Below are 288,358 nucleotides of genomic sequence, written 5' to 3' on the forward strand. Positions count from 1 at the left end.
TCAGCTGATCGGCCTCGCCCACCTCATACCCCCATCGCTCGACTCAGGCCGGGGAGCTCTCCGTCCTGTGCCTTACTCCCCCCCCCCCCCTTTTCTGGAGAGGAACTGCTGCCCTTTCGGCCTACCCAGCACCGGATGGTTTTCCCCGCCTCCGGGAAACAGGATCAGTTCTAGGGGAAGGAGAGGGGGAGGGAAGAGCAAGAGGAGAGAGAGAGAGAGAGAGAGAGAGAGAGAGAGAGAGAAGAGAAAGGAGAAGAAAACAACAACAAAAAACTCATTGGCACCCAATCACGCTGCCCACCCAGTCCTCAGCCAGCTGGAACACCTCAGCCAGCTGGAACACCTCTGTCAGAAATGCTGGGTGATGGCACTGTACTCGCTCACCCTTCCCTTTTGGTAGTCTGCTGACGAACCACTCCAGTACCACCAGATTGTGTATCATCGGCGTCACGTACTTGAGCCAGGATCGAGGTCTCCTGGACAGCGTAGTCTTCCTCCAAAGTCCTGGGTTTCGGCACCAATGTGAAAGACCTCTGCTCGGAGGTCCTGCCTCAGGGGAATGTGCCAGGGAGGGGCTACTCCCAGGAGCATCAGGTCTGAAAACCAAGTCCGGTTGGGCCTGTATGGCGCAACCATCAGGACTTGTTGCCCGTCCTCCCTGACTTTGCACAACATTGGTGCAATGAGGCTCACTGGGGGAAACACATACTTGCGCAGCCCCCTGAGGCCAGCTGTGTGCCAAGGCATCCGTGCCGAGGGGAGCCTCGGACAGGGAGTACCAAAGGGGGCAGTGAGAGGACTCTCGGGAGGCGAACAGGTCCACCTGCGCCTTTCCGAATCTCTCCCAAATCAGCTGGACTGCGCGGAGGTGGAGACTTGACTCTCCGTGGAGCATTACCTGCCATGAGATCGTGTCCGCTGCATGGTTGAGGACACCCGGGAGGTGAGTGGCTCACAGAGACTTCAACGTCTGCTGACTCCAAAGGAGGAGGCGGCGGGCAAGTTGCGATATGCGACGTGAGCATACCCCACCCTGGCGGATTATGTATGCCACAGCTGCTGTATTGTCCATCAGGATCAACACGTGCTTGCCCTGAATCAATGGCTGATGCCTCCGCAGGGCCAGGGATACTGCCAGCAACTCTAGGCAGTTGATGTACCATTGCAGGCGGGGCCCTGTCCAGAGCCCCGATACTGCCTGTCCATTGCACACAGCACCCCAGCCTGAATTCAAGGCATCTGTCGTGACCACGACGCACCTTGAGACCTGCTCTAAGGGAACCCCTGTCCATAGAAATGCCAGGTCTGGCCAAGGACTGAAAGTTTGATGGCACAGAGGCATTATAGCCGTGGCGCCATACCCACCTCGGGATTCGAGTCTGTAGCCAGTGCTGGAGCGGTCTCATATGCATCAACCCGAGGGGGAGTACTGCCGCCGAGGATGCCATATGCCCCAGGAGCCTCTGAAATTGTTTCACCATGACCGCTACCTTCTGCGTGAATGTTTTCAGGCAGGCCAGCACTGACTGTGCATGCCTGGTTCGTAAGACATGCCATCAGGGTGACCAAGTCCAACTCCATACTGAGAAAAGAGATGGTCTGCACCGGAGAGAGCTTGCTCTTTTCCCAGTTGACCTGAAGCCCCATTCCATCAAGATGCCGAAGCACAAGGTGCACACAGTAGATCTCGTGAGTGAGCTAGGATCAGCCAGTCATTGAGATAATAGAGAATGCGAATTCCCTTCTCCCTCAGCTGGGCCAGGGCAACCTCTGTGACTTTGGTAAAGAAGCGAGGAGACAGGGACAGACCAAAAGGGAGGACCTTGTACTGGTATGCTCGTCCCTCGAAGGCAAACCAAAGAAAGGGTCTGTGTCAAGGAAGGATCAATACGTGAAAGTACGAGTCCTTCAGGTCCATGGCCGCGAACCAATCCTGATGTCGTACTGACATCTTGAACGGAAGCCTCTGTAAGGCTCTGTTCAAGGCATGCAGATCCAAGATTCGGTGCTGTAAAAGCCCTTGTGTGACTCGGCTAAGAGGACGGGTTCTATCGCTCCCTTCGCCAGAAGGGTGGCGACCTCCACCCAAAGGACCGAAGCATCCTCGCCACGCACAATGGCCGAGTGTACGGGCTCTGATGGTGGGGGATGTGTTTGATGGCCTCCATCTGCTTCTTCACCGTCGAGAACTGGTGGGTGAAATCCTCGACAGTGTCGCCAAAGAGCCCCCCTTGGGAGATGGGCGCATCGAGAAAGCGGACTTTCTCGGCGTCATGCATCTCCGCAAGGTTGAGCCACAGGTGCCACTCTTGGACCACCAAGGTGGACATTGTCCGGCCCAGGGTGTGCAGCATGACTTTCGTCGCCCATAGTGCAAGGTCGGTCATGGTACGCAGTTCCTGCATAAGCCCTGGGTCTGTCCTACCTTCGTGCAGATCTTTGAGCGCCTTGGCCTGGTAGACCTGCAGGATGGCCATGGCGTGCAGGGTGGAAGCGGCCTGACCTGCAGCGTTGCAAGCCTTCGCCACGAGTGATGAAGAAAACTTACACACCTTGGAAGGGAGCCTTGGTCGGTTCCTCCAGGTGGCTGCGCCCTGCAGGCATAAATGCACTGCAACGGTGTGCTCTACCTGGGGAAGCTCGACATATCCCTTAGCCGCTCCGCCATCGACGGTAGTGAGGGTGGAGGAGCTGGCGAAGTGTGTATGGGCAGAGAAAGGTGCCTTCCACGACTTCGCGAGCTCCTCGTGCACTTCCGGAAAGCCCAGAAACCAATTATCTAGCCACAAACGCTCAGGGCAGGGCAGAGGGTTCCACTCCAGCCCGATGTTCACGGCCGCCCGGGCAAGCACGGCTGCCAACTCAGCGTCCGCCTCATCCTGAGCTCTACCGCCCAAGAGCAAGAGCTCAGAAGATTCATTCACTTCCGAAAGCAGAAGCCCACCCTCCGATGCTGCAACCGATAATTCATCCTCATCATGAGCCACGAACGAGATATTAAATCCACACTGAGGCGGACCGCCTACCTCACTCGTGTACTTTACCGGGCAGAACGAGTGTGCTGGGGGCTGGGAGGTCCACAGGGACCAGCAGTGGTAGACACGATCACTCAGGCCAGAGTCTGCTGGTGACTCAAGCACTCGGGACAGATCTCATGGCCATCTGGTGGGGAGAAATAATGGCCGCACACAGCAGCACAAAAGCGAAAGGACATCTTTAAAAAGATGCCAATCATTTGTGCGAGCTCTTTTAGAGAAAAAATCCTCTTTTGGAATATATTCTTTTAACACCTGTGGACTCAGCTGCCGAAGTGCCTAGGGGAAGCACAACACTTGACCATGCGAGGGCGACCGCTAGTATGCGGCGTAAATTCCAGCAGCAAGGAATAAGGTGACAGGATGAGCACATGCACACATGCACTCGGCTCCGAAGAACAAGTCTGAATGAGTGGTGCACGCAATCTCCTTTTATACTCGTATGTCCGGGGCGGAGAGTGGCATGCAAATTCCACTCTGCAATTTTCATTGGCCTTTTCTGAATAAAGCTGGGGCTTTCAAGAGCAAACCCCTAGTGTCACTACATCGACACAATGTCGAGTGAGTGACAGACAGGGAACAGTAATATAACCAAGGAAAACATGATTTTGTTTGGAATTCTGATGACTTCGCTGTAATTTTTCTGTTGCAGCGTATTTTAAATGTGTTTATATATTTTTGATTCATGCTTGTTATTTTTTGATCTGCGATAATTATTTTGATCTGCACTTATTATTTTGATCTGCGCTTTTTATTTATTTTTGCGCTTATTATTTTTTTATCTGCGCTTATTATTTTTTTATTCATGCTCATTATTTTGATTCATGCTTATTATTTTTGGATCCGTGACCGCAATACTTTTGACGTGATTTTGACAGATATTTTGGGGGGCAGGTGCTCAAGCAGGGAAAAAAAGGCATCCTTCTCATAATTATTTATAAAAAATAATGTTACATACAGTAGCACATCTTTTACTTAATTTTTTATTTCAATACCCATACACTCATGCAAATGTTTGATACTCAACAGATTTTGAAAGTTAAATGCATCAATCTGGTGCACTTTGAGAGCAAAATTAAGAGGCTAGAACTATGGAGAACTTTGTGCTCTTGTAAACAATGTTGTGCTCTAGTAGTAATGTAATCATAAACACATTGGTTGTATAGATATGAATGGTGATGACACGGCAAAAAAGTCACACCCACAAAGCACGGTAAATGAGACGGAGTTTAACCCAGTTCACAAATGGACAAAACACAAAATCGACATAAGCATATATTTGAGCCATCAAAGAAATGAAGCAAAAGTGGTTACCTGTGTTGAACTTGCTCCTCAGATGCTCACTGGGAGTGAGAGATGCTTTGTCGATGCTTCGGGCAGCCACAGTCTAGGTAATTAATGGGAAACACTGCTATATCTACACTTATCACAAGAACAGACAACAACAAAGAAAACAATGCCACATTGTGCATGCTATAGTAGTCTATAAAATAAATAACCATTCAAAATCAGCAAATCTTTACATAAAATGTAAAAAGGCTGTTCTCTGAATAAATAAAATAATAAACCAACCAATCTACCCTCCAAACTACAAAGTAGGCCTATGTTCAGCAACAATTAAGCTAAGTGCGGTCTGTATACTGAGGTGAAGGGAGCAGGATCATTCTCCTGCTTTTAAAATTAAAATTAGATAAACAGTTAAACTTTCAAATCTAAGATGGTTAAGACAGTGACTTACTAAGACAGTAAGATGGTTTGCCTACAATAACCAGTAAATTTTGTGTCACAGGAGTAAGAATCCATAATTTGCTAGGCTATATCTTAAAGCTTTTGCTAATCAGTATGGTCATGTAAACAGTTGGACGAATCATATATTTGCACATTTTCTTGTGACAGGTGGCAGGTCGGATAACGTTTCTGATATCCAGATATGACTGACTATTAACCACGTAATGCACATTCATTTGTTTCAGTTGCCTGACGAAGGAACTAACCTACTGGAGTTCACTCGTTTTACATTGACGACGGCATCACAACGCTATTTTATGCCAATGCCAGAGTAGCTTGCATGTTGTTAAGCTTAATGGAGGGATATTGCCTAAGTTAGTCTGGCTGTATTGAAATGTTTTAATAGTGCTTTAATTTCACAACAGTGACAAACAATGCCGAAGCTTAGGGCAAACACTATTGTTACCTGGCTGTCACCAATGAAGGCATGTCAGGGAGACGTGGATGCTGCTCCGCAGAGCACTCGATTTGTGTGTGTTAACTGTGGTGGCTGTGACAAGGGAAGTTGAAGAGGGAGATGCAGGGGCTCGTGCGGTTTCACAGAATTAGAACTCAAATGCAGCTGTTGGGCATTACAACATGCTTTTAACTGAGAATTGATGCCATTGGCCAAATTTTAAAACTAAAATATAAAATGAAAAAAAAAAAGAAAAAAAAAAGGGAACTTATCTAATCAGAGGACAAAAGGGCAGATGCTTGAGCACCACCTGGGGTCTATCTGTGCACGTGTGTGCATCACAAGAATGCGTACAAGCTCTTCTCCGGTGATCCTGATATTTCTCTTAATTTTTCTTAAAGAAATGATTGGGAACTATGGGATCCGGAATTTGTTTTCCCCCATGCACCCCAATTGTGGTGCCGAATGTATATGTGGTGGGTTACACTCAGTTTTGATAAGACAATACAGTCACCAGGATCTGAGTAAATAAAAAGATAAAGCAGACAGGCAATAAAATTGCTATTTGGAAAGGGAGCTGATCTTTCCCAGTTGAAATGATTGTCTGAACACATGTTCATATTTGCACAACAGCAACAGACAGGCTGGAGAGTTCCCTTCTCATCACACGTTTGACAGTGCAGTCAACAACAACTTTATCAGCTCCTGCCATGGCTGTTTTATGCATATGTGGGACTTGTTTAAACTTTTAATATCTGAAACTGTATTAAATGTCTCTTCAGGGTTGACAATGGCTTCATCTTTTATTATTCAAGCATCTTTGAATCCTTATAAAGCAGATAAATTCTCAACGCAATCAGAACTTGCATGACATTGCTTTTGAATAATCATAGCAGGAGCGTTCATTCCAAAAAATCAGATAAAAGAAAATAATCAATAGTACAACAAATAAAATAAGAAATATTAGACTACTAAATATGACATCTAGTAGTGTGTAAAGCATTTGTTTTTCTAACGTAGCATTGTCCAACAGTGACACCATTGGATCTCTTTTGCCTCCCTTGAACTAATGCAAGGCGTGAATATGAGAGGTTAACAGCGAAATTCAGACGAAAAGTCACGTGAGAGAAAGCAGTGCCTCCACAATGCTGATTGGCTGACTACCTTGTCAATTATAGATATATCTATGCTTTCAGGTTTTTATCCTTCTAAGATTACATTTTTACTCCACTGACGTTTAGGTTTAGGTTTGGGGTTTGGGTTAAGATGTATGATTAATAAAATATGCATTTCTCTTCACTGTATTACATAATTTACAACTAAAAACACCTCGCTTTTGGCACTTCTCTGTGGACATTTCACCCAGAAACTGGAGATCATACATACCCATATGTTCAAAAACGTTTCCCACTTTGGCCAAATGGGGCCAGGATTTTCAATTTCGGTAACCACAGACCGGTTTTAGCTGAAGTACTTTCAACCTACTGTCACTGAATTCACAGTGAGATCAGTCTAGAGAGAGGACTTTGCCTCCCTCTTTCAGAAGTACACCACACGCCACCGATGTAGGTGGCCTTTAATCACTGATATCGTGGCTCCCTGTGGCCAGTCTGTTTTTAACCCTGTGACTGGGGAGGACTCAGAGGAACTGGCATGTCAGATGTGTCAGGTGCTTTCTCTTCACCCTTGTGCAGTCAGGTCTGCATGTCTCTGACCCTTAACTCAGTCCCGCACGCTCTGTGAAACAAGGTCCACCTGTGAGAGTGTGAAAGCCATAAATCCATCTGTCAAGACTCGCTCAGACACCTGGGGCTCCTGGGAATGGTCATTCACATAGACTAATACTATTTCTTAACAAAAATACTGTAGATGATTCCTGGCATGTGTTTAACAGCAATGTTATGACTATGTCTATTGAGATTGCAAGTGTTGATCACTTGCAAACAGGGCTATAGCTAGGAGCTCTGGGCCCTTACTGTATGCACCTTTAAACAACGTGGTTAGAACAATCGATGTGAGACATAGTTACTACGGATTCATGAAACAGTCGTGATTAGCTAGTTAAATTGTCCAATGATGCATTGAACTATCACGGTTAAGCAGTGAAGTATTATATTAATCCATCTTTCTGTTTATAGATAGCCTAATTTTATATTTTATTTAGATTTATATAGACAGTATATTTTATATTCATAGAGTAGGTAAAGGAAAAACAATTATAGTTTATTTAAATAAAATACAAGACTCCATTTGTTGAGAGTCTATATTTAAATAATTTAACATGAATTAATTTAACATGTGTCGGTTTTGTGGATTTCTAAGATTTTTTTCTGTAAAGTGCACTTTAAGAGTGACAGGGGAGTGACTTCATTGATTGCTGATTAGTTCAATATCTGTTAGCAATCTGTTACCCAGAACAAAACCTGCTACGGAGCAGTCATGAAGTGTAAGTTACTATAGTGGTAAACACCGGTAAATGCCGACCCACTTTCATTGTAGGCCATCTAAACCCCAGGGTTGACGCAAATTAAACTAAAACTTCATGGTACAGGCCCCAGTTTAGTCACTGATGTTCATGCCCTGTTTAATGTACAACTTCTTCCATTGTCCTTTGTTTCTGTTACAGCTGTTGTATGTGTTTACAGTCTTTGTAAATGGCTACACAGCATTTAACAGATACCTTTGTTCAGTATGCATCCAACACACATAAAAAGGCCTTTGTTCCAAAGGCTCATTATTTTACTCTGAATCTCTGTTGCACACTGTTTTTGTTTATTATTTTTTATGGCAAATTACTCCATTTGAATAATTCATGTTGTTTGAAACTTGCTGTGTTCAGTCTTTAGTCTTCTTTTGTGTGCCACATCTTAAAAAAACAAAAAAACATGCAGTGCCTCTAAATTGCTCTACAACTTATATACTGTACCGTCAAATTAAATCTAAAAGTGTAAAGAAATTTTTATTTAATTAGAATTTCTCAGAAGCCAAGTTCTTTTTGTCACACAGCAAACATCAATGGCATTAACAATGACTATGTGTCTGAAAACCCACACAAAGAAAATTCAATCTGGTTTCCTTACAATTCCAAGATAAATTGCACTGAGGAACTCTGAAAGCTTCCCAATTTCCTGATTTCCTGATTTCTTTGAAAATAACAATTGCTTTAATAAAAATACAAGGAAAAGAAGATGGACACAGAAAATACGTGTATCCAAAAGGCTGATATTCAACATCAAACCATCCTTTTCAAGGTGTTTAAGATAAAATAATGCCTTTGTAAACACATTGGCATCTCTTAATCTGGTTAAAAAAAGCAGTAACACTTTACAATAAGGTTCTATTTGTTAACATTAGTATACAACATTAGTTAACATTAAGCATTAAGCATTTATTAATCTTAGTTCATTTTAATTTCTACATATACTAATACATTTTTAAAATAAAAAGTTGTATTAGTTAACATTAGTTAATACACTATGAACTAACATTAACTAACAATGAACAGTTGTATTTTTATTAACTAACATTAACTAATATTAATAAATGCTGTCAAAAATATATTGTTAATAGTTTATTAATGATAACTAATGCATTTACTAATGTTAACAAATGGAACCTTATTGTAAAGTGCTACCAAAAAGGATACTTGATATTTTATGTCTCCTCTTCCAGCCAGCTGTCCATGTTGATGGAAACAGGAGATGCAAGTATAATTTCTCTGGCGGCAATCTACCACAGTGGAGACGTGCAGAACTTCAGTGTGCGCGCAACATCAAAACAAGATGCGGAGTGGAGCACATGTGCTCCCGCACTTATGAGACACCACAAACATAACGTAACTGTGTAATATCTATTTCTTTTATAACTGTCAACAACCTTAGGAAAAATCAAGCATTTTCAAGGAACATATTCAAAACTCAAGCATATTTCAAATCTTGAAAACCTAACTGGGGAAAATCAAGCATTTTCACAACTTTCAAGACTCTGTACAAACCCTGAAAATATATAGGCCTTCCAAACTTGATTTACCCATGCACTCTTACTCACAGATCCACGCGAACGTGTTAATTAGGGGTCGTTCTCACCGAACATGTTTTTGCGTGCGTCTGCTCTGTTTTTTTAATGTAAATGTGCTGGATGAATTTCCTTGACTGCTGCACCGCGTCTCGCTGCTTCTTCAGTGTCTCACGCAGGACTGGCACATTTTTAGACACTGTGTCAAGTTAAAAAGAACTTAAAGTTTCTAAAATCTGTTTCAGATTGTTCTGCACCAAGCAAAGTTTCAGCGCTTGATAAACGGCTATGTTTTTTTCTTTATTGAAATATATTCCATATTGAAGATCACATCCAAATGCATTCAGAGGGAGAAGCAGATATAGACACGGAGTAAGCATGCAATCGCGAAAGCTGTCCGGGTAGCGCACGTTGATGGGATAACTGTCTGCCCCCCCCCACCCCCTCACCAAACCTCTGCCTCCCCCGTCAGACCATGGACTTGAGGGGGGCCCGCTAAACACATTTTGTAATGGGCCCAAGAATTCCTAACTGCAGCCCTGCATGTATAAATACATCAACACATGAACACCCACATTTACACATCAATTTAGGGTTCTCAAACTTGGCCTGCCCAGTCATGGTGAAGTACGTAATAAAAAAGGAAGTACGATAGACACTGTTAATCACCAGAAGAAGACCATGCTAAATTCCAGCTGGTATATAACCATAAGGCCAGAAAAATACTTGCAAGTACGTGTATGAAAATGCGAGTGCTTGGCCATTGCATTGCCAACGCAAGGTTCAGTTGAACATGCTTGAGTTACTGTAGCAAAGCTTCAGTACTCAAGGGGGCGATAAAGTTACCTTCAAAAGTCTGTGCCATTAAACTGGATGTGTTATTATGCAGGTAAGTTGCTATAAATATATTGACTTGAACTTACTTGCTCAGCAATATTCTCCTCACACTGTTGCTTCACTATGACAGAAGTTGACTTAAAAGAAGGGGGAAAAAACATTAGAAGCGGATAATTCAAACTACTGTCCGCTTGCGTTGTGTTATGAATTGCAGTCTGGCACATTTTTTAATGCACCAACACATGAAAACAAGCTTGTGTAGCTACAAATGTCTGCATTCACAAACTTAAGAAGAGTATGCTTCGGCCTTATGAGTAAGATTTGGGAAATATCTGCCAAAAGTTGTGCTGTTCCTGACTCCAATTTTAGAAACACCTTTATTTTAACAAGATCCCAGATCAATCCAACCTCAACAGTTTGTTTGGCACATTTCAGTGACTATTAAAGAGAATTACAATCTGTGATTAAAGACGTGACTATGACTAGCTGGATTAATTGAACAAATAATTTGTTTATATGAAATATAGCTTTATAAAATGGGGGAGGAGCAGTCCGTTTAATGGGATCCCCCAAGAGCTCTGACACAATTCAAACACTGCCCCAACCTATAAATAAGTGTTGTTATTCATTTCACGTGCAAAGAGGGTGGGTTTTAGTCATGTCTGTTAGCTTTGAAGTCATCTATGTGCTAATGTACCTTTAAAAGTTGACAAATGTATCTTTTAACCAATAAATGTGTTTAAAATGAACAGATTTTCTTTTCCAGGAAAAAGGACCAAACATATTTATGACACATCTTGCACTCAGAGGCGGGGTTACCATTTCCAATGAAAAAATAAGTTTGATACAGCCCCTTAAATTACCATATCAAAAACATGATGTCAGAGAATTCTCAATGCAAACCAGCCATTTGCGTTCAGCATTACAGACATGAAGCATCATAGTGCATTTCTGTGAAAAGCTCTTTCAGTACCAGAGGGGAGAACAGATCCCAATTCGCAACAAACATGCCCAGAGACAGACTAGCTCCGATCAGCCACACAGGGAGAAGACACATTGAGCCAGGGGAAGGGGGAATGAGGCGAAATAAAGAAACTGAGCAAACCATTGAAGGAATATAAAAAAGGTAACTGAGAAAATGTCTCTTGAGGACATAGAACAAAAAATCAGGAAGGAAAGAGAGAGAGAGAGAGAGAGAGAGAGAGAGAGAGAGAGAGAGAGAGAGAGAGAGAGAGAGAGAAAATTAATCTAGGACAAATTTGAACATCTTTTATGGCTCCCACAGTGCCCATAAATACCTTGACCATGATGGTGCAAAATCTGTCATTCTGGAAAGAGAACTCTTAATGTCCCATTTGTCACAGTATGTACTGTATGCACATCATGCAATATTATCCTCCCAAATGCAATCAGACAATCAGCCAACCCCTCAAAATACTCTCTCAGTAACACATGCGCTGTGACGTGTTGAATCCTGCTGTGAGTCACCGTTGCTCTGTTCTATCTTAGTGACTGCAGCTGAATCACTGCCAATTGACCCCAATGCCACTGAGTGTGCAGAGTCATAAATGCACACACAAACACACACAAACACATTTGTTGTCTATAAAGCACATGTATATGCATATATGTATTTAAGCATATGGTAGACATAAAAACAAGTATTAAAAATGGACTATTTATTACGTCTCTGGTCGTATTGTGTGCAATTAAGTGTTGTTCTAAGAAGAATGTTTGCTTTCATAACATTCATTAAAATGTAATTACTTTCTCAGCCTCTTAAATGCCTTTTCTCTTCTCTTCTGATGTAACCAAGTCTATGTGGGCCAGGAAAAATAATTTGAACCAATAATATCATAGCCTAACATGTTTCACTTCCCTTTTATTTTATAATAATGTATATAATAAATTACTATTTAAATATTGTATTTTAAAAAGTAAAATACATTATATAAAATATGTCCTACCAGGGGCAGAAATTAACTTTTCTATTAAGGTGTAATATTTACCCCCTCGATTTGATTTTCAGGGGCATTCTGTACCTTTTATATGGCATTTCTAATACCAAATGAAAAATATAAGGTGTTATTCTTTATGTCAAATACTTAATTTTGATCAATCAATCAGTCAACATAAATTCTTAATATAAATATTTATATTGAGAATTTAATACCTCTTATTTTTTCTTTTTGTTTCACTTGAAAATTTGTCACATTATGGAAGTAAATTGGGTTGTGAATGCTATTTCTTAATAATGTTAAATCTGAAAATTATTAGCCCATCCTCTCCTAAACCACTGCACTTCTGTCAGACTTTACCCTGAAGACAACATCACAAAACTGTTTGTGTCTCACTTCACACTGTCTGTTAGAATACATACCCACAGACCACCCCATCAGTACCAACAAATATTTGACTTATTGACCCTACAGTATGAACAATTTAAAGATGATCCTTCTTCTTGTAAGATTTACCTAATATCTAATCTTCTGCACTTAATCTACAATTAAACTTTGGCAAAGAATTTACAGTGACGAACCTCTTCTGAACATCTGTGGTGTCCACCTCTCTAAGCAGAAGTGCATTACAAACACAGCCCACCTGCTTCCAGTTCGTACTTATTCACCTGCGTTCCACTGAAGGCCTGTGGCACAGTTAACTCCACTCTGGGGAGACAAGAGCCTCATTTTGCTGCTCTATTCTGAACACTTTTCAAGAGCAGCTAGTGTAAGACAGCAACGGCCTCTTGATGGGAATCACTGCTGCTATAATAAGGCTTGAGATGGCTGAAAATAGTGTCTGGACCACTGTGCCACAATTAGCCCTCCATGTAGGCTCTACATCCTCCAATATATCGCAGTGGGAAGGGGTCCAGTGGTGTGATGTGTCCTGTGTTACGTTGCTCTCTTGAGATTTTATGCAAAATGTAAGTCAGTTATAAACAAGTGACATTTTGACGATTCATTTCCTCAGAAGAGTTTGCACCATCACGTTTGATGATCGTTTGTTGGATTCATTTGTTTATTTTATGGGAATGAGTAACAAAGACTGTTGAATCAGATAACAGAGTGGGATGGAACGGAAATAAAAAGTTAAATAAAATTAATAGATAACAATATTAGCATTTGCATTACAGGAATAATAGAAATTCTGACATTATTTACACAACTTCATGTCGTTCCGAAACTGTGTGATGTTCATTATTTCATAGAACACAAAATTAGATGTTTTGCTAAATGTCCAAGCTGTTCTTTTCCATAAAACAATAATGAATGGGACAGAGACTGTCAAGCTCTAAAAAGGACAAAAAACACAGTAAAATAGGCAAAATGACTTGTGTGCTAGATTTCGAATCTTCTGAAGCCATACAATAGTGTGAAGAACAGACCAAAATGTAAAGTTGTTATTAGCTGAAAATATTCGCCATCAAGGGTCATGTGACCGATTGTCATTGACATCAAATCTGGCATGCTCCATTTTGACAGGGCATGTTTTATTGAACACAGATATTTTAGATTTGATCGCTACAGCGGAGGAAATATATTCTCAGCATATAACTATATATATTCTTAGCATATAATTTTGATCTGTCGTTTTAGGAGATCAAAAACCCCAGTCACTAAAATATTACCATTTGTGTACCACGGAAGATAAACAATCATACGGTTTGGAACAACATGAGGGTAAAATGTGTAATCTGTTTTTACTTATGTTTGCTTTACAAAGTAAACCACTTCTGCTATTGGAGCAAAAGTCAAACTGAAGGAATACTGAGAACTCTTTACAACAGAGAGAGATTAAGTGAATTAGACTCAGGGAGTTTTATAGAACTGTTGTAATTTGATCAGACTGTCTGAGGTGTATGTTCCAGACAGCTCAAATATAAGACATTGTGGCCATGTGGGAGATTATCAGATATTTCAGACTACTTGTTCTGAGTTACAGAGAAAACACACCAGTTCTTATTCAATACCATCTGAGCTGACAAATGGAGACAATGTTTAACAGAGAGAGAGAGAGAGAGAGAGAGAGAGAGAGAGAGTAAACATGGGCATGCACAAAGTTCTCTCTCTCTTCTTCACAAACACACACACTTAAAAAAACAACAACTATGGTTTTACCAGGGTTACGTCTAAATTAATCCAGATATATTTGAAAACTTCTTTTCGAAACACTCTCCTTCCACAATGGCGTTTTCAAGCGATTTCCAAAAGTTTCTCGTCCACACTAAAACATATGGAAATTCTTAAATTCACTCACTGCATAAGAAAAAAATCGCCATTCCACATACGGTCTGAAATGCAATTGTCCTCGTGTTTGTCACCAGACAGCAATTCCGTGTAAACTTCCCGTCACCTTTAAAGGAATGCAATGTGAAGGTTGTAGTAACTACAGATGTCCGAATACAATTTTTTTGAGAACGAGTACAAGTGCCGATACCGAGTCTGATACCTGTTTTTTTTTTTATATATATTTTCTGAACTCCATATCAACTTTTTCCATTTCAGTTTTATTATTAAAATGGTGTTTAAATAAACTAATTAATTAATACTTTAATCAAATGAAAATATAACAATTAATTTTCAAAATAATATTGTATTATTTCTATGAAATTACATGTTTTTATACAGAATCTCACAGCCCAATCCAAAATGCAACATTGGAGTTATTTTTGTCAAATAAAGTGCTGCACCACAGATGTGATATATTGCTTAAATATAATACAATTACTATTGATTTATTATTATTATTATTATTATTATTATTATTATTATTATTATTGGTAGTAGTAGTAGTAATACAGTGAATATTACATAACTTTACAGTAGTGATATATTTTTGTCATATTTTTTCATTTAAATTTAGCTTTTATGTTGACGGAGCTTTTATTTTGAAGTGTTTCTGTTTGATGACGGTAGCTTTTTAGTCAGGAAAAGCCGGTCGCTACGTGACTCGAAGTGATTATTAAACCACAAAGGCTGCTATTTAATTAAGTAAGTATGTCCTCTGTGTGTGCCTTGTGCTACAAAGTGAATTTGCGCTCTGTTCACTGTCATCTGCTACAAACAGAGCACTCGATGCTCATGATGGTGTTTCCGTGTATGAGCCAAGGAGGAGATTTAAAAGGTACGTGCAGCCGGCATCGACACAACACTGTCACCAAACATTCACAAGTGCTCTGCACATTTGAAGCAGTCTGCACATGCAAACTATACATTTATCTCATTAAATCACAGCTTTTGTGGTTAAATAATCTCAATAGGACATAATGTGATTTTAATTTGTGCGCTGAATGTTTATGTAATGACATTTGTATGTCAGATGGTATCGGTTTTTGGTAAATGAGCATTTTTTATGAGCACGAGTACAAGTACATGAGCATGGTATCTGATCTGATGCCAATACGGGACATCTCTAAAAGTAACATTTACCTTTAACAATGCTATCAAAGTGGATAGCAGGCACAATAAAGCCACTACAACATGGGACGCCATCTTGATTGTTTTGGGTTGAATGGATCTCATGACTGCATCACATGACAACAAATACATCATAGTTTTCTGATATCTCCATTTTTCCTGTCCACACCATAGATATCTATATGTAGATACCTCATTTGACTGCTATGAACTCATCAGCGCTTTCGCCATCTTGGAACGGTCAAAATTTTGGTGGCTTAGAACTCACGCCAGCCACAATAATGCTTTTCACTGAAAATGCCACAATATTGTGCTGCCTACGGTTGTAAGAACCACAGAGATATAAATTCCAGATGAAATGGGATAATCTTTCACAGGTGAGAATGTGAAACTTAAGCAATCGAGCTGTTGGGTTCTCTGATAATTAATAATATTTATAAGAGCTTTAAGTGTTTAATTTCTGTTTAGAGTCACTTTTATAATCTACAATATTTAGAATTATTTACTTTGACTTTTCCAATATGGTGGATGGCTTACGTATAGCGGCCCATAAGAACAGCCGCTAATGAGGCATCTATTTATGTACATCTATGGTCCATACAAAAACAAGAAGATGCCGTTTTCAAATGTATCCACGTGAGAGAGCGTTTTTGAAAAGCTAAGTTTTCACTGTCAAAAATGCTGTCTCAATGTGGACGGAAGGCCAAAACGTAGAGAAAAAGATGCGTTTTCAAACAAAAACATATTAGTGTGGTCGTGGCCTAGCAACTAATGATTATTTTTATAATAGATTAATCTTCAATTATTTCTTTACTGAATTGATTGTTCAGATAAATAAAAAAAAAAAAAACATTTTCCCTGTATTTTATTACAATTTATTTATATATAAAAAAAAATAAATAAATACTGTATGCTGTACACTGTACAGAAGGTTTTAAATAAAAAGGTTACAATATTAATGGAATTTATTTTTATTTATTTTTTATTTATTTTTGTACTTTTTGTCGTCATTTTGGAAGCAGCAGGACAATTTAAACCACAACATTATAAATTATATTAAAGAAAAACAAAACCACAATCTTAACTGGTAAGAGGTAGAATGTTGATATGTCTTTATTCTATAAATATAAGGGACTCTGTAAATTTACAATTCTTTTAAAATATAATTTCTTGCTTTATATGCAGGGTTTAAATTTTGATTTCATTTAAACCTAAATTTGATGTCCAACAAAAAAATTTATCAAACTGCATAGTTTTCTGTTGTGATCAGTTTGATTGACATCATGTCACGTGAATGCGTGCACACTCGCTTGCTCAGTGAAGTTTAAAGGAGATTTGCTTACAAGTGGTAAACACAAACGTTTTACAAAATTGAAATACATGCATGACTGTGATTTCTTAACATTTATGTTTATGAAATATAGAAAATATAAGTAAAATGTAAGTTGTGCGCTGGAGAGAAACAACTCCCAAGCGCATTAAACAGCACAAGCACTGTTAATGAACCTGACGTGACAACGACCCACATTAAACTGTGTGCTTATGATTTTCTTTGAAGTGTTTAACATAATGAGTGAATGTGCACTGCACAACTTGGGATGTTTTTTCTGCTTAACCATTTTTCAAATGATTTTTATCATGCAAATGCATTTTTCACTACTTCAAAGTGACTTTAAAGTGATGTCACTGACAGAGATCATTAAAATCATTGTCGATTGTTTTCATTTTTGATTATTATAGATTTTGCTGATTAGCTGTTGCAAAATTAGTTGTCACAATACACTTAATAGCATCTTATGGTACGATACCAGCTAAAGTATCACAATACCTATAGTATACACAATGTATATATTACCACTCATGTTGTAAAATCCATCCATCCATCTTCTTTAGCCGCTTGTCCTATGTAGGGTCGCGGGTAGTGCTGGAGCCAATCCCAGCTGTATCGGGCCGAAGGCAGGGGAATGCCCTGGACAGGTGGCCAGTCCATCACAAGGATGAGACACACAGACATACACATTCACACCTATGGGCAATTTAGAATTTTCAGTTCACTTAACCTGCATGTTTTGGACTGTGGGGTAAACGGAGCACCCGGAGGAAACTCACACGAACACAGGGAGAACATGCAAACTCCACACAGAAAGGCCCTGTGTGAGCAGAGTCTCGAATCGGGGACCTTCTTGCTGTGAGGCGACAGTGCTAAACAGCAAGAAGCTTAAATATATATATTTTTAATTGTGTAACATTTTTGCTGCATTGCAAAGCGATCCAATTAAACCTGAGCCAATTTCGTAGAAAACAATGAAGATCTGTGAGCAATTTTTTTTCTTTTCTTTTGTTTTTGCCCATCATTTATAATCTCAAAAATGCCTGGTCAGGATATGTTGTTGCCATCTTCTTTTCATCCTCCTCTCCACTCTGTTTCCTCTCTCTCATTTGAGCAGGTGTAACTCAAACCTAATTTGTCCCCTTAGCTGTAATTGCATCCTGGGAGCAGCAACAAACACAATATCTGTTTACATCCTTTTTAGGGTCACGCTATCCCACATGACCCGACATTCTGTGCCGTCTTCTAAGAAAACTGATTTCTCTCTAGAGCTATAGGAACAGCGCACACACACACAAAAACTTTTAAAAATGGTTTATTTGCAGCACACTTTGTGTGTATTACTGTATTACTACTACTACTAATTTGTGGCAATGTTTAACAGAGTTTTGCCACAGGAGTTTGCTGGAGCACTTTATTTTTTTAAGGGAAACCAAGGATACAAGGGAGTGCCAGCAAGGTAGAACTTTTCACTATGCACCCACACACACACACACACAAATCAACAAACCTCTTCTCCAGTGAGACAGCCACAGAAGGAAATGGACATCATTAGAGTACAGTACTGTCACAGTCTGTCTCCCTCATTTACTTCAAGGACTCTTAATTTGAAGTTTTCCCCTTCACTACGTTTCCCAGAATTCACTGCCCTAATCACTTCTATCTGCTCATCATCATCCGCACCTGCCTACTATTCCCTCATTAGTTTCCTTGTGTATAAATACCCTTTAGTTTTCTTCATCATTTGTCAGTCCTTGAAGTGTTACGTTGCGTTATTGTTGTGTTACATTAGCATGTTGAACTGGATCGTTTGTTTCCACTCCAGCGATTATTATTAAAAGAATCTACTCCTGTGTCTCCTCTCTTCCACTCCTATACACCCAGCGTTACAAGTACATACTCATACTGCACACAGTAAACTAAAAGAGCAAAAAATGGAGCTTTAATTTAGGTAGAAAGGCATGAGATGATTGCATTGGCAGAGAGCTCTGAGGCTCACAGCATGCTCCACCCAAAAAAACAAAAACAAACGATTTGGAGTCCTTTCAATTTGGAATAAGTTCTTAGGAATCTACACGGCTACTAAATCACAGATAAAGAAACCTGAAAAATTCCGAAAAGTACTTTTAAGGGATAGTTAACCCAAAAATGAAAATTGGGTTTAAAATCTCTCCAGTAATTTTTTTTTTCCTCTGTTCTGCGTTTGTGTATTGTTCTTTTATTCTCATGGTGCTAAATAAACAAAATAACAAACTATCCATTTAAGTAAAAAAAAAAAAAAAAAAAAATTGAATACTGCAAGACTCTTGTATTTTGATCCAAGCAGTATAATGCCAAGAAGACTCTCTAAGCCTGTTTGGATTAGACTGTCTGGCACCCTTCAGCCCACAACTGCACTGGGGTGAACCTGACAGTTCCTCTAAAGGTACAAGTGGTTTCTAAGCCAATCAGGGGAGTGACCTAGTACTTACAGCCACATTAGGATAAACAGCAAGAAAACGTGCAAAAAAAAAAAAAGGCCACAATGCTAGGCTGTAGTGGGTGGTAGCCATGACATTGCTATGTGGTTGCTAGGGTGTCTAGGTGGTTGCTATGGTGTCCTGACTTGTTTTAGTGCATAGTTATACATATGCTAGGGTGTTCTGGGTGGTTGCTTACTGGCCCAAAAAGCCCACCCCCAAGACTTTATGATATTCAGGTCCCTAGATAAATCAATCTATAAGTCAGAGGGAGTACGCAAAAAGAATTGTATTTTTCTTTGTTTAACCTACTGTATAAAACAAAACGTATGACATAGAGTAAAAATAACAGAGTTTCTATTTACACTATGTGCAAATAGCCCATCTTGTTGGCAGAGGCTATTTACACTAACTCCTCCCACCACTGCTAAAACCAAACTCAAGACAGCCATGACAGATTTATTTGGGGTCAACTGCTGATCAAATGGAGGCAGGCATATTTGACATTAAACTGATTAACGTGTTAGACATTTAGTGGATTAAGAGGCTGGATAACTAAGTGACTATTTGCACTCCAATAGTCTGGTGGAAACAACAATTTTACAACAAACTGCACCCCCCTGTGTAGCTGTAATAGCTGTGGGTGTAATGATGGTATGTGTATGTATTGTCATGCTTGAGAGCTGGGTTCAAATCCCACCCCTTGATGTACTTTTTCCCATGTCTCTACTCTTAATATTTCCTATAATACTTATAGTAATAAATAAAAGAGATTCCTCACAGTGATTTGGTCACAGTTAAGGTCGGGGAGTTGAGAGAAGTATTTGATCCAGCTAAAATTAACCATGGTTTTACTGTAGTAATATTGTAGTAACCATGTGTTTTGATGGAAACTATATAGTTCTGATGTACTAACCATGATGTTACTACAGCAACATGTTGTTAATAGTAGTTAATAGTATGTTAGTATTTAAAGAGGGTTGTAAGAGTATCTGCCACTATTTGCACTAAAGTGCAAATAGCATCTAAATCTATTTGCACTTAGTGCAAAGAAGATGATTTTTGTTGCTTTTAACACGTAGTGTAAATAGCATCTATCGCTATTTACACTAAGCCTAAAAATAATGGGGATAAAAGCTGGGTAAAATATAGATTTTCCGATTAATCACTATTTTAATTTGAACGATCCCAAAATCAACGGCTAAAATCACACAATTCATATTTGACTTTATGTAAAGTTTAGCACCGAGATCCTTTCACCGCGTGTTGAGAGTGAAATGTTTGTTTTGATGCATTATATGTAATGTGTGTCCAAAGACGACATCAATGCAATCCTTTACCATTGAGAATGTCTCTTTTAATACCTGTTTTGCTCTTTACAATCAGTTAATCAAAAACAACAAAAAAGAAACATTTAACTCAAATAAATAAGCCGTGCAGCCCCACTCTCGTAAATATGTGCTCAACCAGAACAAAACACTGAACTCCCTGTACTCTTAAAGAGACAGAACTGTTTTAGCACTTCACTGTAAATACTTGTATATACTAGAAATTATGGAGATAAACAATAAACATGTAGGCCTAACTATATACAGTATGTATACAGTATAGATACTGTGTATATTCCTTGTGCAGGAACAAGTTACACGCCAAATTCTAAGACTGTACTTACGGTTTAGGGTTTGTTCAAATGCCTAACACTAGTAAGCATGAGCAATATTTGTATTGATAATAGAGCGCAAACATGCCCACCCACTTTTTCAGCCGTCTGGGTATTTTCCCCATTAATTTCTTCCATAGACTTTTTATAAAATCCTTCATAAAAGAGTTGTAAGCCATGAACCAAACCATCCAGCTCCGAGGAGAATCACAACATCACAAACATTGTTTTGAATCAGAAAAATAATTTTTCAGACATAAAGACAAATGTACAAGGCTGTGTACTTACCGTCTTTCATGAGGGTACAAACTACAATCCCATGAAGCATGCAAATTATGTCATTGAATAAAAAACTATGGGAATATATAAAACTATTTATTCTAGGCGGTTAATTATAAGTTTATAAGAATAGAAACAATATATGTTTTTTGCAAAATATTCAGATGTGAACAAATACAGGTGCATCTCAATAAATTAGAATGTCGTGGAAAAGTTCATTTATTTCAGTAATTCAACTCAAATTGTGAAACTCGTGTATTAAATAAATTCAATGCACACAGACTGAAGTAGTTTAAGTCTTTGGTTCTTTTAATTGTGATGATTTTGGCTCACATTTAACAAAAACCCACCAATTCACTATCTCAAAAAATTAGAATACATCATAAGACCAATTAAAAAAAACATTTTTTGTGAATTGTTGGCCTTCTGGAAAGTATATTCATTTACTGTATATGTACTCAACACTTGGTAGGGGCTCCTTTTGCTTTAATTACTGCCTCAATTCGGCGTGGCATGGAGGTGATCAGTTTGTGGCACTGCTGAGGTGGTATGGAAGCCCAGGTATCTTTGACAGTGGCCTTCAGCTTATCTGCATTTTTTGGTCTCTTGTTTCTCATTTTCCTCTTGACAATACCCCATAGATTCTCTATGGGGTTCAGGTCTGGTGAGTTTGCTGGCCAGTCAAGCACACCAACACCATGGTCATTTAACCAACTTTTGGTGCTTTTGGCAGTGTGGGCAGGTGCCAAATCCTGCTGGAAAATGAAATCAGCATCTTTAAAAAGCTGGTCAGCAGAAGGAAGCATGAAGTGCTCCAAAATTCCTTGGTAAATGGGTGCAGTGACTTTGGTTTTCAAAAAACACAATGGACCAAGACCAGCAGATGACATTGCACCTCAAATCATCACAGACTGTGGAAACTTAACACTGAACTTCAAGCAACTTGGGCTATGAGCTTCTCCACCCTTCCTCCAGACTCTAGGACCTTGGTTTCCAAATGAAATACAAAACTTGCTCTCATCTGAAAAAAGGACTCTCCTTAGCCCAGGTAAGACGCCTCTGACGTTGTCTGTGGTTCAGGAGTGGCTTAACAAGAGGAATACGACAACTGTAGCCAAATTCCTTGACATGTCTGTGTGTGGTGGCTCTTGATGCCTTGACCCCAGACTCAGTCCATTCCTTGTGAAGTTCACCCAAATTCTTGAATCGATTTTGCTTGACAATCATAAGGCTGCAGTTCTCTTGCTTGGTTGCATCTTTTTCTTCCACACTTTTTCCTTCCACTCAACTTTCTGTTAACATGCTTGGATACAGCACTCTGTGAACAGCCAGCTTCTTTGGCAATGAATGTTTGTGGCTTACCCTCCTTGTGAAGGGTGTCAATGATTGTCTTCTGGACAACTGTCAGATCAGCAGTCTTCCCCATGATTGTGTAGCCTAGTGAACCAAACTGAGAGACCATTCTGAAGGCTCAGGAAACCTTTGCAGGTGTTTTGAGTTGATTAGCTGATTGGCATGTCACCATATTCAAATTTTTTGAGAGAGTGAATTGGTGGGTTTTTGTTAAATGTGAGCCAAAATCATCACAATTAAAAGAACCAAAGACTTAAACTACTTCAGTCTGTGTGCATTGAATTTATTTAATACACGAGTTTCACAATTTGAGTTGAATTACCAAAATAAATGAACTTTTCCACGACATTCTAATTTATTGAGATGCACCTGTATATAAGTAGTTTAAGGGTCAAGAGAGACCAACTCGATTATGTCATTCACAGTGCATCATGAGAGTGGGCAGTCGCTCCGAGCCACGTTTCGTGGGTTTCATTAGACGCGGTTCTCTAATTGGTGGATCTTTCTCTGCTGTACCATGGGTAATATAGTTTTTTTGCCACGAATTCAAACACGATTTTTAAACAATTAAGTTGAAATAATGCAGACAGATGGCTTCAACGGAAGCATATACCATCGATGAACATATAGCTCATGGTAGGTCTGTTTTTAAAGGTTTATAAGTTATTGTTGATAATCAATTCGTCTATGGGATAAATGAATGGGATTTTCACTTCTGGAACCAGACTGTTGGGCTCTTTTGCCATAACAAGCATGACTGATAAGTTTTGGCAAAATGATGGACACTCAATCCAGCCAATTATATCACAGACATAGAGTAAGTTTAGTTTATTTATGATGAGTCTTAAGTCCTTACAGGAACAGGAGGGAATTAACGGTCTGTTCCAGCATCCTTCAGATCAGTTTTCAGTGTGTGTCTTTTGCTGAACTCAGACGCTGACATCAGTGGCTATTCTTTTGCGAGAACAAAACTAGGTGGTGGGGAGTGAGTAAAGGCTCAGAAGAATATTTCGAGATCATTAAGTCTTTTAGTGTTAAAGGTAGTGCTACTGTTAATGCATTGAGGAAGGGAGAGCAGTATGAAGATTAGATTACATAGCAATTGCAGTGTCGGGTCTGCTTTATGTTCTTCTAAGTAGGGAGAGGTGACTTATCCAAATACCCAACAATGCAGTTTCAGCTGAGGGTCAGGGCATTTCTGGGATACCATGTATCTTTGTTAAATGAATAATGGCAGCATACTCTGCTTATTTCAATGAGCGTAAATTGCATGTTAAGTGTTTTGGCAGGCATAATGAAGCTGTCTTGGTCTAGACATGGTCATTTTAGGTCAGTGAGCTAAGCTAAGTGTATGTACATGCATACACACATACACACACACAGACACACACACACACACACACACATACACACTTGCACATAGACTTGGCACATACTCACACAAAGGCACACAAGTGTTTTTGACTGATGTGCTTGGACAAATGTCTGTTCTGGACCTGCACAAAAGCAGATAGAAAGCACAGAGAATAAGACACAGCAAAAGAGGCTGTCGGAAATGATTTCTAAATCTTTGATCTACCTAAACATCCAGGTAGATCTTTGAAAGACAAACAGTAAATTAACTGTTAAACAGGGAATTATCACCTGCCATAAGCCAGATGTGGATGTTTTTTCCAATCCAAGACCTGTCTCAGATTGGCCTTTGACAAGAAATGCTGTTGTTTAGTACTTGGTAAAGTATACACATCTCGATAAACAGATGAAAGAAAAACCTGCGAGGCACAAGTCTGATTGGCTGTTTGTCCCAATCTTCAGTGCCACTCATGCGTGCAGCACAATCGCTCTTTGCACACATGTCTGAGTGGAATTTATGAGTCTAACACCGTGCCCTAACCAGACACAATGCAATACATGTCTACCCATAATATGGACAAACTAACATTGTCAGTTTGCAAGAGTATGTGTGCCTACTTGTTTGTTTTTGAATTGTCCTAACTTGCACGATTGCTTTTCTAGTATTTCTGTGGCATCATTTGGTCAAATACATGCGTGTTCTTTGTGTAAAAAATGTACAATATGCATCAAATGGTTACTGATATACTTAAATATACAGTATATGACCAAAACGGCAAGCAATAGCAAGGCAGCTGCATTGAAAAAAAAAGAATAAAACCTATCATTCACTACAGAAACCGTACTTTCCTCCGTCATGTTGAACGTTTATGGCTGCTCCCGACTCAGAAACTCGGGTATAAAAATTATCTTAGTTTCCCAGTCATAAATACGACATTCTTTGTGTTTTGTTCTCATTAATTATATCAATTTTCTGTTCTCATTATTTCTTTCTAGTGTTTTCATAAAGAAGTAGGACAGGAAACCTAATCCAATAACTTTAGAGGTAGCCTAAACTGGATTCCAAAAACAGAGGACTTAGACCCACAATCAAAAAGAAATCTGAATCCACTTACAAGGCAAGGGTTGTAAGTGTACTCACAATTTTCCTTTATTCTCATTAACCTGACCAAAAATAGCTGAAAGACAAAAACACAAATAGACACACATACTTTTACAGACTGGCAGTGCCAGTTTGTTTATATTATAGGTAGACTTTGACAATCTTGACAAGCATGCTAAGACTTGTTTGTTGCTCTTTAAGTGAACTCTCTAAATCTCTTGCCGTCACCCTCGTACCCTGACCTCGCTAGTCCCCATCATAGACACTGATACTCCTTCCTATCTCACACTAATGAGCATTGTGTCACTGCATGTGTCTGGGACTCTGATATTCACTGCGGAATTAATATTGTGCTGAATGTATGACATAGAAATCTGTAGTTTTATCTTACTGTACACTGCCTAATGTGTAACAAGGTGTGTAAGCTCCTATTGCATCTCTTAGTTTTCATATTTTGCCGTTTCGTGTTCTGGCTGAGAGTCTACGGTAAACACAGGGACCATATTTCTATCAGAAAGACTCGGAATTATCAGGGGCCTGGATAGCTCAGCGAGTAAAGACGCTGACTACCACTCCTGGAGTCATGACTTTGAATCCAGGGCATGCTGAGTGACTCCAGACAGGTCTCCTAAGCAACCAAATTGGCCCGGTTGCTAGGGAGGGTAGAGTCACATGGGGTAACCTCCTCGTGGTCACTATAATGTGGTTCGTTCTTGGTAGGGAGCGTGGTGAGTTGTGCATGGATGCCGCGGAGAATAGCGTGAAGCCTCCACACACGCTATGTCTCTGTGGTAATGTGTTCAACAAGCCACATGATAAGATGCACGGATTGACGGTCTCAGACACGGAGGCAACAGAGATTTGTCCTCCGCCACCCGGATTGAGGCGAGTCACTACGCCACCACGAGGGCTTAGAGCACATTGGGAATTGGGCATTCCAAATTGGGGAGAAAAAAAATAAAAAGAAAGAGATACTTCATCATTTCATTTCATCGTATCATTTGGCATAAGCCCCGTCCTACGGTTTAACATTTGGATACTTGCTCGTACCATCAAATCCTGCCAGAAGCGGTAACGGCAGGGGAGCGGAGCTTACCCCCGCCCAGGACAGGACTTTAACTGATGGGGTGTAGAGGTTGAAAACAGCGGAAGTATGCCAACAATGAAAGACAACTGAGAGGGCACATAAAGCTAAGGCTGTATTGTGATTGGAAGGGATGCCTGATTGAATGAATCCTGAGATCTTTCCACTAGAACTACGCTTACATGGTTAAAAGTAGTGAAATTTGGCACACTGAATGGAAAGACTCTCAAGTTGTCCCATGCCAGTTTAGGGGTCTCTATCTCCAGCCCTGTGGGGCCACCAACAGTTTGAATTTCCATGTAATTTTAGAATGGCCTTCAAACAAACTTCATATTGAAATTTCTTTAGATTCCTTGGGTCATATTTAAAACAATTATGATCATATTTTCAAGGTCAGTCATATCGCCTGTCCACCATTTTGAAATTTGTCTGAAGCCATTCCAGAGCATTTATTGTATGATCCCCAAATCATGCTCAGATATTCTAGAAGCCATTGGTCAAAAGTTGTTAATTCATGCCTAATGTAATGCTGAAATCATGCTTAATGTTGTGAACATGATCTCTGCCATGATTGGCCCCATTATTGCTGCTTGCAGATATATTTTTTAACAGATCTTGTTTTATAGATGAGGATAGCTAAGACCATCCCTTCTGGAAAGACCTGCATAGGTCACCAGCATAGATTGTGTTATGGATGCTTGTCCCCAGCATGGGATGCTGGTGTGTTGATTTTCCCCACCAGGCTTTAAACTATCTTAACCAGCAAGACTTGTGAACAGCATGGCAAAGCTGTTCCACCAGCTAGACCAGCACCAAACCAGTACTAACTAGCATAAACCAGCTTGGATCAGCATGCTAATTCATGCTGGTCTTAGCTTGTCTTTTCAGCAGGGACACATGAAGTCTTTGAGTTGTTACTGTGGACTACATACAGTATTATGTACAATATATTTTGAGATAACTATGGGCCTGGTTTAGTTTTTAGATGTGTATTTATTCCCCTGAAACAACACTTCCTCTACTGTTGCTTATTGCTCCAACTGTTCCCCTCCATAATATTTACAGATTTAAAAATGAGAAATCTACTCAAGCGAGCCGAAGCCTCCACCACTCTCTCATCCAACAGCTGCTGAGCTCGTCTCCCACCTTTTCTGCCAGCTTCTGTTTTTCTGTTATAAAAATGTCTCCCCGGAAATGCCGGCCTGGACACGATTCATTTAGTTAACAAATCGGAGTGATTACAAGCCCAGATTGGTGCTGAGGCAGGTTCTCTGTCATCAGTGCCTGCTCAGCGTGTGCAGAATGAAGGTCTCACCTGAGCCTTATCAAGCTTTACCCTCTCTCTCTCTCTCTCTCCACCCATTTACTCCCCTAAAGCTCAGCCACCGCTTTCCTTCTTTCAGCTGACAACACATAACGCTTTAATTAGTGAACCCATTGAGAAATATAACCTTCACATTTTGTTCTCCAGCGTGGAATTTGAGTCATTTCCCATTTTTGGAAAAATAAAACTTCTAAACTGAATCGAAGGACCTAAGTTTTCAAGTTTCTCTAGTAAACCCACATACCAACGTCTCCAGGCAGTTTCAGGGTGAAACAACACATTACACAGTGCATAATAACAGTTCAAATTAATGCACAGATAAATTATATATGTAGTGAGACAGACTACTGTCTTGTAGTATTTCCCCTAGTTTTGTCATTTGTGTATAATTGTGATTTTCCCTTTAATGCATAATATATTAACTTTAATGCGACTTGCATTATGCAGTGTGTATAAGAACAGTGCATCTGTCTGCTTTATTGTATCACGCCCCTCAGTATTAGGTGGGTTTTTATAGCCTATCAGCATGTGTTCGTTTGGTATATTAGGGCAGCTACGTGCCACCTAGATGCGCTTCATGGTCTGTTGTTGTTATTTGTTGTTTTATGTTAGATGTTAGGCTAACCGCTTGGCTCTGGTACCCTGTACTAATGTTAGTTCCTTTTGTATGTGTTAGCGTTTGTTTGTGCGAGGCTCGAATCGAGCTCCGCTGGCCGACTGCTGCCTTCTTCCGGTTAGCCTGTTCCATACTGTATACCACCTGGGTATTTGCGGCCATAATTATGGCTGTAGCTCCAACACTGTTGGTATGTGAACTCATTAAATACTATGGTGAATCACACCTGTGTGGGTTTTATGTTTTTAGCTTTTTGTAATTGTTTGTTCTTTTATAGATGGAATAATCTGCTCACCAGAAAGTGTCTGTCTGCATAGAAGCTGCAGGGCTGAACTCCAATGCTGCTGTTTTGTTTTACTGTTTTGTCTCTGGCTCTGGAAGTGCTGTTTTGGTACTCACAGAGAGAAGTGTGATCATTATCTCTGTGTATATCCTGAGCCAACGAGATCAATATTAGAGTTTGGAAATAGCGTTATTTTGTTCTGATTGAAACTATTTTATTTGGTTATTGTTTGTGTGAAGTTGATCTTAGCATTTGGCATGAGCTCTCCCCTGCCCTTCACACTAACATTTTGTGTGTTAAAACCCTTTTCAGTTCTTGTTTGTTTCTTTGTTTTATTATGATGATTTTGTTAATTTTCTCTTCTGTGTTCTCAGGAGCTGAGGGCCCAGTGTAGGAGGCTGGCCATTCCCCACTAAATGGTGGTAGTGCCCCTGTCACATGCGGAGTGCTGTGTATTCACAACTGATTCACCTGTGTGCTTGTGTAAGGTGAGAGTGTACACTTGTGGGTGAAGTGTCTTTCTATCAGGGGATCGCTGTGCCTAGCCTACCTGCTCCTGGTAAGCCTCAGCCTTCTGTGGTCAGCAAGTGTATATGCTGTTTTATGGGTGTGTGTGAAGCCTATTACAAACCACGTAGCTACACTTAAATTTAGCATGCAGTGCCACTCTGACTCATCTAATGTTAAAATAAATAAAATATTATTGTACTTTGGTATTCACGTCTCTTGCCCTTTTGTTTTGAAACAACGAACCTGTGTGCCCTTTTCTATTTGTGATTTGGTTAGTATTTCCCTGTTAATTACAGGGTGGCGTGGTCAGATTATTTATTGGTTTTCCATAACATATTGGCATCAGCAGCATTCTCCCCACTCCACTACATTTAGATTAATATCAATTAAATAGAAAATTATATTCATTGCATACTCTTAAATATTTACACATTGATCAATTGATCATATCATACATTCAGAAAAAGCATTAGGGTTAATGTCTCAAAAAAACATTAACCATTTCAGAAAATTACTATTCTAAACTGTTCATCTGAAATGTCTGCATTCTTCACCTTGAAAAAAACAACTGATCATTTCTATGGATGCCTTTAACATCTTCACTGACTCCACATATGACTCGTGTGATATTTCATGTTTTCTAAATTCATCTGAAAGTTTTGTGTTGGTAACAGACCTACAGAATGATTGCACATGTTGTCAGCCGCTGACTATGTCTTGTTAGACAAGTTTTATTCCTGCAGGGGGCGCTGGACACTCTGAAAACCGAATCCTCTATGCTTCCGTATTTAAAGCTGCACTACATAAGATTTTTTTGGTTACAATTAATAAAAGTTCATTATTGAGTGAGTAGATACATTTAAAAAAATCAATGTTCAAAACCATGTCCTTGTCTCACCCCAATTCACTACAGTAAGCCTACAACAATGATTTTTATTTTGAGGAATGAGCTGTCAGGTTGGATTTGGCGAGACATTGCAGGCATACGTCATTCGTCCTTGCGTGTTTACGTCATATCCGTAAGCTGAGAAAGAAGATCCGGCTGTGTCACGGGAAGTGAGTGCGACAGCTGTTCAGTCAGTCCAGTTGCGGTTTCAGGAGTCAGGACAGCAGCGGAGTAATATCACTCTCCTAATGGATTTAACTGCTTGGATATGTTTTTCTGGTAGAGCTGTTGAAGCTTATATTGTTTGTCATGTTTTATTGAATTGAACATTACTCATGTATATTGATCGTATATTGAAGTTACTGTTACTAATATTCATGACTTCTAAGTATTTTATAACATTGCTGAAGTTTCAAGAATCCCAAATTGTGTGTTCTAAATGTGTGTGCTGCTGTTTTCTTAGGCTATTTTTCTTTTTTTTTTTTTTTGCCTGTGGAAGACCTAATTGTCTAAACATTGCAAGCAAGTGTAAGCCAATAAAGTATTTTTGGAGCAATAAATCAGTGTACGGACACTTGCAATTTTATCCCTTTAGCAGAGGTTTAAACAGATCTAAAATGCCACTATTGGTACAAGGTGAATTTATGCTCATCTCATGAAATCGGTACATGATAATGTACCGATTTCATAGCACAGTAATGTTTATTAATTTGTTTAGCATGTGACCATCTCTGTAACTTCTAAATAAACGATTAAACATGTATTACTGTAATTGTTATATTGCATATTTCTACATATTATTTTCATGTTCAGTAAAGTATTTCATAATTATTAAATCCTCGTTTTGTTTTTATATTACAGTCTTTTTTTGTTTGCAGTGCATAGACCTACTGTTGTAGTATGATGGTTCACTTGCATTGGCCACTGAGGCTGTAGATTGTAATATAAAAAGAGAGTGTCTTCAATTAGACTCATATCAGCCATTATCACGAGTTTCACCTCTTGATATTTGATATGTGTAGTACAATACAAACATTGTGTACTGTTTAGTGTATCATATTAAATTATAATAAAGAGTGTTTATCTTCCTCAAAGTAATAAGTTATACATTAAGCGAATAACATTTTATCAACATGAAAATAGTTCGTCATGAATCCGCTCTGCAGATAATCTCCCCGAGTCCTCCCTCAAACCATGAGATTCATCCGGCAGAAGACCGGTGCCTAATCACAACTGATGTAAAGCGTTCCTCCGCAAGTAACTTGCAGTATTATGCTTCAACCACTAGAGGGCCAAAAGTTACATAGTATAGCTTTAAATCTCAGAGCATTTTATATCCCTTTGGAGACTTTACACTGGATAGTTATTTTTATTAAAAACTGATAATTGCAAGGATTCATACCTGTGAATGGAAATCCTCCTCTGCGATATCTATGAAAGAATTTTTAAAAATCCTCATCCAGTAATAATAAACAGCTGTGATTGGCCAATCCTAGACTGCGCTCAGAAAAGTAACAGGTACCACGTGTCAATACCGTCAATGCGTTGTTTTGCATTTAAATCTCAGAATGTTTTATATCTCATTGGAGACATTTTTACACTGGATAGTATTTTTCAATAAAAATTGATAATGCCTCAGCATTATCTATAAAAGCATTTTAAAAAATCCTCATCCAGTAACAGTAAATGACTGTGATTGGAGTAACATGTACCATGTGTCACCGCCATCTATGCTAGAGGGGGATTGCGCAATACTAGCTGGGCGATACCAGTTTGTACAATGGAGAGGGGACTTACATTTTTTTTTATTATGACAAACTCACAGTCATACAATTGCAAGGTATCTCATACTAAATTATTTTTCAGCATTGATAAAAAATATATAAACAAGGACAGATGCATGATTGGGGGTGGGGGTCCTCATTTTGCAAAAATGTAGGTTTAGAAATGTGATTCAGTGAGGCATGCCACATAGTCAGACTTTGCCGAAGAGTGGGATATAAAGATCCCTAAAACCCTGAATTACAGCCCCATAATCCATATGTTTGGTTGGGAAAAGGGTGTTTGTGTGTGAGAGAAAAATACAGAGAGCAGTTGGTGTCTTTAATAGGTCCCTACCCTCTCCAGACAGAAACAACACTAGAGAAGAAAGCCTTACATAATATGTTTTTGTAGAGGAAAACTGGTACTTATCAGAAGTGCCTATTAACCATTAATAAACATTAAGTATTAGTTTGCGTGTCAGCAACTTTGGAGCCAATATAGACAGCATAGACATTAACCCAGACCTGACGAGAGGAAAAAGCATGAAACTGATCTATCCCCAGGATCACGGGTGAGCCCCCAAATCAATCTTTTCGTACTGACTGAAAATGTTAACAAGTTTGGACAACAATCACAGAAGAGGCATCATACTTATAGGGATGGACTGACAGATGGTGAAAGTGTACACTTGGATCCAAGGTGTACAAGCTTGAGTCATACACTATACAAAATTTCTGAAATTTTAACGGTTAAAGACTGTAAAAATGCTACAGAAAAAAAAAACGTTAATTAATGAATATTAACTGTAAAATATACAGTAACATTTTTTATATATATATATTTTAAAAGACAATACAGTAGTTTTTACAATAAATGTAAAAAGTATGATTTTCCTGTATAATTAATTGTAAAAATGTACATTGTTTAACATGAGAGTACATGTACTTTTTACAGTAGATTATTGTTAAAATTACAGTAAAAAAACAATAATCGGGAGTTCCCACAATTCCCTGCATGATCCATCATATTTCATTACATTTTATGGGAATAGTTATGTTTCTTCTTATTTTTAATATCAGTTACGTACATAGGAGTGTTCTGTTTTTATATTTAAACTTTAGTTAATGTTTACTGCATTATTTAAATTTCACATGTGTTACCCTGATGTTTATTGTTTGTGTGAGTGCAACTGAGCACTGTCTCTACATGTTTATTTGTCATTGCTCCTGGAAGAGCCACTATTGGTGAACTTCATGTCATCATGTGCTCTACTGATATTTTTACAGTGATTAACAATACATTATAAAGTGAAAAGCTGATTTTTAAAGTTTCAGAAGGTTAATATCAAGTTTATGATGTTGTTTTTTTACTGTAAAATTAACAGTAATTTGTTTTTTTTACAGTGCCAGCGTGGTCATGTAAATTACAACAGTTTTAAATGTCAAATTTACAGGTTGTTCTGTAAAGTTGTTAAAAAAATTATTATTATTATTATTATTATTTTTTATTTTTTTTAAACAACAGGATTTTTTTTACAGTGTAGTCTACTAGCTGGATAATACCAATACACTGACTGACAGATAGGGTCAAGTGGGGAGACAGGCATGGTAAAGCAGATTTTACACCAGAGACTCGCTGTCTAAGCGTGTGTGTGATTCACTGAGTTAAAGTGTGAATGTGTATAAGTTCTTGCTGGATTTCTCCCAAGCAAGCTGTCATTTCTCCATTGTGTCACATATGATAAGAAAACATAATGTTTGTGTTCTCAGCTCATTTATAGATATTTTCTTTTAATAGACACTTACTCATCCTGCTAACCTTTGGAGTACTATAGTTCTTCCTCTACATCATACAAGTCAAGTCAAGTCATTTTTATTTGTATAGTGCTTTTCACAACACACATTGTTTCAAAGCAGCTTTACAGGAAATCAAGCATTAACAAAAACAAAAAATTAAACTGTAATATCTATAATGTCTTACAGTGATCATTGGGTAGTTTGATTAAATATGATTGTAAAATGTGTATAGAAATTAAATAATTAAATAATAATTGTATTTTTAACCCCAGTGAGCAAGCCGAAGGTGACTGTGGCAAGGAACATAAAACTCCATAAGATGTTGGTTAATGGAGAAAAATAACCTTGGGAGAAACCAGGCTTACTGTGGGGGCCAGTTACCCTCTGACTAAACAACATGAATATAATGCCAATATTAGTTATTTGTGTGCAGTGCAAGTCTTGGTTTTAAATTTGAAAATTAAGTGTTAAGGTCCAGTGTTTTAAAAAGAAAAAGAAAATATTTTTTTATGAACTGTAAGATTAATGACTAATGTCTTTGAAGTCCATCCTGGATTAACTGCAGAAGTTCACATAGATGCATTGTCCTTTGTTAGTTGGCTGATGAAGGCTTTTGTTGGCAATTAAATGATAGTCTGTGTATTCCATTTCAAGAGTGTAGTCCATCAATAGACAAAGGTGATGCAGGGAGATATTAATGAGTTGCATCGCAGTTCAACCTGCAGGTCATTTCGGTGAGGTTCGGTGGGGTCCATCATAAGTCCAAGTTTCAGGCAGTGGCATATGAAGTATCCGATGTCTTACAGTTGTAGTTGGCATCAGTTCATCCTCTGAAGTCAAAAGACTGAAGTGATGTCTGGCTAGCACCGGTTGTAGCATTCAAACAGCATTCTAGAAAACATCCTGTCAGAGATATGCCTTGGTGGGTAATGCACATGTTCTGACACATTGGCTATGTTCTGAAAAGCGTATTGACACACTGTATTACATACTACTATTTCTGCACTGTATACACTACATAAACAAAAGTATGCAGACACCCCCTTCTAATTACTGTGTTTGGTTACTCTTTGGTAATTCAAGTAAAGACAATTCATTCCTCCATACAATGGCTTTCTAGGACACTGTGTGCTTCCAACTTTTTGGCAACAGTATGGTGAGAGCCCTTTTTTATTCCAGCATGATAATGCCCCTGTGTCCAAAGCAGGTCCATAAAGAAATGGATTACTGCATCTGCCGTGGAAGAACTTGACTGGCCTGCACAAAGCCCTAACCTGAACCCCACTGAGCATCTTTGAGGTGAATTGGAATGCCAACTGTGAGCTAGGGTCCATCACCCAACACCAGTGTCTGACTTCACTGATGCTCTTGTGTCTGAATGGGATTAAATCCATGCGTGTTTCTACACATAGTATAGTGGAAAGCCAGAAGAGTAGAAGCTGTTAATGCGGCAAAGGGGGAATTGATGCCTATGGTTTTTAAATTAAATGTTCATCAAGCACATATGATGAATATCTGAACATATTTTAACATCTTATTTTATTTGATAGTTCAAATGTTAAGACATTTTTACACAGTCTTAAATTAAAATGGCTAAATAATCATATTTATATCCAAGATGATAACTGGACAACATTCACATGCATTGTGATGATGGTCATTTGACAACAAGGTAGCATACTTGTGTTTAGCAACGTATATCAGTGTTGTAGTCAAGACCAGTTCATCCGAGTCCAAGTCCAGTCTTAGACCAGAGTAGGTTGAATTCAAGTCGAGACCGAGACCAGTAAAGGCTGAGTCTAAGGCAAGAGTTTTTTATGAATGTATTAAATGTATAGTTCAAAGAACTATTGACTTTAGGCACAAAAATCATATAAACCTTATTTATTATTTGCTTAAGCTTGTTGGTTAAACAATATTACCAGTTGAGAATAAAAATTTAAAAAAATTAAGGCTGGGGTGCAACTACCTATTTTCGAGGATGTATGTGATACCTACATTGGTGCCCCCCTTTTGGTTCGGTTGAATGTTTTCGCCTTCCAATACAGTACATATATGGTTTTTGTGCCTCTGATCCAAGGTAATATTAGGAATAGGAATTGGAATAGGAATTGAATCATAAATTAGGGTTGGGGTTAGGGTTATCCCATTGGTGTCCCCAAATCGCCCCCAGTGCTAGCCGCGCTGGCCTCATACCCATAATAATAATAATTAATTAATTTTATAATTTTCTTTATTTATCACACATTATACATTTGCACATATACAGTGAAATTCTTCTTTTTCACATATCCCAGCTAGGCTGGGGTCAGAGTGCAGGGTCAGCCATGATACGGCACCCCTGGAGCAGATAGGTTCAAGGGCCTTGCTCAAGGGCCCAACAGTGGCATCTTGGCGGTGATGGGGCTTGAACCCCCAACCTTCTGATCAGTGACCCAGAGCCTTAACCACTGAGCTACCACTGCCCGTAGGTAGAAGGTCCGAGGCGGGGAGCCGCTGGGGTGGCTTGCTTTCTTACGAAAGCAAGCCATGACAGCAATGTTGCCATGGTCATGTTCTCGCAGTGAGAACATGAACCATTCACAAACGCTGCTTCCGTGTGGGTCACGCCCAGACACGAAAGACAGCGATCATGAGCATCCGAAGTTGAGAGATAACGACCGCAAACAGGAATAACACACAATCGGAAAGGCATCTTTGAAAAGACACGTCTTTAAAAAGACGTTCCGTGTGTGCGCTCTTTTTGAGAAATATACTCTTTTAGAGGGGAAAAATGCTCTTTCAGAAAATATACTCTCTAGTTTTTCTGCCGAAGCGCCCAGGGGCGTTCTCTGCAGTGCACCAGTGCAGAGGAGGGAGAAGCCGCTGAAATGCGCCGTCAGATCCAGCAGAGGTGAATGAACAGAAATATTCAGCTCAATGAGCATGACCATTCAGCTCCGAAGAGAAAATCTGAATGAGTGGTTGAATACCAGCTCCTTTTATACCCGTATGTTCGGGGGAGTGGCATGCAAATACCACTCACCAATTTTCATTGGCCTTTTATCAAAGACCAGAGGTGTCTCGGGCTCCCAAGAGTGACCCCTAGTGTCACTACATCGACACAACGTCGAGTGAGTGACAGATAGGGAACTGTTTGTTTCTGCAAGTGTGAGCTGAGAGTCGTGCCTCGGGTAAGGCCGCATTAAGAAGCATCGGATGCTCTCAAAGCAAATGCAGAAACTGACTATTAAACACATCAGAAATTCATACTGTATCTGAGGATGTTGTAAGGACCTCTAACTAACCACAGCCAACAAGATACAACATTGGCATGTTGAGATGACGCTAAAAGGGAGGAAGGAAAAAGATAGAGAGAAAGAGAGAGAGAGCTTAATGCAGTCAGTGGCAATGAAGGAGGCAGGCAGTCTTTTTTTCAGTAATGGCCTTTAATTGGAAGTGGAGTCATGCATTAGACAGACAGCCAAAGAGGAAAATAAAAATATACGTCATGCACCACTCATCACATGGCTCAGTCTGACAAGCAGTTAGAAACAAAATGAGACATATTAATGAAAACATTTGGGACTATCAACTCGATAAAATAAATGAAGTAAAAATAAGACTCTGGAAGCCTTGACAGCTCTTCAATATTGAATGCTCGACAGCTCTTCAAGGAATAGTCATGATTTACTCACTGTCCTGACGTTTCAAAACTATATAACTTTCTTTCTTCCATGGAACACAAAGGCGCATTTTTGAAGAATATGCTGGTCATTCTTTTCCAAGGACTGGGGCTGTCATGCTCTGAAAAAAAAAAAAAAAGAAAGAAATACCATAAAAATCTTCTGCCATACGATGAGGAACAGGCCAAAAATTATGTCGTAATTCACTAAAAATCTTGACATCCGACCTAGCTCTCCTTAGTGCGTTCATGAGAGTAGAGACCTGCTACCTGACCCAAGCTTGACGAGACCTGAACAATCGTAGGGTTTCAGGCCAGGTCGGGTCAGTTTTTTAAGTATAACTCGTAATTTGTGAAAAACAATACGCGTATTAACCGAACGTGTTTTTGTGTGCATCTGCGATTTTTGTTGTTGTTGTTTGCTATATAAACATGTGTTGGACAGATTTCTTTGATTACTGTGCCGCATCTAATTTTTTTCTGCGTCTCTCGCAGGACCACCATATTTTAGTTAAAAAGAATTTGAAAGAGTCTCGAGACACATTTTTTAGCACAGGTGTCACAAAGGTTCGACATTCTGAAGAAGTTAAGTTTGCAAACAGGACTTCATGTGACTGTTACAACGTTACACATTACTGTTGATAAATGGTAAGCCAATGTTTTTTCCCCTTTTGCTCAGGCATCCTGAGGAGCCAGTGTGCCTTGTTTAAACTGTTTATGTTTAGTGTTATGTTTAGTGTTATACAGTTATGAATGTTGCCTATGATGCTTAAATAAAATACAGCCTAATGCAACAAATGTATTTGTTTGGAGAAGAAATTATAAAGAGAGTGAGCGGTTTTATTTTAAGCCAGCATCACAATAGCTTATTTTTCCAGTGATTTTAATATATAAGCTTCATTTACATAATAGCAGGCCAGGCAGAGAAAGACGGAGCATACATTAGGGTCTGCCAGCAGGAGATCGTTAATCCCTTGACCGTCGGGACTCCCTGCTGAGTTATTGGTTCCAGCAACAGGAAAAAAGGATCCAACATGACAGAAAAAATCACTTTGTCACCAGGGCTGGCTTTTGTGTTCATGTCAAGTGACCAGTGAGTTTCTTCTCTTACTGAAGAACTGACAAGACGTCAAGCTGATCTGAATGTTTTCATCTGCAATCGCATTCAGCTGCATATCATCACAAACGCTGATTGAAGTGGCGGTTTTAGCTTGTATGGCGCCATAATTGTTTGGCAGAAATTTGAAGCTCTTCACTGGTAGTGGTGAACCTGCAGCAAACCTTTGGAACGCGAACCGCAGGAAGGGTTTGTGTCGAGGAAGGATCGAGACGTGAAAGTACGCATCCTTCGGGTCTACCGCCGCGAACTAATCTTGATGCCGGACGCTCGCTAGAATGCGTCTTTGCGTCAGCATCTTGAACGGGAGTCTGTGTAAAGCCCGGTTCAGTACTCGCAGGTCCAAGATTGGCCACAACCCACCACCTTTTTTCAGTACAATGAAGTAGGGGCTGTAAAACCCTTTCTTCATCTCGGCTGGAGTGACAGGTTCTATCGCGTCCTTCCGTAGGAGGGTAGCGATCTCCGCGCAAGGTAGCAGTGTTTTCATCTTTCACCAAGGTGAAGTGGACACCGCTGAACCTGGGCGGATGCCCGGCGAAGTGAATCGTGCAGCCGAGTCGGACGGTCCGGACCAGCCCTCGTGACGGATTGGAAGGCACAAGCCATGCGTCCAAGTTCCGTGCAAGGGGGACCAAAGGGACAACATCATCGGATGTACCGGCAGGTGGGGCCTCGCGGCAGGGCGGAGCTCAAGGTGCCACACCACGTCGTGGCCGTGCTGAGTCCGAGGACATCGAAGCACTTACCTGGCTCCTTGTGACCATCCCCGGAACAGCCTGGGATGGGGGAGGAAGAGGCCTGTCCTCATGACCCGTGGAGACTGTCACATCGGGGGCGGATTTGTGCCACAGCTGGGCGCTCAGGGGCGGGAGACCGCCGCTGGAGCGCCAACCTGCCAAATGGAGTGGTGGACGGTGGTCGTGATGCCAGCCGTACACACCGGATATGTGACCCAGAGAACAAGGAAACCACTCTTGCTGAGCTCTTGAGTACTGCAGCCACTTGGACATGCAGCACAATTAAATGCAAAAGGTAACAAAAAGATGAAGATCTGCTTACCAGCTCCAAGAGCAGCGGGTTTCGTTGTCCCTGGGTCGCCCGTCTCAAGGGCGCTTTGAAGCCTTTCAAGGGTTCTGGGTGGCCGTGAGACGGGTGGCGTCTGCTTCCTGCGGTGGGCTCCATGCCGGGCCAGGCCGAAGGGGCGGGCTGCGGCAGAGCCGGTGCAGTCACTGCAGGGGGATGCCCTTGGCGATGAGTAGATGGGGTGCGGGATCTTGAGCCGCGCCGGGGCAAGATATGCCGGCTAGCATCCATCTACTGCTCTACCATTGAGAACTGCTGGGCAAAGTCCTCGACGGTGTTGCCGAATAGGCCTGCCTGGGAAATGGGGGCAGCAAGGAATCATGTCTTGTCGGCCTCACCCATCTCGACCAGGTTGAGCCAAAGGTGGCGCTCCTGGACCACTAGTGTGGCCATCGTCCGCCCGAGAGACCGCGCTGTGACCTCCGTCGCTCGGAGAGCAAGGTTGGTCACCGAGCGCAGTTCCTGCATCAATCCCAGGGCGGAACTACCCTAAGGACCGAGGTGGGAGCCTCTGGGGTGGCTCGCTTTCTTACGAAGGCGTAAGATGTGGGTGGCTCGCTTTCTTACGAAGGCGAGCCGCGACCGCAACGTTGCCATGGACATATTCTCGCAATGAGAACATGACCATCCACGAACGCTGTCTCCGCATGAGCAGTGCCCAGACACGAAAGACAGTGATCGTGACCATTAGAAGGCGAGAGATAACGAGCACAACCAGGAATAACACACAATCAGAAAAGCATCTTTAAAAAGACGCGTCTTTAAAAAGACGTTCCGTGTGTGCGCTCTTTTAGAGAAATATATACTCTTTTATAGGGGAAAAATGCTCTTTCAGAAAATATACTCTCTAGTTTTTCTGCCGAAGCGCCCAGGGGCATTCTCTGCAGTGCACCAGTGCAGAGGAGGGAGAAGCCGCTGAAATGCGCCGTCAGATCCAGCAGAGGTGAATGAACAGTAGTATTCAGCTTAGTGAGCATGACCGTTCGGCTCAGAAGAGAAAATCTGAATGAGTGGTTGCATACCAGCTCCTATTATACCCGTATGTTCGGGGGAGTGGCATGCAAATACCACTCGCCGATTTTCATTGGCCTTTTATCAAAGACCAGAGGTGTCTCGGACTCCCAAGAGTGACCCCTAGTGTCACTCCATCGACACCAACGTCGAGTGAGTGACAGATAGGGAACATCTCATTCCCTCCATCGGGGAACGGAGGTTACACAAGTAACCATGACGTTCCCTATCTGTCACTCACTCGACGTTGTGTCGATGTAGTGACACTAGGGGTCCCTATACAAAACGCCACAATTGGCTGAACTGTGTTACGTGAACTGGCGGTGTGTGGTGGGCAGACTACTGTGTGCCTCATAGCCAGCACACCAGGTTGACACGTAACCTCCCCCAACATAGTTATGAGTGTCGAACTGCCCTTTGGGGACAAGTCGACTACCCAAAAGATAGAGACAGGCTAGCCCAGTCGTGGCCTCTTTTCCCCTTCTTTTTGCACTCCCTAAAAAAGAATTATCCGACTGGGCCAGCAGGTCTAGTCGGGGGGTGTCCCTCCCAAGGGGAAGACACCACGGAGACCACACCTCGCCCAAAGAGAAGGGGGGATATTTAAGTGGAAAAATACATCACATGGGTCTTCAAGGTAGATCCTATCAAACAGGGGAGGAGTTACTACAAACATGGAGACTGGGGCAGAGGGGCTCTGCCCTAGGAAGATGCAGTTTGCCAACAGGGAAACGAACTAGCGGAAGATATATATCGCATGGGGTTAGCCTTACAGGGAACCGCCACATGCAGAGCACCTACCCCAGAACAGGACTCTTAGTTAGCACGTGTACTGGGCTGGCAGCGAGTCTCTCCAAAAACCCGACTGCCACAGGGCTCGGAGGAAGTCAACCAGGGAACACAGTTTGTGAACACTACTGGGAATTAATGGCGCACATTTTCAGCTCAAAAGGAGGTGGAATGCACTATGTGCAAGCTATACACCCAGCCAGCTATCCCGGGCTTATCCGCTTGTATTGCGTGCCACTACCTGGGATGAAACCGGTTCCACCCGGAGGTTGTAGAACCTTGCAAAGGTGTTGGGTGTTGCCCAGCCTGCTGCTCTGCAAATGTCTGTTGGAGAGGCACCCCTGGCCAGGGCCCAGGAGGCCGCTACACCCCTGGTAGAATGGGCTTGTAGCCCTACCGGGGATGGCATGTCCTAGGCGTGATATGACATAGTTATGGCGTCAATGAGCCAGTGGGCGATCCTCTGCTTGGAGACAGCGCTTCCTTTCCACCAGAGCAGACAAAGAGCTGCTCAGAGATCCTAAAGCTCTGCGTGCGATCCCAATAGATGCGTAAAGCGCACACCGGACACAGCAATGACAGGGCTGGGTCTGCCTTCTCCTGGGTCAGTGCTTGCAGGTTCACCACCTGGTCCCTAAAAGGGGTCGTGGGAACCTTGGGCACATAGCCCGGTCGGGGTCTCAGGATCACGTGAGAGTAGCCCGGACCGAACTCCAGGCACGTTTCGCTGACAGAGAACGCTTGCAGGTCTCCTACCCTCTTGATGGAAGTGAGCACAGTCAGGAGGGCAGTCTTCAAGGAGAGTGCCTTAATCTCCGCTGACTGCAAAGGCTCAAAGGGGGCTCTCTGTAGACCCTGAAGAACTACAGAGGTCAGATGAGGGAACGAGGCGTGGTCTGGAGGGATTCAGCCTCCTGGCGCCTCTTAGGAACCTGATGATCAGGTCATGCTTCCCTAAGGACTTATGTACACCTTCAAGGTGGAAGGGGACAGTCTCCATTCCAACCTCTCCTGCAGGAAGGAAAGCACTGATCCAACTGCGCATCTCTGGGGGTCTTCACGTCGGGAAGAACACCACTTAGCGAACAGACGCCACTTAAAGGCATACAGGCGCCTCGTAGAATGGGCCCTAGCCTGAGTGATCGTGTCTACCACCGCTTAGGTCTTCCACGTCCCATCCAGGGGCCAGACATGGACATTCCAGGAGGTCTGGTCGTGGGTGCCAGATGGTGCCCCGTCCCTGAGAAAGAAGATCCTTCCTCAGGGGAATTCACCAGGGGGGGGCTGTCACGAGGAGTGTGAGGTCCGAGAACCATGCCTGGGCGGGCCAGTAGGGTGCTACCAGGACGAACTGCTCCTCATCCTCTCTGACCTTGCACAGGGTCTGCGCAAGCAGGCTCACTGGGGGAAAACACATATTTGCGCATGCCAGGGGGCCAGCTGTGTGCCAGCACGTTTATGCTGAGGGGGGCCTCGTTCAGGGCATACCAGAGCGGGCAGTGGGGAGGATTCTTGGGAGGCGAACAGGTGCACCTGGAGACCAGTTCTAGGGGAACACCTGCCTGTAGAAACGAGAGGTCGGTCCAAGGGCTGAAAAGACGGTGACAGACCAGCGTGATGACCACGCGATGTGTCCCGCGGTGTCATGCCCATCTCGGGACTCGAGTCTGAAGCCAGTGCTGAAGCGGTCTCATATGCATCAACCTGAGCGGGGTGGCCACCGCTGAGGATGCCATATGCCCCAGGAGCCTCTGAAAAAGTTTCAGTGGAACCGCTGTTTTCTGTTTGAACGCCTTCGCCTTCAAACAGACCAACACCGACTGGGCGTGCTTGTTCGTGAGGCGCGCTGTCAAAAGACCGAGTCCAACTCCAAACCAAGAAAAGAGATGCTCTGAACCGGGAGGAGCTTGCTATTTTCCCAGGTGACCCGAAGCCCTAGTCGGCTGAGGTGTGAGAGCACCTGTGTGCACACAAAATGTCCCGAGAGTGAGCTAAGATTAGCCAGTCATCGAGATAGTTGAGAATGTGAATGCCCACCTCCCTTAGCAGGGCAAGGGCTGCCTCTGTGACCTTTGTGAAGATGTGAGGAGACAGGGACAGGCTGAAAGGGAGGACCTTGTACTGATATGCCTGACCCTCGAATGCAAACTGCAGGAAGGGTCTGTGTCGAGGAAGGATCGAGACGTGGAAGTACACATCCTTCAGGTCTACCGCCGCGAACCAATCTTGATGCCGGACGCTCGCCAGAATGTGTTTTTGCATCCGCATCTTGAACGGGAGTCTGTGTAAAGCCCAGTTCAGTACTCACAGGTCCAAGATTGGCCGCAACACACCGCATCCCAACGGTGAAGTGGACACCGTTGAACCTGGGCGGATGCCCGGTGAACTGAATCGCGTAGCCGAGTCGGACGGTCCGGACCAGCCATTGCGACGGATTGGAAAGCGCAAGCCACGCGTCCAAGTTCCGCGCAAGGGGGACCAAAGGGTCAACGTCGTCGGACGTACCAGCAGGTGGGGCCTCGTGGTGGGGCGGAGCTCGAGGTGCCACACCATGTCGTGGCCATACTGAGTCTAAGGACATCGAAGCACTTATCTGGCTCCTTGTGACCACACCCGGAACAGCCTGGGATGGGGGAGGAAGAGGCCTGTCCTAATGACCCATGGAGACCGTCACATCTGGGGCGGATTTGTGCCACAGCTGGGCGCGCAGGGGTGGGAGACCGCCGCTGGAGCACCAAACCTGCCAAATAGAGTGGTGGACGGTGGTCGTGATGACGGCCGTGCACACCGGATATGTGACCCAGGGAACAAGGAAACCGGTCTTGCTGAGCTCTTGAGTACTGCAGCCATTTGGGCATGCAGCGCAATTAAATGCAAAAGGTAACAAAAAGATGGAGAGATCTGCTTACCAGCTCCAGAGCAGTGGGTTTCGTCGTCCCTGGGTCGCCTGTCTCAAGGGCGCTTTGAAGCCTTTCACGGGTTCTGGGCGGCCGTGAGACGGGTGGCGTCTGCTTCCTGCGGTGGGCTCCACGGCGGGGCCGGGCCCAAGGGGCGGGCTGTGAGGAGCCGGTGCAGTCACCGCAGGGGGATGCCCTTGGTGACGAGTAGACGGGGTGCGGGATCTTGAGCCGCGCCGGGGCAGGATATGCCGGATAGCCTCCGTCTACTGCTCCACCGTCGAGAACTGCTGGGCAAAGTCCTTGACGGGGTCACCGAATAGGCCAGCCTGGGAGATGGGGGCAGCAAGGAATCATGTCCTGTCGCTTCACCCATCTCGACCAAGTTGAGCCAAAGGTGGCACTCCTGGACCACTAATGTGGACATCGTCCGCCCAAGAGACTGCACCGTGACCTCCATCATTCGGAGAGCGAGGTCGGTCACTGAGCGCAGTTTCTGCATCAATCCCGGGGCATAACTACCCATGTGCAGTTCCTTTAGCGCCTTGGCAGATTGCAGGAGAGCCATGGCATACAGGGCAGAGGCAGCTTGTCCAGCAGCACCGTAGGCCTTGGCCGTCAGAGATGATGTAAACCTACAGGCCTTGGACGGGGTCTTTGGGCACCCGTGCCAGGTGGCGGCACTCTGCGGGCATAGGTGCATCGCGAGCGCCTTTATCCACCGGGGGATTGCCGAATAGCCCTTGGCCACCCCACCATCGAGGGTAGTGAGGGCAGGGAAGCTGAAAAGATCGGGACCGGGCAGTAAAAAGTGCCTCCCATGACCTTGTCAGCTCTTCAGGCACTTCCGGGAAGAAAGGAACGGGGCGGGGTGTGGCTTTGAGCGGTGCCACGAGCCCAGGAACCAATCATCGAGCTGCGAGGGTTCAGGGAAGAGCAGAGGGTTCCACTCTAGCCGGCGCTCGCGGCTGCCCGGGAAAGCATGTCATCATTTCCGCGTCAGCCTGTGACTGGGCAATCATCCCCGAAGGGAGGAGCCCAGCTGAAGCTTCCACGTCCGACTGGACGAGCCCGCTCTCTGATGCTGCGCTTGAGAGCTCATCACTTTCGTGGGCTCCGAATAAGAGGTCGAACTCGCCGTGAGACGAGCCGGCGGACTCATCCGGAAGCCCGATCGGGGCAGACGAGCGTGCTGGGGAATGGGAGGTCCGCAGGGGGATACCCGGCGGAGGCGGTCCCATTGGGGTCCCCAAATCGCCCCCAGTACTAGCCGCGTTGGCCTCATACCCGTGGGTAAAAGGACCGAGGCGGGGAGCCTCTGGGGTGGCTTGCTTTCTTACGAAGGCGAGCCGCGACCGCATCGTTGCCATGGACATATCCTCGCAATGAGAACATGACCATCCACGAACGCTGTCTCTGCGTGAGCAGTGCCCAGACACGAAAGACATCGATCGTGACCGTCAGAAGGAGAGAGAAAACGAGCGCAACCAGGAATAACACACAATCGGAAAGGCATCTTTAAAAAGACGCGTCTTTAAATAGACGTTCCGTGTGTGCCACTCTTTTAGAGAAATATACTCTTTTAGAGAAATATACTCTTATTTCTGCCAAAGTGCCCAGGGGCATTCTCTGCATTGCACCAGTGCAGAGGGGGGAGAAGCCGCTGAAATGCGCCGTCAGATCCAGCAGAGGTGAATGAACAGTCGTGGGAATTCAGCTCAGTGAGCATGACCGTTCGGCTCAGAAGAGAAAATCTGAATGAGTGGTGGCATACCAGCTGCTTTTATACCCGTATGTCCGGGGGAGTGGCATGCAAATACCACTCGCCAATTTTCATTGGCCTTTTAAAAGACCAGAGGTGTCTCGGGCTCCCAAGAGTGACCCCTAGTGTCACTACATCGACATAACTTCGAGTGAGTGACAGATAGGGAACATATTTTTACAGTATGCTGCATTGTGGAACTGTAATTATGGGCAGCATTTTTTCTTCTCAGGGCATTGGTTGTGGGATGGACAGTTGTTATGAGTTAGTCCATTTGCAGCAGCTCATTAGGCTTGTGTCTCTTGATGGAGGCAGAGTTTCATTTTCTCTGTTTTAGCTCACAGATCAGCTCAGTGCTTATCAAAGCTTGACAGATGACAAAATGGAAGTCTTTGTCATAGCTTTCACCAACAGGCTTAATTGAATGTGTCTCTAAGATGCTCAAATGTCTGGTAAACTAAATTAAATTCGAACAACCATATGAATACAAGCAAAGAGGCCTACGCTAACTGGTGGCGCATACATTCTCGGTGAGTTAAGAAACAACATAGCAAGCTGATAATATACTGAGGATTCAGTTTGGACAATACTGCCTTTGTTACCGCTGCAACTGTTTGACGCTCATCTTATAATGTTGCATAATTTGCCTAGCAACGTTACCAAAAAACCAAACTGCAACAAAATGTAGCCCTATCAAAGCATAAGCATTGAAATCTGCATGTACTTGGATATTACAGTTACTGTGATAATGCCTGATCTAATCAAGAATTTTATCGACAGTTTATATATTTTTATATTTTCTCACTCTGTCAAACACAACCAGATAAGATAGAAGCTATATCATCACTTTTAGATGAATCTCATGAAGCTTGTTAAAATCTCTGGGTCATATTTCACCACAAAATCAAGAGGGAAAAAAATAATAATAATATTTTGCATAAAGAAAAGGGTGCTGTTTTTGTACCATTAAAATTTATGACATAATTTTCATTAATTTCACAGCACGTTTCCCCCAATTCTCATTACTGGGGGATCTCATTTTCATTAGCGTAATGTGTAAAAAGGGATATATTATTTTAATTTGTGAAGCATTTAAACAGTATAGTAGTATTTGTCGTAAAGCATTTAAACATAAATGTAGCATTTGTAGTACTGCCTTTAATGTATTTTGATTTTAATAAAAAATTATTGTGTCTGAACAGTATTACAGTAATGAGAATCTAATGAGTCATCAATGAGAATAATGAGAGTAATGATTACAAATAAACACAAAAGTAAAACATCCAGAATATTATGGTAATGAGAATTTGTGGCTGAGTTTGTGTTGTCTTAACTTATATAAATATGACAAATTATAACATTTAGATTACACCCAACACTGCACATATCATATTATTACACCGAAGCTTTAAATGGTGAAATCAAACATTTCTCATAACATTTCTCTTGGTTTTCTCCAGTTTGCTCAAAACACAACCTAACTGGTTAGCCTACTAGCTTAGCGTACTTTTAGCGATTAGCCTTATAGGTAAACGTTAGCTGACAACAGCTCTCTCTCTCTTCCCTCCTACTCTCTGCTGTCTCTCTGTTGTTAGTGCTTGAGAAACATACACTTCTTTTAAAGTTTTCTTTCTTTATATTTTCCATGGTCACTGACTGCGCTAACATGACTGTCCCTTGAGACCTCACTGTATGGAGCAAGGATGTTTCTAGGACAGCCTGATCTGATGAATTCACTCTCTCTCTCTCTCTCTCTCTCTCTCTCTCTCTCTCTCTCTCTCTCCCTCTCTCTCTGTAAGTGCACTTTTCTGAGAATGGAAGGACTGTGAGAAATGGTGCTATCGAGAGAACACATAACACAGATTTGGTGTTTGAGGACACGGTTCTCTCTGTAAATGCATTAAAGTAGTGCAAAGACACGCACTGACTGAGGGGAAGTGGAGACTATCTGCTACTCTTACAACCTTTTTTGGTGGACATTGCATGGCGTCATTTACACAAGCAGGGTAGGATCAACATCCTTTGTTGGTCCTGGAACAACATTATTATAAAATAATCATCGCCCAGCCCCCAACTTTAATCTCAACCCTGACCCTGGAACCAAATTATTTTCATGATGTTCGGTTCTGTTGATGGTTCTTAAATGTCTGCATTCTTCATGTGAAATGAAGAGAACAGTATGGCTGGGTATTGCCAACCATCTCGCAATATGATAGGTATCGCGATACACGTCACAATTCAATATATTGCGATGCATCATGATGTCATAATTGGAAGTGGTACTCACTTTTTTGACTGGGGTGGCCAGTGTTGGGGGGGGGGGGGGCTTATTTAAGGGTGGCATTAAGGGTAACTCAACGTCCCTGATAATAATAAAATTAATAATAATAAGAAGAAGAAGATATGTACATTTTCAGGAATTTCAATAGTCAAATTATATTTAGTAAACTAATTGATTAATTATTATTAAATGCTAACTGCTTATAAAGTTATATGTAACCTTTGTCTCTTTGTATGTAAATTTTTTTTATGTCAAAATACATTCACCTATCCCAGTTTATTGTTCATTATAAGTTAGTTAGCCAGTTGTGGGTTTACCTCCCCCAAAAGTATTAACACTGAGCCTCAAAGGCTCTATCAAAACATTGATGTTTATATTTAGAGCGGCCCACTCAGCTCCACCCATCCCTTTCTTGTTCAACCTATAGTGTGTGTTTGAGGCGTGGCTACTTGAACTAGCTGTTTAGCCAAGGGAATAAAAACAACCATGGCAGACATGTTACAGAAGAAAAGTTAGCTTTGTCTACAAATGTTAAAGCCAAAACTCAAAGACTTGCTAAAAGACACAGAGACAAAAAATGGAGTAAAATCAGAGTGAACATTGGCGTCAGTTTACAAGGTGGAAGACACACACATGCACACACACCACCACCACCAATAATGATATCGCTCTGGCACAAAAATGAGATTATACACAGCAAGTGGCTAATTCACTGGCGTCTCCCCCAGCAATGATTGGCTGCATGAATGTAATTGTATTCATCTCGCATTCAGCGTTTATAAGTACTAAGTAATTTTACCTTTCATATCTTACACGCGCATCTACGTGAGGCGAATTAAGCTTAATTTCATATGAATCACCACAGCAGACACACCAGCATGCTTCACAGACAGGATAGCCAGAGCTCTGGGATAGCGTGAGTTAAACAGGCTTCACTCGATATCACAATGGAGACCACAAAACTTATTTGACCCATTTAAATTCTACAGAGAATGTTGTACAGTACTTAAAGTGTTAGAGAGCCCTGACATTAAAGGCATCACTGACAGCCCTTACAAAATTCGAGAGTTCATGGCAAATTTGCTACAAATTCACCACTGATAATTTTCACATGCAAATGGGATTTTTGGCAAACTTGTAGCAAATTGTCAATTGTTGTCAAAGGTTTGCTGCAAGTTCACCACTACCGGTGAAGAGCTGCAAACTTCTGGCAAACATATGCGGCAAGCTCAGTTGCATATGAAAATAATGAATTTGTGGCAAGTTTGTGGCAAGTTTAACTCTGGACTTTTTTTAAGGGCAGGTAAATGTTTTTTTGTTTTTGTTTTTTACTGCTGCAACACTGGTATAGATTTACATTAAATCTATTAGGGTGAATATATTAGTCTTCATTATTATTACATCTGTAAAAGTTGTATTTAAAGATTCTACATGTTTTCAGACCATCAGTTTTTTCATACCAAAAACTATAGTTTATTTTTTAGACAGATGTGGCAGAGCAGAGGGCGGGGCCGGGTCGTGATTCCGCACACCCAGCCCCTAATTAGGCTGATTAAGCCTGAGAGGGATAAGGCCGACCGGAGACAGCAGTGCGAGAGAGAGAGAGTTACGGACAGCTGACCAACGGAGCAGCCGCCGGGGGACAGAGGAGCCCGGCCGCCTGAGAGCGGAGGAACGGCTACCGACCACGAGGGGAGGAGGGGCTCCTTACCAACCGCCTGGAGCAGTCAGGGCCGCTGCCAGGGGTGGAGGAGATTCCTTCCGTCCACCGAAAACGCGGCGGGGTGTTCCGCCCGTCAGGGGCCGGAGGACTGTCTCTGATCCGCCCAGGGAGGCGCGGCTGCTCTGTTGGGGTGGATGGTAGTGGTGAGGACTCTACTACGGCGCATCCCTCCTCCTTCCCGGATTTCGGCACCAGTGTAACACATTCAATGGAAAGGAGGAGGCGAGAACCGGCTTAACAATATAAATGATAATTTAATGAGAAACTTAACCAAAAAGACAAACACACACACAGGTGTCGGTCAGCTATCCGTAACTCTCTCTCTCTCGCACTGCCGTCTCCAGTCGGCCTTATCCCTCTCAGGCTTAATCAGCCTAATTAGGGGCCGGGTGTGCGGAATCCGCCCTCCGCCCTGCCACAACAGACTACCTGCATTGACCTAACCATAGTACTGAGGAGCCATCAATGGTCTTACATGCGGCCTTTATATTACAAATGTCACTGTTAAACAATGAAAGAAACATGGTGAACTTTCATAAGGACACTACAAATTTGAATGAAGCTGATGAAGCAAATGAAGCAAATTTGAATGACACTGAAACAGCAATGTGATAGATTGTGAACAGACTTATAAAGCATTGGTTTACATGTGATTGGCTAGGAATTACCTAGCTAATGGTGCGATGATGTACAGCTGCTAGTCTTCCCACTAGAACTACGCTGCGCTTACATATTTGAATGATTTGACTTTCATGAAAGAACATTTATTTTCCACCCAATTAGATGCTTACTTCACTGGTACTTAACTTGATTGTCCTGGCTCGATGCTTAGATAAATTGAAGATGTTCAGAACCATTCTAAAAAACACTGTGGTACTCTGGTGGTATCTTCATTTAATTTAGTAAGATATCTTATCATTATTTTGTCTGTATTCTGCAAACACTCTTTTTATACATATATCTTTGCAGTAGTATCAGAGTGTAACAGAGTGTAATCAGCACATACTATGGCCGTGTGTTAGCACATTCCGTCATTAATTCAGAATGTAAACAAAATAGATGGCGCATTTTCTACTGCATATATATATATATTACTTTTAATCATCGTCGAGTGGTTAAAACAGCTTCTTTTACTAACCACATGTGAATTCAACTAGAATGAGGCATAAATCGTATATAACACATTTTAATATCACATTAGTTTAGGTTTTACTGAGCATCCTCATATTTAAATGTATCTCTAAACACCTCCCACAGGGGTGTGGTGGGTGTCTGAATGTTCGCAAACAGTATACCATTGCTCGGCTGTTTCAAACTTATTTTTATACCTGAACGATGAACGCAGAAGAACATCTCCAGATGTATATTGAGGCATAAACATATACCCCGCCTCCAACATACCTTTCTAGGCCACTATGGAGAGATGCAGGAACACTTTATCAGAGAGCAATCATGCAAACTCTCCTGACTCCACAGAAGTAGGACTGCTCTAGAGTGCAGCAGTGGGAGAGACAGAGCTAGAGAGAGTCAGAGAGAGAACATGGGTTCATCAGTTCTGCTATTCCTTGAAAAAAGCACTTTTACCTCATGTCTCTTGCCCTCACATAAAGGGGTCTTTCTCTGTCTATTTTTGTTCTCTCTTTTCAATCCTCTCTCTAAAAACATGGTCAATTTTTCATGAAGATGTGTCTGAAAGTAATTCTATTTACAGGCACACGAGCACACAGTATGCTCTCTCCGGGAGTACATGCTGCTTTAGAGGTGCTACTTTAGATATAATGCCCTTGTATGACTTTTGCTTAGAAAAGTCCAAATTCTTTCTCTAAAACTTAAACCACACTTTAAAACAACAGAGGATATTGATAGTAATTTCTACGTGATCAATTAAATAATTACAGCACATTTTTTCTTTTGGTTTTTATAAATGTTATACTTTTTAAGAAATGTAAGATCTCTCTTTTAAAATCTCACATTGACTTACACTTACAGTAACTGTTCAGTGTTCAAAATGTAACCAAAACAACAATAATAGTTCACATTAATATTTGCATATTGAATTGTGATTGGTCTTCTTTCTTACATTTATTTGCATTCTGAATTTTGATTGCTGTTTCTTTCTTAAGGCCTTTGCACATGCACATCAAAGGCTATGCGAGTATGAGAGGTGAATCACCAACAAATGGCCCTTTCCCATAGAAAGCGAAGCAAATGTTCGCCGTTAGCTCATTCACGCCTTTACAATAGGTGCCGCTAATCGACAAGCAATTTAGATATTAAAAAATTATATTAACGTTTAAAATGTTATCATTTGGAGCAATATTAATTATATGCCACTGTCACGCATAATGTATATACTTGTGTTAAGTGCATTTGTTGAAAATCACTGCGCAACGAAGACTCATAATGTTAAAACAAATGTTTGACTGTATCGTATTGCCATGTAAATCTGCTTGTTATATTTGCTAAAAACCCTTCATGTTACTTATTAAATGTGATGAAATTTAAACGCTCCAAGAGCGCAAGCAATAAAACACAGATACTTTAATACTGCAAACAACAGACGAGGCTGTTAACGACTATTAAAACAAGCACTGCCATTACGATTTACGATCACAGACTGCACTGCAAGTCACAGCAATAATATTATGATTAATATCTGGCAAAGAAAAACACTTAAGATCCGTACAGTTGTTTATTAAAAACTGATACAAAGGCAAAGATGCCGTGATACACAGTACATAGTATATTAGAGATCCTCTAATCTAACTCACGTAAGATTAAATGCAAAGGCCAAACAATGCGGCAATATGGAATAAACTATGAAGACAATTCACATTAGATCAGATCATTTTTAAAGGGGATGCAAGGCAGTGATGCAACTATATCATTTACATGTTAAGAGAACCCATATGAAATGTTATTCTTTTTTCAGTTTAAGGCATTTGATGCAAATAAACTACACTTTCTCACTGCTGGTTCAGGATTTCTTCCTCAAATTCCTTCAGCGTTTAATGTTGGTAAAAACAGCTTTCTGTGCTGTAGTGCCACATGTTGCTCTGGTTCTGGTAACTCCAACGGTTTATGGCACGTGATCTAAAGCTAATTTGTCAGGGCATTTCTTTGCTGGATGAAGAAAAAAAATCAACACACTTATGTAAAAAAAAAAGCTTCACTTTGATGTCGCACGGTTTAGCATAAATGTTCGCTCCAGGTGAGAATGGCTCGTTAGGAATAAATTTTTTCGATTCAAAATGCTGATCACAGTGAGAAATCGCACCAAAACTTTGTTTTCCTTTACTGGTAAATGTACCACATGTGCTATCAAATGGACATGTATAGGTACTTATGATAAAACTTTACTAGTATTTTCAAAAAGGTCGTGTTCACACATGACATCAAACATGAATATTGCTGTAAATTTTCTGGAAAACACTGTATGTGTGAGCTCCAGTTTCCAGGTAAAATGTCCACATAGGGGCACCAAAAACGATTTGTAAAGCAAGTTGTTTTTAGTTGTAAATGATTCAATACAGTGAAGAGGAATACATATTTCATTAACTCTACCCCCAAACTCAAACCCCAATCCGTAAACCTAACCGTCAGAGGAGTAAAAGTGCCATTTTGGAGGGAAAAATGGAACCTTTGAATCATGCTCGTCACTGTTTGTGCGAACGCGATTACTTCCTGCTAGTCAGAAGCTCAGCAGAATGGGGTCGATGTCAGAGTACTAGAACATTTGGAAGCAATATGCCGACTTTCTGTGTGATCATGTTGCATATACACTGCAAAGAAAGTGTTGTGAAATGTGTCGATTCTCACAGAAAAAGCCAACAGAAAAGAAAACATATAGAGAGTGTTGTGAAAACGGCAAAACGGCAGCATTTTATTTATAAAGAACCTAAGCTTACCTAAAACTTTAACAACATTCTTTTGCTGCCTTGCAAGCACTGCTATTCAATAAATGCAAATTGAGTTTAGGTAGCCATTACTACCTCTATTTAAAAAGGGATTGAATGGCCACATACTTAGGTGGATACACAGCATCTATTTCACATCCTGCGAATGTGATATCTGCCGCTTTCTCCCTCACGCACACACATAAACACCTTGCTTTTATGGCATTGTTGGTCAAGGGCATCTTCTGGTGATTAGTAGTCCAGCTGCATTGCTGTTCAAGGACTAACACAGGAAGAGCCCCAGTTATTTTAGGGTGGCATGCTTGCTAAATTAAACCAGAAAGATGGGGGCACTTTCATTTCAGTCATGCCGTAAATAACACTGAACCCCAGAAATGTCTCAATAAAACTCAGTATCAATATCAACCTTGGGAGGTAAGTTAAATTGTTCAATTCAAAAATCAATTGTAAAACTATTTTAATTCTGAGCCAAATCATGTATTAGTGTTTCATAAGTGAGATAAATGAAGATGAAAACAGAGGACAGAAGGGAGAAAATAAGGGCTAAAAGGTGCCTAATCCAATAACTGAAACATCCATCTCCATTTCTTCATTTACTTGCATGTTCTAGCGTTTGAGTTTTGCTGCAGCTGTCCTCCGCAATGCACATACTCTGCAGTGTTATACTAATGATATATACTACACCAGCACACAGATCTAGACGAGAAAGAGAGGGGAGTGTCTGCCTATTTAGTTAGCCTTATACCAGCAGTCTCAATGTGCGCAATATTGATCTGTCAGACAACACTGCTGAAGTCAGTTGCTGTTCTGCTTACTGGAATTTTAAACTTGTTACCATTACTCAAAGGTACCGTGGTGATACAACGGTACAGTGGCTGTAACAGATGGTAATATGATACTTTGATACATGCCATGGTACTTTATGCTTACCATAACCATGAAATTTAAATGGTAATCCAAGGTACTTCAAAGAATACCATGGTATAACTGAGGTGCCTCAAACAATACGCTGAAAATCTTTCAAAGATTTTATGCAGAAAACTAGGCAAACAGATCCAGTGATTAGTTTTTCCTTAAAAGGTCTCATTGTAGCAACCTGGCCAATCAGATTGGAGCTTGCTAGAGAAAGTTTGTTTGTAATATGTGTAATGGTGGCCAGCTGATAGATAGCTGTGCAATGTGTATAAACCTCACTCTCCTGACTTCAAGAGGTGCACTAGTGACTGACACTAGGGGCTGTAGCCTATAAACTCCTTGTTAGCGCACCTGCCTCCCATGCTGGAGACGCCGGTTTGAGTCCCGTACGGAGCTGGTAAAACAGGAGCGTTACATATGCATTAGATGTTCAGTGAATGGACTATGGGTCTGTTGGTGTGCTGTCTGAGGCTGAGACTACCTTGGTCTAAAAACAATCCTAGAATTACCATGGTGCATTTTTCTTTTTTGTAAGTGAACATCAAAAAATCCCTAAATAAATGGATAAAGAATATCGTAAAAATTACTTGTAAGGGATATGAAGGCGTATAAGATACATAATGCTAATTGTTGGCATCTGTTTCCATTGGCAAATGATGCTGTCAGACACATATTTTCCAAAACAGACATCTTTCATACCTCAGTGTGTCTGCTTAATTTAATTAAAGGTAGACGGTGCCCTTCCCCTGGAGGAGGGCACAGAAAGGGCATCAGAATTTGTATTCACACACATGCATGCCATTGAAAAGATGTGTAAACATACACACACACACACACACACACACACACATTGTGGAAAGCCAAGGAGCAAGTCAGGGACATGTTTTGAGAAGTCGTATTTCTATGCTCTTGTGTTAAATATTTTTCTTATAATTTCAGTTGAAAAAAGGACTCAAATATAAATATAGTTATAATCAGGTAAAATTAGGTGTATACAGAAATAAAAGGTGTATTTAATACTTTATCTTATGTCTTATTTTTCTTAACTAGAGGACAACTAGGAATTTTCAAACTTGGTGCACCCGGATTGGTCACGAATTTTGAGGTGCCCAGTTTAAACATGTGGAAATACAAATTCAATTTGAGTGCTACGACGGAGGGGAAGGTTATCAGTGAATAACAACTCAAAGGAATAGTTCACCCAAAAAATCATTTCTTATAATTTACTTACCTTTATGCCATCTCAAACTCATAAGACTTTCTTCTGCAGAACACAAACAAAGATATTTTGACAGAGTTATGATGTGGATATATCCATACAATTTAAGTCAACTGGGTCTAACAAGCTCCAAAAAGGACATAAAGGCAGCATAAAGGTAATCCATATGATTCAAATGGTTTAATCCATGAAGTGATACTATCGGTTCTGGATAAAAACAGACCAAAATGTAACTCCTTTTTCACTATAAATCTTGACTTGATTACACTTCCTCGCACTTGATGCACGCGCAGAGCGTGTCTACAGCATGAGGACATGTAATCAAGCTTCAAATCATGATTGCACCAGGAAGACTGCAGATGGCATGATTTATAGTGAAAAAGGAGTTACATTTTGGTCGGTTCTCACCCAAAACTGATCGGATCGCTTCAGAAGACATGGATTAAACCACTCAACAAATATGGAATAACATTGCCTTTATGTCCTTTTTGGAGTTTAAAAGTTTGGACCCGGTTGACTTGCATTGGATGGATATATTCACATCATACAGTATATCCATTAAAAAATATCTTTGTGTTCTGCAGAAGAAATAAAGTCATATGAGTTTGAGACTACATAAAGGTGAGTAAATGATGAGAGAATTATAACTTTTGGGTGAAATATTCATTTAAATTTCGCATTTCAAGACTTGGAATATAGCACACGAGTCATATGGACTACTTTTATGGTACTTCATGGTGCTTTTTGGCTATTTTGGGTTTGGAATGGCATGAAAAAACCTTAGGAAAAAATGTTCATTTTGGGTAAACTATTCCTTTAAAACACACATAGAGATTTTTTTTTAAAAGAGGCAATGGATTGGCACATTTACATTTTCAGTTGGACAAACTTCAGAGAATGCCTGACCAACACTTTTTTGACCTGCTTTACAAATTTTAAAGACCTCTTTGAAGCATAGTTTCATAGCTGTGTTCTAGAGAACAAGGAAATCAATCAATATCACAACATTTAACACAAAGCACAAACAAATTATGCACATAAATGATGCAAAGGATAATTGCATATGAAACTATGTGGCTTAGTATCTTACAACAGTGATAATGGGCTGAACACATGAGGTAGTGTGTTGGTAAAAATCAGTTGATTAAATGTGTAATGTCTGCACATTTGTTGAGACATGCATTTGGCACTCTTCTGCCTTTGCATGTTTGTGTTTGTGTGTTTTCAGTATGTAATCAATTAATTTATTTGATTGGGTGGGGGGAGAGAGAGGGAAAGAGACAGAGACAGAATGAACAAACAGACAGCTGTGTCTTTGTCATGTTAATTACCTATTAATGGCACGTAATTATTTGTAGACTACTGGTATACAATCATTCATACGCAACACACACAACTACACATACATAGAGGTAGGTGGTGAAACAAAACATTGTGCGTTGAACAAACATTTGAAAAAAAAGCCTCATTTCCATTATCAGTGATGTATCTCATTATCTCATATCCCTTGGTAAACAGCATCTACATACTCCCACATGTTCTGTACCTCGACTAATGTTACATACTTATATGACATCATAATTATCTGCACTGCATAAACAAATTAACACCAAACATTTATGCTTTATTTTGTGAAATGGATGCATTTTAATTAAAAATAAACTTTATATCAATTATCAGTTGTTCACTACTGAATTATGGTAATGGGGTTAAAATGTTAAGCTTGCCCCCTATACTGACCATTATTGAGTGTATCCGATTACAAAGTAATTATTTACAGTAATCTAATTACTTCTAATAAAAAGTAATTTAATGCATTACATTTAAAAATGTAATTGTTAATAAAAATCTGACTAGTGATCAGATTACAGTTACTGACTTTCAAATAAAGTAATTACTTTTAAGTACATTACTTGCTCTAAAGTAATATGTATAATACATTTAAAATATGAATTCATATGTACGTCTGTTAGCGTTTCTGTGACAGCACAGGGATGGGCAACTGGCGGCCCACGGGCCGTATACGGCCCTCTTTATCGTTGAATACGGCCCGTCGGACAAGACTGAGGATTGATTTTATTTATTTGAAAAAGGGATTATGTAAAGATTGCATTCAGTTTATGATTTTATTACAACTATTGACCAGAAGAGGTCGCTTGTTCTTAGCAGACCTGCTGATCACTCTAGGATTCTAGTATGCAATATCTTACGCTTGCTCATCATTTATAAGATAAATTGAGCTAAATTTTACCTCAGCTTGTCAGCGACATAGTGTGTGCTATTGTTAATGTACGCAGGTGGAACCAATGTCTTTTGTTTGCCTGGATACTAAATCTGTCATTAAAGATTTCAATTTGATTCGCAAATACACCATTGATCAAGTGATCAAAGAGGCGTACAGTATGAGAGATACATACACCAGAGCTGCTCTCCTCACAGATGTAAAGGGTAAATAAAATACAAGGGTAAAATGCATCAAACGTTTTTACGAAATCCGTGACAGTGCAGGAATCGCCAAAGACATCTAATGCTGTTTCGCTTGTGCTTGTAAAAATGAAAAAGTTGTTATAAGAGGGAGGAATTTTGAAGAAATGCACGACTGAGATGCCTGACTGATTGTTGAAAAATCTTGCGAATAGTGAGAATGTTCTCTGACGCACGGGACTGTTCGGTCCATGCATGTATGTTGTGGTGCTGAAATGTTTTGTATTAATGCACTGAAATGTTATGTTCTTGTATCCATATTTAGATTTTAGCTAGTACCTATTAGCTGTTTTATGAGGTGGGGTTGAAAATGTTGTCTGTTCATTTGTGTGTTTGTCTGTTGCAAATGTAAACAATGCAAATGAGATACATTTTCTTGAAAATGTAAGGCTGAAGTATATTGCTTGTCAATTCAACATTAATTTGTACGTGTGAACGGTATGTTTTAGTAAAAATGCAAGTTACAAAATAATTATATGAGTTTTTATAAATATTGTTAAATAAAAATGTTAATATAGGTAACAAAATCTTTAAAAAAAACATTGCATTAATTGTGCATAGATTACCCACAATAATGAGGAAATTGAGTAAAGGGGTGAAAATTGTTAGAGTGCAGATTTGTAATCTGGTCCCTTGGTAGAAAGGAGAAAAAATGTTGGCCCTCACCCCCTTCAAAGTTGCCCATCCCTGGTGTACAACAGTGGATGAGGAGGTAATATAGACATTTTGAATTTGAAAAGTGATTTAGAAAGTAATTTAAAAGTAAAATAATTAGTGATGATATTACTTTTCTTGGTAAAGTAATCTGATTACATTTTAGAGAAGTAATTAGTAATTTGTAGTAGATTACTTATTTTGAGTAATTTACCCAACACTGATACTTGTGATAAAACAAAGAAGAGACTTGTCTTTAAAGAGTTCACTTGTTGAGAGTATGATGATGTCATTTATTTTATTTATGTTGTAGTTTATTACTTGAAAAGGAAGGCAAATATGTTGGTAACTCGGTTAATGCACAACCTTGGGACACAACTTCAAGTGTTTTTAATTCATTACATTAACTAAAATCTTACAATAGCCTATATAAAAAATAGTAAATACAAAATGATACCTTTTATTTTCATATAGTTTTTCATCAAAATGTGAAGTTGGAAACAGGAGGCAGGCCAAAAAAAGCCAAAGGCATCCTCGTGAAGAAGAACATAAATTAAAGTAGAGTTACTAGGGTTTTGTTGATGTGCTAAGAAACATATCTAACACATTTGGCATCAAAAGTTGGCATAAGCTATCCATTTTTAAAGTTACTTTTAAACATATGCATATGAGGGGCACTAATGGCATCCGTTTTGTCTTTTGCCTCTTTTCAATTAGTGAAGCTAGCAATCTAGAAATGAACAGATTCATTCAGTCTAACTGTGATATTTATTTGTTTTCATGGTCTTGCACTATTGAACTGCTATAATTTAATGTGGTGTTTAAAACAGAACAAAATCCAATCATCCCATCTACAGATGCTGTTTCTGTTGGCTGCTCAGTAATAATGATTTGATTTCAAGCGTCCTCTTGCCTCACATGCGCTGCACCATGAAGTGCTAAACCCGGATGAAGCTTAGTGCAGGCCACCCAGATGGACAATCCCTAAATGAATACGCGTGTGTGTGTGTTTTGTGTCTCTCTGCATGTGTATTTATGTGTGGGTGAACATTTCTGTATGTTTCCATTGGGTTGAAGATTTTTATTTTGATTACATAGGGGCAAAAGCATGGTGCATAGCAAGGTCAGGGATGAGTGATTAAGGTATCCCATCATGCCTTGCACATACAGCCCCTGGCATTTACTTGTTTCCTGTGGCAGATAATCAAAGTCACCAAATGTTGGTTATTTGGGTGTTCCAATCCCTGCACATTACAATAATCCTATGATGGCAGATGTGCAAATACAGCTTGCTATATTAGAATGCCTTAAGCAAACAACTTTCAGACAAATGCACAGTTGGCATGTTTTACTCTGTAGGGAAATCATGCCATGCAACTCTAAGCTTTCTGCACAGTTTCTGGGATCAACTTGCATGCATTCATATAATGAGAAAATATGTTTCCAGGTTCACAGCATTTAGGGTTTGTAAGGAATCTTTCTGGAGTTAAACTAGATTTAAATGGGCTTTCATGTGCAAAACTTGCCGCCACAATGCTAGATGTTCTGAGTGGTTGCCAGAGAATTGCTATATGGTTTCTCTGACTGGTTTTTAGAAAATTAATAGAACAAGTTGCACGATTTGAAGTATTGATCATGTCCATAGCACAAATGGTATGGGACAGGTTATTGACTGAAGTTTGATATGTAGGGTTAGGTGGTTTGTTCGAGGTACGAGCAATAGTTAGTGAAAGCAGTGAGTTAATTTTCAGAACTGCAATAAACAAAATGGTTTGGTAAAATGATCTTCCTAAGGTTCATGCCTCTACTGAATGCTGATAGTTGCTAGGCATTTTAATATACCCATTATCTACCTCTGACCATAATAATGGTCATTTCTAATTCTACAGTAGGGTCAGGCGAGTGCTGGCACAGAGAGATAAGTTTGTTGCCTATAAACTGCTGAGCTCTTTGCCCCCAATACCTCTTAAAAATGTTTCCAACCAGCCCACTATGAACCTGAGCCAAGCACTAATGGATCTGAGACTTCTCCTTAATAAACATCTAATGACCAATGACCTGACAAAGCTACAAATTAGGTGATTCAGCTTAGATGTAAAACAACTGCCTTCCTTTCTGAACCCTGTTATTCTGGGTTCATTTAATTGTATGCCAAAACAAAGACAAGAGGTCTTGTAGAAGTTCTGCAGGTTAGCCTGCCAGCCGACCACTACAACAATAACAACTTAAACTTCTAAAAGAAACTTAATTTGGTTCTCTGAACTTTCCCCACCATTCATCAATACAGCGACAGGAGATTAGATTGAGTTTGTCCGGGGCAGAGAGACACAGGTCTTTTACTACAGTGTTAAGCACAAACTCTGGGGTTGCTCTCTTTGACTATCAGTTGAAGGTCTCAACCCAAACTGCAGCCAGGACACTGATGAAGACTGGCATGGTAATAGCTTTTTTTCTTTTTTTTGGGGGGGGGGGGGTAATGTTTGTCTTGATCTCAGGAGGTCTGGTGTGCCTCGTCAAGAACATTTGTTGAGATAAAACGTATAGGCTCTGTTTACACCTGGTATTAACATCTGTCCCGGGTGATCAGATCACAAGTGGGTAGCACTAAATACAGGTGTAAATGGGGTCCAAAATGTTTTGGGATCTTATCACTCAAACCACATTCTGAGGTGGAAAGAAGCACATGAACACACTGAATTAGTAGTGCAATGGGTCCTAACACAGTGTGCTTTGTTGTATACTGCATATTTTAGCCCAACACAAAGTCGACACGTTGCTACCAAATGTTCTGGTACCCTTACATCGACCCCATTCTGGCGAGTTACTGACAAGCGCCATCCCCCATCAGAAATGTTTGCATCAATTCAGAGGTGATTACCACTCCCTCTGACACTAGTAACAGTGTGTTGCACGAGCAGCCTCAGAGACACGGTTTCTGGTCCCATGGAAACCAGGAAGTAATTGCATTCATATAATCAAAGATGACCGTGAATATAGAGGTTGTATTTTCCCTCTAAGATTTCATTTTTACACTGATGATTAGGTTTAGCGTTGGGGTTTGATTAAGGCATATGGTTAAAGGCGTGGTCACACATACCTTCACGGGCTGAAATTCCGCAGGCGACAAACATTCATCTCAATGGGAATACGTGCGATCGTGGATTTCACGCAATGAAGAATTTCCCCTTGTGGATTTTGTGTGGAGTTCACATTTAGTGAACTTTGACACGCAAATTCGCCGCATTTAACAGTGGGAAGTTGCTTAGTTTGGCAGTGATCTCTGTGTGGGAGGTGCTTCATACACCCCTACATTGAATATTCACAATGGACAAGAATATAATTTTAACGGCAAGTTTCTATTTAACTTAAGTCTCACAGGGTATAAAGTGCAGCATTAAAAAGAGGCTGCTTAAAATAATATTTTGCTGGTTTCACACATGCTCAACATCCACCATCTTTGCCTGCGGAATTTCACCGTGCAAAGGTATGTGTGACCGCACCTTAATACGACTGTATTACATAATTTACAACATAAAACAACTAGTTTCTGGCCCATCCTGTGGACACTTCCTGCTTTGGTCACTGGGGGCAGTGTTTGGAATTTTGGTAAGCATATACTGATTTCAGCAATAGAACTTGCAACCTACTGTCGCCAAATTCACAGTGACTATGTTTACATGGACACAAGAAAGCGCCTTATTGCAAGAAAGCGGCGTTTTGCGAGAAAACAGTGTTCCAGTTTACATGCACTGTATAAGAGGTGTACTCTTTACTCCCGTATACATGTAGCTCGGTCAGTAAGCAGCTTTCTCCACTGCAATGAAATTTACCCACAACGCATAAATTTGTAAATAATGTGTAAAAAACAAATATGGTATCCGAGGAAGACGCATATACGCGAACATGAGGGACCATCGATATTTTACATTGGTGTGTATAAATGAGTTTATTTTATAGTGTATGTGCTCTTCACACTGTATTCCCAAAAATGCTGAATTATTTTCCGCTTTGTTTACTTGTTGTTGGGCTCCAAGACGTTTGTTCTCTGGTCTGTTCGCACACATGCGCACTCTTCAAAAACCAGTTAGAATGCCCGCTTATGTTTTTACGTGACCACATTAGCTGCGTTCTCCGGGAGAAACCTAGGTATGCTAAACCATTTTCTCTAAATCCCTTAAACGGCGTAAGGAAATCGAGATTCCTGTATACAGGAAGTTTCAGAATGCTGCTTTATGCAAAAACCCTGGAATAATCTGTTTTCTTAAATGCGTGTAAACGTGGTCAGTGAGATCAGTCTAACATCCCATGCATACAGAAAATATGCATACTGTGCAAAGTATACAGGACATTTTGCAAAACTATGTTGCTGCTATGGGAAGGGTATTCATTTAAAAAAAATTATAATAATTTAGTAAGCAGTACATTTTACCTGGTACAAAAGCATGTCTCCTGAGCCAAGCTTGTTTTACATCAACAGTCACTCGGATGGCTCCAGAACTCCTGGTATTACTATGAGTGAGTAGGGGGGAAATACAGCCTGCAGCTATCAAAAAAACAGTAAAGGTGAAGAGGTCCCTTGGTAGAATTCAAGCAAGATCAGCTTGACCCAGCACAAGTCTGTTTATAGAGCTCTGAGGTGCAGGCATGCAAAGCACCTCACACATGGTGGTCAACACAAAACATGTTTATCCTTGTTGCAAGTGAACCCGTATTTAATCTAGTTTGGGTCACATTTTTTAACCTTTCGTAGTTTTGTTCTAGGTTTTTGACACATTTTTGGGTCACAACCAGTTGAAAACCATTAAACTAGAGTTCATCCTGAAAGGGAAAATAAAGGAGAAAGAGAGAAAGGGCAAGGTCAAGCTTCTGGGTATTTTGGTGAACTTGTTAAGAACATGGCCACTGAATTGAAGCAATCAGAGAGACTCGAAAATCCAGAAATTTTTGACGAAGCTTTTGAGAAGGCTACCAAATTTCACAACAGAACCAATTCAGTGCCTTGAAAGTAGGCAGCAATCAAAATCAGCCTAAACCTAGTCTGTACTGAATGGGCTCCAATCCAATCCAAGAGCCCTAGAGATGGAATAATGACAAATCGAACTCTACAAAGATTAATATCAGACACACAATTACCCTAAATGGCACTGTGAGAGAGAGGCATCAGATGGAACAGTTTAACCAGGGTCAAGCTCAGAACAAGATGCAGGCAGACCAAAAACATCAGGACTGTCAAACATCAAAACAATCAATACAAGAGCCCATTTCAAGCAATTTTGTAAAATGAGAGCACATCAGCCTGAAAGAGAGGGAAGGATTTACCCTGACAGATGTGGATGTGTTGAACTGAGGTGATGGTAATTAGGACAAGAGGAAGATGGATTGCAGACAGGAAGAGAAAATCAGAACTCAGGCAATCTCCACTTTCCAAGTTTCCCTACAGTGCAAATTGCTCACTTTACAATATCAGTTTTTAATATCAAACAAACTTGATAAAAAAAAAAAAAAAAGAAAGAAAAAAGTAAGAAAGAAAGAAAGAAAAGAAGAACTTTCCCTACATGCAGGTTTTGTTTTTTTTAAGTTTGGTCAAACTAGGGAGGAATTAAAAAAATTATATATTATATTAGGGCTGCCAATTGATTAAAAGTTTTATTAATTCATAATCATTAATTAATTACATAATGTGCCAATTAATTGAATTAATAGCAATAATTTAGTGTGCAACCATTTAAACCCTATCATTGGCTTAATTCCATCTGTGCTATTTTTAATTGTTGGTCTATGTACTCATGTCAGACCTACGCTTTTGGAGCGTGTTACTTTGGTTTTGTCGGGTCTCAATGGTGTTCAGTGTCTCTAGTCATAAGCGCTGTGTTTTAGGATGCTGTGTCAAGTTAAACGTACATTGAAATGTTGAAAAACACGTCTTGAGATCTCTGAATTCTGTTGTGCTACATCTTTCTAGCAAGTCATTCCACTGTCAGCCATCTTTGGAACACTTCTGGGAGGCTATTTCCAGTCATGAAACTGCAGCTCCTATATAATTGAATGGGGGAAGACAGAAATCTCAAAGACGGTTGGTCAAGAATACGATCAAAGAACATGTTTCAAATCAGCAGGAAAATCTAACAACAATCATAAATTGTGCTTCTTTATCTCAGGTTACGCAAAAAAATAAATAATAATAATTCCCGGCTTGTATAGCTAATACGTAAGTGCTTTTAAGTTAATTGACAGGCAATGTCTGTATCTAAAAGGTGATTGGCTCTTTTAACCTGTAAGGTGGGACTTCCTTTCTACATCAGTTGACTGTTGTGCTTTCCAAATTCTCCCATTCATTTTAATAGAAGTGGCCCGTCTCTGCTAAATAATCTCTGGCTCTGAGTGCAAGAATGCATCAACTGTGAAAGGCTGAGCTGCCTGTTGCTCTAGTTGGTTTGACAAGGTGTGTTGCCTGTACAGGAGTTGTGCTAACTTACATATGGTTCGGGGGCATGAATAATTGCATTAATTTGTTTACGCATTATATTTCATGTAATTAATCGCACCAAATTAACATTTTATATCAACAGCCCTGATATATATGTATAAAGTATGTATACAGTATATATACTGTATAATACACAGATCAGCCAAGACATTATGACCACTCACAGGTGAAGTGAATAATGTTGATCATCTCCTAACAAGGTCACATGTCAAGGTCTGTGTAGATTAGATTGTAAGTGAACAATCAGTTCTCGTAGACAACGTGTTGAATGCAGGAGAAATGGGCAGGAGCAAAGACCTGAGCAACTTTGACAAGGGCCAAATTGTTATGGCCAGAGGACTGGGTCAGAGCATCTCTGATGTGGCAAGGCTTGTGGGGTGCACCCGGTCAGCAGTGGTGAGTACCTACTGACAGTGGTCCGAGGAGGGACAACCCACAAACCGACGACAGGGTGCAGGGCACCCAAGGCTCATCTATGTGCTGGGGCAATGAAGGCTATCCCATCTGGTCAGAACCTACAGAAGGTCTACTCTGGCACTAGCCACAGAACATTTTAATGATGGTTACGGGAGGAATGTGTCACAACACGCAGTGCATCGCACCCTGCTGCGTATGGGGCTGCATAGCCACAGACTGGTCAGAGTACCCATGATGAACCCTGTCCACCATTGTAAGCACCTACAATGTGCACGCGAGCATCGGAACTGGACCTTGGAGTCCCCTTTTCTTTTACCGTTTACCTGGGGAAGTGATGGCACTAGGATGCACTGTGGAAAGACAACAATGTTTAACTTGGGTCAAACATTTTGGGTAGCCTTCCACAAGCTTCTCATAATAAGTTGCTGTAATTTTGGCCCATTCCTCCAGACAGAACTGCTGTGACTGAGTTAGGTTTGTAGGCCTCCTTGCTCGCACATGCTTTTTCAGTTCTGCCCACAAATTTTCTATCGGACTGAGGTCAGGGCTTTGTGATGGCCCCTCCAATACCTTGACTTTGTTGTCCTTAAGCCATTTTGCCACAACTTTGGAGGTATGCTTGGGATTATTGTTCATTTGGAAGATCCATCTGTGACCGTGCTTTAACATCCTGGCTGATGTCTTGAGATGTTGCTTCAATATTTCCACATAATGTTCCTTCCTCATGATGCCACCTATTTTATGAAGTGCACCAGTCCCTCCTGCAGCAAAGCTCCCCCACAACATGATGCTGCCACCCCCATGCTTCACAGTTGGGATGGTGTTCTTCGGCTTGCAAGCCTCACCCTTTTCCCTCCAAAAATAATGATGGTCATTATGGCCAAACAGTTAAATATTTGTTTCATCAGACCAGAGGACATTTCTCCAAGTAGTAAGATCTTTGTCCCCATGTGCACTTGCAAACTGTAATCTGGCTTTTTTATGGCAGTTTTGGAGCAGTGACTTCTTCCTTGTTGAGCAGCCTTTCAGGTTATGTTGATATAGGACTCGTTTTACTGTGGAAATAGATACTTGTCTACCTGTTTCCTCCAGCATCTTCACAAGGTCCTTTGCTGTTGTTCTGGGATTGATTTGCACTTTTTGCACCAAACTATGTTAATCTCTTGGAGACCGAATGTGTCTCCTTCCTGAGCAGTATGATGGCTGCGTGGTCCCATGTTGTTTATACTTGCGTAATATTGTTTGTACAGATGAACGTGGTACCTTCAGGCATTTGGAAATTGCTCCCAAGGATGAACCAGACTTGTAGAGGTCCACAATGTTTTTTTTTTTGTTGTTGTTGTTTTTTTTTGGAGGTCTTGGCTGATTTCTTTTGATTTTCCCATGATGTCAAGCAAAGACGCACTGAGTTTGAAGGTAGGCCTTAAAATACATCCACAGGTACATCTCCAATTAGACTGTCAGAAGCTAATTGGCTAACTGCCTAAAGGCTTGACATCATTTTCTGGAATTTTCCAAGCTGCTTACAGTTAACTTAGTGTATGTAAACTTTCATGTTGTATTTCATTTCAAGGCATATTTCACATGGTATTCTTCATTTATATTTTGGTATTTTTCATTTTACATAAATAAATAAATAATAATTGACTCATTAATTGCAACATCATATGTGGATGGATGGATGGATGGATGGATGGATGGAGTGTTTTGTCTGTAAAATTCCTCCATTCAAAAACAGGTTTCAAAAACTCTTCTACTGCCCTTCCACCTTCCATTGTCTTCTGTCTTCCATTGTTTACCCAAACAGGTAGTCCCCAAACTCACACCAGACATTGACATGTCAGACCCCTCAAACAAACAGAGCAATATTCAAAGGACCACAAAGTTATCACTCTATGGTAAGTTAACCTGAATGACAGTATCTCTGCGCATTAAATTCAGATAAGAGTATTTTAATATGGAGAAAATTACACTTTTAATGTCAAGCAATGCAAAGTTTGCCAATTGTAGAAATTAACTTGGTTATCAGCACAAAAATGACAACAAAATTCCAGTGCAACACAAACAATAAAATGAAGAGGGGAAATAAATAGAACAGTCAACCTGGGACTGGAGGTAGGTGATGTTGCTATGTATGTCTACATGTATATAATACATGAATACATTAAGAAATACTGCTAGAGCCTTTAAAGTCAGCTCTTGTTCTTGATGTCATTGAGAAGGTAGATGGTCTCAGGGTAGAAGTTGTCATGATGACAGCTTTTCACAGCCCTCTGGAGCAATAGCTTACACTGAATAGTAATATGGAAGGCAAACTACGTGTTTAACTGTTGCCTCTGAGACAATATCCATTCAGCAAATCTAAGTTAGCAAACCTGAGATGTTGCCATGGCAGCAACGTCTTGCATGACATCATCAGGCTTTGTTAACCTGTTGATTGAGGGGGCTGGAATTATCATGTCGCTGAGCTATTCTGGGGAAGAGAATATGACCTTTAGTGTCTGCGTTACAAGCTGTAGTCAACACTCAGACTTTAAATTGGCATTAAATCTCAACAATAGCATCAAATGTCCACTTTCAATAATTCCACCAAACATTTCCCCTCTAATACCCCTGTGAGGACATTCATTTGAGCACTACATTCTCCCACCAGCACCGACTCCCCTCTCTCGCATTTAACTCTTTCGTTTTGAGAACGTAATGCTGACGAGAAAGAAAATGTGGCACATAACAGCTCTTTCCTTTCGTAACAGAATCATTAATTCATCACTATGGAAGTGATAAAGTAACTAAGTGTACTGTAAATACCACCCTTCTATTCCCACAGTGTTTATCATATAAAATCACAAGTCTTCAGAACCACCAAATACAGATGTCTCAACAGGCCGCTAATGGCATTTTCTATTTTGGAGCAATACAATGAGAAGAAAGGAACATTATTAAGAAATTATTACATTATTACAAAATTACGCCTCTGGTTCTTTCAATAGCACTATTAAATGTGAGTAATCTGCTGAGTAGTTCCCCTGCAGCAGACAATGATGTTCTACAATGTCTGTTTAAAGTCCCTAAGCAAACAGTCTTCTCTCTTCAACTGGGCAGCTCAACATAATTTCTAACGAGGCCTGATCCGATGTGAGCTTCCCAGCCCGACTTCATTACCACCCAACTAAAGCATTTAACTGCACGCTGTGTTGATAATGGAACCCTCCAAAAGCAGGCAAGCATCTACTACTCAAATCAATACATGGCATGGTTGACTTCTTTTGACTTCTATTGACTATTCCAGAATGATTCTCTTCTAAATCTGAGCACCTTTGAGAGTTTACTACTGTAAATGAAGGTGTGTTGTCCTCTGTGGAGTGTCTTTGGGTATCCCTGGAGATGCAAAGCAATGAAGAAAATTAAGACAGATGTTGAGCATCTTTATAGTTAGTTTTCCTTGGAACCTCTTTTTAATCAACTTCAGATCCCAGCATCTGGAAGAGCAGGTGGTTATGCTGCCTTCAAATTCTCCTGGGAAGATCCTACTTACAAATTCAGAAGTCATAATTAAAATGTGATGCACGTTCAAGTGATTTTGATTGGAATAAATTTGATGCTGTGGGCAATTTAATATTTTTTCTAGCTTTCTTGTTTTCCAACAAAAACAGGATGCTTTTTAAGAACTAGTGCAACAAGATTAAGAGATTATATTTTACCTGTGTAATTTATCATTGCAATGCTGCCACAGAGAATGATGGGAAATGTAGTTTTGCAGCATAAGCCTATTAACTTATAAACTGTCTAAATGATAGTTCATTAAATCTCTTAAACTCTTATCCTCCACAATATAAATCTGCCAGTAGACTGTGGCTATCCCCTTTGTTACAGCAATCGTGAAACCGCGTCCATGATTCATGTCAGGGTGTCAGCATCAAGCATCGCTTTGAACTTACCATGAAAAGCACTTGCAGACAACGTCTCATTATGCGTTTTGGTGATAGTTAAGACTTGACTTGCTTCTGTGGTAATTAAAATGCACCTCACAGAGGATGAAAAATACTTGATTTATATCACACGTCCCATCTGGGCTTGTTTTGTACATCAAATAGAGTTAAGAGGTCCTTTTCCCACTATTTGATCATTGACACTGAAAGTCGGCATGAAATGAAAATGCACTGTCTATTTTCTAAATGCATGTTATTGATCTTATTGTGAATGATTCATCCATGCATATGTTTTATTTTATTTTTATTTGACCACGTAATCTTTAATCAAAATGCAATAACTCGATCTTCTGGTGAAATGACAGACTTCTCTCTGGTGACGTATGCAGGACTTCTCCAATCACTTAGTCTGCCCCATTCTTATAAATACCACAGCCTTGCATAGAGTTGAACAAAGTATCAATCGCATGTTGGTGAAGATGGCAAGGTGTAACAATGTGATCACTAATGAATACAATGCTTCGGATGCCTCTGGAGATTATTTATATTTTTGAAGGCAGTTCTCTTGGGATGAACAGCACGAGTAAGTGTTTATTTTTTCTTTATATTTAGTGTATTGTGATTCAAAACGTTAAAATATGGTTATCTTTTACTCACTCGTTTTTCAACTTCTACAGCCTCTTCGTAAGCAAAGACCGAGATGTTGTCAGTTTGATCATAAATGTGTTAAGATTGCTGCTCAATTTCACCGATAGCTGGCTCTGACTCGAGCAGCATGGTGGTAGGGGTGTGTGTCCACTGCAAACTCGCATTCAGATCTGCCTCCATTCTGCTATGCAACGCCCATATTTTCACAATCCACTCAACAACCAATAGATAAACTCAAATCCCCACCCCACTTTTATTTCTTGATCGATAAGCTGTTTCACTCGGAAATACGTCACAAATGGAAGTAAAAAGTGTGCATCAGTGTAATGAGTCCGGACTGACACATAAAAAGTTTCCCCCCTTCAAACCAGTGTTTATGCTGGTTTGTGCTGTATATATAGTAAATGCGTTAATCATGATTAAGAAACATTATTTAAATTATTAATTCAGTTATTAAGAATAATTAATTCAGACATTTATTTAAATGTTGCTTCGAGCATATGGCTGAACCCAAAATTTTGTATTAATAAGTCCCCTTTCTGCTGGTCAGAGTGGATTGTGAGTGAGGTTAATACACTCGGTGACCTATATGAGAGTGGAGTGTTGAGACCCTTTGAAAATATGGTTCAACATTTTGGGATTCCCAGGTCTCAATTCTTTAGGTATTTACAGCTGCACCACCTGCTCTGTACTATTTTTGGGAGTAGCATACTCCCACCCTAAAGCAGCAGATACTCTGGGAGTGGTGATTACTGCTTTTGGAAAAGGTCATGAGGCATCAGTGTATTACTCCCTGCTAATTCAGAGTCTGGGGGATGGAGCTTCAACTTCTCTCATGAGATTATGGGAGAAAGATTTAAACTTGGATATTGGAGGAGGGAGTGTGGGCTAGAATTCTAAAAAAAACATCAGGTCTACATCTAGAGATGCAAGGGTGCACCTTATGCAATTTAATATTTTACATCGATTCTATTGGACCCCCTCTAGATTGTATAGGCTTGGTCTTAAAGACACCCCCACCTGCTGGCGATGCCAATCAGAAGATGGGGACACAACCCATGTTTTTTGGTGGTGTGTTAAGATCCAAGAATTTTGGTTGAGGGTTCAGAGTTTTGTGTGTGACGTATTGGGCTCTCAAATTTCATTTTACTATAGGGGATAAATACATAAAACATTGGGTCCTAGCCAGTGTTATGATTGGCAGACAGGTCATTCTTAGGGGATGGAAGTTGGCTGGAGCGCCCTCATTTCAAGAGTGGTACACAGAGATGGGCAGGGTAGCAGTATTTGAAGAAAAGTCATACAGAAGGCTAGGCAACCTGGAGTTATGTAATAAAAAATTGGGGCAGCTATTTAGTCTTTTTAGAAGGCTCTCGGGGAGGGGCAGTGGAGAGAGATTTGTAGTTTTAAATGTGTGTGATTATTATAATTTATATATATATATATATATATATATATATATATATATATATATATATATATATATATATATATATATATATATATATATATATATATATATATATATGTGTGTGTGTGTGTGTGTGTGTGTGTATACTCTGGCTTTGACCACAGGGATATTTGTTGAGGGTCAGTGTGGAGTTGGGGATTGGGAGGGGGAAAGAGAAAGAGAGTAATGGGGTTAAAAGTTGATAGTGTGTATATATGTTTTGCTTTTCTGTTTCATTTATTAGAATCAATAAAAATTGTTAATTGGAAAAAATTAAGAATAATTCTGACAGCTCTACTAAATGAGAAGTATTTTGTGCCAGAATTTATAGCTATTCATTTACAGTACACAAAAAGCAAACTAAAATGTACAGTTCCCTGTCTGCCACTCACTCGACGTTGTGTCGATGTAGTGACACTAGGGGTCACCCTTGGGAGCCTCAAACACCTCTGATCTTTGAGAAAAGGCCAATGGGAATTGGCGAGTGGAATTTGCATGCCACTCCCCCGGATATACAGGTATAAAAGGAGCTGGCACGCAACCACTCATTCAGATGTTCTCTTCGGAGCCGAGCGGTTGTATTCAGTGAGCTGAATTACTCTGCCGATCTATTCACCTCGAAAGCTGTTGGATTTACGGCGCATTACACCGGTGGAGTGCAGAGAACACCCCTGGGCACTTCAGCAGCTAAAAGAGTATATACTTCTACTAAAAGAGTATATTTTTCCTTCTAAAAGAGTGGCACTCATGGAGAGCGTCTTTTTAAAGATGTCTTTCCATTTGTGTGTAATTCCTGGTTGCGGTCGTTACGTCTCCGCTTCCGACGGCCACGATCGTTGTCTTACGTGCTTGGGCGCTGCCCACGCGGAGACAGCGTTCGTGGATAGGTCATGTCCTCACTGCAAGAACATAACCATGGCAACGTTGCAGTCGCGGCTTTCTTTCATCTGAGGGAAAGCCACCCCAGCGGCTCCCCGCCTTGGTCCTTCTACCTATGGGTATGAGGCCATGTCGGTTAGCACTGGGGGCGATTTGGGGACCCCAATGGGAGCCGCTCCGCCAGGTAACCTCCCACAGACCTCCCATTCCCCAGCACGCTCATTCGCCCCGGTCAAGTTCTGGGATGAGACTGCCGACTCATCTCGGGGCGAGTTTGCGGTCTCATTTGGGGCTTGCAAAGAGGATGAGCTCTCGATCGCAGCATTGGAGAGCAGGCTCATCCAGTCTGAACTGAGAACTCGGCTGGGCTCCCACCTTCGGGTGTGGTCGCCCAGTCGCAGGCCGATGCGGAGCTGGCGGCCATGCTTGCCCGGGCGGCTGCGAGCCTCTGCTTCCCCCTGAACCCTCGTGGCTTGATGATTGGTTCCTGGGTCCAGAGCACCACTCACGGCCGCGGCCTGCCCCGGTCCCTTTCTTCCCAGAGGTGCATAAGGAGCTTACGAGGTCGTGGCGGGCACCTCTTGCTGCCCGGACCCTGTCTCTCAGCTCCTCCGCTCTCACTACCCTTGATGGTGGGGCTGCCAGGGGGTACTCAGTGATTCCCCAGGTGGATAAGGCAATTGCGGTGCACCTGTGCCCGCAGAACGCTGCCACATGGCGGGACCGCCAGAGACTCAAGGAAGCAGACGCCCCCCGTCTCACGGCCCACCACCAAGAACCCGAGGAAGGCTTCAAAGCGCCCCTGAGACAGGCGACCCAGGAACGTGGAGACCTGCTGCATTGGAGGTGGTAAACAGACCACTCCATCCCCCGGTGGAGGGCCGAGAGGAGAATCTTTTGTTTCCTTTTCTGTTGATTTACCACATTGTCAAGAAAAGAGCAGTTTCCTCATTCCCTGAGTCACATACCAGGTGTTCACGGCCGTCATTATCACAACCGCCGGACACTGCACCTTTACGGCAGGCGCGGCACCCCTGAGGCGGGCCCCCCGGCGCGCCCAGCAGTGGCACAAACACACCCACACCAGGGCGGTTTTGATGGACTACGGGGACGATTTCCCTCCTCCCCCCTCCCTGACCGGTCCTATGGTGGGTATCCGGAGCCAGGTAAGGGCTTCGACATCCCCAGACTCAGCATGGCCATGAGTTCGGGGGCAGAGTCCCCTCTGCCCCTGTCGCTCGGGGCTCAACGTGGCACCTCAGGCTCCGCCGCGAGGCCCCACCCGCCGGTACGTCTGACACGATTGTCCCCTTGGTCCCCCTCACCTGGAGTTTGGAGGCATGGCATGCGCTCTCCAACCCGTTACGATGGCTGACCAGGACCATCCGACTCGGCTATGCCATTCAGTTTGCCAGGCATCTGCCCAGGTTCAACGCCGTCTGTTTCACCTCAGTGAAGGGCGGGAACACCACTGCCCTGCGTGCGGAGATCGCGACCCTTCTGCGGAAGGATGCGATAGAGCCTGTTCCTCCAGCCGAGATGAAGAAGGGGTTTTATAGCCCCTACTTCATCGTACCGAAGAAAGGTGGTGGGTTGCGGCCAATCTTGGACCTGCGAGTACTGAACCGGGCCTTGCACAGACTCCTGTTCAAGATGCTGACGCAGAAACGCATTTTAGCAAGCGTTCGGCATCAAGATTGGTTTACGGCGGTAGACCTGAAGGATACGTACTTCCATATCTCGGTTTTACCTCGACACAGGCCCTTCCTGCGGTTTGCTTTCGAGGGCCGGGCGTACCAGTACAAGGTCCTCCCCTTCGGTCTGTCCTTGTCGCCTCGTGTCTTCACGAAAGTTGCAGAGGCAGCCCTTGCCCCACTAAGGGAAGTGGGCATCCGCATCCTCAATTATCTCGATGACTGGCTAACCCTAGCTCACTCTTGGGATTTGTTGTGTGTGCACAGGGACCTGATGCTCAGGCACCTCAGCCAGCTGGGGCTTCGGGTCAACTGGGAAAAGAGCAAGCTCTCTCTTTTCGTTTCTCGGGTTGGAGTTAGACTCAGTCTCGATGATGGCGCGCCTCATGAACGAGCGTGCGCAGTCAGTGCTGAACTGCCTGAAATCGTTCAGGCGGAGAACGGCGGTCCTACTGAAGCAATTTCAGAGGCTCCTGGGGCATATGGCATCCTCGGCGGCGGTCACGCTGTTCAGGCTGATGCATATGAGACCGCTTCAGCACTGGCTTCAGACTCGAGTCCCGAGATGGGCATGGCACCACAGTTCTACAGGTTTTGAGCCAGTTTCATCCTGTGTATTGTCAGGTACGAACAGGTAAGTGTACGGGACAACTGGCCGGGTGCATAGTGCCTTTCCCCACCTGGAGGGGGAGACGTGCGCTTTTACCCCCCAGCCATGTTCACGAGACCATGAACCCTGGATGTCTTTCCTCCTTAGCCCTGTGGCAGGCGAGTTTGTGGAGAAACTCGATGCTGGCCCAGTACGTGTGCTAGTAGGCCCTGTACTGGGGTAGGTGCTCCACATGCGCTGGTTACCGGTCTGTAACCCTGTGTGATGTTTCCCCGTTGGTAAACCCGCATCTTCCTTGGGCAGAGTCCCCTCTGCCCCTGTCGCTGTGTTTGTAGAGCTCCGTCCCCTCTGGGTAGGAACTACCACGGGGACTTCTCCACATGGGACACTGCCAACAAAACTCAGTAAGACCATGTGACGTATTTCCACAAATTTCCTCCCCTTCGGGCAGGGTGTGGTCTCCGTGGAGTCTTCCCTTTGGGAGTGACACCCCCCCAACGCAGACACTTATGGCCCCCAGTCGATTGATTTCCATTCTTTTTTGGGGAGAAAAAAGAAGAGAAGGGGCCACGGCTGGGGTAGCCTGTCCCCATTTTTTTGGGCAGTCGGCTTGTCCCCAAGGTGCAGGGGACTGTACGACGCTCGTTTGAGCGTTGGGGGAGGTTACGTGAAGGCCAGGTGTGCTGGCTACAAGGCACACAGTGGTCTGCCCGTCTCGCACCACCAGTCCACGTAACACAGTTCAGCTAGTTGTGGCATTTCGTATAGGGACCCCTAGTGTCACTACATCGACACAACGTTGAGTGAGTGACAGATAGGGAACGTCCTGGTTACTTTCATAACCTCCGTTCCCTGATGGAGAGAACGAGACATTGTGTCCCTCCTGCCACAACACTGAACTATCCGCTGAAATGACTGGGACCTTGTCTCGGCTCCTCAGCACAAAACCTGAATGAGTGGTTGCAAGCCAGCTCCATTTATACCCGTATGTCCGGGGGAGTGGCATGCAAATTCCACTCGCCAATTCCCATAGGCCTTTTCTCAAAGATCAGAGGTGTTTGGGACTCCCAAGGGCAACCCCTAGTGTCACTACATCGACACAACGTCTCGTTCCCTCCATCAGGGAATAGAGGTTACGAAAGAAACCAGGATGTTAACATTTCAGATGAAAATTTGACCAGTTATTATGAACAACTGACCATATTTACAGTAGTGCTGATGGAAATGAAAATGAGGCTGTAAACTGATTTGATTATTCCGCTGATAAAACATTGAAATAAACATCTTTCCAAAACTTTTCAGTAGACAAAAAAGTTGTGGAAAATGAGATGTGATCTAGGATCTTTATATAGCTTAGTACAGTGCATGCCATTGAAGAGACTGTAAGTCTATTCCTCACAGCCTTGTTTTCATTCAGAAATCAAATATGGCCCTACTAAACCTATTTGCTTTTACCATTATTCTAACTGCATGCCCCCAACTCACACATTTGGGGTTTAAAGAAAAATTACTGATAATTACAACCAGTGCTGCAGTTAGGAATTCTTGGGCCCGGTACAAAATGTGCTCATCCGGCCCCCCTCTAGTACACAGTCTGACAGTTGCAGTTATTCCATCTATATGCGCTGCCCGGACAACTTTCACAGTTTTGCGCTGTCTCCGTGTTTACAGTATATCCACGTCTACTGCTGAGCACATTTAGATGTGCTCTTTAATATGGAATAGCATTCTGTGGATTGTGATGATGTTCTCTTGGCTTTTCACCAAGGCAGATTCAACACAACATTCCAAAGTGAAACCAGGTGTCATGAGATGACTTTCTATGTGTAATACTCATATCTCACCATTCTTTCCATTACCCCTATTGCTCCATTTCCACTGACTGAAGAGGAAACATTGTACATGAAACTTGACGTGCCACGGGCTGGCCCCACACTCCCAGTGCAGAGGTCTGTAGTAAGAAAGGAATTCCCTGTGCTGGGCTCAGAATTACTGACAGATGAAGAGCAGCACACTGACAATGCAGGTGGGAGATGGGCCAGACTATTGGCTGATGCCCTCCAAGGTCCCTCCACAGTGCCAAAGAAGTTTTTACTCAAGCAACCTGCTCTTAAAATATCTTTGCTGAGTTATACAGTTTGGCCAGAGAGGAAATATTTGTCTCTGTCATTTCTATTGTTATTCAAGTATGATGATTCTGTGGACTCAGCTCGGGGAAAGTACACACACTGAGCACTATATAAGGTACACCTGTACACCTACATATTCATGTTATTATCTAATCAGCCAATCATGTGGCAGCAGTGCAATGGATAAAATCATGATACGGGTCAGGAGCTTCAGTTAATGTTCACAGCAACCATCAGAATGGGGAAAAAATTTGACCGTGGCATGATTGTTGGTGCCAGACAAGCTGGTTTGAGTATTTGTGTAACTGCTGACCTCCTGGGACTTTCATGCACAACAGTCTCTAGAGCTAACTCAGACTGGTGCCAAAAACAAATAACATCCAGTAAGCGGCAGTTCTGCGGACAGAAATGCCTTGTTGATGAGAGAGGTCAACGGAGAATGGCCAGACTAGTTCAAGCTGACAGAAAGGCTACAGTAATTTAGATAACCACACTGTACAATTGTATTGAGCAGAATAGCCTCCAGAACATGTTGAACCTTGAGGCAGATGGGCTACAACAGCAGAAGACCACGTCGGGCACTTTGTTAGGACCATATTGTTCCTAATAAAGTGCTCAGTGAGTGTACATGGGAACTCTTAGTAAAGCATTTCATCAGTGTGGCCTGCAGGGTGGTTCACACTTCTCCAATATTTACAGTCCATTCAAGGGCTGTTTAACGGCTTCTGTAATACACTTGAATTGATTCATAGACACCCTCCCAAAAGTGGCGTATTACCCAATTGCAGTGGCCTGTGGCTCATTGATCTCCCCTCGTCAATGACAGTGGGTCAGAGAAGGAGTGCTGCCTTTATAATTCATATCAATGAGATTGGGGACACTTCACAGTATTAGCGCTGATCCTAACAGAGGTCATGGTTTGTATGGCTGAAACAAAACCAGAGGGGCTAAGATGCTACGGGATATGAATGTAAAGAGAGAGCCATGAAAAATTTGATCTTTTGGGGAATCTTACATCATTTAAGACAGTGTGAGATGAGTACGCAGTAGGACAGTGTTTTGTTGTTCATTTCAGAGATAACAGTACTCCCTAGGGGCATGCAAAGAAAAGGCTGAATCTGACTTGAATTATCCATTTTAAACGTCGAGGCCACTAAGTGGCTGTATTGTTAGTCGTAGTGGGCATTCCAACTGCTGTTTGTCCAAAAGTTATGGTGGTCTGCACAACCGTACACTGTACAAAGTGGTAACCTGCAGTTGTTACTTTAAAGAGCTATTTCTACTTGATCTAACCCTTAACATTGGATTTGTTGGTGTAACCTAAAATATTCAGGTTGATTCAGTGATGTTAAATAATATTTTGGATTTTAATAAACCAGATAAAATTTTTTTCTAGTTAAACATTTTTTTTAGTGTAGCATTTGAAAATCTGATCACAATTTGGATGAATTACCGGTAAAAATAAGATTTATTTATTTTTTTTGCTGTAAAAAATGTACATTCTGGGGGAGAAAGTGTTTCTATAGACCAATCCCATTGTTTACAAACAGCCCATGTGCAGAAATGGTGGCAGAAAGCCGTCAAACTATTGTGTAATATTTGACAGATTAGACAGCTCCTCTAAATATCGCTATGAATGTCGAATGTCGTTTTTTTTTTTTTTTTTTGTGGCTTCTGTCACACTAATTTCCCCTGTGCTTAAACTATGTGGCCTGGGGATTCGTGGTCCATGGAAAGCTTGCCTTTAAAAGATAAAATAGAATAAAATTAGCCTTCAGGTTCTTGGTTAGGGTACACTATTGCTAGTAACACAGCTAGTTAAAATCATTGATTAAACGAAAGTACGATACAAAGCCATCATAAATACAGAAATATTCAAGGCTATACTAATATTATAATGATATGAGTTGTTGATATGCCTGTAATAAAATGTCAGCTAAAATAATCTCCTCAGTACAGTCAGCTTGATAAAAGTGAAGCCCTCGGTTTTTGCCATTGCGATTTTGACAGCCAGCACGACATTTCATTTAGCTTAACCAGACAATTTAAATGGGAACAGCTAACTTTTTGAGGACTGTTGGGTCAGCTAACTACAGGTTTAGTTTAATGTTCATGCAGGTCTTTTTGCCATCACTTCCATCTGTGACATAGGCAGTGACATTGCCAAATGATTGGTTTGCTAATTCGCCTTTTTACTGTCTCTGATGACTGGCATAGTTCTCACCCAGTGGCATTCACAACCTGGTCATAGAATAATTTTACAATAACTAAATTTTTGCAAAATGATTTTTATGTGGCCTGTTGTACATAACACAATTTCCCAATGAAATGAACACTAGAGGTGCTAAAACAACGACTTTTATTCAAATCACACAAATAACAAGTAAAACGGCAGATTATCAATTCATAAACACTATGACTTTCCGCTCTGTTCCTCACGCAATGCTATCTTATGACATCTAAACACTTTTACTATAGCACGACTCATTTTAACATTTGCTTTACATAACCAACTACATTTACAAGCTTGTTTGAGTGTGATCAAATTGTGAGATAGCTCAAATGATAGAGTGCTGCATATACAATACAATGGAACAGGGTACGAGTCCTGAAGAGCACGCGAGTCGATACTGAGCACAAAATGACGTGGTTGCTTCAGAAATTTTGTTTTTCATCTCACATTTGCTTTTTATGATACTATCGGTTAGGTATAGGTTTAGGGTAGGGAGGTAGGTTTTGTTTATTTAAATCTCAATTCTCACTTGGAACTGCCCTGAGACGTGTAATGAACCAGATAATTTTATTTTGCAAAAACATTGCCACAGTCACGCAGTGTTGTTGTATGAGACAAGGCACTCACAAATTGCAATGTCAGAGCACCCAGCCCCTTGAGACATAGAGAAAGATTAAAATAAATAAATTAATAAGCTTTGAAGAAGGTTAGTAATGTTGTTGGTTTTGTGAATTGTCTTCTGAGGTTTGCTACCAAACCTTGCTGTTGAGCAGATGGATGAATTCAATAAAATTCATAATTAATATTTACTCGTATTCCATTATATTTATCATTACTGGTTTTATAGTTATTATTATAATTAATAGTTGCCTAACAACAACAACAATAATAATTCAGCAAATAGGAAGTAGAAATTCATAGATATGATTTAAATATGAAGGAAAGAGTAGAAATTACTGACATTTACACATTTAATTACAAAAGCCTTTTGTTTTTATATATATACTGTATTTGCAACGTGAATGATAATTTTTGACTCCATAACTGTCCAATCTGTAGAAGTAACAGGCGTTTAGAATAAAGTTTAGGACAAAAACCGTCAGTGTTTCTCACTTCGTGCTCATTGTTTTAAATGAATACATCACATTCAGTTGGCAGTCACATACGGTCTTGTCGCACAAATATTTCAACGTATCTGAAGCTCAAATCAGATCCGAAATTCCGCTTCTGCAGATGATTGGAACTTCACACAGCTGCCATGCGACACTATCTATCATCTGTCGGATGCAGTTAAAAGGCGGCTTCAGTCCAGTAAGACGAAAGAAAATGATCTGCAAAAAGTTTATGAGTACTTTTCAAATTTAAATAAAATTGTAAGGAGTAAAAAGTACTATTTTTTCTTTGGAAATATTAAGTAAAAGTACAAGTATTCCATTTAAATTGCACTCGAGTGAAGTACAAATCCCCAAAAATAATACTTATTTTTACTCAGTTACTTTATATCCCTGCTTCTGGATGCTTTGTTTATGCAAGTCACTATGTGTGAACGCCCCTTAACACCTCATCCCAACTAGACACGACACGATAAGATTACTTTTATAATTTTTTGCATTATGCTGTTGTGTCTGGTTAAAACACTGTTTAAGAAATCCAATGCTTTTTTTGTTAAATGTTTGCTAAGTCCTTGCACAGCCATTCTTCTGACAAAAAAGATATTAGCTATTGTCAAAAATGATTAAAATAGAAATGCTAAAATGGCTCTTTATTCACTTGAAAGATGAGAATATGACAACATCTAATCTCTGATAATCTGCCTCTACCGCATAGAAACAGGAGGTCTTCAGTATGCTCTGTGCAGAGGAAACAAAGAGACATGGTGTCACATAGAATGACGGCCGCACCAAAACCCAGACAGCAGTTGTGTTTGCTTCAGTCACAGTGAAAGAGGGAGCAAAACAATTTGAAAGCAACAACCGCAGTGCGGCCCTGTCATTTACTGGTTTGAATCGAGGTGCTGGTTATAGTTTGTGATTGATGAAAACATCACTGCACTTCTGTCAGTGAACAAACACCTGACAGACATGCCTCCAAACCCTGTAAGACGCAAACATAAAAATGCAAAACCTGCTATGAGCATGAAAAAATCCAGCAGTTGCACTGTCCCAAAGCCCATGTAGGCAACTCACTAGGTTTTGGAATGGAGCATCAATATCTTCCTACCTTATTCACAGCAGCGCCATCTTTGGCGATTTTTGACGAGAAGGACGTTGAAGCTGTGAGGGATAGACATACAGGGTCTTCAATGGGTTGTACAGTTGTTTAAAGTGTTTTTGGTTTGTTCTGCTGATGAAAGAATGAAAAAATATCTGTCCAAGAAATTTTAGTAGACAAATTTTTTTTAAAGCTTTATACAGTGCATGTCATTGAAGAGACTGTATGTCTATCTATCCCTCAAAGCCCCGTCTTCATTCAAAAATGATGCCGCTATTGTGAATAAGGTCTTGTCCAACAGTACATGTGCTGTCAATCCCTCGTTTGAGTATTTCCCACAAGTCATGAATAACACAAACTCCTTAATCAGCTGCTCTGTCACGTACACTCTTGATTCTGTCTATTCTACAGAGAAAGGTCAGAGTAAATTGTAAGCCTTAATACCATAATCTCTGTAGCACAATGGAACATGCAGATGGTGAATGGAGGTGATTTTCCTGGCCCATAGACGTACAGCACTTTTAAATGAACTATAATCCCTTTAGTCCAATTTTATACCTGTGGAAGGTTCACTCATCGGGCATGGGGTTAAAACGGGGTCTTAGTCAAATTAAAGGGGATAGACTTCAAGTTGTATTAGTGCACTTGATGTGAAATGACTTGGTATGTCAGCAGAACTTGCATATGTCTGTGGCCAATCTCTACATGCCGTTTGCCCACTGAAGCTAAGCAGGGTTGAGCCTAGTCAGTACCTGGATGGGAGACCTCCTGGGGAAAACTAAGATTGCTGCTGGAAGAGGTATTAGGGAGGCCAGCAGGGGGTGCTCACCCTGCAGTCTGTGTGGGTCCTAATGCCCCAGTATAGTGACGGGGACACTATACTGTAAAAAGGCACCGTCCTAAACCAAGGTCCTGACTCTCTGTGGTCAATAAAATCCTAGAGCACTTCTCGTAAAGAGTAGGAGTGTAACCCCGGTGTCCTGGCTAAATTCCCCCTATTGGCCCATCTCAATCATGGCCTCCTAATAATCCCCATCCACTAATTGGCTCTATAACTCTACTATCTCCTCTCCACCAATAGCTGGTGTGTGGTGAGCGTACTGGCGCACTATGGCTGCCGTCGCATCATCTAGGTGGATGCTGCACACTGGTTGTGTTTGAGGAGAGTCCCCTGTTCACTGTGTAAAGCGCTTTGAGTGTAGTGTCAGAAAAGCACTATATAAATGTAATGTTCATTCATTCATTCATTCAACACTGGCATTCAGTTAACCTCATTTCTGTTATTGCTGTGAAAGTTGTTAACATTTTCTGAAAGCTGATTAAACAAATGTTCCAGGTTAAGTACAATGTAAAGGATTATTGCTGGTTAAATGCAACTTAATTACCACAGAATATAATTGTTTACTTAAAAAAAATAAAAAAAATAAAAAAAAATTTCAGTAAAGCACTTAAAATAGATGTCTACTGGGCAATCGTAGCAGCAGGTTTAAAAGTAGAAAAGTGGAGTTCATAAGTTTGTTAAGCACGGATTGACTGTTTGCACTAGGTGTAAACAGTGATTGAAGGTGACACAGAAATTGAAGACAAACTACATCCTTTGGAGGTGAGGGCGTGGTCGAGCGCCTGTCTGGAGAGAGAGAAAGCGGTAAGGAGTTCCACCTGAGATGAACTGATACTAATTACCTATATTCGATACTATGTTCGCATTGAGAGACGGGGGAGATAAAAAGTGACCCAGTCCACAGAGAGAGAGAGAGATACAGTCTGCTACCAGAGTATTTTGATTTAAGCTGAAAAGCAATCTTTTGTTTGAGTTGAAGCTGAAAAGTGATTTCTGTTTTATTTGATAATAAACCCTGACTCACGTGGACTGTGGAAACCGGCTCCCGCTTCCTCCTTTATCTGTTACACAACGAACCTTGTCACACACCCCAAGTGTGGATGTCCTTTTCGTGCGGAAGTCCCGGGTTCAATTCCACCTTTTGTCCCACTTTTTTCCATCCTGTTTCCTGCCTCCACTCTTAATATTTCCTTTAATATTACTTATATTAATGAATATAAGTAAATTAAGATTGTAAGATTTTCCCCAGTAATTTTTCATGGTGAAAGTCAGGGAATTGAGAGAAAGGTTTGATCCGGGTAAAATTAACCATGGTTTTACTATAGTAATATTGTAGTAACCATGTTTTTTTATCATAGAAGCCATAGTTTTAATGCAATTAACTATGGTGTTACTACAGTAATATGGTGTTAATATAGTAACCAAGTTTAATTTTGTGATTAATATGATTTAACCACAAAATACCATGGTAATACTGTGGTTACTGTAGTAAAACCATGGTTATTTTTTGTAAGGGAAGCTTAGGGTTAGGTTTATGGGTAGGGGTTCATATAGGGTGTCTGTGGGACACTAATTAGACACACTGCAGTGATACCCCCATACTGTACTATACAGTGGCGCCTGCAGCTGTATGGCCATACGCACTGTGCGTACCATGAGCGCTCCGACTGACCTGAGAAATATTTACTTTCAGAATATTTCACCAATAATGAAATGTGTCCCATATTTCAGTTGGCTGTTTAAAAGAACTAGCGATGGCCAATTTGCAAATTAATAATTATTTTCAGTGAATTGGCCAAATGGGCTTGCAAAATGGTCTGAAATGATTCGTGATTCAGTACAATTCATTTAGAGCGCTATCACACTGAATCATTTGGAGCGGTTTCTCACACAGTAAAACAGTATTGGGATATTTACGAATACAGCGCTGGATACAGTGTAAATTTACCTACAGTCAACTGAAACAAAAGATTGTCTTTTTGAGAGGTAATTTTGAGAAACTTCAGCTAGTGCTGTGTCATGTGAACAAGGGGCTGTTCAAACTGAACGTATTTTTGCATCCGCTTGCACTGTTTTTCAATCGTTTTCCATGTAAATATTCATTAGATAGATGTCTTTTGACAACTGCACCATGTTTCACTGTGTTTTTAGCATCTCTCACAGGAACGCTGCTTTTTTAGATGCTGTGTCAAGTTAAAAAAAACTTCTTCAACTGATAAAAACACGTCTCGAGACATATGCATTCTGCTCTATTCGCTTTTTTAGCGCGAAAACACGTCTGTCTGAACGGTTACTGGAAGAAATGCTTTAGCCAATAGTTACATAAATGCTACTCATACTCGAGAAAATAAATAAATGCTTATATCAAAGTCACCAGAATGCTTTGGTGATGTTTTTTGTAAAAAAAAAAAAAAAAATCTCATGGGTGAGCATGTTATAAGGTATATTAGGCAGATTTAGAGGTCTGCAACCCGACCCCAGCCCGACGGGACCCGAGAACCCGACGGGCATCTCGCTTTTTCTTCAGCGTCTCACGCAGCACCGGCACATTTTGAACACCATGTCAAGTTAAAAAGAAAGACACCTGTGCTCCGTTTCATTTTTTGTGCTGCGTCTAGATTGTTTTTAGTGCAGTTGTCACAAAGATTCAACTTTCTAAACAAGTTAAGGCTGCATAGAGGGGACTGTTGCATTGTTTCATTTAATTCCAGATGAAGTTTCATTAAATAAACGGTAAGTCAATGCTTTTTCCCCTTCTGCTCTAGTGTACTAAGGGGCTCCTGTGCCTTGTTAAAACTGTATATGTTTCTTTTTAAGATTTTGGAAAAATCGGGAGTCGGGAGTACATTTATTGGTTGGATTAAGTTACTTTATAGATACCCTGTAGTGGTGGTACAATCAAATGGATTAATTTCAGATTATTTTACTTAGAATAGGGGCACTCGGCAGGGTTGCCCTCTTTCCCCATTATTGTTCTGTCTTGCCCTGGAACCATTAGCAGCTGCGATAAGAAAGGAGGAGGATTTTCCAGGGGTGATGGCGGGAGGTATGGCGCATAAACATTTGCTTTACACAGATGATATTTTATTATTCATCTCTGACCCTACTAGATATATGCCTTGCCTCCACAGAATTATGAATTCCTTTTCTAAGTTTTCAGGAGAAGTTAAGTTACATCCCGTTATCTCGCATTTGAACTTGGTATGGACAAAAATATCCAGACTGTTTAATTCGGACATTTTTTTAAATGTTGCCTCGAGCATATGGCTGAACCCCAAATTATGCATCAACAAGTCCTCTTTTTGCTGGTCAGAATGGATTGGGAAGGGGGTTAATACACTCGGACATCTATATGAGAGTGGAGTATTGAGATCCTTTCAAAATTTGCTTCAACCTTTTGGGATTCCCAGATCTCAGTTCTATAAGTATTTACAGTTGCACCACCTGCTCTGTACTGTTTTTGGGAGCGGTTTACATCCCCCTAAAGTGGCAGATACTCTGGGAGTGGTGATTACTGCTATTGGAAAAGGTCATGAGGCATCAGTGTATTACTCCCTGCTAATTCAGAGTCTGGGGGATGGAACTTCAGCTTCTCTTAAGAGATTATATGAGAAAGATCTAAACTTGGTATTGGAGGAGGGAGTGTGGGCTAGGATTCTAAAAAACGTCAAATCTGCATCTAGAGATGCAAGGGTTCTGTATATATATATGTTATGCTGTTCCTTTCTAATAGATGAATCAATCAAAATGTAAATCGCAAGAAAAAAAAATCAGAGTACCCTCCTGTCCGGCATGACCAAGAAAAAAAAACTGTATATGTTTACTGTTTCAATACTGTTACGAATGTTGCCTATATGCTTACATAAAATACAGCCTATTGCAACAGTACTTGCTAAAAGAAATGAGATAGTAAGCGATTTCAGTGTCGGGTTCAGGCTTAAAATCTGACGGTAGCCTATCGTTCGGGCCGGGTAGGGTCGGGCCACACGGTCTCGGGTAAGGGTCGGGTTTCGTTTTAAGGCCTGTGCAGACCTCTACGGCAGATTTCTGTGCATACCCTCAAATTAAATCCTGCAGGCGCCCATGGTACTGTATGCCTTGCAGAAGCAAATTTTATTATATTCATCTCACATTCTGCAATGTTATTAAACCACAACGAGCCATCACAGAACCACTTGTGCGGCCACGCCAATGATCTGCTCTGCTCTGCTCTAACCGACTATATCTGGAGCGCACGTGCATCGACCGGGCTTCCCTTGATATCACGGCACAGACCACAACACTGATGCGACCCATTTAGATTGTTGTGAGAATTTTCAAGTTTAAAGCATTATAGAGGAAGTCAAACCTCTCAAACAGCCCGACAGCCCTGATATTACAAACAGCACTGATGAGGAAAAGAGACTTTGCATGCGCCAAAATAACGTTTTTTTAAATCACACATAATCACCTTTACTTAAATGAATCACGATTTTACAAATGTTATAGTTAATAATCTATTTGGTAGAATCTATTGGGCCTTATGTGGCAGTTGTATTTAAAGTTTCTAATTGTGTTTAGACTACTACTATTTATTTTATAACAAAATACTATAATTATTCTTCCCTTTTTTTTAGAAAGACTAGCGACAATTACCTAACCACAGTAATGAGGAGAAACCCATGGTCTTATCTGTGCTTATATTGCATTGCATTTTAAATATAAGGGTTCATAAAGGGCTTTAAGTCTGTTAAGTTTCCACCATGTTCTGTTTGAAAGATGTTTGATATTAAGAAATGAACTGGATGATAAGTAATAAATATAACAGGCTCATAAATGGGTTTATCAACTTTTAAAATGGGGAGAAAAAGCCTCCTGTATCTTTTGTTGTTGACATCAACAACAAAAATGTAACCAAGGCAACTTGATGTCCAATGTAAATTCTGGGTCCAGAAGCAAAACCAATTAAGAACCACTGCACTATAGATGACCTTAAAGCTAATAAACATGGCAAAAGCCACACATTGTTCTAGCCTGATCTCATGAAAATTACGTGACTGGCAGCTTTTTTGCAAACGAAATTACGTTGTTCATTTCATGTATCGCTGCAATGTTAAATGTGTACTGAAGGGCTCTAAAAGCGAGTTAAATGTTCTCCCAAAAATATTATGTTTTTAAGGTTATTGCTCTGTGGAGTTTTAAAAGAAGAACTACCTCCCTTAACTAAACCTTTAACTGAAACCTAACCAGTGTTGTCATAAAAAAATTTTAGATGATAGAACATTAACCTTAAATTGTCCCTACCCTAAATCCTACATCTAAACCTAACTGATAGTGTCATAAACAAATGTGAGGTGAACAAAACTGACCTATCAATGCTAAACCCTAAACCTGACCCCTAAACCTGACCGAAAGTGTCATAAAAGCAAATGTGAGATAAAAAAAAACACAACAGCCGAAGCAACCATGTCATTTCATAGCACTTCTTTGAAAATTTCGGTTCACGAGTCGACTCGTGTGCTTTGCTGGACTCGAACCCCAGTGTCCTGCTTTCAAAGTCCAATGCTCTATCAGTTCATTTGCCATGCTTGAATAAGCTTGTAAATGTAGTCGGTTATGTAATGCAAGCGTTAAAATGTATCGTCTTTCAAATCATTCATTATTGTAAAAGTGTTTCAGGGTCATAAGAGTATTGTGCGGGGAACAGAGATAAAACAAAAAAAGTGTTTATGGAGTGTTTATTTTCCGTTTTATTCGTTATTTGAGTGAAAGTGAATAAAACTCATTGCTGTTGTAGCACCTCTAGTATTAATTTAACCAAAAAACCGCAGCGATATGCAGAACGAGGTAGCAAAACTCATTTGGCAAAAATGTTGTTATAGTAACATGGTTCTATGAGACCAGGTTGCACATTATTTCATTTTAATTTCATGGGGGCCAGATTTTTTGAGAAAGGTACATGTTTCAGATTTGGACTTAATAAATTACCTCTGAAAATACTCGAAGTTATTAAGTTATTGTTAGATTCACTTACTGAACATGTGTTTGGGAGCACTGTTGTTATTGTTGTTTGCAGTTCCAATAATGGCATACCAGCTGCGAGTTGTGGTAAAGTTAAGAAAGGAAAGGTTGTTTCTTCTCTCTGAAGTATCCATACACTGAAGTTGAGTTTCTATATCACAGAGGCCATTCTGCCGGTTATCTACCAGAGGTAATTATCCCAAATGTAATAATGTTATCTCGGTGTGTGAGAGCCACCCTTCAAAATGATTTATACAGACCACCGTTCTTATTGTTCCTCTACTCATTTTATCAAGAACTTCAGAAATCTCTCTCTCTCACACACACACACACACACACACACACACACACACACACACAAAGGCTTTACTGGCTATTTTGCCCTGCTGGACACTTAAATTCATCAAATTGCTGAGACAGGCCATTTTATTTCTGAGGCGTATTGTTAATATTCCAAACATTCAACATAATCACACAGGAAGTTGGCATGTTGTTTCTTAGAGTTCCGGTACCCTAGGATCGGCCACATTATACCAACTCACTGACGAGTGCCATCTCCCATCACACATTTTTGCATCGGCTCAAGTGTGTTTACCTTCCCCATTGCACGATCAGAATCGTGCTGCATCAGCAGTGTGGGATACTCGGTTTGCATCCCTCGTTGAAACCAGGAAGTAACTGCGTTTGCATAATCAGTGACGAGCACGATTGGGAAGTTGCACTTTGCCCTCTAACATAAACTTTTTACTCTAATGATGGTTAGGTTTAGGTTTAGGGGTTGGGGTTACAGTTAATAAAATATGCATTCCTCTTTACTGTATTACATCCTCTACAGCTGCAAACAACTCGCTTCACAAGTTGTGAATCACAACTCACTTTTGGCGCCTTTCCGTGGACATTACAGCCGGACAATGGAGGTCACATGTGGCCATAAGCCCAACAACACTTATCGCTTTGGCCACTGGGGGCAGTGTTTCAAATTTCGCTAAGCATAGACCAGTTTAAACTAAACAAAAGTCAACCTATTGTTTTCTATTTCACAATGAGATCAGTTGGAAACATTGCAGTCTCTCTGAGACAACAGAATGCAAGTTGGAATTTTATGTTTGTTTAAATCACACGTCTTGAGGAGTCTGTCTCATGTTGTGGCTGTAGGAATGGATGTTCCTCCTTTCAGTTAAAAGAACCAATGGCCTTCATGACTGTGGCATCACCTATTTTCTTTTCTCTAGAATATGCAAGCACATTAGCTGGACCAGACTGAAAATAAATTTTCTTAAGGGTTTCTCTCTCTCTCTCTCTCTCTCTCTCTCTGTATCTCTCTCTCTCTCTCTCTCTCTCTCTCTCTCTCTCTCTCTCTCTCTCTCTCGATCTGAACTAATGAAGCAAATTTGAAGTATAATTTGAATTATGCTATTGAAACATAATAGGGGGCATTAGAGATAGCTGCAGGGTGAACTGACTTGCATTAAAGGCACTTCGAATTAAATGAATATTTGTACAGTGCTAAAATGTACACTGCTACCAACTAAAACAAACTAAGAAAACTCTAACATGTTCTTTGATAGTCTCAAAGTATTTTTTTAATCTATGACTATGCTCAATAAAAAAGTCCTGCCTTAATAATATGGTAGACACTTAAGACTAATTAATGGAGAAAAAACTGTCTGTTTTATTAATTCTCTTGCTTCATATCAAATCTGTAACTGTATATGACTGAGAAGTCTCCTGTTGTTCTAATGGACTATGAAAAAGATAAATGTGAATTTTTAATGAATAGTTAGAGGAAATTCAAGGAATCATACATTTTAAATGTCCTCCTCTGAGTACAATGGAAAGTTAAATTCTTTCTGTAAAAGTCCACCTCTCTGTGAACTTGCGTTCCTAAGCAAATTCTGCAGTGATTTGGGACCTGAAAGAAAGAGGAAATTAAATACTGTTTTTATGCAGTTTTATACTTTTTACAGTAAAAAAAAAAAAAAGGTTAAAAGAATTAACGCATTTTTGTTCTGTATATACAGTATGACTGTGGACACATTTTTGTAAAATGAAATTTTGTGGTTCCTTATTCTTGATAGATAGATAGATAGATAGACAGACAGATAGATAGACAGACAGACAGACCAGTATGTTGGCTTTGGATACATTTTACAATTGTACTTGTATCAAACATTTTTATTGCTAGAATTGTCTCTGCAGTCCATTGTCTGACACAATCCTTCCTGTTGGCCAATCCGCTAATAAGCCAGATGAGGCGTCTCTGTCTTTGTTTGAATTAAACAGACACCTGCGTGGAGGTAAGCTATGGGCTGCCAACACTCTGGTGTCCGGGCAGATCTCGCTCCTCCTTGGCCCAGGTGTGTGTGCGTGCAGGCTTTCATTACACCAAGATTGGCCAGGTGGATGTGTGCACGAGTGATTTCATTACCATGAGATTGCTTTCTGAGACCAATACATAAACACAGACAGCAGGAAAAGGGATAAGGAGAGGAGTGCACAGCTGTGGTTGTCCCTGGGATCCGACGTGCTTTTCCATCTCTATTTCCATTGCGAAATAGATGCAGGAGAAACCAACACAGACACCTCCCTGCATATGAAATAAGTCAGTGGAAACAACGAACACAAACAAAGACTAAGAAAGACCCTTCAACTGGTTGTCACCTAACCAATGCAGAAATAACCTGAGCACAGATGCTTTTCATCACCACTCAAAAGCAGGAAAGCGTGCTTTAACTTGGGTCTGTCAACGGCCTTAAGGTGAGTTGCTCTGATATTGTAGAGTATTGGGTCATTCCATGGCCAGAGGTTGGTGGTCCATGGCCCGTGGCACAAGTCTATAAAGAAATGAACCAGTACTTTGGCCAGAACAGCAAATTCTCATTGAAAACCAGTCAAATCTGAAATCTGAGCCCTAGTGGTCAGCTCACACTGTATACGGCCTGAGGATTTAAATGCCTCTGGCAGTCCGAGATTCTGGGGCACTTGCCATGCTGGCCCGGTCCATTGGTGTCCCGATGAATTGCTACTGATATTATTAACAGGATATTAAACATAATCATATTCTTTCATAGACTTAACTGCTGAATATTTAAAAGAAAAAAGTATACAGATACTTTTATTTTTAAATGTTTATTTTCATTGGAAAATCAGCAATTTCCCATGTCCAAATGCATTATTACACTACATTACCATTACATTTGAATGGGTTACAAAGAATTCTACCTAAATTGAAATTTAAAAAAAACATTATTGTACATATTGTATATATTTTAACTGTAAATATTGAATTCAAGATTTAAGTCCTTTTTTTTACCGTAAATTCTCCTACCTGCCCAGTAGGTGGTGATATGCACAAAGAAAGCTAATCGGCAAAAACAAAAGAATAAAAAAGTGAAAGTGGAGATTTATAGTAAAAAAGGACTTAAACATTGATCTGTTTATCACCCACACCTATCATATCGCTACTGAAAATATGGATTAAACCTCTAGAGTCTTATGGATTACTTTGATGCTGACTTTATGTGCTTTTGTAGCTTCAAAATGTTGGCACCCATTCACTTGCATTGTATGAACCTACAGAGCTGAAATATTCTTCTAAAAATCTTAATTCGTGTTCAGCAGAAGAAAGAAAGTCATACACATCTGGGATGACATGAGGGTGAGTGAATGATGAGAGAATTTTCATTTTTGGGTGAACTGTCCCTTGAAACAGAAGTAAGCTTCTCTACAGTCAGTATTTCATTATGTTTACACTTTGATTGGCCTCATCAAGTTCAGAGGATTTTTGTTATGGAAAAAGTTATAGTGATCTTTTTTTTAGAGAAAAAGTATTGCTAAAGGCACTAAGCATAATAACGCTCACAGTAAATAATTTGGTATAGTGCAATAATATTCGCTAGCTAAGGCAAAAAGGCTTATAACAGATAAGCCTTTTTGCCTTCAATAACACAATCAACCCTAATACATTCAACCCTGAAATACAACAAAAAACTATTGTTATTTTCCAGGGTTGCAACTACATATTTAGAACTGAAGAATCGACTGCTGAAAACCCCATACTGTCTGACCACAAATTTGAATTTAGGGCGGCCTTTGTGGTGATCCCTTAAAGTCTATAGTGGTTATGGCCATCAAACTTTAGGCCTGAGGTGGAAAAAATTATTTTGTTTTGTTTTTGAATTTCAGTAGTACACTTTTCGAAAGAAATAACAAACAAAAAAACTGAATAAATTCAAATGTTCCTGAAATTTTCAGGCACAAACTGCACTGTTGCCTGAGAATGACCCTGTTACAGAAAGAGAAAGACAAAAAATGAAAAATGTACTCTCTGTGGTCTCTTAACACTGATCCTCCTGTCCAGAGATCCATTAAAAACAGACTAAAATAGCTTGTTTAAATAGGGTTAATATTTAATCACTCCACTTACTTAGACAGAGATTAATTATTCACAGGAGAGGCGAATACAAATTAATTCTTCTGCAAATCAGTGGACTCCCTAGCAGGTTGGACAGGGTCAGATGGGAAGGTCGTCTCTGAAGTGACACTTCGGCTGACAGTGCTGGGTATTAACAGATTACATGTAATCTGCATTATGTAATCAGATTAAAAAATAAATTACTTTTAATTAGATTAAATTACATTTCAAAATACCTGTAATCAGATAACATATTAATTTATTGATCCCTATAATTCATCATTCTAAATCAGCCTACAGTTGATATATGTTCAGTAAGTCTTTGAGTGTTTTCGAATAGAGGGGTTTTTTATTTCACTTAGAAACAGGCACACAAAGTAGTGAGTAAAACACACCAAAAAAATATAATCATAATTTCTCATATTTTGATCCATTAAGTATGTTTTTTTTAATGCATTTAAGCAACATTATGTCAAAATGTTTATCCTACTCAAATGCATGTGACATCAAATAAACAAGAATTAGGTCAAAAAGAATCCAAAAACAATCAGATTAGATTACTTTAAAAAAAAAAATAATTTGAGAGATTACGTAACTGACTACAATTTTAGTTATGTAATTTGTAATCAGTACCAGATTACAATTCAAAAGTAATCTACTAGCACTGTTGGCTGGCAGCTATACATCATTTGTAAACAGTATGGCGGTCAAACCATAGATATACATAAGCAGATGCCTTATTCGGCTGGTTTGAATATGTCAACTGCAGCACCATCTTGGAACAGTCAACAAGGAGAGCTGTTTGAATGCAAGTGAATGGAGGCGATGCCTCAAAGCATAAACTGCTTTTGTGTGGAAACAGTACATCAAGTAATGAATTGACTGACTGGGTGCTAATTTTCAGCATGTTTGTCATGATATATTCATTTGTAGAGAACTTTATTTGCAGTTCGCTATGAAAAAAAAAACTGTTTTAGAAGTGAATTCAGGAAATTGCATCATGTAAGATTTGTTTACAGCAACTTACTATCATAAAACTCTGAAAAGTTCTATATATAAATACAACTTACTATGTGTAGTAATATGACCTTACTATTGATGTTATATTATATTTTGGATGTTAGATTAAAAAACAAATTCAAAAAAAGTTTGAATAAACAAACATATTATGGATGTTTTTGGAGCTAGATTCCTTTATGCGTTTATGATCACTAGTACCACCACTTATATTTGAAGCTTCCAGCATCACACAGTGCTCCGATTATCAACCTTATTTATAAGAGCGTTTAACAAATATTCAGTTTAATTTGGAATTTTATATCATCTGAAATGTTGCCCAATGTTTATGGAAAATCAGATCATGTGAAAGCTGGCTGGAAAAGACTCCAGACTGTTATCCTTTCCATAGACCATATACTTTCATGTGTTGACAAACGGCTCCTGAACTTTCCAATATGGTGGACACGCCAACGTATCATGCTCCATTGGAACAGCTGCTAATAAGGTATCTAAGCACGTATATCTATGGTCAGGACACCAGGCCTTTCTTAAAGGAAGCCTCTAGAAATTTACACACCACTGTAGCCACATTTTATTTGAGCTGTGCAACAGTTCTCTGAGAGTGATGTTTCAATTCATCCTTTTATAATCTACTGGATATATATACACAAAATGTTTTGTAATATAAATCTCTTCTTCTTTGAGTGGAAGTGAGCTCCATGCACTTTGACTCTACTGCAGCCCACACAAAACCACCATAGACTACAAGCCTTGATAACTACTGACTGAACGGTCCTTCTAAAAGAGAATTTCTCAAAGAAAGGACAGCATACAATACAAACCTGCAGCTTTTACAGATCCATCCATCAAAACATGACATATTTCCCACATTCCCAGTCCATATTGAGGACACTAGTTTCATTAGACAAAGGCATCTACTATGGTGTTAGCAGCAAAGATGAGTACTTTTATGAATTTTAATGAATGCTTTTAAAAGGAGCACTAATTTATTTTTGTTCATGTTGCGCTGGCTGATATGCAATCATCCTGGACTCATACTGACACCTAGTGGTGTGAATCCAGTATCATGCAAAACATATATATATATATATATATATATATATATATATATATATATATACAGTTGTGCCCAAAAGTTTGCATACCCTGGCAGAAATTGTGAAATTTTGGCATTGATTTTGAAAATATGACTGATCATGCAAAAAAAAACTGTCTTTTATTTAAGGATAGTGATCATATGAAGCCATTTATTATCACATAGTTGTTTTGCTCCTTTTTAAATCATAATGTTAACAGAAATCACCCAAATGGCCCTGATCAAAAGTTTACAAACCCTTGAATGTTTGGCCTTGTTACAGACACACAAGGTGACACACACAGGTTTAAATGGCAATTAAAGGTTAATTTCCCACACCTGTGGCTTTTTAAATTGCATTTAGTGTCTGTGTATAAACAGTCAATGAGTTTGTTAGCTCTCACGTGGATGCACTGAGCAGGCTAGATACTGAGCCATGGGAAGCAGAAAAGAACTGTCAAAAGACCTGCATAACAAGGTAATGGAACTTTATAAAGATGGAAAAGGATATAAAAAGATATCCAGAGCCTTGAAAATGCCAGTCAGTACTGTTCAATCACTTATTAAGAAGTGGAAAATTCAGGGGTCTCTTGATACCAAGCCAAGGTCAGATAGACCAAGAAAGATTTCAGCCACAACTGGCAGAAGAATTGTTCGGGACACAAAGAAAAACCCACAGGTAACCTCAGGAGAAATACAGGCTGCTCTGGAAAAAGACGGTGTGGTTGTTTCAAGGAGCACAATACTTGTTGACCCCTTTCCAAACATAGCGCTTATGGTTGTGACCATAAAGCTCTATTTTGGTCTCGTCACTCCAAATTACAGTGTGCCAGAAGCTGTGAGGTGTGTCAAGGTGTTGTCGGGCATATTGTAACCGGGCTTTTTTGTGGCATTGGCTTCTTTCTGGCAACTCGACCATGCAGCTCATTTTTGTTCAAGTATTGTCGTATTGTGCTCCTTGAAACAACCACACCGTCTTTTTCCAGAGCAGCCTTTTATATCCTTTTCTATGTTTATAAAGTTCCATTACCTTGTTACGCAGGTCTTTTGACAGTTCTTTTCTGCTCCCCATGGCTCAGTATCTAGCCTGCTCAGTGCATCCATGTGAGAGCTAAGACTATTTATACGCACACACTAATTGCAATTTAAAAAGCCACAGGTGTGGGAAATTAACCTTTAATTGCCATTTAAACCTGTGTGTGTCACCTTGTGAGTCTGTAACAATAATAATAAATGGCTTCATATGATCACTATCCTTAAATAAAAGACTTTTCAATTTTCAAAATGAATGCCAAAATTTCACAATTTCTGCCAGGATATGCAAACTTTTGAGCACAACTGTATATATATATATATATATATATATATATATATATATATATATATATATATATATATATATATATATATATATATATATATATTATTAATATTATTATTTTATTTTTATTTTTTAATGAATAAAATTAAAAATGGGGGAAATAATTGAGCTTTTGGGCTCGGAAAATTAATCTGAATGATTGACAACCACAGGATGATGCAAAGCCAACCAGCTGCGCAGAACTAGGAAAAAAGCATACTGTAGTTGTTTTTCTTTCTTGATTTACTACATTTAAGTCATCAGATGACAGTTCTCCAAGATCAATACAAGACCACGAGTGAAGATGGCAAGAGAGGCTGAGAATGAAGTAAAGAACTGGATTTTAACATTTTCTGAAGAAATTGTAAGCTGTGCTTGCCCATGCAAACTCACCGACATGATGCTAGTGATGCTGGGTGGTTGTCAGGGCATTGCTATGCGGTTGCTAAGGTGTTCTGTGTGGTTGATGGTGTATTGCTTTGCGGTTGTAAGGGAGTTCTGTATGGTGGCTAAGACATTGTTACAGTGGGGTACAAAATTCTGAGATCACATTGAATATCTGGAATTTTTTTTAAATGATTATTAAACCTAGAAACAAACAGAAGTTAGGATTTAAAACACACATACATTGAAGAAGATCTATTAAGGATTCTGCACTATTTCTAGGCCACTAATAAAATGTAAGCAATTCCATAGAAGTACTAGGTAAAAATCATACATCTACTCAATTCCGAGAAGAGACAGTGAAACACATGGTACTCAGTGGAGAGAGGGATGCCTAATTCATATTCATCCCCTTCATAAGCATCACTAATGTTTGATGAATGACCCTCAACAGAGCGCCAGTGGGACAGAGATGTCATCAAACTGCTGTGCTAAATCAGCAACACCGTCGTTCACCTTTCAATCTGCAGACCATAGGCTAAAGGATGCTCCTGGGGGAAAGCCCTGGTTTCATGGCATTCTCTATTTTAGATGAGAAAAAAAATAAATAAATTTGACCTCTCTAATCTTTCCAGGAAGTGCCTTTTAAAGTGTATCCTTTCCCTCTTAGAGGTAATGATGCCATATTAAGCTGCCAGATGATAGACTATAGTCATTTATTTCAGGAGAGATTCTAATCCTGTCTATAATATTGTACCCAGATGTACCCAGTACATCTGGGTACAATGTATAGAGTTACATTCAAATTCAACATGAAAGCATTTGACTCTATTTACTTTCTTAAAACATGTTTCTTAATACATGTTCCTGGTCACTTATTGTGCATGATTTACCAGTGCACATAATTCAAAGGGGAAAAAATCTCTTCATAATCATCAAAATGTAATAACTTCATCCTCCTCTGAAATGACTTTTACTTTTAGCTGACCTTACCAAGCATTCTTATTTTTCAATTACTTCCCAATCTGGCTCCTTTCTGGTGTGTAATGCCCACTTGTCATGATCCAATCAATTGCCGATAGATAAAATCAAGTCCTGTCCAAAACTTTTTTACTTTGAAATATCACATTATGGAGGTAAAATGGGTTGTGAATTCCTTTCATGTTGACTTTATGTCCCTATTGTTGTGATAAAGATCACAAAAACACTATATTTGTTTTAAAAGTAAACAGCAAGTGCTCAAGTGAAAAATATAAGTTGAAACATGTAAAAACTAGGATTGTCAGTCGATTAAAAAATTTATCTAATTAACTGCAATTAATCATATACAGTATGTAAAGGATAATCCATGGTAAGATGTGTGTTAAACTATTTTATTGCACGCCGTGGAGGTGAAGAACCACCCGACACAAAGTGCATTCAAATGGTTTAATGGTTTATCATCCCACTTATACCATGGTCATTTGCCAGCATTGATTAGTTACAGCTGTCACTGATTTTTACAATACAAATTTTGACTGGAAGAATGACAATAACAGTTAACTTTATCAACAGGTTGTTAGATCTAGACTTCTGCCCATTTGAAATCAAACAGAGAGAAAGTACTGCGATTATCACAGATCACATTTATTTGAATGAATTAAATAAAAAGCTGTACAAACAATTGGAAAAATTGAGTTTTTTGGAGACCAAACGCTCTTTAAAAACTGTGAATTTAAATACTCAATCCAGCAATAATAATAGCCACATTATGTAGAAGGGTTGGCACTCCTCAGAACATGTCATATTTAAAGGTGCACTCAGTATTTTTTTTCCTCATTTAAAAGGTTTTACTTCTAAAGTAATGAATAGTAATTTTGAAACATACAGTATGCATAAAATCATGACCACTTATGTGAGATGAAGAGTTCAGTCATATCATTAACCTTATAAAAGCTATTTTATTCTACATGGAGCAGGGGTGACTCATGGGGGCAACCATGTTAGCATCACATGACCAGCTGACAACTACTCACTTAATTCATGGATTAAATTAATCCTGGTTTACTGTGCATAGTGCATTTCTACAATGGCATTGATAACTAAAAACTATTGTGTTTGAATGATGCAGCATCCAGGCCACTAGTGTCAGTACTTCGACATACTTAAAAAAATTACCGCGTGCACCTTTAATTCCTATTCTTGTAGTTTTTCCATTAAAGAGGAAAAGCCGGCATTGCTGACGTGACAGCTGTAAAAGTGGCACTTACATGATGAGGGGAAAACCATCCAAAATGCTCTAAACCTGTAGACTTTTACCTCTGAGACATCCATATGGACGATTGATTGAATTAAGAATGAAATCGCGATGTGGCCTTGCACAATTGCAAAACCACAAAAGTCTGCGTTTATGAATCAGTCACCATTCAGAGCTTCAGTCAGCAATGTGTGATCGCGAGGTGCCCTCTAGCAGTTATAGGCACACATGTTGAGCAGGGCAGCCATTTTAGATGATGTTTATCATATAACATTTTAAATCGTCTTTGCTCAACTGCGAAAGGCACATTTAATTGGTTCCGGTTACCTTCTTTCCCACTCCGTGCAAAACAGCTAAATGTCTAACCATATATCCTTACAAGAGCTTTGGGTGAGTAATATGGGGCTGATGAACACTGTTGTCTTTTCCATGTTTCCTGTAGCTTCACAGTTGATTTAAAGACAGCACTGTATGACTTGATGATGTTGTTTTGTGATGTGACAGTTAATCCCACCTCTGAGACTATATTCATGTCCTGAGGTCATTTGAACAGAGGCATGAAACTCTTGCAATGTCTCAGTATGGAGGACAGTAGAGTATGAGCATTCATATAGAAAACTGACTGGAACTACCTGTGCATTAAACAGTTTTAACACACACATTCCAGCCAATTAGAATTGAGTATTCGAACAGACCATGGTATGAATATAAATGTTTGCTGAGAAAGGCCCCCAAATAAAGGTAATTCTATATAAATAATACATAACAATTAAAATATTTATAAATCTAATATTTATGGGCCTATAATAACTATAATAATTCAGATATTCAGATTTAAATATATTGCATTATTGTGGCTGACGACTAATGCATTATTTAGACAGTACGAAAAGTGGCTTTAATATCATTGAACAAGCCTACAGTCAACGTGATCCATCTGCGCTATTTTATTTTTTATTTTTTTATTCCCCCCCCCCCCCCCCTTTTTCTCCCAATTTGGAATGCCCAATGTGCTTTTAAGTCCTCGTGGTCGCGTAGTGATTCGCCTCAGTCTGGGTGGCAGAGGACGACTCCCAGTTGCCTCCGCGTCTGAGATCGTCAATCCGCGCATCTTATCACGTGGCTTGTGGAGTGCGTTGCCATGGAGACATAGTGCATGTGGAGGCTTCACGCCATCCACCACGGCAACCACGCTCAACTCACCACGCGCCCCACCGAGAACGAACCACATTATAGCGATCACGAGGAGGTTACCCCATGTGACTCTACCCTCCCTAGCAACCGGGCCAATTTGGTTGCTTAGAAGACCTGGCTGGAGTCACTCAGCACGCCCTGGGATTCGAACTAGCGAACTCCAGGGGTGGTAGCCACCATCTGCGCTATTTTTAATTGTCAGTCTTTGTACATGTGCGTCAGATGGACACTTTTGAGTCGCACTGGTTGTCAGCATCATTAACGACCAGGGCTGGATTGGTAATCTGGCATATCTGGCATTTTTCCTGTGGGCCGATGCACTTTGGAAAAGCGGAAGCGAGAGAGGACACAAGTCCTCCAAAGGCAGTGGCCGTGACATTAAAGGCTCCAAAGACAAGAGCTCTAAACCCGACAGGAAGATGACGAGTTCAGAAGGAAGCAGGTCAGGGAGGAGGTCCTCCAGGAATGAGAGGGATCGCAAGTCTAATAGAAAGGATCGACGCTGAAGAACAAGAATGCTTCCAGTCTTGTGTAATTTTCTCTTTTTCAGAGGCTATGTTTGTCAGAATTGTGTGGTGACCATAAGAGTTTTTCTTTAGTGGGTTTTAAGTTTGAAGTCTCCATGTCCCAATCTTTTTTAATTTTCAAAAAGGGGTGGACTGGCCATCGGAAGAACAGGGCCGGCCGTGAAACGGGTCGAATGGGCCGCGATAAGCTGAAATGAGCCGCCGCGTTATGCAGAACTGGCCACAAAACGGTGCCACGATACGCTGAAGGGGGCAGCAAAATGCAGAAAAGAACAACGATCCCCCCCCCCCACTTCTCGTCCCAGTCCACCCCTGTTAACAGCATGTTTTTAGGATGCTGTGTCAAGTGAAAAGTAGATGAAACTTTGAAAATCACGTCTCGAGATCCCTCCATTCTGTTGTTTTTCGTCCAGCTGTCAAGAACGCTGCGTCGCTTGTGAAGTTTGTTAAGGCACGCTAAATGCACCCTACTGACATGGCTCAGAAATACACAAAGTACTTTAAGCTTGAATTGCTTCGATTGTTGTCAAATATGTACTTTTGTTACAGAATTGATGTACGGGTCAAGGGGTATAGTTATTCTCATTTCGACACGTTATTTTTTATATAATTAATCGCATTAAATTAATGATTTAAACGACAGCCCTGGTGAAAATATTATTGTTCTGGTTAGATGTTTACAATGACATTTCTGAATTGTAAAATGTCATTTGAAGACCCTCTCAAGCATTTAGAATGGCATATTTTTTTCCAGAGTTTTCAGAGGAATAATTTGTAAAAGTCCTTACTTTTTGTGCTTTATGAAGAGAGAGAGCAACAGAGCTCAAGTAAACATCAACAATATCATCGATGTACGTGTGCAAAGTGTATCAGCCCCCCTGTAACTGTGTCCTGCCACATCAAATTATCTCATCAAATGCCTTAACATACTGTCAAAATCCATAATTAGTCACAATATTCAGAGACAGGCAGTTCAAGAATCTGTTAGGGAGGAAGGATTGTGTCCTTTTGTAAATATAGATTCAAGCTATTTTGATACACACAGGCCTAAGGAATAAGACTTAAAGGGATAGTTCAGCAAAAAATGAATTCTGTCATAATTTACTCACTCTCAATATAACTTATATATATAACTTGTGTATTATATTCAAAGCCTTCTGAAGACACAATAGCTCTATCGGATTAACAAACATTAACATTCCCTTCCGCTAAGGCCCTGAAAACGGCTTCACATTAAGATTCAAAATTAATAAGTAGAAGATCTGTTACTTGAATTGAATTTAAACTTCAGATTTATATCAAGCCAGGGATTAGATTTTATCTACATTCAAGAATATTATATCTAGATTTATATATTCATTTTATGAGGTCTCGCTCTCTGCACATCCCTGTTATCAAACACCTAATCCCCTCCCCTGATGTTATCCTATTTCATTCATCAGCTGATCTTCATGCCTAACTGCTCTGCCATCTCTAGATGCCCACCGATGCCAGATGGGTCTGCTTTCTAATGCTAAGCCAATAAACACATGCCATACTCTGGTGGCAATACACTAACCCACTTGTGAGTTTTTGCAGCCTCTAGTGTTCATTTATTTCACATAAAGTTAGAAATGCATCATTAGTGTTTTAAAGAAATGAAAGTGGATTGCTGCTATAAATGCATACCGTATGCTCAATTTATTCCAGCGCATGTGAGAATGCTGATGATGTTATGGGCTATATTCAATACTGGGTCAAGCATGTAGAGGTTTTCTTATCCCAGTCTCTGCTGTTGACCCGTTTAAAAGGTTTTAATAGATTGCTGGGGCAAAAAGAATAATTATTTCTAAAAATGACTCCTAAGCTGAACTCAAAGCTGCTATAAATGATTTTAGCCGTCTTGCTCTCTTCCACCAGTCTTAAGGTTTGTCTCAATCAGCTCCCTGGTTCAGTGGTCAGGGCACAGGCCAGGTAGTAAATAGAGGTCGACCGATAGTGGATTTTGCCGATACGATAACTAATGTTGTGGGAAAGGCCGATAACCGATTAATCGACAAAAATCTATTTAAAGAAAGTCACAAATTTGGTGCATAACACTGGACTTTTAAGCATAAACAAGCCCAAAACACATAGGGGACTCTTATTTTGATATGACGAAATGAAGATAAAACTTCTGTAAACTATTTACATAGATTTTTGCAGATAACTGATAGTTCCAAAAAGCAACTATCGGCACCAATTAATCGGTGAAACCGATATATCGGTCTACCCCTAGCAGTAAATCCCAAGAATATGTAAAAACCTATGAGCATATGTGGCCTTCAAGTGCACCTGGGAAGATTCTACATCCGGGTTGGGCATTCGTTATTACGACATGTCAAGCATTCAAGTTGGAAACCGAAAACAGAAGAAACCGAAACATAGACAATAACAATGGTAAAAACTCTTTTTTTTTTCTGTTGCACTGGTAAATAAGCATAGTAAATACACATGTATGACTTTAACATGATCTATATGATAAATTAATAATAATAAATCATAATAAATCTACTGATATCTAGCAAATTATTGTTAATTAATTTGCATAAAACCATGAAGGGTGATTATCTTTACATTAGTTGACTATAATATCTGTTATATATAACAAATTAATAGGCTTATTATTGAACTAAAGCACTGAAATTGAAATAATTTGGCAAAATCATTGCTTTCCAATGTCTTTCTTGTCCACACACCCCTTCCAACATCACAATACAGCAACTCGGGTATCATATAGAATTCAGAGTTTTCCACTAGTAAATATGTCTTCGCCTGGTCATTCATGTGCTCCGAACTTGTAATTACGATATTTCTGACTCCACTAGAAAGCCGCAATAGACTGTGGTTAGGGTAGACGCGCAAATTGAATTTTAAGTTATTTAATTGAACTCTGGATTTCCTATGGGTTTTTATAATGGCAGTTTTGAATTTATGAGTAAAACAAGGACTGTGGTAAACATTACTTGAAGACACAAGTACATTTTGTTCTACAACAGAAATTAAACATAGTCGTACCCCAACGTGAATTTTGAAGCCGCGGTTTAAAAAAGAAAGTATGTTGCTAACAAGTTGCTAGATAAGGACTACAACAGTTTTCTGTTTGTTCAGGCACATACACTCACATGCTTGTGGTATTTGTAGTCCTTATTTAGCAACTCGTTAGCAGCAACTTACATTTTTTTTACAAACATGCGGTTTCAAAATTCACGTATGAGGTATGTATGTGTAATTTATGTCATTAGTTCAAAAACCCCATTATAAAAAAAAAAAAAAAACACTGGAAAATCCAGATGGAACGGAACAGCTAATTTACCGGAAATGTGGTCATGCCTTCACCCTCTTAAGTCATTAAAAGATGAGTGCATGTAAATGTATGATGTCAACCCCTTATTCTCTTTAAAATAAATTTTGCTGATGAACGGTAAACAATCCTACAAACTTTTAAGTGTTAAAGTTGTTAGAAGGTTACATGGCTAGAGCTATTTTAAAAAACAAGTAGGAAATACCCGAGGTAACCCATGGCTCTGGTTTCAGGACAACAAACTAAACAACTCATATGGACTTTAAACAGGTTACTGCGTCCTTAAATGGAGGCCTCGCCAAGCCGGAAGTGTCATCACAGGAAGAGTGTTTGAGTGCATATGAGGAAGTGTCAGTCTGTCTGCAGCGTGTTTCTGCAATGGGGTTTCTGTGATTGAGGTTGAATCCTTTGTGTTGTGATGTCGCAGCTTTATATTGATAAACTGAAGCGTCTTTATGAGCGCTATCAGGAGTATGTGAGAAAGAACCCCGCGACCACGGCTCATCTCGAGAGCACAGCGCGCACGCTGAGTTACCTGATCGCAGGTGAGAGACTGACTGTCAAAGTGAGAGTAAACAAACTCTTGGCACTTTACACAAAGAATTGCAACACTAACTATCTGCATAGGTCACATTAATATATGCATTTACTTTGTTTTTGGGTTATATTGTGCAGTTTTTTGTTTTGTATTGTCTTCTGTAATAGTTTATTTTATGTTCAACATCAGGATTTTAATATCAAATTTGCAGGCAACTGCAATGCCCCGCCCCCAATTTTGTGAATAAATATTAAAAAGTTACAAGTTTAATTTAAATAAATGTTGATAAAAATAAAATAAACTCACAGCTTCCAGTTACTCATTACACTAACAGAAAATTGCACAAAACTAATAAGTCCCTTTGATCCACTCAGTGCTTTGAGTTTTCATGTCTTTTATGTAATTTTCCCTTTACAGGTCGCTTCTCAGACTCTCATGAACTCTCAGAGTTGGGTAGGATTCTTTACTCTTTTGATGCTTTATGTTGTAATTAAACTGTATTAAGCAGAACATGTGCTGCTTATGTACTATATCACATTAAGCATCGACCACATGCTCAATGTGATATAGTACATAAACAGCACATGTTCCTGGGTCAACATTCCTTTCAACCAATCAGTGACCTCTGATTTTAGGGGTAGGGCTATGATTGGTTGATAGAAATTTGGTCCAGGAACATGTTGTACTGGAGTAAATCCCATAATGCTGGAGGGCTGGGCGATAGGAAGATGGAACTGAATATTGACAATTTTTTACGAACACCCCGATGTCGATTGCAAAAGTCATAGACAGATTATGATCGACAATATCGGGAAATGATAAAACCATTGAGCTGGGAAGTTGCCAAATATATTAAATAGTATCCCAGTAGTTTTTGTGCAATCACGTTTCTGGATACTAACCAAATTATTGAGCCGTTAATACACTATCGATGGGTCCATTTTCACTGCTGACATGTTCTCTGAATAGCATGAAACATTTTCCATAGCAGTTATAACCTTCTTTATAGACTCGGACATGAACTGTAACAATTACGGTATGGCTTAGCAACTTAAAAAGAAAAAGCACATACAGTGCATCCAGAAAGTATTCACAGCGCTTCACTTTTTCCACATTTTGTTATGTTACAGCCTTATTCCAAAATGGATTCAATTAATTATTTTCCTAAAAATTCTACAAACAATACCCCATAATGACAATGTGAAAAGTTTGTTTGAAATCTTTGCAAATTTATTAAAAATAAAAAAATAAAAAAAATCACATGTACATAAGTAGTCACAGCCTTTGCCATGACACTCAAAATTGAGCTCAGGTGCATCCTGTTTCTACTGATCATCCTTGATGTTTCTACAACTTGATTGGAGTCCACCTGTGGTAAATTCAGTTGATTGGACATGATTTGGAAAGGCACACACCTGTCTATATAAGGTCCCACAGTTAACAGTGCATGTCAGAGCACAAACCAAGCCATGAAGTCCAAGGAATTGACTGTAGACCTCTGAGACAGTATTGTATCGAGGCACAGATCTGGGGAAAGGTACAGAAAAATTTCTGCAGCATTGAAGGTCCCAATGAGCACAGTGATCTCCATCATCCGTAAATGGAAGAAGTTTGGAACCACCAGGACTCTTCCTAGAGCTGGCCGCCCGGCCAAACTGAGCGATCGGGGGAGAAGGGCCTTAGTCAGGGAGGAGACCAAGAACCCGATGGTCACTCTGACAGAGCTCCAGCGTTTCTCTGTGGAGAGAGGAGAACCTTCCAGAAGAACAATCATCTCTGCAGCACTCCACCAATCAGGCCTGTATGGTAGAGTGGCCAGATTGAAGCCACTCCTCAGTAAAAGGCACATGACAGCCCGCCTGGAGTTTGCCAAAAGGCATCTGAAGGACTCTCAGACCATGAGAAACAAAGATTGAACTCGTTGGCCTGAATGGCAAGCGTCATGTCTGGAGGAAACCAGGCACCGCTCATCACCTGGCCAGTACCATCCCTACAGTGAAGCATGGTGGTGGCAGCATCATGCTGTGGGGATGTTTTTCAGCGGCAGGAACTGGGAGACTAGTCAGGATCGAGGGAAAGATGAATACAGCAATGTACAGAGACATCCTTGATGAAAACCTGCTCCAGAGCGCTCTGGACCTCAGACTGGGGTGAAGGTTCATCTTCCAACAGGACAAGGACCCTAAGCACACAGCCAAGATAACAAAGGAGTGGCTCCGGGAGATCTCTGTGAATGTTCTTGAGTGGCCCAGCCAGAGCCCAGACTTGAACCCGATTGAACATCTCTGGAGAGATCTGAAAATGGCTGTGCACCGACACTCCCCATCCAACCTGATGGAGCTTGAGAGGTCCTGCAAAGAAGAATGAGAGAAACTGCCCAAAAATAGGTGTGCCAAGCTTGTAGCATCATACTCAAAAAGACTTGAGGCTGTAATTGGTGCCAAAGGTGCTTCAACAAAGTTTTGAGCAAAGGCTGTGAATACTTATGTACATGTGATTTATTTTATTTATTTATTTATTTTTTTCGTTTTTTATTTTTAATACATTTGCAAAGATTTCAAACAAACTTCTTTCACGCTGTCATTATGGGGTATTGTTTGTAGAATTCTTTAGGCGGCATTAATGAAACGCAATACAAACACAAATTCGATAAGAACAAAATAGAAATTATTAGGGGAACACCAAATCGGAAAGCTGGTGTTTTCTATTCATTTAAGCACAGAGTATGTGAAGTAATAAACTCTTGTAGCTGTTTTATGGAAGTACAAATGATGAGGGTTGTGTTGAACTTTCTAGAGGAAATGATGTGTTTATATTTTATCGTTATTATTAGTATGTTAACATTTAGAATTGTCTTTATGATCTTAATTTTTATTGGTAATTTTCCACCTGTTGTCGTAGACAGATACTTGTGGCAAATTGCTCCGGTGGAGGAAGTTAGAGACGGTAAATGTTTGGATTTGGGGAGGTGGTTATATAGATTTTTTTTTTTTTACCACTTCATTATTTTAATTGCTTTTTGTTACATTTCAAGTATAATTTGAATTCAGAAATATCTTTGGTTTAAGTTTTCCATTTTTCAATAAATGAATTTCCACAGCCTAACCTGGAAGGCAGACACACAAACAATAGTTGAAATGCATGGCTATTCAAGGACGTCTTATGTAAGGGACACTGTACAGTCAGACGGTTGTTATCGCAAAATAAGCAAAGCGGAGGGGTCCTGCATCACCCTGAAATGGTTTATTTTGCAATAAAATCCGGCTGAATGTACATTACCCTGCTTATTACACGGCTACTAACCATCATTATGTGAGAAGAAAGAAATTGCAGAACAGTTGATTTGCATCTCCGGAGTTTTGTTGGTGTTTATTTTGCAAAAATGACCGTCTGACTGCTCATTATCCAGCTTATTACAAGACTATTTACCAAATAAATGCACATGAAACATTGATATGAGTTGAAACTTTTTTTATTTGCTTACTTGTAGAGGTCACAGAGTTATTCGAGAAATACAAAAGATTACTCGCAATTCCTGGATAACCGTTCAGAAAGGACATAATCTCAGAATGTGCAGTTGTTACTCAGACATATCAGACCACTAGATGGTGCTATTGACCAATCAGAATCAAGTATTCAAGAGAGCCATGTAATAACATTAGATAAAGTACAGCCAAAAACTGAAACATCTAACACAGGTTTCTAGAAAGTAAAACGAGCATGTTCACCTTATCCGAGGTTCAGGCATTGCATAATGGAATAAATACATGACCAGCTGAAAACCCGTTCCGACTGCTAGTTGTCACAGACACACACAAGAACTTTCGGATTGTGAGACATGAGGGAAAAGTGAAGAATGTGATGCCAGTTCTGATTGGTGTAGGTTTAGTTATATATTTTTTTTTTTTGTAATATTATTTGTATTACTTGTAGGTAATACATTTACACAGTGGGTTTAGCAGTGTGGGTTGACGATGTAATTGAGTATCGCAATAGAAATATTTCAAGCAAATACCCAGCTCTATAATGCTGCAAGATTTTGCTCTCATATTAATTCTGTTTGATATTTTTGTATCTCTCTTTCATTCGCAGTGTATTCAGCATCCAACCTGTTAGTGCTGCTGAACGATGGCATCTTACGGAAGAGTCTCTCTCGGACGTTGCCTGTGGTAATGCATGTCCCAGACAGTCAACTTTACACTATATACTTGACTCTCTGTATCTCTACATGTTAGCTCAGTTCCTTAACACTTATTCCTGTGTAGTCCAAAACCACATTTAGAGGTAGTGAAAATGTATGTGACCACATTGCATTGATAGTGTTAATGCTAATGCATCCTGATGTGTCTTGGACAGTAGTGAAGGACCACCTAATAATCATATCAATCAACCATTGCACTTAAACAAGGGTTTTAGGGTTTTGGGGCTGTATAATCTTTTTAAATGAATTTTTTATGAATTTTGTTTACTTTTATTTTTGCTGTTGTTTTTTTATTGTTTTACAAAATCTTATGAAGTTTTTTTTTATGCATTTGAAATGATTTAGGTGGTATTGTAATTTTTTTTTAAATTTTTTTATAGTATGACAAATGATCCTTCTGGGACAATAAAGTGTGTTTCATTCATTCATTTACATACAGTACAGGTAGATACAGATCATGTGAAGCATGCTGCTCGAATAAAAAAAGAAGAACAATTTGCTCAAACTTTTGCACTTTTTTTGCACTTCATCAACATACAGTAACACACTACATAGTGAGTGATGTATGTAGTCATGAAAATAGATTTTTGTTTCTCTGTAATGCTGATATTGAGCTATAGTAACTGTACTATATTGAAACCCAATAATCATTTAATAAATAATTAGTTAAAAAATTGGGTCACATGAGACCCATTTGATATGCATGTAAATATCAGGTGTAAACAGTGACCTGTACCAGCTGAGCACTGATGATCATACTAAGTGTAAACAAAGCCTGTGAAACTCTCTCTCCCTCTCTTGTCATTTGCAGCATATTTGCTTAAGGCATTGATAGACAGAATGTGCAGTTGGCATGGCAACCACCATAAAGTTATCTAGGAATGTGAGTTTTCTTTTGTGAATCACAGTCTGTCTCTGCTTCAAGAAAAGTAGACAGTGGAGAATATAAGAGGGCGTCGAAGCTGATGCAAGTTTTTTGGGTTGAGAGTCACAGCCCACCACTTTTCAGTGACTGCACAATTTCAGAGAGTTTATTACCCAAGACTTTTGCCCTAACCCTGTTTCTGGCTTCTCTGCAATAGACTTGTTGTCATCCACGTCTAGCCCTGCTGATGACAACCCTGTACCGCTCAAAACAGCTTCGGCAGTGTGTGAAATTCACCTGACCTCTTTAGACAACCACACTCATTCTTGTGAGAAAGCACAGGCCACTGAACTATTTGTTTTTTCCCTTTATATTTGTACTTGAGAGACATATTTATCTTTGCCATTTCCATTGGCTGTGCACAAGAATAAAAACATTTAAACTGAGACTGAGGCACTTTCAAAGCGGCTATAAATGTCAGCTCTCAGCCACTGGGACAGGAAGAATGAGTTTGCGTTTACAGCCTTGGGCACACGAGCCATGACCTTAATAGACCTCCTCATAGGCTTTTTGAGTTTATATTGAGTTCAGCTTAACTCCTTTGGAACAAGCATTTGGCAAAATACTGAACAATTCTCTGTATGCTTTGTTCTGATCTTTATATTCTTGTGTGTGTTTAGTCTCTCTCTCAACAGAGGCTGTTAACCTGGTTGTCGGTTCTGGAGTATGTGGAGGTTTTCACAGAGATGGGGGCAAACAAGCTGTGGGGGGAGGCTGGACGCTGGCTCGTCATTGTTCTTATTCAGACTGCCAAGTAAGGAACCTGTTGCACAAGCAGGGACAGTATGCTTAATCTCCTGAGACCTGAGCGTGACTGCTGTGTGCCAGGGGTGTAGCACTTATTTTAAAAGTGGGGGTGGGCACAGCTATCAGTAGATGGCTCACACAGAACAAACACTTACAGTGCAGTATTAATATATTACAGTATATATTAATATACAAGTATAAGTATTATATTAATATGTATTATTTACTTTTAATATTTGTAGTATTTTAAAGATTAAAATATTGCAAATTAATTGCAAAAAAAAGGAGGCATCTTGTGGAGCACTTGCTTCTGTAAATAAAATACTGAGCACAAGCTGGTCCTGAATAAATTATTTAATCAAATACAATAATGACAATTGTGCATGTGCACAATTTTTTCACTCTGTGCTTGTGCATTGTGGGATTTAAATGTATCCATGTGGCTCAGTTGGTTTGACTGTGTTCACCAAAATTTGTTCAGATCCATTTAATGATTCAGTGACCATTTCTGATCCAGAAGGTGGTGACAGATGAGTGTCTTGTGTGAAATGAGTTAGTCACTGAATCAACGATCAAAAGAAAATTGTAATCCTTTAAAATTTTTATGTCTACAGACCTACAAAGAGACTTTAGTAGAGGTTTTAAGCATTATAAGAACAAAGCAAATCTATCATTTCCCTACAGTTTGAGCTGCTGAGCATCACTTATATCAAAAGACAACAATAATAGTATTATAATAATGAGTTTCATTAATGTCTGTACGTTTTCATATATAAAAAAGCGTGTCTACATATCTATTCACTTTAATGTTCTAGGAACACAGCAGATCTATCTTTTTTCCTACAGTTTGTCGACTGCACACCGACACAGAGGTAAAAAACAGGAGCTGATATTAAAAATAGCTTCACTTATTTAACACAGTAATCTAGTAATCTGCTTAAATTGGCAAAAACAACTGATCAAACTATTACTTCACAAACATAATGTAAAAAGCATAACTTAATGAAGACTCATGCGCTAATATAAATTCCACTTACAATGTGTGTTTAAAAGGATTATCCTTTGTTTTTCTGCAGTGCATTTCATGTAATGCTATCAATCAAGAATGATATGCCAATAAATAACTCATTTGTGTGTTCCTCATCTCTAGATTATTAATTTAGATCAACATCAATGCCGATAACAAACATGGATAAATGAGCATTGTTGAAAGCAACTTTGTAGAAATGAACTGAGCCGCATTGATTAGACATTCTGGCCTATTACGTACGAGTTGTTTCGGCACATGAAACTCACCTGTGATTGGCTGGATGGCCGCTCAATCAGCCCAAAGTAACAAAACGCAAACAATACTGTATACAAATCTACCATTTGGACTCGGTCTGGGTTTAGCTTGGAAAAGTGTGGGGGACAAAAAAAAAAAAAAAAATCACCTTTTTAAAGAGTGTGATAGGGAAGTGTCTCCCACGTCCCCCTCGGCTGCTACGCCCTTGCTGTGTGCATTTTCCATTTCACTTTTTGATTTATAACTAGTAGCACCTAACAAACAAGCTATAGTAAAAAACTAAATCTAGAGCAAATAGTTTTCCTAAAAATGTAAGTCCACATGTGTGGACAGTGGGACAAAGTTGTGACATTTTAAATAATACCAAGGTATAGAAAGGCTTTTTTTTTTTTTTTTTTTCATCAAACTGTTTAATGGTTCCAGGAGTGTTGATTATTCATGGTTTTAGACATTACATCAGAAATTAGCATAAATAATTCTGATTCAAAGTAATGGCCAGCATCGTCCAATCACTACAAACCACGTAAAAAAATAAAATACATTATAAATTCTGAATCTTATGTACTTATTCCCATTGTCCCATGTCTGCCATACCTGTTCAAACATCATCTGCAGCCTGAAACTGAACTTTTGGTCGGATTTTAGGAGTGAATGCACTTAGCTGCATTGAGAGTTATAGGATGCACACTTGCTCCCTATTTAGTGAATGACTTAACCTCCAGTGTGCTGTCTGTCTGCACTGGTCTCGGAACTGTTCAAAATGCACCTTATTTTCATCCTAACTCCATATAAAGCCTCTGAAAGCAACATTTTTCAGCTTTTGGATGAACCCATTGATTCTAAATGTGAAAATGCACTGTGAATCTAGGAAGCACTTCAAGGAAATCGACGGCATTCTGTTGTGTCACGTGACTCGGTGCGGCAGAAGTTAACCCTTTAAATGACAGTCTAGAGTCTTGTAAACGGTATTCAGTCAGTTTAAATTCATTTAAATTATGCGCTACATACAGCGGAGCCAAAATACAACGTCCACGCATGTGGACGCGGGGTCGCACAAGGTTAAAGGGGTAGTTCACCCAAAAATTAAAATTGACGTAATTTACTTGCCCTAATGTCATTCCAAACATGATGTATAGCAAAATGTCTGTATTCATCTGTTTTAGATCACAACATTGTCAAAGTGGTATACATGAAGTACTCTAGATATCTTCAGCTGATATTGGACTAAACTGACTGTTGTGAAAATTGTCAAAAGCATAACATTCCTATTTTATTATGTGATAGTAATAAAATGTTTTTGGTTCAGGTTCTCACCTGGCCTTGTGACCAATCACTATTAAGATCAAACCTGGTGCCAGGTCTGTGATTGTAATTGCAAATGAGATTTGACAGCTACAGTGATGTGAAAAAGTATTTGCCCCTTTCCTGATTTCTTCTATTTCTGGGAATTTTTCTAAATTGTTTTAGATCTTCAAACGAGATATAAAATAAAACAAAAGGTAACCTGAGTAAACACAAAATACAGTTTTCAAATATAGATATATTTTTTTTATTAAAGCAAAAAAAGTTATCCAACACCTATATCACCATGTGAAAAACTAACTGCCCCCTTAAACCTAATAGTTGGTTGTGCTACCTTTAGCAGCAACAACTGCAACCAAATACTTACAAAGGAGATCAGTCTTTCGCAATGCTGTGGTGGAATTTTGGCCCACTCTTCTTTGCAGAACTGCTTTAGTTCAGCCACATTGGAAGGTTTTCAAGCGTAAAGCAGCAAAGCATCCCCACACCATCACACTACCACCACCATGCTTGACTGTAGGTATATTGTTCTTTTTGTGGAATTCTGTGTTTGATTTACGCCAGATGTAACGGGACCCGTCTTCCAAACAGTTCCACTTTCGACTTATCATTCCACAGAACCTTCTTCCAAAAGCTTTGAGGATCATCAAGGTGTGTTTTGGCTAAATTCAGTTGAGCTTTAATGTTCTTCTGGGTTAGCAGTGGTTTTCGCCTCGCCTTTTGGCCAGTGTCTTTCTGATAGTGGAGTCATGAACAGTGACCTTTATTGATGCGAGAGAGGCCTGCAGTTCCTTGGATGTTGTTCTTGGCTTTTTTGTGACTTCCTGGATGAGTCATCGCTGTGCTCTTGGAGGAATTTTGGAAAGTCAGCCAGTTCTGGATAGGTTCACTACTGTGCCAAGTTTTCTCCATTTGGAGATAATGGCTCTCACTGTGGTTCTTTGGAGTCCCAGAGCCTTTGAAATACATTTGTAACCCTTCCCAGACTGATGTATTTCAGTCACCTTTTTCTCATAATTTCTGGAATTTCTTTCAACCTTAGCATAGTGTGCTTCTGGGTGAGAACTTTTTGCCAACTTCATGCTGCTGAAAAAGTTCTATTTATGTGATGATTTGATTGACAAAGGCTGGCAGTAATCAGGTCTGTGTGTGTCTAGTCCAGCTGATCCCCATTATGAGTGCAGTTTCATAGATTTGGGGATTTATTAACTATTTATTAACAAATACTTTTTCACACAGGCCCAGCTGGTATTGGAAAACTTTTATGCTTCAATAAATAACATTATCATTTAAAAACTGCATTTTGTGTTTACTCAGATTGCCTTTGTTTTATGTTACATTTTATTTGAATTTTTGAAACAATTTAGTATGAGATATACACAAAAACAGAAGAAATCAGGACATGGGCAAATACATTTTCATAGCACTGTACGTTGGAGGGGAAGATTTTTAGGAAATGACAACTTTGGAACAACACAAAGGTGAACTTTCCATTTGTTGCAGGGGCAGAAATTAACTTTCTATTAAGGGGTAATATTTAACCCCTGGATTTGATTTTCAGGGGAATTTGTTACCTTTTTATGGCATTTCTAATACCAAATAAAAAATATAAGTTGTTATCCTTTATGTCAAATACTTTACTCAAATTCTCAATATGAATACCTCTTACCCATAAAATTCATACTTTATACAATAATATACTGTATATATTTAAGCCTAAATATGGGAATTCTTTATGAGGGCATTTTATGCCCCTTTATTTTGAATTTCAGGGGCATTTTAGCATTTTGGATCCTGAGCTCACTGTAATTTCTGACCTTGATTTTATGTGATAATCAGATCATTATTTCTGTGTTCATTTCTGTGTCCTTATTTCTGTCCTTGCCCTCCCTTTTGAGCTAAATTACTCATCTCTCCTATGTTTTTAGAGCGATCCTGCGCTGTCTCCTGCTTTTCTGGTACAAATCAGGCATTCAGACATCACCGCCTATAATTCCTCTGGACAGGAATTCACAGCTCTGTAGTGGAGGTAAGAGTGAGGTTATGCATGGTTGACCCTTAAAAGAACTACAAGTATGTTGACTTTCCCTCAGTGTTATTCTGCCTGCGTGTGCTGTATCGTTAAGTAGAAGCCTAAAAGCTAGAGGTGTAGTTTGTAATTTCTGTGCCTCTAGTGGCATCAAACAGAATTGCAAAAAGAACTAAAATATGTGCACGGATGGATGGATGGATGGATGGATGGGTGAATTGATTGATGCACTGCTCATACACTGATCTCCCTGTACAGAGAAGAACACAGAAGAGGAGGAGGAGGAGGAGGACACTACTTTTGTAGGGCAGCGTTCAGGCAGAGTTGTACGACCATTGGGAAGTGGTAAGACATGGCAATATCTGTCATCCTGTTACCCAGTGTATGAATGAGTGCTGTATTATCAAAAAGCATTTTTTTTTTTTTTTGCTTTTCGTCAGCGCCAAAATTACAGTCTCGTCTTTGGGGTCTCCCTCGGGAAAATAAAATAAACAGGAATCAGGAAGAGGGGCTCCACTCAAGCCCCACCCCTCTGGGTCTGCAAGGAACTATCGCAGAGTCCCTGTACATCGCACGGCCTCTGGTTCATTGTATCCTTCCTGTTATTTGACGCTTGTGATAATTCTCAAAACAGTCAGTGTAGTCCAATATCAAATGAGGAGATCTAAAGTACTTAATTTTTTACTACTTTGATATTAATGTTGTGGTCAAAAACAGAATAAGAGTAGTGTCACGATTAATATTGGTCAAACTTAAAGGTGCTGTTAGCCATTCTAGAATGTAAACAAGCTGAGCCGTTGGATTAGCCACGCCCCCTCTTTCCACCACACCACACTCCAAAGATACCAAATTAGTTTTGAGACCGACATCAAGCAGAGACGTTTGTCATAAACAACAGCAGGAAAATATCGCCCTTAACTGACAACTGATATGAACAACATGGCATGAAAATGGCTTTAAGCTTGCAACTACAATACTATGAGAATGCACAAAATGATTAACTGGCAAGAAGAGTCAATGACCGCAGACACATTTTTGTTTGCTGTTTACGGAGTCTAGAGCTGTCACAGAGACATTAATACCTTTCAGGGAGAGTGACATTTTTTTGCATACCTTTCCATGAGAAGAATCGCTTCCAGCACCTTTAAACCTAAAGAATACTTCGGTCAGACATGAACGCTAGGCATCTGCGTACAGGACGCTTGACACAAGTTTCATCATCAGCAGAGTGCTCAAGCACTGAACACGCACAGCACAAAGTGATCAGACTCACGGATGGCGGATGATAAAATGGGCGAGAAAATTCCCATAGAGTTAAAATGAAGGACACCCAAGCCATATCTAGGGATCAGAATTTCATAGAGACTAGGCAGTGGGCTCTTTAGACTTAGGCCAGAAAGCGAGTGGATGAGAACAGTTGCGCTCTATAGCAGCTGCATAGCAACGTCCTAACAACCACACTTAATTTCGCTAGCATCATTGGGATGACTTTTGCATGGGCAAAAGCGGAAAACAAATCTTGTTGGCAAACTTTCTTTGTATCGTTATTGTGCTGATGTTGATGAAGTTGTTTGAATGTTGCATCATCCTTAACATATCTAAGTGGCCAGTCTCGGGCTTTGCGGAAAACGTTCCTGGAAACCGTGGATCATCTCTGGCCTCTTAGAGATAACCAGGTACTGGGAGCGTCTTCATATCTCTTTCTCTGATGCTATCTTTCTTAGTCGGTCTGTGATAAAGTTAAAACTGATGATATGTTTTCTGTCCAGTTTCAGTTTGTTGAGTGACATGAAGACACTGAACCGCAGAGAGCGGGCGGAGATGAGGAGACGTGCCTTCCTTCTCCTTTACTACCTGCTCCGTTCCCCCTTCTATGACCGATACTCTGAGTCAGTGTCTTTCATTTATGTCTTTTTATTCCATGTTAATCAGTAATGTCTATGTGTCTGTCCATTGCATTAATGCAGTGTTCGAGTGTGGTGTTATATCACTTTTTAAAACACTGTATTATACTTAATTTGTGCGACCTATTGAGGAGAGGTGTACAATTACTTTTGTAAGTGATCAGACTTGTGATTTTTGCCTGCTGGATGATAAAATGGGTGGGGGAAAAAATCCCATTATCCTGCATTGAAGGACGGACCTATGCCATATATAGGGTCCTGAAAGTTATAAAGACATGGGGGTAGGCTCTTTTGACTTGACAGTAAGCAACCACCTAGATTTACCATAGCAACATGCTAAAAATCGCTCAGAACACCTTAACTACTGCATAGAAATACTAGATTTCACAGTGCAGTATGAGGATTTATATGCCATGACTTTATATGTCTCCTCTACACCTACAGGACAAAGGTCCTCTTCCTTCTGCGCTTTTTGGCAGATTATGTTCCTGGAGTCGGTTTGGTTGCACGTAAGTGGCGTATCCATCTCACCCAATGGATGTTCAATGCTGTCACACTAAAAGCTTGTAGAAAAAAAAAAACTCTATACAGTATGTGCTGACTGCATTTATTTTTCTGTCCCCTCAGGTCCACTGATGGACTACTTGCCCATTTGGCAGAAGATCTACTTTTATAACTGGGGCTGACATCAAAGTAAAGCATTCACAGGTCAACACAGCCAAACTGTTAATAGGAGGAAACGATTTGCTGGATGCTACGACTACTTAAGGACTAAAATCACACATGTGCCAGAACATTACCACCTTAATCAAGGATTTTTACAATTAAAGCGTTTCTTTTAGTTTTCATATCATTTTATGCATTATTAGCCTTCTGACACATTGTTTGCACTGATAAACTTCTGTTAGCCACACTTTTGTCCATTCGTATATCCCTCATTCAACATGAATGCCTTCCTTCCCATTTAGATGATGATATCCAGGGAATGGCATTACTGTACAGAATAACTGACTGGCTGAGATGAAGTCAGTTATACAGCTGTTTCTTTGTTTTATTTTTGTTTTCATTCAGTTTTGTCACATTAAATCTTTTAAAAATAGCTGCATTTACTAATTAAAATGTAATTATTTACAAAGTCAAAATGTTCCCCCATGTTTTACAGGACTTATATGACTTATGTCTATACCAGCATTAGGAGCATTAAAGGAGTTGTTCACCCAAAAATAAAAATGTCATTATTTACTCTCATTCCAAACATGTATGCTTTTTTTTTTTTTTTTTTTTCAGTGGAACACAAAATATTTTTTTTGAAGATTTGTTATGCAGTTCTTGACATACATTTACATTTATGCATTTGGCAGACGCTTTTATCCAAAGTGACTTGCAGTTCATTTCAAGGTTTACATTTGATCAGTTTGTATGTTTTATACAAGGACAAAAAGTCAAGTCAAGCTCTTTATTGTCATTGTACAGGTACAACAAAATTATTTAATTTAAGGAGAAAAACACAAAGGCACCATAAATGTCTAGCACTAGTCATGTGGAGTAGCTTTGTAGTGCTTGTAAATAATGACAGAATTTTCGCATGGGGTGAACTAGTCCTTTAATAATGAGGTGTTCTTTCACTGTGTGAAACAGACTCATTAAAGTCTCTGTTTAAAAATCCATTATTTTGAGACCTGAAGCAAAGAAGAAGCATAACTGTTTTGAAATTCTGAAAGTATGAAATGGTTAATTGGTTTTGTATATACCTCTATGCCTTTAATAAATCTTTAAATAAGAGTCCTCACGCCTTGAATTGTTTTCCATCGGAGCAGATTTTATAAAGCATAATGAGAACAAGCTACTCATGCATACAGTACATGGTCTATAATTCCTTGTCAGCTTTTTCAAATCAATGTTTGAATTAAACATACAGTGCTGTGAAAAAGTATTGATTTATTCTGTTTTGAGTGTATCTTATTAAATTGTAACTTTATATTTATAATAATTATACAATTCTAACAAAATCTAACTTAAAACAAAGGCAATCTGAGTAAACACAAAATACAGTTTTTAAATGATTGTTTTATTTATTGAAGCAAAACAGTTTTCCAGTACCAACTGGGCCTGTGTGGAAAAAGTATTTGCCCCCCTTAGTTACTAAATCCCAAATTTATGAAACTGCATTCATAATGGGGTTCAGCTGGACTAGACACACCCAGGCCTGATTACTGCCATCCCTGTTTAATCAAATCATCACCTAAATAGAACCTTTTCAGCAGCATGAAGTCAGCTAAAAGGCCTCACCCAGAAGCACGCTATGACAAGGTTGAAAGAAATTCCAGAAATGATGATGATGATGTTGAGGAGGAGGAGGAGGAGGAAAAAGATGATTGAAATACATAAGTCTGGAAAGAGTTACAATGCTATTTCAAAGGCTCTGGGACTCCAAAGAGCCACAGTGAGAGCCATTATCTCCAAATGGAGAAAACTTGGCACAGTAGTGAACCTTCCCAGAAGTGGTCGACCTTCCAACATTCCTTCAAGAGCACAGCGACGACTCATCCAGGAAGTCGCAAAAAAGCCAAGGACAACATCCAAGGAACTGCAGGCCTCTCTCGCATCAATAAAGGTAACTGTTCATGACTCCACTATCAGAAAGACACTGGCCAAATATGGCATCCATGGAAGAGGACTGCTAACCCAGAAGAACATTAAGGCTCGTCTGAATTTTGCCAAAACACACCTTGATGATCCTCAAACCTTTTGGGAGAATGTTCTGTGGAATGATGAGTTTGGAAGACAGGGGTCCCGTTACATCTGGCAGAAATCAAACGCAGAAGTCCAGAAAAGGAACATCATACCTACAGTCAAGCATGGTGGTGGTGTGATGGTGTGGGGATGCTTTGCTGCTTCAGGGCCAGGGTGACTTATAATAATTGAGGGAAACATGAATTCTGCTCTTTACCAGAAAATCCTAAAGGAGAACGTACGGTCATCAGTCCATGAGTTGAAGCTCAAGCGCAGCTGGATCCAAAGCGTAAGAGTAAGTCCACCTCTGAATGGCTCAAAAGAAGCAAAATTAAAGTTTTGGAGTGGCCTAGTTAAAGTCCTGACTTGAACCCGATTGAGATGCTGTGGCTGGACCGTAAACAGACAGTTAATGCTCAAACCCTCCAGTGTGGCTGAAATAAAGCAGTTCTTCCAACACAGTGTTATGAGACTGATCTCCAGTTATCAGAAGTGTTTGGTTGCAGCTGTGTGCTGCTAAAGGTGGCACGGCAAGCTATTAAGTTTATGGGTGACATAGGTGTTAGATAACTTTTTTTTGCTTCAATAAAAAAAAAAAAAAAAATATATATATATATATATATATATATATATATATATATATATATATATATTTGAAAACTGCATTTTGTGTTTACTTGGGTTGCCTTTGTTTTATTTTATATCTTGTTTTGAAGCTCTAAAACAATTTAGTATGAAAAATACACAAAAATAGAACAAATCAGGAAAATACTTTTTCACAGCACTGTAAGTTTCGTACTCTCTTGTTGCATGGAATCACAGCAAACCCTCACTGTGTTGTACACTCATGAAGAAAAGCCTGAACTGAAGAATCCGCAGTGCTGAAGATGATAAACTGCTTGCTGAAGGAAGACAAAAAAATCCTCATGGGAATAGCCAAAGCTATCCATATATACATCCCTGTGGGGTTGAAAACAAGACATCTCTCTTGAATTATGCCCCTGGACATTCACTAGCTCCCCCTTGTACAATCTATCTTTCACTCTACTTTTGTATACTGTATGTGGGCCTATGTTGTGTGATTTACTTCATTCACCAGTGTTTTATTAGACTGCATATAAATGCACACGTAATCTGTCTAGCCACAGTATATGGCAATTAGTGTATTAAAGCCTTTTCACCACCAACAAATTACCTTTCTTTTCGGGAAGGGATCAATATCTAAATCAATTTAAAACCAATTAAACCTTTATAGAGTCTGTTAATCATGCCTAGAGTTGATTTCCCGATCAAATGTATTTGCTCTTGCGGTGTTCCTTATAAATTATTTTATTGACACAAATGAATACTTGTAGAGCAACAGGTAACCTTTGTCAGGTATTCAATACTGGAATATTACAGATAAATTGCTGAATGGACCAATTCAAATAACTAATTTATCTCTTTTATTTTGTCTTTAATTAGTTACTTTCAAACACACACACACACACACACACACACATATATATATATATATATATATATAGTACACGTATATAGAGAGAGAGTTTGATCAGAGAGAGGAGATGGATGTAGATAGATAGATAGATAGATACAGAACTAATTAAAAAACAAATAAATAAATAACATTTCATATATACTTAAAAGTTGCCATAAAATGTTATTTGTTACCATTAAAAAATAAATACAAAATAAATAAATAAATAGATAAGTTATTTGTTTTTAAATTAGTTATCTATCTATCTATCTATCTATTTCCTATCACTGTTCAAACTCCTAACTATCCTTCTGGCTTTTCTTCCTTTCTCTCTAAAACTTTTGAAATAATAATAATAAAAAAAGCTATTTTGTATTTGCATTTTGTCAAACTATTATTATTTCTAAAACTATAACAGTATTCTTTTGCTTCCTGGCAAGTACTGGTAATAGACATATATTATAGATATATTATAGGCATATATAATAGAAGTAAGCATATATTAATCTTGGTTAATTTATGCTTTTTATTTATATTGTATTATTGCTGTTGTTTATTTATTAATTTAAAATATTTTTTATTCATATAAAACATTTGACATTTAAAAAAAAATAACCTTATTTGGCTTTTTATTTTTCAGTGTCTATAACTATTAACTTATTTTGTGGCCTGGAAAGCACTGATAACAGGCATATATTATATGCATATATAATGGAAATAGGCATGTATTATTCTTGGTTAATTTATTCTTTTGTTTATTTTTTTTATATAAACAAAAATAATAATTTTTTATATATATACAAATATTTAAATTGACATTTATCATGTCTATTATCATGTCTAAAACTTTTTTGTCTGGCAAACATTGATATATATACATTAGGCATAGGTTTATAATAATAGGCATTTATTATAGAAATAGGCATATATTTATCTTGCTTAATTTGTGCTTATGTTTGTATTATTGTTATTATTGTTGTTGTTGTTGTTGTTGTTGTTGTTGTTGTTGTTGCTGGTATTGGTGAGGGTGTATATTTACTGTATTTAAAGATATTGTAACCTCAAAGGCAGAAGATTTGCTCCAGGACTTCAGCAGCCATCTTTAACTCAACCCATGGGCGGAGAGAACTTGTTTTGTAGGATACAGTACATGCGTGCATGAACGCAGTTGACATGGTAAATATGTTACATTTATCATTTCATCAGCCTTCGACTTTTACAGTAGCTAAATTAGGGTATGAATCGAGAATAAGTGATTATGATTTAGTAAGTATAGACATAGATAAAGAAAATGTCACTTTTTAGCTCATGACACGTTTGATGTAATCTGTAACTTTGTGTTGACGTTATTAGGGGGAAGAAACATCATTTCGGCAGATTGTTTTATTTTTATTCTCTATTCAGAGCAGTTAGATATTTGCAGTGCTAAATTGAGTTCGTCGAGTCTAAAGTGTATTGATAACTCTCACAGACCTGTTTTTTTTTTTTTTTTTTTTTTTTTTTTTTTTTTTATCAAATGTATTTTGTTACTTGTTGTCTACTTGTTTACTTCAACAGTTGACAAAAGAAGGAACAATCTTTTTGCCTAATTTATAGCAATATGTTTATCGCTGTAAATTTCTGCAACATTATAAGTAAGAACATAAAATAGGAAATATAAATAAATGTTTCTCTTTGTGGTGGGTCGATCGTGGTGGTTTCCGCTGATTATGCGGTCCATCCTGTCTGTCATTCCAGCACAAAGACTTCATGCTGTTTCAGTCTCACACACACATTAAAATGCATTCATTATGCCGTAACCATTGTTGTTCTCGTAAATTAATGTGGGTAATACTAACCTATACATAAAAAGTAAGACTGGGGCTAGCTGTCACACTGATTTACTCCAGTGAATATTTCTGAGGGTAGGTTTATTTTGTAAAGTAAATTTCTGTATGACCACGTTCCTTGAAGTCTTGGCTACAAAAAAGCTATTGAATATTTTTATCGTTATTGCCCATGAATTATTATTATTTTTAAAAAATGTTTATTACCCAACAGCAGGGCATATTGTCACACTATATGGGGTAAGTTGTCACTGGAAATTGCCATTAAACAGCCTACTAAAGGCTAAATAAAATCAAATAAAAAAAAAACAGCAAAAATCTGAAAGGTAGCACAAAAATATCAAACCATTGTTTTAGGCTAATACAATTTATTAATTACAATATTTGCTGGCTAGAACTTTTAGCCAGTAAATATTGTAATTAATAAACTGTATAAAACGATAACATTTAAAACACGTGACAACGTGCTCTCAACTGACTTTATGAAATAAAGTAGCAGTTATTTTAAAACAATAAGTAGCATAAAATGATGCACATATGACAAAAAGGGGATTATTGTGGTATTTTGAAAAACTCACAGTACTGTGGGTTGCAGTTATGGAGAAAAAAAATTAATAAAATGCCATTTAGTTACACAACCTGGTAGTGTTTTACTTTAAGGCAGTATTGTCTTTTTGGATAAACAGGGATGACTTGCACTTGTATTCTCTCTCTCTCTCTCTCTCTCTCTCTCTCTCTTTCACAGAAGAGAGAAAATGAGTGAGGATGTATTTGAGGTCCCTGAGGGGACGGAGTATCGCTATCTGGTGCAGGACGAAGAGGAAGAAGAGATCCAGTACGTCCGACGCCACTATGTCAGTCCATTCCTGGTGGTGTCCCGCAGGTGTATGTTTCTCATCGGTTGCGGAGTGCTCGCTCTCCTCACTCTGGCAGGATACCTTGCTTACGTGGCAGAGACTCTACCCCCAGGGCTGGTAGAGGTGATGACGGAGTGCGGTTGGCTGCGTGGGCAGTGGAGAGGTGGGGCATACTCTTTCAAGGGCATCCCATATGCTGTACCACCTATGGGTGTATATCGTTGGTGCCCCCCAAAAGATTTACTGGAGGCGGGTAAGTGTTGGCATGGGGTGTACGATGCTACTCGATTCCGTAGCATCTGTGCGCAAGTACAGCCGCTCCGAGAAGATGGACGGGTGATGGGGCAAGAGGACTGCCTGCATCTCAGCGTTTGGACGCCAAGCCTTCGGCCCGCCAAACCCATGCCCGTCATGGTGTGGATCCATGGAGGGTACCTCCGTATGCTGAGTGGCCAGGAGAAAGGCAACTCCCCAACTGAGGAGCTGGCGGCACGTACACAGACGGTATACGTCAGTCTGAATTACAGGCTCAATGCCTTTGGCTTCATGGCCCTGGAGGTACTGAGAGAAGGCTCTCCTACCAACTCTTCAGGTTAGTCCACCGATTGACTTGCTTAGATAGACCTTTGACCAAACTGGCCAAGAACCACCTACTTAGACAGGAAGAGCTGACTGACTGATATGTAAAGCGGTCAGTCACAGTCAGGGTAGAAATCGGCAGTGGCGGGTAACTTCTTTACTCTTACTAGTCACTTTAGCGGATAACCGCAGTCGAAGCAAATTTAATTGTATTCATAATGTCTTTAGCGCTTTATAAGCAGTAAACATGCTTCTTATATCAGACATCACGTGCATCTCCGCAGGGCGAATGAAGCTTGCTCCAGAGAAAAACACAGTATCATCCAAATTAAAATATTTTAACTGCAGTAACACTAACTGGTAATTGGTATATACTGTAGGTAAATCTATAAGACTTCATTTTTATTGTTAATAATTATTCTGTCATCATTCACTCACCTTTATCTTGATCCAAACCCATAGGACTTTCTTTCTTCCATGAATGAAAAAACAAATAAATTATGAATGCATATTTCCATTTATGGAAAAAAGGTGCAATGAAAATGAATGGTGAGTTTAATCTACCTAACATCTCCTTTTGTACTCCAAGAAATTATTAACTGTGAAAGTTGTAATTAAAGGTTTCTAAATGTATTTAGGCTTTTAGTTTTTCATAACAAATGCTATAGTTTATTTTTTAGAAAGACTATCTACGTATATTAGCCTAACCACAGTAATGTGGAGCTATCCATGCTCTGACTTGTGGTTATGGCCTTAATATTCCGAATGTCACTGTTAAAAAAATGGAAGAACAATGGTAAACTTTCATGAAGGCATGTACAATTTAGAAAAGTTAAAGGGGTTAAAATCTGGACTTCCATTGACAAATGGACAAATTATTGACAACATTTTTAACTTGTTCTCTCCTACTCCTGTTCTAACTGGTCATGCTTGCCTTGAGATATTCAAAAAGGTGACTTAAATCATCAGGCTTATGTCCTGCTGAACTCATATCATTCTTGTTTAAATAAAATGTCAATACAAATGCATGCAGTTACAGTATCTAGTTACATTTATAACTTTTTTTGGGGCAGGGGATATTGGCTAGTGAAAATGCTGATTGGCTACTGACTTTGGAATACCACTAGCCACAGTGGCCGGTGAGCCATAAAGTCAATGTCAAGCCCTGATCACAGTCAATTTTGTCATTACATTCCATTTAGGGGCGAGTTTATCAGATAAATTAATTAATTAATTTCTTAATTAATTTTAAGAAATTTTAATTTTAATTTTTAATCGAATTAATTACATGATATGCTGATTAATTAATTGCAATTAGAAAGGCCCCCAAATAAAAATAATTCAATATATAATGATTAAATAATTATATTTAAATAATAAAAAATATAATATACTGTATATATAATAAAAATACATTCAGATAATTGAAATGCATTACATTATTGTGGCAGATGAGTAAAGCATTGATTAGGCAATACAAAAAGTGGCTTTAGGGGGCAATATATTGTTTATTTCATTGGCCTACAGTCCACAGCAAATTCAATTTGTCAACGTGGCGAAGGTAGATTTATTATAAGGACTTGTCTAAGGACGCATCTATGCTGCATCAGACTGACCGTTTTGGAGCATCTCACTTTGGTTGCGTCACGTCATAAACAGTGTTTTTAGGAAGCTGTGTCAGAATTTATGTAGTTTATGTGTTTGGGGATCACGTTTAAAAACAAATCAAACAAAAAAACTACATTGAGTGTGTGATAATGACTGTAAACTTGTCAGATCCATCACCAGAACATGCTATTGAATAGGGAACACTTTATGATCTTAGAGCAAGCAATATTTTAAAAGCAATAAACACCAAAATATGTGAATTAAACCTCCTGCTGTTTAGTACATTGTGGTCAAGGAAAAAAACTGCAGTCATTAAAACATGAGAACATACAGACCTTATTGATAATTAAGTGAATCGAGCAAGAACATATCCATGATTTGTTTTCTGTCTGCATGGCAGCCAACATGAAAAATATATAGGCCTAACCACTGAATGCAGCAAAATCACATTTACATTTATGCATTTGGCAGACGCTTTTATCCAAAGCAACTTACAGTGCACTTATTACAGGGACAATCCTCCTGGAGCAACCCGGAGTTAAGTGCCTTGCTCAAGGACACAGTGGTGGTGGCTGTGGGGATTGAACCAGCAATCTGGTTCTGATTACCAGTTATGTGCTTTAGCCCACTACGCCACCACCACTCCATCACAGTAAATCACACTTGCACCTGGCATATCTTGCGATCTTGCCGACAATATCAGCATCAACTTGAAGAGTTTTAGGGAGCTGGAATAAAATCCAGTAGGCAATGCTTCGCATGTTCAAGGGATATATCTTGTGAATTATTTTTTTCTAGAGTCATCTCAGTGTAGGTTAGCTTGAGTTGATTATAACGGTTGCTGTGTAATTAGGTATGAACTCGTTTTAAAATTTGTTATGCATAGGTAATTATTACAAAAATAAAAAAGATTACATTTTCTCTGCAGATACACACAGCAAGCGATGTGGTTTCAGTTGGCCACAGGCGCTGATTTAGAGTCAGCTTTTCCTGACCCACTAATAGCTTGGGTTTGGGTGAGAGAAACTGATCCTAGACCAGCAGTTACAGAAAAACTGCAGAATTATTACAGAGCAGCAATTACAGAGCAGCAATCTAAATTATTGGATTAAACAAGCTAATACGAGTGAAACCTCCTGGGGATTTCAATTGTTCAATTCATTTTCCCCTCATGCCTGACAAGCGATTTTTAAGGGCCACATTGTGTCACTTTGGAAGGCACTGCCCCCTAATGGCCACCCTTGGCGACTGCCTTGAATCATGACCCTGTCCTTACCCAGTCCAGGAGTCGAAACCATTGACTCTTACGTCTAGCGTCGAGAATCGGAGTCGACTCCAGAAAAGTCAGAATCGAACATCCCAGCTGTCAGTAAAGTGTGGTTTGTTGCCGGTACAGCTGTGCGTTGCCATTACAGCTGGAGTTGTGCTTACTGCCCCCTGCTGACTGAGACACATAAAAACATGAAATAGTACTTCAAGCTTGAATAGACCAATCCCATTGTTTACAAACATTGCAGCACATGCACCGTAAGTGGTGGCAGAAAGCAGGCAAACCGTTGTGTTAGATTTGACAGATTAGACAGCTAGTGCTAAGTTAGCTCTTCTAAATATGGCTAAAAGGATAATATATAAAAAACTAGGTTAGTTTGGGTACACTACTGCTAGTAACAGCTAGTTATAATTATCAATTAAATGAAAGTATGACACAAAGCCATGATACAGAAATACAGAAATATTCTTAGCTATCCACAATATTCTCAACAAGTCCACTGTTTTTGCAAAGTGGGCGGAATTTCCGGTTGGCTAGCAGAAGTGCAGTTGGTTGCCGTTTTGTGTTTAGGCGGCAGCCGCAGGCCGTGCATTTTAAGTCTAGGCCTTCAGTGTGATTCATGCCATTAAGAAAACACAGTTTCACAATGAATAAGACGCTATGCCTATCATACATTACGTGGCAGTCAACTAATAATACCAATTGACATTTTAAAAACACGTCCACACACGAAAGCCAGAACTTGAATGACACTTAATGCTCAAGCAAGCCTGATTTTAACTGCAGCATGATTGTTTTGACAAATTAACATCAAAAATCATAATTTTTCAAATGAATCTACCAAGGAGGTCTATAATACCTGGAAAAATCTATCTAATAATATTTGCGATTTAAATGTTGCTTGCAATAAATTTAGTTTCGTCAGGGTACACGGTTACGCTGTGTTCCATTCAAGTTGGATGTGGGATATTCCTACTTGATATCTCCGACCATAAATGCATTCCATTCCTCGATATTCAGAACTGCAACGCTTCCGTTAGCTTAGCAGGGGTGTGACTCTCATTAGAGATATCTCCTAGCAACCCAACTGATAAACAGTGCTGCAGCGCTAGCATTTGTGCTGCAGGTGTACGATTATCAAAAGAGATTATAATGTTTTATACACCTGTTTCTGCAGGTGTTTGTTAAACAAGCTTTAATATCATGTAATGTGGAAACAAACTCATTTATCGATATTACATAATAAAGTGAATGTTTATCACTTAATTTGTATATCTCCCTGAGTGTCGACATGTTTGTGACATCATGCCCCTGCATCTCGGTGAAATCTGAGTTGAGAATTTCTTCACGAGTCTACAAGTTGTAATTCTGAATTCAAAATGCATTCCATTGAAGTTGTAAAATCAAAACTTGATCCGACACTGAATGCTCAAGCAGCCTAATTTACACTTAGAAAACTCCTGATGTTGCTATAACAATGCAAAAAGCACTTACCAATTTACTTGAAGTGAAAATCAGTCCTCCTTTCCTGTTTAATAAATTAAACAATCACATGGTCATGCAGAACGTCTCATGTTTTTAAATCCATAAAGATCTCTTTCTCAACGGCGATAGCAGCAGTGATGACAGCTGACTCATCAGACAGCTTGATCTTACGCTTTTCATTCTTGAATTACATACATCACTTAAAGCGTGATTGTGTCACTCAAGGCCAGCTAGAAGGCCTCGACTGGGACATATCCTAAAGATCACACCCACCAAAAACAAATAAATCAATCTGATTGGCTGATAAATCTGACAATCTGACTTTAGATGCTCATTCATTTGCACTGTTTAGGGATTCTGAAGAAATTCTGAAGGCCTGAGGGGGTGGAGCTCAGACTCACTTACTGCTTTGGGCATGTGATTTTTTTTTTTTTTTTTTCACCTTTTTCTCCCAATTTGGAATGCCCAATTCCCAATGTGCTTTTTTAAGTCCTCGTGGTCGTGTAGTGATTCGCCTCAGTCCGGATGGCAGAGGACGAATCCCAGTTGCCTCCGCGTCTGAGATTGTTAACCCGCGCATCTTATCACGTGGCTTGTTGAGCGCATTGCCACGGAGACATAGCATGTGTGGAGGCTTCACGCCATCCACCGCGGCAACCACGCTCAACTCACCATGTGCCCCACCGAGAACGCACCACATTATAGCAATCATGAGGAGGTTACCCCGCGTGACTCTACCCTCCCTAACAACCAGGCCAATTTGGTTGCTTAGGAGACCTGGCTGGAGTCACTCAGCACACTATAGGATTTGAATTAGCGAACTAGCGAACTTCAGGGGTAGTTGCCAGCATCTTTACCACTGAGCTACCCAGGCCCCAAATTGGGCATGTGATTTGTGAAACAGTTGTCACACTTCGCTTGTAAGCATCAAGGAATAAATTCTGACTGGATAAACTTTTCGTTTTTCTCTGTTTGTTTGTAGACTAATTAAGAGTGGAAAGCAATTAAAAATACATTGGCAAAAAGGTGATTGAGAATGAAAAATATGTATTTATTTGTCATGTTAGGCCAGCAGAGAAGGCTTTGCTGGCCCTGAGAATTCGCCACTGGTAGGCGGTCACTGCTTGGTTGTGTGTGGTGTGGTTAGATTCTTGCTTTTTAAATATGTAAGATGTCTTAAACATTTCCTGGACAATGTGTGCAGTTAATGGTTATCCTAATAATCAAGCGAAACTAAAGTTTTGTCTAAAACAGCAATGTTATGATCAGAAACCACTTGCAGAGCACAGCGCTCCTGTCCCAGATGCTGCTTCTCCCATCGGCTGCCTACAGAAGGATTGACTTAGGAACATCTGTTTGAAAAAGCTTTGGAATAATTTGTTTGTGTGCTCTTTACACTTTATTTGCAAGAAGTCAACAGCGGGGATTACTTATATTATCCACCATTATGGTCCGGCTACGATAGACGTCCAGAAACAGAACGCAATGAATTATATAAATGATAGCATTATTGCACTAACAGGTGTGTGAATGTGCTGAAAGTTCGTTAGAAATTTTGAGAGTTTGTTCATTTCTATTTAGCTTCTTTTTTTGTGAATGCTTCACATGCTTTGAAATGGCATTATTACTGAGTATAAAAAGGAACAGTGTTTTTCCTGAACTGTCTGTGAGTAGTGACGATGTTTTCAAATGAATAATTCTACAGTGAAAGACCATTATTATTAGATGAGACATGTACAGTAGTGAGATGTTTTATCACGTTTGAAATTAACTGTATTCTGATTTTCTTCTTTCCTGCATTTTTCCTGCCTGCAATTCACTTTCTTTCGAGTGTCTTTGCAGAATGTGCATGTCTTCCCTTAAGGTGAAAAGGTGATTTGGAAAACAGTGTGGACTTTAATTCAGTATCAATTAAATGTATTTGTACAGCTAGTGCTTTTAATAATAGATACTGTTTTATAGTTGCTTTACAGAGAACATTGAACTTTGGTGAAAAATGTTTATTTTATATGTCCAAATAAATATGTTTAATTTGTATTGCATGTAGTTCTTTTTGTATAGTACAGTTTATTGTGTGACTGCTAATACATCGTTATTTCCTACACAAGAACAATAAATTAAATTTATCAACTGGATCAGTTGTTCAGGCAACACTAAATCATTGAATGTAGGTTATAGCGTTTAGATCCAGATTTTATGTATGTAAACTAAGTATAAAGCTAGATTGAGCTTACTACACAGTCATCTCCCACAAAATAATTGTATTTTATCCGAAAAATGGCAGCATGGCAGTATCATCACCTGAGTCCTGTAATACACGAGCATCCTGCTGTCTGGACCTCCCCTGTATCTGCAGTAAGTCTATAATCTCTGTACAACAAACTCTTCAGGTTCTGACTAGACTCAACATATGCTTTAAAATAACCATAATTATCTACAGTTCTAAAAACATGTCCAACTTTACAGCTGTGAAGGGACTAATAGGCTACATAGCTTTTCTGGTTAGTCTGCTCTGGTTCTTCCATTGATGGATAAAGACTCATCAAAATAACTAAAATTCTTTTATTTGTGATATTTGGCCATTATCCTCAAACCCATAATCATCGACAGATAGGTGAGGAAGAACAATATCGCTTCACTATAATTCTGTGATCATTTGTTCTCAAGTTTCTGTCATTTTTAATGCTGTGGTAGTACATAACATAACAATTGTTTACACTTAACCGGAAGTTCTGCCCACATCGCCCGCAAAGCATCATGGGACTCATGGGAATATTGTGGATACTATTATTATAATTATATGAGTTAATAACATACCTGTAATAAAATGTTCACTGCAAGTCAGCTCTACTGACGGAATTCGATAAAAGCGAAGCCCCCTGTTTTAGCCATTGCAATTTTGGAAGCCAACAGCACAACATTTCATTTAGCTTAACCAGACGATTTAACCTTGTGCTTCGCTATATGCATAATTCAAATTAATTTAAATTGAACTGAACTATGCTGTCAGTAAAGGGTTAAAGTCATGTGACCAAAGGGCATGCCACCCACCAGTGCAGAGTTTGTCTTTGGGAGAAACACCAACAAAACTACATCTGGTAAGAAAACTAATTAAGTTTTTATATTGAAACCTATTTGAGTCAAAAGATTAGAGTCTCTAGTTTCATCCGATATGCCATTTTTAAAACAAAACTCTGAATTTCTTTAAAAGATTTGATGTACTAACCTGGCAAACTTTGTCAAATCCAGTGATAATTTCATCCCCCAAAGTGCTCGTTGTATCAACCCAACACAACTCTTTTTCCAGGCGGACTGATACAAATTCCTGTGTTCTTTTACTTACGGAAGCTCCATCAAACCAGCCAATCAGATTTGCACTTACTAGATCAAGGAAGTATTTTCCAGTTTTGTGTGAAATATGCATCAGATGGTTATTGAACCGACGGTGGGCGTGCCATCCCCCGAGAGTGTTTGTCTTGTTAGGTACATGTCGGGCTTACTCAGGACTGCTGTCTGTTTCAGAGCATAGTGCTCTACTCATTCATTAACTATCTGCTTGTCAAATGCACTCATAAGATGTTCCATCAAGTATGACACATATAGCATATTGAAATTCATCAAGTAACTCTATCTAGAGTGCAGTTATTTCACAGGCATTGAGGTTCCCAACAGCTGTTCATTTACTTGAGTCTTTCTGTTTCCTATCAAAGGGAATTATGGCTTCATGGACCAGATCCAAGCACTTCAGTGGGTCAAGCGAAATATCCATAACTTTGGTGGTGATGCAGGAAGGGTTACCATATTTGGTCAAAGCTCAGGTAAAACATATACACAAGTACTGGGATACTGAAGTCATGCTTAAAAATGTCTGAATGTCATTGCATTAGAGCAAAATACCAAACCAAATGGCATCTGCAAATAACTGATGCTAAATATTTTCTCAGAACAAATTTTTCTGAGCCATTTTTGCAATTACTTTTAACCAACAATTCCCAGGTTAAGTTCCCCACAAGTTCACACAGTTAGTCCTAGCAGAGTAACAACAGGTGCAGTTTATCACATTAATTATGGACATGTTCCTCTAAGTTTGACAACCAGAAAGTGTCCAAATACTTATTGTCTTCATATACTGTATATCCATTGTTTTATTATTTAACAAATGTACAAATAATACATTTCACATTACGTATTTCTTTTTGGGAAATGTTTTGCAGGAAAATGTTTTTTGTGCTATCCTTAAAATCAACATGAAACAAAATCCGTCACTCATTTTACCTCTGTTATATGACATATTTTTTAAATGAAATGATAACTGAGAAAAAATGAATGATCAGTGAATGATCAATGAGATAAGATGTAGGGTGGGACTAGATTTTGTCCATCAGAAAATTATTGGATCATGACAGGTGATTGGCAAGTCTCAATATGACAGGTGGCTGGAGGGGAGGCCAAAATAAATAAAAGGGCTTGGTAACATCAGCTGAAAAGGAAAATTGTTCCAGAAGTGAAAAGAATCTATCAGTTTGCGCCATTCAGAGTTTCCTGCCTGAATTTAGTCATCTACGTATTAGCTGCACATCTAGCGGTAAATAACCCACTGTATATCTTTAGCATGTTGTCTGTCTCCCTGTGTGTTCATAAGGAGGTACATCGGTTTGGACCTTGATGATGTCTCCTATGGCTAAGGGTCTGTTTCATCGTGCTATTGATATGAGCGGCTCGTACGTGTATAATGCTTCCCTGGAGTCAGCAGAAAAATATAACTTAGAATTCCTGAGGAAAACTGGCTGCAAGGATGCCATCTGCCTGAGAGGACTAAACATCACTCAAGTCCTTCAGGTGAGAAATCTATGGTCGAGCACGTAACCTTCCACAGCGAAGCAGTGGTGGAGTCATGGTTGAATAACAACAGCCTCAACCTTTCGGCCCCCTCGATATAAAACTCGCTTTAATAAATCATCGAACCTCACCCGGCTCCAGATCTCACTGCACTGGGTTCTTTAAAAGTATTTAAATTCACTTTTCAAAATTTAAGGCTGTAAAAAGTCTTTTTAAGGAAGAGTTATTTTTGGAATGAATCGCTCAAAAGTGTTCGCAAAAGTGTTCACAGAAATCCCGCAGAGCATTTTATGTAGGTAAATAATGCTGTTTCTTAATGAGAATTGACATATATTGTTACACATAAATAAATATGATTAAAAATTATTCTTCCTTGAACTCATTTAGTGAAAAACTTTAAAGCTACACTATTTAATGCTAAGATTAATTTTTTTTTTGTTAGAAATGAACAAAATTTCATTAATGAGCAAGTACACAAAAAATCCATCTTCCAAGCCATATTTTTGCCTTAACCCAATTTATATTTTAGAGCTGTCTTTAGCTCTAAAAGATACTTCCGTCATTTGTCCGTGCGTGGTTACGTCATATCCGTAAATAAAGAAAAGAAGATCCAGCTACTATAGCTCGTGTATATTTGCGGTGATAGGTGTGGTAGTAGCTTGAAGCTGAAAGCTTGTAGCCACAACAAATTAGTGACATTGACCTTGGATCATTAAAAAAGGCAACCCTCTGGGGAATCACACATTGTAAAAATAAAGAAACCGAGAACCGAGAAGAGTCTGCAAGCAAAAAGGGAAAGTGACAGAGCCTGTAATAAAACACGAGTTAACATCGGCTTGGCTTTTCAGAGGTGGCGACAACTCTGAGATCAGAAAGGATTTAAAACCAACCCAGAGATGATCCATGTTAGATATTTTATTGGACCGATAGTTAGCCAGGTAGCTCTTTAACATTAGCGTGGTAGTTCATTAGATAGAAGTTTCCACCTTTTGACCTTGTCTGATATGACTAGCAGTCGTTATGTCTAATGTCAGCAGTGCCTAACCTTTGTAACGTTATTTATTTTAAAACAATTATGTTTTCAGTGAGTCAAACCAACAGCATAAAATATGCTACTTACTTGCTAATACACATTTTTGTAAAAAAATTTCGTCTATCCATCTTTGTCTTCATTTAGTTATTTTTTTCTTATTTGGGGGGGAGGGGTGTTTTTAGTGACATTCGCTCTGATAAGGTGATCACCTGTAGCCATGGGTACACCGCTACTCCTCAAACCATCAGATTCAACTGCGCAGAAGAGCAGAGTTGAAGCCTAACTCATGTACTTACCAAAACAATGTTCCTCTGCAAGTAACTTGCAATTTCATGCTTCAACTAGAGAGCCAAAAGTTACATAGAGTAGCTTTATAAAGGGACAGTTCACCCAAAAATGAATGAATGTAAGTGAATGGTGGCCAGAACTTTGAAGGCCCTAAAAGTATATAAAAGACGCATAAAATTAATCTATAAGACTCCAGTGGTTAAATCTATATCTTCAGAAGTGATATGATTGGTGTGGCTGAGAAACAGATAAATGTTTAATTCATTTTTTACTATAAATTCTCCTTCTGCCCAGTAGGTGGTGATATGCACAAATAATGTGAATCACCAAAAACACAAGAAGAAGAATGTGAAAGTTGGGGATTGACTTTAAAGAAGGACTTAAATATTGATCTGTTTCTCAACCACATCTATCATATTGCTTCTGAAGATATTGATTTAACCACTGGAGTCTTATGGATTACTTTTTTGCTGCCTTTATATGCCTTTTGGAGCTTCACAATTTTGATACCCATTCACTTGCATTGTATGAATCTACAGAGCTGTGATATTCTTCTAAAAATCATCATTTATGTTCAGCAGAAGAAAGTCATACACATCTGGGATGGCATGAGGGTGAGTAAATGATGAGAGAATTTAAATTTGTTGGGTGAACTATCCCTTTAAAGATGCACTTAGTAATATTTCTGTTTATCTTGTGCTGATACCTAGCAGCATAGATGCAGCACCACGCAAGAGAATTTTCAGTTACAGATGCCATTGTCAAAAAGTGCTATTTGCATACAGCCATGATTGATTTATTCAGCAAGGGAAAGCATCCAATTTACGGGGACTTACTGAGATAATGCTAGTAATATTGGGCTAGTCATGTGATCTCAAAATGGTGGCACTCATGAATGTTGTCCAGCACTGTGTAGAAAGCAGCTTATTCTGATTTGAGTTATTAAAAAATACTATGAATTTCTAAAGGCCTAACGTTTAGCATTTAACAAAAAAATCACTGAGCGCACCTTTATGTGGAAAAACTGCACTGGTTATTTTAACTAAATTTTTATGGTATTCCAGTTCTTCCATGAAACATTGTCAATCTACTTTGCGACAAAATTATGGTTCCTCTGAAAGAAAAACATCTCAGAACATCGAAAATCATCAAAAGGTTAAAAAATTATTTTATTTTTTTTACTATATCGTGCATCTCTGTTTATTATTCATGCAAGTTCAACTGATCACATTGTGATGTTTGAAGCTGTTTCCCTGTTGTAACCCCACTATTTAAAGACTTAATTCTTATATATTTTATTTGGTCTTGAATACTTTTTTATTTCCATTACAAAGTCTTGAAAGGTTTTAAATTCCATTCAGGATTGGATGACGTGCTTTAGGTTGAATTCCTCTGAATGGTTGAAATATTAAACTAGAAATGGAATCAGTGGCTAAAATAACATCCTTTTGTATCTGACTCAGGCAATTCCATGGCAGCAGTATCCATCTTGGGCAGCCGATGGTCTAACTGATCTTCCAGTTAAAGGTAGGTTTTTTGGCCCTGTTGCAGTAGTGGATGGCCATGTTCTCCATGACCCTCCGTTTGAGACCTGGGAGAAGGGAGGAATCTACAATGATGTACCTTTTGTGGTTGGGACAACTGAACAGGAAACTGACTTTAGGTAAACTCTTTTGTCCACTTTTCACTTTTAAAAGGAAATGATCAGAGATGTGCATCATTCAGAATTTAATTGAGACCCAATTCCTGAATTTTGATTGAGGTAACAAAGAGGGTGCAGAATTGTGACTTTGATGTGCCGTGTATGACACAATTGAAATCTTTTTTATGACTGTGGTTATTGTATTGACAGTATTGAAATATGAAGGAGGAAATAGGCATAAGTGAAAATTAATGATGTAATTATTTATGTTTTGTTGCAAAATTTGAGTTAGACAAATAAAATTGCTCTGTTCTGTGACAGTTGAATTTCTTTGAGTTCAGTAAATTCATCTTCCTGGCATTACAATTCAACATCCTGTGGGGTGTGGCCAATTCAATTCAAATTCCAACTCATGAACTGAAAGGAAACCAATTCTTAAATTCTGAATTTTAACTAACCCTGGTAACTCTATAAATATTGTGAATGTGTGCAATATTTGTGAATGTGACATCATATTTCTTGAACTCTAGTCCTCCATATGAGAACATCTCAACATGGACTTGGGGGGACTATCGGTGGTTTGTGACAAGTAAGCCAATCCCAAGAGATATTTGAAAAAGAGAACATTAAAAATAAATTTACATAACTGAACAAGTGCTTTTCCTCAACTATTTTCTGGTCAACCTTCCCACAGAGAAACTGACCCCTTTTGGAGAGGCTCTGACCAATCAGGCTCTGAGGCTGTACAACAGCTCCGCGCCATGCCCGACATCTGACCGATGTCCAGAGAGACTCTACACCACCATGACCTCTGACATGAGGGTCACCTGCCCCAATAATGACCTGGCTAAAAGAGCTGCAGGTTCATTTTTTGTTTGTTTTGTATAAATGTTGTGGGAAGCTTGATTTATTATTAGTTCAATCTGCATAGCGCATGCACACATTCAATTTGTTTATTACACAGCTCTCTGGAATACATTCTGATTGGTCAATTGGCAGTATTTTGTGGTCAATAATGACTGCTAAACGGTATAATTGACCAATGTCCCAAGCAAATGATTTCCTACATGCAAGTTTCATGTCTCTCGTATCACTCCGCTGTCTCTTTCTTCTCACATTACTAAATAATTCCAACCCAAATCAATATTTCATGTCCATTATTTATTGATTTGGTAAGTAGCTGTGTAATAAGCAGGATAATATACAGTCAGCTGGTCATTATAGCAAAATAAACCCCTTCAGGGTGATACAAGACCCTTCGACTACATGTCTGCTGACTGTATATTATCCCTCACATATTTGTTCTGTAGTCAGCTGTTTTAATATCAATATTTTCAATAATGTCAAAATGTATTCCAGGAGCTTTGAAGAGCCCAGTGTATCGTTACCTGGTGACTTACACTCCGTCAAGACAAGCAAACGTCTCCAGCTGGCTTCCATTCCCCAGTCGCTTTGCCTTTCATCTTCTGGACAGCCTGGCCTTCTTTGGGGGTCTTGAAATGGTGCTGGGGACCCTGTCACCAGATGATGTGAACTTCCAGGAAGTGCTCAGCAAGAATTTTCTTCATTTTGCCAAAGAGGGTAAGCTTATTGGGGGACTTACAAGCACAACACAACTTAAATCTATTTTATAACATGCATAGTTCTGACTCTAAAATCTCTACAAATTTAATTCTATATTAATATGCCAAGTTGCTACATTGCTATGCCAACAGTTAAGCAAATTAGCTATATTAATTGATGGAAATATTTATTGTGATTATTAAGGATGTCCCAATACCATTTTTTGTAGAACAAGTATGAGTATGGGTACCGATACCCCCTTTTCGGTACTCACCGATACTTGTTTTTTCATTTTTATTTATTTTATTTCTTTCTGAATTCCTTATTCAACAGTTTATTTCAATTTTATCATCATAATGGTGTCTAAATAAATTGAGTTATTAAAACTGTAATCAACTGAAAATAGAACAAATCATTTTAACATAATATTGTATTCATTTGATCAAATGAAGTGTTTTTATACAGAACCTCACAGCACAATCCAAAATACAACATTTGAGTTATTTTTGTCCAATAAAGTGCTGCATAACAGAGCATCACAGATGTGAGATATTGCTTAAATATACAGTTACTATTAGTAGTAGTAGTATTACATTGAATATTACATAACTATACAGTAGTGATCTATTTCTGTCTTACTTTTTTCTATTTAAATGGTGCTTTTATTTTGGCAAAAGCTTTTATTTTGGAGTGAAGCCCTTTCCGTTTCTGTGTATTTTTGATGGTAGCCTCTCACCTCAAGAAAAGCAGGTGGCTACGTGACCCAGTGTGATTATTAAACTGCAACAGGCTGCTGTTTTATTAAATAAATATGTAGTCTATATGTGCTGTGCGCTACAGAGTAAATTAGCGCTATGCTCGCTGTCATTTGCTACACACAGAGCACGCGACAAACGGGATGTTTTAAAGCTCCTTTGTATGAGCAGCCGGCTTCACGTTCATACATTCTCAAGATCTATTCACTTTGAAGCTCACAGCATGTGCAAACTATACATTTATCTCATTAAATCGCAACCTTTGCGGTTTAATAATCACACTAGGACATAATCTGATTTTAATTTGTGCGCTGAATGTTTACGCAATGACATTCATACGTCAGATGGTATCAATTTTGGGTTCGGAGTATTTTTACAAGTACAGTATCAGAATCGGGAAATCCCTAGTGATTATAAAGACCCAATGAAATAGCTTTGTCAGTGCAATTTTATGCTGTTGTGAAAGTTTACTTTCTGAAATTTTGGGTGGGACATATCTACGGAGACCCTTAGAGGACAGGGAGAGGCTTTTTTTCTGAAATAGTTTTGCGCTCAGTTTTGATATTTATAGTGAAACCAAAGTTATAATGCAGGAAAACTAAAACTATGATAATAAAAAACATAATTTTGTGGTTAATATGGTTTTATTATACAAATACCATAGTTTAACTATAGTTTTACTAGAGCAATATTTTAGACTGTAGTAACCATAGTTTTTGGTTAAAATAGTATATAACTATAGTTATATAGTAACTGTGACTGTTGTAAGCTAACCATGTTTTTTTTTCAGGAAACCATGGTTTTAATGCAGTATACTTTATCCAGATAGTAACCATGGTTTTACTATAGATTAACCATGGTTAATCCTGTGGTTAGTATGGTTTTACTACAAAAACCATGGTGTTTGTAGTAAAAACATAATAACCCCCCCAAAAAATTCATGTATTATTACTATGGTGTCACTACTAATATCAAGGTTAAAATATGGTTACTGTAGTAATACCATGGTACATTTATTGCAATGGAATGCAAAACTCATTGTGAGGGAACACAAAACTATTTCAGAAAAAAAATTCCCTCCCTGTCCTCTAAGGAACATATCAAAAAGGGTTTGTCCTTTTTTTAAAATAGTCAATAGGCTTTCGTCACAGCCCATAACCATAATTTTCTGTTGATTTTCTTGATGGTCGGTTGCTGGAGAAGGGACAATCTCATTCTAGAGAGAATCTGATTGGGCAAAATCTGTGTAATGCAGCTTGAATCATTAATGTTTTTGGAATGTTTTCCTAGAAGAGAAAAACTGTAGATTTTAAATGCAAAAGCTAACAGACTCAAAATGCTAGTTTTGATTTCATGGGGTCTTTGAAGTCATGGAAATTAGTTAAGTCTTAAAATGTCATGGAACTGTCATGGAAGTTTCTATAGAGATAATTAGAAAAAAAAAAAAATAATGCTCTGCTTGAAAATATTTCATTAGCTAGAATTGCTCTTCGTAATCTCTATAAATTGATTTTTTAAAATCCTAATACAATATTCCGAATGACTGAAAAAATTGTGAAAATATCATAAAAATGTAATTGGAATTCAGTGGCCATAAAGTGTGGAAACCCTGTAGTAGGCCACTTAGTTATTTTCATCACAGAAAGTAATTTGAGCAATCCATTTGACAAAAAAGTCTATTTGAATTGAATTGTCAATTTTTAATTTGGTGAAATCTTCTCCATAATGTTAAGAAATCGTACATAACCTTGCAGGTAAGATGCCAGATGAGTGGCCAGAGTTTCCCTCGAAAACTGCCTTGCTGGGGAAAAACATTTCCGCTGTAAAAAGCTACTCTGGCCAGAGGTGTGACCTGTGGGAGGAGAATGGCTTCTATTCATACGCCTGGATCAACTGAGCCACATAATCCAGACATCAGACATATTGATCCATCCACTACAGTTTTATCCGACATGATAAAAGCTTTGTTCCGAAATGAACAAAGCTTTACTGTGTAATAATGCTACAGTATTGATACATTTTATAGGAGTTTGCTTAGTGTGGAGTGTGTTTTGCATTCAGATGTTTCCATGTGAATTCCAAAGAAAAATCACAAATGAGATTTCTTTAATATTGCAGTTGTTTCTCCTACACAGAAATAAGATTAAATGGAGAGCACATTGTGAATTTTGCTTAAGTCTTCTGCTTCTCAGATTTCTCTCCAGAGAAAACAACCCTAGTAATGTCACGTGTCTCCCCTAGAGTTTCAGAATAGATCTCAACAGTGTCTCAAACTGTGCTCAGATTTGTCAAGATACCCAAGACTGCAATCAAAATTTCAATATGAAATCAAACTTTTCTCATCAGATTCTTTCCAGACCAAATTATCTCAGCAATGCTACCCACATTAAGTTTATAGCTCTGTACTCTTACTCTGTCAACTATTGTCTCATTTGTGTCCATTTTTATTTCTCCTTAAGTATTTAAAGGAATAGTTCACCCAAAAATGAAAATTCTCTCATCATTTATTCACCCTCAGGCCGTCCCAGATGTGTATGACTTTCTTTGTTCTGCAGAACTCAAACAAAGATTTTTAGAAGAATATCTCAGCTCTGTAGGTTCATACAATGAAAGTGAATGGAGACCAGAAATTTGAAGCTCAAAAAGGCAGCACAAAAGTAATCCATATGACTCCAGTGGTAAAATCCATATCTTCAGAAGTGATATGATAGTTGTGGGTGAGAAACAGATCAATAGTTAAGTCCTTTTTTACTATAAATACTCCTCCCTGCCCAGTAGGTGGCAATATCCATAAAGAATGCAAATTGCCTAAAACAAAAGAAGAACTCTTAAGAGAGAAGGGCACTTGGCAAGGCTGTTTGAAAGTGCAGATTTATAGTAAAGAAAGGGCTTAAATATTGATCTGTTTCTCACCCACACTTGTCGTCTCACTTCAGAAAATATGGATTTAACCACTGGAGTCATATGTATTACTTTTATGCTGCCTTTATGTGCTTCTTAAGCTTCAAAGTTTTGTTGAGATATTCTTCTATAAATCTTCATTTGTGTTCTGCAGAAGAGAGAAAGTCATACACATCTGGGATGGCATGAGGGTGAGTAAATGATGAGAGAATTTTCATTTTTGCGTGAACTATCCCTTTAAGGAGACTAAGTTGATACTTGAGTAAACGATAAATGACAATTCAGTTTATTTTCCTGAGCTATGAATGAGCAACCACTGAGCAGCAACAACTTTCTTCTGTTTAATTTAACTACAAGCTTAGAAAGGGGTTTGAATTAATTGAGTTTGAATGTTTGTTTTTATTAAGAGCCATAAATCCTTATTATTCAGGTCATTCCTTGCTGTTTGTTTCACTAATCGACTTCTTTATTTGCAGAATATAGCCACTCTGTATCCAAATCTGTTATTCTTTTATTGTGTGACTAAATAAATCCAAAGCTTTGACATGGATGAGAACGCAGGGATGCGGTCAGGGCCCACAAAGGGATAATGTGGCTCTCTGATCACCCTCTTTGAATTTAACTACTTTGTAAATAACACTGAAGGAGGGCTTACAGTTATATTGATCTTTTGTTTGTTTATAGATCTTCTCTATTGATGTAATAGAAGGTGGACTGCTTTTATGTATGTTTAGGGATCTGTGATCAAAGGGTCTTAATCAGGAATTATCACATGCCTTATTTGAATTCACCCAAAAATGAAAATGTTGTTACTATGTAGGCATTCTCACCCTAATGTTGTTCCAGAACTGTATGACGTTCTTTCTTTCATGGAACACAAACAGAGATGTTATGCAGAATGTTAACCTCAGTCACCATTCACTTTCATCGCACCGTTTTTATTTTCCACCGTTTGACATTTTAACGTGTAGAATTACACATATCTATAATTAAATTCGATATCAGGAATGGAATTACTAGTGAAAATGCTAATTATTGATATTAGTAATTACATTTGCGCTTAATTGCTCTTGTTAATTCTTGACATAAAAAAAGTGTACTCACAGCAATACCCATTCTTGATATCAAAAATATAATTTAAACAAAAGTCATGCTAATTGTTGAAAACTGTAAATTAATTTTAACATTAGATTTAGTATTTCAGATATCTGGAAATGGATTTCGATATCAATAAATTGAAGTGCAATTAAAGATATCTTAAAAGGTTTTTTTTACTATCTGAAATTAACATTGCCACTAGTGCAAACCAAATTACAGATATAAAAATGATCATTTTAAAGTAAAAACGTGTATTTGGAATTTGAACTAGTAAGAATTAAGCATGAATTTGCATTTTAACCAGTAAAAATGTAATTATAGATATCTATAATTCATATCCTGCACTTGATTAGTGTTGAAAGGGCTTGTTATGTAAAACAGCGAAATGTTTATTTATAGTCCGCTATGGCTGCAGCAGCCTTGAACATCAGGCTCAGTTCTTCTGCTGCATAGCTGAATGGAGAGGTCAAAGGTCATGCTACTCCTGTGCAACAGGATAAAAGGTTTCTGTTGAATTGGAGCACATGAAAGCATGGACCCACATACAGTTTTATGAGGTCTTTTTCTGATTTCATTTTATTAGGGTTAAAAGGTCAATTTCTACACTACTTTGTAAGAATTGCAATTCCATAAACCTATCAGCCTTATGTCACACAATGACTATTCAAGTCTTTGCGTTTATTAAATCAAAGTCTTAAAACAGCTTTTGTGGGGAATTTCAATCTTTATTCACACAAATGTCAATACATTTTGCTCAGCAGGCAACAATAAATAGTTTTTATTACAGATTGTTGTTGGATTGTTTATTTATTTTCAAATTTTGCATTGGGATACAAACAGACAGGCAGACATTCTGTGAGGAGTTTAAAAACAAATACTGTTCCCCTGCTCAGTCTGGTATAATCCCAAATAAAGAAAGAAAAAAAAAATGCATGTACTAGTAAACAGTGTTGCACATGCACATTGCCAGAGAACTGATTACATCACAAAAACAGGTGAATTTAAAATTATTTTCATTTTTAGTCAGCTGTCATTTTATTAAACTGAACATGTCTGCACAACGCTGAGTGTTACGTTAAACTAGCAGCACCAAACAGAATTGCAAAAATAATGACTGTCTGCATACAAATTTGAAATTCTCATTCCATTTCACCTGCCACAGACTCACACCATTGGCTGAGCCAATATTAAGTCCCGCCCAGTTAGGCCACTCAAACATATTGCAATTCCACTTTGTGCCACCGGTGGAGCTGAAATAACACGTCACCTTTCAATTTTGGTAGTTGGTCACTCAGTTGGGTTTCTGTTTTCTGAGGATTTTCAAAAGGGAGTGAGTGAATGCTGGAAACAAACATGGTTTGGTCTTTAAGTCTTGATTTAGCCAAAAATTCCCAGGTATCACTCAAGCAGTTGCATCTACAAAACACCTTGAGATCTTGACCCCTGACATGTGAGGACATATTGCACAATATTACCGTTATTTTTATACACCACTGAAAATTAAACCTAAACTTTAGGATGTACGTCAAGTCACCTTAAGCAAAAGGCAACACGCTTCACCAGTCATTCAAAACTGTCTTAATAAAACCATGGTAATGCATCAAAATGTAAATCATTGGGTGCAAAATGTATAAATAAGCCTATAACACATTTTTTTTCATATGGTTCCCTTTCCTCATTCAATGAATGCTTGGTGGACTTAATATGACATCGTTAAAATAAAAAAAATAAAAAAGGCCATGAGAACGTATTAGCGCTATAGGTTACATTTAATTCCGAAGAATACTTATCAAATCCATCACTATTTGAAATCAGAGACCAGTACATGGCATAGAAACAGGACCCGTTGGTTAAAACAGAGAGCACTGTGATTATGAAAACAAACTTTACACTTTTTCCCAGTGCTTCTGTTATCAGAAAATAAAACACAAGTCTTCCAAAAGTAAACTAAAATACTGTCAGCAAGAGTGTCTAAAGTGGTCTGGGGGGAGATTGGGAGCTCCCAGGTCTTTTGTCTCTCTCGGATTTGTGTATTCATGTAAGACAGACAGAGCAGATCCAATCAGCAGTGATGAGCATCTTGTACAATGAGACTTCCATTTCAGTCTAATGCAGTCCTGTTAATAAGATCCATAGCGATCCTGAAATGGATGAGCAGAGTGAGTATAGCTGACGTGGAGGCACATCAATGCAATTGTTAAACTGGAATGAGACGGCGGCATGTCTTGTCAATTTTAATATCAAGAAGATTGGTGCATTCACCTGAATGGTGTTCATAACCCCATTAGCTAGCACTGCCATCTTCCCTGCAACAGTCTTCACACCTTGCTTGAACTGGGCAATGTCTGGACCAGAGGGAAGCACACTGTCGAATCCTGATGAGCCTTTAGAGACAACATGAGCGTAACACACAGAGTTACGTGTCAGAGAGAAAGTTTCTTCCTTTCATATAAATTGGGGTCCAATTTTCTGAAAGCATATTGCAAATCAAGATTTTTTTTTCCATTAAAAGATTTCAATTTTGAAAAATGGTATGATGTAAAAGAGATAAAGATTCTGCACAATTCCTATTTGTGACACTGATCAAGTTAACTTCAAAAAGGTCAGATTATTTAAGGTCCATTAACCCTTTAAGCTCAGATCGGCCTTGCCGATAATTATCAAAATATGAATAACTAGTCTTGACCAACACAGAATAGGTATCATTTTGAAGTTTAGAAGCTGTACTTTACAATGCATGCAGGCATTATGACCAAAACTGAACAAGTGCTTTGAAATTTGCAGACAAATCAGATATGTTCCGTTTTGATTATTTATTAATAATTTGCACTGTACATATTATTGTAATAAATTGCCACCTGTCATATGTTGTTGGAAAGCTCTCAAAGATTAGAATACAACCAGCCTATCTGTTGTACTCACAGACAAAATGAGTTATAGCCAAGTATGTGTCTTTGACATACATGTTACATGTAAACAGGTGTTGCTTATATGCTGCGTTTTCTATTATAACTTCACAAACTATAAACAGAACATAAAAGATCACATATCATTACTTGGCGCCTGTGATTATCTTTCAAACAAGCCCACACACAACGTAATTGGATGCATACATCATTAAATAATCTACACAATGTGCAAACAGCACATAATTTGCTATCTGGTTAAAAACACGAGCTTTCCTGGACTTCATCGGAAATGATGTAGTACGTTATCCAGCGTCATGGAACGCTAAACCAATCGTATTAGGATTCAGATCGCTGCAACCAGAGGTGGAAGTCATCCAAATATGGGCAGAGAGGACTGTTCACTCTAATTACATATGGCCACAAGGAGATAGCACCAAGTACATGACACAGACTCAATGATGGCTCAAATGACACAGAATGGAACTGAATGAGATCTCGTTACTCATGCCTGCATCCTTTGGAGAGAGCATACCTTAAGTCATTGTTGTATTTGCATGTGTAATTTGTTGTTATGTACAATTATTAGGTTTTATTTGTTTGGAGAGGCTTTGGACAGATGATAATTTATTTACTACAAAATATTGTTTTTAATTCTTTTGATTGCTTTGTCATATCAACACAAATTTTACTCAGTTACAGGTGACATGATTGGGAACAAAAGCAGTTTTTCGGAGCTACCTTATTTACACCCTGAGATATATAGTCAAATCAGAAAAATAAGAACCGTTTTATTTTTTGCTCAGGTTTTTGTTTTTTCAGCACTTCTTAGGCGGAGTAAAGACTCAGAATTGATCATAATCTATATCATAAATTTTTTATTAAATGTTTTCTTTAAAGTGATACCAAACAACTGACCCTCTTTGTTTTTTGTAGGGATTTAAGCCATTAATTTTGGGCATGCCACGGAAACAGGAGATTTTTAAAAACAACTTCAGAGATTAAAGGGTTAAAGCACAAAATATGCTCTTTAAGGCATTCTCAAATCATGCTGAAAAACATGGATCATTAGGTTTCACATAAACTTGTGGAGTCCATGGCAGCTTGAGTGAATGCTGTTTTCAAAAACTGCGAAAGGTAAGTTGACTGTAATATGTAACAAATTAATATTATTCAAATAAAGTACAGAAGTTGAAATATATTTGCAAAATTATTAGTTTCCATCATCTTTCCTGTCGACACGCCCCTTCCAACATCCAATCTGGGTAACTCGTGTATCATCTAGAATTCCGAGTTTCCCCACTTGTAAATATGACTTCGCTTGAACGTTCATGTGCTCGGAACTCGTAAGTACGATATTTCCGACTCCACTTGAAGGGCACATACATTTTTGCAAAATAACTTTCAATGGAGGGTTCAGACTTTTGGACCTCAAAGCATAAAGAAAGCGGCACATTTACCTGAGGAGCGGACACTGCCATCACCGAAGAGGTCAGCAGAGCTGATGGAGGTACTGCCAGACATTCCCTCAAGACGAGTCTTTGCCTCATACTGGAAGGAAAGAAATATATAACCATCTCAGATAAGACTGAGGACACCCAAGCTTCACCATATGTGTCCAGTTTGTCACAAACTGATGCCAATAGCACTAATCATGGTCACAGAACTGTCTAGATCTGTTCCATAACCTAGAGAGCTGACCTGGTGTCATTGGCAACATCCCATCTTAAACAGAACCTCACAAGTGACTGCTGTGAACCATTGGTCTTCATCATTTGATTCAACATGTCTAATATTAGCGACTCAAAATTCTAATAAGTACAAAGAATACTTGGCGAGAGCCCATTTTTAACTAGATGGAACCATTCTCAATCAATGGATTTGATTACTGTACAAAAATACATTTGTTTGTTATACATTCATATTACATACAAATCATATGATAATATGTTCATTTTCAACATTTCCCTCCACTCTTTGTGCCTCTCAAATATCTTGCATGAATATTTTCACTGATCTCATTGTAATGCATTCTGGGAGTTCCTTATCCACAAAGGATACATGCCTTCAATTCTTAAAAATGTTGCCCAGGTGGGCAGCTCACTTGGATTTGGAACAGAGCTAGCGTATGTGGTTGTAATGAAGGTTATATACGGTGGACTCATTGTACCTCTGGATTGCTCTCACGGCCGAAGAACATGTCAGAGGAGATTGCTTTAGCATTGGCAAACTTCTGTTGTGCTTCACTAGACTCCATGCCTGCCACAGACACCTCGGGCTTCCGCCGGCTGGGCAACCTAAGATATGTAATCATCACTCAGTCAGTCAGTCAGTCAGTCATAAAACACATCAAATCATTGACTACTTCAATAAAGACTTAGAATATTCACAACTCTGCATTCAGAGAAAGAAAATGCCAAACCTTTCTCCGATTGGCTGGATGCTTGAGATGGTGACCTCACTCTCTTTAGGCTCCTCCTTCTCCAGAGCCCAGGAGGAGAAAGATGATGCTCCATCGTTGTCCCACCGTGACCCAAAACTGTCTCCTGATGTGAAAGGGTTGTCCTTGTACCTGAAATGACAATGAATTATACAAATTACACACTATTCAAATATTGCATATTGATTTTCTTTTGCGCATTTGCCTGGTGTGGGCAATGCTGAATCATCCTGCATTGTCCCCTCTGGATCTCTCGCCAATCTCGCAGTTGCATCCGAGTTCAGTGAGGGGCGCTGTGGCATGTCGTCGAGGTGTTGGATGAGAGAAGATATGGTGACATCTTTGTATGCTTTCAAGAAAAGCCAAGTGTAGCAATACTTGCAATATTGATTCTTATTGAAATTTTACTCTGTTGGTATTCGGTTCTTGTTGGAGTCATGCATACCAGCAGATAAGTATCTGTTTTTATGGTGGAAAGGAAATGCGAAGCGGTACAAGAAACTCTGAAGCTCATCAGTATGTGCGTTAAAGGGGTCATGAAATGGAGAAATACATTTTTACTTGATATTTAAACATATAAACGTTAACTGTACTATAAAAACACTGTAAATTTCAGAACTCAAATCTTCCTCCTCAGTCTAAAAAGAGCATTTATATTTGCCACCCTGCTGACTTGTTTTGAAATCTTTCTGTTCGTGATGTCACTAAACATTGCTCATTTGTATTTACACATCCCACAACATGTGTCATCGCACCCTTGGCCCCACCCACTGGCACGTAGTTCAAGTCAAGAGAGCAGGCCTTGTACTTACGATACGAGTAATTTTCTATCACGATAATGATATATATCATGATATATTATTATTATTATAAACTTTGCTCAAGAAACTTAAGATCTCCTCAAAGCAATGCAACAAAGAAAATAAAACAATTAAAAAAATAAAAAAAATCCAACGAAAATAAAAATTTCTTGAAGAAAATAAATAACAAATAATTATGACTTCTTGCTAAATAAATATATAAATGATCGAATTAATGCAGTGTTCATCTTTTGGCTTTCATAATATTCTTTTGCGTGCTTCATTTTGAGGAGGTAAAACAGATTGCATGTATTATGAGTGATTATCGTTGTGAGAACCACAGATGTCGCACCTGTTTTAATAACAAGCTCCTCTTCATTTTCTTGTCCTGTTTGGGAGTTGCACCGTTTTGTGGAGATTTTGTTCCCCATTTGGGGATTTCTGGGTCCAAAATGATTGAGTAGCGCTAGTGATCCCGCTCTGAGATATGGAGCACAAATATCGGAAAGCCTGCTGGATTCGCACGCACTTTGGAGCTCCAGAGACAGCGCACACCACAGTCACATGAAACATTCGCGTGTCAGATGAGAAGAATATTTAGCACTTTTAAAGTGGCAAACATGTGATGAAGGTCATTAAATTTGCTTGGGCGGCTGCAGAAAAATGTTAAATGCCGGAAAACCCCATCCATGTTTCTTAATTCTCTCAGTCTCACGTGAAGCCCTGCCCACTGATAGATAAACCCACACTGCGCACATGGATATTTACATAATCGCAATATGCAAGATATAGCAAAATCTCTATCGGTTGACATTTTATATCATCGCCACGATGTACATCATCATATTGCCCAGCCCTACATAACACCAAAAGGGACCCATCTGGACCATTTTGTATATAAACATGAACCGCTTTTAAAAGACGATGTGTCAAGTTACAACTCTGAAAGTTAGAAGCAATTCTCTTTCATTCAGCTGCTGCCTCTTGTTGTTTTGAGTCATGGCACATTCTTTTGCCCATCTGCACTATTTTTAATTGTTGGTGTATGCAAACATAGATTAGATTAGACCATTTCGGTGTGTTTCTGGCAATTTGTGCCTCAGTAAGTGTGTGCGTCATTTCACTGTGCTTTGGACTGATTGCGCATTTTTTCAGGCTCATTTCAGCGTGAATTGCTTGTGAACCAGTCATAATACAATTCAAGCTTTGCAAAGGAACTATTATTGAAGGATTGGGCAGTTAAAAACACTTGGACCCGATCAAAAATCTAGTCATGACTGTTTGATTGTTTATGGTGCTGAGTGTTTACAGTTGTGCTTGAGATGAACAGTTTAATATATTCAGATGGAATGTGTTGGATGTGCGTTGTGTAAACCCTGAAATTTTGTTTTATAATGTTGAGGCTTATTCATTCTTTTCTGATTAAGTTTACTGAATTTGGGTGGCTGCATGATATTAGCCAATCATAACACTGGGCGTTTATATTGAAGTTTTAAGGAGGCGCTTAGGCCAAAAACGAGCGTTTCAGACAGAGGGCCAGAGGCAGGGTGGAAAATGATCACATATTACTAAATTGTGACTGTTTTGGTGCAAAAAAACCTAAAATTTTCATTGTACCACAGGGAAGATAATAAAATGAATAGCACTTCATGACCCTTTTATATATCTGAACACGGGAAAGAGTGCATTTTATAAAAAGCCAAATTTGACCACTTGTTATTCTGAATAATAACGTGTGAAATGATAAACATACGATAGCCCTTATGCAGACTCTCATGAGTTTTTATGTGCATTACCATAATGCCGTCAGTATTTGTTTCTATGTAAGCTCCAGGTGAGTACAAATGTTTTTGTTACTTTTAAATATTTTTTTATTTTTATTATTATTATTACCATTAATGCGTCGTAATTTTTTTTCCCCAATTTTTTTTTAACTTAGCTTATTTTGAAACTGTTCGTGGTAACATTTGTAGTAAAACAAAAAATACATTTCACGTATGTGTAATAATCGAATACTCATAATCGATTACTCGATTTTTGTGGGTTTAGAGTAATCGACTACAAAATTACTCGAAAATGCCCATCCCTAATTTCTGGGATGTTCTGAATAGTTGCTCAAAGGGGCAAGTAACAGTCAAAAGAGCCCACCCACAAGTCTCTATGACACTCCCTATACACAATCCAAATCCCTCCTTCAAAGTCTGTCGGGTTGTTTTGCCTGTTTTAATGTCCACCAGGGGGAAAAAATAGTTATTACTTAGGGTTAGGGGTTAGTTCAAATCCCTAACCACAAGTTTGAGCAAACACCACAAATAAACAAACACGCTGTCCAACACAAACATACTTTGGTGGTCCGGAGGCAAATCCAGGCTCATCAAACATGTCCAGCTTAGAGCGAGAGGACGATTTGACTCCCACCGGGGTCTCCTGCTCAATCACCTGCATCTCAGCCATCACAGAGTGAGACACGGCACTGCGGAAAATCAAGGACATTAGAAGGACAAAGTCAGATCTCATTAGTCTCATTAAGTTTACCTTCACAATTCCAAGGAAAATTTACATAACATATGTCAAATGAATGGCAAAATGACACACAATACTCCTACACAAACAATTACTCTGGGTAATGGCGTTTTGGGTTATTAATTTGCTGTGATAGTGATATCATGCTTGAAAGGAGTGATGTAATTATTATGACAGTGGTTTAATCAAGGCTGGCACTGTATCGTCACCTCCTGTTGCCGAATCCCATGCCCAACCTCTCCGCCTGTTCCTTCTTCTTCCCCTCCATGTTCTGCAGTTTCTTCTCCTCAATCTTCCTGTCAATCTCTAGCTCTTTGTAGGCCAGTCGCATAGAGGCCACTCTGCGAGACACAGGGGAATGCAATCAGATGAAATTGCTATAGCTGTAGTTCTGATTAGACTGTTAGAAGAGCTAGGCCTCCCCTCAAATACATACTCGACTATTCAATCATTCAAAGGGAGGGCTAAACCTCTAAAACGTAAAGTCAGTCCATCTGAGAGCCCTCTCAACAGTACTAATCAGACAGAGTCTGAAGACTCACGTGGATTCCTCGGCTTGTTTCTTGGCCTCAGCAACCTGTTCCTCTCTCAGTTTCTCAGCCACCTGTGCTTGTTTCTCCACCTCGGTGAAGCTCTTGCTGCTCACCTTCTGGGCTCCAAGACCCTTTTTAGCACCAAGCTAATAGTAAATAAAAAAACAAAAACAAAGAATAATCCTGTGTCAATACATTTTAAAGTGAGAAATTATTAAAGTATCTACAAATACTTTATATCATAATTAATTTTAAACTGTTCACTAGGGTTCCTGAAATACAGATGCAAATCAAAACCTCCATTATGATTTTTTTGTTTTTTGCAATATTGTATAAACTAGGGCTGTCAATAGAATAAAATCTTTAATCGAATTAATTATATGAGAAGCCAATTAATCACAATTAATTGCATATATTAATAAGACAATTCAATACATAAAACAAATGATAAATATATATTGTCATCATTAATTTTGTACAACGTTAGTATTTTACTTTTAATGTACATGTGTGCATGTATGTACATATATTTGCATGTTTTTAATTTCCATCTGCCCAGGGACTGCAGATGGAAATTAACTAGTAGCTAAATCTGGTGCAAAGCATCTCTTCTCTTGTGAGATTAATATTATTTGTGCATGGTCCCTGACAAATAAATGAATAAAATAAATAAATATGTATATGATTCAGTGTCAGTGATGGGGAAAGGAGCTCTTAATGCTATTTGCTGTAAAAACAAGCCTAGATGAAACTTAAGACACATTTTAACTACCAAAGAAGCACACCAAGTTTTAACGATCACCAAAATGCAGAATGATACATTTTTGAAGCGCTTTTCATGTGGAGATCAAAGCATACGAAATGCGACAAATGTGGTTGAATAATGATTATCAATTAATCAAGCGTATAACCATTACCTCTGTTAATCAACTAATGATTATGAATTATCCAAAGTATAACCATTACCTTCAAGTTTTTCCCATGCTACAATAAAAATGATTGTGAATCTGAATATGATATTTGTAAATATTTGCCGAGAAAGCCCCTCAAATAACAATAATTCAATATATGATTAAATAATTATAAATAGATATATTTAAATAATTATATATTATTAAAAAAAATAATAATTCAGATAATTAAAATGCAATACATTATTGTGGCAGACAAGTAAAGCATTGATAAGTTCACAGCAATCCATTTTTCAACTGAATTCATCAATCTGTCAGAGGTAGACTTATAAGGGTGTACACCTCAATGTAAACCTACGTCAGACAGCCGCTTTTGGAGCATCTCACTCCACTTGAGACGTTGCGCCATAAACATACAATTTTTAGGTAGCTGTGTGAAGTTACACATAGTTACCTTAACTTAGAAAAACACATCAGGAGATGCCTGCGTTCAGATTTGCGCTTCAACAAGCTGTCTTTGAGCGCAAGAACCGTGCCAATGAGTGTGGTTTGTTCTCTGTATAAGCTGCGTGTTGCCTAAACAGTTGGAGTTTCGCTTACTGCCCCCTGGAGAAAACAGGTGGTACTTCAAGCTTGAATTGCTTCATTGGTAGGAATATTCCATATTACGGTCCGGGGACATGAAAAATTGTGTAAATATATATATTTTTTATAAATATAATTAAATCGCACTGAATTAACACGCTAAATATACAACCCTAATATATATATATATATATATACACCATTCATAGCAACAGTAATGCTTATAGAAAATCTGGTAACATTTTACAATAAAGTTCCATTTGTTAACATTAGTTAATGCATATGAACGAACAATGAATGATATAATTTTTACAATTATAAACACTCCCACAACTGATTAATTTAAGCCTGCTTTATTTTAACAAGTCAATGGTGCGCGCCTGTCATGATAACATGCACCGCGAGCTGCAGTGTGCGCTCAATCTTCAAATGCTTCCATTAGCAATATGATTACTGAAAACATTTGTGCTGAAACTGATTTATCGACAGTTCACATGCTCAATCAATTAAATTATTCACAACAATTAACTTCATTGATGAATTACTGTATTTACACCCCTATCAGAAACACAAAGGACAGTTGGAAAGCTTAAAGCCCCGTGATACTGTGATAAAGAGGAAGGGGTGGGGTTAAAGCGGCACACACACACAAAATCAAGCGTCAGTCAAGCACAGAACAATGCTGCTATTTTCCCACTAATCATTCGGCAACAACCAATTTTGGAATCATTCAAATAACCTTTATGAGGCTGTGATATTTTACATAATTACTTGCACTGAATTAACACGTTAAATTGACAGCCCTAATATATATATATATATACACACACACACACACTGTTTTGGCAGCATGAGGGGGACCTATACAATATTAGGCATATGGTTTTAATGTTGTGGCTGATCAGTGGTATATATATATATTATATATACAATTGAAGTCAGAAGTTTACATACACCTTAGCCAAATACATTTAAACTCAAGTTTTTCACAATTCTATCTTAGGTCAGTTAGGATCACTACTTTATTTTAAGAATGTGAAATGTTGGGGGGGGGAGTCACGTGATGCCATGCGAGGATCGGTCGTGTGAACGTCGAGCTCTGCGCACTTTGCTAGTTTTAATACTTTTTATGGTATAAACCAGTGAGATTCGATATACTCTGTTCCATAACTGTTCTATGAGGACAATATGTCAAAGAATTCAAAATCCTCAGGCTGTGGAGACATTAAAAGACACTTGCGTGCTCAAGCTGACACAGCTGAGCAGGCTCCGGGCCCGGGAGTCGATTTGGTCGGAGAGATACGGGAAATGCGGCGAGAAATGCTGAATATGTTGGCAATACTGACGAAGGTCGTTGCTGACTTGGAGAATCTTGCTGTGATATGTCGATCGATCACTGCCATGGAGGCGAAGTTTACTTAAGTGGTCACGAGAGTGGGTGATGTCGAGAAACGGATTGATTATCTGGAGTCATCGGAGAGGGAATTATCTGCTAATCCGCTAGCATCCAAGGTGGATTTGGAGTGTGTCTGGGAGAATTTGGAGGACATGGAGAACCATAGCCGGTGGAATAATGTCCGAATTGTCGGAATTTCTGAGGCCGAAGAGGGTCAGTATATGGTGAAATTCCTGGATGAGCCCCGATCAATTCTGGCCAAATTTCTGAGATCATCCGATAAAGATCTTGTGTTACACGAGGCGAGGAGTAAAGGAAGGCTTTCTTGGAAGAACCACAGCATTTTCTTGTTCCCAGACTTTGCGAACTCGACAAGAGTGAAACGTGATCGATTCAAGGAATGCAACAAACTTGTACATCAACGGAAGGTCGCTTTTGCACTGATATTCCCGGCCAAATTGAGAATAGATGCTAAGGATGGCCGTAAAACATTCACATGCCCACAGCAAACGATGTCCTTCATAAAGTCAATGGAGTGAGTCAGTCATCTTGTGGTACTCATATTGCAGCCGAGTGGACCGGCTCACTGAACAGTCGCTTGACTGTTTGAAAATTCTACACACTCTTTTTGTGCTGTTCCGCCTAGCGGAAGTTTATTTTGTAGAATAACACACCTTCAGGACAGTTTTATGGATGAAGCTACACGCTCGTGTGTTAATTCTGCCTTTTGGCTGGAGTTTTTTTTAGATGATCTTTTGCTGTGTAATTCTGTCTCACAAAATTTGTATAGAAACACCGGACTTGAGCAATCCGACGGCAATGTTGTCGCGGGGGCTCTCGTAGGTGTACATGGACTGTTTGAGTTTGGAGGAACGGACGCCAGTTGGCGCTGTCATGCACGGGATTAATGCGCACGTTTTTCTTTTTTCTGTTTTTTTTTTTGTTCTAGAGGATGTTTGGGGTTTGATTGTTGCACTAATGTTGGAATATGGTCTTTATAATCTTGTTTTAGAAACACAATCTATTTTTTCTTAAATATCAAAATCTCAAATGTTAATGAGTGGATTGTCTCTCCACGTAGAATGTGAATGGGTTGGGGCACCCCATAAAAAGGAGGAAGGTTTTTTCTCTTCTTAAGCGCAAGAAATATGACAAAGTGTTTCTTCAAGAAACGCACTTTTCTCCGCAGGAAGCTGAAACATTTGTAAAGATATAGGGTGGGCATTATTTTTATAATACTTGCTCGAGTAAGAGCATGGGAGTCATTACACTGATAAGGAAACATTTACAATTCAAATGTCTCAAACAGAGTAAAGATAAATTAGGAAGAGTCATTATTGTTTTAGCTGAAATTCAGGGACAAAGTCTTATTTTGGCTAATATTTATGCACCTAATGTCGATGATCAGGGCTTTTTTTATAGATCTTGAAGGGATGTTGCAAGCCTTATGATATAATATTGGGAGGAGACTTTAATCTTTTGATGGACTCAGTCCTTGATCATAGTGAAGCAAAAGTGTGCAAGCCCACTAGAGCAGCAGTGACGCTTCACAGTATGTGTAAAAATCTTGGTCTTATAGATATTTGAAGACTTTTGAACCCATCTGGTAGGGACTATATATTTTTTTCATCAGTCCATAAGATTTAGTCTAGAATAGATTTTTTTTAATATATATCTAAGTCAACCATGACAAGCTCGAATCAGTCTGATTCTTAAAAAGGACAAAGATCCAAGCAAGTGTAAGAGTTACCATCCAATTTCCCTGATCCAGCTAGACGTTAAAATTTTGTCAAAAATTTTGGATAACTGATTAAGTTATGACATCTCTTATACATACAGATCAGGTGGGGTTTATTATAGCTCTTCTGATAACATTAGGCGTTTCATCAATATCATGTGGTCAGTGGCGAACGATCAGACTCCGGTCGATGCCATCTCACTTGATGCCAAAAAGGCGTTTGATATGGTAGAATGGGATTATCTTTAAGATTTTGGAAATGTACAGGTTCGGGAATACTTTTATTGGATGGATTAAGTTACTTTATAGACGTCCGGTAGCGGCAGTACAAACAAATGGATACATTTCAGATTATTTTACTCTGGATAGGGGCACCCGGCCGAGTTGCACTCTTTCCCCCTTATTGTTCTGTCTTGCCCTGGAACCATTAGCAGCCGCGATAAGAAAGGAGGATGATTTTCAAGGGGTGGTGGCAGGAGGGGTGGCGCATTAGCTTTTGCTTTACACGGATATTTTATTAGTATCCGACGCTACTAGATCTATGCCTTGCCTCCACAGAATTATGAATTCCTTTTCTAAGTTCTCAGGATACGGAGTTAACTGGTCTAAATCCGAAGCTTTGGCTCTTTCAGCATACTGCCCGGTAACAGCTTTTCAGCCGGGCGCCTTACAGTGGCCCAAACAGGGCATTAAGTATTTGGGTATTTTATTCCCAGCAAATTTGTCTGATTTAGTTAGAGTTCATTTTGACCCTTTAATAAAAAGGTTTGAGCGCGATGTGGGCAGGTGGGCTTCATTACATTTATCTATGATTGGGAAGGTTAATGTAATTAAAATGAATTGCATTCCAAAATTCAACTACCTGCTACAATCTCTCCCTATAGAGGTCCCCCTCTCTTATTTCAAGCAATCTGATCGCATAGCAATTTCATTTGGAATGGTCAACGTCCCAGTTTACATTTCAGTTGCATAGGCCAATTAATAAAGTTGGGCTAGTCCTACCCAAAATTTAGTTTTATTATTATACATTCAGTCTTAGACATTTGGCTCATTGGTCGCTTCCACCTGAGAGAGCCCCTCCCTGATTTTGTATTGAACAGGAAGTTCTTGCCCCTATTTTGCTATTGCAAAGCCTTTCTATCAAACTAACTGGAGAAGTTACACCCTGTTATCTCGCATTTGCACATGGTATGGACAACAGTGTCCAGAGTGTTTAATACGGACATTTATTTAAATGTTGCTTCGAGCATATGGCTGAACCCAAAAGTTATGTATTAATAAGTCCCCTTTCTGTTGGACAGAGTGGATTGTGAGGGAGGTCAACACACTTGGTGACCTAAATGAGACTGAAGTGTTGCGATCCTTTGAAAATAAAGTGCCAGATACTCTGGGAGAGGTGATTACTGCTATTGGAAAAGGTCATGAGGCATCAGTGTATTACTCCCTGCTAATTCAGTGTCTGGGGGATGGAGCTTTAACTTCTACCAAGAGATTATGGGAGAAAGATTTTAACTTTGTATTGGAGGAGGGAGCGTGGGCTAGGATTCTAAAAAACATCAGGTCTACATCTAGAGATGCAAGGGTGCATCTTATGCAATTTAAGATTTTACATCGATTCTAAATGGACCCCCTCTAGATTGTATAGGCTTGGTCTGAAAGACACACCCACCTGCGTTGATGCCAATCAGAAGATGGGGATAAAACCCATGCTTTTTGGTGGTGTGTTAAGATCCAAGAATTTTGGTTGAGGGTTCAGAGTTTCATGTGTGACGTATTGGGCACTCAAATTTCATATAGCCCCAGACTCCGTATTTTAGGTGATGGGGTGGTCATTAATATAGGGGATAATCACATAAAAAAATTTTGTCCTAGCCGGTGATATGATTGGCAGACAGGTCACCCTTAGGGGATGGAAGTCAGCTGGAACGCCATCATTTCAGGAGTGGTGCACAGAGATGGGCAGGTTGGCGGCAATTGAGGAGGTGTCGCATAGAAGGCTAGGCAACCGGGATTTGTTTGAAAAAAAGTGGGGCAGTTACTTGGAATTTTTGGAGAGCTCTCGGGGAGGGGCAGTGGAGAGGGACTTATAGTTTAAAATGTATTTATTACTATTATTTTATATATATGTATGTAAATTTGTTTTTTTTAATCTGCATGTGTACTCAGCCTTGGCCACAGGGATGTTTGTTGAGGGTTGGGGATTGGGGGGGGGGGGGAAATGGTTGAATCTGTACATGAATGTTTTGTGTTGTGTGTCATGATTGAGGAGCAACCACTAAAATGTTAATCTGGAAAAAAAAAAAAAAAGTGAAATGTCAGAATATTAGTAGAGAGAATTATCAGCTTTTATTTCTTTCATCACATTCCCAGTGGGTCAGAAGTTTACATACACTTTGTTAGTATTTGGTAGCATTTCCTTTAAATTGTTTAACTTGGGTCAAACGTTTTGGGTAGCCTTCCACAAGCTTCTCACAATAAGTTGCTGGAATTTTGGCCCATTCCTCCAGACAGAACTGGTGTAACTGAGTCAGGTTTGTAGGCCTCCTTGCTCGCACACACTTTTTCAGTTTTGGCCACAAATTTTCTATTGGACTGAGGTCAGGGCTTTGTGATGGTCACTCCAATTCCTTGACTTTGCTGTCCTTAAGCCATTTTGCCACAACTTTGGAGGAATGCTTGGGTTCATTGTCCATTTGGAAGACACATTTGCGACCGAGCTTTAACTTCCTGGCTCATGTCTTGAGATGTTGCTTCAACATATCCACATAATTTTCCTTCCTCATGATGCCATCTATTTTGTGAAGTGCACCAGTCCCTCCTGCAGCAAAGCACCCCCACAACATGATGCTGCCACCCCCATGCTTCATGGTAGGGATGGTATTCTTTGGCTTGCAAGCCTCACCTTTTTTCCTCTAAACATAACGATAATCATTATGGCCAAACACTTCAATTTTTGTTTTTTATCAGACCAAAGGACATTTCTCCAAAAAGTTAGATCTTTATCCCCATGTGGACTTGCAAACTGTAGTCTGGCTTTTTTATGGCAGTTTTGGGGCAGTGGCTTCTTCCTTGCTGAGCAGCCTTTCAGGTTATGGCGATACAGGACTTGTTTTACTGTGGACATACATACTGGTCTACCTGTTTCCTCCAGCATCTTCACAAGGTCCTTTGCTGTTGTTCTGGGATTGATTTGCACTTTTTGCACCAAACTACATTAATCTCTAGGAGACAGAATGCGTCTCCTTCCTGATCGGTATGATGGCTGCGTGGTCCCATGGTGTATATACTTGCATACTATTGTTTGTACAGATGAACATGGTACCATCAAGCGTTTTGAAATTGCTCCCAAGGATGAACCAGACTTGAGGAGGTCCACAATTTTATTTCTAAGGTGATTTCTTTCTATTTTCTCAAGATGTCAAGCAAAGAGACACTGAGTTTGAAGATAGGCCTTAAAATACATCCACAGGTACACCTTCAATTCAGTGCACCTCCTATCAGAAACTAATTGGCTAATTGTCTAAAGTCTTGACATCATTTTCTGGAATTTTCCAAGCTGCTTAAAGGCACAGTTAACTTCTAACTTGTAAACTTGTTATTTCTTGTAAACTTCTGACCCACTGGAACTGTGATATAGTCAATTAAAAGTGAAACAATCTGTCTGTAAACAATTGTTTGAAAAACTTGTGTCATGTACAAAGTAGATGTCCTAAACGAAACTAAGTGTATGTAAAATTCTGACTTCAACTGTCTATATACAGTTGTGCTCAAAAGTTTGCATACCCTGGCAGAAATTGTGAAATTTTGGCATTGATTTTGAAAATATGACTGATCATGCAAAAAAAAACTGTCTCTTATTTAAGGATAGTGATCATATGAAGCCATTTATCATCACATAGTTGTTTGGCTCCTTTTTAAATCATAATGGTAACAGAAATCACCCAAATGGCCCTGATCAAAACTTTACATACCCTTGAATGTTTGGCCTTGTTACAGACACACAAGGTGACACACACAGGTTTAAATGGCAATTAAAGGTTAATTTCCCACACCTGTGGCTTTTTAAATTGCAATTAGTGCGTGTATAAATAGTCAATGAGTTTGTTAGCGCTCACATGGATGCACATATATATATCTATCTAATATATATATATATATATATATATATATATATAAATAAAATTCTGATTTTCAGATTGCATTATTGTGTCAGAAGAGTAAATCATTGTTTAGATACTACAAAAAGTGGCTTTAGATGTAAATATATTGTTTTAACCAAATATCATTTAACATAAGACTATAATCCACAGCCATTGAGTTCATCTATCTGTTCTGTTCTCACAGGATACATTCTTGCATTCTATCAGCGCTATTTTTAAATCACTGTACATATGCATCAGATGGACGCTTTGAGCTTCTCACTGGTTTTCAGCCTCATAAACGCCACATTTTTAGGTCTATGCATCAAGTTAAAAGTAGCTGGAAACTTTTCAAATCTCTTCTTGAGATCCCTGCATTTTGTTGTGCTTCGTCCAGCTGTCAAGAACGCATCCTAGTGCGTTACCATCAGCTATCTTTTGCCGGCTGCGCTGCTTATAATGTTTGTTGAGGACCTCTGCAAAAACTCAAAGATACATGTTCATGTTCTTTAAATTGTTCCAATGGTAGGAAAATACATATTTATGCTGAATATTTGTACAGGTCGAGGGGCATGATTAATTGCATTATTTGTATGTAACTAATTACACTAAATTAACACATTAAAAGAACACCCTAGAACAAAATGTTTTCAAAATATAGCAACTATAAGCTCCAAGAATGAGCTGGAGTTATTACAACCTTATATTTACACTTTGTTTTTTTGTTTTTTGGACGAAAAAGCAAGATGCAGTTGCTAAGTGGTTTTCTGAAATGCCAATAGAGCAAATGGAATGAGAAAAATACTTCAGGAACCCATGCTACTCAAAATGTCACTGGCACACATTTGTGAGATTAGTCCAAGTATTATTCAAAGCTTTAATAATGCCATTGTGTACAAGTAATGCCAGAGTTTTAATGATTACATTGGATTCCTTCTTTGGCTGGATGCAGAGCCACACAGTTCTAGTTTCTGTATGGTGCCTGTCAACTATTCAGTTGTGTTAGCCTGACACCTTGTGGCAAAAGCTGAAAACTTCACAATCACAATACAAGAGAGTAAGTGGTAGAGCATTGATTGTTTACCTACCCCTTTTTTTGCAGCAGTTGGCTTCTTCTTTCCAATGATGGAGGGTTTTACTTCTGAAATCAGACAGCATAGAACAGTTAGTAAGAGATCAGCAAACCAGTAACCAACTCCTCCAAGCTCACATTAGCCTAGTGAATAAACATTCTTCAGACAGGGATCATTAGTGCATGACAAGGGAGGCAATGGCATACACCGCCCAGAGAAATATCATGCCAGCAAAGCTGAAGGGAAGAGGTCACACCTACACACAATCAATTAGATTATCAGAGCATGAAAGCCTTTAAAGTGTGTACTTGGAACAGTAGGAACAGGCCAGAGCTCTCTACAACTGCACATTCATGGAGTATTATTATTAGTGGACTGGACCTATGATCTCTAGACAAAGTCCAAACAGCCTGAAGTTGCCCCAAGTTTCTGAGACAAATGAAATTAGGTTTAAGATTTACTTACGCTGCATTCAGATCAATAATGAAAAGCCGTTCTAATCTCATTCCAGTGCACATCAATCCAGATTGTGTGTACATGACAATTACTTTGGGATAACATGGTCTGTGTTACCTGCACTTGCTCAGCTGATGTCCTTTCTTCAAATATTTGACTACACATTGTCTTATGTTAACGTGGACAGACAGATGAAGACTATAGCTCGACTATGCAAAAATCATCTGATTGTAACTGCACCTGTAAACGTACTGTTTAAATGTACAATGAAAAAAATATTATAAGTGGTTTAAGGAAAAATCTGATATTATTTTGTAAATAAACACCTTTATCTGCACTCTGTCAACTTATTTAATGCACGCATGTCTGCTTACGTTCTGACATAAAGACCTTAGAAAAACCTGATTATTTCAAAATCTTGTCAATGCAGTCTTTGCGTGTTTTTTTTTTTTTTATGTGCTGATTTTTTTTTAAGTTATTGGCCATTTGTTGCACGTTTCCTTCATACATGAGTCAAAACCGATGACATAGGTATTGCGATCATGTAGAAACACTACCTTAATAAGAGTTTCAATCAGATGACCAGGTTAGTTCAGCTTTATATAAATATACTGAAACTAGGGATTTCAGTTTAAGAATTTTTATAGTCTTCGTTTTTTAGACTGTCATTAAAATGAACCACTAATGTTAATACTGTAAAATGCATGTGGACGACTCCAAAAACTGTAAATATAGTAAATATAACTACAACCCTTTCAGCTAAAACTGAAGTACACATAGAAAAGTATATATCCTTTCTAAGATTTTCAGTCTGCTGTATTTTAATGCATTTGTTTTGGATCAGTTTAATCTTTGCTTAATTTATCATTCATTTATTACCATTCATAGCAACAGTAATGCTTATAGAAAATCTGGTAACATTTTACAATAAAGTTCCATTTGTTAACATTAGTTAATGCATATGAACGAACAATGAATTATATAATTTTTACAATTATAAACACTCCCACAACTGATTAATTTAAGCCTGATTTATTTTAACAAGTCAATGGTGCGCACCTGTCATGATAACATGCACCGCGAGCTGCAGTGTGCGCTCAATCTTCAAATGCTTCCATTAGCAATATGATTACTGAAAACATTTGTGCTGAAACTGATTTATCGACAGTTCACGTGCTCAATCAATTAAATTATTCACAACAATTAACTTCATTGATGAATTACTGTATTTACACCCCTATCAGAAACACAGTTGGAAAGCTTAAAGGGTGATATTGTGATAAAGCGGAAGGGGTGGGGTTAAAGTGGCACACACACAGAAAATCAAGCGTCAGTCAAGCGCAGAACCATGCTGCTACTTTCCCACTAATCATTTGGAAAAAAGCAATTTCGAAATCATTCAAATCACCTTTATGAGGCTGTGACTCGTCTGACGTCAATCTCATTGAGTCCTCTACATTAACAGAACAGACATAACCGTTACTGAGGGCACAAGCCTCTTTAGCTGAATGGGTTAATATTAATTTGGGGAAAATGTTAGAAAACTACTTTGCCAGATTTAATGGACTGATATTAGCATAGAAAGCTTGGAAATGTTTTGTAAATATTTATAAAAAATAAGCATTGTAAAAGTCAACATAAAATCGATATCGACCATATTTACTTACTAATGCCTGTTAGTGGTCTTACTGTAAACGATTCACATTATTCAAATTTATTTATTTTCCTCCCCAATTTGGAATGCCCAATTCCCAATGTGCTCGAAGTCCTCATGGTGGCGTAGTGACTCGCCTCAATCCGGGTGGCGGAGGATGAATCTCAGTTGCCTCCGCGTCTGAGAACGTCAATCCGCGCATCTTATCACGTGGCTTGTTGAGCGCGTGACTGCGGAGACCTAGCGTGTGTGGAGGCTCACGCTATTTTTCAAGGAATCCATGCACAATTCACCACGTGCCCCACTGAGAGCGAGAACCACATTATAGCAACCACGAGGTGGTTAACCCAACATGACTTTACCCACCCTAGCAACCGGGCCAATTGGTTGCTTAGGAAGCCTGACTGGAGTCACTCAGCACACCCTGGATTCGAGCTTGCAAATCTAGGGGTGGTAGTCAGCATCTTTACTTGCTGAGCTACCCAGGCCCCCAATTCACATTATTTTAAATAAAACATCTTTGCAATCTTTAATAACAATGCAACTTTCTCTTCCATTTAAATTACTTTTCCGCTAATGTAACTTAGGCTGTGTAGGATAATGAATAATGTTAAACAATATCTAGAAAGCACGTTGTGACATTCCTTCTGATATAGAATGCTCACTTTTCACATCAATTCCCTATGATAAAAAAATCAAGTTTTCTCATTGAAAATCTCAACTCACTTGGAAATATAGCATATTACAAAAGCAAGGTGGGTTGCGAACTGAATTTCACATTGACTAATATTATACATTTTCAAAAAAGCATGCAATGTCACAATTATTATAGTACTTGCAAACATTTTTTTGTTTTGAGCAATTCCTTGCTTTTGGCATATAAAAGGTTGATATATGCATGATAAATACTTGTAGAAATATCAGTAAGGTTTCCAAGCAGGTCCTGGAGCTTGACTTGGTTATGGGATTCATTAATGTTGGTGATATGATCCCATAAAAACACCATGTTAAAATAAATCTCCGGGGAGCATTTCAGCAGGAATGGGGTGGTGAATGGAGAACACAATCATGAGGATGTTCTGATGATAATTTGAACATAATATACATTCTGCCTAGGCATATGCACACATACAATCAGGCAAATACTCACCTATTGTGGCTTTAGGACTTGTGCTCAGTCCTTCAATACTCGGACCTTCTTCAGGCTCTGTATCACATGGACAAGGTCACTTAAAATCAAACTTACTGACAAGCCAAGAATCTGTATGACTGATTGTGAAACACAATGACAATGTGGCTGTTTAAATGTGCACGTGTTATTATGTTTAAGGAGGAAGTGTTCTCACGGGGGCTAGTAGTCTCTGAAATCTTAATACAACTCTGCTCCAGTTGAGGGGTTAAAGTTATGGCTCCATTTTGATCTGCTGGTGTTGGTGATGCCATGTCCCAGCTGTTAGCAGGCTGCAGGTAAAACAACACCATAACTGTCAAATTTAACACAAAGACATGATAACAGCATATGCGCATGAGCGTAATTTATTTATTTTTCTCCCCAATTTGGAATGCCCAATTCCCAATGTGCTCCAAGTCCTCGTGGTGGCGTAGTGACTCGCCTCAATCCGGGTGGCGGAGGACGAATCTCAGTTGCCTCCGCGTCCGAGACCGTCACTCCACGCATCTCACCACGTGGCTTGTTGAGCGCGTTACCACGGAGACGTAACGCGTGTGAAGGCCCACGCCATTCTCCGCAGCACCCACGCACAACTCATCACGTGCCCCACTGATAGCGAGAACCACACATTATAGTGACCATGAGGAGGTTACCCATGAGACTCTACCCTCTTAATAACCGGGCCAATTTGGCTGCTTAGGAGACCTGGCTGGAGTCACTCAGCTCGCCCTGGAATCTAACTCGCGACTCCAGGGGTGATAGTCAGCATCAATACTCGCTGAGCTACCCAGGCCTTATCTTATAGGGGCCATATTCTGCACTTTTTTTGCCCTGAAGTTCACTTATAATGGTAATCAAGTTCTAAATCTGTAACATGTGCCATTTCTTAAGGCTTCCCAAAACTTGTGACTTTTTGAAATAGCTTATCCAGTGTAGGGATGTGCCAGAGTGGTAACCTAATCGACTAGTCAGTTAGTTGTTGGACAATTAGTGGGGTCGACGCTTAACATTATTATTTTTAGTGGTGGTGGTTTAAATGGGAGACACATTTCTTAAATTAACTGAGAGACACAACTTCTTGGAGAGTGTTTTTGTGTGATGATAGCTTGCTGTGCTTAACAGTAAATAACCCTCTTCAAGAAGTTTTGTCTCTTTAATGCTTTAGGTTTCGATCACTGTCGGAAGTTAAATCCTCGCTGTCAATAATATTCCTGTAATTGTGAGGTGCTGTGGAGAGTTTCAAATCTTTTGCCAATTCTGTCTGACACTGCTTAAATAAATAGTTGGTCCCAATTTATATTAGATGTCTTTAACTACTATGTACTAATATTAAAATACATACAATACAATGTTTTTATTGTGTAACTACATGTTGTTCTGCAAAATTCTCACAAAATTCTAATTTTCTGCTACTGAGGTTGAGGTACGGGCAGGTTTAGGGGTAAGGGTTGGGTTAACAGTGCAACTACAGATGTAATTGCATGCAGGTACTTTAAATGCGTTTACAATGCAACAACATGTCTGTACATAATAAGCACATTGTATCAAACACTTAAGAACATAGTAGTTAAAGATACTTAATAAACATTAGGTCCAATAGTTGCAGTAAAAAAAAAGTTTCAACTCATGAACTAAATTTGTACCCGCAATATTATCTTGCAGTTCTGCACTTTTGCCTGGGCAGTGAGGACAACACCTGAAGCTCTGCATTCTGCATTCAAGATGCGCATAAGCGGTTTTATGCCGCTCTGTGTTGCAGCATTCCTTACTTTGATAGTTTTGTGCAATACAATGTTATAATTATTTAGCCTATTTATTTGTTGAATATCTGTTTGTTAAAGTGCTGCACTTTGCATCTGTATATCCATTTAAAAGGCGTCTGATTGTGGTCAAGTGAACATAACGGAGCCTAATTATACATTATTATCCTAAACACTGACTAGTCAATTATGAAAATTGGTAGTTTTGCACATCCCTTTTCCAGTCCTTCATAATTACAGGATAGGAATATAAATTAAAAAAAATTTAAAAAATCAATAAAAAAATTTAGAGACTACACACACAAAGTGCAATTTCTAGGTAGAAACAATTTATATCCACAATTCTATTAAACTTCACGACTTTTCCAGGCCAGAAAAAATAAAAAATAAAAAAAAATTTAAAATTTCCTGATATTTTCAAGATTCCATGACCATTGGAACCATGTTTCTTTCCTTATACTATGTGTCTTTCAAATATCAAAAGTTGATATTTACAAGAGTAGCACAGTCAACACGCACAACTCTCTGTGTCATACCTGTGTGTGCTCATCAAAGAAATCAGTGTCTTTCTTCTCTGAAGGTGAAGGCTGAGCACAGCCGGAGCTTTCAATCCACAGCTGAACGTTGAAAAGACAAGACAAAGTCTTAAATCAAATCAATGTCCTGAACGCAGCACTCAACACGTTAGATGTCTGGTAATATTACATAACCTTTGACTGTGAGAAGGCAAAACCAAATTACCACTGCTGTAACATGGAGTTTGTTCAGTGACTCTCAAGTTCAAAGTTTAGCCATTATCACAAACAACATGGCCACATATTGAAACCAAACATAATCAACTGATAGCAAAACGAGTTCAGGAACTAATACAAAATCCTATTTAAATCTAATTGAATAATAGATTCAAAAGAAGACCTTTACATCATGTTATTAGCTTGATAGTACCAATACATGCAGGGCATAGTTCACTTTCTAGGGAGTGACAATGCTTGAACAGCATGGGGTTTGTATACTCACCTCAGTGCCATACTTGGAGAGTGCAGCGTTGGCAAGCTGTCGAATTTTCTCTCTGTACATCTGAGCTGCACGACTGTTGTACTTCGCATTGGTGTCGTTGGTGGTACAGCCATGCTGACGAAAAAAAGCCATCTGTGCACAGAAAGCAAACATGGGAGTAAGGAGAATGATGTAACATCACGTACAGAGTCAACGTCAGTCGCTAAAGGGGGCTGAATTTTAAAGCTGACAGTTCACCCAAAAATGAAAATTCTCTCATCATTTACCCACCCTCATGCCATCCCAGATGTGTATGACTTTCTTTGTTTTGCTGAAAACAAACAAATATTTTTAAAATAATATCTCAGCTCTGTAGGTTCATACAATACAAGTGAATGGTGGACAGAACTTTGAAGCACCAAAAAGCACACAAAGGCAGCATAAATGGGATCCATAAGACTCCAGTGTTTTAAACTATATCTTCAGAATCCATATGATAGATGTGGGTCAATAATTAAGTCCTTTTTTTTCCCCTATAAATCCCAATTATAAACTTTAAAATTCTTCTTTTGTTTTTGGCGATTCACATTCTTTGTACATATTGCCACCTACTGGGCAGGGAGGAGAATTTATAGTATAGAAGAACTTAAACATTGATCTGTTTCTCACCCACACCTATCATATCTCTTCTGAAGATATGGATTTAACCACTGGAGTCTTATGGATTACTTTTATGCTGCCTTTATGTGCTTTTTGAAGTTTCAAAGTTCTGCCCACTATTCACTTGCATTGTATGAACCTACACAGCTGAGATATTCTTCTAAAAATCTTTGTTTAGGATTTGGGTGGGATGGCATGAGGGTGAGTAAATGAGAGAATTTTCATTTTTAGGTGAGCTATCCCTTTAAATGCAGAACTTAAGTAATTGAATGCATGCTTTTATGGAGTAGTTTAAAAAGGAAGAACTGACCGCGTTGGCATTGCCTCCAACCTGCATACATCTCAGCTGAAACCAGCTCCAGTTGGAATCCAGCTCCGTGGATCTGAAAAGATTGCCAACAAAGTCACTTAACATTGAAACGCTCACAGTCTGCCTAAACTACTATTGAAATAGTACTGGATTACTTCATTAGTGAATATTAAAGAACTGTAAACAAACACACCCTCAATAGACAATTGTCAAATCATTCAAGCATTTATATACGAGTCGAAAGATTAAGGTGAAGTGTCTTTTATTTGAATTCTACAATTACCCTTCATGTCCCAGCTTAACATGCAGAGAGGACCATATGAAAGCAATTTGTGGGTTAATTCCCCAAAAAGTGTAAAACTGTGAGGTGCAAAACATTGCTCTGTTTGCTTGAGCATCCCAACCAGTCTGAGACAGTCACATTGGCTCAACCATTTGGGTGTGTATGTGTCATTACAAACAGTGATTATTCATGCAGTTCTGTTTGGTGATGCTAATGGCGCAGAAATTTTAAGCTTAAAGATTTTACACCAGAACATCAAACAAAGTGATGAAGTCATTCTGATGAGTGACAAAACTTCAAAAAAATGTCAAAGTTCTATTGTCTACATTCTGCAATGCATGACAAATAATAAAAAATAAAAAAAAATACCTTGACAGACGTTCACATGACATCACAATATAATAAAACAGGTAACAATACAGAGCCAGACATACCTGATAAAACTTAGGTGCACTCCCAAGGAGCGATGAATTCCAGAACAGTCAATGCACAAAAACACGCCATAGGAAATACTAGCCCAACTCGGATTCTTAGCAGCACAGTCAAAGCAGGCCTAGAAATAAAATATAAACGTGCAAAATGATTTAGAAAAAAGAAAAAAAAGTAACACTTCATGGTTCCCAAACCTTATAGACGGGATGAGGTTTATATATATATATATATATATATATATATATATATATATATATATATATTTATTTATTTATTTTTTTTTTCAGCTTAATTCCAAATTCAGCACTCAAATTTCTTGATAAGTCCAGGTTTTCCGTGACTTTAAGGAACCTGCTATAAAATTGCTTAAATGCCTTTAATGGGGGTTTTGAAACCATCTGGTTCTCCAACATGTTCTGGCCCTATCCCGGGTTAAGAGTCAGTTTATATACTTTTAACATGCTGACCACAGGTCAGTAGTTTATGACTATTTAAATAAGAATATATGGGAAAATAAACTAAATCAAAGTTTTAGGACATTTCGTGCTATTTGATATTGTAATGTAACAAATTATGCCACCAAGTTACAAAACTTCTTTTTCCCACAAATGGGTGTGTTTGATCTATATTTGAGACTGTCTAGGTAATAAGTATTGATGGACAGTCTGTATCTCCAGTACATTATTACAGGGCGTCATTTTCACCACCACTGCGTCATTCTCAGCTAACAAACAAGCCGACAAAACTGTAATCAAGTGATTTCGTTCAAGACAGCTAGTTTTGTTTTAGCAGCTCTTGAGTGCGTTATTATTCTTGTTTCATAGATTGGTACTGGACTGTTTTTCAGGTGTGATTTTGGTAGTAAATCTGGTACTATGTTGACGAGACAGGCCGCATCAGCACCGGTTTCAGGAAAGACAATTGACACGTAATCCCACACAAAACACACACACTGATGTCTCTGAATAGGCTAAAATGATGATTTATATGAAGACAGAACGGTTTCAGTAAGATATCTCGCATTACCTTGTTTGTGGGGATGGAGCGCAGTCGTTTAAAAATGGTGAGAATTTCTGTCTTGTTCGGTTCCGACGCCATCTCGACAACACTGATCAGAGTGAACACAGAAACCACAGCAGATTAATGAAGAGACACCGGAAGACGTGTTTTACAAATTAAAGGTCTCTAGACGTTAAACAGTTTAAACGCAAAAGGCAAATTAAATAGTCAATAAATAAATTAATTAAACAAATAAAAAAGTTAATTTAGAAGTGAAAAAACACGAAGCTAAGTTGGTCTATCTATGTCTGTTACATGCTAATTACATGCTAATCGATTCATTTCCATCATTTCCATTACTGGAAAAATATATCCCGTCCTTCAGTTTGTCATTAGAGAACTGTTAGCTTGCGTACTGGTTGAAAAACTCTAAAGCATAAATGTATGTATTTTATAAAATATGGGGTTTATTCTTTGAATTTATAAATAATCAAGACTTAGAATCAAGACAGTCAGAATATATAGACAAAATAGCCCTTTATTTATTTTGTTGTCATATTCTCTGCACATATTAAAGAGTATAATGGAATATGTTGTTGGTTTTGATGTGCTGTTTATGTGTTTTTTTTTTTTTTTTTTTTTTTTTTTAAATAATATTTGTGGTTATATCATTAAATTAGATTAGATTTTCATTTTATTTTATCTTTCTATCTTTCCATTTTGGCAATAACCAAAGTGGAGTATTTATTTATTTATTTAGCTATGTGCGTAAAAATAATAATAATAATAATAATAATAATAATAATAATAATAATAATAGATAAAAGTATGTATTAAAAAGAAGGGACCCTAAAACTACATCCTCGAGGTTTTTATTATTATTATTATTATTATTATTATTATTATTATTATTATTATTATTTCACTTCCCCTAAAAAGAGGAAGAAATCCCAAAATGATGATTATATTATCGGGATATCTTTAGTGTCTCATGTAAAGATTCCTTGCTGAGCTGCATTAAGAGAAATTTACAAACATCAAAATGTCACATAAATTATTTTTATTGCATACAAACTTTGCTTATTACAACAATACAGCAAAAATGAATCCATTATCTATGAAAATACTCGCCAATACATACACACAAATAAAATAATAACAATAACAACACTCAAATAAAAGTATAATAAGAAGTTATAGTGGTCATATCAAATCACACTGGTTTAACAAAAAAAATATAACTTTCTTGAGAAATGTTATATTACTTTTAAGTAAATATCTTGTGACAGCTCCTTTTAAATGCTAGCTGTGATTATGTTTTTTAAAAACCTGCATTTATAAATAAAATATTGTATAAAAAATAATTAAATTATTTCTTAGAAAAGTGTTGTTTTCCTCTATTTTAATCCGAATTTCTCCCGCAGACCGCAATTCCCGATCAGATGACACAGCCTATTGCGTCACTTCCTCGTTGTGCCACTGACGTGTCTGTCGGGAGTTCAGTGTTGATTCTGACGGCAGCAGGTACAGCAGTCAGCCGCACTACGCACATTATCTTTATCACCATTACCTCTCCTCAAGCGCAGGGGAACTTTGGAGCACTTATTTATTTTACTTACACGTTTCCATAACCATTTTTTGTCGGTGTTTGTTTTGTTCCTCGTAGTATTGGGTTCACTCGTGTTTGGCAAAGATGCTGGACTTCTTCGCCATCTTCAGTAAGGGGGGGATCGTGTTGTGGTGTTTTCAGGGGGCCGGTGTCTCTGAATCCTTCACCGGGCCCGTCAACGCTCTCATCCGCTCCGTCATCCTCCAGGTAAAGAGGCCGTTGACAGCCATCTGTGGATTTACACCACCGGATTACAGTTATTCCCGTTAAATCAGCAGATACCGCCTGTCCTGTGTGCCAGCTAACACATGGCTGGAGTTACTGGGCTTTAGTTTAGGATACTATGGTAACTATGCACGTGTGAGCGAGTATGATAGCATGAATCCTGGCATAAATATGGCATTTAAGGTTGAGTTTCAGATTGTCATTATGTTTATATATATATATATATATATATATATATATATATGAATATGAAAATATATATATATATATATATATATATATATATATATTTATATTTATATTTATATATTCATACAGTACACGTTTGTCACTTTACACTGCAAAATATTCCTGATCAATGAGATCATCGCGTGCAATGCCTAAAGTAATTTGATCTAATATGGAATCATTTTTAAAATGTTGCACATTTATGTAGCTAATATGCTGTATGTTGTGTGCAATACACTACAGTGTAAAACAGTCTATGAAAAAGCTTATGCAAGCAGTTTGTCCAGTTGATTCTTTTTTGTTATTATTTTATTTGAAAGTACCCTAATATAAAAAATAAACTTTCATACTTGCAGGAGAGGACTGGGAATAACTCTTTCACTCACAATGCCTTCAGTCTTAAATACAAGCTGGATAATGAGTTTGAGCTTGTGTTTGTGGTGAGTGTTTTCTGTCCTTTTGTTTCTTTATTCATTGAACCGTGTCTCAGCTGTATCCATTCCAAGCAGACTTCATATGCTTGATCATGTGCTTCTGATGCTTTAGGTGGGTTTTCAAAAGATCCTGACGCTGACGTACGTGGACAAGTTTATAGATGATGTGCAGCTTCAGTTCAGAGATCGCTACAAGAATGAACTGGAGCAGAAAAGCGCCTTGAAGTTTCTCCTCCATAATTATGAGTTTGGAGATGACTTTCACAGACTTCTGCGGTAAGCCTCTTCATAAGTTGTTAGCGATTCATAGGTTGATTTCCCCAAAATGTTAAATCTGTGACACTGATTGTTTGAGCATCCCGACCAATGGAAGACAGGGGAGTGTTCATAAAACATGTTGAAAAAACTATAATTATTTTTGCGATTCCATTTAGTTACACTAGTGGCACAGAAAAGACACACTTTACTCTGTAAACCCTAAAGTTGTCATTACTTGAAATATATTTACTCTAGTATATAAGTTCATTAAACTTATGTATTTTAAAAATGCATAGACTTAAGTTTTTTAGTGTTAACTAACTCAAACTATTGAGTTCAAAATAGAGGCTATAGGGAATACCCATAATCTTTTGCTGCTATAATTATGAAATTTATGTTTTCTTGGTCAGCGAGAACATGGGGGCATTTCAATTGTTGTTATTAAGAATTTGTTGTATTATGATGTTTTGTTGCATATAGTTGTTTTGTGTGATGTCACCATTAGGGTGATCTCTTTTGGTCAAGTTGGACCATGTTAACACTCTCAGTTCCCTTGTGCATGTGCAGCTGAATAACAGGTGTGTGTGTGTGTGTGTGTGTGTGTGTGTGTGTGTGTGTGTGTGTGTGTATATATATATATATATATATATATATATATACACACACACACACATACATACATACACACACATTTCTGTGGAGCATTTGATTTAATAACTGACCAAGAATCAGTTATCATCTTTATTTGAGCTGTGCTGTTCTTTGATCTAAAATTGAATCAATTCAATTAAAATAATGAAAAACAGTAGAAACATTTAAATAGCAAATCTGAGTTAAATCTACCTGCATATAGTTAACTCAACTTAAATAGTTAAGTTCACTCTACTTAAACAGCAAGTAAACTGAATAGAAATACTCAAGTTTCGGAAGACCCCATTACTCAGTGGTATTGAGGGAATGAGTTTACTCAATCAGATGAGAGAAATTAACTCATTAGTGTTTTCAGTCTAATAAGTTGACTCTACTCAATCGATTTGAGTAATGGCGTCTCCAAAACTTGTGTTGTTATTTTAACTTGGTGATAATATAGAATGAATTTAAATATTTAAGTGACATTAACTAGATGCAAGTAGACTTTACTCAGATTTGCTATTTAAATGTTGTTGTTTCTACTTAATAATTTTAAGTGAATGGAGTCAAATTTCAGTCATACCATAACACAGCTTAAATAAAGATCATGATACCTTATTATAGGTCAGTCATTAAATAAACTTATTTCTCCACAGAAATGTATAGACACCTGTACTTTAGTTGCGCATGCACAAGGAGAACTGAGATAATGTTAACAGGGTCCAAATTGACTAAAGGTAACACAGATCACCCTAATGGTGACATCACACGAAACAACTATTTACAACAAAATAACAAATAATACTATAAAAGAGCTATAACCTCTATGAATTCCTAACATATGTAAATGCCCCCATATGTTAACATTGACCAAGGAAACATAAATAATTCAAGTTCAAGGCATTGTGGGTATTCCCTGTATCCTCAATCTTGAACTCAATAGTTAATAGATATTAACACTTAAAATCTTAAATCTATGGATTATTTATTTATTTTTTCTCCCCAATTTGGAATGCCCAATTTCCATTACTTAGTAGGTCCTCGTGGTGGCGCGGTTACTCACCTCAGTCCGGGTAGCGGAGGACAAGTCTCAGTTGCCTCCGCTTCTGAGACCGTCAATCCACGCATCTTATCACGTGGCTCGCTGTGCATGACACCGCGGAGGTTCACAGCACGTGGAGGCTCATGCTACTCTCCGCGATCCACGCACAACATGCCACACGCCCCACTGAGAGCGAGAACCACTAATCGCGACCACAAGGAGGTTACCCCATGTGACTCTACCCTCCCTAGCAACCGGGCCAATTTGGTTGCTTAGGAGACCTGGCTGGAGTCACTCAGCACACCCTGGATTCAAACTCGCAACACCAGGGGTGATAGTCAGCGTCAGTACTCGCTGAGCTACCCAGGCCCCCAAGTCAATGGATTATTAAGAAAAATAAGTTCAAGGAACATAGATATTTGAGTTATGAGCCCAAAACTTTTCGACATTTCAAGTAATATTTAATTAAGACAACTTGATTGTTTTTAGTGTACTTTTAAGCTGTATAAAAAATAAATTAAAAGTGCATGTGCGTCTTTTGTAGAGAGGCGGAGGAGAGCAGCAAAGCCAAGGCCCCTGTCTCTATGAGGACTTTCAATGAGTCCCAGAAGTCCCAAAAAACTGTGAAGTCCATGATTGAAACAAAGGAGGGAGATAAAAGCAAGGAGCAAGGAGGCAAGAAAAATAAAAATGCCAAAAAGGAAGGTGAGAAAGAAAAGAACATTGCATATTAGGAGAATTTATGGTGCTTTTAGAGCTTTGATAAAAGGGATAGTTCAAAGAATAGATCATTTACACACCCTCATGTTGTTCCATCCAAACCAGTATGAATGGCTTTCTTTCTTACGTGGAAAGTAGACTTTAGGCAGAATGACAGCCTCCATCGCCATTCACTGTCATTCTATGTGACCATATCTTTATTTATTTATTCATTTTCTCATCACTGTGTCAGCTGAATCAGGAGGGGATCAGGCAAAAGTGGCCTCACAGGCTGCCTCAAATAAGGCAGTGGAGAATGGAAACGAGGGCCTGACCACAGAGGAGATTATTGAGAGGAACCGTGCCAAGTTTTTCAGCAAACAGCTGGGTGGAGGAAAAGTAGAAAAGACCAGGTATGAGACATTAGGAATGGTTTTAAAACATGTCTTTCATTGCAGATGAAGCCACAGTTTTTAGCTCACCTCAAGATGTCACAGAAGAATGTCCTGATTTCAACCTAAAGCCAACAAGGTGTCACAGAAATCTCTTGATGACAATGACTTCACTGAGGGTGAGCAAATGATGACGGGTGAACTGTCCCTTTAATTGGCGTGTTTTTTGCTGTTGTTCACAGTAAATCCCCTAAACCCCAGAAGCCAAAGGGGAAGGCGAACCGTGTGTGGGATATGGGTGGAAAAAGCACTGGACATCTGGACTACAGTGGAACCAATGGCAACAACTCCAGTGACACACAAACCCAAGACAAGGACGCCCCTGAACCAGTAAGCAAAGTCTCTGTGTGACTCAAAATGTTTCCAGATTCTTCATATTTGATCATCTGGCATTAAGGATAACCTGATGGTCCTATCAGGTCAGGTCATGTTATCGTAAAGTAACAAAACCTTTTGTTTTATTCCAGCTGATCCAGGTGGATTCAATGAAAGGTGACCTGCGAGGTGTTGATTATGAGTCCTCGGATGAAGAGGTAGAAGAGGAAGAGGAGGAGAGAGTTGTGGTGGCAAACACTAACAAGAAAGGGTAAAGGTTTTCTCTCTGTATTATTGCATCCTTCCAATATTGTCTCAAAAAAACTAAACATTATCAGCTGAACTTGCTGCTGCTGCTTGTGTTTTTTATTAATCAAGGATACGGAGATACTACATTGTGGGTTTTCATTGTGGGTTTTTTTTTTTTAGAGCTAAAAAGGGTGGTTTTGGGGGAATGTTTGGCATGCTGAAAGGCCTGGTGGGTTCTAAGAATCTAACTCAGGAGGACATGGAGCCAGTTTTGGACAAGATGAGGGACCATCTCATCGGTATGACATCACTTTTTTGCACCATAGAACTAGGATTATATTAATAGTTTTGAAATTTTCACTAGTTTTTATTTTTTTCCATTTTGTGTTTGTTTTTTTATTTGGGTTTAGTTTATTCATTTTAATGGTGCATAAATGGTTTTTATTTCATTTGTATTTTTATTTTATTTTTTTGAAAATGGCTATTTTCAATTTTTAATTGAGTTTTAGGGGGCTTGGGTAGCTCAGCGAGTATTGGCGCTGACTGTCACCCCTGGAGTCGTGAGTTTGAATCCAGGGTGTGCTGAGTGACTCCAGCCAGGTCTCCTAAGCAACTAATTGGCCCGGTTGCTAGGGAGGGTAGAGTCACATGGGGTAACCTCCTCGTGATTGCTATAATGTGGTCCTCGCTCTTGGTGGGGCGAGTGGTGAGTTGTGTGTGGATGCCGTGGAGAATAGCGTGGGCCTCCACACGCTACGTCTCCGCGTTAACGTGCTCAACAAGCCACGTGATAAGATGCGTGGATTGACGGTCTCAGAAGCGGAGGCCTCTGAGATTCGTCCTCCGCCACCCGGATTGAGGCGAGTCACTGCGCCACCACGAGGACTTAGAGCGCATTGGGAATTGGGCTTTCCAGATTTGGGGAGAAAAGGAGAGAAAATCCCCCCAAAAATAAAAAAGAATAGTTTTAGTTTTTTAGTTATAGCACCACAAAATGTTATCTGCTTATGATGACATTATCAGAAACTACTCATGCTCAAAATAATGCCTTAAAAATGTGTTAAAATTTGTTTTTGTCAAATTCGCAACATTACAGCATACTGCAGCATTTGCTGAAAGTGAAATGTTCTATAAATGTGCCATTGCTGCTTCATTTTTTTCATTGCTAGTTTGGTCATTAACAATAATATCCTTGAATTTAACTTTGTAAATATTATCTTTAACATTTTTAATCAAATTAATTATATTGTTTGTGACAGCCTAAATTATAACTGGATGCAATTGAAATTTTAAGCAGAAAGCTCTGGACTAATCTTCAGGTGTAATACTGTTTTTTTAGCCAAGAATGTAGCAGCCGAAATAGCATCCCAGCTCTGTGACTCTGTGGCCAAGAAACTGGAAGGCAAAGTCATGGGCACTTTCACCAGTGAGTACAGCACGCACCTGCTGAACAGCCAGTTCAAATAAGAGCCTTCCCACAAACGTGCATTTTCTCACATCTGTACTTTGAGGGTTTGTCTCTTGTTGTTTGTTTCTGTCTCAAAACTTTCCGTGTTGTACTCTCCAGCTGTGGCCTCTACGGTTAAGCAAGCTCTGCAGGAATCTCTGGTGCAGATCCTGCAGCCCAAGCGCCGTGTGGACATCTTAAGGGACGTGTTGGAAGCTCGTTCTCAGCGCAAACCTTTCGTCATCACCTTCTGTGGTGTCAACGGTGTTGGAAAGTCCACAAACCTCGCCAAGGTCCAACTTCTATACACTTCTGGACCAAGTATTTCAGTGCCTTTTATCTCTCACTCTGAAAGAAAACTGAGGAGAATATTGAATGAATCTTTAACTTATTCTATGAGAACTTAAAGGAATAGGAATTGTATTTTTGATTGAACTTTTACTTCAACTTGGTACATTTGGTGCTGTCTGTGGGAAAGTAGTTAAATTTATAATGATCAGAGCGGTCATGTCACATGACTTTTTTTATTACAGATCTCTTATTGGCTGATTGAGAACGGCTTCACAGTGCTGATTGCAGCCTGTGACACGTTCCGAGCAGGTGCCGTGGAGCAGCTGAGGACTCATCAGCGTCGTCTGAACTCTCTGCACCCCCCTGAGAAGCAAGGAGGTCACCCTGCCATACAGCTCTTTGAGAAGGGCTATGGCAAAGATGCTGCTGGGATCGCCATGGAAGCTATCGCCTATGGTAAACACTTGGCTTCCACAAGGGATGTGCAAAACTACTAGTCCACTAATCTGTCTGAAAGAACCCCTCTATAATTAGGCTGGTTTTCGGGTTCACCTGACCCCGATCAGACACGTTTCTTAGGGAGTTCACATAAGTTGTATTCTAGCATTCAAAACAGCTAGACGAAATCGAACAAAATGCACGGGTCTCGAGCCCTGTTTTTAAAAGTTAGACTATTTTTAACTTGACACTATGTCTTAAAATGCAATATTCATGGTGGAGCGCCAAAAAAAAAAAAACAGCGAGAGATGAGACGCAATGACCAAAGACGTCCGTCTGCATGTGTATGGCTGTAATGGTAGTGCTGTAAAGTGTATGAATTTAAAGATGTAACTCCAATAGGGTTTTACTGTGCAAACTGCTAAAGCACAGCATACTACTTAGTTAAAAATATATAAGAAACAATCTCGATAAACTAGTCAACCTCGTGTTCAGTCGACAGTCATGACCTGTCCCTGGTTTCCACAAAATTGACATTTTAAAAGATAGAGTGAATTAACCGTTAACATGTCTCTCTTCATTTCCTTCACTCCTGCAGCCCGTAACCAGGGCTTTGATGTGGTGTTGGTAGATACGGCTGGTCGTATGCAGGACAACGCTCCCCTGATGACTGCGCTGGCTAAGCTGATTGCGGTCAACACCCCGGATCTGGTTCTGTTTGTGGGAGAAGCATTGGTGGGCAATGAAGCTGTGGATCAGCTGGTAGGTTTTGCAAGACTGGCAAATTTAATGCCAGATATGGCCAGTAGATGGCACTGCTTCACAGTGTGGACTGGAATAGTTTGAAGGATCCACTATTGTTTGGGAAATGTTGTGGCATAAAGGAATAGTTCATCCAAATTTGAAAATGCTGTGATCATTTACTCACCCTCATGTTGTTTCAAACCTGTATGACTTTCTTCTCTGGATCGCTAAAGGTCATGTTAGGCAGAATGTTCAGTCTCAGTCACCATTTACTTTCCAGGCATGGGAAAAAAAGGAGCAAAGAAAGTGAATGGTGGCTTCCTCCAGCAGGTGCTTGACTGCCTAGAAAGCTGAATCCTCCATTGAGCTGCACTGAAATCTCAAGAGATTTTTTTTTTTGTCTTACTGAAGACATTTGTTCACTAAAAATTATAACTGTTTATTAAGTAAGGTATAATTGACGACGGACCGTTGAATTATTGAAAAATAATGCACAACCGAGGAGGTAATGCGGTCACGATGCGCAGCGGAGTTACGCCGAAGTCAATTATTCCACTTATACCACGGTTACCACACCTAAAGACATCGTTCAGTGTTTTATCTCAAGACATTTTCTGGTTTTCATCCCTAAAACGCTCTTGTGAGTGGAACTACTTTCTTCTGCCACGTATTCAGCATCTTGCTTTAATACAGTCCGAGTCTTCATTGCTAATTCGAAAACGTCACTTTAGAACTAGCAATGGAGGATTTGAGGCTAGCGCTGCTTTACTGGAGCACTTACTGGAGTAATAAGGTAGTGCATTTGTGCGTGAGTTTGTTTTTGAGGGATCAAAAGAGAGAAAATCAATCTGAGAGAGATCGCCTCTGGGATTACCATTTTTGTTGCAGCTCTCGTCAGAAGTAACATTGCATCAAAATCTCCAAGATGTTTAAGCACTTCTCAGCAACAGCGAGTGTTGCCATTTTTGTATATAGCTTCTCCGATGTAAACCGTAACAACTGTTTTCAACCCCACTGAGAAGCAGGTGTGCGCTGACATGACGGCTCTGTATTTTGCTCGCGAGTAAGTGTGTGTGCATAATACGTATATGTATGTATGTCCACGTGTGTGAGAGCTTAAAAGCCGAAACATACTTCACGCAAGTACGCACACTCGAGCAACGCATGGCCAACGCCTGGTCCCTTTGTACATTACATGCGCTGTTGCGTTGCTCTGGTGGTTACAAACCTCAGACCACAAGAGGGCAATAGATTTTTTAGGCATGACCACAAAACCGGTGATGCATCCGAAACCAGGAAATGCTGCCTTCGGAGGCTGTATATGGATGCAGGATGAAAATAAGGTGCTTTTCAAACTGTTCGGAGACCAGTTTCCATAAGAGTTCCATTCATTCAAAACAGCTGTCAGTTAAGCCATTAACTGATTAGGCAGCAAGTCAGCTACCTACATTTTCAAATGCAGCCTGGATGTGGTAGATGAGTCGATTGTTGAGGAGTAGGTTGAGACACGGAGAAAAAACAAGTTCGTTTGGATGGACTGGGGACAAAAATTGTATATATATTTTCGAAAAGATTCAACTCAAATTGCTGCCTGAGCCCACCATGACAGTTGTTGATTGAAAGAAGAAAATCTGCTCTAGCGCCCCTTGCGGCAATGCTGAGAATGCAGTGCGTACTTGCGTTGGGTTATGAATTGAGCACTGACACATTTCACAACGCAACGATGCATGAAATCGAGCTTGCATAGCAAGGTGCATCTGCGTTCACGTACTTGTGTAGAGTATGTTTAGGCCTTAAAAGAGGGGGAGCGCGAGGGTGTTTCCCACAGATATTTCAGCTAATATAAAACTGTTGTATTGATCAAGTGTATCTAACTTTGATACACCTCAGGCCTTTGTTGCTAGTTTGAAAACGTCACTTCAGAACTAGCAACAGAGAATCCTCTGCTTTTCCGCATTGGAGTAACAAGGTAGTGCGTGTGTGTGTGCATGTGTGTATGTGTGAGAAAAAGAAAGAATTACCTGTGTTGAAAGTGGCTCTCGTCAGGAATAACATCGCTTCAAATTGCCAAAGTGTAAGTTTAAGTCTCGGCAGCAGTAAGTGTCGCCATTCTTGTACAGTTTTTTTATTGCTAAACAACTGTTTACAATCCCAGTGAGTCGCGGGGGTGTGCTGACTTTGCTCCCGAGAGAGTTTGTTTGAGAGCGAAAGAGAGGGGAGGGGTAGCGCGGTGCTTTCCACTAATAGCTGTGTGAGGCTGATTAGGGTCGAAATACACTGAAACGTAAAAAGATAACACATTAGAAGTTATTTCAGATAATAGAAACTGTTGTTTTGATCAAGTCGCAGGGGGTGCGGCTCTATTTGTTGGTCGCGACTCGATTCTCAATGTGTGGGTGAGAAGATGGCGAAAGAGAGAGGGAGCCCAAGGACGCTTTTCAATCGAAATTTAAATAAATGTAGGATATTATAGACATTGTCATTCTTATCCGATGTACTTAACCAATGTCTTTGTTTTATTTGGTTATTTTGTTGTGGTAGCCTGTAGGACTCTTTGAAATAATTTGGTGAAGTGATATGGAACCGTTATGTGGTCAAGACCTGGAACTACTTAATTACTTAATTGCACACCTTAGAACGTCTGTCAACCATCCGTCAGAATCAAGCATTCAGCAGACCCGTGGTATAATTCCATTTATTGTTACATACAAATGGAAGTCCATCCCAGCCATTGTAATAAAATGATTAAATAAAATGTATTTTCCTCTAAGCACAAACAACTGGAATTGGTGCATCATGACAGTGCCCTCTGGTCTGGACCAGAAATGACAATTAAATAACTAGATAGGTAAAGTTGGTCAAGACAAACTTTGATTTTGGCTTGAAAAAGCATTGACTGAAAGTTTAAACAAGTTTTAAAAGTTTGATGGTTGCACAGAGATTACAGTTAGACAAACAGCCAGTTCACTAGGTAGATAGTCTGTCTGTCTATCACAGTCAGATAAACAGTCGAAAAGATGGATAGAGAAAGAGCAACTTAAGCAGATCAAAGGCCTTTTGTGGGTTTGTTTATATTGTAATATTTTGAAAGTTGGGGTTTGAATTGACGAGCATTCTGTTGGCCCGTTTGAACATTCCGTCAATGTGAGTCTATGGGATTTTTTTTTTTATTGTTCGCTGTGCGAAAACTGTAAATCTGGTCAGTTAGGAAAGACATAGCACATGAAGTCAGAACAGTCTGAAGGTCTGCACCAAGTTTCATGGATGTAACTTGAAATCTCTAGAAGTTGTGTTCAAATTTTGGTCTCAGTTTAGGGATAAAATAAAAATAAAAAAAAAGACAAATCAAGTTTGTAGAATAATATTTTGGCTTTGTCATGCCAACAAAATGACATTGAGACTAAACTTTTTAATAGCCATTGAACTGAATATACATTTCAATTCAATGGCCCATTTTCAGGTCTCTCTTCTTAATGCTAATTACTATTCTACAACTGTTATTTCTACTTGCATTAACTAAATATACTGAAGTTGTAGGAGGAGTCATGTCTGTATCAGAAACACTATCATAACCTTTTTTTCTTTTTTTTTATAATAAAGATAATTTTTCTTGTATTAACATTATTAATTATAATATTATACATTTAAAAATATTAATACTTTATATTATATGATACAATAGTATTACTATTTAAATACATATTGTTTACATTAATATTGCTGTAAAAGTAATACTATATATATATATATACAGCTCTGGAAAAAATTAAGAGACCACTGCAAAATTATCAGTTTCTCTGGATTTACTATTTATAGGTATGTGTTTGAGTAAAATACTTTATTCTATAAAGTACTGACAACATTTCTCCCAAAATCCAAATAAAAATATTGTCATTTAGAGCATTTATTTGCAGAACTGGTCAAAATAACCTCGAAAAATGCAAAGAAAAGTTTGTATTCATTTTTAAACACAATTTTTGTTGTGTTTTATGTTTTAACTTAGGAAGAGTTCAGAAATCAATATTTGGTGGAATAACCCTGATTTTCAAGCACAGCTTTCATGTATCTTGGCATGCTCTCTACCAGTCTTTCACATTGCTTTTGGGTGACTTTATGCCACTCCTGGTGCAAAAATGTGACCATCCATCTTCCTCTTGATCACATTCCAGAAGTTTTCAATGGGGTTCAGGTCTGGAGATTGGGTAGGCCATGACAGAGTCTTGATCCGGTGGTCCTCCATCCACACCTTGATTGACCTGGCTGTGTGGCATGGAGCATTATCCTGCTGGAAAAACCAATCCTCAGAGTTGGGGAGCATTGTCAGAGCAGAAGGAAGTAAGTTTTCTTCCAGGATAACCTTGTACGTGGCTTGATTCATGCATCCTTCACAAAGATGAATCTGCCTGATTCCAGCCTTGCTGAAGCACCCCCAGATCATCACCGATCCTCCACCAAATTTCACAGTGGGAGCGAGACACTGTGGCTTGAAAACCTCTCCAGGTCTCCGTCTAACCATTAGACGACCAGGTGGAGGATCGGTGATGACCTGGGGGTGCTTCAGTAAGGCTGGAATTGGGCAGATTCGTCTCTGTGAAGGACGCATGAATCAAGCCACGTACAAGGTTATCCTGGAAGAAAACTTACTTCTGCTCTGACAATGCTCCCCAACTCTGAGGATTTTATTCCACCAAATATTGATAAGTTAAAACATTAGTATTATGTTGTTTATAAATGAATATGAACTTGTTTTCTTTGCATTATTCGAGGTCTGAAAACACTGCATCTTTTTTGTAATTTTGACCATTTGTCATTTTCTGCAAATAAATGTTCTAAATGACAATATTTCTATTTGGAATTTGGGAGAAATGTTGTCAGTACTTCATAGAATAAAACAGAAATGTTCATTTTACTCAAACACATACCTATAAATAGTAAATCCATTTTGCAGTGGTCTCAATTTTTTCCAGAGCTGTGTATATAATTATGAATAATTCTAATATTATTATTATTAATAATATTGCAAAGTAATACACTGTTTTCTGCAATGTTGTAGGTTAAATTTAATCAAGCTCTGGCTGATCATTCCAAGACGGAGAAGCCCAGACTCATTGATGGCATCGTTCTTACCAAATTTGACACCATTGATGACAAGGTATGACTCATGAGAACAATTTGAATCCTTCATACCTGCACTATTTCATTTGTTTAGTTGCATACATGCATTTTAAATATATATTTGAAGGCTTAAATATTATTTAAAATGGAATGTTTCTAGAGATTATCTTTAGCCCAGTTTTCCAGAGCGGCAGAGCTCTTGTCTGCTGCTTTGTTTTGTAAAGTTCTATAATGTGTCAAATCAAAGGTCTTGTCTAGTTTGGGGCTTGCTAAAAAAAACTGGTTATTGACATGTTTCATAATGATCCCTTTAGGTTGGCGCTGCCATCTCCATGACCTACATCACAGGTCAGCCCATTGTGTTTGTGGGCACGGGGCAGACTTACAGCGATCTGCGCAGCCTTAACGCTAGGGCTGTGGTCAGCGCTCTTATGAAGGCCTGAGCTGTACACATGCTGATCAACACAACAGAGCCTCTTAAGACCTGCTTCTGGGGCGTCAAGCAACTTTCATGGTTTTGCTGCAAACTAGACATCAGACTTTGTGACCAACTCAGTTTACTTTGATGTCAAATTTCTTGGTGTGGTTTTTTTTTTTTTTTTTTACAGGTTTAACTGAAATTCAGTTCATGACCTCTCATATTAAAGGTATAGCTCATCTAAAAATGAAAAATCTGCGATCATTTACTCACCCTAATGTTGTTCCAAACCCATATATATCTTTTACTTCCAAAGAAAACAAAAGATGACAGAATCTTAGGCTCAGTCACCATTCACTTTCATTGCATTTTTTATTCCTTACAATGAAAGTGAATGGTGACTGAGGCAAACATTCTACTGTGCGGTGTCATCTTAGACAATGATGACACAATTTAAATTTTTGGGTGAACTATACCTTTAAGTGTTCTCTTACTCCCTGTCCAGACAAACGAAGAGGCTAGAGGTAGGATTCAAATGTTATAAGAGAGATATAATATATTATAAATGTATTTTGCCTACTTTAATTTAATAATGTTAAATGAGTTTCAGAGATCGGCCCGCAACCTACACTGTTGTTTTCATGAATTCACTACCATAGTGCCTCAGCTCAGTCCCATGATGCACAGCTCCAGTAACGGGGGCTCTGTAATATTCCACATTGTACTGTAGTCAGACTCCGAAACAATAGTTTTACAGATGCTGCCTTTTCTCATTCCTACTTCACAATGTCGTTTTTTGTGACTCTGGCTTTCATGTCAGTGGATACGAAGGGTATTAAAAGATTTTCAGCTCAGTGTGAAGGGCAAGGTCTGCTTGCCAAGATATTAGTTGAATGCGCTTACCCAGTGTGTAATAATTAACACCTTGAAAAATGGACTGGTCGCTCTGTTTCATCATAAACCCCTTTTTACTCAACACGTGTATGGCAGTCTGATTTCTAAAATGCTGCTTACCAAACTTCCTGAAGCCCTGCAAAATTACACATTTTTTTATTTCATAAGTGGCTGTACAGTTGTGATTTTTTTTTTTTTTTTTTTCTCCTTTCCTACATCTTCCTATTATTTTAGAAAAGAAATTCGGTCTTAATTATTTAACATCATATTAATTTACTCTAGCAAATTGGCAAAACTGGAGAGCTACTTGAGAGAAGATTTGTTGTACTTTGAGAATGTGTAATATTTCTTAAATAAAGTTGCTATAATAGCCTGTAATGATTTGACACATTTTGTACTAATAGTGTATAACAGTTTTTCTCTTATGAGCCAGTTCTTGTAATGAATTGGTAAAAAAGTCTCAAACAAATTCAGAGACCCATATCTCTGTGATTTAACCATACAGGGCCGTAACCTCCTGAGACCCCGCATCCACATGCGCGGACATTACTTATTGGCTTTGCTATTGGCTAGGCATAATTTCATTTCATTTAAACGGACTGATCTCAGTTCAGGAGACTCTAGGCTGTCAGTAAAGGGTTGAACTTTTGACACAGAGTCATGTGGCAAAACAACATGGTGCCAGTCTCAGCTGAGTTTGTGTCTGGGAGATACGGTAAGAAACCTCATTAAGTTTTTACATTAAAACCTGTTTGAGTCAAAAGATTAGAGTCTTTAGTTTCATTTATAAATTTCATCAATTTATTGGGAAACGGCACGCTGTTATACAATGAACACATACATGGACAATATGCTTATTTTCCTTAAAATATCCTATATTCACAGTGCATTTTCACATTGAGAATCAATGGGTTCATCCAAAAACTGGAAAATAGTGCTTTCAGAGCTTTATACATGGGATGAAAATAAGGTGCATTTTGAACTGTTCTAAGAGCAGTGAAGACCAACAGCACACTGGTGGTTAAGTCATTCCCTAATTAGGGAGGAAAGGAGCATCCTATAACTTTCCTATGAAGTGCATTCACTAACATTTGGACCACTCAACATGTTTGGCAGACATGGGACAATGGGAATCAGTACATAAGATTCAGAATTTTTCATGCTAAATTTGATTTTAACATGGTTGGCAGTGATTGGATGATGCTGGCCATTACTTTGAATCAGAATTCATTTCTGATGTAATGTCTGTAAAATCTCAAAAACATGAATAATCAACACTCCTGGAAAAATCGGACTTTCTATTATTTTAAATTTCACAACTTAGTCCCACTGTCCACATATGTTGATATAAATTTTTAGGAAAACTTTTTCATCTAGAACGCTCCCTTGCTCCCTAATTAGGGAATGACTTAACCTCCAGGGTGCTGTCTGTCTTAACTGGTCTCAGAACAGTTTGAAATGCACCTTATTTTCATCCCAACTCCATATACAGCCTCTGAAAGCAACATTTTCCAGCTTTTGGATGATTATCTCAATCGATTCTCAATGTGATAATGCCCAGTGAATGTTGGATATTTTAAGGAAATTGAGCCTAAAGTCCACGTATGTGGTCATTGTGTTTAACAGCGTGCCATTTCGTGATAAATCGATTACATTTTTAAAATGTTTTTTATCAGATGTAGTTTTGTTGCCGTTTCCCCCAAAGACATACTCAGCTGTGATCTGCGCCATGTTGTTTTGTCACATGACTTGATACGTCAAAAGTATAACCTTTTAATGACAGTCTGGAGTCTCCTGAACTGAGATCAGTCGGTTGAAATGAAATTATGTCTAACCTATAGAGGAGCCAAAACGTAATGTCCACGTATGTGGACGTGGGATCTCAGAAGGTCAATAATTCTTAAGTTATAGGCAGTACAACTTTGGAAAAACAGTAACAAACTAATGCCACTGGTATGCAAAGCAACAAGGGGTGCTGAAGTCAACTGACTTTAGTGATAGACCTACCTATCTCTGTGTAAAAATAAAATAATGACATTGCCATCTTTCTAAGGTTATTTTTCTGATCTGTAGTTTTGCTCCAAAATCATAGGTAAACATTTTGACCCCCTCTACAAAATAATGGATCCCTCTGTAAATATTGATTCATGGCATTTTATGTTTCAGCTTTTATAATAATTGGTTTATCTTAAGAAAAAGTGTTTAAAAAAATTCAACAGAGGTTTTCAAAATTTGGTTGATTTGACATGGAATAACCCAGTTAGTAATTTGTAAAAAACACAATTAATGCTTTTGCAAGACTGCACTGCACATGCATTTTTACCCTGACAGTAATGACAGCAGCACATCTGGTATCAAACAGATGTTTTATTTTAAAATAGCATATAAATACCTTAAAGACATTTCTGGACAGAGATGACATCAGTGGACTACTGTAGTAAAATACAAAAAGTGTATAAACAACTGTTTACATATTTTGTTTAGCACATGAGACACCAAGGTCTATAAATGGGATATAACTCTCAAAGTGCAATAACATGTATTGAAATTTGTGTCTTTCACTAACTGGCAGCTTGAGGGGAATAATGGCATTTTTATCATCATTCTCATTGCCGTGACAAATTCAAGTAGATTCAGGGAAGCCGAGATGCTTTTAGCTACAGGCTGAGAAATCACATGACTTTTGATTCACATCTCAGTCACACTTACGTGGCATGTTTATTGCATTTCTTCCTTCTTAGAGGACAGATAATGACCATTTAGTTATTACAGGTGCATTTACCGGAGCAGTAAAAATGACCCTCCTTTTAAACCATTTTGCGACGGCAACTGACAAGCCACATTTGATACCTAATTTTGAAAGTGTAGTTCAGCCAAAAATGAAAATTCACTTATCATTTGCTCAATTACGTTGTTCCAAACCTGTATGACTTTTTTTCTTCTGTGGAACACAAAATAAGTTAAGTTCACGCTTCTCTTTTCCATACAATGAAAGCACATAGTGGGCTGTCAAGCTCCAGAAAACTGACCAAAAAATAAATAAATATCACCCTAAATGTAGTCCATATGACTTGTGCACTATATTGCAAGTCTTCTGAAGCCAGCTTGGTGTGAGGGACAGACTGAAATTTAAGCCATTATTCACTAATTAAAGCCATACAGGTTTGGAACATGAGGGTGAGTAAATGATAACTTTTCATTTCTAACTGAAATATCATAATTTCAGACCGGTCCTGCAAATCATTCTTGGTCCACACATCACTTAACACAACATAATGAAATAAAATAAATGAAATAAATCCACAACATGCTCCCTCACGCTTCACAAACATGTTTTGGAGTTGAGGGAGTTCACAGTTTGCTTGGTGGTGTTTTTCTTTATGCCTTTCCAATGACAAGTAACAGTGCTCAGTTTAAGAGGAGAACCGAGTATGTTGTGGGTGAAGATCTAGTCATACCAGACCTGAGCAGAGGGGGGCAACTGAACTGTATGGTGAAGCTGATGAAAAGCTCTCAGACTGCCACTTGTGTCACGAGTGGTAGTCTGGACAGGGAGAGAGGAAGATCTTGTTACAACAGGAAGCATCGGATGAATTCATCACAGGTGGAAGCCACAGTGCATATGGGGTAAGCTGCAGTACAGTGGAAAGGTGTGTTCAGTTTAAAACAAGACAAGAGGTGTGGGCCATTTGCTGAGTTCAGGTCTATGTTTCTACCATTCTAGAAGCATGCACTGAGGTAAAGAAGGAAAATGGGAAAAAAATGCATCATCATGCTACAGTTAAATACCCAAAATGCCTTTCGCATGCAAGCCGGTGGACATGAAAACACAAAGGCTGTCCTAACCTTGCAGGAGGTTTTTCTGGGTTGTAAAGCCATTTTGGCTGTCTTCACCCTGTGAGATTGGAGATCCTAAGAGAATGTCAACAAATGAGAGAAAGAAAAAGCTAAATGTGGGTCAATGATGTGATGCCCATTTTTTGTCTGGATCTATTATTCAAAAAATTCACAAGTGAAAAATGTCTAAGGGTGCATCTCAATCAGCTCCCTTGTTCAGTAGTCAGGGCACTGATCAGGGAGTCAGCCATTTCTAGGGCTGTCCCAACAGCAAAATTGTTCCAGTGCACTGAAACATTTGTTCCCTAAAAATTCCCAGAATACACTAAAAATCAGGGAGCATCATTGCTCACTATGTTCCCTTACCGGATATGTCGTCAGGTCTTCTGAGCGCAAGTGAAAATATATGATGTCAAAGCCTTATTTTATCTTTTAATAGAGACTAAACTTTTATTCATAATGTTCATAAAATATATATTTTTAAATATTAGAGTTGTTAAAAAAAAGATTAAAAATACACTCCTTTGTATATTTATTTTTTCATTTATGTAATTTATCTTTAATAACACTGTACATTTAAATCTAGTCTCATAGAATGAACGTTACTATAACTGCATTTTTGCAAACTTTGTTTTTTTTGTGCCACTATGTTTTTCTGCAGTTCGCTTTCGATTAAGTTCAGTCGACATTGCTGTAAGCACTATGGGGAGTGTCCTTCTACACAACCTTGTTGAAACCATTATACAATCATGCCAATCCTCTGATTGGCAATGGTGTCTGAGCCCCGCCCCTTTAGGCGTGCAGTTGGCCTATATAAGTGGGCACAGTCACCATTTCTTCAGAATTTTCTTCCTTCAAAACTGCGAACTTCGTCTTTGTCTTGGAACCCTCTCGTGAACTTCTTGGCAAGACGCAAACAGGACGACTCCTCGCCTGTTCTTAGCACTTGAACCGAGAGACTTACCGCTCCCCTGTATGTTCCGGTGAAGAGTTCTCCACATCGCTGTGTGTATTACTCAAAAAAGATTGTTCTCACAAAAGAGAAAAAAAAAAAAAAAAGTGCCCAATGTACAAACACAGGACACTCACACATTCTCTGAAAAAAGGGCCATTTCCTCTTCACGTATCATACACCCCACATATTATGTTCAACCACTTCCCTATGGTGAGCGGCGCTCTATCTCCTATAGCGAGCGAATCAATAAGCCCACTCTCCGGCTGCGCGAACGCATGGCAAGCCCTCACGGGTGTGTCACACTGGGTGTTAAAAATGATCGAGCACCGTTATACGATTCAGTTTGTACGCTGGCCGCCTCACTTCACTGGTGTTTTTGCAATCTGTGGTCCGACCACAGGATGCGCCAGTGTTGTGCGCCGAGATTCACAGTCTCCTTGCAAAAAACGCAATACTGTCCCAGACCACGACACACACTACTGAGCGAACACAGATACTTGCTGCTTTGCCATCTGAATGTCAACTGGGCAAAAAGCACACTTTTCCCCAGCCAGCAAATCTCCTTTTTAGTTGTTTGTCTTGACTCCGTGAGCATGCGCACGCACCTCACAAACGAGCATGTACATACAGACCATTCTTCGGTGTCTGTCTCAGTTCAAACTGGGGAAAACATTGCCACTGAAGTCATTTCAGAGAATGCTGGGTTTTATGGCGGCAGCATCCGCCATCATACCATTAGGTCTGTTACATATGAGACCTCTCCAGTACTGGCTCAAGTGTCGCGTTCCAAGTTGCGCCTGGAGCCACGGGCGCATGCGCATCATGGTGACTCGGAGCTGCCTGACTGCTCTAACACCATGGACAGCATGGACATCTGTCACAGTACCTCAGAAAACGGTGTCTCATAATTTTCCTCACGTGCAACTTCAATCCTTCGCTGTCATAGGTCATGAAGAGCTAACAAAACTTATCGAAACATCAAAAGCCACAACATGTATGTTAGATCAAATAACAACTAAGCTCTTAAAAGAGGTATTCCCTGTAATCTCAGAACCTCTTCTTAATATTAACTCCTCGCTATCCTTAGGAAATGTCCCAAGAAACTTAAAAATGGCAACCGCTTATTAAGAAGCCACAGCTTGTGGAGAACTGGCTAATTATAGATCGATTTCAAATCTCCCATTTATGTCGAAAATACTAGAAAAGTTGTGTCCTCCCACCTATGTTAATTTCCACAGAGAAATAGTATATATGAACAATTTCAGTCAGGATTTAGGCCCCATCACAGTACAGAGACTGCACTTATCAGAGTTACAAATGACTTGCTCTTATCATCCAATCGCGGCTGCATTTCTCTTCTAGTGCTTTTAGATCTTAGTGCTGCCTTCAACATGATATATCACACCATTCTCTTGAATAGGCTAGAGAATTATGTTGGCATTTGTGGACTTGCATTAGCATGGTTTAGGTCCTTTTTAGCAGACTGCTACCACTTTGTCTGTAAATGAGGAATTGTCAAACCAAACAAAAGTATGGAGTGTCACAGGCATCAGTTTTAGGGCCTCTGCTTTTCTCCTTGTATATGCTTCCCCTGGGAGATATTATCAGGAATTGTAGAATAAATTTCCACTGTTATGCCGACGATACCCAACTTTATATTTCTTCAAAACCTGACGAAATTTCACAATTCTCCAAATTAGCAGAGTGTATCAATGAAATGAAAGATTGGATGGCCAGAAATTTCCTTCTACTCAATTCTGACAAAACAGAGGTACTAATTATTGGACCAAAAACCTCTAAAAACAAGCTGCTAAAATATAATTTGACTCTTGATGGATGTACTGTTACATCATCTTCAACAGCAAAGAACTTACAGGTGCATCTCAATGAATTAGAATGTTGTGGAAAAGTTTATTTATTTCAGTAATTCAACTCAAATTGTGAAACTCGTGTATTAAATAAATTCAGTGCACACAGAATGAAGTAGTTTAAGTCTTTGGTTCTTTTAATTGTGTTGATTTTGGCTCACATTTAACAAAAACCCACCAATTCACTCTCTCAAAAAATTAGAATATGGTGACATGCCAATCAGCTAATCAACTCAAAACACTTGCAAAGGTTTCCTGAGCCTTCAAAATGGTCTCTCAGTTTGGTTCACTAGGCTACACAATCATGGGGAAGACTGCTGATCTGACAGTTGTCCAGAAGACAATCATTGACACCCTTCACAAGGAGGGTAAGCCACAAACATTCATTGCCAAAGAAGCTGGCTGTTCACAGAGTGCTGTATCCAAGCATGTTAACAGAAAGTTGAGTGGAAGGAAAAAGTGTGGAAGAAAAAGATGCACAACCAACCAAGAGAACCGCAGCCTTATGAGGATTGTCAAGCAAAATCGATTCAAGAATTTGGGTGAACTTCACAAGGAATGGACTGAGGCTGGGGTCAAGGCATCAAGAGCCACCACACACAGACATGTCAAGGAATTTGGCTACAGTTGTCGTATTCCTCTTGTTAAGCCGCTCCTGAACCACAGACAACGTCAGAGGCGTCTTACCTGGGCTAAGGAGAAGAACTGGACTGTTGCCAAGTGTTCCAAAGTCCTCTTTTCAGATGAGAGCAAGTTTTGTATTTCATTTGAAAACCAAGGTCCTAGAGTCTGGAGGAAGGGTGGAGAAGCTCATAGCCCAAGTTGCTTGAAGTCCAGTGTTAAGTTTCCACAGTCTGTGATGATTTGGGGTGCAATGTCATCTGCTGGTGTTGGTCCATTTTGTTTTTTGAAAACCAAAGTCACTGCACCCGTTTACCAAGAAATTTTGGAGCACTTCATGCTTCCTTCTGCTGACCAGCTTTTTAAAGATGCCGATTTCATTTTCCAGCAGGATTTGGTACCTGCCCACACTGCCAAAAGCGCCAAAAGTTGGTTAAATGACCATGGTGTTGGTGTGCTTGACTGGCCAGCAAACTCACCAGACCTGAACCCCATAGAGAATCTATGGGGTACTGTCAAGAGGAAAATGAGAAACAAGAGACCAAAAAATGCAGATGAGCTGAAGGCCACTGTCAAAGAAACCTGGGCTTCCATACCACCTCAGCAGTGCCACAAACTGATCACCTCCATGCCACGCCGAATTGAGGCAGTAATTAAAGCAAAAGGAGCCCCTACCAAGTGTTGAGTACATATACAGTAAATGAACATACTTTCCAGAAGGACAACAATTCACTAAGAATGTTTTTTTCATTGGTCTTATGATGTATTCTAATTTGTTGAGATAGTGAATTGGTGGGTTTTTGTTAAATGTGAGCCAAAATCATCACAATTAAAAGAACCAAAGACTTAAACTACTTCAGTCTGTGTGCATTGAATTTATTTAATACATGAGTTTCACAATTTGAGTTGAATTACTGAAATAAATGAACTTTTCCACGACATTCTAATTTATTGAGATGCACCTGTAGGTGTTATATTTGATACCAATCTGTCCTTTGAAAAACTAATTCATGCATTCATGACCTCAAGACAAGATTATTATAATGCATTACTGAGAGGACGTCCAGCAAGATCAATAAAAAAAAAAAAAAAAAACTTCAATTGGTTCAAAATGCAGCAGCCAGAGTGCTGACTAGAACCAAGAAATATGATCATTTTTGCCCCATTTTATAGTCGTTACATTGGCTACCACTTAAATTTCGTATTCATTTTAAAATTCTGTTAACTACGTACATAGATTTGAATTGTCTAGCTCCGCAGTACTTAAGTGACCTTCTACCACGCTATATTCCATCACGTTCATTACGATCGCAAAATTCTGGCCTGTTAATAGTTCCTAGAATATCAAAATCCACAAAAGGAGGTAGATCCTTTTCATATTTGGCTCCTAAACTATGGAATAGTCTCCCTAACACTGTTCGAGATGCAGACGCACTCACTCAGTTTAAGTCTAGATTAAAGACTCATCTATTTAGCCAGGCATACACCTAATTTATCTTTCAACTCACAATTAGGCTGCTTTAGTTAGGTCTGCCGGAACCAGAAACATTGATCATGATCTATAACTCTGCAATAAATTTAATGGCATCTATGCTAATATTATTCTATTTGTATCCCTGTCTTAACCTTGTGACTCCGATCCTGAGGTCACCAAAAACCGGCTGGATCCAGCTCCATTCCTGCTTCATGTTGGACTCCACTGCTACGTGTCTCTGAGTGATGACAACAAAATGCAGCCAGTGCCAGCCAAACATCACTTCAGTCTATTACAATGGACTTCAGAGGATGAACTGATGCCAACTCCAACCATAAGACATGGGATACATCATATGCCATTGCCTGAACCTTGGATTTAGGATAGACTTCACTGAAATTACCGGCCGGTTGAAATGCGATGCACCTCAATGACCTCTGCCTGCATCACCTCAATCTAATGATGGACTACACTCTTGAAATAGAATACACAGACTATCAATTAATTGCCAACAAAACCCTTAATCAGCCAACTAACAAAGGACAATACATCTATGTGAACTTCTGCAGTTAATCCAGGATGAACTTCAAAGACATTAGTCATTAATCTTACAGTTCTTACAAAATCTTTGTTTAAACACTGAACCTTAACACTTGCTTAGTTTAATAATTTTAAACTATGACTTGCACTATACATGAGTAATATTGGCATTATATCCATGATGTTAGCCAGAGGGGAACTGGCCCCCCACAGTAAGCCTGGTTTCTCCCAAGGTTATTTTTCTCCATTAATCAACATCTTATGGAGTTTTGTGTTCCTTGTCACAGTCGCCTTCGGCTTGCTCACTGGGTTTCTAAATACAATTAATATTTAATTACTTATTTTTAAACACAATTCACAATCGTATTTTATCAAACTACACAATGATGACTAAGACATTATAGATATTACAGTTTAATTTTCTGTTAATGCATGATTTTCTGTAAAGCTGCTTTGAAATGATGTGTGTTGTGAAAGGTGCTATTCAAATAAAAATGACTTGACACCGGGCTTCTACCAACAGGGTGTTACACAGGTTGGGGCACAGGGTGCGATGGATGCCTGACTTTCGGCACCTGGACAGGTGCGAAACAGGTGTGGCACATCAACCGCCTAGAACTACTGGCTGTCTTTCTAGCTTTGAGAGCTTTTCATTCTGACACTGTGAATCACCATGTTCTGATTCGTTCGGACAACACAACACTAGTGGCGTACACGTGAGACTGAAGAGTCATAGAAGTGGCACAGAATGACATGCTTTTCATGTCGCATTTGCAAAAACAACAATATTGGTTAGGTTTAGGCTAAAGTTTTTGGTTAGGGAAATGTGTTTCATTAAAACCTCCATCTAAAATTCACCTTAAAAACCTTGTCTGATTACAACATTATTTCAGTCGCTTTTGGCGCCCCCGCTGGACATTTCAATGGGAAACTGCAGCTTTACTTACTTGCAGCCAAACCTGTAATAAAGCAGATAATTTGTATGCAAAATGTTGCCATGGTCACGTAAATTTCATGAGATCAGGCTGGAACGTTTTAATATGTACAACAAAAAAGCAAGATAAAGTCATTTATAAAACGATGTTACTGATTAATACCAGCTGCGTTTAAAAGCGTAACCTCATTATTGTGTTGCAGGTAATTCGTGTTCACGATATACTGATTCACAACATAGGGAGCTGATTGAGACACAGTAAGTAGTGTAATCGTCTGGAGAAAGAAAAAAATATAATCAAAATATTATCAAAAGCTGAAACTCTTGAAAAGACAAATGTTAAGTAATTTTGCCATCTTTATTATTTCCTAAAAAAAAAAAAAAAAAAAAAAAAAAAAAAGTGAAAATTATGTTTGAAAATATTATTAGTAGTCCACCAAATCAAATTCAGGTGTTAAAACAAATATGCAGGTAGCCATTTTGTTTTCATGTGACCAAAAAAAAAAAAAAAAAAAAAAACGGGACCCCTTTATACCCTCATGACTGTGTGTGAAGTTTAGAAAAATGACAGATATTTTGACTTCTTTAGTTTTTTTTATGAAAAAGGCACATTTTGGAGTAACGGAATACTCCGTTTCTCAACGGAGTAACCCTGAGAAAGCTTCATGATATTTGTAAAACGTAATTAAATTAATGATTAATTCATTTTGTACACTCACAAATATTCATGGAGCAGGAAAGTATTTTAAGACCTTTTACTTGATGGTTACACCACTTGACTTTTTTTAAGTCATTATTATTTTTATGTTTTTCTAACATTTATGAAACCAAAATGGAAACCAAGATAACATTTCTACAAACCTAATACATGTGTTATAAACTACTTAAAAAAAAAAATTAAAAAAAATTAAAAAAAAAATGAATTTGAAGTACTATTTATTTTGAATTATTTTGATTTGGGGGCATTTCTCAGAAAATACTGATATATTTGTTACTCAAGGTGGCACTCTTGTTTCAACGATTGACTTGATTCACATTTCTGATACACATTTGACATTGCTATTTGACAAAGAAGCAACTTGGAAGTAAACTACAGCAAGTGTAACACAAGAACAGTATGATACGGCTATTGTCATCTGGGTTTACTAATGAAATTATGTAAGTTGAATGTCTATTTAGACTCAAAAAGTACCTGAGAAAATACACTTGAAGTCAGAAGTTTACATACACCTTAGCCAAATACATTTAAACTCCTGACATTTAATCATAGAAAACATTCCCCATCTTAGGTCAGTTAGGATCACTATTTTATTTTAAGAATGTGAAATGTCAGAATAATCGTAGAGAGAATGATTTATTTCAGCTTTTATTTCTTTAATCACATTCCCAGTGGGTCAGAAGTTTACATACACTTTGTTAGTATTTGGTAGCATTGCCTTTACATTGTTTAACTTGGGTCAAACATTTTGGGTAGCCTTCTACAAGCTTCTAACAATAGGTTGCTGGAATTTTGGCCCATTCCTCCAGACAGAACTGGTGTAACTGAGTCAGGTTTGTAGGCCTCCTTGCTCACACATGCTTTTTCAGTTTTGCCAGATTGAGGTCAGGGCTTTGTGCTGGCCACTCCTATGCCTTGACTTTGTTGTCCTTAAGACATTTTGCCACAACTTTGGAGGTATGCTTGGGGTCATTGTCCATTTGGAAGACCCAATTGTGACCGAGCTTTAACTACATGGCTGATGTCTTTTCTTTTTTTCTCCCCTTTTTCTCCCCAATTTGGAATGCCCAATTCCCAATGTGCTCTAAGTCCTCATGGTGGCATAGTGACTCGCCTCAATCCGGGTGGCGGAGGACGAATCTCAGCACATTACCACGGAGATGTAGCGCGTGTGGAGGCTTCACGCTATTCTCCCCACCGAGAGCGAGAACCACACATTATAGCGACCACGAGGAGGTTACCCCATGTGACTCTACCCTCCCAAGCAACCGGGCCAATTTGGTTGCTTAGGGAGACCTAGCTGGAGTCACTCAGCATGCCCTGGATTTGAACTCGTAACTCCAGGGGTGGTAGCTGGCGTCAGTACTCGCTGAGCTACCCAGGCCCCCTACTTCATGGCTCATGTCTTGATATGTTGCTTCAATATATCCACATAATTTTCCTTCCTCATGATGCCATTTATTTTGTGAAGTACACCAGTACCTCCTGCAGCAGAACACCCCCACAACATGATGCTGCCACCCCCATGCTTCACGGTTGGGATGGTGTTCTTCAGCTTTCAAGCCTCACACTCTTTCCTCCAAACATAACGATGGTCATTATGGCCAAACAGTTTCATCAGACCAGAGGACATTTCTCCCAAAAGATCTTTTTTTTTTTTTTTTTTTTTAGGGCTTGGCTGATTTCTTTTTATTTTCCCATGATGTCAAGCAAAGAGGCACAGAGTTTAAAGATAGGCCTTAAAATACATCCACAGGTACACCTCCAATTCAGTACACCTCCTATCAGAAGCTAATTGTCTAAAGGCTTGACATCATTTTCTGGAATTTTCCAAGCTGCTTAAAGGCACAGTTAACTTAGTGTATGTAAACTTCTGACCCACTGGAATTGTGATATAGTCAATTAAAAGTGAAACAATCTGTCTGTAAACAACTGTTGGAAAAATTACTCGTGTCATGCACAAAGTAGATGTCCTAAACGACTTGCCAAAACTATAGTTTGCTAATAGTAGATTTGTGGAGTGGTTAAAAAAATTAGTTTTAATGACTTCAACTGTACATGTGTTACTTCTGTGCAGATTATGTGTAGCTTAGTTCGTGTTTAACAGCCAGTTGAGTCTCATACAATTTCAGTGTGGAAGTAAAGAATCCTGGTCTGTGATTTGTTGAATCATCTCTTTGATATATGAAAAATAAAACATCAAATATATCAGAATTTATTATTTTCTTTCAATTTCTAACTGTCTTAAAAATGCTTTGAAAATGTGACTACCTGGGCATTCTGTAGATCCGTTTGTGACAGATATACACTCCGGGTCGCTAAAGACCCGAGGTATTTGATAATGTTTGCCAAAACGCCCATGCATTAAATGGTTAATTAATCGGCATGTCATGTAATTAATTCGCTTCTAAATTTGAATTGATTGACAGCACTAATTTTTACAGAGAAAAAGAATTACATACTTCACCTTTAAGTTAAAAATGTTTAAAGTGTGAATGGGGAAGTCTTACCCCAGCCATTGGTCATCATGTCCCGATCCGTGTCCCGGTTGCAAATCTCATTGGCCAGCCGCTCAAAGTACTCCGGCAGGTCAGCGTATTCATTGCCATATGAGATGACCTTAATGCCCTTATCCAGCATGTTATCACGAAGCTTTTTAAACTCGCCCACATCCTCTCGCCGCACCAGCATGAAATGTTCAAGGTCGGACTTGTGTTTGACCGCCTCGAGAAAGAGCGCCTGGAAGGTGGTGTCGTCCACCGTCCTCCCACAACCCAGAAACACGAACGACTTGGTTTCATAGAGTTTCTGGATCTCTCTCTGCAAAGACCAAAAAAACAATGTTATAACTGCAAATGTTACAGACCCACACTTTAAAGAAACAATTATGTCATCATTTACACATTCTCATGTTGTTCCATACCCATATTACTTTGTTCCAGGGAAAATAAAATATATTTTGCAGATGTTCACATTGCTCTTACCCATGCAACAAAAGCATACCAGGTGCTGTCAAGCTCCAAAACAGAAAAAAAAAAACACCATTAATGTAGTCCATAAGATTCCTGCACCAAGTCTTTTGAAGCCCTGCTTTATGAGAGGAACATACCAAAATGTAAGTCATTCGGTGAAAATGTTGCCACCATAGAGCTCAAATGTAATTCGTAACTTCCACATATTCAAACTCATCTGTCCGATGAACCAATAACATTTTGCATCACTGATATCAAGCCCAACACAACACATCTTAACTTTGCATACTTGAATATGAGAACGATGCGAGTTTGTGAACTATCTTGAAGGGGAAATTTGGGTAGCTCAGTGGTAAAGATGCTGGCTACCACCCCTGGAGTTCACTAGTTCAAATCCCAGGGTGTGCTGTGTGGCTCCAGCCAGGTCTCCTAAGCAACCAAATTGGCCCGGTTGCTAGGGAGGGTAGAGTCACATGGGGTAAACTCCTCGTGGTCGCTATAATGTGGTTCGTTCTCGGTGGGGCGCGTGGTGAGTTGAGCGTGGTTGGCAACGTGCTCAACAAGCCACGTGATAAGATGCGTGAGTTGACAGTCTCAGACGTGGAGGCAACTGGGATTTGTCCTCCGCCACCCGGACTGAGGCGAATCACTACGCGACCACGAGGACTTAAAAGTACATTGGGAATTGGGCATTCCAAATTGGGAGATAAAGGGGACAAATCCAACAAAAAAAAAAAAAAAAAAAAAACATTTCAAGGGTGTCAATGGAATAAAAGAGTTTTCTCACAGGAGTAGAAATATTACAATCCAATAAAATATGTTTGATAGACAGTGGGCTCTGACATCATGCACATATGGGGGGATTTTCCCCGATAGTAAAAATTTGTGCGCGAGTCTTGAGTGGCCTATCCGACACAGTGTATAAGCGACTTGGTCCCACCAGTTATTAAAAGAGAAGAAACTTCTGGTCCCAACAGCAGGATTTTTCTACATTTATGTTGCCTTTTTTGTAGTTTAACAGGTCCTGGTAACTGTATGCCTTCGTTTTATGTAAAAGAGTAGCGTGAACATTATGATTAACATCTTTGTGTTCTATGGAAGAAAGAAAGTCATATGGGTTTGGAACATCATATGGGTGAGTAAATGTTGACAGAATTTTCCATTTTGGGTGAACTATTCCTTTAAATAAACTGTGACTAATAAATACAGTTTACATGATGCTAATAAGGCCGCCATAACAGTTTGAATTTTGCCAAATTAGTTCAAGGACTGGATAATGAGCAACAAAAATTGCTGTTACAAAAGGGAGTATCGCTTAAGACATGCTTTGATAATTCACAGGGGTGGAGGACACGGTGAACTAAAGTTCACATGGTGAGACTTTTTTTCTCATGATAGCATAAAACATTCACCAACCATGACTTCTGTGTTCCTCAAAACATTCTGGTAACCGGCAGGATGCAGTACGATACCACTGGGGTTGGTGTAAACACCATGTATATGGAGTACACTCAGCCTTCTCTTCTCCTGAGCCCACTCCAGAACCTACACACACACACACACACACACACACACACACACACACACACACACACACACAGATTGCATTTCATAGTTGATTGCTTCCAATCTGGTTCCCTGAATACAAAATCTACTTTTCATTTTTAATTTAATAAAAATAAGATTAACACTGTAAAATTTGTCTAGTGTTATCCCTATATATATATATATATATATATATATATATATATATATATATATATATATATATATATATATATATATATATATATATAAGGGTTATAAAGAATTCCAATTTTATAATATACAGTGTAAATACATTTTTGTGGTCATTTTTATTGTATTTTAGTTTAATTTTAATAATGAAAATGTCTATTAGCTTAGTTTTCAATATGTATTTTAGTTTCTTTTTTCCAACTGTTTTATTTTCATTTAACGAAAATGTTATTTTTTGGTTTTCGTAAATGATAAAAAAAAAAAAAACTGACTCCCTCGAAGCGTCCAGCTGCTGTTAGAGTTTTAATCAAGAGGTATTTGATGGAAAAGGTGCATAAACACCCAGTTTAAAGGCCACACTATGGAAAACCACACACAGCCTAATGAATAAAGACACAGAGAACTGAACATGCAGTCACTTATACTTCAAGTGAGGTACGGTAGAGCTTACATGCACTAATGCACTAGATGATGCATTTTATGGCTACTAGCTCAAGCTTTCACTGCTTTGTGCTAAAGAACATTTATGGTGTAAAGCAAACAGAGATGAACCCAGTGACTGGACTATCATCTGAGGAACATCGTTTCACAACTTTCTTTCAGAGCAGAGATAGCTAACATAGTTTTAAAATTTGAGCATAAATCATATGATGATCTGTTAATAAGTATTTTTGTTCACATACTCATTGTCTCTTCATAAAATGGTATATGTAATTGATATGGAACTATTTTATCTCTAAGGGAAATTCCACTTTCTGTAATAAACAATGCAGTTTAATCATAGACTAAATAAACTTGCCCTTTATGTCTTCCTGTATGACATCACCTCGCTAATTGCCGTCCAGGTCTCAATGACCTGCCAGCATATTTAAACATTAGGTTTACTGTATCTGATATTAAAGTCATTAATAACTGCATTTCTCTGGCATATGAATGATGGTATTAACAAGGGCAATTTTCAAATCTAGATAGGTAAAGTTTGTCAAGACGAACTTTGATGTTGGCTTGTCAAAGCCTTATCTGAAAGTATAAAATAGTTAAAAACGTTTGGCGTAAATGAAATTTTCAATTAAAGGAATATTAAAGGTTCCATACAAGATAAGCACAAACCACAGCATTTGTGGCATTATGTTGATTACCAAAAACAATCATTTCAACTCATCCTTCCTTTTCTTTTCAGTTTTAACATTCCGACAATGCAAGTCTATGGGATTTTGGATCATCCACTGTGCGAAAACAGTAATTCTGATCAGTTAGAAAAGATATAACAACCTGGGTCAGAATAGTCTGAAGGTCTGTGCCAAGTTTAGTGGCTGTAGCTTGAAAGTTGTAGGAGGTTACATTTCATAATTTTGGTCTGTATAGGGATTTTGGAAAAACCCTAATAAGCTGAAAGAGCAGAACAGCAGAACTTTTTCAAGCCAACATTCATTTGATTACCTTATCAATTTTTTTTTTTTTTTATTCCAAAATAAATAATAATTAAACAAAAAATCATTATAAATGTTATTCAAAATATACTGAATATATAATATAATTAGTACATATATTTAATAATTTAAGAAAAATATTTTATTATTTATAAATGTAGTAATATTAGAAATATATATTAAAAACAATATTATACATTATGTATAACATTATTGTTTTTATAATATAAATAAAATTAGTTTTTATGCCTAATTTTATAGCTCCTTTCTAAAACATTCTAAAAGTTAACTTTACAATAATACGTGAAAGAAAAAAGACAACCAAAATGAGACGATTTATGATTTATACAATTTATATGTTTTTTATATTATTATTTTGATATTATGATGACATAAATCTGAAGACAAATGCAATTATCATGTTTTTTTTAAAAGGAGGAATTCTACCTTAAACTAAAACAACACATTATTTAATATAATTTTTTAGGAAGGAAATGTCATAACTGTTTTAGATTTTTAAAATATCTTCTTTCCTTGAGGCTACATTTATGTAAGCTTGTTTGGGAAGATTAGTGACACCAACTGCAATGACGAAATCCAAAAGTTACCTCTCACTTCTTTCCAGCATAAACCTTTTGTATATAAAACATTAGGAGTGTCCAAACACACAGTCCTTACACAGACCATAAAGCTAATTCATCCCAGAAAAACACTTGTGCAGCATTAGTAATTGCAGCTGAATGTACCTTCTTGGTTTATCAAAAACAAACGCACACCAGAGTACTGTTTGTAAGGTGCGGAGTCTAAAAAACGGTCTGAAAAGAGAGCTTGCACACTTACTGCTAATTTAATAAATCACCATGTGGTTAACGTTTCAACTCAAACAAGAGTCTTCTTCGGAACAATACTTCAAAGAATGTACCTTCTTCTCATCTGTGAGATCCAGAGACTCCAGCTTGGTCCCTTGGTGGGCAGCATAGATCTCTAAAAGGTTGTCAAAGTTGGTGGTGAGGACCAGAGCTCCACTTTCCATTAACTGCAGCACTGAGCGGAGGAGATGCTTCCCTGCGTTCTCCATCTTACACTCCAGGTCATCAAACACCTCGTAGAGGCAGTCTTTGAAAAAGGTGGAGCGCACATTTCCCGTTCGCTACAGAGAAAGCAAGAGGTGAAAAGAAAGACAACTGAAACCTTTTTGAAAACAAATTAACTTCAGGAGTGTTTAAATAGCAAGAGCATGCTAATCAGTTTGCATTTCCGTGCTTTCTATTCAGTTCATCTCTAAATTACAGCGATAGCGATTAACTTTCCTGCTTTAAAAAGGATGCAAAAAAAAATCATACAAGTCGTCCATGTGTCATGTTGCAAGGCTTCTGAAGGCTTATGATAGGTTGTGGTTAGAAAGTCTTGAGAAAATCTTGATGTCTGCTGCACGTTTAACACTATGAGACAAGCTTGTTTACAGCGGCTTGTGTGTTTACACAAGGACTCTGTTCAGCACTAAAAACAATGCAAGTTCTTGAAATCTGCTGCTATTGTATTTAAAAAAAACAGATTATGATATTCATAATTTTTTTTTTTTTAAACTCCATCTGTGCTCCGCAGAACAAAGAAAGTCATACAGGTTTGGAACAACATGAGGGTGAGTAAATTATGACAGAATATTCATTTTTAGGTAGACTACCCCTTTAAAGGCATGTTGAAATCCCTAACCCCAACTAGCAATAGCAATAGAGATGATAGTGCACCTTACCAAGCACCACTAATTAGAGGCCATGTACATGATTTAATCGCAGAGATCAGGAAGTATGTCATAGATTGTGGATAGTGTGTTGGGAACAGGAGTTTTGACAGAACTGCCCTTGCCATGGTCTGTAACAGACTAAATCTTATTACACTGAGCAGCATTCATTACTGGGCGAGGCACATGGAAAATCAGAGAGAAAGAGAGAGAGGCAGCTATGAATAGCTTGTAGGTGTCTGCTATGGTGAGATTAGTAATCCTAAAAGGTTAGAGAGATTACAGATCTATGCCAGTGTAGGAGGAATCCACTTCCTCAGGAAGAGGCCAATTATGACCACCTCCACACAAGTTATTGACAAAATTTGTATCATCATACTTACCTTTCATGAAATACATGTAGGTGCAGGTCATCGCATAAATTGCTTTATGAGGAGAAGAATCCACTACATAAGGTGCTGGATCCAAATCCGACCTGATTCAGCACAAATTAAGATCTGATGTAACTGAAGAAATATTTAACGGCAAAGCTGCACAAAAATACAAACATGTCTAGCCATAGCTTGTTTGTTGTGGAGGTGTGAATCCTGTAAGGTATGTTCAGATTAGCCTCATTTTTGCAGTTTTGTTTCGAATCAGTGTGAACCACTGAAGTCTGCTGTGCTTAAATAAGACTTACACAAGTAGGTTAAACCACTGAAGGGCCTGTGGAGATTTCAGACTTTTACACGAGCATTCCAGTTTGCAATTTAAAATAACTGTACTCAGGTTGAAGAAACGAGGTTGGAAATTCACTGGGATGTAGAGAGAGCAGAATTTACACACAAAGACTTTGTTCAGACAGGCAGCAAAAAGCAGATTTTGGGCATATCCAACTCCAATCCATTTAGCTGTTTGTAGTCTGAATAGCAAAAACATGAAATATGATTTTACATTGTGGTTTGAAATCTGATTAAAAATGGATTTTTTGGAATGCATCGAAGTCTGAACAGTCAAATTGGATTTAGGTTTGGGAACTGAGAACCAGTTGTTATTCAGAACCGGTCCCTTTTTTTGTAAAAACACCGGCACAATGTTTTTCCATGACTTTCAATTTCATTAACAGTTCTCTAAAAAACTTTCTACATACAGCGCAATCAGTGCAGTCCCATTCCCAAACTAATGACACTTATGAGCGGCTTCAAAAGAAGATGATTCTTTTGAATCTACAGTGTGAAACATACAGCGCAATTAGTGTATTCTGATTCCCAAATGAATGACTCATGAGCCTGTTCTTTTGAATCTACATAGCAGCACATACAGCGCCATCTGTGTGTCTGATCCTCAAACGAATGACTCTTGAGCCGGTTCTTTTTTATTTTTTTGTGTGTATCAAGACACTTATACATCAATCAGAGCGGTTACTGAATTAATCTTATACTGAAGCGCAAGTTATAAATGTTCAACTCCAAATGAAATAAGAACTGCTGAATTCTCACAAGCCTAAAGTACAACATTAGACTACATAACACAACTGTTTCTGGAACTATTACTGTTTAATGCTGTACTTCAGACCTGTGAGACTTTAATCAAGGAGTTCAGTTACTGACTGGTTATTGATATGACAATGTGTAGTTAAAGATACATGTGAGTTTTATTATAATAAGTGTAATTTGATAAAAGAATAAATGAATGAATTAAATTTGCTATCACATTTCTTGTTTGTTTAGAAGTTTAAAAAAAATGTTAAGATCAATTAATGAACTGCATTTATGCCTCTAAAAAGTCGGCAAATACGCCTTTTACAAGAATTGTGTAATATAACTGATCTGTTATTTCTGCTCTATAGAAACAGGCTGCTGAGGGCAGTAAATGCAATAAGAATTGTATTTCTTATTTTAAGAATTCTTTTCAAAAAGTACTAAAACAATCATTGCTGGAATCGTAAAGGAGCCGTTATGTTATCTCGTGTGCCAAAGTAAGATGTTACGATGGACATGAGCAAAGGCAAACCTTCCAGTTTTCTATCCTCTCTTTCCACAATGACAGCTTTTCTCTGTTGTTGTAGAAGAAAGTCTCTTGGCATAGCGTTGACGCTTGTGTTGTTACTATGGCAACCAATGTAGATACAACGAATGCTGACCCCACTGTCTGGACAAACAGATCAGGTTTCATCACCTGCAAAATGACAGTCTGGACAGTCAATCCTGAAGATCGGATTTTGTGTGCAGTGTGAACAAAGTCAGTGAGACTGCAGGCTAATGTTTTTCTAGGAGTTTTGCTTTGTTGCTGTGGATTATTCAGCAACAATGTGCAGCTACGGCCATGCAAGTCCCAGCACTAGAGCTGAAAGTCATTACCTAACTCCCTTTTACAGGCCTAATGCCTTTTAAATCCTCTAGTGACACTGCTGAGCCTGGATGCAAATGATACAGGGGCTTGACCATCAAAAACAGGGATAAAACACTGAAGACTGTTTGGTCAGTGTGCATGCCCGCTAAATGAAAGGACAACAACAAAAACAACAGAGGTGACATGTGTCTTTACACCGGTGACAGAGTCCTCTCGGCATGAAAGGAATAGACTGATGATGGACAAACACAAAGTCATGCTCTTCCCTGGTCAGCCCAGTTCCTGGCATTGTCGCAATGATGCAAATGTTCATGTAAGCAAAAGCAAGGTTATATATTAAGTAGGGATGCACCAATCCGATACCTGGATCGGTATCGGCTCCGATACTTATGTTATTAGAAGGATCGGGTATCGGTCGCCGAGACTGATCCAAATTATATACTGTGTGTTAGTCATATTCGTTACTGTCAAGCTCCAAAAATGACATAAAAATACCATTAAAAAACAATTAAAGTAGTCCATATGACTCATGCATTTTATTCAAAGCCACTTGAAGCGATAGCTCTGTGAATCGCAAAAGGCTGAGTTTAATAAGTAAATATATAATATGCCTGCGCAGCTCCAGCGCATTAGTGAATGGCGCTGCTCCGTTGACATACACATATGCACTCGTGGCTATTTTCCGCCTTTACATTGGTGCGCAATATTTGAGCGCTACTCACGAACAACAATTCAGATGTAGATGCTCCAATAGTTCAGTTCACTTATAATATGCATTTAGAACGGAAGCGGAGGTGCATTTTTACCAGAATGTAAATAAGAATCAAATTACTGACACTTACTGGACTAATATGACACTGAAATGTGTTATTAATTTATGCCTTATTCTATGAGTAGAATTCACACTAGATCAGTAAAAGAAGCTGTTTTAACCACTCGATGATGATTTAAAGTAATATAATCGCTGTAGATAATCTTTCATTTGTCTTGTTTAGAGTCTGAATTCATGACGCTAATGCGCTAACACTATACGGGGCCATAATATGCACCGATTACACTCTGTTATTGTAATTTATGATGACACTGATACTACTGCAAAGATGAGTGTATAAAAGAGTATTAATATTAAGAATAAATGCAAAAGAATGATGAAAAGAGGCATATCTTACTTTAGACAGATGTGTGAATGGCTTTCGCTGCAGATGGCACATGAGTGAATGGGCACTTGAGAGTATCAGAGTAGATTTGATTGCTTTGTAGACTTTAATAAAATAAAAAAATGCATGTCTTGGAAAATGTCTGTATGTGAATGATCGTACAGATGTTGGCAAATTTACACCAGCTCACTAATAACTGCTCACCCGGTTTGGTCATGTTGACTGATCTTAACTGACTGAATGGGAATTAGCTTTAGGTCACACCTACTGATGGACAAATGGCAGCAAGGTGTTTAGCAGCCGGTAAGAAGTTATCCCAGGCGAATTTGCCTAGGCAAGCTGTTACGAACCACCGGAATTAACTTTAAAACACTTTCTTTGTGGCCAGAGTTTGTTCTAAATGATGTCAACACCCCTCTGTTCTTCAATTTTGTACAACGTATGAGGCCTGAAGTCGAAATGGAAGAGGCTTAATTTCCATACCACAAGAAATTACCCTTGATGAAAATCAAGAGCTTTGCTGAGCAATGACACCCCATTACTAGTCCTCTGCCTAGTTTTCACTATCTTCCCTCAAAATTTCAAAAATGGACTTTGCAAAGACATTCAGACTTTAAGAGCAGGACAGGTAAATGGGCTGATAATAAAGTAAGTGGTATGACAAAAATCTTTTTTTATTTTTATTAAATAATGTACATCAAATAACCATGTGGTAATGCCTATTATTTCAATTAATGACATGCTTTAAATGCTCATTTTATTATTTTCTCTTTTTATTTGGAACTGGACTCCAAAACATAATACAGCTGATCTAGGTACATCTGTGAACACACATCAGTAAAATTTTTTTAGTGAGGTGTCAAGCGGTGACATTTCTCGGCAACTGTACACAATGTTAACTCTATTGTGCCTTACAAGACACCTTAATAACAACAACTTCTCCATCTTGACTTGGTTTGGACACGTCCAGCTCTATATTTTTACATTACTGAATGTTCCATCTCAAAATCTCTGTAAAGTGACACATTGTATTGTCACCTGATAAAGATTTATCTGTACTGTCATAGCAACCGAGCCCTACAGTCAACACTTGAAAACTTGAGTGCTTGAGGTTACAAACAGAAAAAAAAAAAAAAAAAAAAACTTCTTTACATAACCACTAAACAAATCTACTGAACAACAGACTGATGTGATGTAGCACAAACTCCCTGGAACAAACTAAAATGAAACTGATGAGTAGATTTGGCTTAGAAAGGCTCTTTTTGAAGCTTTTTATTTCACAACATATAAAAAGTGTATGTGATTCCAGAAATGGTAAGAAAAACAGGGCTACAATGTGCATTACATATGTAATCATCTATAAGCACCGAAAAACAAAGAACAAAGAAGAACAAATTGCTTACTGGTGAAAGTTTCTGGATGAGGTCATGAGCGACGTGCACCAGGTTCTTGTCTTCCTGCAGACTTTTCTGGAAGCGGCGGCTCTCTTCCTCCTCAAGCAAATCAAAGTCATTGGCAGCATCCAGCAGTGCTTGGATCAGACCTTTCCAGGAGCGTAAAGCAGGCACCTGAGGAGCTACGGCTGAGCTCACCCCCGTGCCAATCACCAGCACCAGCTCAGGGGCACGCTTGGTCTTCAGACTGGGCAACAACTTCCTGTTGGTCAAAGGAAACATGGATATGTTGACTACTCTTTAAAGTGTACGCAAAAACAAGCTGTATTGCTTAAATTTGCTGTCTTTCATGCAATCCTTTGCAAAGCAAAAATCTCAGTGAGGCACTTACAATGGAAGTGAATGGGGCCAAATTTTGGAGGGTTTAAAACGCAGAAATTTTAAGCTTATAATTTTATAAAAGCACCTATGTTAATTGTTCTGTTAAAACTCATGTTATTTGAGTTGTAAAGTCGTTCAAATCATTGTTTCTATGGTCGTTTTAGGATTTTAGTGTTTACGGCGTTGCGTCGTCATGGCAACAAAGTTGTAAAACTGGATATAACTACACATAAAATTACACAGCCATTTTATCACACTATAATCATGCTAACATGCATATTGTTTACGTCATGTCATGTGGCTATACTTTTGAAATGCTGAGTATTTTAACGCCCCATTCACTTCCACTGTAAGTGCCTCAGAACATGTTAGCAAGCAGAGAGCTCACTTGTTTGAAGATACATTGAGAATACAGTGCTGTGGAAAAGTATTTGCCCCCATCCTGATTTCTTCTGGTTTTGTGTATTTTTCATACTAAATTGTTTTAGATCTTCAAACGAGATATAACATAAAACAAAGGCAACCCGAGTAAACACAATACAGTTTAAAAAAAAAACATTTATTGAAGCAAAAAAAGTTATCCAACGCCTATATCACCCATGTGAAAAACTAACTGCCCCCTTAAACTTAATAGCTTGCCGTGCCACCTTTAGCAGCACACAGCTGCAACCAAACACTTCTGATAACTGGAGATCAGTCTCATAACACTGTGTTGGAAGAACTGCTTTATTTCAGCCACACTGGAGGGTTTGAGCATTAACTGTCTGTTTACGGTCCAGCCACAGCATCTCAATCGGGTTCAAGTCAGGACTTTAACTAGGCCACTCCAAAACTTTAATTTTGCTTCTTTTGAGCCATTCAGAGGTGGACTTACTCTTACGCTTTGGATCCAGCTGCGCTTGAGCTTCAACTCATGGACTGATGACCGTACGTTCTCCTTTAGGATTTTCTGGTAAAGAGCAGAATTCATGTTTCCCTCAATTATTATAAGTCACCCTGGCCCTGAAGCAGCAAAGCATCCCCACACCATCACACCACCATCATGCTTGACTGTAGGTATGATGTTCCTTTTCTGGACTTCTGTGTTTGATTTCCGCCAGATGTAACAGGACCCCTGTCTTCCAAACTCATCATTCCAAAGAACATTCTCCCAAAAGGTTTGAGGATCATCAAGGTGTGTTTTGGCAAAATTCAGACAACCCTTAATGTTCTTCTGGGTTAGCAGTGGTTTTCGCCTCGCCACTCTTCCATGGATGCCATATTTGGCCAGTGTCTTTCTGATAGTGGAGTTATGAACAGTGACCTTTACTGATGCAAGAGAGGTCTGCGGTTCCTTGGATGTTGTCCTTGGCTTTTTTTTCTCCCCAATTTGGAATGCCTAATTCCCAATGCACCCCAAGTCCTCATGGTGGCGTAGTGACTCGCCTCAATCCGGGTGGCGGAGGAATCTCAGTTGCCACCGCGTCTAAGACCGTCAATCCACGCATCTTATCACGTGGCTTGTTGAGCGCGTTATCGCGGACACCTAGCGATAGCTTCACGTTATTCTCTGCGGCATCCACACACAACTCACCACATGCCCCACCGAGAGTGAGAACCACATTATGGTGACCACGAGGAGGTTACCCCAACGTGACTCTACTCACTCTAGCACCCGGGCCAATTGGTTGTTTAGGAAGCCTGACTGGAGTCACTCTGCACGCCCTGGATTTGAACTTATGACTCCAGGTGTGGTAGTCAGCGTCTTTACTTGCTGAGCTACCCAGGCCTCTTGTCCTTGGCTTTTTTGGGACTTCCTGGATGAGTCATCACTGTGCTCTTGGAGGAATTTTGGAAAGTAGGCCACTGCTGGGAAGGTTCACTACTGTGCCAAGTTTTCTCCATTTGGAGATAACGGCTTTCACTGTGGTTCTTTGGAGTCCCAGAACCTTTGAAATAGTTTTGTAACCCTTCCCAGACTGATGTATTTCAATCACCTTTTTCCTCATCATTTCTGTAATTTCTTTCAACCTTAGTGTGCTTCTGGGTGAGAACTTTTTGCCAACTTCATGCTGCTGAAAAAGTTCTATTTATGTGATGATTTGATTGACAAAGGCTGGCAGTAATCAGGTCTGTGTGTGTCTAGTCCAGCTGATCCCCATTATGCAGTTTCATAGATTTGGGGATTTATTAACTATTTATTAACAAATACTTTTTCACACAGGCCCAGCTGGTATTGGAAAACTTTTATGCTTCAATAAATAACATTATCATTTAAAAACTGCATTTTGTGTTTACTCAGATTGCCTTTGTTTTATGTTACATTTTATTTGAATTTTTGAAACAATTTAGTATGAGATATACACAAAAACAGAAGAAATCAGGGTGGGGCAAATACTTTTCCACAGCACTGTATTTGAACTCAAAGACTTGCTCTGGGAAAGTGCTGCCAGCAAAGCAAGACAAAAACATCTGTTGTTTTCATACCTGGCCTTCATAGCCACTGTGTCGCCATCCTCAGAATCCGGGGCAGGACGCTTCTCTGTCTTTACTGTAACAACAGAGGCCATTCGACTCCTAAAAAACAAGGCGACAAATCAAATAAAAAAATTAAAAAAATCCCATTACAATCCCATGAGGAGAAATAACAAAAAGAACATAATGCAGTAATATACTGACAATAATTTATACACCACACTTTTATATAGTAAACTGGTGTTACACAAATCCCCAACATGTACCTGGTGAACCGAAGATTATTTGTCCTTTGCTATCTTGACATTGAAAAAAGACTGATTCCTCCCTTCCTGGAGGTTCAGGCTTCAGAGTATTTACCCACTCAAAACTGAGTAACAAACTAAAGATGCTGCAGTGCTTTGTTGTGTGCACTTCACTTTTTCCTTTCTGCAGCTAAAAGCTTTTAGTTAACATAGTACAGAGAACAGCTCTACTCTTAATCTTTTTCTGGTCATTTAGACCAAGCACATGTCAAACAGATGCAAAACCACACAAAGAGCCTAGGAGAATCAATTATAATGGAAAATAACAACAACAACTACATTCTCAGCCCAGAAAATCAAGACAGCCTCACAGCTAGCAAGCTAACCGGCTAGCTACATTTGTGATTTTTTTCCAGGCTTCATTATCTAATTATTAGAAACTAATAGAATATTTGCGAATCTTTGACACTAACATGATGAGTGGTAATAACGTAATTCCTTTGATAGAACATATTTTGGTTGTTTTAGTAGGTAAACGTGTCGACTCACCTGTTGCCTTTGTTCCATATGTGATGGCTAATATTAAACTATTGTCTTTATAGATATTATTACTGCACTTCACGACTTACAAAAATAGATCTTTATAAAGTATTTTATTTTAATTCAATTACACTTCATGCAATTTAACAAAGGCGAAATTTACTTACCCTTGACAAATATTTAAGCAGCAGCACACAAATAAAAAGAAACACTTAAACAAAAGTAAATGTAAAAGTTTTTAAACGTGACTTACCCAGATAAAAATGGAAAAAGAAGGATCCCAATATCGTCTTAAATTTACTCGGCTAACAAAAGCTTTCACTAATGATGAAGAACACTACTCTTAAATGGACAGATTGTCTTTTTATCGTACTAATTTGAAGTATGTAAATTTCTATGCGAGTTATCAATCCCACTGTAAGGCTTTGAGTCAAATCCGCTGAAGGCCTTAAATAGATCAGTCTTTAGTGTTGTACCTGGCCAAAGACTTGCCTCTGCGTATCCTTGTGTACACAGGTTTACACGCGTCCATGCATCATAGCGCGCGTGTGCGTGTCACTGCATGAAAAGGCAGATTTCTGACATGTTCACTTTTCCCGATCAAGCATGCGCAGTCACAAAACATCCGGACACTTGCGGTACACTGAGATTTTCAGGCTTACCACCTAGCTGACGTCCTTTTTTGTTGTGTGTACATAAACAAGTTTTTATATAACTTGTTAATATTATGTTTATTACCATTACTGGCACCTTATTTTATTCATTTTTTATTACCATTGCTAGCACCTTATTTAATGTTTAATTTTTTATTATTATTATTAAAAATAATATATTATTACTAATTCAAATACATCAGTTTGGGCATCAAACAGTATTGTAGGTATGTTCAAATTGCGCATCTTTGGACAAATTATTTTCGAACATTCGAATAGACCAGTTTGGACATCATAGGTACGTTGAAACATTCAAATCAAGCATCTTTGGATATCATATGAACGTTCGAACATTTGAATAGACCAGTTTGGACATCATACATGTGTTTAAATTTTCAAATCAAGCATCTTTGGATGTACATACATTGTTATTCTATGATTAAATTATGTACACTCACACACACACACACACACACACACACACACATCTTTGCAAATTTATAAAAAAAAAAATTATTAAATTATTCATAGCCTTTGCTCAATACTTTGTTGAAGCACCTTTGGCACCAATTACAGCCTCAAGTATTTTTGAGTATGATGCTACAAGCTTGGCACACCTATTTTTGGGCAGTTTCTCCCATTCGTCTTTGCAGGACCTCTCAAGCTCCATCAGGTTGGATGGGGAGCGTCGGTGCACAGCCATTTTCAGATCTCTCCAGAGATGTTCAATCGGGTTCAAGTCTGGGCTCTGGCTGGGCCACTCAAGGACATTCACAGAGATCTCCCGGAGCCACTCCTTTGTTATCTTGGCTGTGTGCTTAGGGTCATTGTCCTGTTGGAAGATGAACCTTCGCCCCAGTCTGAGGTCCAGAGCGCTCTGGAGCAGTTTTCATCAAGGATGTCTCTGTACATTACTGCATTCATCTTTCCCTCGATCCTGACTAGTCTCCCAGTTCCTGCCGCTGAAAAACATCCCCACAGTATGATGCTGCCACCACCATGCTTCACTGTAGGGATGTATTGGCCAGGTGATGAGCAGTGCCTGGTTTCCTCCAGACATGACGCTTGCCATTCAGGCCAAAGAGTTCAATCTTTGTTTCTCATGGTCTGAGAGTCCTTCAGGTGCCTTTTGGTAAACTCCAGGCGGGCTGTCATGTGCCTTTTACAGAGGAGTGGCTTCTGTCTGGACACTCTACCATACAGGCCTGATTGGTGGAGTGCTGCAGAGATGGTTGTTCTTCTGGAAGGTTCTCCTCTCTGCACAGAGAAATGCTGGAGCTCTGTCAGAGTGACCATCGGGTTCTTGGTCACCTCCCTGACTAAGACCCTTCTCCCCTGATCGCTCAGTTTGGCTGGGCAGCCAGCTCTAGGAAGAGTCCTGGTGGTTCCAAACTTCTTCCATTTGCGGATGATGGAGGCCACTGTGCTCATTGGGACCTTCAATGCTGCAGAAATTTTTCTGTACCCTTCCCCAGATCTGTGCCTCGATACAATCCTGTCTCGGAGGTCTACAGACAATTCCTTGCACTTCATGGCTTGGTTTGTGCTCTGACATGCACTGTTAACTGCGGGACCTTATATAGACAGGTGTGTGCCTTTCCAAATCATGTCCAATTAACTGAATTTACCACAGGTGGACTCCAATCAAGTTGTAGAAACATCTCAAGGATGATCAGTGGAAACAGGATGCACCTAAGCTCAATTTTGAGTGTCTTGGCAAAGGCTGTGAATACTTATGTACATGTGATTTTTTCTTTTTTCGTTTTTTTTTTTTTTTTTTAATAAATTTGCAAAGATTTCAAACAAACTTCTTTCACGTTGTCATTATGGGGTATTGTTTGTAGAATTTTGAGGAAAATAAATGAATTTAATCCATTTTGGAATAAGGCTGTAACATAACAAAATGTGGAAAAAGTGAAGTGCTGTGAATACTTTCCGGATGCACTGTACACTTAGGTTGAAGTCATTAAACCTAATTTTTTAACCACTCCACAGATTCTTTTAGTTTTGGCAAGTCGTTTAGGACATCTATTTTGTGCATGGCACAAGTAATTTTTTCCAACAATTGTTTACAGACAGATTGTTTCACTTTTAATTGACTATATCACAATTCCAGTGGGAAAATTATGTCAAGCCTTTAGACAATTAGTTTCTGATAGGAGGTGTACTGAATTGGAGGTGTACCTATGGATGTATTTTAAGGCCTACCTTCAAACTCGGTGCCTCTTTGATGACATCATGGGAAAATCAAAAGAAATCAGCCAAGACCTCAGAAAAAAACATTGTGGACCTCCACAAGTCTGGTTCATCCTTCGGAGCAATTTCCAAATGCCTGACGGTACCACGTTCATCTGTACAAACAATAGTATGCAAGTATAAACACCATGGGACCACGCAGCCATCATACTGCTCAGGAAGGAGATGCATTCGGTCTCCTAGAGATGAACGTAGTTTGGTGCGAAAAGTGCAAATCAATCCCAGAACAACAGCAAAGGACCTTGTGAAGATGCTAGAGGAAACAGGTAGACAAGAATCTATATCCACAGTAAAACGAGTCCTATATTGACATAACCTGAAAGGCTGCTCAGCAAGGAAGAAGCCACTGCTCCAAAACTGCCACAAAAAAGCCAGACTACAGTTTGCAAGTGCACATGGGGACAAAGATCTTACTTTTTGGAGAAATGTCCTCTGGTCTGATGAAACAAATTTAACTGTTTGTCCATAATGACCATGCTTATGTTTGGAGGAAAAAGGGTGAGGCTTGGAAGCCGAAGAACACCATCCCAACTGTGAAGCACGGGGGTGACAGCATCATGTTGTGGGGGTGCTTTGCTGCAGGAGGGACTGGTGTACTTCACAAAATAGATGGCATCGTGAGGAAGGAAAATTGTGGATATATTGAAGCAACATCTCAAGACATCAGCCAGGAAGTTAAAGCTCATTGCAAATGGGTCTTCCAAATGGACAATGACCCCAAGCATACACTTGTTAAGGACAACAAAGTCAAGCTATTGGAGTGCCATCACAAAGCCCTGACCTCAATCCGATAGAAAATTTGTAGCCAAAACTGAAAAAGCGTGTGCGAGCAAGGAGGCCTACAAACCTGACTCAGTTACACCAGTTCTGTCTGGAGGAATGGGCCAAAATTCCAGCAACTTATTGTGAGAAGCTTGTGGAAGGCTACCTAAAATGTTTGACCCAAGTTAAACAATTTAAAGGCAATGCTACCAAATACTAACAAAGTGTTTGTAAACTTCTGACCCACTGGGAATGAGATGAAAGAAATAATTCTCTCTACTATTATTCTGACATTTCACATTTTTATAATAGTGATCCAAACTGACCTAAGACAGGGAATGTTTTCTACGGTTAAATGTCAAGAATTGTGAAAAACTGAGTTTGTATGTAAAGTGTATGTAAACTTCTGTCTTCAACTGTATATACAGTTGTGCTCAAAAGTTTGCATACCCTTGGAGAATTGGTAATATATGTACCAATTTTAAAGAAAACATGAGTGAGCATGCAAAACACATTTCTTTTATTTCTAATGGAATTCATATTCAACTGTAGGTTATAACAGAATGACACAATCATAAAACAAAACATGGAAACAAAGAAAAAAAATGAAATGACCCCTGTTCAAAAGTTTGCATACCCTTAGTTCTTAATACTGTGTATTGCCCCCTTTAGCATCAATGACAGTGTGCAGTCTTTTGTAATAGTTGTCTATGAGGCCCCAAATTCTTGCAGGTGGTATAGCTGCCCATTCATCTTGGCAAAATGCCTCCAGATCATGCAAAGTCTTTGGTCCTCTTGCATGAACCGCACGTTTGAGATCTCCCCAGAGTGGCTTGATTATATTAAGGTCAGGAGACTGTGATGGCCACTCCAGAACCTTCACCTTTTTCTGCTTGGCCTTGTGCTTAGGGTCACTGTCATGCTGGAAAGTCCAAGAGCGTCCCATGTGCAGCTTTCGTGCAGAAGAATGCAAATTGTCTGCCAGTATTTTCTGATAACATGCTGCATTCATCTTGCCATAAATTTTCACAAGATTCCCTGTGCTTTAGAGCTCACACACCCCCAAAACATCAGTGAGCCACCACCATGCTTCACAGTGGGGATGGTATTCTTTTCACTATAGGCCTTGTTGACCCCTCTCCAAATATAGCACTTATGGTTGTGACCATAAAGCTCTATTTTGGTCTCGTCACTCCAAATTACGGTGTGCCAGAAGCTGTGAGGCGTGTCAAGGTGATGTCAGGCATATTGTAACAGGGCTTTTTTGTGGCATTGGCGCAGTAAAGGCTTCTTTCTGGCAACTCGACCATGCAGCTAATTTTTGTTCAGGTATCGTCGTATTGTGCTCCTTGAAACAACCACACCGTCTTTTTCCAGAGCAGCCTGTATTTCTCCTGAGGTTACCTGTGGGTTTTTCTTTGTATCCCGAACAATTCTTTTGGCAGTTGTGGCTGAAATCTTTCTTGGTCTATCTGAACTTGGCTTGGTATCAAGAGATCCCCGAATTTTCCACTTCTTAATAAGTGATTGAACAGTACTGACTGGCATTTTCAAGGCTTTGGATATCTTTTTATATCCTTTTCCATCTTTATAAAGTTCCATTACCTTGTTACGCAGGTCTTTTGACAGTTCTTTTCTGCTCCCCATGGCTCAGTATCTAGCCTGCACAGTGCATCCACGTGAGAGCTAAAACTCATTGACTGTTTATACACAGACACTAAATGCAATTTAAAAAACCACAGGTGTGGGAAATTAAACTTTAATTGCCATTTAAACCTGTGTGTGTCACCTTGTGTGTCTGTAACAAGGCCAAACATTCAAGGGTATGTAAACTATTGATCAGGGCCATTTGAGTTATTTCTGTTATCATTATGATTTAAAACGGAGCCAAACAACTATGTGATGATAAATGGCTTCATATGATCACTATCCTTAAATAAAAGACAGTTTTTTTGCATGATCAGTCATATTTTCAAAATCAATGCCAAAATTTCACAATTTCTGCCAGGGTATGCAAACTTTTGAGCACAACTGTATATATATATATATATATATATATATATTATATATATATATATATATATATATATATATATATATATATATAAATAAAATACAGTCATTAAAAATATTTTAAATACTAAGAGTAACAGAGCTGACAGTAAAGATCACATAGTTGACATAGATCATATAGTGATATAGCTGACATATTACTGACAATCCAACCATTCTTTATTTTATAACATCTCAAAGTAGAAAATGTTGAAAAAATAGTGTCTAAAGCCACTGATTAAACACTTTAAACATGTACGACTTAAACATGTAATGTAACATTTTACCTTGATTCTTCAGGTGGCTGGACCAATTCAGGGCTGTCTGCTGGAGTAGTTATGTTTTCTAGCACTCGCTAGTCTTCTTCTCTGTTGTGCTTTTCTCCAGTTGTCTCTTTTGCATTGTTTCTCCATCTCACTCAACTCTAAGATTGGTTCACCTTTCCTTGCCTAATAAGCCTGTCCCATGCATCTCTTTGCTTTTGTAAATATTCTGCTCTTTTTGAGGGATCAGCATCTTGCCGAGTCCTGTATCTCCACTGTTTCTCAGCTGCTGACATCTCTCTAAATCATGGGAAGTGTTAATGAAATAATTCATGTATAGTGTGAAAAACATGACAGTTGAACAAATTTTGTAAAGGTTTTGTAAAATATTTTGTAAAGGTTCGATAACACTAAATAAATAACATTATATAGTTTTAAATAATGACAAAATATACAAATCCATGCCCAGAGTTGGGGAGTAACGAAATACATGTAACGGGATTACGTATTTAAAATACAAAATATAAGTAACTGTATTCCACTACAGTTACAATTTAAATCACTGGTATTTATAATACAGTTACATTCAAAAAAGTATTTTGATTACTGAAGAGATTACTTTGCATTTTATTGTCATTTTTTTCATTTAATATTTAGTCCTTTCAGATGGAAAACATTTATACATATAAATGATGCGATCCAAAGTGCATTTGAACAGTGATGAAACACTTTCTTATGATGTGTTACATTCATACGAGCAGACAGAGAAGTAAGTTTGAAGTAAGTTTGGAGCAGAAGAAATAGAAATAAACCTTGTGTAAATTGTCAACTTTACGCTAAGATAAAATGCTATTTCTAGCAATTTTACATGCACATGTTACCAGACACGATCATATTTTCTATCAAGAAAATTCACGTTGGATCATAATTTCTTTTTTTCTTGTAAGACCTTTGATATTAGGGCAAAAATCATATTCTTGATAATAAGTTTTGTATTGTTTTCCTGTAAAAATATCTAAAAATCCTTAAAACAAGATCAATTTGATTTATCTTGTTTTAGAAACAACACTGCATAAGATATTTAGGTTTTTCAGAGAATGTATTTTTAACGTGTATTTTGTCTTACTGTACTGGCAGAGTTTTTATTGTCAAAACAAGTGAAAAAAATCTACCAGTGCTGAAGAAGTAATCCAAAGTATTTACAATATGTTACTGACCTTGAGTAATCTAACAGAATATGTTACAAATTACATTTTACAGCATGTATTCTGTAATCTGTAGTGGAATACATTTCAAAAGTAACTTTCCCAACCCTGTCCATGCCTATGACTAACCTAGCTGACACTACTGAGTAACATAGTTGACATTTTCATCTTTATTGGCCTGTAAATTCAGCATGGCTGACAACGTGGGATTTTATAAAAACATCTAAAAATGAAACATGATTTTATAAAAACAAATCATAACCCATAACAATTCAAATAATATTGCTGACCATTAATTAACTTAACTCTTTTACTACGTGCCATTATAGATAAAATATTTAAGTACATCAGGAACTTGCCAGTTTGTTTTCAAAATGTCTACCACTAATCATGTGATGCAGGTCACATGGTTTGGGGACAAACCATTGCTTATTTTTAAGGGGGTGTTCACTTAGTAACTTAGTTGACAAAACATTTTATTGCATATAAATATAAAATAATGCCATTATAAATAATTTACTGTGCATTTTGAAACAATCAAACTGATTGAAAAAGAGAACATTACAACATTTGGAACACCATGATAATGTCCAGCCAATAAAACATTGGGTCCAGAATGTGTAGTGTGATATTAAAGCTTGTACTTCCCTATTGGTTAAAAAAAAAAAAAAAAACAATAGTTATTTTAGAAAACAATTCTATTTTTAGAAAATTGTTTGAACTACATATTAACATTTAAAATATGTAGTATATATAGAATCATCCAAAACAATTATTAACTCTACCTGTTCGATTTAAACAGGTCAAAGGTTAAAGAAGGGAGGGAGTACATAGGTTAAACTTGGAGGTTTGATTGGTTAATGCTTTGTCATCATAATACTGTACAATATAATACAATCGTTACGAATATTTGCAAAGATACATCTCAATGGCTGATGACATTAGAAAGAGTAGTTAAGTTGCTCCTTTTATAGCAGTTCAGTCTCAGTGAAAGTAGGATATGTTCGCATTCAAATGCTGCCTACCATAAAACAGATAATGGGTTAATGGCAGAGCGTGCACGATTTTGAACAGGTCACAATGTGCCTGGAGTAAATGAAGCATCAAGCGGTTTATAGCCACTCGCATAGGAACAAAAAGCATCCTCTTTTTCAGTACTCTCTAGTGTTTTCTCTCATTGTCTGACCAAGAATCAGATGCCTTTCTTAATGAATGAAGAATCAGCACATTAAAAATCTTTAATAGACAACTACGGTCATTTATAGTGGGATTATGCGTGCAGAGAGCAGAATGACTTATAAAGGATGAATAAAGTAATGAATGCCACGAGCAGGTGTAAAGGACATGTGATGGCATTAGAAATGCTATTTTCATTTAAAGAGATTTAAAGTGAACTCAGTACATTTGTGTTCAATGGACTTGCGCGGCGTATAGAGCACAACAGTCTGTTTTCAGAAGTAAAAATCCCATAGACGAATTGATGTTCAGCGACAACTTATAAATTTTAAAGGCAGACCTACCGTGAGCTGAGGTTGTTCAACGATTGCATATGCTTCCGTTGACGCATCTGTCTGCGTTACCTCAACTTTATTGTTTTAAAATTACGTTTGATATCGCAATTCATGGTAAACAACTACATTACCCATGGTACAGCAGAGAAAGATCCACCAATCAGAGAACCGCAGCCAACGAAACCCGCGAAACGTGGCTCGGGGCGACCGCGCGCTCCCACGACGCACTGTGAATGACGTAATCTAGACGGTTTCCCTTCACCATTAAACGACGTATACATTTGTACATATCGGGATATTTTGTAATAAACGTAAAATATATTGTTTCTATACTTATAATCAACAACCTAAAAATCAATCGTTTTAAATATTACCATTGCTCTATCAAATCTGTTGTGCTCTATTTCCCAAATTCTTTCTGATCACTTAAAGGGATTGTTCACCCATCAATGAAAATTCTCTCCCGGATGTGTGACTTTCTTTCTTCTGCAAAACACAAGCAAAGATTTTTAGAAGAATATTTCAGCTCTGTAGGTTCATACAATGCAAGTGAATGGTGACCAGAGCTTTGAAGATCCAAAAAGCACATAAAGGCAGCATAAAAGTAATCCATACGAATCCAGCAGTTAAATCCATATATTCAGACGCGCTATGATTGGTGTGGGTGAGAAACTTTATGTGCTTTTTGTACCTTCAAAGTTATTGCCACCATTCCCTGGCTTTGTATGGAACAACAGAGCAGAGATATAATTTTAACAATCTTTGTTTGTGTTCAGCAGAAGATAGAAATATACATCTGGGATGGCATAAGGGTGAGTAAATGATGTGAGAATTTTTATTTTGGGGTGAACTATCCCTTTAAGTGCAGTTCGTACTTACTAGTACTAACTGATGAGAGATGCCAAATGCTTCCGTTATTTGAACTGTTTGGATGGGAGGGTTTGCCACCTGCTGGTGTATGTCTTAAAAAGCAAGTTGGACAAAAGGAAAGGATACTTTTTAAGAGGCAAAATAAAATTAAAATAAAAAATGCTTTTTAAGCATTTTATTGCATAATTTTTTTTTGTTGGATAAATTATGTAGCCATACCTAAATGGGTGATGCTGGAGTGATCAATCACAAACCTGAGAAGAGGCATAACAGTTTATGCAGGTCTCATTTTGCAGCAAAACTCAGGAAAAAGTTTTAAAATATTTTTAAAGATATTACTTTGGTTAAAATATTCACATTTCTTGATAAATAAACTTAGATCCCTTTGATTCAATAATTAGGGAGACACTAGTGTCCACAATGACTGCAAGTGCAATTTTGTTTTGCAACAAATGGCGGAGTTTTTAAAGTTTAACATTCAGTAATAACAGGAACACAATTGTATAAAGCAGTTCAAATAATTAAAACAATTCAACACAATTCATTTGTATTATTACTATGATTAAAGTCATAAATTCATAATGTATGCTTTGAAAATGAAATACATATTTACAGGACCTCCATACTTCAAACCTTTTCAAAGTGCTGGACAAAACAAAGGCACTGTGATTCTTTTCAGCTCAATGAAAATGACACATGAGTAGTTTTACTAAAAAAAATAAAAAAAACTGTCCTGGTTCCTGAAGAAAAGTAGTACAAGTCACACAGATTGCACATGTTCTGGAACAATTTAATACTCCACTTTCATTTGATTTCTTTTCAAATCAACTAAATCTGTAAAATGTAGTAAAGGGTGTGTATTACAGTATATTATAAAGACTTTGGGTTTCTAGACAAGATGGTGCACAGTGTCTCTCTAAACTGAAATTGAACCCTCTCTGAAGCTGGTCTTCCCAATCAGAACGTTTAACAGAGTTGCCTTTCCTTCTCTGCACTCCTTCTGGGCCTTTTTGATGATACCATCAAGCTGCGACTCATCCTCTCGCCCAATTAGGTAGCCTTTGCCCCCGTAACCATCGGCTACAATATGATAATCTGCAAGCAAGAGTTAAAAAACAAATGATCAGCATGTGTAACTACAAATTTTCTCAAAATTGAGTGAACACAATTGGACAGTGCTGGGCGGATTATGTGAATTGTAATCAGGTACTGATTACAAATTACATGACAAAATGCAATCAGTAACGTAATCTCATAGATTACATTTTTGGGGTAATCTAATCTGATTACTATTGGATTACTTTCAACCTAATTTTATTTTATGTCACATGCATTCGAGTAGGATAATCATTTTAACATAACAGTACAAAGAAGAAAATCTATTGCATTCTTCATTACTAACAAAAATACATTTTAAAAAGGTGCATTAAACATCACATGAATTAAATAATTCATCCATCACCTATTCCAAAGCTGAGGTGCAAGATATTATCTTTTGAACAACAAGAATATTCTAAAAGATCAAAATATTTCAAAACAGCAGAGTTCCACCGAGTCACACAAGGAACAGTTGTGTCAAGTTTTATGTCAAGTTTCATGCAGTGGACTCCACTGCATCATCAGCAATAGTAGAGCAACTGGCTATATTTCATATTGCTGCACATTTTGCAGTTGAACTATTGTGTACCCTGCGGGCAGGACCCTTAGAGATGGCATCCACTAGATGCTTTGAAGTAATTAAGTTCGGTGTGTGAGCTGCACACCATTGGTGAGGTAGTACGAAATAATACATTTTTAAAAAACAGATATCATTCATTTTAAGTGCATAAAACAATAGAAACATTACATGAATAAACAGTAATGAACCTGAAATCAACAGCAAAGACATTGCTAGGTCAAAGCTAACAGCTCAAAACTCACACTTATTTTTAACCCTTACTACTTAGTAATAGTCCATCACCTATTCCTTAGCTGAGGTGCATATCTTAGTGTTGTAACGTAAAAGGAGCACATGCTCAAAATGTTCATCTGTGAGACTATTGCACTTCAGGGTAAAACAATGATGGTATTGATATGAAAATGATCAATAAATTATTAACAATTTACTGCCGTTGCCTTGTTAATATGTAATCATGTAATCTATAAACAGTAACTGTAATCCTATTACAAGTATTTTAAAATGTAACTTAATCCAATTACAGGTACTTGATATTTTTTTTTTTTTTCAAATCTAATTACGTAATCCAGATTACATGTAATCTGTTACTAACCAGCACTGCAATTGGGTCTTTGCGATTTTGGGTATAGTCACTGCGTTTTGGCTTTGTAGAGCAGCATAGATGGAGTACTTTTGGTGGATCAAACCACCCCAGAGATTTATTGTCAACTCCAAACATTAGCATGTAAATCTACTGACATATGCATTTAATCTTATAATACTGTACTAAACAAATGCACTGGACAACAATTAAATGATTACACTAAATCCTCTCACCTGTAAAGGAAAGACCGCAGGCTACGTTGCTCCCGAGCATAGGCACTTGTTCTCTAGAGATCTGACTCCAACATGCATCATTTCCCACCAGAGCAATCACTGGGGTCTGACATGAGACGAAAAGGGAGTTATTATAAACTTCCAAGACAAAAGCATAAAGAAAAATCACACTGATGGTCTTTTTAAAAGGAATATTCTAGGTTAAATACAGTTAAGCTCCATCGACTGCATCGATTTCCATTTGGACTCAAGTATGTACCCAAATATGAAGAAACAAAAGTGCATTGACAGTTATGTACTTATAGTGCAAGTCTATGGACCGGGGCAAGAGTACAACATGTCACGATAATGTTGATGGAGCTTCACCCTACTTACATATTTGTACATATCGGGATATTTATCAATAAAGGTAAAATAGATTGTTTCTAGATTTATAAATAAACAACCTAAAATCAATTGTTTTAAATATTACCATCCCAAGGGACAGTTCACGTAAAAATGAAAATTCTCTCATCATTTACTCACCCTCATGCCATCCCAGATGTGTATGACTTTCTTTCTTCTGCTAAACACAAACGAAGATTTTTAGAAGAATATCTCAGCTCTGTAGGTCCATATAATGCAAGTGAATGGGTACCAAAAATGTGATGCTCCAAAAAGCACATAAAGGCAGCATAAAAGTAATCCATAAGTCTCCAGTGGTTAAATCCATTTCTTCAGAAGTGATATAATGTGTGGTTGAGAAACAGATCAATATTTAAGTGTATTTTTGCAATAAGTTTTTCTCCCTGCCCAGTAGTGGGCCGTATGCATGAAGAATGTGAATCACCAAAAACACAAGAAGAAGAATGTGAAAGTTAAGCAGAGGTTGACTGAGCAGGGAGGAGAATTTATAGCAAAAATGTACTAAAATATTGATCTGTTTCTCACCCAAACTGATCATATCACTTCTGAAGACCACTGGAGTCTTATGGATTACTTTTATGCTGACCTATGTGATTTTTGGAGCTTCAGTTTTTTGGCACCCATTCACTTGCATTGTATGAACCAACAGAGCTGAAATATTCTTCTAAAAATCTTAATGTGTTCAGCAGAAGAAATAAAGTCATACACATCTGGGATGGCATGAGGGTGAGTAAATGATGAGAAAATTTACATTTCTGGGTGAACTATCCCTTTAAAGGAATATTCCGGCTCAATACAAGTTAAGCTCAATTGACAACATTTGTGGCATAATGTTGATTACCACAAAAATAATTTTGACTTGCCCCTCCTTTAAAATAAAAATTCTAAAATCTCAGTTTCAGTGAGACACTTACAATGGAAGTAAATGGAGCCAATCTGTAAACGTTAAAAAAACTCACTGTTTCAAAAGCATAATCACAAGACTTAAACAATGTGTGTGTTAACATGATTTTAGTGTGATAAAAATTGCTTACTAACCTTTTCTGTGTAAAGCTATATCCAATTTTACATCTTCACTGCCTTGACGCCATTACGGCATACTAAACCCTAAAATGTAGACAACTTTACAGCTCCATTAATACACGAGTTATAACAGAAGATTTAATGTAAATGCTTTTATAAAATAATAAGCTTCATATTTCTGCCTTTAAACCCTCCAAAAATTGGCCCACTGTGACCTGGATTTGTGCTTTTTTTTTCTTTCTCCCCTTTTCTCCCCAATTTGGAATGCCCAATTCCCAATGCGCTCGAAGTCCTTGTGGTAGTGTAGTGACTCGCCTCAATCCGGGTGGCGGAGGACAAATCTCAGTTGCCTCCGCGTCTGAGACCGTCAACCCGTGCATCTGATCACGTGGCTTGTTGAGCGCGTTATCGCGGAGACCTAGTGCGTGTGGAGGTCCACGCTATTCTCCGCGGCATCCACACACAACTCACCACGCACCCCACTGAGAGTGAGAACCACACTTTATAGCGACCATGAGGAGGTTACCACATATGACTACCCTCCCTAGCAACCAGGACAATTTGGTTGCTTAGGAGACCTGGCTGGAGTCACTCAGCACACCCTGGATTCGAACTCACAACTCCAGGGGTGGTAGTCAGCGTCAATACTCGCTGAGCTACCCAGGCCCCCAATTTGTGCTTTTTTTATAGAAAAGGACGAACGAGTCGAAATAAATTTTTGTTGTTATCAACACTGTCACAAATGCTATCGACTGAGCTTTAGCTGTAACAAATTTAAAGATATTTTAATTCAAATGAATAAAAATTCCATTCTAATGAACTTTATGCTGTTAAAAGCCTTAATTCATCAAATGTAACCATACTGACATGAGCAGATCTATAAGAGGAGGGGGTGTTATGCAAGTTGTTGTTTCTACCTTATGGCGAGTGAAGGTATCAAATTCAGCCACACTGTATCCAAGGGAACCATCGCCATAAACGATCCACACCTGTAATCAAGACTTTGTAAGCCCTACAGAAAGAGTTCTTGAATTCTTTGTGACAAATGCCACCATGGTCATATTACACAGGGTATCTGGTCAAAGAGAGAGAGAGCAATAAATACTGACATACTGTAACAGAGTTAAACAGCTATAAGGCAGTAAAAGTAATTGGCAACCCATTTTACTTCTGTAATGTGTCACATTTCTGAGTGAAACAGGATATTCCATGTGGGAAAAAATAAATAAATAAATAAAATGTAGGACGGGACTTGTGTTTTCCATCAGGAATTCATTGGATTGTGAAAAGTAATTCTAACCCAGAATGCAGCCAGATCTGAATGTGAGTTGGGCACCCCCTTGTTAGGAGGCTTTTTACTGGCATGTCAAGCCTGAAGGTCAAGTTCAACCTCAAAAGCATCTCAGTGAATCCATATATCCCTAAAACTTCTTCTTCAAATCTACCTTTATTTGCTATTATTGCCATTAACCAGCGGTAAATTACTGTGTTAAATTTTTACAAGATTTCAGAAAGGGTGCATTACCTACAAAAAAACGAATAGCTTTTTGGCTATAATTGGTAAACATTAACCAATAATCTGCACAACCTAGGTTACGTCATCCAAAATGGAAATTTGTTTCAGAGGTTGAGTATTACATTTGGATAAAAGATAACAAAGACAACCTTTTTTTTCTTTGGATTAATGTGCTGTGATAAATCATGCACAGTAACACCAGGAATGTACAGTTGAAGTCAGAAGTTTACATACACCTTAGCCAAATACATTTAAACTCCTGACATTTAATAATAGAAAACATTCCCTGTCTTAGGTCAGTTAGGATCACTATTTTAAGAATGTGAAATGTCAGAATAATCGTAGAGAGAATTATTTATTTCAGCTTTTATTTCTTTCATCACATTCCCAGTGGGTCAGAAGTTTACAAACACTTTGATAGTATTTGGTAGCATTGCCTTTAAATTGTTTAACTTGGTTCAAACGTTTTGGGTAGCCTTCCACAAGCTTCTCACAATAAGTTGCTGGACTTTTGGCCCATTCCTCCAGACAGAACTGGTGTAACTGAGTCAGGTTTGTAGGCCTCCTTGCTCGCACACGCTTTTTCAGTTCTGCCCACAAATTTTCTATCAGATTGAGGTCATGGCTTTCTGATGGCCACTCCAATACCTTGAGTTTGTTGTCCTTAAGCCATTTTGTCACAACTTTGGAGGTATGCTTGGGGTTATTGTCCATTTGGAAGACCCATTTGCGACCGAGCTTTAACTTCCTGGCTGATGTCTTGAGATGTTGCTTCAATATATCCACATAATTTTCCTTCGTCATGATGCCATCTATTTAGTGAAATGCACCAGTCCCTCCTGCAGCAAAGCACCCCCACAACATGATGCTGCCACCCACATGCTTCACGGTTGGGATGGTGTTCTTCGGCTTGCAAGCCTCACCCTTTTTCCTCCAAACATAACGATGGTCATTATGGCCAAACAGTTTCATCAGACCAAAGGACACTTCTCCAAAAAGTAAGATCTTTGTCCACATGTGCACTTGTAAACTGTAGTCTGGCTTTTTTATGGCAGTTTTAGAGCAGTGGCTTCTTCCTTGCTGAGCAGCCTTTCAGTTTATTTCAATATAGGACTCGTTTTACTGTGGATATACATACTTGTCTACCTGTTTCCTTCAGCATCTTCACAAGGTCCTTTGCTGTTGTTCTGGGATTGATTTGCAATTTATGCACCAAACTACGTTCATCTCTAGGAGACAGAATGCATGTCCATCCAGAGCGGTATGATGGCTGCGTGGTCCCATGGTGTTTATACTTGCGTACTACTGTTTGTACAGATGAACGTGGTACCTTAAGGTGTTTGGAAATTGCTCCCAAGGATGAACCAGACTTGTGGAGGTCCATAATTTTTTTTCTGAGGTATTGGCTGATTTCATTTGATTTTCCCATGATGTCAAGAAAAGAGGCACTGAGTTTAAGGTAGACCTTAAAATACATCAACAGGTACACCTCCAATTGACTCCAATTAGCCTATCAAAAGCTAGTTGGCTAATTACTTAAAGGCTTGATATCATTTTCTGGAATTTTCCAAGCTGCTTAAAGGCATAGTTAAATTAGTGTATGTAAACTTCTGACCCACTGGAATTGTGATATAGTCAATTAAAAGTGAAACAATCTGTCTGTAAACAATTGTTGGAAAAATTACTTGTGTCATGCACAAAGTAGATGTCCTAAATGACTTGCTAAAACTATAGTTTGCTAAAATGAAATCGGTGGAGTGGTTAAAAAATTAGTTTTAATGACTTCAACCTAAGTGTATGTACACTTCTGACTTCAAATGTATATTGAGAAAGTAAACAGGTCATATTGACTTTAAGGTCTTACCTCGGAGTCAGGTCGACAAAGCTTTGCACCCAGTGCAAACCCTCCTCCCACACCCAGAGTCCCAAAAGCCCCTGGTGCAAAACAGGGTTAAAAAGTTAAACACAAACACTATGAGTGGATTTGTCAGGGCTTGACAAAACAGATGCTACACAGGTTTTGTTCAATAATGTTGCTTAGAGACATTATTGTAACTGCTAATTGGGATTTTGTATGAAGACCCTGCCTCTAACCTGGGTCCAGCCAGCGCAGTGGGCCCCGCGGCCTCATGATGTATGCAGCACTGCCAACAAAATCCCCCCCATCAGCCACTATGATACTGTCATCAGCCAAAAGCTCATCCACCCGGTGCAAAACATTCAGAGGGTTCAGATGCCTCTCGGTCTTCTCAACTGCTTTTGCTCTGATATAAACAAAAAGGAAGCAATATCAAATATAAAAACCGTGGATGAAATCATAGGTCTGAGTTGCGTAGGTTTAAAAAAAGCATTCGGTGGCGAATTCACTAAACATTTGTAGTAAATTCCCAGAGACATTCAAGTATACAAGCAGCAATACAACTGTTGGGATAAGATTACCTGTTCGTTTTTTCTTTGATGTGATCTCCCTCCTTTAGGCTCTGAGGCCATTCCTCTGGGCACTTGTGGCCCTTTAGGGATTTTGAGAGACGCAAGAGGAAAGAGCCAGCATCGCCTGAAACAGTCGGGAAAGAAAACCTTAATAACAGGATATGTTAATATACAGTTTTTGGGAGTAACTAACTACTGTATATTGTAAGTTGCAACACAACTAACTTAACTAGATTTTTGAGAAGCAAGACAGTAGTTCAGCTGTTTTCAGAACAGTGAATCTTTTCCAGTAACAAGCTACTGTTTCCAACAAGTAGCAGTGTAACATGTCAAAATGCTACATCTATGTTTTTTTGTTTTTTTTGCATTGTAAAAGGAAAGGAAATGTAGTTCTTCACCCTGAATGGCCACTGTTGGTTTCCAGAACATGTCTGAGTTCTTCAATAGCTGACTTTTGTCTCTGTTGACTGCAATAATTTTACTCCGTCTGTTCAGTACCCGTCCATAACTCAGTCTGAAGTCGCACACAGTGCCTATCAACCAAAACAAAGAATTTAATGGCAAACAGGAAAAATAGCTTATCTTGTTCTCAGCACTCAAGAAAGTATAAGTACACCTGTACAGTAGGTGGCACCATTTCCCACCTGCCAGCAGCACAAGGTCAGCATCTTTCAAGGCATCTCTCCTGTTCTGTCTGATGTGCAGTGGACTGTTCTTTCCCAGCATGCCTCGGGACATTCCGCCAAGGAAGCAGGGAATCCCTAACGATTCTAAGGCATTTCTGTGACAGACATGTAACAAAAAAACAAAAAACAAAAAAAAAAACAGCTTTAACTATGAGTTAGAGGGCATTAAACGAGGCTCACATTACAAAAAGCTACACATAAATAAATTAATAGTACTTTAGAAAAATATTTTTCAAATCATGTACACTTACATGAGATATAGACTCTGAATATAAAAGCAGTTTTATTTTACATGGAGTGGGTTGAGATCATATGAGCAGAAATATTACTCACTTTATCTCAGTAACCCCTGTTTTTGGAAACTTCAGCTAATGAAATAAATTCATCTTGGCTGACTGCACATCGATCATTTTGTACAATGGCATCAGTAACTGTAACAAGTATGTTTACTTAAAAAAAGCATTGAAACCTATTGCCTTAAAGGGATCATGAAATGGAAAATCAAATTTTCCTTGATATTTCAACATATAAGTGGTAACTGTACTATAAAAACATACTGTAATTTTTAGAACTCAAAACCCAGTCTAAAAAGAGCATTTATATAGTTACCACACTGCTGAAAGGTCTTGTTTTGAAATCTGTCTGTTCGTGCCGCCCACTGGCGCGCATAGTTAGAGAGAGCAGGCCTTGTGTGGCTTACTATTCCTGAACACCAAAGGGGACCCATCAGGACTATTTTTTATTACTTTGTATATAAACATGAACTCTTTGACCGTTGCCATGTATCTCGCCGCTCTGTACAACTCTGAAAGGTAGAAACAATTCTCTTTCATTCAGCTGCTGCCTCTTTTTGTTTTGAGCACAAATGCGCAATGGATGTTCTTTTGCAAATCTGCACAATTTTTAATTGTTGGTGTATGTACACATGCACTAGTTGGATGTCTTTGACCGTTTCAACGTGTTTCCGGCGACGTGTGCCTCAGTGCGCCTACACTATATGTGTGTGTGTCATTTCATCGTGCTTTGGACTATGTATGTGTTTTTTTTTTCGGCTCATGTCTGCGTGGATTGCTTGTGAGAGTCATAAAATGATTCAAGCTTTGCAAAGGAACTGTTTTTGAAGGAGGGCACAGTTAAAAACACTTCAAAATGTCCAATTAATTAATATTTCAAATGTCCTGACTGCTTGATAGTTTATCGTGCTGAGTGTAAATTGTTTTGCTTGAGATGAACAGTTTAATATATTCGGATGCAATGTGTTGGATGTGTTATGTGTAAACCCTGAAGTTTAGTTTTATAATATTGTGGGGTTGTTCATTCTCTTCCGATTAAGTTTCAAATATGGCTGAAATTGAGTGGCTGCCTGATGTTAGCCAATCATAACAGTGGGCGTTTACGTGGAAGTTTCAAGGAGGCGCTTAGGCTAAAATCAAGCGTTTCAGATTGAGAGCCAGAGACAGGGTGGAAAATGATTGTATATTACTAAATTAGTTTTGGTGTAAATAAACTTTAATAACATTATCAGTGATAATAAAATTAGAATTTTTTTAAATAGCATTTCATGACCCGTTTAGATAATCAAAGGTCAACTAATTACATTTTACAGTGTACAGCGCTGCAATCTAAGTAAATGGTGGCTACTTTGAAGAAGCTAAAATATAAGATGCTTTTGATTTGTTGGCCCCACGCTTCCATTTGCGTCACTTCATATTTTTGATGATTTTCCTATTATTATTCTTAAATGTGGAAAATAGTAATAATAAAGAATGAATAGGTGTGTCCAAACTTTTGACTGGTGATGTATGTATTCCTGTAAAGGTTTAAATTAGTATGTCAATATTACTTGTTTAATTTAGGGATGGTGTTGTAGTGGTAAAAGTTCAGGACTGGTGACCCAAAGGTCATAGGTTCAAACCTCAAAAAATGTGATCATTAATTGCTCCATGAACTATCTAAAAAGTCTGCTACACAATAAGACAAGAAAGAACAGCTGAAAATGACCTGATATCATCCACAGGTGTAGGGGGTAAGGTTGCCTGGCTGCCTAACAGTATGACAGGTTTCTTGGCTCTGCTTATCAGTTCCACACACCTTTGGATCTGGGAAGAGTACAACAGTTAGGAATTATTTACTTCAAGACGTGCAATGTAATCTTTTTTATTTTTCTCACAGAATAAACAGCTGTGACCATGAATTTTGTATTATTATCAGATTGTTTCTATAAGTTTTAGATCTGTTAAAGTAAACATGTTAATTCATGCAATTAATTAAATATGCTTAATGCTGTAAATTTTTTATGCAGTTAAATATTTTTTTTTCCTCCCCTTTTCTCCCCAATTTGGAATGCCCAATTCCCAATGCACTCTAAGTCCTCGTGGTGGCGTAGTGACTCGCCTCAATCCGGGTGGCGGAGGATGAATCTCAGTTGCCTCCCGGTCTAAGACCGTCAATCCGCGCATCTTATCACGTGGCTTGTTGAGCGTATTACTGCAGAGACATAGCGCGTGTGGAGGCTTCACGCTATTCTCCACGGCATCCACACACAACTCACCACGTGCCCCACCAAGAGTGAGAACCACACATTATAGTGACCACGAGGAGGTTACTCCATGTGACTCTACCCTCTCTAACAGCTGGGCCAATTTGGATGCTTAGGAGACCTGACTGGAGTCACTCAGCGCACCCTGGATTCGAACTCGCGACACCAGGGGTGATAGTCAGCGTCTTTACTCGCTGACCTACCCAGGTCCCCAGTTAACGCATTTTTATTTTATTTTCAATCTGATGTGATATCAAGTGTCGGGAAAGTGGTTTTATAATTAAAAAATAATTGAACGGAAAATTGCAGACTTGCATTTCTGTCTTTGCATTTCTCGTTCGTTTCGATACAGTTTGAGAGATTTCGATTTAGTTAAGGGTTTTTTTTTTTTTTTTGTGAGAAAGATGAGTAAAGATCACTGTTGCAGAAATGCACCTCTGCCCAGTGTCATTAAATAGATATGCAAATTCAGTATATTCCACTATGAGTGTCATTCACACAAATTGCTGCATATGTATTAATCGTGATTACACATTAATACTTTTCAATACAGAAAACTGCCCATAACAGTTTATTTTTTATTTTTAGAAGTTTCACCTCATCATCTGTGGCCTGAGGGATGTGAACAGGAAGTGGGGACAAATCACGGGTTTCCCAAGCTCCAGCAAACAAGTTAGTTAAATGATTATGAAGATACCTGTTAGGACCAAAAAAATATTTTAAATGATTTTAAGTCACAATAAGGAAAGTTGTAACAAGTGCACTCAGTAATTACTTTCATAATTACATACGTTTAACAACTAAATAAATGAATAAAACCTTTATACAATGTTTAAAATGATGTTTAAATCAGTGGTCTAATAAAACCTGTTATATTTTACATGGAGAGGGTCCCCGCATGGAGGTCGCCATGTTGAGATCACATGACTCACTTTATCTGGTAACCCCCCTCTTATCTGACACTTTTGCTCTTTAAATAATTCTTTTCTGACTGTGAATAACACATTTCTACAATGGCATCGGTCACTGAAAGCTTTTGCCTTCGCAAGGTGTAATACTTTAAGTCTAAGATGACTGTAATATTGTCCAGTGCTACATTAAATTACTGAAAAAAGTGCTTGTGATTATTTCTCTTTTAATAAGGAGATGAAGTGTTAGAATAATAGCGTACACAAATACTGAGAATTGTTTATACCATGCAATGATTTTCCCCATCAGCCCTTTGGGAGCGTTTTTAGGGGCAAACTCTTTTTCCACCACATGGTAAGGGTAGAGCGTGTCTATGGGAAACTCAATAAACACAGGGCCTGTGAAGTAAGCAGAGCATTAGAAATAATTACACACATTTTGATACAGTATTATAACAGTATTTATCAACATATAATTTAAGAGTTTGTTCCCTCCAAAATAAAAATACTGTGATCATTTACTCACTCATGTTACTGCAAACCTGTATGACTTTCTTTCTTCCGTGGAACACAAAAGGAAACGTTAAGCAGAATGTTAAGCCCAAAGTATACTTCGGTCAGACGGGAACCCTAGGCATCTGCGTACAGGACGTGTGATGCAAATTTCGTCATCAGCAGAGTGTTCGAGCACTGAATGCATGCGGCATGATTTTTTTCACAGCGCATACTCTGAACGTGCAGAATGTGCATGCGTCTGGAATTATCTGCACTAATTAGTGGGTCCACAAGGTGGCAACACTCACAACTGAGCCATTGCTTTCATGTAGAAGCAATAGAAGAAGATATAATTGCTGCTAAAAACCAGGAGATGACGGTGGAAACAACAACATTATACTGTATGTGCACTTCAAGAGCATGTGTGTGAAGAGATCTGGAGATATCTGCATTTGTATAACTTGAGTCTGAAGGAATATACAGACATTTTATGGGTCTAAACTCATGAAGCGAAATAGTCCAGTATCTCATAGCAGTCGTAGCAGGCACACGCCAACCGCCTCTGTATGCGTGCAGTCAAATGGTTAGCGTTCGACTGTACGCAGATGCTAAGTGTTCACATCAAAACCGAAGTATACTTTGGGTTTTAGCCTCAATCACTATTCACTTTCATTGTATGGAAATAAGATGCAATGAAAGTTGATGGTGATTGAGGCTATCAGTCCCAAACATTCTGTCAAAAATGTATCTTTTTCTGTGTTTCACAGAAGAAGCAAGTCATGTGGGTTTGGAACAACATGAGGATGAGTAAACTAAGACCAGAATTTTCGGGTGAACTATTCCTTTAAAGGGGTAATGACATGAGGAATCAAATTCTCCTCGATCTTTTGACATATAAGAGGTCATTGTAGTATAAAAACATAATGTAAGTTTCAGAACTGAAAACTTCCTCCTTAATAGAAAAGGAGCATTTATTTAAACCAAGCTACAAAAACAGCTCGTTTGGAATTCGTGGAACTTGTGACATCACAAGGACCAAATACATCTGCAAATGCAACGCCTATTTTTCCATCATTGCACCCTTGGCCCCGCCCACTGGTGCTCAGAGTCAGTCACACATGTGAAGAGCAGAGACATGGGCCTGTCATGATAGATTTATCCTAAATGGACTAACACAGGCCATCTTAATGCACTGGACTTAAATGTTTTTCTACATAAACATGGACAGACAGATGTCTTTGACCGCTTGATACATATCTCGGGTCACTTTTAAAAGACGCAGTGTCAAGTTACAACTCTACATAAGCGTCATGGATGCATTCTTTTGCTCATCTGTACTATTTTTAGTTGTTGGTGTATGAAAACATGAAGTAATGATACTGGAAAATGGATGTGGATGTGTCTTCAGCGTATTTTAGAGTGGATTGTATATTCGGCTCATACCAGTCATAATACAATTCAAGTTTGCAAAGGAACTGTTACTGAAGGATGAGGCTGTTAAAACACTTGGATGCGATCGCAACAACAGTGAGTAAACAGTTTCATTCATGAATATTTCTTATGTCATGACTGAGTGATAGTTTATGGTGCTGACATTCTGTTTACACCGGGCATGTCTGTTGACGAGACGTGACGAAACAGCTTGAGGCTGTCTACACCGGGCGCGTCGACAGAAACTTTCTAAACCATTTATTTGTGTTGTTAGCAGTAGTAGCGCCAGCGCATGCAGCGCAAAATGAAATGGAACAAGCCGCAATGGATGCTTCCTTGGTAGACAGCATCATTGATTATAATGGGTTCTATTGCTTTTGATGCAACGCGACTCTCGCGTCCGGTGTAGACAGGGTGTGAGTGTTAACTGTTGTGCTTAAGATGAACAGTTTAATATATTCGGATGCAATGTATTGGATGTGTGTTAGAATCAAAATTATTTTTTCCTCTGAGTCCTTGGTTTAAGACGAACAAAACATATATATCCGATTTTATTTCCATCAATAAAAATGTTCCACAATTTTTTCTGAAATACATACTTTTGCAAACTCCTCCCAGGCCGTTTATCCAATTTGTTCGAAATTTGACATGTATCATCTAGGGACCATCCTGACAAATTTTTTTTTTTTTTTTACTGATTTTTGATTTGCCAAATTGTTTCGAAGATATAAGCTAATTAATTCATTGTGCGTGGCCCAAATTTACACAACGGCCTATATCTTCTGAACGCAAAGTCCAAACTTCATGAAACTTGGAATACTTTGGCATTAGAACATTGTGAGGAAGCATGCAAAGTTTCTTCCAATTTCCCCAATAGGGGGCACTACAGCTTAAAATTCCTTATAACTCCCCAACTGTTTGAGTGAAAAATGTGAAAATTGGCATGCATCATCTTTGGGTCACGTGATGCAAACATATCTTTACAAAAATGATTTGACAAATTAACAAAAATGGCCACCAGCAGCCAATCAAATTTCAGCAGCTAATAAAATGCGTTGCGAATGGCCGATCATTACGAAATTTACGGTGTACTTAAAGGTCACAAAAATTAGGGAATATCCCAAATTTGGTGAAAATTGTCCACAAAGTGGCGCTATAATGAGCTAATTTGCATTTCTGCTAATAACTTCTTATCTCTAAGGACTAGAATCAAAATATTTCCTCTGATTCCTTGAGTCAAGACAAACAAAACTTATATCTCCGATTTTATTTCCACCCCGAAATATTTCTGCCATTTTTAATTTTCTGAAAAACCTACTATTGTCTGATTGGCTCGAATATTTGTATGTATTATCTAGGGACTTTCCTGATAAAACATTGTTTTTGGATTTTTGATATGTCAAATCGTTAAGAAGATATATGCCAATTCATTCTTTGGGTTTGAACTGTAACTACTACTATGCCTTTATTTGTGTAGCCAAACATGACAAAACTTAAAACATATACACACCAGGATAGTCTCAGGACATGTGCTAAATTTAACCAACTTCCTCTTGTCAACAGCACTCTCTGACTTAGTAAAAACAGCAGCAGCTATCCAACAAATGAAGAGCCCTATAAAATCTGTTTAAGTTTTTCTCAAGTTAAGTTTAAGTTTCTCAAGTCCAACATTCCCAAATCTAATTTATGCATGGTAAATCAAGGGTGTATTACCAATTTTGTCCACTAGATGGAGCGCCAAGGCTAAAAATCCTCTTTGACTTTGCTTTTTGCTCTTTTAATGTGCCGCTGTTCAGCAATCCAAAATCTATTCTTCTTCATCTTCTATTGTGATTCTAATTTTGCAACTGTGGTAAAAAAAATATTTTGGAAGAAATTTTGCACATAACAGCTGTGTTCACAGCATCCACAGGATCTGCTGTGTCCAATTTAATTATTTTGGCCATGTCCAGGCCATACGTGCTTGACCCCGATGATTGCCGCTTGCAGCTATATTTACTAAATTATGACTGTTTAAATGCAAAAAAAAATAAAAAAAAATAAAAATACTTTACTAACATTATCAGTGGACATCAGAGAAGATAATAAAACTATTAAGAAAAAGAGCATTTCGTGACCCCTTTACATAAAATAAGGCTTTTGGCATGCATTTAACTTTTGGGGACTTAGCTCTTGAAACAAGTCTAAAAATGACAGATAAAACATTCTTTTAACGCAACAAAAAATACTGTTGAACTGTGCTGTAGCAAATCATTACCTGGTGTGCCAGATTGTGCGATGGCCAAAGCTTTTCTTACAGTGGGAACAATTTCTCTCACATTCCTCACAGAAGCACAGAAATTGCAGAGGGGCTTGAAGAGTGACATTTGGTCAATATCCTGTAAGGCACCTCTACCCTGCAAAAACAAAAACAGTCAAAGATAATACTACAGACAATGGCACAATTTTTTTGTTGGAAAATGCATTTTGAAAACATTGAATTTGATGTCTTACAATACAACATTTGACAAAACTGACTGAACTGAGATTGAACTGGAAATTCTGATTATATCATATGAAAAATTCAATGTTTTCTTTTGTTTAGGAATAAAAAAATACCAGGGCCATAACCACCATAGACTTTAAGGGGGGACATTTCCCCCGCAATATTCAGAATATCAGTCGATCAATATTATTTTCTCAGTGACTGATTCTTAAAGGTGCACTCAGTAACTTTTGTCTCTGTGTTATCTTGGACTTACACTGACACATAGTGACTTGGATGCAGCATCATTTAAAATCAATAGTTTTCAGTTTCAGATGTCATTGTAGAAATTTAATATTCACAATCAGCCATGATTACTTTAATCAATGAGTAAAAGTGTCAAATAACAGGACGGTTACTGAAATTATTTTTTTTTAATGAGGAATAAATTGCTGATTGCACCTTAAAACTTTTACATCCCTGAATTTTGTGGATAATGCTAAATATTTTTTGGTAAATTCTTGATTGGATTTAAAACCATTAAGATACTGTTTTGCAGGGGGCCTGGGTAGCTCAGCGAGTATTGACGTCGACTACCACCCCTGGAGTCGTGAGTTCGAATCCAGGGTGTGCTGAGTGACTCCAGCCAGGTCTCCTAAGCAACCAAATTGGCCCGGTTGCTAGGGAGGGTAGAGTCACATGGGGTAACCTCCTCGTGTTCATGATTAGTGGTTCTCGCTCTCAATGGGGCATGTGGTAAGTTGTGCGTGGATCACGGAGAGTAGCATGAGCCTCCACATGCAGTGAGTCTCCGGGGAGTCATGCACAGCGAGCCACGTGATAAGATTTGCGGATTAACGGTCTCAGAAGCGGAGGCAACTGAGACTTGTCCTCCGCCACCCGGATTGAGGTGAGTAACTGCGCCACCATGAGGACCTACTAAGTAGTGGGAATTGGGCATTCCAAATTGGGAGAAAAAGGGATAAAAATTTTTTTTTAAAAGATACTGTTTTGCGTTTAAAAAAATGAAAGAAAGTTTGCAGTGATGAGGTTGAAAGATCATACTCAATCATAAGAATTTCATATTTATAATGAGTTATAAATGCTCAAAACAATTTGATTTGGATGGGCACTTAAAGAAACACTTGTGTATACATTATATAAATGTTTTTTGAACTTTTATAAATTAATTTCAAAATGATTTTATAATAAAATTCTCAGCTTCATGCTTAGTTCTGTAAGAATTACTGCAGAGTCATAAAATCTAGTGTTTGCACAAGATAATGGTGGAATTCAAGCAAGCCAATGTGAGTGGAGAGCAAACCTGCAGGTGACATGCACATAAAGTGCATGTGTAAGTGACACATTTAAAGTGTAAAAGTCTAAAGGGTATTTCCTGACCTGCAGTAGAGTAGCGGCTGCACCACCAATAAGAAGCAGTGGTGATTCAGCCATCTGAGCGTTTTTCACTGCAGTCACTGTGTTAGTCAGTCCTGGTCCTGCTGTTACTGCGGCCACACCGACTGTGCCTAAATCAGCAAAACAGAAGATTATCAGCCTCCTCTACTGCTTCTAATGTTTAAAGAATGTTTCTGGTTCATTTCAAGCCCAATCAACAATTAAATTGAGTCATCCCTCATTTATAAAAAAAAAAAAAAAATAACAATCAGTTACAGTAAGGTACTTACAATGGAAGTTAACGGGGTCAGACATTAACATTAAAATACACACAGTTTTAAAAGTATAGCCAAAAGAAGTAAACTCATATGACTTCATGATATCAAAAGTGTCTTATGACCCAACTTCACTGACCCATTCCCATTCACTTATAATATATGGATGCTCCATGTAAAAAATAACGTTTTCCATTTACGATTCAGTCTTACCAGAAAGTCTTGCCACAGCATCGGCTGCAAACACAGCTGTGGCCTCGTGGCGGGTGTCAACAATGCGAATTCCCAGTTTCTCACAGGCCACCAGAATGGGCGAGATGTGTCCTCCCACCAATGTGAAGACGAACTTGACCCCATGAGCCCGCAGAACCTCCGCCACACTCTCCCCTCCATGCCGAGGATTCTTTCTCTCTGTCTGAGAATGGTGGACACTGGCATTACTCTACGCTGAATTTGCAAAATGCATCTTAATTGCTTCAAAATTTAGCTACACATTGCTGTAGGATGCTGACTCTGAAATGAGATGTGGTCTAAAAGCCTTTAAGCTAGTGGTTCGGAACAATCCAAGAAAGGGTCTCAGATCTGTTGTGATACGGTGGCAAACACCAGGGAAAAACAATGCAACTAACCAAGTTATCAAGCACACCTTGAATAGTAAAATAAATGGGCTTTGTTAAAGGAATATTACACCCAAAAATGTAAATGCTCTCATCATTTACTCACTCTCATGCCATCCCAGATGTGTATGACTTTTTTATGGACATACAGAGCTGATATATTCTTCTAAAAATCTTATTTTGTGTTTTGCAGAAGAAAGATAGTCATACACATCTGGGATGGCATAAGGTAAATGAGAGAATGTTCATTTTTGGGTGAACTATTCCTTTAACTTACAATCACTTATTACTTTATTAGGAACATCCGTACACCTTCTTATTCATGCAATTATCTAATCAGCCAATGTGGCAGCAGTGCAATGCATAAAATCATTCAGATACGGGTCAGGAGCTTCAGTTAATGTTCACAACAACCATCAGAATGGGGGAAAAACTTGATCTCAGATATTTCGACCGTGGCATGATTGTTTGTAAAACTATTTCTGTAACTCCTGATCTCCTGATTTAGTTTTATTCCAAAACTAAATTATAATCATTATAAAAAATGTCCCTGTTTTTTCATTACTTCCCATGACTTTTCCAGGCCTGGAAAACACTATTTAAAAATTCCCTGATATTTCCAAGTTTTCCATGACAGTGGGAACACTGGGTGTCAGGCTCAACCATTAAAAAGCATGAAAATAATGATGAAACCAGGGGCACGTCCGCCTGACAGTATGATTTTACTGTGTCCTGGTTCAAGGAATTCTGCCAAACAAGCCAAACAGGGGAAAAATACTGCATTCCAGTCTTTTGCTTGCATGACAGGTTTAAATAAGTTTCAGGTTCAAGGTGTCAAACTGCAAACTGTGTTATCAAAAAGGTTGCAGATTATAATGCATGGTTTGGTTACAATGTTACGTACCTTATGAAATAGCTGATACAGTAAACCAAGCTTATAAACTGCAAAGAAGAAACCCCCGACAGCAGCACCCAGAGAGCAGCACAAAACCACAACAATGTCCATCTCTTGCGTGGGAGGGCTACGAACTAATGTCCACCTGACCTGTTACAGACCTGTCCAGCAAAAACAGGAAAACAAATAAATAACCAAAGCCCCTACAATGACGAGGGCTTCATAATTTACTTTCTCGAGCAGGTACTGGATAAATAATGTGATCTTTTCGTGTCGCTTGGCGGTCATTAGCACGGTTAGGTTAAGGTCAAACTACATTGTACCTGCCAGCTTCTTCTTTCTCCCCCTCTGCAGTCAGTGCTGAAAGGCCGATGAATGCCCTTCTGCTGTAAGTAACTGAAAGCGCTGGATATCTCGTATATGCTGGACCGAGTGCAAGACAAATGCGCAGATAGGGGACCGGCCGTTCCGCTACTTGCGTAACTCTCATTGGGTCCATTCAACGCTTTTTTCTTTTGTTTCATTTAGAGAATAGCAGCTTGCGCTGTAACATGATTGACAGCGCAGTTCACCATTGGAAGGCTGATACGTCTCTACGTGTGCACCAGAAAACCCAACTTTTATCCTTTTAGCGAGATTACAGGCATAAACAGAAATGTTACAAAATTATACCTTGATTTAGCGATTCGTTGTTAGAAATGTTTCACTTGTTAAATCCATTAAAATGCCGTTAGAATAATAAATAATTAAAAGAGTACGACATTACAAAATTAATACAATAAGTTCTTTCCTGGTCAAAATTGACATGTATTTTATTTATTTATTTATTTATTTATTTATTTATTTATTATTATTATTATTATTATTATTATTATTATTATTATTATTTTATATCTAATGTATGGTTCATTTTTATGTCATGTATTTGATTTCAAATATATTTATAAATATTTAATGTATATATTCACTGGTGGCCAAAAGTTTGGAATAATGTACAAATTTTGCAGTTTCAGAAGGAAATTGGTACTTTAATTCACCAAAATGGCATTCAACTGATCACAAAGAACAGTCAGGACATAAGTGATGTAACAAACAGCACCATCACTATTTGAAAAAAGTCATTTTTGATCAAATCTAGACAGGCCCCATTTCCAGCAGCCATCACTCCAACACCTTATCCTTGAGTAATCATGCTAAATTGATCATTTGTACTAGAAAATCACTTGCCATTATATCAAACACAGCTGAAAGCTATTTGTTTTGAAAAATGAAGCTTAACATTGTCTTTGTTTTTGAGTTGGCACAGTATGCAATAGACTGGCATGTCTTAAGGTCAATATTAGGTCAAAAATGGCAAAAAAGTAACAGCTTTCTCTAGAAACTCGTCAGTCAATCATTGTTTTGAGGAATGAAGGCTATACAATGCTTGAAAATGCCAAAAACTGAAGATATCATACAAAGGTGTACACTACAGTCTTCAAAGACAAAGGACAACTGGCTCTAACAAGGACAGAAAGAGATGTGGAAGGCCAGATGTACAACTAAACAAGAGGATAAGTACATCAGAGTCTCTAGTTTGAGAAATAGATGCCTCACATGTCCTCAGCTGACAGCTTCATTGAATTCTACCCGCTCAACACCAGTTTCATGTACAACAGTAAAGAGAAGACTCAGGGGTGCAGGCCTTATGGGAAGAATTGCCAAGAAAAAGCCACTTTTGAAACAGAAAAACAAAAAGAAAAGGTTAGAGTGGGCAAAGAAACACAGACATTGGACAACAGATAATTGGAAAAGAGTGTTATGGATCTTAACCCCATTGAGCTTTTGTGGGATCAGCAAGACTGTAAGGTGTGTGAGAAGTGCCCGATAAGACAGCCACACCCAAGTGTGGGGTGAAATGTCACCTGAGTATCTGGAGAAACTGACAGCTAGAATGCAAAGAATCTGCAAAGCTGTCATTTCCGCACATCGAGGATTTTTTGATGAGAACTCTGAAGTAGTTTAAGAAGTTCTGAAAAAAAAATGTCAAATTGTAACAGTCATTTTTCACGTTATTAATGTCCTGACTACACATTGTGATCAGTTGAATGCCACTTTGGTGAATAAAAGTACCAATGTCTTGCAATAAGAGCAAAATCTGAACATTCCAAACTTTTGGCCACCAGTGTATATATAATTTTTTTTATTCTAAGTTTGTATTTTCTGATTAATGTTTTGCAATACAAAAAAACATAAAAATGTTGCTTGGTTTACTTTTTATTATTATTTATTCAGTCATAAAATGTATTTTTGAATAAGAATATTCCACAATTAATGCAGGTGACACAATACACTGAAAAAAAACTTTGAATTTACATGATTTAATCGTGTACATCGGTTCACATGAATCAAATAAGTTACATCAACAAATTTTTTCCTCTTGGGTTAGCTCATTTTACTTTGTCAGAAAACATCATTTGTTCATGTAATCTCAACATAGTGGAATTAAGTTATTTTGAAATGACCCAATTAAGTAGACTCGAAGTGATTTTATATGTGTCCCTAACTTGAATAATTTCCTCAGATTTACATAATATTTTTGTGTCACATAACTGTATTATGTTGTAAGATTTTGTAAATTAGCTAGCTAACTGACTTTAAGCTAACAATAGCATACATTAGTGTGCTATGTAGTAATTGCTCTTTAAGTAAAGAAACGCACAGTATGTTGTTTGTGTACCCATCCTCAACCTAAGCAAAAACTTCACTCTTCACAACAATGGTAACCCAGCATAACAAAATCTGTTCTAAATCCCAAAATAACAACATTAAACATTGTCTCCCCCTTTTCTCATATTGCTATAAAATGCATAAAATAACACTTAATAAAAATTACTCTCTGCATCAAGTCCCATGCAAAGCATGCTGGGAACTACAAATCCCATGCCCTAATTCCCTTGCCCATGTTGTTGAACATACTCCATTGGTTCACATTTACCCTGCATAATGTAATATAGAACAGTGCACATTTTAGAGAATTACATTAATCGAGAGCAAAGAAAACAAGTTTTGAAGAGAAACACAGTTTTGCTGTGTAGATCACAAATAATATAATTAAGTAAACCGGACAACCTGCATTTTCTCTTTTTTTCAGTGACAAGCTTCAACACTACAGTCCTTTTGCTCTAATAGTATTTGGACAAAAGAACTTACAAACTTTGACACCTGCCTATCTCTCACTATGACAGGTTTATCACCTTTCTCCAGGTTACCCATGCAGTGCCAAGCACAATCAATTACAATATTCAACCCCATTTTTAAAATATAAAACACATTGTGGTTACCAAGACCTTACCAAGATTTTTATTATTTTTATTTTCATCAAAGAACAGAAGAGTTAGGGGTTATAAAATAATCATCATAACACCGGAATAGTTCCATCCCCCAAGGTGTGTGGCCTGCAAACTTGCGAAATATCAGCAAATACCAAGTCAAATTCCACTTAAGAGTAGTTTTACCTCGCCAATAAAACTGATAGAGATATTTGAAAGCCCTTTCTGAACAACATACTACTGATACTATAGGTAGTCTGAAATAAGGTGGCTAAGCACTGAGGTTAAACATACATTACGTCTAGAAAGTAATCTCTTTTTTCTTAAGCAATCCTGTTGCAACTCAGTATATAGTCTAAACTGAATGTGTGCCTGCATACACCAGATTGTGTAATTGTGCAAATATCTTTATAAGTATCTTAGATCTTAATATCTTAGATTATTATCTTGATTAATGAAATGATTCATGTTCTGATATGTGTTGATGGATGAGAATAAGATGAGGTTGTAGAGTATAAAGACTCCAAGGTTTCTCTAAACGAGGGTGCAGAACAGTTGTCCAGATACGTCGATTATCTTGCTATATTCTGGATTTTCAGCAAAATAGATTGATTCCACAGCTTTGAGCTCCTCAAAAACAATAATCTAAATGATTAAAAAAGGGAAAAAAAATATTTTATAGTTCATATATTCAAAGAAAAACACTAAATTTCCATTAACTAATGATAGAAATAATCGTCTGACCGTCTTAGACATGAACGATGACACTTTGTGTATTAGGAAGACAAATGTTTATTTGCCTATTTATTTAAATGCAGTTAGTCACCTGATTGTCTCCAATCCTGAGCCAGGGTCCGGGGAGAAAGAGGGCTTTCTGAGGACCAATGGACCAGTGGCGTCCGAGATTTTGTCCGTTAACAAAAACCACTCCTTTGCTCCAATTCTGCCATGTAATAAAGAGTAACATCATTCTTTGTGTCCTCTATGTTCTAAGGCCTTAAGCAAGCCATTAACCCTTCCATTGTCTTCAGTCATTTTTGACCGATTTGATTTTTATTTTTTTAATAAAGATGGTTTCCTTTATCAGAGCTGTACAAGGCTTGTTGACTTTTAAACCATTTGTTATCTGAACTTTAAAAAATAAATCTGAATTGATTTTATGAATCTAAGTGGTTTTATCAAACAGTGTTACACCTTTCATGTTCCCGGTCAAATTTGACAGAGCATAAGAAAAAACACACACACAAACACACACACACACATATGCAGAACTTAGGTGTGGGAGCCACACCATCCAGACAAAACACTACATCAACTATATTATGAAAAACAAAATGTAATGTAAAGTTATCCAGTACATGTGGCACACAGTGATGAAATATTGTTTCTTACATTACTGTTTGGTCATTTTTGACCAATTTTACTTTTCAGTTTATTGAAGTGTATGTTTTGTATTAAGTATGTTTTTTAAAAATGTGTTTATTTTATATGAAAATGAATTGTGTAATTTAGTCATTTAGAGGTCAATTAAGTATAAATACCATAAAATTCCAAAATAAATTCTTAAGTTTAGTGTTATTACTTTAGTGAAGTTCGTTTTATTACATTTCTTTAAAAAAATCAAATAAAATCCATGATTACTGTATCTGCTCAAATTTGACTGGGAATATTAAGAGTGTCGGCCTGTAATGAAGACTGCAGAAGGGTTAAGTCAAGGCTATTGTTCATGTTTTAGTGTTTCAAGACAAGAAACACCAGCAGAATTGTGCAGAAATTCACTGAAGACATCACTCACTGGCAGCTTCACAAAAGTATCTGTGGGTTCATCCACTACCAGACTTCCTCTAAAAAACGCAGGGTAGGAGGGCTTGTTACCAACAGACTTCCACTTCAGTGACTGCAGTCTAAAAAAGGGGAAAATATGTGCTTGTTGGGTGGAAAAGTGTAGGATGTCATAAAAACATGGCAATTTTTGTGAAACTACAACATGTTTTGTTCATATGAGCATTGCTTACTGATGATTTCCTTCGGTTTACTTTCGGTTTAGCTAAGGCTCACCCAACCATTACCTTGATTGAACCGTAAACCTAACCCAGACCCTGCCCCTGTCTCAGAATATATTTTGCAACCAAAATAATCATCTGTAAGTTTATCTCCACATTTATGGTTTTGCTTTGTTTTCTATGTTGTTCATTTTTGGTTTCTTCTGCTTTTTGAAGTAACTGACACAACACATTATGTGTAACTGCAAGTAGTTTTGGAAAGAGGCCATCTCCCCAGAACATACACTATCTGGCCAAAATATGTGAACATCCCCTTGTATTGAATGGGTTTAGTTATTTCAGCTACTACACTCTTTCTAGAAGGTGTATAAAATCATGCATACAGACATGCAATCTTATAGGCAAACATTTTTCATTTTGGTGTTTGGGTATCTAATACTGTTGGCCATGTAGTTTGAGACTAATTATAACTGTAGGTTGTAGATAGAGGACTATCAAAATAAAGTGGGATCTATCCTAGCACTATAGGATGATTTAGCAATCATATCCTCAGAAACAGCCTAAAGTGAGACATGACACCAAGTGTAAAGAACCAGTTTTGTCAGTATCTCCTGCAGATGAAGTTACCCAATACAGTATAGCACTATACACACAAAATACAGAGACAAATAACCTGTTTATGAAACTGGGCTTCATATCCAAACAGTGCATGGTGAATTTTTTTAAAGGTACATCTTCCAGAGTTATATCCCCATTGAGCCCTGCATGGATAATAATAGATAATCAAAAATAATAATAGTAGTAGTAGGAAGAAGATGTTGTAAAAACTAATGATGGCCATATATGAAAAACATACAGTACATGCATAATCTCACTCCAACCAAAACACTATTTACTTTGGGATTTTTTTGTAAATTAATTTTACAACAAAATCCCAAAGTAAATTGTGTTTAAATTGGTTAAATTAATTTAACCACACCCTTTTGTTGGTTGTCCAGTGCTGGACCATAGTTTACTCTCCCACAGTTCTCAACAAGCAAACACAAGGTCCTCTCACTCTGTGCACAGAAATCGGGAGAAAGAACATCAATAGTCTGATAGTGAAACATTTGTGGAATTCCAACATACCTAATAGGCTGCAATGAGCTAAATATGTTAGTCAATAAAGTCACACAAGTCATATTTACCTTACAATGAGATATTCTAATTTTCTGATTCCTATAGTCCAAAACACCAATGAGTTCTCTGTCAATAAATACCTTCAAAAGAGACATTCAAGTAAGCAATATCACACGAGCAAGTGTACTGTTGTACTGAATGTCAGCAATTGCTCTGATTCAGTAAGAACATTCTTCATGGCTCAACCTTAAAATTTCCTCCTGGATTTTATTTGTACTACAGTGTCACTATTGTTATTGTTATCCATAATAACTGTTATAAAATGGGAGCCAAAATAGACAGGAAATGATCTTACTAGAGCTCTGTCACGAACATGGTTCCTGGAGTTGAGTTCTCCTCCTGAATATATATCAGTCTCATAAAGGGTGTAGCCATAGGACTGACCATTGTTGTGATTTGCTGGAAGGTTCTCCATGCTGAGGGGATCATCAGCTGTGAAATGCTATTGGACAAAATGTGCTTAGTCATTTTGGGAACTTGAAGACGAATTGTTATCTTGATAAAAAAGACAACACAAATGGGTTTTCCTATGTCTAGCTCACAAACTGCCTATAAAGTCAATATGAAATGGGAAAAAATGTAGGGCGGGACATCTCAGCCTCTGATGGCCCAAAAACTGCCCACAGTCCATTCACTGAATATTGGAACACTAGCTGAAATTGCAAGCTACGTTTTGATGAACAGAAATTGTGATCAAAAGTTTCATACACTTTCGCTATTTTTTCAGTGTTTTTGTATAACCATTCATACGCAGTAAAAAATGTCCATAATTTTAACGGTAAAAGACTGTAAAAATGCTACAGTAAAAAACGTTAATTGGTTAATGGTAGTTACCTTAAAATATATGGTAAAAAATTATAACATATTTAAAAAGACAATACAATAAGGTAAATTACCTTTTTTGATGTAAAAAGTATGATTTTGCCAAATAAAACAAAATAAGTGTACAAAAGAACTAATTACACAGCTATGACTAAAGGTATGCCCTATCTCAAAAGCATGCAGGCATCAGTAACGAGATCTTATTCAGTTCCATTCTGTGTCATTTGAGCCATCATTGATTTTGTGTCATGTACTTGGTGCCATCTCCTGATGGCCATATATAATCAGAGTGAACGATCCTCTCTACCCATATTTGGATGACTCTCACCTCTGGTTGCAGCGATCTGAATCCTAATGCAATTGGTTTAGCATTCCACAGATGTTTTTAGCCAGACATTAATTTACATTATGTGCTGCATACACATTGTGCTTTGTTTGGATTATCTAATGATCTATGCATCCTATTATGTTGTGTGCGGGCTCATTTAAAAGATAATCACCTCCTCTAAGTAATGATATGTCATAGTGAATGTTCTGTTTATTTTTTGTGTTTATTTTCTACTCTTTGAGAGCTTTCCAATGACATATGACACATGGCTATTTGATTAGTTTGATGTTTTTACTGATTACAATAAAATGTACAGTGCAAAATTATTAATAAATTATCAAAATGGAACACATCTGATTTGTCTGAAAATTTCAAAGCACTTTTGGTCATAATGCCTGCAAGCATTGTAAAGTACAGCTTCTAAGCTTTAAAACAATACCTATTTTGTGTTGGTCAAGACTGTAGTTAATAATATTTTGATAATAATTTTTTTCTCTGCGGGCCCATCAGCCCATCTGAGCTTAAAAGTTTAATGTAGCATTGATGAAACTGGGCAGGGGATTTCCATTTCCAGCATGTTTGCATGAGACTTGATAGGGAGAGTAAATGTTAAAAAATAAGTGTTATTTTACGTGTTTTTGTGCAAGATAATTAAAAAAGGGGATACTTGTTAGTGTTTAATGTTTTGTTATGTTGAGATTTATCAGAGTTTCTGTTATGTTGGAGTTTTAGGTGTTACCATTATGGTGAAGTGTGGAGTTTGAGCTAACAATAAGGACAGGTAGATTAAGTTTGATTGCTTCATTGAGCAAATGCTGTACTAACCATAGCATAGTTATTAAACTACATTCTGTAGTGCTTCCAACTAGCATGTATTTAGCATTATAACATTCACTTTCACTAGTTAGTACATAAAAAAATTAATAGAGATTTATTTGAGTTACATTGACATGTCTAATTTTGTTGGGTTTACTCAATTCAACAAGGTTCATTCTACACAAAGTGTTTATGTTGAGATGACATAGTAATTTTAAATTGAGAAAACTAATTTCAAACATGTGAAACTACTGTCCATGATTGAATCAAGTTCAGCCAATGAGCTATTTTTTTGTGCAAGTCAAAAGTCTGGCTAAGCGAGATTCGACTTAATCCATTGGTAATTGATTGAATTTGAGAAAAAAAAAATAAGAGGGATTAGTGACATCAGCTGAAAAGGAAAGATGTTTCAGAGGCAGAGCAAATTATTACTTTTTCATGAAAGATTAAGAGGACAAACATTTTTTCATTATTATTATTTAGAATAATGTGCATCAATGAATCCATTCACAATAAGACCAGGAACATGTATTGAGTAAAAAGGTAAATTTGAATTTCCTTTTGCCTGTAAAGGGAAAGCAAAAAAGAATGGGGAAAAGAAAGAGCATAATAGTGTGAAACAGAGCCTTACTGTTTCTGCACACCGAAGACTCTCCCATAATGAAATGTAATGTGTAACCATCACTGGCTCATATGCTCTCCTGCTCTGCGCAACTGGTGGCTCTAGTAACGGCTCCCCTGTCATTGAGACAGACATATAAAGACACGAACAGAGGCAGGAAGAAAGGTCCAGTTCCATGAATCTCATTTAAACAGTATTGGAGTGCAACTAATAAAAATTAGTGATGCTACTAACTTAAATTATCAGTAGCCTTTGCCTTGACAAGCTACAGTAGGTTCCAAAACACTGCATTTCAATGTATTTAAACAATAAGAGATCTTGTGAATCTAATTGAGCTCTATAGTGCAGAAGCATACTGTTGTAGGTGCTCAGCAGTTTCCTCAAAAGATGATACTTGGTTGTATAATCTCCACTCTCAGTTAATGGAGCATCATAATCTATGAGAGACAAAAGAGGGGACTCTGATTAACTAACAAATTCTGAGACCATTCTGAAGAATACAAACAGTATGATCCCAGTGGTCATGACTGTTAAAAATACTTAACCGTAGCTGCTCGTCTGTGGTTTGTAGGTGCCAAAGTCAATTGCTCCACTCATGAAACCAAAGCTGGTTCCTCCATGAAACATGTAAAAATTGATGGAGACACCACGATCCAGAAGCTCTCGCACAATAGTGATCATTTCTGTTGCAACACGGGAGACACAGATACAATGTGTAAAAATGCAATTAAAAAAAACATTCCTTTATTTTTATCCACAGAGAAATTTATTTTTTAAGCACTGAATTATAAACCTTTTAAGACAGACTTATAATGATCTTTAAGTGATAGTATATGCTTCTGTAGAAGCCAGTAGTCAGTGTGATTTTAACTTCATTTAAAAAAAAAAAAATGTTTCTTTGCCAAATTACTAGTGAAGAACTACACTACCCATAATCCTGAAGAGATCTCTACCAATCAGAGAAGCCACTTTAATCATGCAAACAAGAATTGCGGCAAAAGCACTTAGCGGTGACCACCCACTTCTACAAAGCATTGGGAATTACATAATCGAGTCAATCCCCTCACATTCTCAAACAACAAATTTGTAAATGTTTTCATATTTTGTAATAAACTTCATAAAGCAAAGTCTTTCTAGCTAGTTAGTCCACTGGCGGCCATCTTTGGAACACTCCCGGGAAGCTATTTCCAGTCATGAAAGTGCAGCTCCTATCTACTTGAATGGGGAAAGACCAAAACCTCCAAAATGACTGGTCAAGATTACGATCAAAGAACATATTTCAAATCAGCAGTAAAATCTGACAAGACTGGTATCATAAATTGTGCTTCTTTACCTCAGATAATGCTTTAAAAAAACAATTTGAAGCTGCTGTTGTGTTAAGTATGTTGTTAACAAGTTACTAAATAACAACAACAATAGTTGTTGGGGCCTGGGTAGCTCAGCAAGTAAAGACGCTGACTACCACTCCTGGAGTCGCGAGTTCGAATCCAGGGAGTGCTGAGTGACTCCTAAGCAACCAAATTGGCCCGGTTGCTAGGGAGGGTAGAGTCACATGGGGTAACCTCCTCGTGATCACTATAATGTGGTTCTCACTCTCGGTGGGGCGCGTGGTGAGTTGTGCGTGGATGCCGCAGAGAATAGCGTGAAGCCTCCACATGCACTATGTCTCCACAGTAACATGCTCAACAAGCCACATGATAAGATGTGTGGATTGATGGTCTCAGGCGCGGAGACCACACCCTGGCCAAAGGGGAGGTAATTGTGTGGAAATACGTCACATGGGCTTACCGATTCTTTATCGGCAGTATCGCATGTGGAGGAAGTCCCCGTGGTAGGTCCTACCCAGAGGGGACGGAGCTCTACAAACACGGCGACTGGTGGCAGAGGGGACTCTGCCCAAGGGGAGACATGGGTCTACTGTCAGGGAGACCGTACCATGGAAGATTACATCATATGGGGTTACCGACAGGGAACCAATGCATATGGAGCACCTATCCCAGTACAGGGGCTGACATGAACAGGGCATACTGACAAAAGTACTGGGCCTGGCATCGAATTCCTCCACCGAATTTGCATGCCGCAGGTGCTGAGGGAGGAATCCAGGGTTCACCGATCCCGGGAACTCACGTGGATGAAAGAGCGCATGTCTTCCCCTGGGGAAGGAGAAAGGCACTTGTGTGCCACCGGTACACCCGGCCAGCTGCCCGCACCCTTACCTGTTTGTACCTACCAACACACGGGACGAAACTGGCTCAACCCGGAGATTATAAAATCTCACAAAGGTATTGTGTGTTGCCCAGCCCGCTGCTCTATAGATGTCTGTTAGAGAGGCGCCATTGGCGAAGGCCCAGGAGGAAGCTACACTCCTGGTAGAGAGTGCTCATAGTCCCAAAGGGGACGGTATGCCAATGCAATGGCATTCACAATCTGGTGGGCAATCCTCTGTTTGGATACAGCATTCCCCTTCTGCTGTCCCCCGAAACAGACAAAGAGCTGCTCGGAGCGTCTAAAGCTCTCCATGCGGTCCAAATAGATATGCAAAATGCGTACCGGACACAGCAACGACAAGGCTGGGTCTGCCTCCTCCCAGGGCAGCGCTTGCAGGTTCACCACCTGATCTTTAAAGGGGGTAGTGGGAACCTTGTGCACATAGCCCGGCCGGGGTCTCAGGATCACGTGAGAGTACGCCGGACCAAACTCTAGGCACATATCACTGACAGAGAATGCTTGCAGGTCCCCAACCCTCTTGATGGAGGTGAGCACAGTCAGGAGGGCCATATTCAAGGAGAGGGCTTTCAGCTCAACTGACTCTAAGGGCTCAAAAGGGGCTCTCTGTAGGCCCAGCAGGACCACAGAGAGGTCCCACAAGGGAACGAGGTGCGGCCTAGGAGGATTCAACCTCCTGGCACCTCTAAGGAACCTGATGATCAGGTTGTGCATCCCTAAATACTTACCGTCCACTGCATTGTGGTGTGCCGCTATAGTGGCTACATACACCTTCAAGGTGTAGGGGGACAGCCACCCCTCCAACCTCTCCTGCAGGAAGGAAAGCACTGACCCGAGTGCACAACTCTGTGGGTCTTTGCCTCGGGAAGAACACCAATTCGCGAACAGGTGCCACTTCAAGGCGTACAGTTGCCTGGTAGAGGGGGCCCTGGCCTGAGTGCTAGTGTCTACCACCACGGGTGGTAGACCACTCAGATCTTCCACGTCCCATCCAAGGGCCAGACGTGGATTTCCAGAGGTCTGGTCGCGGGTGCCAGATCGTGCCTCGTCCCTGTGAAAGGAGGTCCTTCCTCCAGGAATTTACCAGGGAGGGGCTGTCATGAGGAGCATGAGTTCTGAGAACCAAGTCTGGGTGGGCCAGTAGGGCGCTACCAACAGGACCTGTTCCTCGTCCTCCCTGACCTTGCACAACATCTATGCAAGTAGGCTCACTGGGGGAAACGCATATTTGCGCAGACCACGGGGCCAGCTGTGCGCCAGTGTGTCCATGCCGAGGGGGGTCTCAGTCAGGGAATACCACAGCGGGCAATGGGAGGATTCCCGGGAGGCAAACAGGTCTACCTGTGCCTCGCCAAATCGACTCCAAATCAGCCGGACCACCTGGGGGTGGAGCCTCCACTCTCCCCTGAGCATCAGCTGCCTTGACAGTGTGTCCGCTGTGCGATTGAGTTTTCCGGGGTTGTGGGTGGCCCGCAGCGACTTGAGCCCCTGCTGGCTCCAGAGGAGGAGATGGCGGGCGAGTTGCGACATGCGGGGCGAGCGCAAACCGCCTTGGCGGTTTATATACTCTACCGTCGCCATGTTGTCTGTCTGGACCAACACATGCTTGCCCTGGATCAACGGCTGAAGCCTCCACAGGGCTAGCAATACCTCGAGCAACTCGAGGCAGTTGATGTGCCAGCGCAGACAAGGGCCTGTCCAGGAACCTGCAGCTGCGTGCCCATTGCAAACAGTGCCCCAGCCCGACTTGGAGGCGTCTGTCATGACGACAACTCGCCTGGAGACCTGCTCTAGGGGAACCCCTGCCCGAAGAAATGCCAGGTCCGTCCAAGGGCTGAACAAGCGGTGGCAGATCGGCATGATAACAGGAGGGCCATGGCATGCAGAGCGGAGATGGCTCACCCTGCAGCACTGTAAGCCTTCACCATCAGTGACGATGTAATCTTACAGGCCTTGGATGGGAGCCTAGGACGGTTCCACCAGGTGGGCACAAGTGCACCGCAATCACCTGCTCTACCTGGGGAACGTCCGTGTAGCCCCTGGCCGACCTGCCGTCGAGGGTGGTGAGAGCAGCAGAACTCAAAAGCCCAGTCCGGGCAGTGAAAGGTGCCAGCCACGACTTCGAGTTCTTCATGCGCCTCCAGGAAGAAAGGCACGGGGGCGGAGTGTGGCCGTAAGTGGTGCTCAGACCCCAGGAACCAATCATCAAGCCGCGAGGGTTCAGGGCAGGGTGGAAGGTTCCACTATAGCCCGACGCTCGTGGCAGCCTGGGCGTCAGACTCAGACTGGGTGACCACACCTGAAGGCGGAAGCCCAGCCAAGTCCTCTCTAATGGACTGAAGCAGCCTGCTCTCCGATGCTGCTATCGAGATCTCATCCTCCTCCTGAGCACCGAATGAGAGGTCGAACCCGCTCTGGGGTGGGCCACCTGACTCATTCCATAACTCAACCGGGGAGCATGAGCGTGCTGGGGAATGGGAGGTCCGTGGGGATTCACCCGGCGGAGTTGCTCCCATTGAAGTCCCCAAATGACCCCCAGCGCTAACCATCGCGGTCATGTGCCTGCGGTCAGAAGAACCGGGGTGGGGAGCAGCTGGAGTGGCTTTCCCTCTGAGGAAGGAAAGCCGCGATCGCAACATGGCCATGGTCATGCTCTCGCAGTGCGGACATGAACCATCCACGAATGCTGTCTCAGCGTGTCTGGAGCCCAGTATCGTAAGGCAGCGATTGTGACCGTCAGAAGCGGAGAGATAACGACCGCAACCAGGAATTGCACATAACCTTAAAGGCATCTTTAAAAATACGTTTTCCGTCAGTGCCAACTCTTTTAGGGAATATATACTCTTTTAGGGAGAAATATACTCTTTTAGCGCTCAAGGTGCGCTGTTGAAGCACCCAGGGGCGTTCTCCGCATTTATCTGTGCGAGAGGGGGAGAAATCGCTGTGATGCGCCATGAAATCCAACAGCCGCAGAGATCACAGGTGATCTACATCAACACCGCTTGGCTCCGAAGAAAAAATCTGAATGAGTGGTTGCACACCAGCTCCTTTTATACACGTATGTCCGGGGGAGTGGCATACAAATTCCACTAGCCAATTTTCATTGGCCTTTTCTCAAAAATCAGAGGTGTTTGGGACTCCCAAGAGTGACACCTTGTGTCACTACGTGAACACAACGTCGAGTGAGTGACAGATATGGAACAAAAGTTGTCTTTTTTTTATCAGACACGTATACTCACATGCTTGTGGAAGTTGTAGTCCTTATTGATATTAATGATAATGATATAGAGCAGATTTATGGAGCAAACCTGGAAATTCTCTCACCAGTGAGCAGAGAGTGGAATGGAAAACCCGGAGTTATTACAAAATGCTTTGTGTGAGGAGGGGAAATTAGTTTTGCTCCATTCCGCTCACATACTCTGTTACACAACACAAAAGCTGGAACAGTTTCTTTACCTTCTGCATCGAAAACATGATGAGGTTCTCCCCAGACGTCAAACCAACCAGACCAGTATTCCATTACCAAAAGCGGCTTCTGTGGCTGCAACACAAAAGCACTGCACTTTACACTAAAACGCTCTCATACATGTTAATTTATTAAAAAAAACAGCATATATACTCTAAAAAAAAATGTGTTTTGTCAAATAACAAAAAATAAATAAAACAAATGTAGTGGTAAAATATAAATTAATTTAAATTCATTTTATTCAAAGCAAACATATAATTTAATATGACTGAATCAACCGGACAACATTAATTTAGTAAGAAATTGGTCCTTTAGGCAACAACTATGTGTATTTACTTTTTACATTGGTGTTGAGTGACTCTCACATTTAATTCATTGCAGTTTGCATGCATGCTGTATACGGGCTATAAAATACAGATCCTGTCAATTTGCAATGATTTCATTAATCAACAATATACAATAAAAAAAAAAAAGGGAAAATCTTACTGACCTGCAGTTCTGCTAGATTATGTACATCACCATAAGACAGTTTCTGCAGGTTAACTGTCTGCAAGACTTTTTGGAGAGATGACAAAGCAATTTACATATATTTTGTGGCAGAACACCTTAACTCACTCTCATTTTAAACAACTGAAAGCATACAGGTAAATGTATTGAAATGATTCCACATGTGCTAAATATTGCTCTAGCCTATAAGCATTTTTTCCCCCTATGGAATGGTACACAGATAGTGCCTTACTGCACCTCTAACAATATCTAAACAAATCAACATCCAGAAAGTATCTTTATATGTGCTCATTACCGCATTGCTAATGAGTGGTGTGGGGACACTAGATAATGGATGGATATGAGTGTCCATTAGCTACAGTACCTCCATCTACCCCTCCACATTTTAACCCTTCCCGGTTGTCTGATGTCAGGAGAAGCTCTGAGATTCCTCGAGACAGTAACGCCTGTTGATTTTGAAAACAAAATTTCTGACTTTTTTACAGATTATGAGTAAGGCAATGATTATTTAGTTGTTGTGTGCTGTATGTAATTACATTTCATACCTCTCTGATGAATGACAGGTACTGCTCATCCTTTGCATATGAACCATATTCATTCTCTACTTGAACAGCAATAATAGGACCCCCTCCATTAAACTGCAGGGAGAGGAGGGAAGACAATATTATGACAAAAATCAAACAAATAAAAACATGCCAACCAAAAATCAGGTATGTTACCTGGAGAGGTATGATTCTTGGAATGAGTTTATCAAAGTATGAGTTCACAGCGGTTGTGAAGCCAGAGTAGGTGGTTCTTAATTTCATATTCTTATCTTGAAGCAACCAGCTGATTAAAAAACAACAACAACAAAAAAACAAAACAAAAAACAGGTAAAACAAGGCAATACAACTTAAAGAAATTAATAATAAAGCAGGAATGTTTTACAAAACTAAACCAAGAAAAAAAAAAAAAAAGGATGTACACACATTTACATATAACAGGGGAGGTTCTAACCTTGGTAACCCACCCAAATCCCACTCAGCACATATGTACGGCCCTGGACGCAGAATCACCCAGAGGCCTAATTCCTCTGCAAGACGAATGTATGCCCTGCATACAAGCAAAAGAGTTCATTGAAATAAAATGTATAGGCATACTAGTGAACATGGAACATGATATTAATGTATATTTACTTTGGGTTGGGTGTAAATGACTATTGATTAATGTGAAGGCTTCGAAAAGAGAAGGATTATAACTAAAATTGAACTGAAAACTAAAGCTTTATTACTGCCTTAAATTTTTAAGTAAAATCAAAGTGCTGGCAAAGTTAAAACCTGCAGTGATAAGTCCATTTAACATTTTTCAAACATTTTGAATTGAACCCTTTAAGCTCTGGAGGTGTTTTTAAAGCTGTCCTTTTTCAGTGGCATGCCCAAAATTAAAGGCTTGTAACTCTACATAAAAAACAAAGCGGGTCAATTGTTTGGTATCATTTTAAAGAAAACTTTTCAAAAATAGATTATGATAAATCATGAGACTCTAAGCATAAGAAACTGCTGAAAAATAAAAAAATAAAAAAACTTAAAAAATGAACTTTTTTGTTATTTTTCTGATTTGACATATATGGTGTAAAAAAATGTAACTCTGAAAAACTGCTTTTGTTTTGTTCCCAATCATATCACCTGTAACCGAGGACACAACTGAGTTGTGTTGATATGACAAAGAAATCAAAAGTTATAGCATTACAAAAAATTATTTATCCTAGTGTTCAAAAGCATCTCCAAGCATCCAAAAGTCTCTCCAAACAAATAAAACATAATAATTGTACATACGAACAAATTACACATGCAAATACTACAATGACTAAAGATATGCTCTCTTTCCAAAGCATGCAGGCATCAGTAATGAGATCTCATTCAGTTCCATTCTGCATCATTTGAGCCATCATTGAATCTGAGTTAAATCCGTATCAAGAGACCAGAATATCATAGACACTTGAGGTTGTGCTATTTTGACTGGGGCCAGTTGGCAACCAATCAGAAAAACTTGGCAACTGCATAATAAGACCACTTGCCTTTTCTTCAGCAAATAAACATCTAGATTGATCTTATTGTTTCTGATTGATAGTTCAGAGAAAGCTCTTACTCCAGATCCAGCTGCTCGTGAAACAGATAAACCCCTCGTTCTGGTTCATGCAGATTCCACGGCACATACCTAAAAAGAGAGAACTGACAGAATTCTTCAAGAAGGTTTTGAGAGAGAAGGCAGTTTTTCCCACAACTGTCCTTGAAAACGTCATCATCTTACGTAGTAAGAGTGTTGAGACCACAGGCCTTCAGTTTCAGTAGTCGGTCTCTCCAGTACGCCCGGGGGACCCGGAAGTAGTGGATGGAGCCCCCTAGGATCCGAAATGGTGCTCCCCCCAAGGTGAAGTGAGGCGAGTCTGCCCTCAGTCCCTCTCTTTCTGTCATTCTCTGTCTCTCTAGTGGCTAAAGGAGCTACAAAATTAAAAGCAAAGTCAGAATAATTTATATTGATTCTGCTGTGCAAAGCACTGTCACTAAACTTTTTTATCAAAATTGAATTTGACTGATTCAGAGAAAATGCAGTAATTAGAAAATACTTACTAAAACAAAGTAACTTTGAAGTGTTGCCGTAGTTGCTGTGTTTTGTCTTTTAAGGACAGTATACCTATTACATTTAAAAAAACATATAAACTGAAATATTATGAGGTGAATTCACTAAACAGTTGTGTCATAGTATTTTGGCACACTTCACAAACCACCAAATCCAGTTTAACCAAGCACCCCTTGGTCACCACAATTATTGTTAGTAGTAATATTATTAATAGAACACTGGACACTTCATCAAATGTATCAAATGGTACTACTGTAATTAAGCATAGCATGCATTTAATATAACAACAAAGATGTACAAATTATTAATATTAGCCAAACTATAAATCTTACCTTACATACAAAAGCATACAAAGCAATTATGCTGGCAGCGGTAAAGAAATGAGCACTAATCGAAGCAGGGAAGTTGTGGCCACTGTACCAGCTGAACCAAAGGATAAATCAATGAAGCAATGTCCAGAATGTACTGATACAAAGAGAACAAGACAGGCTTTGTTATGAGGAACAAACAAACATGTAGCCTACTGTTGTGTTGGCCTGAGGGTGGAGGACATTTCAACAGGACAAACTATGAGCATGTGAAAATATAAGTATTATACATGACATGCAGCTTTAAGGTTTATTTATTTATTTTTCAGCTTATTTAATCATTTTTTATCCATCCCTTTAGTCAAAAAAGATGGGAGCACTTTACAATAAGGTTCCATTTGTTAACAATAGTTAATGCATTAAGTATCATGAACAAATAATGAACAATGTATTTTTACATCATTCATTATTCTTAGTTCATTTTAGTTAATTAAAACACAATTGTTCATTTTTAGTTCATGATAGTTCACAGTGCATTAACTAATGTTAACATATATAACTTTTGATTTTAAAAATGCATTACTATATGTTGAAATTAACATTAACCAAGATTAATAAATGCTGTAAAAGTATTGTTCATTGTTTAATGTTAACTAATGTTGTTAACTAATGTTAACAAATGGAACCTTATTGTAAAGTGTTACCAAAAAGACTTTGCTTAAAAAAATAAAATTAAAAAAACTGACCTTTAGTCAAAAAAGAATCAATTTTAAAATAATTAAAAAATCAAATTTTCCCAGTACCCATCTTTATGCCAGAAACTAGATGTTTGAGTGGTGCTTAAACATGGTAATACAATGGCACTTTTTGTTACTTTCTTTTTCCGTGTACTGTTAGTGTTTTGACATGAAATGAATGCAGAATTTTCATTTTTGGGTGAACCATGCCTGTAAGTTTAAGTTGACTATTATAGACATGATCGAAGGTTTGCACATTTCACAAAGATAAACAGGGCATATGTACTACCAGCAGTCTTTTTTATCCCATGTAAGAGAAAGCCTGAGTAATCATCAAGAAAAAAAATATTTCTGAATTTTATGTACAGTAAATTGTGTATGTAAGTTTAAATGCAGCAGTCACTTGCTCATTGCTTTATTGCTTATGTTTAAAGGCTAGTTGATGGAACTGTAAATTACTAACTTTCCCTTTTTTAAGCTACATCCAACAAACTCTGCAAAGAGTTTATGCAGTTCTGACTCGCGCTGCTGTATCTGTTCTTACTCATCTGAATTATGGGGTGCGTTCTGTTCAGAAGTGATCATCCTTTTACCCTATTCTCTTCAAAGACTTCACCTCCTCTGTGAGAGCTTTGGAGGGCTGAAAGGTGTGGGACTCAAAAATAGTCATCATTTTATTGTAATGGAAATTCAGTTGGGAACGACCCAACAGCTTGTCTACCATTATTATTACTCCCAACCAAGTGCCCAAAGTGCGAAGGCATCATTTTTGCTTTCAAAGTCACAAATCCCCAAGACTACATTACACTGACAGAATGTTCAAATGAGCTGACTTTGTTTTGAAATGCTCATGTCTTTTTTCTGACTGTAAGACCTGTAAAAAATGTCTTTGCTTCTGCTCTCTCCTTTCAGCGAACCTAAGCTCTAACATGGTGTAAATGTGAGGAAATTCCTTCGGAACATGGTTTACCTTAAGTGGCGGTTTTACATGTTCAGGATACTCACTCTTTCTTTCTTGCATTTTGAGCCCTTTTTCTTCCTCCACCTTTCTTTTTTCTGGATGGAAGACTTGTAAAGTACATCTCTCCATCCAGGCCAGTTTTGGCTTAACAGGTGGTGTCCGCTGAACCATTGCCTCAGTCTTTATCTTTGTTTTTTCTTGTCTTTCGCTCTCTTTCTCTTGCCCACCATTATGATTTCTGGGTGCTCAATGTCTCCTTGCCCTCTGACTTCCTCAACCTTTGTACTTTCAGGTCGGGTGACTTGTATATTCCATGTCTCCTCCATCCAAGCAAGTTTTGGCTTAGCAGGTGATATGAGCTTCTGGATGCTCTGAGGTGCCAGGTAAAGTTTAGTGTTGAGGAGCGACCTTAATCACCAGTGTTTCTGCCACTGTGATGATTGATTTCTCCAACTGCTCCGTATCTATCTCCCTTTCTTCCAATGCTCACTGTCTTTCAGATCCTTTTTTGTCCTCCACCTTCCTTATTTCTGGAAGCTCAAACTTCCTCTCTCTTGCATTGGACTCCTGATTCTCACACTTCTGTGCCTGTGATGGCTTAAGTGCCATCTGGGCAAGGAGCCAAGCCATCCAAAGAATTTGCCTAATTGTGCCATGATATTCCAATAGTTCATACAGCCTGTGAATTGAAAACAATAGTCAAGATCATTTATGAAGGTGTATTAAGCATGAAATCATTCTCATTCCGCTTAAGAGCCATGGGCTGTTCTCACTGCTACCATCAGGCAGGCGGTATCGCAGCATCAGGACCCGCACCAGCCGATTCCATGACAGCTTCTTCCCCCAAGCAATCAGACTTCTGAACTCTTGATCTCTCACGATCAATTTACATCAGCACTGCACTTTATTAATCTTATTATCTCACACTGGACTGTCATAAATTATATTCTCTCTTATCAACACACTGGCAACTGACTATCAACCGACAGCCTGAATGTCAATACAGCACAATACAACCTACTGTACATTTTATATATACTTTATATACTGTTTTTCTTGTATGTGTAATGTGTTTGTGTGTATTGTATACTGTACATTGTATGTTATTATTGTGTTGTGTAATTATGTGTTTATGTAAATTGTGTAAATCTGATGTTTATTTTAAATTGGTATATGTCTCATCACTGTCATGACTGCTATGTTGCATGGAACTGCACCCAAGACTTTCACCCACTGTTGCACTTGTGTATATGGTTATGTGACAAAAAAAAAAGTGATGTGATTTTGATTTGATTTAAGATCTTTTAAAATACCATGCCTTTTATTTGCATTATAAAACACTGTCTCTTTAAATTCCACAATAATAAACTTAGACATATTCCAATTAAAATAGCTAAAATTTTAATGTATTATGTAATTTAATTCCCATCAGGGGTCTTTCTATCAACCCTGTTATAGAGCAAGTAAACAAATAATCTTTAATTTCATGTAATTAATTACAACATGATTATTACTATTTTACTTCCATAGCTACATCTCAATTTTCTGTGCAAGGCCCAGCAGAACATTTTATATATATATATATATATATATATATAGTATGTATTATGTATGTAGTCAGTATAGTCTCTGCCAGAAACCTACCTCTGCGAGTTCCTGAGAACAACTGTGCCAAACTTGTCTTAGCGTTCCGATTTAAAGCCTGGCTCTGATGATATCATAAAAACTTACCGTGACGTCATTATAGCTCCTTGCAAAGCCACTTAGTTGATTACATCCAAATCGTTAGAATTGTGTCAGGGCTCTTGGCAATTCTCCCAGCGCTAACAACCAGAATGGAACGATTCGTATGGGAGGCCCTGCACGGTAACTCACATTTATACACTCTCGGATTATTGCATAGTTGCCTAGCCCACTTTTTATAGCTACTTTGGGCATTTTTTATTATTATTATTATTCTTAATAAATAATATTATTAATATTATTTTTTTAATAAAGTCGCTTGGGTATTGGAAGTCTAGGGTTGCGTTTTTTTTGGGGGGGGGGGGGGTGGCTTATTTCAAACGAACAGTCGGCAGCTGTCTAATATCCTCATCTATTTTTCAAGCCTTTTTAATTCGGCCTGCATAAGGTGACATTTAGTCCAATCCAGAACTCGATTTTATGAGTTTGACACCCCTTCTACCCTAATGAAACATAATAAGTGTAAATTATTCAATGATTTGTAGATTTCCAGTTCTATATGTTAAATATTATTATTATTATTATTATTATTATTATTATTTATTTTTTTATATTACTATTATTATTGAAGAGAGACATTATGTCTATATAGAGGGAGACCAGGGATCATTGTCTTTGTCTACTGTAGGTAACCACACTGGCATACATTCAGGCAAGGGTCAATATTATAAATGCCAGGTTGGTCACCTGTTTAAATGTCATGAATTTATGCAATTTATCAACATTGCGTTAAACTTTTAATGCCAATAAAATGCTGTAAATAGTCAGAAAGGCAAGAAATTATTTTAAAATAATTTTACATTGTAAATGTTGGAAAATAATTGATTACAGTAGTAACCTATAATATACATTTTACCAATACATTGCTGTAAATTCATTAACTTAGTATTAGACTCTGTTTATAAATCAAAATCAAAGTCAAAAAGCTGCTGCACAGTAAACATTTATTAAAACTGACAGCATACAATATTTGATTTTATTTAAACCAATGCAAGGAACAAAGGCATCTGTTTTAACATAGCAAGGCTTTTAACTGAACAAGACAACATTTAAAAATCAAACTTATAGGGGTGGGGGCCCTAGACTGGATTCATTGTTGGGGCCCTACCTACACCATAAAATATTGTGCAACCTAAGAAAAATTAAAGGTATTTCTGAGAGAACCAAGTAGCAATAAATGCTTCAGACTATAACTACAAAAACAGAGAGAACAGAAGCAATGATCGGGTTACATCCACTACAGAGACGGAGAGTGAACTAACCTCTATAGCTTCAGCTGTGAGAGCTCTCTCCGCGAGGGCAGTGTTATTTCCCTCGAAATGAGCATAAAATGTATTTAGCTCATCCGGGAGAGAGGCAACGGTATTCATGCCATTTTTATTCCCTTTAAGGTCCGTGATGATATTAATTCCCTGCCACATGCTTCTAGAGTTGGTGGTGTTAAACTCTCCTTCAATATTGTTCTTGTACTGGCGTTTTGCTGCTCTGATAGTTTTGCGGAGGGCATAACTGGCTTGTTTATGCTCCTCCGTGTTCCCGGAATTAAAAGCGGGGGTCCGCGCATCCAAGGTTTCTGGTTGGGGTAGATCCGTATTGTTTTGGTTGGAACAACATCCTCTACGCACTTTCTCGATGAAACACGTTACACTATCAGCGTAAAGCTCGATGTCATCATCAGAGGCGGACCGGAACATCCCAGTCCGCGTGATCAAAACAGTCTTGTAGTGTAGAGTCTGATTGGTCCAACAAGCACTGGATCGTTCTGAGGGTGGATGCTTCCTGTTTCAGTTTCTGCCTGTAAGCAGGCAGAAGCAGAATGGAAAAGTGGTCCGATTTGCCAAATGGTGGGCGGGGGAGGGATTTGTAGCCATCACAGAAGGGAGAGCAGCAATGGTCCAAAACCCGGTCCCCTCGTGTGTTGAAACTGATATGTTGGTGGTATTTTGGTGCGATTGATTTGAGATTGGCTTTGTTAAAATCCCCGGTCACAATGAACGCGGCCTCAGGGTGCGCAGTTTCCTGCTTGCTTATACTCCCATACAGTTCCATGAGTGACCAGTCTGTGTCGGCTTGTGGCGGGATGTACACAGTTGTGATAATGACTGCTGTGAATTCCCTCGGTAGCCAGAATGGTCGACACAGAAGCATGAGAAATGCCAGATCAGGAGAGCAGAAAGACTTGATAGAATGTACGTTCCTCTGATCACACCAGGATTTGTTGATCATAAAACATACACCACCACCTCTGCTTTTACCTGAGAGGTCTTTCGCTCTGTCCACTCGGTGCACGGAGAACCCCGTGGGTTCGATGGCTGAGTCTGGAATCTCTGCAGACATCCAAGATTCTGTTAGGCAGATAATGCAGCAGTCCCTCATCTCTCGTTGGATCTCGTCGATTTGCATGACTTTTACTCTGATGAGAACGCCGGCTCTACTTCCTCTTTTCCTTCTGCGTTTCCACGGCTGGGCTGCCCAGAAAAAGGGCTCCGCTGCCATGTTTGTAAACAGCGGGTCAGCATTGAGGAATTTGAAGTCTGGTTTACGGTGTGTAATTGCAGAACCAATGTCCAGAAGTGTTTGTCTGTCATAGACAATAAGGCAGACAACATCAAAGACAAAAAACATAAGAACTGTAAACAAAACAAACAAAAAACTACAATGTTGTGTCAGAGCTCGTAACGCAGCAGCCATACTCGGCGGCATCTTGAGTCCAAAAAGTCGTGAGAGTGGCCGAAAAATTGATAAAAATAAACAATGGCTGGGTTTACCAAAGCACTAGTAGTTAGCAGCTTAATCTCAACAGCATGTAAAAACGTACCCCTTAAACTCTGGTTAAAGACCATGGACATCAGACCATGGACATCCAGTCAATTTTGGATGGCGTGCATGTTTTCCATTGTTTCATCATATGTCTCAGCCTGAATGGACTAGATGCTCAATCTAGGGTCGATGAAGGAAGGCAGTAAGGGCGGATGGAACCGCTGTAAGAGGAGTATCTGGGTGGGCGGAGGAAGTTGTGGAAGACTTCCTTCGTCCGTCCCAGAGCCAGCGTTGGGTGGGGGGGCCCACCACAGCTCTGCCTTCCTTCAGCCTCCCATAGCTCCGCCTGTGCATACGGCCATCTGGAAGTGGAAGAGAAGAAGGGCTCCTACTCTGTCACTGCCCATGCTCACAACCACAGAGGTTGTTCCCCTGTCACTGCCCGTGCTTACGACCACGGAAGTCATTCCCCAGTCACTGCCTGTGCTCCAGTCTATGTTGACTCTGCCCTCAGAGTCTTCCACGGCTTCCTCCTCCCTCCCAGAGACTCCTCTTACAGCGGTTCCGTCCGCCCTCCCAGGGACTCCTCTTACAGCAGTTCCATCTGCCCTCCCAGGGACTCCTCTTACAGCAGTACCATCTGCCCTCCCAGAGACTCTTCTTACAGCGGTTCCGTCCACCCTCCCAGGGACTCCTCTTACAGCAGTTCCGTCCGCCCTCCCAGGGACTCTTCTTACAGCAGTACCATCTGCCTTCCCAGGGACGCCTCTTACAGCATTTCTGTCCGCCCTCCCAGGGACTCCTCTTACAGCGGTTCTGTCCACCCTCCCAGGGACTCCTCTTCCAGCAGATTTGCCCACTCCTCCTCCAGTGGCTCTGCCACCTGACCCAGTCCCAGCCCTGTGGCCGCCTCCCTGGCCTCCTGATCATCCACAAGCTCCTCCTATTTACAATTATTATTATTTTTATATTTACATTTATGCATTTGGCAGACGCTTTTATCCAAAGCAACTTACAGTGCCCTGATTACAGGGATAATCCCCCTGGAGTAACCTGGAGTTAAGTGCCTTGCTCAAGGACACAATGGTGGTGGCTGTGGGGATTGAACCAACAACCTTCCTGCTTTAGTCCACTACACCACCACCACTCCTCCGTGTTATGTTTAGGAGCGCCGGGGGGGCTATGTCACACCTGAGACTTTTGCTCTAGAGCCACCAGAGGTCACTAGGTGTTTCAGTGACTTTTAGTTTGAAGTTTTATTTTACCTTCTTGTGCCTCTGTTCCTGGTTCCTGCCCTGATTGATCCCAGCTGTTTCTCATTTACCTTGTTTGCCCCAATGTATTTAAATCCTTATGTTTGCTTGTGTCTTTGTCAGTTGTTATTTCCTGTTACCCCCATGGATGTGATGTTTATTTTGTTCCTGTGTTTTCCAAGTTTTGTATCTGGACTCATTTTCTTATTAAATCAAAGCTGCACTTAGATCCAGCTCTCTTGATTCTTCCTGCATTCGTTACAGGCTCATTTTATAGAAAACAGGCTAAAGGTCTTTGCACACCAAATGTGAATGTTCGGCGTGATTTCTTGCCGTGATCAACATTTTGAATTGAAGCAACTGATTCCTAACCAGCCATTCTCACCTTGAGCGAACAAAAGCAAAGCCTTTTTTTTACAGTAAGTGTTTTTTTTGTTTTGTTTTTTTTTTTTGCCTGGCAAAGAAATGCCCTGACCAATATAGCTTTAGGTCACGTGTCAGAAGCCATTGCATTTCCCAGAACCAGAGCAACTGGTGGCACTAAAGCACAGAAAGCTTTTTTGACAAACAACATTAAACGCTGAAGTAACTCGAGCAGTAAGGATGTGTAGCTCATTTGCATCAAATGCCTTAAACTGAAAAAAATAAAATTTAATATGGGTTCTCTTAACATGTAAATGATACAGCTGGATCACTGCCTTGCATCCCCTTTAAAAATGATCTGCTCTTATGTGAATTGTCTTCATAATTTATTCCATATTACTGCATTGTTTGCATTAAATCTTATGTGAGTTCTCTTATATCTTTAATATAATATATATCACAGCATTTCCTTTTGTATAACTTTTTAAATGGACAACTTTACAGATCTTAAGTGTTTTACTTTGCAAAATATTAATTCTAATGCTGTGACTTGCAGTACACTCTGTGTGTCTTTGAATACCAAAAAAATAACATTATTGCTGTGCTCTGTTTAATAGTTGCTAGTATTATTTTTTTTTCTGATTAACAATTTTTATTGATTCACATAAATGTACCTCATAGAACAAAACTTATATACATAGAATCAAACTTAACCCCAACTATTACTCCTCCCCCTCCCAATCCCACCCTAACCCCAGCAACATAAAAGTGGTCTTAAATGACATAGAAATGACATATGCACACACATAAAAAAACAAAAACTAAAAACATAAAAATAAATAAACAAATAAAATTAATCAATTAAAAACACAACAACGATAATCACACATCCACAAATGACAAATACCTGCCCCATTTCTCCACGAACACTTTATACCTCCCCGTTCCTCTGAAAGTAATTTCCCCAAAGGCCCCCACCCTTCCCATCTCCGAGCACCACTCCTGAAAGGAGGGTGCTCCAGCCAACCTCCAGCCCCTCAAAATGATCTGCCTGGCAATCATGACACTGGTTAAGACCCAGTTCTTTATGTGTCTACTTACAATGTCAATGACCGCCCCCATCACCCAAGATACAGAGTCTGGGGCAGAATAATACCTGAATACCTAACACCTCGCATACCAGACTCTGCACCTTTAACCAAAACTTTTGAATTTCCACACACCCCCAAAAGACATGGGTTAAATCTCCATACTCTGATTGGCATCTCCAGCAGGTGGGTGTGTCTTTAAGACCAAGCCCATACAATTTAGAGGGGGTCCAATAGAACCGATGCAAAACCTTGAATTGTATAAGGCGCACCCTTGAATCTCTAGATGCAGTCTTTATGTTTTTTAAAATCCTAGCCCATTCTCCCTCCTCCAGTTCCAGGTCTAAATCTTTCTCCCATAATCTCTTGAGAGTGGTTGAGACTCCGTCCCCCAGACTCTGAATTAATAAGGAGTAATACACTGATGCCTCATGACCTTTTCCAAAAGCAGAAATCACCTCTCCCAGAGTATCTGCTTCTCTAGGGGGGTGTATGCTATTTCCAAAAATAGTACAGAGCAAGTGTCTTAGCTGAAGATACCTAAAAAACTGAGATCTGGGGATCCCAAAATATTGAACCAAATTTTCAAAGGATCTCATCACACCACTCTCATAAAGATCACCGAGTGTATTAACCCCCCTCACAATCCACTCAGACCAACAAAAAAGGGACTTATTAATGCATAGTTTGGGGTTTAGCCATAGGCTCGAGGCAACATTTAGATAAATATCTGAATTAAACATTTTGGACACTTTTGTCCATACTGAGTGCAAATGTGAAATAACGGGGTGTGATTAGTTAGTTTGATGGAAAGGTTTGCAATGGCAAAATAGGGGCAAGAAATTCTTGTTCAATGCAAAACCAGACAGGAGCTCTTTCAGGTGGAAGCGACCAATGAGCTAAATGTCTGAGACCGAATGCATAATAATAAAACAGAATCTTGGGTAAGCCTAACCCACCTTTGTCCATCGGCCTATGTAACTTATTAAAATGTAACCCAGCACGCTTACCATTCCAAATGAAGGACTTCGCTATGCTATGAAATTGCCTGAAATAAGAGAGGGGGACATCTATTGGGAGAGATTGTAAGAGGTAGTTGAATTTTGGAATACAATTCATTTGAATTACATTAACCTTCCCAATCATCGATAAGTGTAATGAAGCCCACCTGTCCACATCATTCGAAAATCTTTTTATTAAGGGATCAAAATTAACTCTGACTAAATCAGACAAATTTGCTGCGAATAAAATTCCCAAACACTTAATGCCCTGTTTCGGCCACTGGAAGGCGCCCGGCTGGAAGGCCGTTACTGAACAGTACTCTGTCAAAGCCAAAGCTTCGGATTTAGACCAGTTGACTTTATATCCTGAGAACTTGGAAAAGGAATTAATAATTCTATGGAGGCAAGGCATATATCTAGTGGGGTCGGAGACGAATAATAAAATATCATCTGCGTAAAGCAGAAGCTTATGCGCCACACCTCCCGCAATCACCCCTGGAAAATCATCCTCATTTCTTATCATGGCTGCTAATAGTTCCAGGGCAAGACAGAACAATAATGGGGAAAGAGGGCAACCCTGCCGAGTGCCCCTATCCAGTGTAAAATAATCTGAAATTAACCTGTTTGTTTGCACCACTGCTACAGGGTGTATATAAAGTAGCTTAATCCAACCAATAAATGTACTCCCGAACCAATACATTCCCAAAATCTTAAAAAGATAATCCCATTCTACCATATCAAATGCCTTTTCGGCATCAAGTGAGATGCAAGTGACCGGAGATTGATCATTCACTACTGACCACATGATATTGATGAAATGCCTAATGTTATCAGAAGAGCTACGGCCCCAAATAACTGATCTATATGTATAAGAGATGTCATAACTTTACTTAATCGGTTAGCCAGAATTTTTGACAAAATTTTTACATCTAGCTGGATCAGGGAAATTGGACACTAACTTTTACACTCGGGCTTGTGTCATGGTTGGCGGAAGCTTTCCATTCTTTAATGATTCAGTATAAACTTCTAACAAAAGTGGAACCAGTTCTGTAGCATATGATTTGAAAAACGCTGCGGCAAAGCTGTCAGGCCCCGGAGCCTTGCCTGTAGGTAGGGACTTAATTACCTCATCAAGCTCCTCCAAGGTTATCTCAGAATCAAGAGAGTTTTTTTGCTCAGTTGTCAATTTAGGGAGTTCTAATGGTTCCACAAAGTTTCTAATATCTTCATCAATAGAAGAAGACGTAGAACTATAGAGATCAAGGTAGAATTCTTTAAAAGCATTATTAATATCAATGGCCGAGGTAAATATTTCACCACCGGCAGATTTCACTGAGGGAATGGTAGAAAAAGACTCTCTCTGTTTTGTATATCTAGCCAAAAGTTTTCCTGCTTTGTCCCCTGACTCAAAGTATGACTGTCTTGCCCTGAATAACCAAAACTCCACTTACCGTGACAAAATAGTATTATATCTATATTTCAATCGGGTCAATTCTCTAAGACCTTCAGATGACATACGGCGCTTCAGCTCTGCCTCGGCACTTTTAATATTTCCTTCCAACTCCACAAGTTCTTGTACTTTGGATTTTTTGATGAATGAGGCATACTGTATGATCCGACCCCTAAGAACCGCCTTAAGTGCCTCCCAAGCCATGCCCACAGAGGATACTGAGGACCAATTGGTCTCCATATAAACATTGATTTCAGTCTTTAACATTTGTTGGAAATCAGGATTTTGCAAAAGGGACACATTAAGGCGCCAACTATATGATTTATTTTTCTCAGTATATGGCAACACCTCTAAACTCACCAGGGCATGATCTGAGACTAAGATATTTCCAACTGAGCAATCCACAACAGATGAAATGAGGGATTTGGATATAAAAAAAATCTATTCTAGAATAAATCTTATGGACTGATGAAAAAAATGTATAGTCCCTACCAGATGGGTTCAAAAGTCTCCAAATATCTGTAAGACCAAGATTTTTACACATCCTGTGAAGCATCAATGTTGCTCTAGGGGGTTTACACACTTTTGCTTCACTGTGATCAAGGACTGAGTCCATCAAAAGATTAAAGTCTCCTCCCAATATTATATCATGAGGCATGAAGAATGAACAGATTAAACCACAGCTTTTCCAAAGGAGTGTTAATTCAATAGAACAAGCTCCAGCCGCTAGGCGGAACCAATACAAAAAGAAACAAAACCGGCATCCCAGTTCCCCGGATGGTCGAGTCAATTCACTCGGAGGCCGCATAAACGTATATGCCATGACTTACACAATCCGTCAACTTTATAAAGACATCCTTTGTGTGAGCATGTGGATATTTTGCGGTCATCCGTAGTGTCCACTCTCAAACTGGCATGGAACTTCCATGCAAAAGTAATCTTTCATCCATGCAAAAACTTCTTAAGGAGAGTGTTATTCACAAAACAAGCTCCAGCCGCATGGCGGAGCCAACGTAGTTTACTCGTTCATTGATTCAATAAAAGACATTGCCTGATTGGGACATGTAAATACTTTGCGACCGACCTTCGTTTCTATTCTCAGTTTGGCCGGAAATATCAGAGCAAAAGTAATCTTTCGCTGGTGTAAGAGTTTCTTGCATTCCTTGAACCGATCGCGTTTCTCTCTTGTCGAGTTCGCAAAGTCCGGTAACAAGAAAATATTTTGGTTCTTCCAAGAAAGCTTCCCTTTGCTCCTCGCCTCTTGCAACACCAGATCTTTATCGGATGATCTCAGAAATCTGGCCAGAATCGATCGGGGCCTGTCTCCCTCAGCAGATCTCCGAGCAGGGTCTCTGTGAGCTCGCTCGATTTCCAGCTTGTTGCCTGTTATGTCGAGCAGACTCGGGAAAAGCTCGTCTAGGAATTTCACCATATCTCTGCCCTCCTCATGCTCAGGAATTCCAACAATTCGAACATTATTCCTGCGGCTTCTATTCTCAAGATCTTCAAGCTTATTAAGAAGATGTTCCAAATCAACTTTGGTCACGGGCGGATTAGCGGTTAATTCCCTCTCCGAAGATTCCAGAAAATCGATTCGTCTCTCAACATCAGACACTCTTGTAACTATCTCAGAGAATTTTATTTCCACCGCCGTAATCGATCGACGTATTACAGCGAGATCCTCCAAGTCAGCAAGAACCTTTGTCAACATCACCGACATGTTGGACAACTGACGCTGGATCTCCTCTCCCGCTGCGCCATCCAAATCGAGTCCCCGATCCACAGGCCTGTCTGGGCTTTCATCTTGAACACATAAGTGTATTTTAATGTCTCCAGAGCCTGAGGATTTTGACTTCTTTGCCATGTTTTGCCTCAAAGAGCAAATGTTAACTGGGTGTATCAAATTTCACCAGATTATAACATGAGGATAATTAAAAATTTAGCAAAGTGCACAGAGCTCGTCGCTCACACGTCTGCTTCTTGCATGGCGTCACGTGACTTCCAGTTGTTAGTATTATTAAAGTATCTAATAATGGGTCAGACTGAAGGTGGGTTTTATTGCTTGCACTCTTGGAGCTTTTAAATTTCATCACGTTTAATTAGTAACACGCAGGGTTTTTAGCAAATATAACACAAGTAGATGTTCATGGCAATAAGATACAGTCAAACATTTGTTTTAAACATTTGTTTTAACAGTCATTATATGAGTGTGCACTTAACACAAGTATGTACAGTATGCGTGACAGTGGCATAACATTTATTTTGTTCCAAATGATAACATTTTAACCGTTAATATAATTATTTTTTATACTCAGTTCTTTCTAATCACCCCTCAGACTGTGTATACATGATAATATTTGTCAGTCAACTTGTCCAGCAGATGAACTGAAATAGTTTGTGAAGTATCTCGAAAGTTTTGTTCCAAGGTTTTTGTCCATGCCGCCCCCAGCAAGATGCCGTCCCGGGCGCCTGCCCATGTCACCCATGCCTAAATCCGCCACTGCTTATGTTAACCATGTGCTTTGAACCATTATCTCATAAAACACTCTTTATAAAATGTAAAACCAATACTTAAACTCTCAGAAACCATCAATATTGTCTTATATCATCTCTATACTTATTTGAGGTAGTGTGATGGGTGTTTAGTGCATTATTACCTGAAAAAGGAGAATAATGAGAGAAGGAACAACTCGGATGTGATGCTTCACCAACAGCGCTTTATCTCGAATGAAGCGCATCGCGAGTGTTCTCTCTGTGCATGCGCACATAACAGAACATTACGTAAAACATACACTCCTATGAATAATGAATATAATAACTTTTAGCATTTACTGTTTATAATTTGAATTACCAAAGAAAACTGTATGAACTCAATAACATTAATTACTATATCTCTATTTTTATCTGCAAATAAATTGACTGTTTTATAACTCTTGTCTGTTTCTATTCATTTATGAAAACTGTAAATACCTTCGTAATTCACAAAAATTATGTAATTAATTATTTGCCTTTGTAAATACCTTTAAATGCGCAAGAATTAAAAAAAAAAAAAAAATTCAGTATACCCCACAAAATCAGATCAACATCAAGGCACTCAAATGTATAAATCACCATTACTTTCTGTTAAACCACTTTACCCTTTTATTTTCACTTTACACTTGTATAAAAGTAACAGGTCACAAGGAATAGACTGAATCACACTTTTTTTCACAAGTGGTCATTCACGTGGTCTTTTTTTCCCCTCAATACTGAAACAAGCACATACTTTCAGTAATGACACTTCAGGTTCACTTTTTAAAGACAGTCCTTGTTGGCTGATTAACAGCATTACTTGGCTCAAGTGCAATGTACTAGTGTCCTAAATAAGAGTCCCAAGTTCAAAGGTACTAAGTAATGTTCATTAAGAAACACAGTCCATTTAGAAAAAAGTCCATTCAAGTGCAAGAAATACTCTTAAATAATGGCCAATGCCTAAAAATATAAATTAAAAAAATTTAAAAAAATTCTCAAAAGGATTCAAAAACTCTCAAAAATGTTTCAAGGGATGTTTCAAAGTGTTCACTGTTCATTTTGTGTCTATAGGCCTTTCAAACAGTCCATATTCACTATGCCTGACAACAGTCCATTTTTCTTTTTTTTTTTAAAGTAACAGCCCTTTATTTTAGCAACAGTTTTTTGCCATCAACAAAGGAAATGGCAATTCATACCATTACAGTCCTTGCAACACCATATGTGACCAGTTAATGCAGAAGTTTTTCAGGGATTTCAGTTCATAGTGAATAACAGACAGGTGAGGGCTGAGGATAGTAAAGCAGCACTGGCACCCAAGAAGTCACAGTTGGTGTCCATGTAGGTTCAAAGTGTGGGTAGCACTCTTCACTTGCTACTTGCACATTATAGCATCAAGGACTTCCAAGGTTATCATAAGTAAACCCCTTTGGTGGCCATCATTGTCTCACAGAGAACTGGTAGCTCCTCTGTCCCTGCTCGGTCCTGGTACCTGATTCCAGTGCTCATAATGGTTCCTCTACAGGTAAGTTTTGTTCTTCATCTGTTAATTTCACTGGTCCTTTTATCCATTTGTTTTCAGGAAGTTCAGGCATATTTTCTTTTGCAGGTGCAAAGACAGGTGCTGGTACATCTTGTCCTGATTCAGCTGAAGGTGTCAGTGTTGTCGACTCAGGCACCGGTTCAGAAGGATCTGATGAATCCTCAAGAGGAGGTGACTGTTGTAGAGTTTCCTCTTCCCTCTGGTTATGACTATCTAGCTGTCTTCTCAACTGGTAGGGCTCTACTTGGAAATAGTCTTCATTGTCACTCTCACTGTCATTCTCTAACACACTTTCTTCCCTCCTCTCAGCAGATGGAGTAGTGTTCTTTTGTTGGTATCTTTGCTTTGGTTTAGTTCTTTGTGTGGGATCAATGTCAAGAGGTAAGTGATCACATGGTAAGAGAAGATCACAATGCAGCACTCTTCATCTCCCTTTGCCCTGCTCAGGCTTCACTTCACTTCAAATGCTGAAAACCCTGACAGTTTCTCTGTCAGGGTTTTCAGCATTTGCAACAATGTTCAGTTAAATCTTTCCACCTGCCCATTTCCTTGGGGGTGGTAGGGAGTGGTCCTTGAACCGGTGACGCCACCATACTTTTGGAGTTGTGTGAAGAGCTGATTTTCAAATTCACCACCTTGGTCATGGTGTATTCTGGATGAGATCCAGAACTTTAGTGGGAAATCATTAAAGAGTTGGTCAGCCACTGTTTTTCCAGATTTTGAGGTTGTTGCATAGGCCTGGGTGAATCTTGTGAAGTGGTCGATGATGACAAGTATATTTCATTTCCTCCCTTGCATTTGTTCAAGTGAAGGAAATCGACTGACACAAGTTCAAATGGGCGGGTTGTTGTAATGCTCTTTAGGGGTGCTCTTGTCTCTCGGCATGGTTTCTTTTGTTTAATACAGGAGCAGGCTCGCAGTACATGGTGTTCCATGTCTCTCTGCATGTAAGGCCAGGAGAAGCGATCTCTGATCAGGCTTGTGGTGCGGTCAACACCCTGATGTCCCATCTTGTCGAGCAGTTCCTTTAGAACAGTTTTCTTAAATTTTGCTGGCAATACAAGCTGTGTCCTCAGAGATGATTTCTGTGTAAAATGTTATGCTTGTCCAGCATCAGTTTATCCCATTCTCGCAGAAGGCCTTTAGATATTGGACTCGCTGACCACCACTGCTGAGAAGAATGTTTTGATCCTGACTGTAAATAGCTAATTACGAACTCTGTATCTTTATCCTCCTTCTGAGCTTGTCTGATCTCTTCTTTTGACAAGGGTTTAATGGATGTGGTGCTTGCTGGTCTCTACACATGCTGGTACACTCTGACAAGCTGCAGTGAAGGACCATGGTAAGTCTGAGTCATTCTGGACTTCCACTTCTTGTATCATGGCTCCTACTGAGTCTGATGAGAGTTCCTCAACATTCTGTTATGGTTGTTTCCAAGCCAGCCGGCATACTGGACAATGAGTCAGCATCAGTGTTTTCTTTACCTGGGCGATATCGAATGGTAAAGTGGAAGTCTGCAAGCTCAGAAACCCATCGGCACCAAGTGGCATTCAACTTTGCAGAGGACAGCATGTAAGTGAGGAGATTGTTATCACTGAACACAGTGAAGGTTGGTGCATAATAGAGGTAATGTCAAAACTTTTATGTGATAGCCCATTTGAGGGCTAGAAACTCCAACATCCATATGTTGCTGGCAAGGTTCTTGAGCCACAAGCTATTACTCTTAGCTTGCTATTCTGGTTCTGGTACAAGACAGCTCCCAGACCTTGGTTGGACACATCTGTATGGACCACAAACGGTTGTTAAATGTCTGGGAATCCCAACACTGGAGGCTGAACCAGGCAATCAGTCAGTTTTGAAAATATTTCTTGATGATGCTCTGTCCACTCAATTGGCTTACTGGATGGTACCACATGACTTTTTCTGCTGGTTCCTTCTCTGCATTTAACATCCTTTTGGCATTTCTTCACTGTCAGCGTTGCTCTTCAGAAGGTCATAAAGGGGGTTGGCAGTCCTTGAAAAGTCTTTGATATACTGACGATAATAACTCAGCAGGTCTACGATTTTCCATAACTCTCCCACAGTGCTTGTCCTCTTATCCTTGAGTGCTGTTATGGCAACAGTGTCTGCAGGGTCCATACAGCTATTTTCAGCTGAAACGATTCTACCCAGGTAATGAACTTCGTTCATGAACAGCTCACACTTCTGTGGTTTCAGCTTCACTCCATGGGCTTGTAATTGTTGCAGCACTTATCTCACCACTTCAACATGTTCATCAAATGACTTTGTGAAAACAAGTATATCGTCCAAGTAGGGCACACATATTTCATCTCGGAGTCCTTCCAGACATTCCTCCATGAAATGCTGAAATGCAGCAGGGAATACAAATCCATTCATATAAGCCCCATGGTGTGCTCAATGATTTCAGTGGCCTACTCTCTGGGGACACAGAGCCTTGATGGTACGCCTTTCCCTGATTTAACAAGGAAAACCATGTACTACCTTCTAGGCTGTCCAGAATGTCCTGTACCCTGGGGATAGGCTGACAGTCAGGCAGTGTCTTTCTATTGAGGTCTCTATAGTCGATACACAACCTCGGGCTACCATCTTTCTTATGGACACTTACAATTGGCGAAGAGTATTGGGAATGGCGTTTCTCAACCTAGCCTTGGACAATCAAGTCATGCAAGAAGTCCTTAATTTCCTGATACAGTGGCTTAGGAACTGAAGTGTACATGCGGACAACAGGTGTACTGTCAGTTAAAGTGATACTTAGCTGTAGACCCTTGATGCATCCAATGTTATCATCTGACTTTGAGAAAGAGTGACACTCCTCCCACTTTGTTTAACCTTCTGTTGTTGATGCGGTGTTAAATGGCTCACATCAACAGGTGGGTCCCACAAATCTTTATTGCTATTTCCATCAGCACTTGTCACTTATGGAACCTCACTGATACAGGCCGTGGTTGCACAATGTAATGCTGCAGCTGGTAGGACAGACTTTATTGACTGCATTGTCCCAAGCTCAGTTTTTCCTGCAAGCATGATGTCGTGGTCTGTGATGTTTTGCACACTGATCTTGACCAATGCATGGCTTCCTTTTTTCAGGAGTCAGCAGGGTTTCAAGAGGTTCAAGAACACCGAGGTTCTGTGGATTTACATGTGGCTCACACACAAGGACACTGTCCTGTTTCACGTAAGGCACTTCGACTTGACACTGAATCTGCATAATTGTGTGCTTGGGTATGTTCACAGGTGCTTTTGACATTTCACCAGATATTCATTCGGATCCTCAGCTGTCACAAGATTAATGAAGGTCTGTATTTTGTTTTTCTTAATGCCAGGGAAGGCATACATAACAGTTTTGTGCAAAAGTCCTTTACTCACATCACTTTGTCCATTCATTTCACTCTGCTTCATCACTTGTTCAATCACATTGTATCCGATGATTGGCTTGGATAACTGTTGGTCTTTTAAGACAAGCACAGGGATGATTAACTCTTTTGCACTATCAGCAGGGAAAGCCAATTTGAAAGTTATCTCCACCCATCCGACATATATGCCATATGTCCTGTTGGTGCCATTGGCTGCCACAAGATACAGGCTGTCTCTCAATGTCATCTCAGGTATATACTTGTTCTTCCATGGCTCATCTATGATGCGTACTTGGGAATCTGTGTCCCATAATGCCTAAGTTTTGTGTAAATAGCAGGTCACCAGACATTGTTTGCCGACGAGAAGTTACAGGGAAATGTTGGTTGACTTGACACTAGGCGGTTAGGATACTATCAAGTGAATGGAACTCAGACTGTGGTTGTGCATTTTCAAAGTGCTTCTTTGGATGTTGGTGGGACGTTTTCGCCACCTGGGTCACTCCCTGTCCCGTGGGGGTAACCCGTTCCCATTTAAAGGAGTTCTACTTTGGGGTCTTGTGCCTCTGGCTCTGCAGCCTGCTGAGAAGTGCTCGCTTCTACCACAGCAGTAACAATGGGTAGACGGCTCCTCTGGTTCCCTTTGCTGGCAATGGAAACACTGTCTTGCTCTTGGAGGACGTGGCTGTTGAAACTGCTGAGGGTACTGTGGTGGCAGTGCTGTTGTATATTGTTGAGGTGCCATGTTGAACTGTTTGGAATAAAGCCGTGGGGCTGCATATTGTGATGGCTGAGTTGCATACTGTGTTGATGCTGGATGGTGCTGAGGCTGTTGTAAGGGCACTGAACATGGCTGTAGACTGTAAGGATGTGATGCTGCATAATGCTGTTGCAGAACTGCACTCTGTTGTGATTTGAGATGGTGGGACTGAAGCGGATATCACTGTTGTTCATATGTGGCTTTGCTTGGTCTCCAGGTTTGGTGCTGCGGCTCTTTACCCCACTCTGATATTGGCTGGTAACTTTGCGAGAAGTCCTGCAGTGGCTGGTGAGCTGTCATCATTACTGGTGCCTTGTTGCTATCTGCAAAACACTGTTGAGACACAGGCGAGGGTTGTTGGATTGTTTCTTTAATTGCATTATATCCTCACTGAGACTTTTTAGTTGTGACATCATGTCTAATTTAGGCTGTTTTGGTAGGCATTTTGATTCAAGGACAGGTTCGTAATGTGAATATAAAAGTCTTTCAAATATCACTTAAATGGATGTCATATATCAAATGAAAGTGTTCAAACTCAGGAATGTGACTGTACAGTTTTTTTTTTTTGTTTTTTTTTTGCCCTTATACCACAGTTTGAAATGTTTTCAAAAGAATCACAAAGTGAAATATAATTTCTGTAATACATCAAATACAAGCATCTTTTTAATGTGCTGATCATGCAGCTATAAGCCCCAAGTAGCCAAAAACTTTAGATCTGCTTTTACCTTAGGCCGTTTTCTACAAAATAAGCCATTTTTGACTTGTCTGTTAGCTTGCTTGTGTAAATAATCCAGTGTTATATCTTAGATGTACAGAACAAAATATGCAGTCCGGCAGGAAAATTATGCTAAACAAATCATCGCAAAGGGGAAAATCTCAGATTTCTAAAGACACCTAGATTGAGCTTCTAGTCTACTCAGAGGACGAAATATTCAATGAAACAATAAGGGTGGTGCATGAACTGAAAATTAGACTGAATGTCTATGGACGAGCACATCTATGAGGGCTAAAATGCGTTATAGCGCCACCTACATTTCAGATCTGCATTTTGTGATGGAAGAAAAAATCATTTTCCTAGTACTTGCTACCATCTAAGGGGAAAAAATAATACTTTTTAATGGGAGATGAACAGAACCAGAATTACATGCTTACAAATTTAGGACAACAAAGAAAAAAAATCTGTTTTAAAACAGAAATATATATACACTACCGGTCAAAAGTTTTGAAACACTCATTCTTCATTATAATTTTTTTTAAATTTTTTTTATTTTTTTACATTTTAGAATAATAGTACAGCCATCAAAACTATGGAATAACATAAATGGAACTATGGGAATTATGTTGTGACAATATAAATAAAAAATAATTCAAAACTGTGTTATATTTTAGCATCTTCAAAGTAGTCATCCTTTGCCTAGAATTTGCAGACATGTACTCTTGACATTTTCTCAACCAACTTCTTGAGGTATCACCCTGGGCTGCTTTTTAAACAGTATTGAAGAAGTTCCCATCTATGCTGGGCACTTATTAGCTGCTTTTCTTTATTATTTGGTCCAAGTCATCAATTTCAAAAACGTTTTTTTTTTTTATTATTAAATTTTAGTTTTATAATGAAATAATTTATATGGTGGCACAATTATATTTTTGTCTACAAAACTAAATTCAAACATTTAAGCATACGCCTTCAGATCAAAAGATTTTTAAGATCATGAGAAACATTTCAGTCAAGTGTTTCAAAACTTTTGACCGGTAGTGTGTATATATATATATGTATGTGTAAAATTTCTGTTCATCATAAGATTGTAAACATACAATATTTAATATGAATAATTAGATTTTTATTTTTTTGTTTTTTTATACCTAGCAGACCAAGGTAATAAGATTAGCTCAATTTCGACCAGCATGTATACACAGAAAAATGAAGACTGTACCTCGACTACACAAAAACCTGCTGTAGCTCGATTATAACAGCTTATGTAAACATATTTACTGAGCAGTTTCATTTGACATCATTTTCAAGTTGGTAACATATTTCTGAGAAGGCATTAAGTTTAATATAATTATAATGTAAATAATAATGATAACTTATTATTTGCTTTTTTTTTTTTTTAAGTGAACTTAAGCATTTTGCATTCATACATCTTGGTGTATGATTGACTGGAATGCTTTGAGGTTGGAAGTAGGCAATTTCAATGGCCACAGTCCAGAATAATCGTAAGCACTTGTCAAAACCACAAGTTCCAGTCAGTCGTATTTGTGACTTTTACTAAGTGGTAGTTGGTTTCTTCCATGAGCGCATCTGTGGAAGAACTTATCACTGAATTGAAGTTTGTGAGGTTTGCAGCATCAAATCTTTAAAAAATATTCACAGTTTTTATGAGGTCTGTGAAAAACTTGGTACTTAATACTTTTTGATGGACAAAAACTAATGTCCTTAGTGAGGTGTTTTATATACAGTTGTGCTCAAAAGTTTGCATACCCTGGCAGAAATTGTGAAATGTTGGCATTGATTTTGAAAATATGACTGATCATGCAAAAAAAAAAAAAAAACTGTCATTTATTTAAGGATAGTGATCATATGAAGCCATTTATTATATTATCACATAGTTGTTTGGCTCCTTTTTAAATCATAATGATAACAGAAATCATTATGGCCCTGATCAAAAGTTTACATACCCTTGAATGTTTGGCCGTGTTACAGACACACAAGGTGACACACACAGGTTTAAATGGCAATTAAAGGTTAATTTCCCACACCTGTGGCATTTTAAATTGCAATTAGTGTCTGTGTATAAATAGTCAATGAGTTTGTTAGCTCTCACGTGGATGCACTGAGCAGGCTAGATACTGAGCCATAGGGAGCAGAAAAGAACTGTCAAAAGACCTGCGTAACAAGGTAATGGAACTTTATAAAGATGGAAAATGCCAGTCAGTACTGTTCAATCACTTATTAAGAAGTGGAAAATTGGGGGATCTCTTGATACCAAGCCAAGGTCAGGTAGACCAAGAAAGATTTCAGCCACAACTGCCGGAAGAATTGTTCAGGATACGAAGAAAAACCCACAGGTAACCTCAGGAGAAATACAGGCTGCTCTGGAAAAAGATGGTGTTAAACATCTCCAGTTCTTGAGTTGGAATTTGTTTCATCTGATCTGTTTATGTTTTGATTTATAACAGCCAGAACAAACATTTATCATAAATTCAAAATAACACATGCCAGCAGATCGGCAGAGTCGTTTAGTGTCAGCAGTTCTGCAGCTCACACTGTTTTCCAGGAAATAGAAAAGCTAAATATGTCCCCCATTGTGATTGCCTTCTCGGCAGTATTGTTTGTGTGTATGTAGAGCACTTTTTTTTTTGTTTTAAATTTTTATGTTGGCAAATCAGTAGCAAAATTGTTACTATGTGGTTCCTGTGGAAATGCAGTTGTATCTTAAATTCACGGATATTTATAATTTGATCGTAACTCCAATTAATGAACTAGTACTTGTTGCAATGAAGCTTGGTACCTTAATCCACAAGATCTACGCATGGGCGCTTGCTTTGATGTTGCCACCCCTCATAGTATATAATACATAGTACAAATATATTAACTCTAAATGTATTTGTTCATATATGGCCATATACCAGATTTAAATATCAGAAAATTTAAATATTGCAAATGTATGTTATAGTTTACAGATTTATTGTACATCTATTTTAACCTTAGATACGTTTTCTTGCATTACCTAACTGCACCATAATTTGATGACCAAACTTTCGTTGTGGCAATGTATTTGATTACATTGTGACAACCGGAAAAGTGAATTTCCTATATTCGTAGCCACAACGTAACTTTGGACCGGTGCCAGCCATCATTACGACATTGTGGCAACATTGACGAACAATAGTTCTAAGTATGTGTAACTACGTTCTTCAGTTAACTATGTTTATCAATAGAACGACAGATAAAGTTAAAGATCCATTTAAGATGGCTAGCAAAATAACAACGTCTGTATCTTAGAAATAACAGCTTGTATTCGGGAGCAATGATAATCCATATAGCTAATATTCAAAATATTTATTTGAAATTTCAGCGCAGTGTTTGAAATCATGTTACGTGCCGTTCACATGCTTGAATGCTTTTGTTTTTGCACTAAAATTATACGCAGCGCCACAAAGAGCAAAACATATGTGTCTCAACTCGAGACATTTAACAGTTTAAGTTCTTTTTAACTTGACATGGCAACTAAAAACACAAACAAGCCGTCAAAGACGTCTATCTAGCGCACGTTTACATTGAAATAATTTATATATTATAACAATTACATAGGTATATAATGAAGATTTGAGTTTTCACTGCAAAACAACCCCAAAAAATGCAGAAAATTCCATTGCAAAATTTGAGAAAAGCAGCAGCAAATTCAGCCATTTTGTAATTCCAGCTAGCCAAATTATGTGGCCATTTCCTAACTACACCGTAATTTGATGACCAAACTTTAGTTGTGGCAATGTAACTGATTATGTTGTGACAACCGGAAAAGTTAAATTTCTGTATTCGTTGCCACAACGTAACTTTGGAGCGGTGCCAGTCCGTCATGACGACGTTGTGGCAAGGTCGTGGTTCAGTAGTGTCACGGAGGGGACAAAGGACACAAAAGCAGAGATGACAGTTCAATAGTTTTATTAACAAAGTTCTCAATGTCAAGATAAGGCGCACCTGGTGCCGGCTGCAGAAGGCTGAGATCCAGTGAGCAGCAATGGATTAGTGAAGGGAGTGTTTGTATGATAAGTTTGTGCTTTGTGGAAGTCAGGAACAATCCGAAGAGAGTCCGTTGATGCTGGCGTGTTGCGAAGCAAAGCCCAGATGATATAGTCCCTGAAACGCGGGCAGAGACCGAGGAATCCTACTCCACATGAACTGAGCACAGAACTGGCAAGGATGACTGCAAGCAGGAAGGTAACCGCACCTCTAAGTGGAGGCAACTGAGTTCTCCACCATCTTTAATAAAGTTGGCACGCTGTGTAAATCATGGGATATACTTTTATGTGGCCTCCGAGTGAATTGACTCTTGACCATCCGAGGAACCGGGATGCGTGTTTCGTTTCCTTTGTGCTGGTTCCGCCTAGCGGTTGGAGCTTGTTTTGTTAAATAACATTACTTCAGGACAGTTATGGATGAATCTGTCAGTTCCTTGTGCTTATTCCTCCTGTTGGCTGGAGTATGATTTGTGGAGTATTTTTGTGGGACACTGGAATGATTATGTCATCTGCTGCACTCATCAGCTGGCTCACTGAAGATTCGTTTGTCTGTCCGTGGAAACTGATCGGCTGGAATTTGTTTTGTGAAGGAGTCTACACATTCTTTGTGTTTATTCTGCCTATTGGCTGGGGTTTGTTTTACAAAATATTTGATGTTATGTAATTTTGCCTTACAAATTTGTGAGGCAAAATTGAGCAATCCGATGGCAAAGTTGTCGTGGGGGCTCTCGTTGGCGTACATGGACTCTTTGAGTTTAAAGGGATTGATGCCGGTTGGCGCTTTCGTGCGTGGGGTTAATGCGCACATTTTTCTTTTTTCTGTTTGTTTTGTTCAGGGGGAAGTTCGGGGTTTTATTGTTGCATTGATGTTGAAATGTGGTCTTCATAATTTTGTTTTTGGCACACAATTTATTTTTTTCTATTATATCAAAATGTCACATGTGAGTGTACTATCTCTCTCCAAATGGAATGTGAATGGGTTGGGGCACCCCATAAAAAGAAGGAAGGTTATTTCTTTTCTTAAACGTAAGAAATATGATATAGTGTTTCTTCAAGAAACACATCTCTCCCCGCAGGAAGCTGAAAAATTTGGGAAGATATGGGGTGTACATGTTTTCTTTAGTGTTGGCTCAAGTAAGAGCAGGGGAGTCATTATCTAGATAAATAAACATTTACAATTCAAATTTCTCAAACAGAGTAAAGATAAATTAGGAAGATTCATTATTGTTTTAGCAGAAATTCAGGGGCAAAGTCTGATTTTGTCTAATATATACACACCTAACGCTGATGATCAGGGCTTTTTTATAGATCTTGAGGGGATGTTGCAAGCCGCTGGCACCCCTCATGATATAATATTGGGAGGAGACTTTAATCTTTTGATGGACTCAGTCCTTAATCACAGTGAAGCAAAAGCCCCCTAGAGCAACAGTGACACTTCACAGGATGTGTAAAAATCTCGGTCTCACAGATATTTGGAGACTTTTGAACCCATCTGGTAGAGACTATAAATTTTTTCATCAGTCCATAAGATTTATTCTAGAAAATATTTTTTTTTTATATATCCAAATCCCTCATTTCATATGTTGTTGATTGCTCAATTGGAAATACCTTAGTCTCAGATCACGCCCTGTTGAGTTTAGAGGTGTTGCCATATACTGAGAAAAAGAAATCATATAGCTGGCACCTTAATGTGTCCCTAATGTGTCCCTGCAAAATCCTGATTTCCAGCAAATGTTAAAGACTGAAATCAGTGTTTATATGGAGACCATCTGGTCATCAGTATCCTCTGTGGGCGTGGCTTGGGAGGCACTTAAGGCGGTTCTTAGAGGTCGGATCATACAGTATGCCTCATTCACCAAAAAATCCAAAGCACGAGAACTCATGGAGTTGGAAGGAAATATTAAAAGTGCAGAGGCAGTGCTGAAGCGCTGTATATCATCTGATAGCCTCAGAGAATTGACCCGATTGAAATATAGATATAATACTCTTTTGTCACAGAAAGTGGAGTTTTGGTTATTCAGGGCAAGACAGTCATACTTTTACATTCGGGGGACAAAGCAGGGAAGCTTTTGGCTAGATATATAAAACAGAGAGAGTCTCTTTCTATCATTCCCTCAGTGAAATCTGCTGGTGGTGAAATTTTTACCTCAGCCATTGATATTAATAATGCCTTTAAAGAATTCTATCTTGATCTCTATAGTTCCACGTCTTCATCTACTGATGAAGACATTAGAAACTTTGCGGAACCATTATATCTTCCTAAACTGAAGACTGAGCAAAAAAAAACGCTCTTGATTCTGAGATAACCTTGGAGGAGCTTGACGAGGTAATTAAGTCCCTACCTACTGGCAAGGCTCCGGGGCCAGATGGTTTTGCCGCAGAATCTTTTAGATCCTATGCTACAGAACTGGCTCCACTTTTGTTAGAAGTTTATACTGAATCATTAAAGAATGGAAAGCTTCCCCCAACCATGACACAAGCCCGGATCAGTCTGATTCTTAAAAAGGACAAAGATCCAAGCGAGTGTAAAAGTTACCGTCCAATCTCCCTGATCCAACTAGATGTAAACATTTTGTCAAAAATTTTGGCTAACCGATTAAGTAAAGTTATGACATCTCTTATACATATAGATCAAGTGGGGTTTATTCGGGGCTGCAGCTCTTCTGATAACAGCAGGCGTCTCATCAATATCATGTGATCAGTAGCGAATGATCAATCTCCGGTCGCTGCCATCTCACTTGATGCCGAAAAGGCGTTTGATATGGTAGAATGGGATTATCTTTTTAAGATTTTGGAAATGAATGGGTTCGGGAGTACATTTATTGGTTGGATTAAGTTACTTTATAAACACCCTGTAGCAGCGGTACAAACAAATGGATTAATTTCAGATTATTTTACTCTGAATATGGGCACTCGGCAGGGTTGCCCTCTTTCCCCATTATTGTTCTGTCTTGTCCTGGAACCATTAGCAGCCGCGATAAGAAAGGAGGATGATTTTCCAGGGGTGATTGCGGGAGGTGTGGCGCATAAGCTTCTGCTTTACGCAGGTGATATTTTATTATTTGTCTCTGACCCCATTAGATCTATGCCTTGCCTCCACAGAATTATTAATTCCTTTTCCAAGTTCTCAGGATACAAAGTCAATTGGTCTAAATCCGAAGCTTTGGCTTTGACAGCGTACAGCGTACTGAAGCCGGGCGCCTTCCAGTGGCCCAAACGGGGCATTAAGTATTTGGCATTAAGTAAATTTTATTCCCAGCAAATTTGTCTGATTTAGTCATAGTTAATTTTGATCCCTTAATAAAAAGGTTTTCGAGTGATGTGGACAGGTGGGCTTCATTACACTTATCGATAATTGGGAAGGTTAATGTAATTCAAATGAATTGTAT

General features: G+C 39.0%; 8 protein-coding genes and 1 long non-coding RNA gene across 15 annotated transcripts in view; 3 read left to right on the plus strand and 6 right to left on the minus strand.

Moving 5' to 3' along the window:
* LOC127455746 (xylosyl- and glucuronyltransferase LARGE2s-like) overlaps window positions 1-4,422 on the minus strand; it is a 195,343-nt gene extending 190,921 nt beyond the window's left edge. Inside the window, exon 1 of the mRNA XM_051723851.1 lies at window positions 4,350-4,422. The gene's annotated coding sequence lies outside the window, so the exon portion shown is untranslated. The remainder of the gene's footprint in view (window positions 1-4,349) is intronic.
* Window positions 4,423-104,197: 99,775 nt separating this feature from the next.
* Window positions 104,198-118,582, plus strand: LOC127455767 (peroxisomal membrane protein PEX16). The gene is made up of 11 exons (XM_051723895.1): window positions 104,198-104,414; window positions 104,825-104,860; window positions 108,500-108,576; window positions 110,154-110,287; window positions 114,796-114,896; window positions 115,155-115,241; window positions 115,337-115,486; window positions 116,500-116,572; window positions 116,666-116,785; window positions 117,245-117,309; window positions 117,428-118,582. Exons 1-11 carry the CDS (start codon window positions 104,288-104,290, stop codon window positions 117,484-117,486), a joined length of 1,029 nt encoding a protein of 342 aa, XP_051579855.1. The 5' UTR covers window positions 104,198-104,287; the 3' UTR covers window positions 117,487-118,582.
* Window positions 118,583-122,058: 3,476 nt separating this feature from the next.
* si:ch211-71n6.4 (para-nitrobenzyl esterase) lies at window positions 122,059-141,300 on the plus strand. Its single transcript, XM_051723859.1, has 9 exons — window positions 122,059-122,186; window positions 123,582-124,285; window positions 132,346-132,453; window positions 133,278-133,474; window positions 136,259-136,458; window positions 136,968-137,026; window positions 137,132-137,299; window positions 137,797-138,018; window positions 140,510-141,300. Exons 2-9 carry the CDS (start codon window positions 123,592-123,594, stop codon window positions 140,650-140,652), a joined length of 1,791 nt encoding a protein of 596 aa, XP_051579819.1. The 5' UTR covers window positions 122,059-122,186; window positions 123,582-123,591; the 3' UTR covers window positions 140,653-141,300.
* Window positions 141,301-143,458: 2,158 nt separating this feature from the next.
* On the minus strand, window positions 143,459-170,670 carry LOC127455755 (ADP-ribosylation factor GTPase-activating protein 2-like). 2 transcript variants are annotated; one of them, XM_051723862.1, is made up of 17 exons: window positions 170,547-170,670; window positions 169,523-169,641; window positions 168,806-168,878; window positions 167,857-167,988; window positions 167,376-167,456; window positions 165,255-165,369; window positions 165,059-165,115; window positions 163,663-163,707; window positions 161,814-161,866; window positions 151,966-152,102; window positions 151,633-151,764; window positions 151,245-151,373; window positions 148,083-148,232; window positions 147,831-147,957; window positions 147,121-147,211; window positions 145,017-145,138; window positions 143,459-144,895 (listed from the first exon to the last, which is right to left on the minus strand). In XM_051723862.1, exons 1-17 carry the CDS (start codon window positions 170,616-170,618, stop codon window positions 144,875-144,877), a joined length of 1,656 nt encoding a protein of 551 aa, XP_051579822.1. In that variant the 5' UTR covers window positions 170,619-170,670; the 3' UTR covers window positions 143,459-144,874. The 2 variants fall into 2 exon arrangements, with proteins under 2 accessions (XP_051579822.1, XP_051579823.1); XM_051723863.1 differs by lacking the exon at window positions 163,663-163,707.
* A 1,305-nt stretch (window positions 170,671-171,975) lies between these two features.
* LOC127455750 (signal recognition particle receptor subunit alpha-like) lies at window positions 171,976-186,385 on the plus strand. Of its 3 annotated transcripts, XM_051723856.1 has the most exons (15): window positions 171,976-172,043; window positions 172,186-172,335; window positions 172,938-173,021; window positions 173,128-173,291; window positions 175,490-175,650; window positions 175,898-176,057; window positions 176,279-176,426; window positions 176,564-176,682; window positions 176,841-176,959; window positions 178,000-178,086; window positions 178,228-178,400; window positions 178,641-178,854; window positions 179,435-179,598; window positions 184,634-184,732; window positions 185,010-186,385. In XM_051723856.1, the coding sequence occupies exons 2-15, from the start codon at window positions 172,213-172,215 to the stop codon at window positions 185,136-185,138; spliced, it is 1,944 nt and encodes a 647-aa protein (XP_051579816.1). In that variant the 5' UTR covers window positions 171,976-172,043; window positions 172,186-172,212; the 3' UTR covers window positions 185,139-186,385. The 3 variants fall into 3 exon arrangements, with proteins under 3 accessions (XP_051579816.1, XP_051579815.1, XP_051579817.1); XM_051723855.1 differs by having other exon boundaries at window positions 172,005-172,335; XM_051723857.1 differs by lacking the exons at window positions 171,976-172,043; window positions 172,186-172,335 and adding an exon at window positions 172,337-172,474.
* A 1,971-nt stretch (window positions 186,386-188,356) lies between these two features.
* On the minus strand, window positions 188,357-213,951 carry LOC127455764 (protein FAM118B-like). Of its 4 annotated transcripts, none has more exons than XM_051723887.1 (8): window positions 213,813-213,951; window positions 212,564-212,653; window positions 209,726-209,978; window positions 204,016-204,243; window positions 201,343-201,471; window positions 199,465-199,774; window positions 189,854-189,919; window positions 188,357-189,639 (listed from the first exon to the last, which is right to left on the minus strand). In XM_051723887.1, exons 1-8 carry the CDS (start codon window positions 213,866-213,868, stop codon window positions 189,578-189,580), a joined length of 1,194 nt encoding a protein of 397 aa, XP_051579847.1. In that variant the 5' UTR covers window positions 213,869-213,951; the 3' UTR covers window positions 188,357-189,577. The 4 variants fall into 4 exon arrangements, with proteins under 4 accessions (XP_051579847.1, XP_051579848.1, XP_051579849.1 ...); XM_051723888.1 differs by having other exon boundaries at window positions 188,357-189,551; window positions 213,813-213,950; XM_051723889.1 differs by having other exon boundaries at window positions 213,590-213,936.
* A 1,823-nt stretch (window positions 213,952-215,774) lies between these two features.
* On the minus strand, window positions 215,775-222,146 carry LOC127455782 (uncharacterized). Its single transcript, XR_007899740.1, has 3 exons — window positions 222,048-222,146; window positions 219,347-219,622; window positions 215,775-216,340 (listed from the first exon to the last, which is right to left on the minus strand). It is a non-coding gene; the product is annotated as an uncharacterized LOC127455782 (long non-coding RNA).
* Window positions 222,147-223,035: 889 nt separating this feature from the next.
* Window positions 223,036-242,965, minus strand: LOC127455752 (2-hydroxyacyl-CoA lyase 2-like). Its single transcript, XM_051723858.1, has 16 exons — window positions 242,808-242,965; window positions 242,494-242,645; window positions 241,186-241,387; window positions 240,701-240,828; window positions 239,093-239,231; window positions 235,197-235,308; window positions 234,599-234,698; window positions 233,464-233,561; window positions 231,421-231,557; window positions 231,175-231,309; window positions 230,786-230,900; window positions 230,441-230,610; window positions 230,211-230,281; window positions 227,748-227,819; window positions 225,403-225,508; window positions 223,036-224,003 (listed from the first exon to the last, which is right to left on the minus strand). Exons 2-16 carry the CDS (start codon window positions 242,593-242,595, stop codon window positions 223,825-223,827), a joined length of 1,866 nt encoding a protein of 621 aa, XP_051579818.1. The 5' UTR covers window positions 242,596-242,645; window positions 242,808-242,965; the 3' UTR covers window positions 223,036-223,824.
* Window positions 242,966-244,733: 1,768 nt separating this feature from the next.
* On the minus strand, window positions 244,734-260,806 carry glb1l2 (galactosidase beta 1 like 2). The gene is made up of 20 exons (XM_051724289.1): window positions 260,716-260,806; window positions 260,374-260,437; window positions 260,054-260,244; window positions 259,892-259,960; window positions 258,761-258,856; window positions 258,484-258,592; window positions 258,310-258,402; window positions 258,129-258,210; window positions 257,748-257,812; window positions 257,248-257,332; window positions 252,111-252,248; window positions 251,922-252,002; window positions 251,575-251,681; window positions 249,273-249,419; window positions 248,986-249,057; window positions 248,778-248,856; window positions 248,472-248,559; window positions 247,591-247,699; window positions 246,622-246,738; window positions 244,734-246,440 (listed from the first exon to the last, which is right to left on the minus strand). The coding sequence occupies exons 3-20, from the start codon at window positions 260,215-260,217 to the stop codon at window positions 246,330-246,332; spliced, it is 1,812 nt and encodes a 603-aa protein (XP_051580249.1). The 5' UTR covers window positions 260,218-260,244; window positions 260,374-260,437; window positions 260,716-260,806; the 3' UTR covers window positions 244,734-246,329.
* Between the last annotated feature and the right edge of the window lie 27,552 nt (window positions 260,807-288,358).

This window comes from Myxocyprinus asiaticus, chromosome 18, assembly GCF_019703515.2.
Source record: "Myxocyprinus asiaticus isolate MX2 ecotype Aquarium Trade chromosome 18, UBuf_Myxa_2, whole genome shotgun sequence".
NCBI classification, from domain to species: Eukaryota; Metazoa; Chordata; class Actinopteri; order Cypriniformes; family Catostomidae; genus Myxocyprinus; species Myxocyprinus asiaticus.

What these genes read in the sequence shown, in the direction of transcription:
- si:ch211-71n6.4 (XM_051723859.1), top strand. Translation starts at nt 123,592, where the DNA reads ATGAGTGAGGATGTATTTGAGGTCCCTGAGGGGACGGAGTATCGCTAT. An exon ending in GAACAGGAAACTGACTTTAG is followed by an intron (nt 136,459 to 136,967) that starts GTAAACTCTTTT and finishes CTTGAACTCTAG; the next exon opens with TCCTCCATATGAGAACATCT. An exon ending in CTATCGGTGGTTTGTGACAA is followed by an intron (nt 137,027 to 137,131) that starts GTAAGCCAATCC and finishes ACCTTCCCACAG; the next exon opens with AGAAACTGACCCCTTTTGGA.
- LOC127455767 (XM_051723895.1), top strand. Translation starts at nt 104,288, where the DNA reads ATGTCGCAGCTTTATATTGATAAACTGAAGCGTCTTTATGAGCGCTAT. An exon ending in TCTCTCGGACGTTGCCTGTG is followed by an intron (nt 108,577 to 110,153) that starts GTAATGCATGTC and finishes GTGTGTGTTTAG; the next exon opens with TCTCTCTCTCAACAGAGGCT. An exon ending in TGGAGTCGGTTTGGTTGCAC is followed by an intron (nt 117,310 to 117,427) that starts GTAAGTGGCGTA and finishes CTGTCCCCTCAG; the next exon opens with GTCCACTGATGGACTACTTG.
- LOC127455755 (XM_051723862.1), bottom strand. Translation starts at nt 170,618, where the DNA reads ATGGCGTCGGAACCGAACAAGACAGAAATTCTCACCATTTTTAAACGA. An exon ending in TTCAGAGACTACTAGCCCCC is followed by an intron (nt 165,116 to 165,254) that starts GTGAGAACACTT and finishes CATGTGATACAG; the next exon opens with AGCCTGAAGAAGGTCCGAGT. An exon ending in TTTGCCTCCGGACCACCAAA is followed by an intron (nt 148,233 to 151,244) that starts GTATGTTTGTGT and finishes TTGTCATTTCAG; the next exon opens with GTACAAGGACAACCCTTTCA.
- LOC127455752 (XM_051723858.1), bottom strand. Translation starts at nt 242,595, where the DNA reads ATGGACATTGTTGTGGTTTTGTGCTGCTCTCTGGGTGCTGCTGTCGGG. An exon ending in CTCAGGCCACAGATGATGAG is followed by an intron (nt 233,562 to 234,598) that starts GTGAAACTTCTA and finishes TACTCTTCCCAG; the next exon opens with ATCCAAAGGTGTGTGGAACT. An exon ending in ACCAACAGTGGCCATTCAGG is followed by an intron (nt 230,901 to 231,174) that starts GTGAAGAACTAC and finishes CGACTGTTTCAG; the next exon opens with GCGATGCTGGCTCTTTCCTC.
- glb1l2 (XM_051724289.1), bottom strand. Translation starts at nt 260,217, where the DNA reads ATGACAGAAAGAGAGGGACTGAGGGCAGACTCGCCTCACTTCACCTTG. An exon ending in ATAATCTAGCAGAACTGCAG is followed by an intron (nt 257,333 to 257,747) that starts GTCAGTAAGATT and finishes TTTGTGTTGCAG; the next exon opens with CCACAGAAGCCGCTTTTGGT. An exon ending in TCATGTTTTCGATGCAGAAG is followed by an intron (nt 252,249 to 257,247) that starts GTAAAGAAACTG and finishes GTGTTGCAACAG; the next exon opens with AAATGATCACTATTGTGCGA.
- LOC127455750 (XM_051723856.1), top strand. Translation starts at nt 172,213, where the DNA reads ATGCTGGACTTCTTCGCCATCTTCAGTAAGGGGGGGATCGTGTTGTGG. An exon ending in GGAAAAGTAGAAAAGACCAG is followed by an intron (nt 176,058 to 176,278) that starts GTATGAGACATT and finishes TGTTGTTCACAG; the next exon opens with TAAATCCCCTAAACCCCAGA. An exon ending in CATGGAAGCTATCGCCTATG is followed by an intron (nt 178,855 to 179,434) that starts GTAAACACTTGG and finishes TCACTCCTGCAG; the next exon opens with CCCGTAACCAGGGCTTTGAT.
- LOC127455764 (XM_051723887.1), bottom strand. Translation starts at nt 213,868, where the DNA reads ATGGACGCGTGTAAACCTGTGTACACAAGGATACGCAGAGGCAAGTCT. An exon ending in ACAGTGGCTATGAAGGCCAG is followed by an intron (nt 209,979 to 212,563) that starts GTATGAAAACAA and finishes TTTGACCAACAG; the next exon opens with GAAGTTGTTGCCCAGTCTGA. An exon ending in CCAGAAAAACCTCCTGCAAG is followed by an intron (nt 189,640 to 189,853) that starts GTTAGGACAGCC and finishes ACTGTACTGCAG; the next exon opens with CTTACCCCATATGCACTGTG.